The 288,358-nt window shown below is 37.0% G+C and overlaps 4 protein-coding genes across 15 annotated transcripts in view; 3 read left to right on the top strand and 1 right to left on the bottom strand.

Annotated features, from left to right (window-relative positions):
- The first annotated feature begins 636 nt into the window (after positions 1-636).
- Positions 637-7,855, top strand: spi2 (Spi-2 proto-oncogene). The gene is made up of 6 exons (XM_039760543.1): positions 637-726; positions 906-986; positions 1,077-1,167; positions 2,307-2,407; positions 2,728-2,854; positions 5,383-7,855. The coding sequence occupies exons 2-6, from the start codon at positions 984-986 to the stop codon at positions 5,730-5,732; spliced, it is 672 nt and encodes a 223-aa protein (XP_039616477.1). The 5' UTR covers positions 637-726; positions 906-983; the 3' UTR covers positions 5,733-7,855.
- A 26,374-nt stretch (positions 7,856-34,229) lies between these two features.
- On the top strand, positions 34,230-171,437 carry mybpc1 (myosin binding protein C1). 12 transcript variants are annotated; one of them, XM_039761702.1, is made up of 36 exons: positions 34,231-34,365; positions 47,311-47,346; positions 62,574-62,612; positions 68,366-68,410; positions 80,685-80,735; positions 85,147-85,185; positions 85,967-86,008; positions 86,668-86,772; positions 98,477-98,625; positions 102,377-102,494; positions 102,595-102,646; positions 104,115-104,171; positions 104,716-104,724; positions 105,831-105,994; positions 107,230-107,362; positions 114,774-114,782; positions 117,235-117,359; positions 119,143-119,248; positions 124,900-125,066; positions 126,426-126,591; positions 130,702-130,808; positions 131,590-131,726; positions 135,696-135,767; positions 142,605-142,764; positions 143,441-143,545; positions 143,801-143,989; positions 148,082-148,216; positions 149,187-149,354; positions 150,269-150,357; positions 151,418-151,613; positions 153,080-153,219; positions 156,226-156,385; positions 156,803-156,939; positions 159,318-159,504; positions 165,631-165,667; positions 169,064-169,153. In XM_039761702.1, the coding sequence occupies exons 1-35, from the start codon at positions 34,341-34,343 to the stop codon at positions 165,636-165,638; spliced, it is 3,627 nt and encodes a 1,208-aa protein (XP_039617636.1). In that variant the 5' UTR covers positions 34,231-34,340; the 3' UTR covers positions 165,639-165,667; positions 169,064-169,153. The 12 variants fall into 12 exon arrangements, with proteins under 12 accessions (XP_039617625.1, XP_039617627.1, XP_039617626.1 ...); XM_039761691.1 differs by lacking the exon at positions 165,631-165,667 and having other exon boundaries at positions 34,230-34,365; positions 169,064-171,437; XM_039761693.1 differs by lacking the exons at positions 114,774-114,782; positions 165,631-165,667 and having other exon boundaries at positions 34,230-34,365; positions 169,064-171,437.
- Positions 171,438-173,985: 2,548 nt separating this feature from the next.
- Positions 173,986-223,493, top strand: chpt1 (choline phosphotransferase 1). The gene is made up of 9 exons (XM_039761704.1): positions 173,986-174,487; positions 196,671-196,818; positions 200,560-200,701; positions 205,563-205,647; positions 217,377-217,508; positions 219,489-219,647; positions 220,207-220,332; positions 221,278-221,385; positions 223,018-223,493. The coding sequence occupies exons 1-9, from the start codon at positions 174,248-174,250 to the stop codon at positions 223,054-223,056; spliced, it is 1,179 nt and encodes a 392-aa protein (XP_039617638.1). The 5' UTR covers positions 173,986-174,247; the 3' UTR covers positions 223,057-223,493.
- A 30,438-nt stretch (positions 223,494-253,931) lies between these two features.
- gnptab (N-acetylglucosamine-1-phosphate transferase subunits alpha and beta) overlaps positions 253,932-288,358 on the bottom strand; it is a 148,337-nt gene continuing 113,910 nt past the window's right edge. The window contains exons 15-21 of the mRNA XM_039762176.1: positions 287,904-288,123; positions 287,530-287,643; positions 276,606-276,691; positions 265,326-265,424; positions 262,349-262,516; positions 262,114-262,204; positions 253,932-256,695 (exon numbers count right to left, since the gene is read on the bottom strand). Coding sequence (XP_039618110.1) covers positions 256,624-256,695; positions 262,114-262,204; positions 262,349-262,516; positions 265,326-265,424; positions 276,606-276,691; positions 287,530-287,643; positions 287,904-288,123 — 850 coding nt within the window. The 3' untranslated portion in view covers positions 253,932-256,623. The remainder of the gene's footprint in view (positions 256,696-262,113; positions 262,205-262,348; positions 262,517-265,325; positions 265,425-276,605; positions 276,692-287,529; positions 287,644-287,903; positions 288,124-288,358) is intronic.

Raw genomic sequence — 288,358 nt, forward strand, 5'->3', positions numbered from 1 at the left:
AAATTTTTGTAACAATAATAATAATAAACTATAGGGTGGTCCAGATCTAATTATGCAATTTTAATTACGCTATAACTTATTAAGTTTATTACATAGAAAATCACCCGAAAAATCCCGGACTATCGAGAAGTGTGCAAACTGACGACATGAAGAATCGTCTTCGCGCCAAACTGGAATCATCTCCATATAAATCAAAGTCATCCAGACGATCGGGATCTGCATAATTAGATCTGGACCAGCCTGTATTACAGTATAGTATATCCTGTAAATGACTAACCAATACCTACACATTTATTCAAGTTATAAAATATATCTAAAGACCAAATACATGTTTTTTGAGAATATTTTAAAAGTCACTATTCAAACATGCATTTAAATGTAACCAGTGGTCCAATGTATTGTCTGGAATTGCCCAGCTGCTTCCGTGAACCTGCTGTCAGCTACAATATTATGATACTGCCTGAATTTAGGGGCACTAAAATGTTTCAGTTTATGGTGAGAAACTTATCCCTAGGTCTGCAATGAGGGTTTTTGCTGATAAGGTTATGTGGTCTGGGATTATTGATGTTGTGGTTGGAACTACAGCAGCTGGAAGATAAAGGCTTACTGCACCATTGAATAACAGTCATTCTCAGTCAATAATGAAGCAGATATAAGACTACAGTAGTGAGTGCCTGCCTCACAAGCCATCATCCTCGCAGCAGTATCAGGATTCCTGTTTATAAGGTAAATATGTGACACTGTTAATGTCTAATAAATATGGAGCCATACAAATATAATTTACAATGTATTTTACATTGTACTACACGCTGGGCAAAACCCACATGTATACTGAAAAAAGGAGAAGCGACTTATTTAATTTTAGAGCTATTTTTCACAACAGTTTTTGCTTGTTTATCTGATAGGTTGCAACAATTGACTGCTTTCTGAATTGAGGGTTTTGTTTCAAGAAGTGAGTCTGCCATGAAAGTTTGAGGTGAATTATGGTAAAGTTTACTGCTAATTTGTAAATTCTTAATAGTAAAATTTTTAAAGTGTCACTGAGAAATTAAAATATTTATTTTGGGCTTTTTAAGAACACAGTACAAGGGGACCTTGAAGTTATTCTGGAATTTCTGGAAGAACACAGGAGATGTAAGAAAGAAAATGATCAAGATTTCATTAGAGGTGAGAAAAAAAGAACATTCTAGGCATCTTTTATGAGTCTGTACCCAAAGCTAACAAAACTATGCAATGAAATAAATATGGTTATGCAAACTATCTATAATATAGTATTTTTTAAAAATATCTATAGTATAGAGATTATCCATCTTCCTATTCTGTATCACCTCTCTTGTCGTTATATCTTCTTTCTTATATATCTTAATTAAATTCAGAAAGGGCAGCACGGTGGTGCAGTGGGTAGCACTGCTGCTCCGCAGTTTGGAGACCCGGGTTCTCTTCCTGGGTCCTACATGCATGGAGTTTGCATGTTCTCCCTGTGTCTATGTAGGTTTCTTCCCACAGTCCAAAAACATGCAGGTTAGGTGCTTTGGCAATCCTAAATTGTCCCTGGTGTGTGTGTGTGTGTGCCCTACGGTGGGCTGGCACCCTGCCCTGGGTTTGTTTCCTGCCCTGTGCTGGCTGGGGTTGGCTCCAGCAGGCCACTGTGACCCTGTAGTTAGGATATAGCGGGTTGAATAATGAATGGATGGATGGGTAAATTCAGAAATAACTGACCTTTTTAAGACTCTATTAGCAAATGTTCTCAACATGGATATCTGAGAAAATAACTACGTACTATCTGAAAAATAAATGTGTCGGTCCTTTTCAAACATTAATGGAAATGGAAATGAGAAAAAACACTTTTTAAATCTCTTATCTATTCTTATTTTCATTTGGCTCAGATATGGATAAAAAATGATTAAGTGGCAATACACGTTTTGAATATGTGTGCACCACTCTAAATATACTGTCTCATAAAACTTAAATGCCATAAACATTTACTCACATATTCTGCACATTTTTATACAAACTGTTTTGTTTATATTCGTATGCACTACTTAGAATCTTAACATGTTTGTCTCAGAGTTTATCAGGAAAAAACATTGTTTTCCTCAACAATGAAAATTTGTCTTTATGAAGAAACTTTCACCCATTTTTATAAACCTTTTCATGAAAAGATTTAGATACAATCAAGTTCACAAAGTTAAGAATTACTGGTTAATAGAAAAAGATTGTTTATCATAACCACATATTAGTTTTCTTAATTATCATTTTACCATAAATAACATTGTTCATCAGTCTTCTTGAACTTATTTCTCCAGAAAACAACATTTTTGGATTCCATTGCTATGAATACTATAACAGTGATGTAAATACAAAGTGTGATTTATTACATTTTCCAGAACACATCTTCAAGAGTGAGGTATGTTTCTTGTCTAACAGAGCAAATCCTAATGAAAACTAAAGAAGGTCATAAAATGGTAGCCTTGACCCCAAAAATCATATCTTGGTAAAGTAACTTAATTGTTTTAACTGACAGAGCAAATAATTTATACTGCATTTCTTATCATGCCACCTTTAAAGTATTTATGTTGTGAGAGAGTATTTCTTCTCAATGCTGTCAACACAGCAGTTCCATTGCTGTTGCAAGTTTTTGTTTTTCTGGTGTATAATCATTGCAGACATAATATATTATGCCACTAATACTAAGTTTTCTATTATTATTTTCTACATCTTGTCCAGCATTTAGAGAAAGAGCCTTCCAGTTTAAACATCGGGGATGTTTCCACAGTGTCTCCAGATAATCAGCTGAACCACTGTATCTCGTCAGACCCTGGGCTCAATTACAGTGATAGCAAAGTGGCAAAAAGTAAGATGGTTAAGTTACAATATGGTGCTTCTATTGGGAGTTTCAAATCAGACGTCCTGAAAAATTTACAGACACAAAACAGCGACATAATATTAACATTACATTTCCAACTCTGACTCACTATGTAACCAAAAGCAAGTCACTATGTGCCAACTTAAAAAAAAAATAAATTGATAGGTTTAATATAAACACTGTGTCTACTTGCAATGAGACTTCAGATAATGTAAAAACAAAAAAAAAAATTTTTTTATTTATTTAAATGAACATTCATAAAAATATATTTCCATCCATTTTCTAAACCTGCTTAGCTCCTATGCAGGGTCACAGTGAGCATGTCTACTCTTGCATTGCAAGGGCCCAACCATGAACATAAATAACAGTTGGATAATTTAAAGCTGCCATTTAACCTCAACTGCACAGTGCTGGAGCATAGTAGGAAGTCACAATGTCTGGCAGAATTACATGCTGACATTGAGAGAACATGAAAACTTAATATAGACAGTGTTGGCTATGAATCAAATCACTAGTACTAAAACACTGTGTTGGAGTCTGTCTTGAGCAGACCCAAACATATTCTCCTAATTTTCCAATAAATAAGTGTGAACTCTTCTGAATTGTTTAAAAAATGTCTGGATTTGGATAAATCAGCCAAGTAGATTGAAGATAGATGACTATTAGTGCAAATAACATATGGGAGGAAAGTGGCCAGGGGCTATGTAGTCTAAAATGGAACATCCTTAAATGAGGAATAACAGAAAACTAACACTAAAATTCAAATTTCATTTGGCAAATTTTGAACAATTTCATAATTGTAATTCAGATTATGGTGTAAAGTTGTAATATGCAATAAATTGAAACACTCCTGTTTAAAATTGGAAGCAGAAACTATTAACGATAATAGTGTCATAAAATATAAGAAAAATACACACAGCCAAATATGCTGTAACTTGAACCCACCAACCCAGTGCCAGGTGGTCTACCCTCCAAAAATTGAATGGGATTTCTTTCTGTGGTGTAAAGGAATTACTGTATAATGGTTTGCCTGCTTAATGTTATTTGCACCTGTGATTAAGTTGATTTATGCAGGGAAACATTAACTATAAATACCAAATCAATGAGTTATATAGGAAACAAACAGCAAAATCACATGCAATGATTCTTAATTATCCAATGAATAAATCCATCCACCCAATTTCTCACCCTGTGTATCCAGGGTTGGTTTCTTGTTAGCATGTTTGATATGCATCTGTCTTGCATTATTTTTAACTTAATATTCATTAAATAATTGGAGGAGTTACAGTTTGCTTCTTAATTATTATAAACTGGTTTTTTTTTCCAAACAATATAATTTGAGGACAAAGTGTGATTCCTTTTATTTTGCCCTGCATGTTAAGTAAATGAATTAAAAGTCATTTTAAGAGAATTATCATTTTGCAAGATGAAGAGAATTAATAGCAGAGCAGGCTCTGAAAATCATACTGATCAATTTGTGTGTACTCTTAAAGTGAGAAAATGCATTTTGTAACATTTAGTTTATACATTTTTTATGATTCTTTTTGGCTTTGTACTTGATAGCATTAATTCGACTGAAAACGAGTTAGGCACTGATTTGTCATGTTACCTCATTTAATTTATTGTACGCTATACAAATGGTTAGCGCTGTTGCATCACTTCTCTACGAGACCAGGAGCTTAGACACTTTTGCATGAAGTTTACATCATGTTTTCCCAGTGTTTATGAAGGCTTATCTCTATTAAATCTGAATTTCCTCCCACATCACAAAGAAATGTGTGTTAGGTTAATTTGGTAGCTTCAAATGAGTGTAGGAAATATGAAATGAACTGGCCAGTTACCTGGGACTGGTCATCTTCTAGTGCCTGATATTTCAGGTGCAAATAATGGGTGGATAGATTAGAAAGAAAACATAATAAATAAAAGATTGATGGTATTTAAATGAGTAGATTCTCGCAGGTCCAAAGATCCAAGTCTGATTCCTGGTCCAGCCCATCTATTTTTGAACCCAGCCATTGATCCACACTGAATCAACATTTTCCTCTGCAGGTTTACTGGAAACTGCAGTCTATCCCAGCAGCATCAGGCACAAGACATACCCCCATACATGGATAAGACACTAGTCAGTTGCAGGACACGTTTGCCCCACTTTACTGTCTGCAATTAAACAAACACACTTATTTTTGAGAGTCTGGAACAGAACAGTGGAGAAAACCCACACTACTACTTGACAACATCCTGAATAGTCAATTATGTATGGTCTTTGTTCTTCTCATGCCTCATCACGTGGGTCTCCTTCCTTATCCCAAGGATGTACATTAGGCTAAATGGTAATTTCTAAGTTTGCCTTGTGCACAGTATTGGACTGGCATCCCATCCAGATATGAATATGATCTTCTCCCCACTTTGCCTTGTACTGGAAACAGCCTTATATTATATTGGCACTGTATTGCTTTGAATTACTCCATAGGTGGTTAAATATATAATTTTCTTATATCTTACTATTTGTCTTTAAGAAAAGAAGATACGCCTTTTCCAGTTCCTATTTGAAATGCTGGAGGACCCGAACATGGCTCATTACATCTCCTGGGTACATCAATCTAGTGGCATGTTCCAGTTTTCTTCTGAAAACAAGGACAAACTGGCAGAGATCTGGGGTCGAAGGAAAGGCAACAGGAAAATAATGACCTATCAGAAAATGTCCAGAGCTTTGCGCAATTATGCAAGAACAGGGGAGATCACAAAAGTTAAAATGAAACTGACATACCAGTTTAGTGGATTTATTTTGAACTCCTTAAGAAAAGAATGTCAGTTTATTGACAAACAGGCTGCTTATGTGGAGATGGTGCCAGGTTTACAAGACTAGTCAAGGGTATAATCAAATGCTCAAACTGCTTTTAGGAAGAAATGGCATCGCATTTAGAGGTGCCTCTGAAATGTGTTATCTACATTCTGTTACAGAATCAGAGCCAAGATCAAACATCAGTACCAAAATATTATTGTCACGTAACGAGTGAACACGAGACACTAAGATTGATGTCTTTAACCAACACTAACAAAGAATACTTGCAACTTCCCAGACTACATGAACATGTCCATTAGCTCAACAGTCTGAATCACATTTTATGCTCTGAGGCTAGAGCGGTTACTATAAGGTTAAAGTTTCAAGCCTGGGAAGGCAATGACCTGGGAAAAATAGATGTAAACCATCCTCCCATACATTACTGAACCACTCTATCCATATACCCAGATTCGGAGAGGCAACAGTCTACCCTGGCAGCATTGGGCACAAGGTAGGAGGTCAATTTGGAGGCACCAATCAACAAAATATGCTCCCTGGTGGAAGATGAGACACAGAAGGGGAGAACTTGTAAATCCTTCAAAGACAGTGAAGCATGGCAGATTTGTAAGTAAGACTCTAGTGCTGTGACGTGTCAGCAATAACCACTGTGACCCCATGCTTTCCTGTTAAAATAATTTGAAAAACTGCACATTTACAAAATAGAGAATAGTAAAACTTTCACAACTACCCTAATTAGTGTTGGAATGGTACTAAAATTTTGATTTTGGTATCAGTACCAGCTTTCGGACCTTAGTCACTATGCCAAAATGGTTTGGAAGTGAATAATGAATAACTCCCCTCTGTCTCACAACTGCTTCCTTCATTCCCCCAGCCCAAAAATATGCAGGCACCTCTTTATTCTGCTGTACAATTGTGTGTTTCCCTGTTGCACTGCACTTTGCAAATCATTAAAAGAAGTGAGTTTGGAGTTGTTCATTGCAGTCTCTGGAACATTTCTATAAATTCTGTATACTGTATACATTTTAAGGCCAAGGGGGCTGATGGGCCCTTTGGTGATTCTACCTAGAATACATATATTAATTTGAACAGTTAAACAAATTGAACTTGTCATGCTAATAAAAAACTAATAAATGAGTAGCTTGAAAAATCTCATTTACTGCTGGTACTATACTGTTTGGTAAACTGAGTTTTTTTTTGCTACTTTTTTAGTACAGGTATACAGTGCAACCCTAACCCTGATACAGAAAATGGAGACAGGAATAGCTAGATGCTTTAATGAATGCAAAAACTAAATAAGGGGCTGACAGTTGTCAAATGTCTTATTTTTACCCACTTAGCTTATTTTAGCATTGATACGGTGTGATGAATCTTTGCAACCTAGCATTTAGGAGACATAATGGATGGGCATCAATCTATACTTGAACTTCTAATTATTAACACAGTAAATGCTGCAAACATCACAGGCCTGGCTATTTAAAGATTTAAACTATATTTTTCAGTTTAGTGGATTCTTCATAACTACAGTAAAAAACAGGATATATTCATGTTGGAAAATATCTGAACAATTACCTATAATCACTTAATAAATACTTAATGGTAATGCAGCCCAAAATACAGTAAATTTGAATTTTATCTTTTCCTAGTTAAATAGCTGTGAATAAAAATGCGCTCCAAAGAATAAATCAATCAGGACCATTTTTATGAGGTGATTCCTCTTGGGATAAAACAACTATACACCCAAAACACTCTGTAAAATGGCCTCGTTCCAATAGGCTGAGGAACATTGCCCTGTCCTGGACACTAATAGAGTTTCCCTCATAGACTAAACAGATACTACTGATATATGCTGCTATATTTTCGTTACGTGAAATGAGTATTAATGAAAGCATTTCCCAAAACCACATTTCATCTACATGAGCCCTGAGTCTTTTCATCATTTAAAAAAATATATATACGAGCAGTTCGCCTTGCTGCTAAGTTATCTTTACTCTTTTCTGGTATCTGCACCGCCTTCTGTATATTTTGTTAGAAACACTCTTCCCTGAAACAGGGACACCTTGAAGACCTCACGGAAACCACAACACGAACACAATATGACATTTGCGGCTTGCCTCCTCCAGACTCTATGTAATTTATGGGACAGCTTGTTTATTAGGTTTCCACGACATGCCTACTCACTTTTGATCTGATTCAGTGCTGTGTAAAAGGAGATTTTATATTATTTTTTTCTTTTTATTAAACAGTTATTGACCAGTGTCTCTGTTGTATGTTTTATATTGTGCTTGTGGGCTGACATAACGTTCTACCTTAAGTCCATAATATTGTACTGTATTTTGAGCTCATTCCATTTTATGATGTGAACTTTTACATTTGCATCTATTTATTTAGAAGAAAATGAATTTTCAAATTACAAGTATAGAAAGACAGTACTGTATAAAGTGATTCTTTCATTAATCCAGTAAATTATTCTCTAAAGTAGAAATATTAAACTCTAGTCCTGGAGGCCTGCAGTGGCAGCATGTTTTTGCTTTAACTAATTTTTTTATTAGAACCCATTTACATACTACTAAAACAATATATTTTTAGGCTTAGGCCTGTCTATTTCAGTAATCCTCAATTAATAATAAGGTGCAAATGACAAAGGAGCCATCAGCTCTCCAGCTACTGTGCTTCTTTTTAAATCTATGTACATGCATAATGAAGTATCTGTGTTAATGCAATTTTGTGAAATAAATGAGACAGAAGGTAAGGACCAAGAGGTAGAAATCTCTTCTGGACTAACAACATATGGATTCTCAGAAAACCAAAAATCTACAGCGTAATACAGATGTATCTTGGAAGAATGAAAGCACTAACAAGCCATATAATTAAATGCAATTTTTCATCATCTTCAATAGGGTGGTCCAGATCTAATTATGCAATTTTCATAACCCTATTATTAAGTTTATTACATAGAAAATCACACGAAAAATCCCAGACCATTGAGAAGTGTGCGACATGAAGAATCGTCTTCGTGCCGAACTGGAATCGTCCCTGCATAAATCAAAGTCATCCAGACGATCTGGATCTGCATAATTAGATCTGGACCACCCTGTAGACCTGGCTTCTTTTCACAAAACTAGTTGGAATAAAAAACTGTAGCCGCTGTGAACCTCCAGGACCAGAGTTGTGTACCTCTGCTCTACAGTAAACAGACCAGACAAGGTTGAAAAAGGCTGTAATCAGTCTCTCCTGACTGGGGTGCAGGTGTGGATATGACATTAGCCCATTATAAGGCACACCTGCACACACACATGGTCATAAGCATTAAGCACAAAACCACACAAATATTATTTATATTACCACAATACTTCAAAGCTCCAAAATAAGGAGAAACATACATTAAACAAGTGCGCAAAGTCTGAAAGTTGTGTCTTTACAAAATTGAAAAAATGTTCTACTATTCTTGTGGTGATGAGAAATAAGTAGCAAGCAGATGTGCTGCAGCGAAAGCACATGATTTTATTCATAAGCAGGTGGCCAAGATGAAAGAAACTGAAATCTTATTTTTTGTGACTTTTGTGAATTAGTATTAAGAAATTAGTATACATCTGAAAAAACAATCATTTTCCAAAACCTATTTTAGGTAAATAAAGGTATTAATAAAACATGAATAACATCATGATAAAACAACAGCTTTTGAAGATTATTATGAAAATGGCCTTCCATTTATTTTATGAATTTACTTTCATATTACATGGTGTAGAGGAGCCAAGTCTATTTCAGCTGCCACACAAACCAACCATGGATTGTACACTGGTCCATTGTATGGCAATTCTCTTTAATAAAACCCCTGTGTGTGTCCAGGTGTCCGTGTTTGTGTCTTCTGGTGAAGTGCGCATGCGTGGGGCCACACGGCATGTGTTCAGTCTCTTCCTGTGCATTTCCTGTGCAGAGAGAGAGACAGACACACACACATGCGCGCGAGAGACAGACACACACACAGGGGCGTGCACAGGCGCACGTGCGACACACACACACACACACACACACAGGCACGCCTTTATTTTTTTCCCTGTGCTTAAAACTCATTTAAAAAAAAGTGTTTTTAGCGAGCGGGTCGTAAGGCTATAGCGTAAACTCTTGCAGTATTAGTTTTCTCTGTTGTTCAAGGTTTTCTCAGTGTTATTCAATGTTTTTACATTTAGTTTACTATTACGCTGTGCATTCAATGGTATAATTAACTATATTTGTGCTTAAAAACTTATATATATATCACGCTTCAACTTTCGCGGCTTCACTCTATCGCGATTTTTTTCTCATACACGCTTACGTTACTACGCATGCGCTTTCTGAGAACTTTTATCTAAGCCCCATGATGGCGCCTAAACGTGCTGCTTTTTCTAACTAAGAGCCGGAGGAAGATGCTTACTATCCAGGAGAAGGTGATATGATTAAAGATGGCAATACCCTACAAAAGCCTCCTCACGCATATGAAAAGACAGCGCCAGCAACTGCCTATCAAGATGTTGTTCAGCCGCGCACCCAGACACCCACTGCCTACTCTTAGTATTCCTTCACTGAAGACAACAACGCACCTGCTCAAGATACTTCACCACCTCTGAAGACTCTCCTACTGAGGTCGTGCCTTCTTAGGTTAGTGGTTGTGTGCAATTAAATGTACAGTACAATAATCTACTATATAAAAGCGTTCAGGATTTTCCTTCCGTCCCGTGAGAGCAAAGCGTAGCGGTATTCAGCTTATTACAGACTTAACTACTTGCGGTTTGAGGTACGAAGCGACGTGATGTGAGCAGAGTTCTGGTGCTCTCATCGTTCCCTTTCTTTTGTGCCCGATGCGCTGGAAAAATGGACAAAATGATGTCTCTGGAAATAATTAATGTTGATGGAGTACAAATGCCTCACCGCATAGTAAATATCAGGGGAGATGGTGCTTGCTTATTCTCATCTATAGCTTATTTAGAGCATGAAACTCCGTCTTTAGCGGTACAGATTCGGACTGACATTGTACGACTTTGGACCGGCACTTGAGGGGATAAAAAAAAACATAGGTTTTCGGGAGATTGTATGAATGGGCACTTTGATGTTCTCATTCTCTACACTTACATGCCTGATGTACACATGGAGTGCACAAAAATTGAGGATAAAAGTCGGTCGCCTTAAAAGGCGAGTGCGCCTAGTAATATGATATTTGTAACGTCTAATATGTATTATTTTGTCTAATATATTGGGTAATACGAGTGTAATGGTGACTAAAGGGTGTTATTTCATGTCTAGACGGCTCTAATAATGTTAAAAAAGGTATTTAGAAGGTCGTAAACAGGTTTTCTATACTCTGCGAAAATATTCGATTTATAAATAAAGAATCCTACTTCGCGAAAATTCATTTATCATGGTAGAGTCTGGAACGGATTAACCGTGATAAACGAGGGTTCACTGTATACTGTATTTACATACAGTTCATATGGTCTGGAATGGATTAATTGTATTTACATACAATCCTATGGGGGAAATTACTTCGGTTCACGACCAAATCGGGTTTTAACCAGAGTTTTGGAACAAATTATGGTCGTGAACCGAGGTTCCACTGTATTACTGTCAGACAAAATTACAGGCATTTTACGGAAATACAAACCAGTATTACTGAGAGAGAAAATTAAAGGCACACAGTACAGTGACGCATATTACAGCCACATAAAAGGTCCCTTGCCATTTAATATAGACTGTTCCTACTAATGTTTATGCACTACTGTTCTAGCGCCCATTATTGTAATGAGCTTAATGTCTAGTATTCTATATAGTATAACTTGATTTTTTGTGTTTGATAGAATTAGGAAACTTGCTGCCAGACAAAATGTTTTGCTAAAATTATAGGAAGCTTAGCTGATACTTCTGCAATTTGATCTAAACATTAGATCAACAGTCCTAGTAGCTGAGATGAGGTAGCACCAGTCACCTACATACCATACCTAACAGGCCAATAAAATTTGTTTTACTGATCAATGGACATTAAAATTAATTTCCCATTTCAATTTATAAACCTACTACATTACAGTATTTCTCAATTGCTTAGACACTACTGCCAAACATACCAACTAAAAATTCCAAACCATACCACCATCTAACAAACTACAAATCCATAAACGCTATCCCCTATTTTGAACAAGATTCAGATTTGTTTCACTTTTTTTGCAAAACTCTATACACAAATGCCTTCATGTATCATTGGCTTCGCTATACGGTCATTTAGAAAGCACTGGCTTCAATACAGTCAGCAAGGCAGGGACACATTTAGCACACAATTCCCCTGCTTTTCATATTCATTTTTGGAGTATGCCAAAGCATGGGAGTACGCAATTTTGCGGCAGATATGGGAGGCAACTGTAAGATGGAGGTGGGGTTAGGTATGGGTTGTATGATACCAGTATTGGGGTCCAAATTCTGGTATCGATATCTAGGTCAAAATTTTAGTTCCAATTCAAAACACTCAAACATTACACACAAATAGCACTGCGCTTAAATGTTAATTCTGCATAATCTTTGTTAATAATTGGCCATTAGAGCAAATGTAAGCATCACATTAATAGCAACAGAACAAAAATCTCCAGTCCAACATTAAAAACAGGAATATGGTAGAAATTTTTGTTTGTTCCTGAATTCTTGTCTCTTCAGTTTTATCCAAGTTATTTGGTTCAGAGAAAATGTTCTAAAATCAGTTGGAAATATAGATAGTAGTTCAATGTGACATCATTGTTGTAACCTGAGGTAAAGGGCAAAGGATAGCTTGCCACTGTGCAATATGATGCCCTTCCATATGCTGCACCTGTCAGAGGCTCAGTCTGCTTGGCTGAGGATGAAAACCTCTTATTCCACAGTTACATACATTTTTGCTCCTGACACAGAAACCTGCTGTCTAACGAAGGATGACTAGCCAGGAAGGAATGTTCCCGTGAGTGATTCCTTGTCAGTGAAAGTCGTGATAGTAAGTAATGAGTGAAATCGGTGTTTCACAAAAAAAACACCTCACAAAATAAATTGTATTTTGCTTCCAGCAAAATTTGTGCTATTGGTAGAAGAAGAAAGATATTTAGTTCCTGTCTGGGAACATATACATGAATGAATTCTGTATGTATCTGCCTATCATTGTATATTTAAATAAAGATCTCTAGTAAAAAAAAAAAAACAATAATCAGAGTCTCATTCTGTCTCATGTGGACATTTTGTTGACTTCCCAGTTGTATTCCAATATCATGGCCACCACTTTGTTAATTATGATGACAATCTTGATCATAATCCTAAAGATGCATCAGCGACAGAATAGAAACTTAAAGCTCAACAACACTTGGAGAATGCATATTCTCAACCTCTTCTGTAGAAAACAAGAAACAGCAAAGGGAGATTGATGGCTCTTGGTATGGTGGCCCCGATACTGGCAGGCATTGGAGCAGCAATCTAATATAATGAGATTTTCTTGTGGATAAAACACAGTAACATACATAATGGGGCATGTGACTTAGTTTGGCATGTGTGTTCATGTAGAAAATATGTAACGTATCGTGGTAATAAAAGAAATGCACTGTGCATGCATTATGATGTCAGCAATAGTTATAAATAAAATTGAATTTACTGGTGTTTCACATGCAGATTAAATGCACTGCACAGCTGCAGAGAAGAACAAAGTTAAACATGAAAGTATGAATGAGGCTTTAGGGAGCAGCATCCCCACATTCTTTAATAAAAAAAACCCTTAAAATCCATGTATCTGCCTCTGCCGAAATAAAATTTATACAGTCCATGCCTTCTCCATCAGAAAAACACTATGGCTTTTATGTGAGGGTAGGCAGCTGAAAACTCCTTTGCTTCAAATTCAACATGGTAGCAAATGGCTTAAATTTACAAAGTTTTACCTGGAGAAATCACAAAACATCTTGAACAATGTCATTTGGCCTGACAAACCATACTCCATACTGGGTCTTTGTTACTGTATTTTGTATCAGATGAAATCTGTCCAGTATTAAAATAGTGATAGAATTATTAGGATTAAGCTAGCTCTCAGTAATACACAAAATGCCAAAATGCCTGAACACACCATGATTTGCTATGAGAGGTGAGAGTTCATCAATTTCATTTGAACCTGCTCGAACAGTCAGTGCTTTTATTCTCACTCCGGATCTTTGCCTTTTCAGTCATCGGATTTTTGTCTAATGACAGCTCTTGTGTTAGGATGAAACCTAGGTGCTTAGGCCCTCTGGATCACAGTGTAAGAGGCTGAATATGAACATATTTAACAAAACTCACATTTAGTTTCTCAATGTCTCTTAATGTTTCCAGGTTTTGCAGACATAAGGTAGCCTTCAGATTATCTTTACAAGCTTCAAAGAAATCACAGTAGTTTATCTAAAAGGCAGTTGAATGGAGCCAGCATTCAGGTTTACAGTGACAGGAGAAGCTCTTTTGTAAATGTAAAATCAATGTATATTATTTCTATTGAATACTTTTATTAAACAGATCACCTCTAATCCTAACACAAATGAAAATGTAAATAAAAAGAGATTATAGAGCTTCTATAAAAGGCTACTGTCAGTACAGCAGCCAAAAACATGGTTTTAGATTATTAGGGGCTGGTGGGCACCTTCTTTATGGGAGGAATAAAGTAGGATAGGTAGAAAAACTGATTAATTGAATTTGTAATGGCTTTAAAACTATACCACTGACACTTAGGATGAGGCATAGGCTTTTTAGAGTAGCATTTTGCAGAAGACAAACCCCAGTAGCAGCATAGACATTAATAATTGAACTTTTTGGATTCTTCCCCTGGTTGTGGGACTTTGTTTGGATTAACCCACAACCTGATCTCTCACCTAATCAATAAAATTTTCCAGTTACACTTTATCAGTTATTTTGGGTGAAGTGGGTGGTAGTGAATACAAAGGAATGCAAAATGGAGGAAGAGGGTTCTTGTTGTGGAATGATTTAAACAGGAAAGACAGGTCGGTGGAGCTGGCTTGTTTTTGATGTTTGTGTAATAAAAGCAGCAAATTTAGTTGAATCCTCTTTCTTAGTTATGGTTAAAGTTTTCTTACTAGAGTGTTTTTTATGTAAATATTACGGGGCTCCACCCCCTGCTCACTTTGTTCGGCCACCTCTAGGTTTGGTTAACCGGATATACAAATTAAACAGATTGTTATTTTCAATTCATTAATTTTCATTCATTTTTTATTTTTTGATATTTGCCAGTAATAAAGCTGTAGTGAATGAGTTATTCCCCCTCCCCCCGGGGTGCTCTACGCGCCAGCCACTTCACATCTCTGCCTCTCACATTGTGAAGCGGGGGCCTGAACGCATTCTAAGGAGATGCAGTCGCTCCCCCAAAACCCCCTCTTAAACAGTGATACAATGGGAAACAAATCATTTTTTTTTACCTCCTCTATGCTCGATCGGCTAGCTTGCTGCTGCTGCTGCTTGTGCTGTGCTACTTGATCTGAATGTCTCGCAATGCATCGAACATTTAAAAGCCTGTACAGCAGTTGTCCTTTTGTTTCACTTCCTTGTCTCATGGGACGTTAAAGTGTCTCTAAGAAAATCACATCTCAAACCAAGATTTTTTTTACTATAGTAGAGAGGTGACAGAATTCAATGCTTTTCGGTTTTGCATTTTGGTAGTTGCTGTACCCTTTAAATTTTATTTGTTTCATGTGCAATTATTTTTGTATTTTTGGATATCCTGGATTATTTCTAAGCATTCTACTTTTTTTGCTGGAATTATTATATACTTTAATTTTTGATGCTAACTTTTGTTGTTTGATGAAATATTTACTGCCCTTTTTATAAGATCTTGGTGACTGCCTTTTCACTAGTAACTGCTGCAGTCTCATAAAACAAATGAGGTTGTGTATAAGAAGTGGAGCACCTGACATTCTTTTCATAGAATGGCTTCAGTGAATTTGACTAATAATATGCATTATCATATTAGGCTGCTACATAAAATACACTTTTTAATCCAAGTTGCTTTTATAGCTTTAACAATCATTACAAATGGTTACTAAGTACTCAGTGTAAAGATTACAAAAATGCTAGCAGGGAAATGCTTCTGGAGATAATCCTCCATGTGCAATATTCCTTCTACAGGGTGCAATGTATCCTAAGTCCTACCAAAGAAATTCTGAGTTTATGTACAAAGCTGTGTATCTCCAAGTATATTTGGGACTTAAATTAAGGACACTTGGGATTAGCTACTGCTGCAGATTACTGTCTCGGGTCCAAAGTCCAAAGTAGGATGGCAAGAGAGCAAAGTGTCAAATATGTTATCAAAATCCACAGAAAAATAGAAATCTAAATTGGGTTTTGAAAACTGAGGTATTGTTACAGCCAACATTTCATTGTGTGACACTGTGAGCACCCAGGGGCAGAGAAACATTGTCTTTGCATGATTTACTTGGTCAGGTGCTTTGCTTTGTGCCTGACCAAGTTCAGAAAGCCTCAAAAACTATTTGACTGTTGACACTGTGTTTTTGATTAGAGGTGGAAGAAATTATCGGTATTTGTTATGTATGCCAGCAAAGCCCTGACAATGGAATGTTTGCCCAGCAAGATAGAATTGTTTGAATATACATGTCATTACATGCTTTTAGATTGATATCATAGCTCAAATTCATATTCATACTGGTATCATCAAATACTGAATAATGAGTCATTCTACAATAACTGAGGATTATGGTATTGCAAATATCTATGTATGGAAACAACAGAGCATCGCCTGTCAGGATGTTAATACCTGGCTAACCTACAATGTGACATGTGAAACAGCATCAGCAGCATTTCTCAGTAATATACTATTACCAATTGATACATTCTTTCAAGGCAAAAGCCTTACAAAGGTATTAGTGTACACATCTGAAAAATTACAAATATAGATATAAAATTACAGATCATTTCATTTTTCACACAGTGCATTGAAGTAGCTCTCATCTGGACAAGCAGATGAAAGCATGTAGATGTGTGAGGATACCAAATCCTCTTTTACAGAAATAAAACATTTCAAGAAATCAAGAAATTTTTATATTACAAAAAATACTATACATATATGGTCGACATATATTTTATGTATACATTTAAATACCATACACAAGTTGGTGTACATCATATAAACAGAAGAACGTTAGCTCTTGTGGTCTTTAAAGGCTCAAACTGATAATAAAATAAATTAGGATGAGATAAACTACGGCAAGGTAACATGCAATAGAGCTGAAGATGACAATACTTTAGATTATATAGATCACTAATAAAACAAATACCCCAATTCTGTTGCAATATTTATCTTTCAAAGTACTCACACAGCTAACTGAAAACACATTTGCACACAGGTTGCTATTAGTAAGGGCTTCCATGTCGCTGCCACAAGGTGGCATACCATCTCTGTTCATTTTTCTCCTTGGCACACCTCCTCAATCTGCAAAAGTGCACAATCCCCAGAGCTTACCTCACTGCTAAAACTAACTTGTGAAGCTATCTTCCATGTACTCATGGCACTTTCAAATGGTTTTGCGCTTGTATTGTTGTAGTCACAGGCCATAATACCTTAAGCCTGGCATTTCTAGCATGAGCCAAGGTTGGCTATATTTGGCATAAGACTAGACTGGCCCGAGACATGTCTGCTACCAATAAAGGCTATAACCTTCCACACCGCCCATGAATTGCATGTCATAGTACTGAATCAGTTTGTTACGTGCCATGAATGTGCATTGAATTATTTAGGCATATCTGTTTTCTAATTGTCATGAACAGAGCCCTCCAGATATATCATGAATTTAGCAAGTTATAATTAGTCATAATTTTCACATTTAATTAGAGGTTTGTTTGTGGATGTGCATCTTTAGAGACACTATAAAAGAATAACAAAATGTTAATTGCATGGTAATACAGCACTCCCTGGTTCATTTTGATTGCTTTAACTAGTTTGTACTGACTGTTTACAGTGTAAGTACAGTGGCTAACCTGTTGGCACCATAAAACTTGTTAGACATCTTAAGTAACCCATTGTTTTGTAAAATTCATTTAATTCTGAGATTATACCTGCATTAATCTAATAACTGTCCATACTGTAGCAATCTCTACATGCATTACAGTATGGGAATTCCTGCTTGTAGCTTCTTTATAGAAATGCCTCTGTGGACCTTACAGTAAGTTTCTCTCCCGTGAATGCAAATGCACTGAAGTTTTTATAGAACGACTGCCCAGCAAAGCCCCTGTAGTCAATCTCAACGGGAAAACACCTTGCCTTTCACCCTTGTCTATGGCAGTCCAGCACAAGATCTTTTTACTTGGCAATCTTTCTCTATTGGGCTTCCACTAATTAGTCCTCCCATAGGACTGTCAGCCCCTTCGGCAAATTCAAAGAGAGACGCCAATCCTAAATAGCTGCCAGGACTTCCTCTGACCTCTTGATTCTTGCTTACAGGTGCTCTCCAGCCTTCATAAAATTGCACATATATTTCTACAGAGTCACACATATTGATTGTATACTCTTAATTTCCAAGGCGATAGCTTCTGCAATGAGTTCCAGCACCTGGCTATAGTGCCAAGAGTACCAGCATTGCCCTAGAGCCTTTGGGCAGCAACTCAAGATGTGCTCCAAAGTTCTTCTGGCTGGGCATTGTGGACAAACTGGAGAATGAACTTTGCTCCATGTAAAAAACTTGGATGGACTAAGCAAAACAACACTTCCTACATCCTGAACTTCATGAGTTTGTGCTCCAGCTTCCAGCCCTCAACCTGATTCCACCTCATCCAGACCTCTTGCTTCCTCATACTGTTGGCTCTGCAGGACCTCTCTACCTCCATAGTGGGTTTTACTTCCTCCTGCAGCATTCTGCACCCTTCTTTCCCCTTTGCGGAGTCGTACTGGGGGAACTATTATAGCAATATTTAAGGTTTCAGGACACGTCACTTCTGTCACGCTAAACTCATTCAGTTCACTGAAGAAATTAGAAGATAACAGTAAACAGGTGGAAAATAAGCAAAATTGTTCAATTTGTACTTCAGAAGGCCTTCTACATAGTTCCTCAGGACAAAATTAGGGGTAAAATGTTAGGTTGTTAGTGGTTAGATAAATATTAAACTCATTGAAAGTTACACAACAGTAGATGATTGCTGGGGAAAAAAGCCTTGTGCTGAGGATTTGTCTACAATGAGGTCAATAATAGTTCTTTTATTTCCCTTACTATTTAATATGTAATTGTCTCATGCCAATGTGAATCATCTCCCCTTGCTAGGGCTTCACACTGTTGAACTTTCCCCTTTATTTGGTTCTCCAGGCTTGCAACATGAGAACATGCAGACAAAAATTTGCTTCTATTGTTTTATCAAACCACATAAAGGTAAAACATTAAACACAACAGGCAGTACAATAAATTTCATCAAAAAAAGTAAAACTAACTTGGTGTAAAAAACATTTATAAATCACAACAAAGGGCTGAGAATACTAGAAAGCTGATCCAACAAAAGAATGATCAATTAGTGCAGTAAACATGCTAAAATACAAATAAAATTAGGCTCAAGTGAAGTCCTAATATCACATGGGCAAGCACCCCTTTTGCTCATGTACAGCACAGGCACCAAAAAACAGCTTACATGTAGAAATGAATCAAGAAAAACATGGGTAAAGCAGGGCACTATCCTGAAAAACACAACTGTAGTCATGGCCATGCAGGCTAAAATGATAAACAAAAGTCTGCAAAGTCTGTAAAACTAACATACTTTCAAAAAATAAGCTGCTACATGTCAAAAATTGTATCATAAAAATAATTAAACAGTAAAAAAGAGTGATCATGCTTAGTCTTTAAAGCTGCATCCATTTTCTTAGTTGCCCTGTCATAGAGTTTCATAAGAAAATCAGCAAGTACGTTGTTCCAAGCACTTTGGACAACTTTCCCCAGCACTTCTGCTAACTTTGGCTGTTTTCCTTGCTTCTGCATCTCCAGGTAATCCCAGACTGGCTTGATTATTTTAATATCAGTGATCCGTGTAGACCACAACAACATTTACTGCAGAACTTCTTGCCCTTGTTTCTGGCCTTAAATATGTATTTGGGATTACTGTCGTGTTACAGAATGGAATTGCAAATGATCAGATACCTCCCTGATGGTAATGCATGATGGATGAGAATCTGCTTGTACTTCTTAGCAATTAGGATTCCACTAATTCTGAAAAGATCACCAACACCATTCACAGAACTGCAGCCCAAACCATCAGAGAAACCTTTTCTGAGCTTCATGGGTGGCTGCAGACACTCTTTCAGGTAGTCATCCACAGCTCTTATATGGGCAAACAACCCCCTAATTCTACTAAAAAGTTTCAAGTTTATAGTCATCAGTTCAGCCCACCTGCTACTATTGTCTAGCACCCCAGTCCCCGTATTTTTGTGCATATGCAAGTCTCTTAGTGCTGTTTCCAATTTGGAGGAATGGATTTTTGGCAGCAACAATTTCATGAAAACCACTTTAAACAAGTACGTTCTGGACTGTAGAAGGGTGTACTTGGATTCCAGTTGTTTCTGTGAGCTCATAGTTGGTAGTAGTTGCTGGACTTCTTTCAAATATGAAAGGATATAAGTTTGAGGTATCTTTTGTCCGACGAGTTCACATCTCTGATAAGACAGAACGTTTTCTGTGGCATAATGCAAGTACCAAAAAGGCCAAAAAAACCCATATCTTAGTGATTGTCCTTTGGGTGCCTATGATACATTATCCTGAAGTATATTTCAATGCTATAATATACCTCTGCAATTCAACATATTTCTTTTTAATTAGCAGTTCCAAAGTCTTTAAAATGTAATAAATTATAATGAAATTATAAGCTCCCTCACCAAGTCCATTACATAGCATGAGTGCCTTAAAAAGTAAATATTCTGTTTTATTGTAACAGTACATCATTAATAAAATGTAAAGGCATAAAGTGATAGTGATTCCCCACTTATTTAATCTATTTATAGTTTCATAATTAACTTTAATTGCTTTAATGAATGCTGTTGACAAGCTGATATAGTCACAGATTTTCAGCTCAACAAAGTTGGCAAAGTTTTCAGAATTTAGTCAAAGCAGCTGTTTAGTCTTTGTTGGCCTAATGGTAGGTGTAACTCTGCCTTAAAACAGAAAACCCATCACTGAGCTGGGACAATGTGGTGAACTGTATTAGTCAAGTATTGTTACAATATCCTTACAAAATCCCTTGTTTTATTAAACCCCATCTCAATAAATAGCATCCCTGCCTACTAAGCATTCAGTTCAGAGCTGACTGTCCTCTAGCTTTGCTCCTTTTCTAGTAATGGCATGTGTCATTGCAGCCAGTACATGACTTTCTCTCCTTCCTTATCTGTCTGTTTTTTTTTGCCTTGCCAGTTTCAGTCCCACATTCATTTTTCTCTAGGCAATTCATTGTCTGTGAAACAATCCAACACAGACATCTGAATACAGTGTCTGAGTTTAACATCTTTAAAGGGCAAACTGGGTAAACTAATCAACCTTTTTTAGCCATGTATAGGCGAAAGATGGTTAAGTTTCTGAATAACTATAACTGGCATCCCCCTAGTTGGTTGCTGCTCAGTTAGGTTTTGGCTCCACTCAACTCTGTATTGGATAAAACTCATTCAGGTTGAAAATGGATTCTGTTTTTCATTTCCTGATAATAGGGTAGTATTGATAATTGAGGTGGATATAGTTGCACTTCCGAAGTTATAATCTTAATATTACCTAATAATGCATGCATAATTAGTTATGCGCCCAGCTACAATCTCAAAACAAGCTTAAATGGAAACCTCCCTTTATCAAAAACAAGGAAAGCCTGTAAAATAACAACAAAATATATATTACTTTTTACAAGGTGTTTCTTTCTTCTTGATCAAAAAGTAAATTATGAAGCAGCTGCACAGATAGATAGGAACCTAAAAATGATATTTCAGCTCCAGATGGAGCCGTGAGTTGAAACAATGTAAAAAGATGGTTCCTCGCTGCTGCTTCATGGCACGGCTTATGTGTGGTCCAAGGTTGGAGCCCTGCAAGCGTAATGATCTATATTTTATTTACCTATCGCTAGTTTGTAGCTATTTGTTGTATTTTGTTTGTGGTATTTGTTCCGTCTCTGCCTTTTGTTGTTTTACACACGGAGGTACAGTGGCTAGCACTGCTACATTTTTGGGCACAACATTCAGTCCAGCATAGTTATCAGGTGCTTCTCTAGCCCTCAGGGACATTTAAGACCATAACACCAATATAATCATTTAAAACTAGTTCAGCTCCTCCTTCCCCATTGACTTCAATACATTTTGCAAAGTTTGGTGAAGTTCCCAAACATAGTTGTGATTTTGCCGAATTCAGAGCAAAGTGACCTCTATGGGGTCTGGCAAAAGATTTTTGTGCTACAAACGTACTACGATTTCTGGCTTCTCATTTTGAGTTAGATGAAATATAGGACTGACTTTTGGGTTTACACTAGGCAAGGCATTTGGTTTACATCTTTACATCTCATATGCGGGAGTACAATCACAAGGAAAAACAAGCTTTCTTTATAATACCATATACTCAAACACATCAGCATGGCAAAATTAAAGACAGCCAAAAGAAACAAAAACCACAGAACATACAGAAACCAGGAGGTCTCGAAAGTAAACTGACAAATTTAAATGAAAGCAAAACAATTTAAGCTTTACAGGTAAAATACAGTCACAATATAAACTACAAAGAATAGTACAAGTGAAAACTGAACTATAGTAACACCTCTTTTGTAGCGTGTCAGACAGTGAGCTTAGAGGGTACTTTCAGGGTTCCTCTGAAGCTGCCATGGGTAGTCCAATCCGAGAGGTGACATATTTGCTAACCCCTTCTCATTTTTGTCTATAGATCTGAAGAAGACAGAAGGATCCAGCAACAAGAGCCTCTTGCTGGAAGTGAAATCACTGCTTGTTTATACTACATATTAACCACAATAAAGCTTAACCATAAGTTAGTCTAAATTAAAACTGCTGGCCCAGATCTGTGGTTACATATAATGCTGCGGCTGAGCAGTTAGTTATTATTGAAAGACGAGTCAGCTGAAGATGTCTGATTTAATTTCCTTTGTGAACCTGGAAGTCCTGCCTTATCTGCCACCATCATCACTTAAGGAAATACAAACCCTGGCATTCATTAAAGAACCTGTGTCTGACAAAGACAGAGCTCCTATGCTTAATGAGCATTGTCTATAGACCTGACTTTCCATCTTTCCTACTTTTGAATATTTTACAATTATTGTTTTCTTTGTTATTACATGGAGTTTTGCAGTGGAGGCACACCAAATCTTTAATTTGTTATGTCAATTCACTTACAAAAGCAACTTACAGTTTAGTTTGATTTTGTTTTTTTCCAACAATTTTAAAAACCTTTGATGTATTCATTGGCTCCAGCAGACCCCCGTGACCCTGTAGTTAGGATATACTGTAGCGGGTTGGATAATGGATGGATTTGATGTGTTCAAATAAATTTTCTTTTTTACTGTGAGTTTTTACCTTTTTTCAGGGAGTGTTTTGGAAGCTGTAATTGCCAGTAACAAAGTTAGCAAATGTTTGGTTATTTATTTATTTTTGCCAAATACAAATTTAGAAATGACAGACACAATGAAAGGACCATGCAAATATGGGCACACACTGAGTCACACACCCTGCCATTTTAGAATCACCAATCAATTATCAGGAGGAGACAGGACTTCCTCAAGGAAACCCATAGGGACATGGGTAGACACCAACATATTGTCACCAGTTAATTAAAAAATATATGATTAAAAATAGATTTCATTATAAAACAACATGACAGTTATTTATGCACAAGACACACAGTACATCTATGAAGTCATTGTGCCAGGTGGATGCCAGATAGTCTGCTGAGTGATAAGAATGACAAGGTGAGATACAATTTTAGATCTGACATTTTATCCATGGTAGAATTGCCTCTAAAGGAGAATCTAGTTGCACAATGAACAATTACCATATGAAATTCAATCACAAATGAAAAACAGCTTTTGTTATTTCTAGTGGCAGCTTTTCAATATTTGAGTGTCCAGATTTTATTAAAAAGGTAATTCAGACACATCACAAAGGCATGAAAAAGAGGACTAAATTTACTTGTCCTATATTTGAAGCTTACTCTCCGAATATCAGACTCTTGTCCACACTCCTGACACCGCCTTTCTTCCTCATGTCATCTTGCTGAAAGTTGCTTCGCTTTTTATTACAACATTCCTTTGAATTGAATTCAGTAGGCATTACCCTGTGCTTAACTGGCTGTAAACTTCCATCTGCCCGGTGTCATCTCAAGCACATGTCACATGTCTCTAAATAGAAGCAGCTGCTTCTTAACTGGATGCATCTCCAGCATGTTTTGTGCCATAAGCAGATTTTACTATCTAGGATGCAAAATCCTTTATTCAATCATATTTATAAATAGGAGAACAGTAGAGACATAAAACTGACCCTTGGAGATCAGTGTAACAGACCGCTGAACAGCCCAAGGCTGTAACAATCACTTATAGCTTTCTGCACTTAAGACAGTTAGAGTCATCTTATTACATCACCCAAGGTTTTTAGCCAATTCTCAAAAAGCTGCACCATGTTAAAGGTCTTCTGAAAATCCAAGTAAATGATATTGAATCCTTTTTTTCTTTATCCACAGTATCCATTACCTTCTCTAAGAAATCAATCAGGTTTGTGTGACAGCAGTGACCTTTCCTAAAACCATGTTGGTTATCTTCAAGAATGTTGTTGTCCATTAGATATCAGTCTAATACAATCCTGATCCGTCTCACTATTACTTCTCCCAGTATGCTTTTACTAGCCTATAATTAGCTGGATCTATTTTTCTGCCCCTTTAAAAATTAAAGCAACATTTCTCAAATTAAAACTGTCTTAGTGTAGTAGTGAGGCAACAGCATTAGCCACAACACCACCAATGTTGTCTTGTGACAAATATGCTCATCCATCAACACATATAGGCCCTGTTGTATATTTACAATGCAGTGAACAGGACAGCTAAAATTTAGTTAAGAATCTCTTATTAAGCTTTTGCATATATTTAAAGTTGTGAAAACTGTGACTGCTACCATAGATAAACAATCATTTTCATCCTTGAACACCAAAATAAAAGACAATGAGGAAATGCACTCTTCATTAGTGTATGCATACTCAGAAATACATAGAAGGAAGTTACATGGAGAATATAGTGCAGGACTGACCCTGCCAGCTCAACACCTGAATGAGTGGCCATTAGAGATTCACCAAATTGTTTTCAGAAATATTTGGCCAAAAATAGAAAAAAAAAAATCCACATTTGGTGCTCCAAAAACCAAATAGAACACTGTTTCTATTGTATGTATGCTCTGATTATTGCAGATGCTTTCAAACAGTGCCTTCTGTTCTATAGGGAATAAGCACATCATTGCAGGGTTTGAACAACATTGTTAGATTGTACTGGTTTGTCAACAACAAGGAGCACTGGTAGTTGTGGCATACTGCGAAAAACGCCACAAAGGAAGGGGGAACAAAGAGGGCTCATACAGGGATAAACTGAAATAGATGCAAAGAAGTGCTATTTACAAATATGATATCTACACTTTGCCATCCGAGGAACAGACAAGCAACCCCAACAAGCTAACTATGCTCCACTACATTGATATTTTGAAGAGACATATTTTGACTTCACTGTAAGTTCATACATTTTCTAAACCACATAGTGTAATAGTGTGATGATGTTTGAAAAAAGCCTAATCTGTTCTACACTAAGGTACCTTATTGAAGATCAAAATCATATTGATCAAGACCTGTGTAATTCCATGCATTTAAAATTATATTTGTTGCCAGACGCCTATATAAGTAGCCACATAACCTGTCAAAGACAGGTAACAGAATAAATTTAAAAATACAGTAGCTATCATTTGCTCTATGTGTACCTTCAGCACCTTTCCTCTATATCCACATTTGTCTGTCATTTCAAGGCACCCTGATCACCTCCTGTCCACTTTTATACTTGTCCTGTTTGATGTCAACTCTCAGCATGCCTTTTACACATTTACTCCTCCTCATAGTTCTTGTCTCACACTCACACTTCTGATTGTGCTCCCAAAGCCAAAATAACCAATCAGATTGCTCTACGGGAACAGAAGAACAGATGTTAGCGCTTTATCATATAGTACAAGATAGATATTTTATTATTGGTTTGATTTATTTATTCATTCATTGACCCATTTATCTATTTTCAGTCCAGTTTTATAAATAGAGAGTCTTTGAGAAAACAGACTTCAAAAAAGAAAGGGTATTTCATCAAGTTGAAGTTTTATCATTAAATTTTGTTGAAAAGCATTGAAAATCAATATAGAAATTGATGCACTTTGGGCTTTATGCAATGGCTGAAATCAAATAGTGAAAAAATAATTTAAAAAGATATTCAACATTCAGTATTGAGCCCAGTTTTTTTCTTTTATTTGCTTAAAAATGTACATTAGTAAATTTACATTGCTAGAGTTTATCCCTTCTGTCCATTATAACCTTAAAGAATAAGATTGGTATTTTTCAAGTTGAAGTTATTTCTTCATAATCATGGTATATATTAGTGTGTCACATGAAATAGCATTCTAAAATGAAGCACTTTCTATAAATTTAAAAAATAAGTAGTCAGCTCTTTGAGTATATGTATACTGAGGAACCAATGTGATGAAAATCCCAAAACATTACTGAATACATCTATTTTTCAAGTTGAAAACGTTAAAGAGTATTGATCTGCATCCTGAAATTTCATGCATACTGTAAAACAAGATGCTTTAAGAAGGAAACATGCAAAAAGCAAACCACTTTTAAAAAACAGACAAGCTGTCTGCCTCAGTTTGCCAAGTTCATCTTCCTCCACGGTAGTGTTGGATCCAGGCCAGGGATGTGGATTCACTTGGGAAATTCATCGCCAAACACCATTATTGACAATGAAAATTGATAGACAGCAATTCACTTGTGGATCAGTCTCTCTATATATAAATCCAACGTCTGTCTGTCTGTCTGTACATCTCTCCGCTTTTCATGATAGAAGTACTTAACAGATTTAGATTGGTTTTTTTCTATAATTTGCTTGAACATGCCGGTTGATTTTGCGATTTCTCTCATTGCACTATTTATTGTAGTTCGCTTGCATCGAAAAAACACCATTATTAACAATGAAAATTGATAAACAGCAATTCACTTGTGGATCAATCTCTCTATATATAAAATCCAACGTCTGTCTGTACATCTGTCCACATTTCACGATAGAGCTACTTAACAGATTTAGATCGGGATTTTTTCTATAATTTGCTTGAACATTCCAGTTGATTTTCCGACTTCTCTCATTGAGCTGTTTATTGTAATTAGCTTGCAGGAGCGATTTATTCTCGCTAATTCGAGACAGAGACTATGGGTCGAGAGGAGGGTGAAGTGTGATGTCAGGAGTGGTGAGCCAGGAGGGGCCATCCTCACTCACATGCCAGCCTCCGTTCAAATCGTTCTACTTCTGGCCACGTTATGGAGCAGACCTTGCCTCCACTTAGCTAGCGATACCTGTTTGTTTATTTATTTTTAAAGTCTGTCCTGTTTCACTACTACGCGGGTGGAGCCATGGAGGACGACTAGTTCTGAATATAACTAGGCCTAAATAACTGAAAAAAGACAAATAATTTTGTGTGTCCTTCAGTGAAAGATAATATTAAGCAGGCACATAGTCAAGTTTTGAAGTGAGGCTTTTCTTTTCTTCTTCCATGGTAGAGTACCAGCTGTAAATGGCTGTAGCCCCTCTCACTCTGAATAGGAACTCTGGACTTTTGGAAGGACACTTAAGAGCCAAACCCAGTCCCAAATAATAACCAGAAAACCTAAAAGTAACAACTAAAAAGTAGGGAACTTTATTAAGGAAACAAAGAAACATCTACAGGCAGGCCAGATGCTGCTTAACATTGAAGGTAAAAACAATGGAAAGATTAAACAATCAGGGCCTAACAGAACAAAGAAGATTCCCAACTGCCACACAAGGAGGCTGATCTTTTCATACATCACTATAACCTTTCCTTTTCACTTTGGAGCCTCCTTCCATTAGCTGAGCCCTTGTCCAACTGCTGCCTCTCAACTCCAAGCTCTCTGAACCAAGTAAAGGGAAGCATTTTATGTTGGGTCCAAACTACATCCGGATGTCATACAACAAGCACTTTCAGGCTCCTGGGTGATATCAGGGCTCTAATCAGTGAGAGTCCTGGCATCCCTAATTTGGTCATTTCCTTCAGATGAACCTGCCACAGGTAACCTTAACAGGAGGTCTGATATAAAGATAACAGATCCTAGGATCACTGTGGCACACAAGTTTTCCTACAATTACATCTCATGTGTTTATGAAAAGAATATTTAGATAAAAATGTTGGCATGATAAAAATGTAAAGATTTTTTCAGGACTATTATCAGTGAATCCAAAAGTAGACTGGAAGTGTATTAAAGCAAAAAAAGCAAATGGACAGTGACTCACTTTGAAATATTGGTCTTAAGTAATCGATTCATCCCAAGACTATAAGGATTCACACTCTGAATATGTTAAAAATTGTACGAGGGACTGAGTGAATGAACAGTCATCAGCATTTCTGTCTAGTTGAGATTATGTAGCTCAAGTTACTAAGAAACGTGATTTTCACCACTCTGAGGGAAAGGTGAAACTGATACTAGGTCTAAGTTCATGTCCTGGAGAAAGGAAATGATCAAAGTCGCTCAACAATCAGGGCTTGACACAAGTATATTGGAAACAAAATGTTCAAGAAAAGGATGGAAAGACAAAAAGAGAAAATGTGCCACCAGCTGGAACTGTAATAAAGTTCATATAGATTAAGGGTATGACCTCCCTCCAGAAAAAAACTGAAACACTCTGCTATTGGTAATAACAGCCATTAGTTGCTGCCAAAAAGACAAAGATCCTACATGTGTCCAATCAGGGAGAAAAGGATAATCCAAAATGAAAATTACGATTTCATATTCAAAAGGAGGTAGTTCAATATATGACACAATGTGCCTAAGCAGTCTCAGGAAGGCTAATCCAGAGCAGACATGTCATTAACCAGCCAGCAGATCCAGACTAAGCTTTGAGTATTTAAAACACTTGCAGTCAAAGAGCCTCAGGCATCTATAAAGCAAAATCACATGTTGCACATGATTGAAATCTTTAAATAGATGAAAGAAAAGTTGTTAATGCCATGAATACCATGAAGGCAGTGAACACTTTCAAAGATGAAACCTTTCTTTTCTATATTTCAATTCTTGTTTTTGCCTTTATTTATTGTTTTATTTCTTGGAAGTAAATTTTAACATGTGTAATGCATTTAAAATCCATTTATATTAGACACTAAGCTTATTTTCTTTAGGGCAGTACATAATATAGAGTATCTACTAAACAGGGTTTTCTTTCATTCGTTTTGTTTTGTATGTGCCTTTCAATGTATACTCACTGTGGATGCCACATATCAAAGCTGGCACTCAATCGGTATGTATATGGTGTCTTGCATTACATCTCTTTACTGTCATTGTTTATCTTATAGCTAGTGACAGGTGCTCAACAACCTCATTACATGCAGCTACTGATGTAATTTGAGTTTTACTGCCCTACTAAATCTGTTCTCAGGAAGACCTCTCTGAATTTGTGGCAGCAAGCAAAGCTATACAGTAGTGTGTACCTCATTTTTTCCAGCTGCATTACATGGTACAAACCAGCTGCAGCTTCTTTGTCTTGGCATTTGGTGAGAGGACATAGATGGAAGTGGATTTATGTCAACTGTTACACAGGAATTTGTTTCCCAGTCCAAACCAGGTCTTTTTTTTTTAAACAGTCTGTTCATTTTAATTAATTTGCATTACACTATTTTACCACACTAAGTATTACTCTAGACATGGTATTAAATATTCTTGTTTCTAGTATTACCTTTAAATCTGCTAGAATATCCCTTTTAAATGAACAGGTTAAAACTATGTAACAGTATGCTGTAAAATCTATCACATTTTCATCTTCTCCTGGGAAAATCTCCAATATTAGAGCCTCTTCTCATCTCCAGAGACTTTAAAAGAATCTGAGGGACTTCAATCCCCATGATGTTGCCAGATGACCAAGATCCAATATTATTATGTGCCACTCCTTTACTCCACCCTGAATGTCACCCAGTGGTATGGAGTCAGCTCAGTGTCTCAGCTATCATTAAGTATTCATTCCAAACCTTTTGCGTGTAAATCACCAACTCAGCTGTGCAATGTAAATCTTGTATGACTTTTGCATGATGATGCAAACCAAATTCATGTGCATACACAAGTTGTACATCAACATGTATTCTGTGTGTGTGTTACTGTTCTGTAGTACAAACATCCCAAATCCATTAAATCTATTCATAGATATTACTGTTCTAAGTAGTACATCTTCAGTGTTTAGTACCATAGTGTAATTTTTTTCTTATCTTCCAAGATCATTGGCTTTTTAGCAACACATGCATACGTTAGTTTTATTTTGAACATCCAGTCAACAATTAATAATCACACCTATATCCATCAAATCATTTTCATTATTGACTTATTTCATTACAAGGAGGCAGGGAGTCAAATCTAGTGGCAGAGCCTTCTCTGCTGCTCATCAGCACAAGGCAAATATTTACAAGAGATCAGAATCTAGAAATAAGAATAAACAGACACACACACTCTGACACTGGGTAGTGTTTGTCTGTCAAATTGACATCCTGCATCTGTGCTTTGTTTCATAGATGACAAATGTCCCTTTAGTAGTAAACAAGAATTCTTAATGTCAAAACAATGACTGATTAATCTAATCGAGTATAACCAGTTTATTAATATCAAGATGATTAACTCATTCATGTAACACATGAAAATCCCCTTCCCGTTCCTACTTCCATTGTGCTATTTTCTGTCTTGTGGTCTGATAAAGAAGCAAGAAACAGAAAAGGAGCAATTCATGTATCACCTTGATAAGTTAAGTTGTCAGGGTTTCCAATTCAAGTAGGTCACTGTGTAGCTTGTTGTGCATTTCCACAACACTTTATTTAAAGATGTCCTTTCTAGATTCTGTTTTGAATGCACTTCTTAATTTTGATTACTGTCCATAATTATGTCTAACTTTTTTAATGAAAGAATTTGATTAGATCAGCTCTATCAGTTGATCCAATCCAAACTAAATACCTTAATTCTATCAGAGTAGGACATTACTCCAGAGATGCTAAATATCGCACTATTCTTGCACGGTTTCAAGAATCAGTGTGTGTTTTTGTGGCATGGTGGCAAGAACTGGGCACAGTTCTCTAACTGTAGCACTTTAAGCTAATGGATTATAGTGGTAGTGCAATACTACTGTATTATACAATTTTGACTCCTATTAATTTATTTTAAAAAAATCAGAATATATTTAGATATTTAAATTTGCATTTTAAATGGTGAAGAGAATGTTATATCAATATACGCCATAATATTTTTACTATACAATGCTTTCTGTAGGTCAGTATATTCTATTTGGGGTTTATAATTAACATTCCCTTTGCCTACATGTAGTTCACATACTGTATGCACACATCTACATTTTCCAGGATTTGCCTATTATTACAGATTGTCTATGTCTTTGTGAATGTCTTTGCTGCCTTCTTGGTATTTGCTCTACTTCTGTTGGTATGACCTGAAAGTTTCTCAAGTTTGCTAACTATATAAAAAAAAAGTTGAAATATAGAAATTGGAAAAGGAAACATGGCAAATATACTGATGATGACCTCAGTCCTTGTGGAACATTCTGTTTTCTGAACCTTGTTTCTGACCTATTGATTAAACTTGATTTCTAGCTTAAAATCAAATATTTTTATAGGCATAAATGCTGTATTTTTGAGGACTTTTAACAGATAATTTTCTTAATATACACCTGAAAAATAAGCTTGTATTTTACAGGTAAACATTTTACTTGGACTCTATATAAAATATAGAAAATAATTATAAGAAGCACAATAGACAATGGTCAAAAACAAAAATCTTAATTCCTACAGGAATGTTTTATGTACAAAAATGATATTAAGACAATAGGTGGGAAAGTCAATAAAATGTACCACACACTGGTTCAGTACTTGCTGCGTGCTGCTTAAGTCATGCCATCTACGCTATCCTGTCAGCCAGTCATTTCAACATTCACAGAAACATGCCGCCTGGAGTCAGCTAAAACAGCCAATAGATTTCAGAGTGTTCCTGAGAGGACAAGCACATTTTGCAATGTTCACTAAAGTGAATCTGAAAATCTGTTCTGGCAATGATGCACTGCATTATCATTCTTTCAACGGTTCATTGTTTTAAGAACTTTAACTAGAACTAGATAGATAGATAGATAGATAGATAGATAGATAGATAGATAGATAGATAGATAGATAGATAGATAGATAGATACTTTATTAATCCCAAGGGGAAATTTAAAATTCAAACAATGTACAATTTTCAATCCTTCTGTAACTAGTTTAGATGAAAGAAAAAATGTGTGGTCGTTGTCATTCAGAGCAAACTAGGGTGTGGTTGTGCCAGTTACCTTTAAAACTTAAAAAATTAGTTGAGAAGAGTCTATTTGTGTGCTTTTAACCTCCTTAGCGTTACATTTCTATTGTCAAAAAAAACATGTAAAAAGTTGCATTTTTTTGGCTTGAAAAATGACATTTATTAAATCTCACTTTTCCACTGTAAAACATGCAAAATACTATATACAGTACTACAAATAAAAGGGAATAATAATAAAAATAATGCTAATACTGCGTATCCTGTCAAAATGTGTTGTTTGTGTGGTATATCTTGAAGCTCAGTGAGATACACAATCCAACAATACAGCTGGGACAATAGTAGCCTGATTCCTTGCAGATTTTTTTCTGGAGTGATCAGCTCCTGAACAGCACACTGCACATGTGAGATTGACACAAGCGTCACTTTCGGATTCATCAGAATCACTTTTGATGTCGCTGTCCGTTTCAATTTCATTGCCTCAAGACAGACTCACTTTGTCATCACTGTTCGTATCATTGTCAAATTAGTACAACACCTTGCCTGCTGAAAAATGTTTCTTATGAGACACCATTATGAGGCTGCGAGATGACATGTCTGCACTGTTGCCAAGGTAACTCTCAGGCCAGTTGCTTACGCAAGACATGGCTATATTATTTCCCAAGCAACACTTGGAACTAACACTGCTGCCACTTTTATAGCCCGAGTAATCCTCGGGTTGAAAGCTTACACGACGTGTCTATGCAGTGGCTCAAGTGATACTCAGGACTAACACTTTCAGCACTGTTTTTATAGCCAGAGTGATGCTCAGATCTGATGCTACGGAGTTTAATGTGTTTTCTATAACTTTGGTTTGGGAAGGCACTATACAAAGAAAGAGGAACATTCAAAACAAACCTAGCACAACTCTGCTAAAAACCATGAAACAGGTGAAAGAAAAATCCAGAAGGAATGCAATAAATTCTTCAAACAATAGTGAACACTATTATAATGAATTATAAACACATGACAAGGACTTTAATCTCTGAAAACAATGTTCTTTACAGGTAAGTATTTGGAGGAGATAAGCACTGGTCAGGGAGCCTCCCAAAAATGTAACTGTAACTCTAACAGAATACACAATACAAAAATTGTCTGGGTGTTTCTAAACTGAAGTGGAATGAATACGTGTCTTTGCATGCATAAAGGCAACCTACTGTACATTGTGTCAGCCTTGCATCCAGGCCTGATTTTGCCCCGCTTTCACAAATTTGTAATGAACTAAACAGACAAATAAAAATTGACGGATTATTGGATATATGTATAAGATATATATGTCTAAGAATACACTATTATTTCACAGCAAATTGATTAAGGATATTACCTAAACTGTGCAATTAAACAAATAATTTCACATGTAAATACAGAGCTCTACATTCCTTTAGCTATGCAGATTTAAATAAATGACTACATAAATTAACCCACTACAGTGAATTTTAATGTGTATTTATTTTTAATTTATAAAATACAACCCGCAGAAATAAATATTTGTTGGAGGTTGAAAGATCTCTATTTTATTCATAGTAAACATAACTTTATACAGTAATATAAACTTGGCACAGTATTATAAATTAAACTTATGATTGGTAGGTGCCTTAATTAAATCTGTTCTATTTATGCAGACAAAATAAAATTGTTCTATTTAAACAAAAACTTCAATAAGTGTTATATATTTATTCTAATAAAATAGGATCTTATTTAATTATGCTCTCTTAACTTAGGTTTGAGTTTCACCATTCAGTTAGAAACAGGAACTCAGCATGTAACAGCTTTGTGTTGCCCAGCTTTAAATTCCCTTCTGCATGAACAATAGCAGCAAGACCAAAAAAAGATTCCCTGGAAAACCCAACAGGGATGCTGGGCAGGAGAGGGATGTCTATCTGATCTAGATATAACCAAGACGAAGGAGGTGCCATCTGTGTGCCATATATAAAGGGCTGGAATTCTTCTGCTCTGATCTGATATCGAACTTCTTCGAACCTGCTGGACTGAGGGTTTTTCTTTAATACGGTGCATCTGAGAGCTCTTCCTCTTTGGGAGGGGTACATTGAACAATGCCAGAACCCACTAAGAAATCAGGTAGGTTTTAATAAAAGAATTCTAAAGATTAAACAGAAAAAATACCTTTTAAGTAGTGCTTATGCAGATCTGTATTATAAAAAAATATGCCAGTTGCATAATGGAAATAGAGGTTCAAAGATGTCAGACACTAAACTAAATTAAGCCAACTTGCATGTCATTATTATTTCTGCTTAGCCACAAGAAATTGAAAAGTAAGTGGATCCAATGCATTTTACTTGTATGTAATTCAATACAATTGTGCAATTAGGTGTACTAGGATTTAATGAATTAAGATTCATTTTTATACTGCATTTCATAGTAAGCAGGGTAACAAGACATTTACAAAGGAAACATGAATAATCTCATAATATAAAATCAAGAAACTATAAGATTGTCACTTAGCATAATTCCCAGTTACTGTTACAAATAAGTTTCCTGAAGATCAAATTTCTGGTTCTTAAATACAGCTGAACCAGCTTAGCTTCATAATGATTTGTGTAAAAAATGAATTGTGGTGATAAATGGTAAAATAAAATTAAAGAACTTGTAAATTATACCATCTAAAAGAATGGAACAAGTATTGACACCAAAACCATGTAATAAATGCAGCATAGCTTTCTTCACAAGAACAAACTTAAGAATTTAAAGGCACTATTGTCTTGCTGTAGCACATGTCTCTTTATAATTATTTTGCATAATCTTATTATCTTTAGAGGCAGAGAACTGTATTTTCAAATTCTAATGAAAGACACTATATTTAAAGACTGATTTGTCAGAAATATCTTTTGGTCCTATTTCATTATTTATTCACTGGCTTATTTATAGGTTTCTATTCCAGAGTCCCATGATGCTATTTAATTTTATTTCTACAAGGGCATCCTTTCTGTTTACATAACTACAAAGAGAAAGTGTCCAGGTGAATGCAATCTGAGAAACGGTGATGACATGACAGCAACTGTACTTGTTTAAAAGCAAAAATATCCGCTATATGCGTGTGATGATCAAACCTACATAAGGAAGAGGGTGCAAGCAGGCTGGTGGGTGCTCATTCACTGAAAAATGTCTCAAAGGGCAAAATTCTTTGGTTCATCTGACGGCAGCTAACAAGCAGACATCATGCAGCTTTCCAGCACTATTTGTCTCACCCATGTAGCAGCAAGGTTTCAAGTGTCATCCAAGACCTCATTATGGAATTTGTGTTGACAGCCCTTGATCTCTACTCTCCCTCATCCTAGCTGTTGGTGGCTGTCAGGGACCAATGAATGATGGTGGCCTGACTTGGATTAAACTATAGCACCATAAATAGCCACAACATATGTGTTTATTAATACAAACAGTTTATTCAACAGCTGGCCCTGAGCCCAGTCTCTGGTCTGTGGCCAATATTCATGAAAGCAGGCCTTGTATTCTTTTTTTCTGCAGTATTGTGATACTGTATATACTGCCAGTGAACAAATGTATTCTGCAAATGGATTTTTGTCATGATGCAGCAACCCTAGTCATTAATCTGAAAATGTAAAGGTGTGAAAGTATTTTAGATTATACCTTTAAAATCCATAGTGCCCCACTAGTGCTACTAGTCATTATATTTTGTACATCACTTAAAAGTGTGAAGCAGCATTCAAACTTTGAGCATATTTAATAGAACCCAGAGCCTGGACCTTGGAGTACTTTCTACCTGAAGTTTGCTTCCAAACTTAACGGGTTAGTGCCATCAACGATTCCATTCTCTTTCCACAGTATATATCTCAGATTTGCTGACAACCTGATATAAATGTGTCTCTGTATGAGGGTCCACTGCCCTGGCAGTATGTGAAAATTGCAAGAGGAAAATAAGTGGACAAATGGATATAATGTACTTTAAAAAGACAAACAAATGTTGCAATTAAAACAGCTACATCATATTTTAAAAAGGCAACTTCCATTGAGCTTGAATTAAAAAAAAAAATCAGATCAGGTTTTTTTTAGGTTGCTTTTTTATTTCAAAGTTATCAAATATAAATTCTTCACATTATTTCTCTTCTATATGAAGTCATTATATATTTCACCTTCACTGCTTGTGTTGAAGACGTAAGGCTATCTTAATCTCCTCAATACTTCTTCATGTTCCTCCCTGCATTTACAGATTACTGTGCTAGGACAGGCATACAGCGATAAAGCTGAAATTCTGAGCGATACAGCAGGCTTTAATTCCTAGGCTGGTCACCGTCGTCTCTGTTGAGTTTGCATGTTCTTCAGATATTCCCCTGGGAACTCTGATTTCCCCCAAACTTATAATATTCATGTGTTTATCAAAATGGTAACTGTAAATATATCTGATTTGACAGAGTGCGAGTTTCCCCCCAGTGGACTGCTTTCTTGTTCAATGTTAGTCCTTCTCTCGTGCTTCATGCAACTGGGATCACCAATACCTTGTAAAGAAAAAAATGAGGTCATAAAAAGGATAGATTTACTATTTATTTATGGAACTCTCTTGGGCTTTCAGTTACAAAGAAACAGAAGTAGAAGGGCCTAGAAGAATGTGTTGGCAGCTCTGCACAAATTTATAGCAGAGAGTGCCAAGGCCAAGGTGAAATGACAAAAAGATCGAAGGACATCCAAGTAGGAGACTAATATTACTAGATGTAAAACAATAAAGCCCATAGCGTGCAAAAAAATTCAAAACATAAATCAAAATGTCAAGACTGAGGAAAATTCAGTGGTATCCGGAGCAGAAATAAAACTATGTCACTCTATACTGAAGACTAGATGTGTTTAGATCTTAAGCAGATGAAACAGTCTGAAACTTAGAATTCACACAAAACAGCACTAGACAGCAGGCTAAAATAAGCAGTGACTAAATGACTAATTAGACATGGATTAGCTCAAGATGTTGTCTAGCCATTAGAAGGCCATGAAATGTTAGCTCAAGAGCTGGGTCGGCAGTCAAAGGTTGCCCAAGTGTGGGGTGACACCATGATACAAACACCAGGTAGAGCTACATCACTTTTTTGGTGGAGTTTAAGCCTTCTCTTTTTTCTCAAAGCATCCATGTGTTTGAGTGGATCCCTAGCATACAGGCACTCATTTAGGGTTGATTCCTGCCTTCTTGCTTGTCAGTCAGTCAGTCAGTCATTGTCCAACCCGCTATATCCTAACACAGGGTCACGGGGGTCTGCTGGAGTCAATCCCAGATAGCACAGGGCGCAAGGCAGGAACAAATCCCGGGCAGGGCACCAGCTCACCGCAGGACCCACACACACACCAAGAACACACAGGGGACAATTTAGGATCGCCAATGCACCTAACCTGCATGTCTTTGGACTGTAGGAGGAAACCCATGCAGACACGGCGAGAACATGCAAACTCCACGCAGGGAGGACCCGGGAAGCGAACCCAGGTCTCCTTACTGCGAGGCAGCAGCGCTACCACTGTGTCACCATTCTTATTTGTTTAATGTTTACATAGCTTCCTTCTGCCCAACTGTATTTCCTTCATGGAAATGTATATTTTTGTCATGTTTTGTATACTATTTGGCCAATGTTTGTATTTAATTTGCTGCAAACTGTGTGCCCTGAAGCATACAGGAGTGAGACTACCTATCCTGCTCTTGCTGCAACTGGTTTCTGGGACACCATAATTATGAGATGAACAATAGTTGGGCTAATACAAGGGGAACCTCGTGGCAGACCTGTCCATACAAAAAAGAAAAAAACACAACACACAAGCATGGCACAAATAAACTAAAATGGTCCATTCGTAACTAAAATAAATATAGTAAGGAATGAACACAAAGAAAATACAAAGTACAAATGAATATGGGTAAAACAACAATGCTTTGGTCTTTCTGAGTCTCCCAAACAGCTGTTGAATTCCCATCTTTCTTTCTTCCTTCCTTCCTTCTCTCTCTCTAATCCTACCGTTCCTCCCCATATATTGAGCATTTGGCTCACTCTTCTCCCAACTCTAAATTCAACAAGCCCCTGTGAAGCATCTAGAAAACTCATGCCATTGGGTCAAAGTGGCCTTCTACTACTATTTGTTTTAAAGACACCAGGCTAGGAATCCTTTTAGTAGTGCCTAGTTTGCCTGCAGCTTCCCATTGGATTTAAAAGAACAGGTCTTCAAAGTAGTTTCTACTTGTCAGCTATTAGGGGGACAGAACAATCCTCTATTTTCCATGCACCCTCTAGTGGACACGAAGTATTGAAAACTTGACGTTTCTCCTCAGTTACTCTCACTATAATTAAGTGATGGGGGAGGTTTAGGGTTATTCCCTACTTGCACCCAGGTCATATCTCTCTCTCTCTCTCTCTCTCTGTCATGACAAGGTCTCATTCTAATGCCCCTGTAAACAACACAACATATATAAAAGATAATGTCTCCTAGCAGACTTTGATTTCCCTCATTGACATGAGACCAAGGTACGGCAGAGAAAGGACTGCCACTAGTTTCTGTTTAATGGTCCTTAAAGTAACCCATTTTTTGTTGGCCTCAGGAGACACAGCTCCTCCTCTTCAAGGAGGATCACTATCATTACCCTCACAAGCCTTTGAGCCACGCCAACATTCTTCTTTCTTTTACCAGGTCTGACCTACCACGCCACTCCTTTTAAGCTCCTTCAGTGTGCGTGGCTCCACCTTCCCCCTTGCAGCATCTCATCTGCCTATTCTCTCACAGGTTGATTTGGTACATTGTTCCCCTTCTTTTAAGGGCAAAGGGATAAAGTAGCTGGGAGCACATTCCACCACTGAATATCTGAGTGGCATGGTGGAAGTTTCTCTGACCTATTTATCTAGCCTTCACAACTTACAGTATCCCTTGTCAAAATCACTCAGATCCTTACGCTTACACATTTTCCTGTTTCCATCATGTTAACATCACTGATTGTTCACTAATATACCCCCTTGACAGGTGCCAATGTAACAAGATCATCAATGCTATTCACTTGCCCTGTCAGTGCTTTTAATGTTGTGGCAGATACAGTACAGGCCAAACATTTGGACACACCTCCTCATTCAATATGTTTTCTTTATTTTCATGACCATTTACAGCACTCCATCACTCTCCTTCTTGGTCAAATAGCCCTTACACAGCCTGGAAGTGTGTTTGGGGTCATTGTCCTGTTGAAAAATAAATGATCGTCCAACTAACCTGACTTCTGCACAACACAACTGCTGGTCCCAACCCCATCGATAAAGCAAGAAATTCCACTAAATAACCCTGTGAAGAGAAAACCATTTCAGGTGACTACCTGTTGAAGCTCATCGAGAGAATGCCAAGAGTGTGCAAAGCAGGAATCAGAGCAAAGGGTGGCTATTTTGAAGAAACTAGAATATAAAACATGTTTTCAGTTATTTCACCTTTTTTTGTTAAGTACATAACTCCACATGTGTTCATTCATAGTTTTGATGCCTTCTGTGAGAATCTACCAATGTAAATGGTCATGAAAATAAAGAAAACACATTGAATGAGGAGGTGTGTCCAAACGTTTGGCCTGTACTGTATATCATACATATATACACACACATATGACAGATAGATTGATACAGAGATAAATACACATGTGCACACACACAAACACACATTTGTATGCTGTGTACAGACTTTAAATTAGCTTTTATTTGGCTTGTCTTTAGGTAAATATCCTTGAGATTGTTCTGTGGGCTATATGTACCAACAGAACAGCATAGTTACTGAAATGTTTTTTGCAGGAAATATGGTCTTATATCTAAAATGGAAGGTTGGTGTTTCAAAATCCAGTGTATCTATATCATCTCCATTTTTACTTGTAAGATTATGTTCAGATTTCTTTTAAACCAACAAATGCATCATTTAAATGAAAATCAATTTTGAACATTTAAAACAATTCTATATTTTTCAGCAAATATAGCATCAGCAGATGATATGCTCTTTGAAATTCTTACTTCAATATATCATTCTAGCCATGATGATAAAAAAAGTCAGACAAGAGTATCCCCATTTCAATTGCATCATCATGCATTTGCCATTCAATGAAGAGGTCAGCTAGCAGCAGCCCTCTCAGAATTTACCTTTTTATTGATGTGTTTTATTCCAGTATTATGTCAAATATGGCTTTGCTCTGCACAACTCTTATGAAGCAGAAAAAGAAAACTGGGTTAATATATACAGAAAGCTATGGGTTTTATTTTTGTTTGATTTTAATAAAATGTTTCAGCAAGCAGTAGCATATGATGGAGGTCTTTGCTTCCACTGTTTTCATTTTCCACGGTTCTAGCCTGTATTGTACAAACAAACAATGAAGGCTTTGCTTCACAAAATCAATGCACTTCATGTATCTTGTTTTTTTGTATTGAATTCTGGTGATGATATAACCTATATAAAATAAGTTTAACACAAAAGCTTTGTATTTTCACAGACTTTCCATATTACAACATTATTGTCTATACATTGTAAGCTTAAGAGTGAGTTCTTAATCACTTGTTAATGCAGTGTATTAAGGAACAGAGATGTATCTATGCTGAATAAATGGTTAATTAAGAATTGTGGAAGCCCAGGATAAGCTTTAGTTTTGTTAACTAAAATCTTTTTTTAAAACATCTCATTAGTGGAGAGTTACAATAATATTTATTCTTTTTCTTGTCAAAGAAAGATTAAAGGGTTCTCCTTAATGTGAAGTCTGCTGGTAATGGAATCCTAATGTTTCATGTAATATATAACTGCACAGACAGATCAGAATTAAATGGACATTTCATTCAAAGATACGTCTTTTCTTTTCAAACATTTAGTGTTGAACAGCCACTCTTCCTGACTTTTAGGCACATACTAAAAAGTACTAAATGTAAGACATAAATAATAAACAGTAAGCTTTTGAGTAATAAGAATTATTATTTTCTAAATGTTATATTAAAGTTAACCATCCATCCATCCATTTTCCAACCCGCTGAATCCAAACACAGGGTCACGGGGGTCTGCTGGAGCCAATCCCAGCCAACACAGGGCAGGAACCAATCCTGGGCAGGATGCCAACCCACCACAGGACACACACACCCACACACCAGGGCCAATTTAGAATCACCAATCCACCTAACCTGCATGTCTTTGGGAGGAAACCCACGCAGACACGGGGAGAACATGCAAACTCCACGCAGGGAGGACCCGGAAAGCGAACCCAGGTCTCTGAACTTCGAGGCAGCAGCGCTACCACTGCGCCACCGTGCCACCCAAGTTAACCATCCATTGGATATTTAATTTTTATAATTTGGAGGAAGCCAGGAATCAGCCCAGAACAAATCACCAGTCCATCTCAGAGCAAAGTCTTGGACACCCCCATACTCCCTCTTATAGTGTTAATAGACATCCACTAAGTGATTGTGGCCCAAATAAATAGAAAAATGGCTAGTCCTATAGGACAAGAGCAAGAGCACCAGGAGATGGAATCATCAAAGAATAGCCATAAGCGCAAAGGGGCAAGTGGCAAAAACCAAAACATGAAATATATAAAAACACAGTTACGATGGTAAAAATCTATAAATTTAAAGATTAAATCAAGATGAAACATAATGTCTTTTGAACAATGTAATCTTGATATTCATCTCCTTTCTTTTCCCGTCCAAATTATTTTGGCTACCTCTATGGGGAGGAAGACACTAAACTTCATACCTTTGTTCTCAAGTTTGCTGCATAGCCTTCACTGGTCTAGTTCAAACTGGAAATACAAGCACTTGATTTATAAAAATATATAAATAAATAAAAAGGTGGTCCTCATTTTAATATAGAAGATAACCTTCAAGCTCCATCGTTAAACTACAGTAGAAAGCTCAGGTTCTTCATGTGGACACACACACACACAATAAAAGTATAGAGAACACTCACTGCAGGACGAATTGATCCAGCCCCTCACCTGAAACAAAGAGTTAATTTTTTTCTAAATAAGAAATTGCATTGATATTATAATAGAAATTTATAAAATAAATTCTTAAGATAACAAAAATTTGACAGAAGCCTAAAATTTATTTTGCACAATATCTGGTGCGACTGTACCCCAGTAATTATTATGGAGGACTATTTCGGACAAAAATAAATAAATACATAAATAAATGCGCAAATAAATAAAAGTATTGTGAAATGTGAGCATAAATAAATAAATGTATCATGAAATGAGAGCATAAATAAATGTGTCACGAAACATGTTTTTTGTTGCTTATTTATTTATTTAATTTTGTCCGTAACATTCCTGCAAACCGTCATGAAATACGACTGGAAATAAAACTGTCACTTTCACTCGTCAAAGTTGAGAGGGTGGGCTCTAACACGCCCTCTAGTTACTGATTGGTGAATCGATAGCACAAGAATTAATTAGAAAAATGCTTACTACTGCCGAAGATATTACGTATTTCAGAGAGAGAATTGAAGATTTAATTACAATGTTGGCGGCCCTTTTAGACTCCGATATAGATGAAACTATTTTTGATATTATCGAAGAACAGGTGGAACGGACTCGACTACACTCCAGTTCAGGAGTTTAATTCCCTGCTCTGGACGTCCATCCTTTGACATTCCAGCTGAGTCAATAGAACACCTTCTGTTATGCAGCTTAAAGTACGACAGATTGCAGATCTGTATGGTGTATCGGAGAAGACGATCACAAGGCGAATGAGCAGTTTGATATACGGTACGCTGCAACGGCTTCATTAGTTTAGGAACTTTGACATGGAATGCCCAAAGCAGCTCCTAAAAAATAAAATTGCTTATCTTATAGCCTATATTCATCAAAATATTATACGTTCAAGGTAGTGTTAAAGCGAAAGCTTTTTTTTAAGGTTTTTTGACAGAATAATTTTTGTTTTCATTTTTTCCAACCTGCTATGTCCTAAAACAGGGTCATGGGGTCTGCTGGAGCCAATCCCAGCCAACAAAGGGCGCAAGGCAGAAACAAATCCCCGGGCTGCGGGGCACACACTAGGGACAATTTAGAATCACCAATGCACCTAACCTGCATGTCTTTGGACTGTGGGAGGAAACCGGAGTACGTGGAGGAAACACAAGCAGACACGGGGAGAACATGCAAACTGCACACAGGGGTACCTGGTTATCGAACCCGGGTCTCCTAACTGCGAGGCAGCAACGCTTAATTTTTGTTTTGTGGTATAGTAGTAAGTTTTTACATGCAGAATTTTTGACAACTAAAAAAAAACATCAATTAAATTAATATTATTAGGTTGATTTAATTATACTGTATTACTACTACAACATTGTTATAATAATAATAATGCAAGATGAAAATATAGTTAACAAAAACAAACATTAAACAACAAACAAATAATACTACAGATTTTTTATAATAAAACTGTTGGTTGCTTTTACGGAGCACACCAGAAACATTCTGAGCGTCGATTGGATGATAACATACATACAAAACCGCAAGATTGTTGCTATTCATGAACTAATTACAGCTATAATGTATGAGTCACATTGCCTAAATACAGTATATAGATCTTGGAAACCTTAATTGATGACTGTATCGACTGTGCCCAGTGGAGCGTGGGCGCCTAGCCAGCCTAGGTCATTCTGACTTTCATGATGCTGAAAATGATTACCATCAGGCCTACTATTTGATTTGTTCGTTTCTGTTTTCCAACCATTGCCCACCAGCGGTTTCTTTTTCTTCTATTGCCATCATTGGAGTTTTTTGTTTTCCCTTCCTTCGCATCAGCTGAACAAATACTCAGATCCATGAACCATGTAGTGATGTCCCAATGCACACTGATGTTTGGGTACCAACTAGCGATACTCTAATTGACCAGCCACCGATTACTGGATTTCCACTACAAAAAAGATTATCAGTGATCAATAAATTGGCTGATAAAAAAAAGATTTTGTCATGCCCCTGCTTTTCCAGGCTTTACAGTAATTTAGTTCCAGCGATCCTTTGCACAAGGTACTGTATTAAGGTAGCTGAGGCTTGTTTTACTAGAGTCAGCTGAAATATTAGCCTTTACGTTAAAGAAAGTGGAGTAATAATCTGAGAAAAAGGAATCAGCAAAATCATCTTGTGTAATCACAACAAACAGTAAGTAAAGCTAATTTAATGAATTCAGACCTTTTGATTTTGTCCTTTAAATTAAAATGGATACCGTTTGAGTTTGGACAGCAAGTTTGTTATAAATGCAACAGCCTACGTTTTTTATTAAAAAAAAGATAAAGGCAAACTTACTAAACAATACACTTGTTAGCCTAAAAGAAAAATGTATCTTTTACTTATAAACTTGAGCAGCATATCAATTTTCTGTCTTCTCAATAAAGAACTTGTGAATATCTGATACATTTGTGACTTTTTGTAGCTTTTTACTGTGTTAATTATTTGTTGCTGTGTGTCATACAGTATACAGTAAATTTTGGTAAGAAACCAATATTGTATCATTAAAATGGTAATCCATATTTATAATTACATGTCAAGGATTATGACTGTCTAGCTGATCATAAATGTATACTTTAACAGTAAAAAAATGGTGAAAACTACATTTTAAATAAGACTTATTTCAGATAGGTACATTACAGAAAAACATCAAAAATATTACAGCTTGTAATTATGAGAAGCATTTTATTTTCTGTAATGTATGTATTATGGAAAAATATTTTAGTACATATTTTATTAGTGTACATTTTAAGGAAATTGTACTTGACTATTTTATAGTCACAGAACAATAGCGTACAGGATTTAGTTTTGGTAATAAAAATTAACAATTAACACCTGTGGTCTACGGGACATTGGGATTCTGTGTCTGGTTATGCAGGAGCTTAGTGTAAAAAGTTTTTTAAAGTGATAAAGAAAAACAAAACCTGATTGGAACATCCCTATTGCCAACAATCCAAGGAAAGCTAGTACTCCAGCAAACTTAGTCTCACCCCCTTGCCAAATTTGCACTTGGGTCCTAAGCGGAACTTTTTTCTTGGGTCGCGTCCACCCACACTACATTAGTATTTTTTATAAGGGCTTTAATTTGAATTAAAATACATAAATAATCGATAAACAAAAAAGCATGCTTCAAAATTGTAAGTCATTTGTTAATGCCAAGTACTGTTTTAAAATAATAGCAACAAGACATTAGCTAAATCAGTAATGTTAACATTACTGATAAAAGTAATGTCAAAGTTGCTTTTATGGTTCTTTTCCACAATTCAACCAGTAACTAACAAGTAGGCAAAAGAGACTGTGTGTTGGTGAAAGTAACAGATGCCTTCAAAGCAACAACACACCGAGTGCTTCATATGTTGACTAAAGTTAGTAGCGTTTAATAATGCGTAGAGGTCTACAAGGCGATAATAACTAATCCACAACAATGTGTCAACTAAGTACTGCAACATCAGATATATATTAAACACTAGATATCAAAACAATTACACATCTCTTATATATATTTCTATTCTGGTTCGTCCTGCTTCCTCTTCAAACCCGGTCCCCCCCACACGGCATTTTTTGATTCCTATTCCTCCTCTCCAAACCCTTCCCCACGCTGCCTGTGGCCTCCCATACACCCCCATGCCGCTTTTCTCAAATACCATTCCTATTCCTATACCGCGTTCCCCACTTCTCTCTCATGACTCCATTGGTGTCACGTCACCGTGATCTTTCACTTCGGCCACGTCTGCGCCTGGGAGTTTTTTTCCGTAGCCTGCTACAGGAAGGTACTCTCTCGACCATTGCCATTGGTTTCGCTCCTTGCCATTTTTGTTATACTGTTGTTTCCTAAGCCTTTGTTATAAAATGAATGACAGTATCTTCTCTGTCGATGGGTTTTGTACAATGTCATCTGTATTCCGGGATCCGGCAACTGCTTGTTCCTATCAGTGGGTTATTTCTTGACACAAACGGTTGACGAAGGCAATGCACTCTCACTACGACATAGGACAGTAGATTTTGTTGCATCACATTGGGACAGATTTGGAGACGTTCTTCCTGTTATTCTTTACAATGCAAGTCGAGTTATCACAACAAGTCACGAGTACTATCAATACATGGCAACATCTACAGTTTATGGCGGTGAAGCTGAAATTCAAGCTCTTTCTGAGATTAGATCTTTCGACTCATTATCTGCCATCTCCAGCACAATACCTATTCACAACTACGTCTTTCAAGAAGTATTTCTTTCTTCTTGATCTCTGAATTCCTTTCTCACTGTTTTCCATTCCTATTCTTACACCGCCGTATGCTACAGCGGACGTCCACTAGTAATGCTATAATTACTCGAGTACACCGCTGCCTTTAGTGCAGTGGCAATTGATGGCTGAAACTGGAATTGTGACAAATTTAGATTTCTACACACACCTGCAAGAGACCAACTGTCACTCTCTCTTCTCTCGTTCAAACTTTACTTGCCGTTCTTTGTATGAAAATGTGCTATATAAATAAATGTTGTTGTTGTTGTTCTTCTTTCCTTGAACCAAAAATTTGGCTTTGACATTTCAACCTAAGCAAAACAAAAACACACTTATTGTCGTTAAGCAAGTTTGCTGCGCAACATACAATTCAAGTGCGTGAGGACCAGGCTGAACCATTGCGGCTTGAAGGGGGGCGGGTACAACTGAGACTGCAAAGATTGCTACTTTTGGCAAAAATGTTTTAAATGTAATTTCAATAATTATCTGATACAAACAGTCAAAATTATGTTCCAAAATATTTGAGGGCCCCAATCAGTCAAAGACACTCATCTAAACCTCCAAAAATTGGTCCTTCAGTCACGAGCCCCACGCTCATGGCGTAATGTTAGTATACAAAGAAGGCTAAGGTTCGAAACACACGCTCCAACATTCACACTGTTTTTCTCTTTGGCCATCCTAAATTCTTATTGTACTGGCTTTTATCCTCTTGTCTTCTTTTATCAAAATAAATAAAACTAAATTATATGACAGTCATTCTTTTATGTTTCCATTTATTTATCATAGTAATAGTTTCACTTTTAATTTTACTAAAAAATGCTCTTTTTTGTTTTTGCCTTGTAGAAGGGAAAGATGAGAGACCAAACCCAATACCTGAAGGTGAGTAATAGTTGGCCTTTGTACTGTTAGTAGGTGTTTGTTTAATACTGTACTGTTAATATATAGTGAAAATAGTTTTTTCTTTCACTTTTTTCACTTCTGTTTTCACTTCTTTTTTCAAATTTAAATGAAATAAGACAATGTGGCTTAAGAAGAGAATTGATTTTTTTAATCATACGGTAATAACAGCATAGTTTTGTGCAGACTCTTAATAAGTTGTGAATAAAGTGGACTGTGTGGTTCTTAGTACACTTCAGAATTAACTTCATTTTTAGATGCACTAATGATTTTAATTTAATTTTCAAACCAAATAAAAAGGAAAAAATACAATTCCTATTGTCTCCAACAGTTGGTCTGGTCAACAGTCTAATTACAGAGTAAAAGATACAATATTTTGTCTTTATGTCTTATGGTTAGAGCCTGGCCTCCAATGGGGGAGTAAAAGCATTCATCGTGCTCTTAGGTGCAATAATATCCACTTGCAGAACCACAGCACCATTTGGGTGAAGAACGGGCCAAGTGGTGTGTCTTTTAAAAAGATTTTTTTTTTCTTGTGAGAAGCTGTGAAGTCCAGAACTGGAAGAGTATGTTGTTCTTTGTCATTTTGATTAGCTTTTGTCTTTTGTGAGGGTGCCTTCAAGTACCTTGGAAACACACTTTTGAAGAAAGTGGTAAAGCAGGGACATTCATCATTACCTGCTAGATAATGTAGTTTCTACAGTACATATGAAGGAAAGCCAGCTAGCTTCTGGCAAAGTCCCTAAATTGCATGTATTTAAAGAATTGTTTTGATGTGAGGCTATATTCGATCATTAATTGTTTAAAGGATTCAAAATATACTGTCTATATGAAAAACATCTAAAAGTCTCAATACAGTGCACCTTTCATTTGTATTTAAAAATGGTGAGAATATATAATTTTCTGGTATGAGTGTAATTTATAGTAGCAACTCACACATAAAATATCTTCTGCATTGATGCCATACTCAAAAACCAAAGGAATTCAGCTTAGTTGACAGTAATTAGTGATCATGACTAGTGCACAGAGCAGAGTGAGAGTAGAATTGTTTTCTTATGGCCTGCTAAACTAGTAAGCTTTAGGTTCTTCCTAATTGGTAGAGAAAGCTATGAAGTGCGGCCTCCCCAAAGCTTTGGGCTTGCAAGAATTATTTTTCTACTTGTGGTCTGTTTTACTTTTAAATTCACAAATTTATTATTGTGTCCAGAATTTAGAATATTCATTTTAAGTGTTTATTTTCCTGACTAATATGGGATTGCACTATGGCCATCTGATAGTGTCTTGTTTTAAACTTTCTGTCAGGTTGCTAATATTAAATGTGAATACATTTTAAAGTCATAATATGATTGTGACTCTGAAGTATGTGAGCCGTTTCAAGGCAGTTAAACAAAGCTGGTCAAATATGTTCAAGACTGTCACAAATATCACAAGTCAATAAATGATGTGTTGCTCTTTCGTTTTCCGTTTTTGTTTTGGTCTTTTTTTTCCATTATTTCTTTACTTATTTGTTTGTGAGGTTGTCTTGCACAACCAATTTGGAATGGGTTGATATGACAAAACACATTATTGGGGGCATGGCTTGTGGTATCATTGGGTTATGGTCACATAGTGATGGCAGCCATCTTTAAGAGTATGCTGTGTACTTAGTAGGTGTCTGGATTTTGTTCTAAGTAAGGTCATATCAGCAAGAAGAAGCCACTTTCTCAAGTAATTTTATTTCTGCTTTAGGTTTTGATTTTGATTTTTTATTTTTTTGCTTTAGTCCTGATTACATGTTTGAATTGTCCTTTTATCTTGAGTTCCAGCTGTCCCTTTAGTGCCTCACATTCTACTCTTTTCATTCACTCCTTTAGAATGTCATTGTTCTTAATTTTTTCTTCATAACGCTAAACATCACAATGTCCTAGTACTCAATCAAACAAATTCTGATAATGTATCAGATATAATGATTTACTTCAAAATCAGTCTAGAGAAAACAAGAGAAAAATAGAAATGCAAAGGAAAAAACACAAAACTAAATTTATAATAAAGATTCAGATAACAGGAAATATCATGAAATTTACATGTTCATTTGGAACCAGGAAGATTTATGGAACTTCTTTAATATATTTAGGACAAATAAAGGTCTATCTATCTATCTATCTATCTATCTATCTATCTATCTATCTATCTATCTATCTATCTATCTATCTATCTATCTATCTGCTGAAGCGAGTGATGAGTCTGGATTTGTAATGTAATGTATCATATCATCAGTTTAAAGAGATATTTTTACTCAATTCTTGTTTTCAATTGCATAAATCTGATAATAATTGAGACAACAGCTAATAAAATTGTCTGCAAAAGGCATCTTGGTTCAGTATTATAAATTGAAATAATCCAATTTATGTTGTTCATACAAAGATACACTTCTGGTAACAGTTTAATCCAGGTACAAATGCAGACAAGGTGAATAAATGTCTCCATTTTGACACTACTAAAGGCATTTTCTTTATAAAGTAATAAGCCTTTAGGAAGGTCTTCTGGTGTATGTGTATATATTAAAAAAATATTTAGAAGATTTCATATGTTTTCTGAGCTTAACAAATACAGCCTAATCTTACAAAAATATAGATGGTAATATCTTTCTCAATTGGGATGCCTACCGTAACACACTCTTGACATGATTAATGACATCCCATTCTTAATATGGAGTAATATTCTTTAATATGGAGTTGGCCCACCCTTTGCAGCTATAACAACTTTAACTCTTCTGAGAAGGCTTTCCACAAGGTTTAAGAGTGTGTTTATGGGAACTTTTGATCATTCTTCCAGGAGAGCATTTATGAGTAGTAATGGGCGGAGTGAAGCCTCACGAAGCATCAAAACATTTGAAGCAATTGTGTCGGAAATTGTATCGAAGCTTCGAAGCATTTGACACTAACCTCTCTAGTGACACCTCCTGGCCATTTTCATTAACGTTACACAAACTCATGATCACTTTCAGTGACGTCTGTTATAACTCTTATTGCTTTTACTTTTTTGCTGCTACAGACTGGCAATGAAGAGAAGGGTTCGTCAGCGGCTTCTAGTGTCTGATGTCTAAAGATATCTGAAGAAAAAAAAATATATATATATATATATATATCTCAAAAGAATTAAAGGAACACTTTTTAATCAGAGTATAGCATAAAGTCAATGAAACTTATGGGATATTAATCTGGTCAGTTAACTAGCAGAGGGGGTTGTTAATCAGTTTCAGCTGCTGTGGTGTTAATGAAATTAACAACAGATGCACTAGAGGGACAACAATGAGATGACCCCCAAAACAGGAATGGTTTAACAGGTGGAGGCCACTGACATTTTTCCCTCCTCATCTTTTCTGACTGTTTCTTCACTAGTTTTGCATTTGGCTACAGTCAGTGTCACTACTGGTAGCATGAGGCGATACCTGGACCCTACAGAGGTGCACAGGTAGTCCAACTTCTCCAGGATGGCACATCAATACGTGTCATTGCCAGAAGGTTTGCTGTGTCTCCCTGCACAGTCTCAAGGGCATGGAGGAGATTCTAGGAGACAAGCAGTTACTCTAGGAGAGCTGGAGAGGGCCATAGAAGGTCCATAACCCATCAGCAGGACCAGTATCTGCTCCTTTGGGCAAGGAGGAACAGGATGAGCACTGCCAGAGCCCTACAAAATGACCTCCAGCAGGCCACTGGTGTGAATGTCTCTGACCAAACAACCAGAAAGACTTCATGAGGGTGACCCAAGGGCCCCATGTCCTCTAATGGGCCCTGAGCTCACTGCCCAGCAGCATGCAGCTGGATTGGCATTCACCATAGAATACCAGAATTGGCAGATGCACCACTGGTGCCCTGTGCTTTTTACAGATGAGAGCAGGTTCACCCTGAGCACGTGACAGAAGTGAAAGGGTCTGGAGAAGCCATGGAGAACATTATGCTACCTGTAACATCATTCAGCATGAGCAGTTTGGTGGTGGGTTAATGATTGTCTGGGGAGGCATATCCATGGAGGGTCACACAGACCGCTACAGGCTTGACAAAGGCACCTTGGCTCCCATTAGGTATCAGGATAAAATCTTTGGACCCATTGTCAGACCCTATGATGGTACAGTGGCTCTTGGTGCACGACAATTCCTGGCCTCATGTGGTGAGAGTATGCAGGCAGTTCCTGGAGGATGAAGGAATCGATACCATTGACTGGCCACCACACTTTCCTGACCTAAATCCAATAGAACACCTCTGGGACATTATGTTTTGGTCCATCCAATGCCACCAGGTTGCACCTCAGACTGTCCAGGAGCTCAGTGATGCCCTGGTCCAGATCTGGGAGGAGATCCCCACAACACCATCTGTCATCTCATTAGAAGCATGCACCAATGTTGTCAGGCATGTATACAAGAACACAGGGGCCATACAAAGTGCTGCATAATTTTGAGTTGCTGCAGTTAAATTTTGGCAAAATGGACTAGCCTGCCACATAATTTTTTCACTCTGATTTTTGGGGCGTCTTTGAATTCAGGGCTCTGTAGGTTGATCATTTTCATTTCCATCAAACGATGTGGCATCCTTTCGTTCCTAACACATTACCCAGTCTATATCAGTATAGATATCCAGGAGGATTTCTTTTTCCCATTGAGATCTGATGTGTTTTCAAAGTGTTCCTTTAATTTTTTGAGCAGTTATATATATATATATATATATATATATATATAAAACTAATGCCGACAGGCAGAATGTACTATACGATAGCAAGAGTTAAAAAAAATAAGACGCCTCACTCTTGGATCCCCGGCTCTTTCAATGAATATTGACTTTTGCACTGTATCATTATAATCGCTCCTGTTATTAGTATTATAATTAACCCTCATCTTTTCTTGAGATCACATTTAATAGCCTTAAATGTTTTCTTTGTTGTGACTTAATTAAAACGGAGTAGACAGAAAATAAAGGTTTATCCCTGTACTTTTCCATGATATAGGTAAGCACATTTGAGAAAGAAAAGGTGAAATCCTTAAATCACAGATGTTATTATTCAAGCAAGTATTGAGATATTTTATTTATTAATAGTTTACAATATTTTTTGGAGCACAAAAGTAATGAGTTCGCTACAAAGAAAAGACACCATCAATGGCTCAACTGACTAAGTTGGTTGCTTTTCAAATTCTAAATGTAGTGCAAGTCCAAGTTTGATCCAAATTAAAGACTCATCATAACTAATAACAATAAAAAATGATCAGGAGTGAAATCTTTATAACCAATTTTAACTAAATAATTTTGAGAGATACTGTGGAAGGATCACATAAGAGATCTGTTCGGGAATTAACCCCACTTAGAATCACCATCAAAATGTGATGACTGATTGCGTAAGGCAGCTCACGTACTTACATGAATCCATGTTCTATTCATTACCATTTGACGTCCATGAACATTTCCGTTGAGTAAGGTAATAACAAACCCACTGTGGTAGATCAGGTTGAATTTTCTCTGCTGCACCAAACATTCAAAGGCATCAGAGAGGCTGAGAGACACGGCGCAGATCAGTCACCGGCACACTGACACACAGACACACTCGGGACACTCCAAGGTGAGCAGTGCATGTATCAAGGTGGGCATCAAAGATCCTCTTGAATGCTGAGTCAACAAAAAGCAGCAGGATAAACACATCTGGACCTGCTGTCAAAAAGTATTTGTCTTTACCAGCAGTATCGCTCCCTTGTGAACACATTGTTCAAGGTCTGGATAGGCAATCAGTAAAAAGTTGTCTTAGTCACAGCACAGTGCAATAATAAAACATTTCCTAAAACACATATGATAGTTGTCCAGTCTGTATCATTCCTAAGCAATCTTCCAGTTACAGAGGCGCAATCCCAGTCACTAACACATTTACCGTGTAGTCCTCCCCCCCAACACTCAAAGTAAGAACACATTACACCTGATTAATTTAATATTTAAAAATTTAAACCGCTAAACCCGCCATCAACAACTACAATAACAGTTGAAATCTTCACTGAAATAATTTGTTTTGTTATAAACATAAAACAAGATGCCCATTGATATATTGTATATACACGTTTGATATATCTTTATTAGGGGTATGTGTAACTTGGCGCCTATGGCAATCCAAATCCACTTCAATAACTCGCCTTGCTCCCTATCGGTCCACGGTGGAATTTGCTGTTAAATGAAAAAAAAGAAAAACAGACTCTTTTGGGTAACAATTCACACTGGTTGGACGTGGGACCTGAACCCACGCAAGCCTTATTATGGAGCGGCAATGCTACCACTGCACCACTACTGTTTTTAACAGAGTGGATGTATATAACATATGTTTTTTATGTATGTATGTATGTAATGAAGATAAAAACAATTATACATAGCTATATACTATAAGGTCAGTGTTGCACGAGGCAAAGAATGGATATTTAGGAGAGTATTATAGTGAGAGAGGTGTCGTCACCCGTATTACTAAAGATCTTCTTTGCATCATTATGCATTCTACAAGTCGACATTTCTATGATGTATAATTTATAGTTTAATTTTTTTCCACTAAGTATTATCGGACACAATCATTTAAAATGTATTGATCATCCACAAATATTCGTTTCACCTGCCAATTCTGTTGAGTTTTTGAACCCTGTTGATGCCATTTGTACTTCAAACGGGAACTTGATGAATAATGATTCGAAGCATTAAGCAGTCATGTGCACTGGAATCATCAAGCTTGGTTCGAGGCACCGAGCAGACATGTGTACTGGGTTGACACGCAGTTCGAAGCATCAAGCCGACATGCGCACTGGGATTGCATCATGACACGTGCTTCGAAGCACTGAGCAGACATGCGTACTGGGTTGACACGTGGTTCGAAGCATCGAGCAGACATGTGCACTGGGATCAAAGAGTCTATCTGACACTTAACTCTCAAGTTATATTTTGTAATTCGTATCGACACTACATACTTCAGTTGATATAGTTAAGTGACCGCTTGAAACAACAATTGAGGTAGTTGCTGAGAATTCATTATGTTAATTGTGGATTGCTGTGACTTCCTTTGTCTGATACATAGTGTCAAAGATATATTGTCATATACAGTAATCCCTCCTTGCATTCCAGAACCCCTGGCTATAGATGAAAATCCGCGAAGTAGAAACCATATGTTTGTTATTTTTATATATTTTAAGCCCTCATAAACTCTCCCACACTGTTAACATTATTAGAGCCCCCTAGACATGAAATAACACCCTTTGGTCAAAAGTTTAAACTGTGCTCCATGACAAGACAGAGATGACAGTTCTTTCTCACAATTAAAAGAATGCAAACATATCTTCCTTTTCGAAGAATGCGTGTCAGGAGCAGAGAATGTCAGAGAGAGAGAGAGAGCACGAGAGAAAAGCAAACAATCAAAAAATCAATACCTGCTTTTGGGCTTTTAAGTATGCCGAAGCACCGCGATAAAGCAGCATTTTTTAGAGGAGCGTCCATATCCTTTAGGCAAACAGCCTCTGTGAAAACAGCTCCTCTGCTCACACCCCCTCCGTCAGGCGCAGAGAATGTCAGAGAGGGTGAGAGAGGCAGAGAAAAGCAAACAATCAAGCACTTCCTTCATTTAACAAAAATTTCCAACTTGGACGGAGAGCAAGCGAATCGAGCTATCAAGGGAAGTTTAGGCCGCCGTAGTGGGCAAGGGGGTACACGTCCCTAATTATATTGTGTATGTAAAGAATTTCACTGTAAAATGTAATAAGCTTCATATTTGTGTGTTTGGAGACCCTGGTATCGTACTCAGTTTGTATTGTAGAAAAACAAACTGCTGTCCAGCATGCCTAAATGTGTCTTTTCATTTCTAATCTCTATACGAACCTTTCAACTTGGGACAATTCGCTATAAACAGTTTCAGCCAATCAGCGCCTTCAAAACATGCAGAATGACAGTGTGAACCTTTATTGTTGCAGTGCAGCATCTTCGTCTCAGTCAGTCATTGTCCTGTTAGACTATTTACTGTTAAGTGCTGCTTGAGCTACCATTTATAGTACAACAGGTGGCCTACCTAGTTCTTAAATCGATATTGAAATGCACACACAAGCTTCCTATATTATTTATTGAAATGCCTACGTTTACAGTGTCTGTTTTAGAAGGTTGTAGTTTTTACTTGTTCCCGTTATTAGGAATTATAATTTCTCAGTGTCACATCTTATTTGTTACTACTCGCGAGTCCCGTATCATTGAGATTCTGTTATTTATCCTGTATATGCAACCTTTTTAAAAGGAGCGTTAATTGAACTGACTATAGCAGACTTTTCATCTTCTTAAAATGATTTTATTTATTTGATATTAACAATTAATCATAAATCATAAGGTCAAAAATCAAGGAGGGTATTAATTTGCGTGGACCACTCTTTTTTTTTTTGTGACATCATGTCAGTAGAGAGTATGTGACGTTAACAATACATTCTGTCCTAAATGATTTTTTTATATTTCCTAAAGGCCAATGTGTTTCAATTTGCTCATTAATATATTTTGACAGTGTGAGAATGTGAGAATGCTTTTAAACATATTACCCATGTTCATTTCCCATGTAGATATGTAACGTTTGGTGAGAATAAATAAAAAAGTAACTATACATATAATAGTTATGTCGCATTGTTTATGATTAACAAAACTCATCATTTATCTGAAATGTTCTACTTATACAGTTGATTTATTCCACTTCTGAAGGTGTACATTGTCGGGATTCTCCATTGCATTTGCCCCCAGTGTAACGTGTGCCAGTGCAACTGAGGGGTGGCTGACAAGCTCACGTAATTGGAGACAAGGCACCTGCCAGTTTACCATTATGATTGGACACCTACAGTATGTAAAGGAAATGTGTGTCTCATTTTATGTGTATGAAAGGAAGGACGGTAAAGCCTTAAATGAAACTGAGTGTTGATGCTTTGTGTAACAAGACAGGTTAATGAGCAGGGAACGTTATATGTAACAGTGACTGCGGAAGATTGTGTAGCTGGAAGATGGTTTAAGAATGCAGAAACTACAAAAGCTTAGTCTTTCTATAATTCTGTTTACATCAATGATTTACACTGTTGTGCTGCAGTTTGGAAGTTTACTTATTTACCCCACACCGCAGCTTTGATAAGATGCATTCACAAGGAAAGGATGTTGCTGACAAAGTTGGCTCTAGATGTGTTTATCCAGCTGTTCATTGTTGTCTGCTGAAGACACTGTTGATGGCACTAATTCTGTTTTAAAAACTGTTTTACTCACATTGCTTTTTGGAAATCAATAATACATATCAGCTACAGATCTGGGAATCACTGAATAGTAAAAACGTTTAATGAGGAGTGTCTTGCGCATATACTGTACTGGTGTAATGACCACGTCGGCTTTAGTGAAGCATTTATTAGCCTCTCAGATATGATCAACATGGGGTAGAATAGATTCTGGATTGTTATAATACGTGCTACCTTATGCAAAATATGCTCATATTCCACACCAAGGAAAAAGGTGCCCCATGTAAATCATTCATAATGTCTCCAAAATATTGTTAACTTACAGGCAAGTACTACATAACTGTTTTTTACAAAGTACTTATTTTAACTTTAGGCAAGAACAATACGCGAGCCCCAATTCGGATTGGCACTCGCGTCAGTACACCTTACCACTGCAGCAGGGACAACTGCCAAAGCAGTTCAGCAGACGAATGCATGACCAAATTGGCTGCTGACTTCACAGATATCAATGACATCATTATGCTTCAAGCTCCAGTGCTTCGATAGCTCAACACAGTGTCGAAACCTCAGTATCGAGTCAGCCCATCACTATTTGTGAGGCCACGCACTGATGTTGGACGAGAAGGCCTGGCTCACAGTCTCTGCTGTAATTCATCCCAAAGGTGTTCTATCGGTTTGAGGTCAGGGCTCTGTACAGGCCAGTCAAGTTCCTCCACACCAAACCTTGCTTTGTGCACTGGTGTGCAGTCATGTTGGAACAGGAATGGGCCATCCCCAAATTGAGCAAAGTTGGGAGCATGAAATTATCCTAAATGGCTTTGTATGCTGAAGCATTAAGAATTCCTTCCAGTGGAACTAAGGGGCCAAGCCCAACCCCTGAAAAACAAACCCCACACCATAATCCCCCCTCCACCAAACTTTACACTTGGCACAATACAGTCAAGCAAGTACCATTCTCCTGGCAACCGCCAAGCCCAGACTTGTCCATTGGATTGCCAGAAAAAGAAGCATGATTTGTCACTCCAGAGAACACGTCTCTGCTGCTCTAGAGTCCAGTGCTGGTGTGCTTTACACCACTGCATCCGAAGCTTTGCGTTGCACTTGGTGATGTAAGGCTTGGATGCAGTAGCCTGGCCATGGAAACCCATTCCATGAAGCTCTCTACACACTGTTCTTGACCTAATCTGGAGGCCACACAAAGTTTAGAAGTCTGTAGCTACTGACTCTGCAGAAAGATGGCAATTTCTGCACACTATGCACATCAGCATGTTCTGTCCCCGCTCTGTTATGTGGACTACCACTTCGTGGCTGAGTTGCGTTGTTCCCAATTGCTTCCACCTTGTTATAATACCACTAACAACTGACCATGGAATATTTAGCAGCAAGGAAATTTCACAAATGGACTTATTGCACAGGTGGCATCTTATCATGGTACCACACTTGATTTCATTGAGCTCCTGAGAGCGACCCATTCTTTCACATATGTTTGTAGAAGCAGTCTGCATGCATGGAGGTTTGATTTTATACACCTGTGGCCATGGAAGTGATTGGAACACCTGAATTCAATGATTTGGAGGGGTTTCCCAATACCTTTGGCAATATAGTGCATATGATAGTTTTGATCAAAATCCTTATATCTTTGCACACTACACAAATTAGCCTATTTAATGTGTATTCTAAAAGGTTTGTAATTATCTCTCTACTGTTTATTACATGGCTAAAATTATTGAGCCTAGTTTAGCAGAGTGCAAGCAGCTTTCCTGCTTGATAAGAATTTAAGAGTTTTGTTCAATCTTAAAGTTCTGTCCAGCTCAGTTATACCTCTTGTGACTTTTTTTTTCTTTATCAAAAATATCTGTTTAGATCTTCATTTTCATTACATTCTATTGTATAGAGTATCCTACATTGTTCTTTATATTTACTTATTTCTATATGTTCAGTAACTTTGGTTCAGTCTACATCGTTTAATTTCTGTGATAGCATTTTTTATGTAATTGATGGGTTTTCTTCATGATCATAATAAGATTTACATGACTTAAGTAACAACTGCTTCCTATTTTGTTTACGATATATGAACATTAATTGATAACAGGAAAGGTTTATAACAGTTAGTCATGATGATTTCCACAATTAAAGTAAAAAATGTGGATAAATTGTTACCTTTATTCGGAGTATAGCAAGCTAAATTATGTACTTTTGTCCTAACAAAATACATTGCAGTGTAGATTATCACTCACTTTAGGGGTCTGCAGCTAAAATGTGTGTCACCCATAATGATGTATGTACAGTATGTGTGTGTGTGAGTGTGCTGTGCTGTTTCGATCCCCCGGTTGGCTGCAGACCCGTCCCAACCCCCCATACCCTAAACAGGATTAAGCATGTTTAGAAAATTGATTTATCTTAACAAGACTGGAATGCTGTGATTGTAGTGTGTCCCCTGGAGTATTCACAGAAATACAGTGAATGATGTGAAGTATAGAAAAGGTGATGCCATTTTTTTGGCAAAATAAAACATAAACTTACTACACGTGTGTTTGAAGAGGTTATGTGTACATTCACTACTAAGGTGTGATAACACTGAAAATTTGGAATTTACATAAAATTCCTTCTTTTTAATAGTAGAGTGTATAGCAGTGACATGCTATAAATATAATGTAGCATTGATATTAATTATAAGTTTATCTATATAAAAAAAATTTAGACATGAAAGAGGAAATATTTAAAATGATAAAAAAGCATTCTACAATTTTAGGACATCTCCTCTCCTGATCGCAATGATTTCTCACATTTTGAACTGTAAAGATACTTGCATTCTTTCTTTATCAGAAGGTCTGAAGTGATTTAAGCTGTTGATCCTTGCCTGTTTGCACAGCTGACAGAACATATACTTACCCCATGAGATGACATTTATTTCACTAAGCACTGATGTAAAGTCTCACCCACCATTTAATACTGACCTTGGGAGCCTTGATATTAAGAGCTATGTTTGAATAAAGAGGAGAATCTCTTATAATCCTGCAAGCATGCTGTAATTTTTTATGGACTTCATTTTTATGCTACCACCGCATAACATCATGGTTCAAATCCCAGCCTGTTTCTTTGTGTGCACGTGTGGTTGTGTAAGAAGTTTTCATGTTATCTCCAATTCTTCTGAGATTTACTTTGAGTTCTGTGGTTTCTTCAAAAAATTGCAAAAGTTAAAAAATTGGAAACCTTGTTGAATGTAATTAACAATATACTACCACCCTGTCACTTATATGCACCAACTTTCCACTGCCCTGAACTGGAATAGATGGTTAGAAAGTGGATGCATATATTTATGAAAGGGGTGGCATTTCTGAGGGTGTTTTGTTCCATAGTTTTATCAAGTAATACAGATGTCACTGAGATAATGCTCAAACTAAACTTGGAGCTATTCATAAAAACAATTATTTAATAAAACATGTTAATAAACATATACCCAAAAGTATGTCAATGATTCATTAAGTCACCTCATAGACTGGGCATATTAAAGACCACTACCAGAATATTTTTTTCTCTTTAAATGGTGACATTAGCCATCAATCTCATTTATTACTGTTGTTAAAAAGATGTAAATGTAAATCTTAATTAGATAGATAGATAGATAGATAGATAGATAGATAGATAGATAGATAGATAGATAGATAGATAGATACTTTATTAATCCCAAGGGGAAATTCACAAGAAATAAGATATTCAAGTAACCTGATGTTTATTCTGTTTTTCTTAAAGTAAACATGCAATTGATTTTATTAACGTTTAGTGGAGAACTGCTGAAAACTATTGAGAACCCTTAATTAACAAATAGTTTTCACAAGATTGTAACACTTTTCCCATCTGTTTATATGCTTCTATTGATGCACCCTGAAGTAAAATACAGTGGATGAGGAAATAAAGGTAAAAAGTGTAATTGCCAGTAAAATTTCAGGGCTTATGTCTCTCTCTTTTGTGCAGAATTAAACCTACCCTAAACCCAATTCATAGACTAAACTTACTCTTCCTTTGGCTGAAGATTCTCATGTCCTTCCCAGACTTGGCAACCAGAATACATTCTTGTGTTTACCATATTAGCTCTTAGATGCACAGAGCTGGACAACATTTTGGCCAGAAGATCCCCTGTGCTTTCCATGCGTGTGACATGTACACTGTTGTCTTGACCAGGGTCATCAAAAAATTAAAGCAACTCCTTCCTCCTAAATCCACCATTTGATCTCAATACGATAGAGTAACGTTGTGCTAATGTGCAATAGGAGATGTATTATTGTTTGTGATGTTCTATTTTTTAACTTTGTTTTGCTCAGTTGCATTTCGGGTTAGGGTTTTTAGGCAAATGGAAGAGTGCTGCTGATTTGCTACTTGATTTAGAAAGACTTGATCATTTTTCTTCTAAAAAAGTAAAGAAAGGTGTTAGGTTGTTATTTATCATGATGGAATTTACTAGCATTGTTTCCCTTGCTATTGTTGCAGTTCTTACCACCTACAAATATACAGTGAAAAGCTTCATGGGGTATGGTGAACAAAAGAAAAATCATCAGTTGGGACACACTTAAGTATCATTGATCATTGTTGGGTGTAGTGCACTTCATAGTGGGCATCAGACTCTATCATTGTTGAGTATAAGGGTGTATTTGAATATCTCATTGATTAGTTAAGGAATGTAAAATGATAATACAATGTGTGCACTTGCTGCTTAGTGCTCACTGAGCCAGATGTATTGAGTAGTATGTGGTAAAGTCAAATCTTTCCACTTGAAAAGCCTGATGCAGTTTACATATATGAGCACTTTAGGCTGGGCCAACCCCAAAAACGGATGCTTTCCTACAAAGATGCCTGCTGTAAGTAGTAGTTTTTAAGTGGACAACACCCAATGGGTTAACTGGTAGCATGACCTGGATAGATATGAGTGTTTTCTTATAACATCACATGTTGTGTTGCAGACCCACCACTGGTTGTACTGTAGATCCCAAAATACTTATACTGGAATTAAGAGCCAATTCTAGGCTAAAATCTCTACACTTCACATAATAATTAGTGCATTTTTTCTATTTTTAATTTATCCAGTTCATATAAATAGCAGCATATTAACTTGATACAAGCAAAGATGGTAAAGTAAATGAACACAAGAATCATATATAAAGTAGATTTTCAGAGCTAATCAAAAATATTTGGTCATTAATCAAATAACCTGCTTTTGCTGGGATCATTTTACTACTGCATACCCCAATGAGACAGAGCTGAAGTCTTCATTGTTTATTGCAGTTTTTGTTTTCTCAGTAGTGAGTAAAACTCATGCCTCACAATACACATTTTCATGGATAATAAAGTGGTAATAAAGGAGGGAGAAATAAAAAAGGTTTGTGGATCAAAGGAAGCCCTCTCTTGGGGTTAAAGTAGGAGGTTGAGGCGGGAGAGGTGGGGTTAACATGAGCAGAAGTGCAAATGATATCAGTTGTGTTTCATAGAGTTCTCCTCCAATCTAAAGGAAACAGAAGCTGGGTTAGTGGCCGTGTCACAGAAAATATCTTTACCCTATTTTCCCTCATACCATCACCCATGCTTGTGTGTGTGACAGAAGTTATAGTCCTGTTTTAAAGACATGCTTTATGTCAACAGGTAAACAATTACGTGTACTATATATGTTTAGGATTTGAGGTTATTTTGAATTATTGCTAATGTCAGCTAGTTATAATGATAATAATGAGCTAATGAAATTAAATGTATATTTCTCATTGCTGCATGTATTAGTGTTTTGGGTATTTAGATGAACTGATACGTTACCTGTTCAGTTATTATACTGTGGTTCTCCTGCATGGATACTTTTATTCACAACTTATTTCTTAAGTTTCAGAGAGAATCATTTTAAATGTTGTAGAATACCATGCTTAATATGAGTTAGTAATTAAGTTTAATGTTCTACAATGTCAGAAAAAAATCAATGTATTTGTTACATACATAACTACAGCTCAAACTGAAAATGTTCCAGAGAGCTCTTCTTCGCCAGGTTTGTGAGTCATTTTTTCTTACCATTTGGCTTGTAGTTCCAGCCCATTTTTTCACATTTTACTCCCCCATTTTTTGACTTCACACTTTTTCTAACTGCTGCACGATGTGGGCAATACTTTCATGATGTTTGTTCTTAGTTAGTTTTTTTTTCCGTAGTAAATCATATCAAGGCTTTTGCTTCATGGCTTTCATCGTTCAGTTCAACCTTCTGTATTCCATAGAAGGCAGGTTTTCAAAATAAACTGGAGTGCATGGGGTGAAAAATGCAATTGGGAGATGATGAGGATGAGAATGGAGAAGTCCTGTTCCTCATCTGTTTCCATCTTTTGATAAAGTAATACATTTGATATCTAAAAAGATAGTGGTTTCATTTGCCTTGCTTGATTGGTTCCCATCTCGTTCTTGTAACAGTAACATTTACATTTCACTTTCATTTTCTTTTCATTACATACAGTATATCCATTGTTTAACAGCATAGTTTTACATTTTACTTTATTCTTAAGCAAAATGCATTGAATTTGTATTATTTATATATGTGTTGTATTGTATGAGACACCTAGTTTAATAAAGATTATTGAAGTCTGATGGAAAATAAGACTGCTGTATTGACAAATCAACACAATATACACAGCATGCTTAGGGTTTCTATTATTTGGGTTTTCTAGATTTATTTTTCTTAATTAGTAAGACAACACTGGCAAATCTCCAAACCCCCTATGCCCCCAGCAGGTTCTATGGCTTGATCTTATGCCATTTTAATGAATATTAGTCTGAGAAGAGTGTAAAAATATGAATTTAGATATTGCTCAATATATGGTCTTTGAGACAGTGCATGCTTTGAACCAAACACATCTACATCTTATCCACATGTTATCATTAGAGGTAACCAGTAAGCCTAAGAAATCTGTCTATCCATCCATCCATTATCCAACCCACTATATATCTAACTACAGGGTCACAGGGGTCTGCAGGGGCCAATCCCAGCCAACACAGGATGCAAGGCAGAAAACAAACCCCGGGTAGGGTGCCAGCCCACCATAGGGCACAGAAATCTGTCTAATTTTGTTTAATATTTTTAAGCCAACAACACATAGCTACAGTATCAGTACAAACGAAATGTCAGAGCCTATGAAAAATACTGGGGGAATGTGCAGATGGCATTAAGGAATGGCGTGTGAAAAATGCAAGAGTAGCTGTCATCATGAACTATGAGAGGCCAAACAGTCCATAAAAATAATACATACTGTCAGTCTATGAGAATTTACTATCAGTTTCCATATTTTTAATATTGGTTTATTTCATGTGAACTATGTCAGCATGTACTGTATGTGTACATTATCGATTTGAGTATGACCTTGTGTTGGTTTGCACATATCTAATATTGGTTCTTGTGCAAAAGTAATATGTAATGTTTTTGTATTTACTGTATTGGTTCATATATTGGTTTTAAAAAAACTATATTTTTGTGTGCACATATTGTTGGATTGCTTGTATTTGGCATATGATATATGTAGTGTATGTGCTATACTCACTTTATACTCATGTGTGTAGTATATTGGTGTTATGTGAATACCATATTGGTTTTATGCATATACTTTCAGTTTTGCATGCATACAACACTGTTCAACTTAATTATTACACAGTTAAACACTTACTGACAATAAAAGAGAGCTTTCTTTCTTTTCACAAGAATTGCACCAGACTTTGGAAGGGGGAATTTGGTGGTGGTTGGAAAGGGAGAAAACACCTCGTCTATGTGGAGTTTGCTTGGGATACTTTTGTCAGTTTACTCCCATAACTCCAGTTTGCTCTCTTGATTCTTAGTAACTGCAAAGGGTCCTGGTATTAGGTACCATGGTTATGTGTGTACAATGAGGTTCTAATATGAGGAAGTTTCTGGATTTGCTACAGCTCACCCCACCCTTGGAAACAGGTGAATGAATACCATGAATTTTGAAATGTTAATTTAACTTGATTGTTCAGGGGTGGAGTTGGAATAGCTTTACTATACATGATCACAGGGAGGCAGATTCTAACCTAATGTACAAGGATTTTTCACACATTTTTAACTACAATCATGGTATTGGGTCAGGAACCAAATTTGACAGGGGTGTTCTTCTGTGTTGACAACATACTACGTTTGAAATCATAGGGATTTGCCACAAAAATGTTATGATTTGGAATCAGGACTAGGGTTGTGCAGTAAACCAGTGCTGAAAAAGTAATAAAAGGCCTAATTTTAAAAACTGCATGGTACCAGTACTTTGGTATACTGTCAGTACCAGAATTAAACATTAGTTGACACAGTGCTCTTTGATGCAAGATATACTGTACGTGAGAAAGTTGTGATGCTATGAAGGCCACATGGAAGCAATATGTTTCAACCTAATGTAGATTCCATTGCCAAAAACCCAGAAATTGCTTTGACATGCTGTAGACTTCATGGGGGACTGCGCATCACCTTCCGTTGACTTATGGCCTGCTCCAAGAGGGTATGGCACCTTGTATTGCTTGTATTTGCTAGACCAGTAGTGACACCCAAATGATTGTCTCAATACCAAAATCAAAATTTTAATACTGATCCAACACTAGTCGGGGCCATAGTGAAAAGGTAAAAGGCCTCCAAATAGACTATCTGAGTAGCTCAGGACCTTCAATGGCAAGCCCAGAAGTGTCTCACTTTAATCCAGGTAGTCACACGTATATAACCTGCTGGCATCTGACTTAGCAGGCCCCAAAATGGGGAAAACTAAAGATACTTTAAAAACTAAATTTCAAAAATATCTCAAAGTGCATCTAAAGGAAAAGAAAGAATGTGAAATATCCTAAAAAGCATTTTGTACAAATAAACTTTTTATTTTATAAAGATTCTTCAAGGCCCTTTTGTGTCTAGCTGTGGATTTTGATGACGTTTCCACTCTAGTAGACATCATTGGAAGTGCTTTTGCAACCTTTTTCGGTTTATGTGCTTTAGAACTCCTAGTTCATAACCGATATCTACATATTTAAAAATAAAATTAACTTGAGATTGGTGTATCATTACACCCTCACAGGCTACGGTAGTTATTCTTATGCATTTTAGATGTTTAATTATTTGAAAAGGAGAAAACATTAAAAAGATATTAAAATGACAATTAAATGAATGATGCTCCTATTTGTTTTCAGAAGCAACTATAGTTCATGCGCCCTGTTCATGCTTTAGATTTTGTATTGGTGCATCTATTCATCTCTCAATACAGGATGTACTTTAAACATAGCGAACTTGGCTTTGCTATCAGAAAAAGACAAAGAGATATGCTATTGTCTGAGGTCTTTTAATTCTAAATGAATTTTCAAGGAGCTTCACTTACCTCCCTGCGTGGAGCTTGCCTGTTCTCCCCGTGTCTGCGTGGGTTTCCTCCGAGTACTCCAGTTTCCTCCCACAGTCCAAAGACATGCAGGTTAGGTGCATTGGTGATTCTAAATTGTCCCTAGTTTGTGCTTGGTGTGTGGGTGTGTGTGTCTTGCAGGTTGGTTGGCGCCCTGCCCAGGATTGTTTCCTGCCTTGCGCCCTGTGTTGGCTGGGAATGGCTCCAGCAGATCCCCGTGACCCTGTGTTCGGATTCAACTGGTTGGAAAATGGATGGAAGGAGCGTCACTTAATTTTATGCTGCAGTTTTATGTTGTCCTACGCACATGTTGGCTATGTCTGTATTATTATTTGTAAGGTTTATTCATAATGTCACAGAATTCAACCTATTCCTATTTGAAAGCTATAATAGAAAATAAGAGATAGGGACCTAGAGCTGCTTTTTCTCGAGGAAGGTACAGTCATTTTTTTCTCAAAAAGTTTGAGAACTACTGATCTGGGGTTACAATGAACACATGCTGTCTAAGTACAGTACCAAAAGAAGTACTATTGTGCAATTGACTGGGGTAAATTCACATTTTTCCATAATGAACATTAATGGCCAAATCACAGATTTATTCAGTTTTTTCATGAAGGACATCCATTATAAAACAGTGCATGCAAATATACAATATGTTGAAGTCTATCTTCTTCTTGTAGCAATGATTAACAATTCAAGTAAGTGGCTGCACACAGGAGACATTCAAGCGTTTTTCTATAAACTCTGCACTAGCAGGGTAGGTAAATAAGTGGTCTTCACAGAAAAATAAATCTAAAAAATACAGTATTAAACTGTCTTTCTGAAATTGAGTAAACAAGACTTGCCGGGGTTCTGTCCAGTGGCTTTTATACTTTATTGCTTTCAAAACTGTACATTATTCTCCCATTTCCTTTTAGCTTAGTGAACCATTGCCAATATTTTCCTGTAAGCTAAAGATATGTTAATAAATTATGCACAGTTACAATTTTTTTTTTTATTTGGAATCGCATAGACAGTCAAATACTCAAAGTATATTCTAATTTGCAGAACATGTTAAAAGGTACAGTATGAGGTCAGAAATGTGACTCCAGCTACACATAATTAGGCTTTGGCACAAAGTTTTCTACCATAATATAGAGTAATATACAGGATAAGTCAAAAATAACTGAACACTTTAAAAATTGATTACCTAGTAACTAACTATCTTTGGAACATGCTGTCCAAACCAGAAGTATCTCTGCCTTTACCATTTATTTATTGGGGGCTTAGCTCCCCTCTATTATTACCGTTATATACTACAGATAGATTGATATGTATTTGCCTTCAGGTGAAAATTTGTGTTAGACTGAAAAGCATTGATCCCTCTTGGAGTTTTCATGCAATTGTCCATCCATATCAGAAAGTGGCAATGAATGAAAGGGGGTGATCTGGATGCCAGTTTGGTGTAGAGTTACATGCTACATAATCCTTAGATACAGAGTAATGCTTTTATGAAGGTGTTCATTTCATTTTGAATTGTGTTTTAAAAAGATCCTATAGTGTGTTTATTGCTTGTGTAGAGCATGTCACAGTGACATACAGTAGCAGTAGTGCTGCTTCTGATTCCAGGGGCCAAGATTCGGTACTCAGTTCAATCAATCAATCAATCAATCAATCAATCAACATTTATTTATATAGCACATATTCATACAAAAAAATGTAGCTCAAAGTGCTTTACAAAATGAATAGAAAAATAGAAGACACAATAAAAAATAAGCATAAGTCAACATTAATTAACATAGAATAAGTAAGGTCCGATGGCCAGGGTGGACAGAAAAAACAAAAAACAAAAAAACTCCAAAGGCTGGAGAAAAAAAATAAAATCTGTAGGGATTCCAGACCACGAGACCGCCCAGTCCCCTCTGGGCACAAGCACTCTGTGAGGATTTTTACACTTTCCATTGTCTGTAAGGATTTAAGACCATATGATGATAATACCTATACTCTTTTTTTATCTCACATCTCGACCTCATGCAGGTTTGAATGAATGGTAATACTAAGTTGGTCAAGTGTGGGTGTGCGTATTAGGCTCATGTAACACAAAAGTTTTACAAAGAGAATGTTTTTGTTATTTATTTTACCTTTTTAAAGTTAGTCAAAGCTGAGACTAAATTAGGATCTTAATGTCGAAGTATTATTTTGCCAAATCCTTCTACTTCTTAAGGACTGCTTAAATCATTTTTAAAGGTAACATTTATGGAAAACAGCAAAAGTCAAAAATATTAAAGTACTGTTTGACAATTCTCCTGATCAGACTTTACTATTTTAAATTGGGTGCCTCATGCATTTCAGTTATTCATAGGTTTATCACAAGTTTTGTCATAACATTGTATTTGCTGAACAGAGCCAGCAGGAGAGCTAAAGGATGATGCACCTTTTAGCACCTCTGGTAAGTAAATCATTCCTTCATCTGTTACCTAAGAACTAACTCTCCATTTACGAATCACCTATATTTTAATTTGTTTTCCCTTATTTTCACTACTGTATTATGTAACCATCTGCTAAATTGACTAAAATGAATAATAATAGCATATTTTTGAAACCCCCAAAACATAAAACATTATTGTGGCATAGGCTTATGAAATATATTAAAATAAATAGTTTTAACCATAAATATTTGAGCATGTATGTGACTGCTCCTTTTTACAGTGGCTCTATTTAACAGTTAACATTTTAAAATAGTATTGTGAAGTAAGCTGTAAAGTTTGTAAAATAAGATTGTGAGTGAAATGTTAATATGAAAGCAGCCTTGTACAATACCATGCAAATGTACTAAACTGGTAGATCAAATTAAGGCAACTTTTTAGCTTAAAAAGAAAGTGTTCACATCTCCATTTTGCTGAATAAAAACAGGCCGAATATACAAACATTGACTGTTTAGGCAACAAAATGAAATAGATTTTTATAAGGGAAGTAACTGAAATGTTATTTCAGAGTATACAGGTACATGATTATTAATTGTCAAATTCACTGTACCTGACTGTTACATGCAAGAGAAGATGCACAAAAGTGAATAAAATATATGACAGAAACAACATACACTCAATGATCAGATTCATGTCAGAAAAGCTTAAGTATAAGACAAGTTTGTAATGTCAATTAGAAAGAATTTAAATATTTAATAATAATTACTGTAATTAATAAGATGTTGTACTCCTGTTATAACTTACCATTTTTAGATGAGAGGGGTTTCCTGCACCCTAAAACAAGACCACAACTATACCAGTTTCAAAAGATAATTTATTTTATTCAATTACCTTCAACACGGCACAGCACAGTTCGTTTCTTTTAGTCCCTTTCTCCTCCACACCACACCATTCCACTCCACTCTACTCTACATCATCTTCAGGCAAACTTTGCCCCTACTTCATTGCCAGATCTTTTCACCTGGCAGAGACAGAGGATCTCCTCAGCACGCTGACACATGAGTTCTTCCAATATAAGAGTAATGTATCCAGAAAGCACTTCTGGGTGAAGCTGGGCTTCATTGTGACAGGGAAGGCTCATCTTTAGTACATTGGAACTACAACTCCCATGCAACCCAGTCAATGTCTAGACAAGTGCCCTGTCAGAGAGATGCTACCACCAAATATACCAAGGAAACACATGGCCCTTGGAGGCACTCTCCTATTATCCACTCATTATATTGGCCTCCTGGCCAGGTAAGGAAATGTCATCTGTCAGAGCCAGGATGCTAGGCAATACTTGCATCCTTTTACATAGTATAAAAAAGCAGGTCTATGTTGAATATTTGAAGTAACACAAATTACTCCTAGCCTTAAATGTACAAAAATGCTCTATGAACTGCATTTATCTTGAATCTAGTGCATTCTCAAAGTTATGCTATTAACTGTAAACCTATCTTTCAGAAAATTATAATAAATGTTTTACCAGCATGAACAGAGAGTTTGAATTTAGTTATGTTTAATAAATATTATCATTATACCCATTCTTAAATTAAATTTCATGAATGTTTCATGAAATCATGTAAACTTAAAAACAGTGTGTGCAGCTTGAGATTCAAATTCATGCTACTTAACTCTACTCATACAGTGTGACATGTGATGTTACCTGTTGTGTTCAGTAAGTGATGTCTGCATTTAGTTAGTTTAAGCAAGTTTCCAATTAGCATTTCCTTTACACTAAAGGATCTGATCAACCTAATACTTAGCTACTCTTGAAGTAGTTTGTTTGAGGTCCAAGAGTTTTGTTTTTTTTTAAGTAAAGTAGTCAATTCCTATAACCAATGCCTTTTTAAACATCCTTGTAGTTGTTTAAAGGGAATGGACCTCCATCACTAATAGTTTCTGCTTTTTTTGATGGATTCCTTTTAAAATTTGAATGGCTTTCTAAGTTTTCTTGATCTTAGACTTGGGCTGAACTGTGCTAATTGAAATTGTTTCTGCTTTTTCTCATACTGTTACGGAAGCACATACTATAGTTTCATTTCATAGTTCTGTTAATCCTTTCTGGCTCCCTATCCTTGTGGGCATAATAGGATATCTAGTTTGTAATATTTACCCCATAATCCTTTCCTGTGAATACTAACTTGTTGTAATTTACAAAGTGCTATGTTACATCAAAACTTGACAGAATATTTAATTAGTGCAACAGGTAAATGCATATTAAGACATTTAATTTCTCTAGTCGTGGCACTGAACAGATAATTTGATTGATCTGTTGCCATTCTGACGATTCATAAAAACATTTAGCTTTGATCTTTGTTGTGCATTTAGTGGCTGAACCTGTTAGCCTTCAGAGTTATTATAGATTGCATTCAGTGTGTTTATAAGTGTGTTTTTAAACACCTTAATGACAGTTGTCTGCATTTTTTGCATTTTGTCACTTTTTATTGCCATCCATCCACCCATCCTCCTCCGCTTATTCAAGGTCGGGTCGCGGGAGCAGCAGCTTAAGCAGAGAGGCCCAGACTTCCCTCTCCCTGGCCCCTTCTTCTAGCTCTTCTGGGAGAATCCCAAGGCGTTCCCAGGCCAGCTGGGAGACATAGTCCCTCCAGCGTGTCTTGGGTCTTCCCCGGGGTCTTCTCCCGGTTGGACATGCCTGGAACACCTCACCAGGGAGGCGTCCAGGAGGCATCCTGATCAGATGCCCGAGCCACCTCATCTGACTCCTCTCGATGAGGAGGAGCAGCGGCTCTACTCTGAGCCCCTCCTGGATGACTGAGCTTCTCACCCTATCTTTAAGGGAAAGCCCAGACACCCTGCGGAGGAAACTCATTTCAGCCGCTTGTATTCGCGATCTCATTCTTTCGGTCACTACCCATAGGTGAGGGTAGGAACGTAGATCGACTGGTAAATTGAGAGCTTTGCCTTATGGCTCAGCTCCTTTTTCACCACAACAGACCGATGCAGAGTCTGCATCACTGCAGACACTGCACCGATCCACCTGTCGATCTCACGCTCCATTCTTCCCTCACTCGTGAACAAGACTCCGAGATACTTGAACTCCTCCACTTGGGGCAGGATCTCTCTCCCAACTCTGAAAGGGCACTCCACCCTTTTCCGGCTGAGGACCATGGTCTCGGATTTGGAGGTGCTGATTCTCATCCCAGCCGCTTCACACTCAGCTGCGAACCGATTCAGAGAGAACTGAAGATCAGGATTTTTATTGCCAACTAGCATATTTAATTGAGTTATTATCTTAGCTACAGTATGTTAAAATTCTGCATATTAACCAATGCCAAACTGCGCAATTTATTTCACAACTTGTGTAAAAGAAATAATGCAGACAATGTACTTCCATGGTCTGTCTGATGAATATTCCTTCTTTTAAATTCACTACATTTTGACAATATTTAATATATATCCTTTATCTAAGAAAAGTATAATGTAACTTAACATGACATATAGTTATTATAGGGATCATTAATCAAGTGTCTTTCATTGTATTGCATTTACAATTTTTTCCACTGTGGTAAAAATAAGGCAGTAGGCAAAAAAAGGTTTGGGGATGGCCACCCCATATACTGAAAAATGAGCAAAATAAAAGAAGCATGTCTTTACAGATCAGAGTTCACAACTGAACTGAACTAACAGGATGAGTCTGTTCTATAAATATGGTGGATAGGAGGAAGAAGTGGAGTAAGGGCGGCCGGAACAGGAACTGACTTGGCAGGAAGATGAATTCTGGGTACTGGAAGTGATGTCATCAGGATTCGCCAGAAATGATATTAGTGGGTGGTTTGGTAATGATGTCACTGAGAGGCAGGGCCTATGGCTGAACTGCAGGGAAACAAGAGGAGAGAGGATCAGTTGTGAGCACCAATCCCCGGTCTGACTGATAAATAACACTATTTGAGCCTGTAAACTGTCCCCCATGTGCATGTGTGTGACATAATTTTAAATCCATTGTTTACAACAGACTTTTTTTCTAGAGCAAGATATCTGACATAAAACTCCTGTACAATAGATCCTGTAGGTACAGTTTCATTCAGTATGGTGTGTTAGTATTGCATCACTTCCAACAGAATATCTGATACAGGTTTAAACATGTAGTCATTCTGTTGTAGATCACAACAGCTGAAGAAGTACAGATTAGAAAAAAGGTTCAGATTTCATATTATTATTATTAGCTATTACATGTCATTGAGTAGGAGTGCCACTACAGCAGAAAAGAATGCATCACCAGTTAGTAAAACAAAAAGTATATTTATATTTCATTTTATCCATAAATGTAGAACAGTACACTGGTTAAATAGGTTGAATTAAAAACAGGGCAAATTTACAATGTAATGCAAGTTGACAATAATTGAAAATCCAATAACTGAGAGACTTTGATGTTGTTACATTTTTAAAAAGCTTGATGTAAAAAAATTACCTATTCAGTTGTTTTACAAATTAATTTCACAAGTATATGGCATATAGTAGAATGTACCCTGTCCTCTAAAGAACTTATACATAATACTGTATAAAGTAATACACCTTCATTCATCCATTTCCTGAGTCAGTCTCTATCCTTGTTGTATTGGGTACAAGGCAGGACCAGTCCTTAATGAAGCATCACTCCAAAGATGATCACAGTCAAGCATGTACTCATGCTAACTTATTTAGAGTTACGTCAAGCAATCTAACACATGTTTAGAATGTAGTAGGAAAATGAAGAAAGAGGAAGAACATGCAGATTCCAAACACAGCCATGTGTCAAACGTAGTTTCCTAGAGTGGTGAGGCAGAAACTGAAGTTACTGTTCGACAATATCACCAAAAAATATAGCAACCTAAAAATATTAAATCATTAGATTAACTTTATCTTGAAACTGATACTGTATATCAAACTACTAAAACAATTTTGTACAGGGGAGTAATTAAAAAAAATTCTTTAAAAATATATCGGTAACACTTTAGTTGAGGTACTGCAAAAATTGATCTATTACTCATTTATTGTTATGTAACAAGACCTTCTTTTAGTAACAAGGATTCTTTTAGTCTTCATAACACTTATATAAAAAAATTCATCTCTGTGCAGTGTGGCATATTGACATAATGTTAAAAAAGCTTATCTGTGAATCCTTCATATTAATCTTGTACTAAATACTATATGTAATCTCAACAGAAATGTGTCTCAGATAAGCCACCTCAGACCACTCCAAAGAGAAATTTTGTTAGTAGGTCACATCACAGACACAAATAAGCACTTTACTGATGTTTTTTTGGGGTTATGAAGACCCAAACAAGTGCATGGCAAGACCTAAAAAAGAAGCACACTGATAAACTTAGTCCAGTGCAAGGAGCTAATATTTACAGGCAAGTTAGCCTCATTTGTGTAACAGATCACTGTAACACCAGTGATTTAAACTATCTGATGGAAAGGTAGCTTCATCAGTTTAGAGAAGGTCATAAGGAGGAGGTCATCTTCTCATACTCATATATTAGAGTTTTATAAGAAAGTCTCAAAAACATTTGACCTCATTAGATTGCAGAACATTTTTGAAATTAAATAAAAAAAAAAATCTTTTTAATATGGTGCTCCAATAGGTCATTCATCAAGGCACCAAATGGATTCATGAATAAATGTGCAGAATTAGCTTAATATACACAATTAGTGGGCTATGTTGCAAGTAACTACTGAAAAGATGGCCCTGAAAAAAACATACTGGGTTTCTAATATCTAAAATATTACTCATAATAACCAAACTAGTTAGATAATAATAAAATAGGTGACTGGCAAAATCCCTATTGTTACTATATTTTGTAATAGCAAAATACCCGCGCTTCGCAGCGGAGAAGTAGTGTGTTAAAGAAGTTATGAAAAAGAAAAGGAAACATTTTAAAAATGACGTAACATGATTGTCAATGTAATTGTTTTGTCACTGTTATGAGTGTTGCTGTCATCAAAGATTTGATTATCATTATTTCTTTCAATCAGGTTCGTATTTGGAGGATGTGTTGTGTTCAAGTTACATTCCGTGTTTGTCTAGTCTATCCCTGACCATCTCATCTTCGTTGTCAACCGTTGTAAAGATAACAGGTTTCATTCATCGATGTGATCACTACCCAAATTGGTACTCGTGAATCTAAGATGTTTAACAGGCATTCCCGGTATTAAGTTGTGGATTTGCCTGCAAATATTTAGCGGCAGTGTGTCTATGAACTTAATTTAAACTTAAGCTTTACACCGTGCTTTCAATATTGATATGTCTACAAAGGCTTGTTCAGCTTCAGAGGGTTGTTCCTGTCTTACTGCATCAATAAACATCTCGTCTTCCTCTTTATCTGAAACATCACACACTGCATGCACGGGTTTACCTTTCCCAGTCCTGCAAACTTTAGCATAGTGGTTCAATTTACCACATTTTTTACACTGTCTTCCTTTAGCTGGACATTGACTTTTTCCACCCTGTGCTTTGTTTCCGCAGTAGCTGCACTTATGAATATGCTTGTATGCGCCACTCGCTTTATATTCTTTTGCTGCCGTCTCAATTGTGTAAAGTGTTTTTTGTTCAGCGCTCTTTGGAGCTCTTGCTTGTTGTTTGTGTACTGTGTTCACAGTCAATTCACATGAGCCACTCGGAGTACATGCATCAAAGGTTCTCAGCTGTGCTTGTGCTATCTTGTGTGATCTTGCGATGTCTACAGCTTTACTTAATGTTAGCTAAGACCCGGCACTTAAAAGTTTCTCTTGCACTTTTGCTGAGTTTGTGCCAAACACTATTCTATCACTGACCATCTCATCTTTGTTTGCATAAGCACAGTCCTTCACCAGTAATTTTAACTCTGTTACAAAGTGATCAAAAGTCTTGTTTATACCCTGCGTCCTCTCATTAAACTTGTATCTTGTGAATATCATATTCGTCTTTGGCATGACAAACGGGAGTGGCAGCGTGTCTATGAACTTAATTTAAACTTAAGCTTTACACCTTGCTTTCCTATTCGTTTGCATAAGCACAGTCCTTCACCAGCAATTTTAACTCCGTTACAAAGTGATCAAAAGTCTCGTTTATACCCTGTGTCTTCTCATTAAACTTGTATCTCACGAATATCGTATTCGTCATAGGCATGACAAACGCCAGTGGAAGCGTGTCTATGAACTTAATTTAAACTTAAGCTTTACACCGTACTTTCCTATTGATATGTCCTCATAGGCTTGTTCAGCTTCAGAAGGTTGTTCCTCTCTTACTGCATCAATAAACAGCTCGTCTTCCTCTTTATCTGAGACATCACACACTGCATGCGCGGGTTTACCTATCCCAGTCCTGTAAACTATATCGAAGTGGTTCAATTTACAACATTTTTTACACTGTCTTCCTTTATTTATTTATTTTTTTATTAATTTTATTGCAATCCATACAAAGCAATCAAGTTTTTACAAAAAGAAAAATTAAGTGAAGAACAGATCGATCCCCATCCCTGAGAGAGAGAGCAAGCCAAACGGCATAAAATTTAAGGCTTGTAAACATACCTAAATTAATAAATTCTCTGTGCTTCATGAACTTTTTTTAAAATATTACTGATCAGATCCTGCCATGTTTTGAAAAAAGTCTGAACGGATCCTGTAACTGAGTATTTGATTTTTTCCAATTTCAAATAATATAACACATCGGTTACCCACTGACTTAAAAGAGGAGAGTTTGGGTTTTTCCAGTTTATTAGAATAAGTCTACGTGCCAAAAGTGTAGTGAATGCAATCAGAATTTGTTTGTCTTTCTCCACTTTAAGACCCTCTGGAAGAACACCAAACACAGCTGTTAATGGGTTAGGAGGGATTGTGAGCCCAAGGCTGCCTGAGAGGTAATTAAAAATTTTTGTCCAGAATAATGTTAATTTGGTGCAGGCCCAGAACATGTGACCCAGTGAGGCTGGAACTTGGTTGCAACGTTCGCAGGTTGGATCATGCCCTGGAAACATTTTGGAGAGTTTTAGTCAAGACAGATGTGCTCGATATATAATTTTGAGTTGTATAATTGTATGCTTTGCGCATATGGAGCTCGAGTGAATTCTCTGCATTGCTACTTTCCATTCCTTTTCTGATATATTAATTGAGAGATCTTTTTCCCAGTGTCCTCTTGGATCTTTGAAAGGGAGGGATTGTAAAATGATTTTATATATTGTAGAGATGGAGTCTGCCATTGAGATTGAGCAATATTTTTCCAGCATGGATGAGGGTGCAAGATGAGGAAAATCTGGAAGGTTCTGTTTAACAAAGTTCCTGATTTGAAGATAGTGAAAGAAATGTGTAGTTGGAATGTTAAATTTGGAATGTAATTGTTCATAGGATGCAAAGACGTTGTCTATATAAAGATCTCTAAGCAAGTTAATTCCAAATTATTTCCAGATATTAAAAACTGCATATGTTTGTGAAGGTTGAAAGAGGTGGTTCTCTTGCAGAGGTGCCACAGATAGAAGCTTCTCCGTCTTAAAATGCTTTCTACATGGGTTCCAGATTCTAAGTGAGTGAAGCACAATTGGGTTAGTTGTATATTGCCGATAGCGTGTGTTTATTGGAGCACAGAGCAAGGAATACAAAGAAGTACTGCAGGATTTTACTTCTATTGTGGTCCAAGCCTGTGGATGTTCTTCTATTTGTGTCCAGGTTCTTATCGCCTGTATATTTGCTGCCCAGTAATAAAACTGGAAGTTAGGTAGAGCCATGCCGCCTTCTGCCTTTTGTCTTTGTAGGGTCGCTCTTTTGATGCGTGGATGTTTTGAATTCCAAATAAATGAGGTTATTGTTGAATCTAATTTCCTAAAGAATATTGGAATGTTTTGAAATAAAAAAGAAGCTTAGGAAGAATATTCATCTTAACAGTGTTAATTCTTCCAGCTAGTGTGAGATGAAGGGTTGACCATCTATGCAAGTCTTGTTTAATTTTTTCCATGCAGACGGTGAAATTTTGTTGATATAGAGCTTTATTTTTACTTGTAATGTTTACCCCGAGGTATTTAAACTCTTCTGCAATGATAAAAGGTAGGGTATCCAATCTAATATTATATGCTTGAGAATTCACTGGAAAGAGTACACTTTTATTCAGATTAATTCTGAGACCAGAGATCTTTTGAAATTCTGTGAGTGCTGCTAAGACTGCAGGCACAGAATTTTCTGGGTCTGATATATACAGTACTATGTCATCTGCATATAATGAGATTTTCTGTTCCAGTCCTTCTCTGCTAATCCCCTTTATCTGATCAGTATTTCGACAATGTATTGCCAGTGGTTCAATGGCAATTGCAAACAGCAGCAGTGACAAGGGGCATCCTTGTCTTGTGCCACGTTCTAGTTTAAAGTAGTCTGAGCAAATGTTGTTGATGCAAACTGAAACTTCTGGGTTAGTATACAGTAATTTAATCCATGCACAAATGTTCGGGCCAAACCCAAACTTCTCCAATGTAGTAAAAAGGGCACTGTCTTCCTTTAGCTGGACATTGACTTTTTCCACCCTGTGCTTTGTTTCCGCAGTAGCTGCACTTATGATTATGCTTGTATGCGTCACTCGTTTCATATTCTTTTGCTGCCTTCACAATTGTGTAATGCGTTTTTTGTTCAGTGCTCTTTGGAGCTCTTGCTTGTTGTCTGCGTACTGCGTTCACAGTCAGTTCACGTGAGCCGCTCGGAGTACATGCATCGAAGGTTCTCAGCTGTGCTTGTGCTATCTTGTGCGATCTTGCGATGTCCACAGCTTTATTTAATGTTAGCTAAGACCCGGCACTTAAAAGTTTCTCTCGCACTTTCGCTGAGTTTGTGCCAAACACTAGTCTATCCAGGACCATCTCATCTTCGCTTGCATAAGCACAGTCCTTCACCGGCGAATATTTAGCGGCAGCGTGTCTATTGGATTGCTGCTGACGGACGGCCTTATATTGGCAGGCACTCAATTACGTGGGAGGCGTGGTGATGGGGGACGCAACTCCGCCTCACATGGCGACCGAGCTGCAGGCTATGGCTGGTATATATGTATGTAAGTAGGATTCAGTTATGACCGTTACACGTAGAATTTCGAAATGAAACCTGCTTAGCTTTTGTACGTAAGCTGTGAGGAATGAGCCTGCCAAATTTCAGCCTTCTACCTAAACGGGAAGTTGGAGAATTAGTGGTGAGTCAGTCAGTCAGTCAGTCAGGGCTTTGCCTTTTATTAGTATAGATTACAGATGTTCAGAAGTGTAGCAGAAAATTTTTAAATAAATAATGATAATGATAAGTGAGGGTTTGCCGTGAAAAACATACACTGTATGTCCAAAAAAGACTTGAGGGAAATGGAGTGGGGTTTCTAGTAGGTTCATCGACTGCACATATCCTGATCAAAATTATACAGTAAATTGTAAAGTTCTTCAACACGGTTTAAAGGATACAGCGAAAGGAGGCTAAAAATAAATTTAGCACAAATGTAAAAAATAAATTTTCAATCAGAGAATATTATATACATCCATCCATCCATTTTCTAACCCGCTGAATCCGAACACAGGGTCACGGGGGTCTGCTGGAGCCAATCCCAGCCAACACAGGGCACAAGGCAGGAACCAATCCTGGGCAGGGTGCCAACCCACCGCAGGACACACACAAATACACCCACACACCAAGCACACACTAGGGCCAATTGAGAATCGCCAATCCACCTAACCTGCATGTCTTTGGATTGTGGGAGGAAACCGGAGCGCCCGGAGGAAACCCACGCAGACACGGGGAGAACATGCAAACTCCATATTATATACATGGAAGAAGATATTTAATAATGTTATTGAAAGTAGCACCTTGGGACCTGTTAAATTTTTGACTGTTTTTTAGATAAACTGGCTAATTCTGCTGTCTCATAGTTCTAAGGGCTTCACGGATTGCATAGATTTTCTTAAGTTTTATCCTCTTGTAGCTGGTCTCAAATGGAGCATGAAGAGCAGGCATTCCCACAGTGTGAAGCCTAATTAGTCATTTGTGCAGATATAATTCATCTATGTCTTGACTGGCTATGACACTTGCTTTCATCACTGTGTGGAATATGTGTCACAAGAGCCCATTAGGGATGATCTGTAAAGGGAGCACTGCCCATGTAAAAGAGAATCCAGTTACACTGCCACATCCCGAAGTGTGCGTGTTTAACAGTTATACTTTTATTGTATGAGTCTGACTTTTGATGGACTGGTCCTCTATCAGGGGTTGAGTTCCTTCCTTACATGTAGTGTTTCAGGACAGGGTGTATCTTGGATTTAATGGCCTTTTCTCTTCAAAATGTTTCTTATGTTTGAAAATGTATTAAAGCACAACAACAGGCATAGAGTATTTTTCTTATCTTCTTATACTTTTGACCATAGTAAGGTGTATCTTTCCACACCAAGACATTATGTATTCTTCAAGAATTTTCTTCCTTGGAGCTTAGCAATATGGTATAGTCTGTTCAAGTTATTTGAAATCAGATTCAATCAAGTCAAAAATCAAATCAGACCAATAAATACTTGTGATGGCAGCATTTTTCACAGCAGAAGAATCAGGTAACGTATGCAGTATATAGCCAACCATCAAACAGACAACAGTGACAGGTGTACTTGATGAATTTGGCTGTAATGTAAATTGATATGGTGTATTAATATAATCCATAATAAAAGAGGGTAATTTGAACTGTAAAGGATTATGGACACAATAAAAAGTGTTCTATTGTGATATTCTCTTATATTTCCAAACTTTTATGTTTTTTCCTAACAACTAAGGTGTTGGAAACAAAGTGATCACCTGTGTCTAAGGTGTTACCTGCTGCTGAATGCCTACAGAAATGTAAACAAAAGTGCACAATACAAATAAAGCCCCATTGTTTGCTCAAATTTCATTATTTTTCATGTAACAATTAAAAGAAAATTCTACTTGTCTAACTCTAAACCATCATTTACAGTACGCGCATCCAACTGGAAATTCATTGTATAGGCTATGTCAATAGAAGTATAAATGTGGAATTATATGTGAAGCATTTAATGTCTGCCTGCATTTTTTATTTTTATGTTCTCAAAAAAGATTATTTCTGTTGAACACCGGAGAATAAAAATAAAGATTTTTCTTATGATGATGCATTGCATACTTGCTTTTCCATGCTACCATTAACATCTTTCGTGTTTCTGTTTTTTCCCATTTGATTGTGTTGTGTTCAGCTGTATATTGCTGTCCTTTTGTTCCTTGTGTATTGTATGTTCACCAAGTTAGTTTCTGTTTGAATCATCAACTTTATTACAGATAAAGAGGATGATCTTGCGGCAAGTACCCCATCTCCACAGCCTCCATCAGGTTGGTAAATGAAGTCCATCTAGTATGCTATTTTGATTTATAACAGTTTTCTCTTGACAAAAACAAAAGGAGACAATATAGTACTCACTCACATAAGCAAGTGATATTGTAAATATACACATAATACAAATACATGCATACTGATCAGTATAATTACGATGTAAGTTTACTTTCAGATATTTCTACTACAGCTATTGTATAGATATTTAACATATCAAGTGAATGGTTATAAATCTTAATTCACTTACCATAAAAACAGCCTTTAATGTGTCACAATAACGAGACATACTCGGATAAAGATTTGGGGCAGCCACCCATATAATCTGGTATCCTGGCTGCAAAGTCGCTCTTTTTATGAAAATACACAGCACTGAAGTGCATACAAACGAGTCCAAAACAAGACTGAGGGAAAAGGGAAAAGGGCAGGCTTTTAAAGGGGAAGACAGGAAGTGAGGTCTTAAGGATCGGGCACGTGTTCTTCACTCATTTGATCGAGCCCGGACGTGACATCACAGGGGCTGGAGCTGGTAAGGTCTACTTCCATTGGCTCGGTCCCGGAACTGCTGTCACTCAAGCCCCTTAGCTGCCTCCCATGCGCAAATGTGTGACAAGTGTTACTGTAAATTTTTTGAGAATCATAACCTTATGTCATTTGATAAATTAATAAATCAATCCAGGTGTTATAAAGTAGTAGGTACATACTGTGTCAATTCATCTGATAATTTATACATACAAGTGTGGATAATGTATATTCAGATTTTATGTGTTTGTGCAAATTGTATGTATATTTCATTGTTGTATTCATTTCATACATGTATAATTTACTGTATACATGTAAACCCCAAATGTGTATGTGTCCCTGTTTTAATGCTACAGAGATCCATCTACATGTATAGTACAGTATCTAAACATTTCTGTAACATTACAGTATGTATAAACTTGGATATACATTAATTTTAGTGATATACAGAAAAATTCAACTTAAAGTTCAAGCTTCTAGCACCCTTTTATATACTGTACATCTACATGTGGAGATTAAAATATGTATATTGTATGTGGTGCAATATTAATTTTTACAGCTGATATAATACATATGACCTGTCATTCCAGCATAATTATTATAGCTATATCCATACACAATAATAACCAGAAGTTTTGAAATAGTATTTGATTGTCATATTAAAACTGAAGCTTCCTGTTTCTAAATTTACAAATATTTTTAAGGCGAGCGACTTAAAGTTAAGTTGACCACTTCTTAAGGCAATTCAATATGTAGATCAATTTGACATTTTATACAAATTCATTAATTTGATTATATTGCATTTGAGCGGTATTTCTTTAATACTCGTAGTTTCTGTTATTTTTGTGATGAAATTTTAACTTTTTTTCTATATTGAGGTCGCCCTTTTGAACCCCCCTGATATTTACTACGCAGTGAGGCATTTGTACTCCATCAACATTAATTATTTCCAGAGACATAATTTTGTCTATTTTTCCAGCGCATCACGCACAAAAGCAAGGGAACAATGGGAGCACCAGAACTCTGCTCACATCATGTCGCTTCGTACTGCAAGCTGCAAGTAGTAAGTCTGTGATAAGCGGAATACCGCTACGCTTTCCACTCATGGGACGGAAGGACAATCCCGACCGCTTTTATATAGTAAGAAAGAAGAAGAAGATATCGCACAGTCTGGAGTAGAAAATCATCTTTTACCTGGAAAAACGAAACTACAAATCCCATCGTGCATTGCAAAATGGACGGGGCGTGTGTGAAACTCCGCGCCTGCGTAGCACTCACGGGACGGAAGGACAATCCCGACCGCTTTTATATAGAAGGATCATCATAGTCTGACCTTTAATTTTAATAATATACAGTATAAAAAGTTCATGTTGTATAAAATATGTAAAATATATAAAATTCACATTAGAACCCTTGAACAGACTTAAGGAGAATCAATTATCTAAGTATGGTGACAGAAGGATAAAATGATGAGGATGGAAATGTAACATGTAACATAATAATCAGAGAAGTTATTTGAGCTATTGGTGTGTTACTTGCTATGAAAAAGTAGCAAAAACAATAATTCTCTAAAAAAAACTCTAAAATTCTCTTTAAAGTACAAGTAAATAATATAAAAATAATCTGTTATTGATGAAAAGACAGTTGTATAAACTTTATAAGAAAAGTAACAGGAAAGCTTATTACTTGGCTATTACCTTTTGACTTACAAGGTCTGAGGTACACTTTGTTGCATTTCTTTTTTGTCCAATTGGAGCACAGTGAAGTCACAAGTGAAGCGACTGCTCATAGTTTCACCGTGTCCGTAGCAAGATTCAAACACATAACCTCAGCATTTGACACTGAAAGCCTTAGCCTTAATCTTCGGAAAGACACTATATAAATAAAATGTATTATTATTATCATTGTTTCACACTGCCTGCCATATTAGTTGATTAAAGGTGAATCTAGGAATGCTAAAAAGAAAGGATAGAAAGCAAATAATGAATGAAAACACAAAACACTTTACAGTAGCAAGTAGTCAAGGAAATAATAGTGTTATAGATGTAGGGAAATGGATTACAATAAAAACTAAATTGCCAGTAATGCACCTTTTTCCATAACTTTGCCTAATGACTTAGCAAAAATTGTTTTAGGATTTGCAAAGCATTTCTTGTAAAATATTTTAAAGCCGTTAAAAAATAAATAAATAAATAAATAAATAAACAAGGAAAAATTCAACGTTTAGTTGTACAATAAAGGTAGGCCTGTTTAAAAACCCTTAAAGCCTTCTTTGTGAAGGCCACTACAAACTAAGGAAACAGAGGCTAGACAGAAAAATAATGTGGGAAAGAAGCAGAAGACAATAGGTCAGTTACCTTAAATCCCGTCAGGTGCAAAATAGTGGAAGAAATAAAATATAAAAGAAGAAATAGAACACCAGCTGTTAAGCAAAATGTTTATCAGGCTAATATTGCCCGATTTGCTTATTTTAAGATTTTTAAGGCGGTACAATATAAGCAACTAAAGTGGAACCCCTGTTATCATTTAATAAAAAGCTGATTATTTTCATAGAGAGTTTGTGCTTAAGAAGGTGTATTTAACCCAGGTGTGAAGCCTCATTTGGAATAGTAAATACAGCTTTGGTCTTCATATCACAAGAAAGAAATAATCAAGCTAGAGAAACTGTAAAGAAGAAATGTTCAATTCTTTACTGAACATTCTGAACCAAGTCTCAAGAAACTGAATCTTTAAAATGGGACTTTTGCCCAAAACTAGCTAGAGAATTCAATACAATATAGATAGAAACATGAGAATGACCATTTGTTAGATAAATAAAGAAGAGCAGATTAATGCAGTATCACACAATTAAGGAGCTAGCGGTGGCTCCCTTTGTTCTAACAGTTATTTGCAGTGTTTTTTCTTTTTTTATTGATTTTATTAAAATCAAGTAACATTCCATACAATCAAGTAAAACTTAACAAGACTAAATTCAATTCAATCCCCACCCAAGAGAAAGAGAGGGAGGCCAACAGCCAGAGTAGGGTTTTTTTTTTTAATATGAGAAAAGAGTCCTTAAAAATAATATAATTTTGGTCAGTATTTTATAAAAAGGGTCACACAGACATTGTTATCTGAATGGTAAAATGATGCTTTAATTTTTGGTGATATGTAACTGTCAAAGTTCAAACCATTGTCTAGAATAACTCAAAAATGTCTCTAGGTCTGTCTCCCTGTAGTCCCAAATGGGATGAACATATTATTACAGATGGTTGGATGAATGGATCAAGGGTATTATTTAGGAATTAAGTTCTTCTGGATGCAAAATTAGTAGACATTACAACCATTCTGCACTAGGATTCCCTCTCCCGATCTGCACAGACAATGCAAGGCATGTTGAAATGCATTATGGCATGCACATGCCATTGTCTCTTTTAACTTTGTAGTGCTCTTGTCCAGATTGTCAAAATTCCAGACTTGATTTGTGATGCAAGATAAGAAGAAAGAAAATGCTGTGTAAAGTTGTATGAACATTTCATTAATGGCAAGTGAGGTGGCATTATAAAGTCCCTTTAAATAACCACCTAATTGCAGATCAGACACATAATGCTACTTTAAAAGAATAAATATACTTTAGTATCCCTAGGCATAGCAGAAATCTTATATTACACAAAATCAAAACACAAGCAGCTATCTAGGAAAAAAGAAGACACCATGTCAAATTGTCATGCACTGTTATTATCCAGGATGCTTCAGTACATTTGGTTATTATTTGTGTTGGAATCCAGAATTTTCTCTCACTTCTGAAACGCAAAATTCTTGAAACATAATCCTTTTCAGCTTTTTACCTTATTTATTCTATTGCACATTTTAGCAGAAAGGGTTCAGTTTTCTTTATGCTTTTCTTCACAGATGACGTCAGTGCTGGTCAAAAGCAAACTGAACTTCCTAGTAAGCGTTCCATTTATGTTTTTCTTTTTAAAGAAATAATTCTGTAGTTCCGAGAGAAGGAAGTTTTAATATTGTAGAATAACATTAATAGCAGAAGCAAAATCAAAGTAAATGGAAAAGTGAGTCAGGTTAGCCATCTATTATACAATGGTAGCATGCTCTTTATTATTTTAAATGCAACATTATTTTTAGCACAAATTAACCTTTCTGCTAAGAAAATAATTTTAAATAACATGGTAGGTTGAAATTTATAGCTTAACGGGGAAGATTGAAAATTATTAAGAGTAAACAAACATTTTTACTTTTCATGTTAGGCAGTATTACCTGAAAAAGAGACATTTCTTTCAAACTAAAATCTTACATGACTATTACATTTGTTTAGACCAATAGGTTAATTGTTAATTGCAAAATAACATTATTGGCCTTTGGTCTGCTGGAATACATGGTTTATTATTTGGATCTTTTTTATTTATTGTATGTGTGTGTTTAATTTATAAATCTACCATCATTGTTTATAACATAAATAACATATTCCTATTTTAAAGAAACTGATTTAGGCAGGTAACAACACCTTCATTTGTTAATTCATTACCATCATTTTTAGTAGGAGGTGGCATATTAACATAATTTATTTTGTAGCTGACACTAACAAATTTTGGTGTAGTGCGTATATCCCTCATAGACGTGTTGTCACAGTCATCTGTATGTTCATGTCCTATTATTTGCAGACTTCACTCTACTTTCACTCATAATATACTGTACATTTTTTGTTCTAATTTAGATGATAATCTCCCCGAGTCGGGCACAGGAAGAAAAGACTCAGGTAATATATTCTGAAATGGTTTAAATGAATCCTTCGGGTCTATTGACTATTATTAAGAAACATAGTGCAACTAATAAAAAAGAACTAATTTAATATCAGTTGCTAGAAAACATGGGAGAGAAAGAGGCAAATAAAAAGAATTTCATAAATCCTCAGATGCAAATGCTATTAAATATTCCATTTGAGCTGCTTGAGTATAGTTGACATTTTACTTATATGGCATAATGATGTACTGGTAAGCCCTGTTGCCTAACAGCTCCAGGGACCTGGACTCATTTTGTAGTCCAGCCAGTCACTCACAGTCTCCTTATTGGTTTATTCTAGATAAAACAGTTACTTCCCACATCGCAAAGACATGTGTGTTTTGTTGTTGTTTTTTTTTTTTTGCTTTTAATCATTTCTGCATTGGTTTGTTGATTGTGAAACACTCTATGATTAAGATAATGAGTTTGGTGATTGAGTGTTTTACTGGTGGTGTTCTAAATATGAGATACTTCTTTTGATAAAAATGTAAAAATATATTGTATTCTTTATTTTAAACACAGTAGCAAAAGAACATCAACCAAATGATTGCTATGCCAATTTAGTTTACATTGCAGAAATACAAGATGTGTAGAGGGCAATGATAACCATTGCATTTTTTCTTCATTGCTGAGCAGTATGGTCTCTTGGGGAAGCCCCTCCTGATGATATCGACAAGCATGAGAACACCCAGCGTTCAACTCTGCTGATTGAGAAGCCCCAGAGTAGGTCAGTCACTGTAGGTAAGTCATACCTTCAGTCTTAATCCCTTTCTTCCTCATTATCCTTCTCCTTCTTTTTCAGATTTAAAGATTGCCACAGTAATGCTACATGCAGTGTGTTTGTATAGTATAAACAGCATACTGAAACAGTTTGATATACAGTGGAACCTCGGTTTGCGAGCATAATTCGTTCCGGAAACATGCTCGCAGTCCAAAGCACTCGTATATCAAAGTGAATTTCCTCATAAGAAATAATGGAAACTCAGATGATTCGTTCCACAACCCAAAATTATTCATATAAAAATGATTAATCTATCTATACTAATAAAAGGCAAAGCCCTCACTGACTCACTGACTGACTGACTGACTCACTCACTGACTCATCACTAATTCTCCAACTTCCCGTGTGGGTGGAAGGCTGAAATTTGGCAGACTCATTCCTTACAGCTTACTTACAAAAGTTAAGCAGGTTAAGCGGAAGCAGAGAGCGGATCAGCGAGCGGAAGCAGAGAGCGGATCAGCGAGCGGAAGCAGAGAGCGGATCAGCGAGCGGAAGCAGAGAGCGGATCAGCGGAAGCAGAGAGCGGATCAGCGAGCGGAAGCAGAGAGCGGCGGCGTCTCCCACAGGCACGTAGCCCTTTGAAAGCACACGAGCAAGTTCACCTGAGATAAAGCCGGCAGCTGACCAGTAGAAATAACCGGCAGTGAGAAATTAAAGTCGATCGCTTAGCGGGTGGTGGAAACTTAAAGCGACGGTGATTCAGCTCAACACGGAAAGCGCAGAAGCACCTATAAAAACGGCAAAGATGACTTCAACATTTAATGTAAGTTCTATCTGCTCTCTGCCCATCGAGGGCACGTTTATATGTTGTGTGTCCTGCGGTATGTACAGCTCAGGTTTTCCGGCCGACAGTGCAGATAGCTTCACCTGCCAAAAATGTTTAGTTAATTTAGAGTTGGTCGGGAAAATACGCGAATTGGAGGACCGCGTTAGGAATCTGATAGCGATTAGGCAAACCGAAAATTGGATCGACTCGGTTTGTTTAGACAATTCGGCTACATCTGATTCGCTTCAGTCTCTCCAGGTCCCACTGTAGTCAGTGCGAGGCCGAAATCAGCAGCACCAATTCAGCCACAGGGCGAGTGGGTAACAGTAAGACGGGGTCTAAGAATCCAAAATTTAGTCCCCAGCACCCAGGTCACCAATTCGGACCCAGAACAGGTTCTCAGCTCTCCAGCGCCTGTGGAAACTGAGAATAATAAAGTGCTCATAATTGGCGATTCCATAGTGCGGAATGTTAGAATTCCAAACTATGTTAAACCAGCAGTTAATGTTAAGTGCCTTGCAGGGGCCAAGATTTCTGGCATAAAGGCGCATTGGACCGTGTTGCCGGCGATGAAGTATCTACCTTATTGCTGCATGTCGGCACTAATGATATTTATTTACAGCAATCTGAGGTATTAAAGCGAACTTCATCTCTATGCACCAAAGCTAAAACAAAATGTCGGAATTTAATTGTATCTGGTCCCTTACCAAGATTGTATAGAGGGGATGTGATTTATAGCAGATTGCATTCCTTTCACTGCTGGCTAGAAACCTGGTGTGCAAATAAAAGCATAGCATTTGTGAACAATTGGGATGATTTTTGGGAAAGGCCTGGATTTTTCAGAAGAGATGGTCTTCATCCTAACTGGAGGGATCTTATGTATTATCCCAAAATATGGCAGCAAAACTGCCTGGTTGACTGATTAGAGCACCATCCAGGCCGCAGTCATGTGATCTTAAATCACAGGCTGTTGTTTATCCCACCTGTTATTTTCCTGAAGCTGTTACCCATAATCCCTGTTGTGGGGCATCCAGTAAATTTAGTCTTGAAACAAACCATAAATTAATTGATAACCAAAAATAAGGTGTATAATTAGACCAAGGGATAAAACCAGACACTCCACCAGGGGCATCTGTAATAGAAATTTAATTCAAATTAAAACAAAAATATATCAGCAGTTCAGAAAGAACCATGCAGTTTTAAATGCTGTTTATTGAACATTCGCTCTCTTGGCACTAAAGCTGTTTTGGTAAATGATATATATTAAGTACAAAATCTGATCTGTGTCTTCTTACTGAAACCTGGCTTAGTAAATGTGACACTGTTCCCTAGCTGAGGCGTCACCAGATGGATACTGTTCCTTCATAAGTCTAGAGATTCTGGTCGAGGAGGAGGCCTTGGAATAATTCATTGTAACAAAATGCAAATCACTCCTAAAAATTTAGGCAACTTTACATCCTTTGAGGCATTCATTTTAAATATTAAAACAGATTCCAACACAATTATAGTGCTAGTCTACAGACCACCAGGGCCATATTCATTGTTCATGACTGAATTTAGCAACCTTCTGTCTGATTTGGCTATAAATTATGATCACGTAGTTCTGATGGGGATTTTAATGTACACATTGATGTGGAAACTGACACTTTTAGCAAATGTTTTACTTATTTGTTAAATTCAGTAGGATTTTGTCAGATTGTCAAAGGTCCAACTCATAATCATAACCATACATTAGATTTAATTATAACTTACAAAGTTGAAATTCAAAATTTAAATATTACTCCATTAAATGTAGTTATTTCCGATCACTTCTTAATTACGTTTGATTTAGTTCTGCCCATGCCAGCGCTCGCAGATTAAAACAAAGACAGTGCGACATCTAGATTGTAATTCTGCTTCAAAATTTATAGATACCTTGAGTAAGTCGAGTGTAATTGTGGAAAACCATTTAGATCAGTTAACATCAAATGTAAACGTGGAAAACAATTTAGATCAGCTAACATCACATTATAATGTGACCTTGAGAGATGCTCTGGACACAGTGGCTCCCCTAAAAACAAAAGTGATCAAAGCACATAGAAACTCTCCCTGGTTTAATGAAAACACTCGAGCTCTTAAATTAGAGTGTCGAAAACTGGAGCGCAGATGGAGAACAACAAAGCTACATGTCTTTCAAATTGCATGGACAGAGAGTGTTAATAAATATAAAAAGCCCTCTTTAAAGCTCGCTCAGAATACTATTCTACATTAATAGATAGCAATAATAAAAATCCTAGGGTACTTTTTAGAGCAGTGGCTAAATTAACAAATGGGAATTCAGATCAACAGTGCAAAATACCAACAGATATTAGCAGTACAGACTTTATGAACTTCTTCAATGAGAAAATTAAAAATATAAGATCCCAGATCTCAGCATCACAGTACAAACCAAATACTAGCTTAGCAGACCCTGTCTCACATTGCATTCAGCACTTTAATAATTTTAATCCTGTAACTGAGCAGGAAGTCTTAACTTTAATTACTAAAATGAAGCCCACTACTTGTTCCCTAGATCCAGTGCCAACAAAACTAGTAAAAGTGCAATGGATGTTCTTGCAGCACCATTCTAAACATTATCAATAGTTCATTATTGCATGGCACAGTACCTGATGCACTAAAAGTGTCAGTCATTAAACCTTTACTTAAAAAGTCAGACCTAGACCCACACATACTAAATAACTATAGGCCTATTTCAAATTTACCATTTCTCTCTAAAATACTAGAGAAAGTAGTCGCCAGTCAGCTTCAGTCACACCTTACGCATTACAATTTATTTGAGAAATTCCAGTCTGGCTTTCGCACTGGTCATAGTACAGAAACGGCACTAACACGGGTTGTAAATGACATTCTGATATCCTCTGATGAAGGAAATTCCACTGTAATTATGTTGTTGGACTTAAGTGCAGCATTTGACACCATTGACCATTCTATTTTACTGCACAGGCTAGAAAACGATGTTGGGCTTACAGGCCCGTGCTCGCTTGGTTCAGTTCTTATTTATCAAATCGATTCCAGTATGTACAGAAATGTGCTGACAGTACTCCATCATTATACACAGAAGTTCAATATGGTGTCCGCAGGGCTCAGTACTGGGACCTTTACTGTTTTCACTTTACATGCTTCCACTGGGATCTCTCATTAGGAAACATAATGTTAATTTTCACTCGTATGCAGATGACACCCAGTTATACCTTTCATTTAAATCAAATGAAGTTTCTCCGATGTTGTCTTTAATTAGTTGTGTTAGTGAATTAAAGGAATGGATGAATGAGAACTACTTGTCTTTAAATACAGATAAAACAGAGATGTTAATTGTTGGAGGGAATGACGCTGATCACAGCAATATTTTGTCGTCATTTAACTCAGTTGGAATCCCAATTAATTTTACTGAATCAGCCCGCAATCTAGGAGTTATCTTTGACTCTAGCATGTCATTTAAAGCATATTACAAAGTCGTCCAAAACATGTTTTTCCATCTTAAAAATATTAGGAAATTAAGGCGCTTTCTAAATAAACAGGATTGTGAGAAATTAATTCATGCATTTATCTCTAGTAGGATTGACTACTGCAATGCGGTGTTCACTGGCTGTTCAAACTGTTCTCTATACAGCCTCCAGTTAATCCAAAATGCGCTGCAAGAATTATTACAAGAACAAGAAAATATGAACACATAACCCCAGTTCTTAAATCTTTACACTGGCTCCCAGTTAAATTTAGGGCAGATTTAAAAATCCTCCTTTTAACATATAAAGCATTAAATGGCCAAGGTCCGCTTACTTGTCTGAACTTATCATGACTTACAAACCTGAGCACATTAAGATCTCAAGATGCCGGTCTGCTTAGGATTCCAAGGATTAATAAAATAACAGTGGGAGGTCGAGCTTTTAGTTACAGGGCCCCTAAACTGTGGAATGGTCTTCCTGCTTCCATAAGAGATGCCCCTCGGTCTCAGCCTTTAAATCCCGGCTGAAGACTCACTACTTCAGTTTAGCATATCCTGACTAGAGCTGCTGATTAACTGTACATACTGCATCTCTGTTGTTAGTCATTAGCACTATAACATAAGTAACATGATAATTATATTTGAATACTAACCCTCACCTATTCTGTTTCTTTCTCGGTACCCAAATGTGGCCATTGGTGCCACGGCCCACCTGCCAAGTTGTTTGCCTGCCTATGGTAAAGTCATCCCTGATGGAGGATCACAGGAATCATGGGAAAGAGGGGTCCTTTCATCGGAGCAATGTTTCAGCCGTGGCATGGCCAAATGGAGATGCAGCTAGATGGATGAGGTCTCCAGGACTCTAAAAATATCCAAACCTAATTATGTCATATCATCTACTGTTAAACCGTAATTCTAAAATTTTTATTATGCTGTCTTAAGGAATTGTTCTGTTGTGTATATTGTATTGTATTGACCCCCTACTTTTGACACCTACTGCACGCCCAACCTACCTGGAAAGGGGTCTCTCTTTGAACTGCCTTTCCCGAGGTTTCTTCCATTTTCCCTACAAGGTTTTATTGGGAGTTTTTCCTTGTCTTCACAGAGAGTCAAGGCTGGGGGGCTGTCAAAAGGCAGGGCCTGTTAAAGCCCATTGCGGCACTTCCTGTGTGATTTTGGGCTATACAAAAATAAACTGTATTGTATTGTATTGTATTTGAATTCTACACGTAACGGTCATAACGGTCGACAACGTCCGCCATGTTGAAATTTCTTATTTATGGCCCCATCTTCACGAAATTTGGTAGGCGGCTTTCCTGCGCTAACTGAAACTGATGTACGTACTTATTTCGATGGTATGACGCCACTGTCGGCCGCCATATTGAATTTTCCAACGTCACTAATTCTCCAACTTCCTGTGTAGGTAGAAGGCTGACCCCATCTTCATGAAATCTGGTAGGTGGCTTCCCTGCGCTAACCAAAACTGATGTACGTACTTATTTTGATGGTATGACGCCACTGTCGGCCGCCATATTGAACTTTCCAACGTCACTAATTCTCCAACTTCCCGTGTAGGTAGAAGGCTGAAATTTGGCAAGCTCATTCCTTACAGCTTACTTACAAAAGTTAAGCAGGTTTCATTTCGAAATTCTACGTGTAATGGTCATAATGGTCAACAACGTCCGCCATGTTGAACTTTCTTATTTATGGCCCCATCTTCACGAAATTTGGTAGGTGGCTTCCATGCGCTAACCGAAACCAATGTACATACTTATTTTGGTGGTATGACGCCACTGTCGGCCGACATATTGAACTTTCCAACGGTCTTTGTTACTTATGGGCCCATCTTCAAGAAATTTGGTACACGGGTTCCCAACGCTAACTGAATCCTACTTATGTACATATATACGTCCACAGCCTGCAGCTCGGTCACCGTGTGAGGCGGCGTTGGGTCCCCCATCCCACCGTCTCCCACTTTGTTGGCTGCCTGCCTATATAAAACCGTCCATCGCTCCAGTCTCTACATTCCCTTCCTTGCTTCGCCACGGGATTCACGTCTCCCTGCTGATAACTACAACCTTTTTATTTAATCCATGGCTTCTCCGCTGTTTTATTGTTCATTTATTACAATTATAGTTATTGTGTAGGTATTTTAGACTTACATTACATTGTTCAGGTTCCCATTTCCTTTATCGTTCCAACCGTACCCCCATTCCCATGTCTATCGAGGTGATCACCATCGATCAAAGAACTGTCATTTACCGAGTGGTTTCCATGCCCGGAGATGGCACCTACCTTTTCCATTCTCATTTTTACATATTGCACGGCCATATCAGGCTCACTCTTGATATCCGGAGGAACATTGTGTCTTATGTATTGAATGACTGGGACAGGTTCAAGGTGTAGACTAATGACGGTACAGGAGATAATTATACTACACAGGTGAATGCTTAAGCCCTTCACCTATGGTTCTGAATGTGAGTTGATGGCTGCCGCTGAATTGTTCGGTTGTTGCTTTCAAGTGTACCGAAATGGCCAAATATTTTACACCTTTGAACAACTGCCAATGCCTCTTAAACATCTTAGATTCACAGGTGACGATTTGAGTAGTGGACTCTTTAATTTTTATGAATGTTTAAACTCTCAAAAGCTGGATGTGAAGTTATCAATGAAACCGGTTGTGTGCTTACAACGCTTGACAGATGCCGAATGTCACTTCAGCGCAAGTCCTGCAAATACTGTCATAACTGAAATAAACCATTAAACTCAAACCGATTATGACAGCAGCAATCCAAGCTGTGAGATTTGAGACAAGATTACTGTTCACATGGCCAACTGTACGTTGCATGCTCAAGAGTAAGCTCAGCGCACAGCTTGGTCATATTACAACCAGAGGGCCGAACTGACAATGTGGTATACAAAGAGATCCTTAACAAATAATTATTGGTATATTTTCCCTCAGTTTAAAAAGGTTTAATTTTCTTCTTAATAAAAATTTTAAGGCAGTACTTTGCCACTGCGAAGCGCGGGTATTTTGCTAGTACAAAATATAAAGTAAAAATACATAAAACAAATTAACCTGCACTTTACCTTTGAAAAGAATCATGGCTGGTGTGAGTGAGTTTCGAAACTCTTGTGGGATTCCACCCAATGGGACGACACACAGAAGAGCGTCCCAAAGCAATTGCAGTCTCCCAGTGCTGTAGCAGAGACACACACACACACACACACACACACACGCACACGCGTGTGCAGAGAGAGAGACAAACACACACACCCGCGTACGCGAGAAGAACCATCAGCTCAGTTGTGATCACATGATGCTCAACAGACAAAGCGTATCCATACTACTCGTATTGCAAGACCTCGCTCGTTTATCAAGTCAAAATTTATTAAAAATTTTAGCTCGTCTTGCAAAACACTCGTAAACCAAGTTACTCGCAAACCAAGGTTCCACTGTATTACTTTAACTGCCATTATCTGTGTATAGCCATGCTAGCAGGTTGTCCCAAAATCTTTTTTTCTACTCTGTATTTTTGAGGTGAGACCCATTAATCTTCTGTCACCTGAAATCCAGTCCCAACCATGTCTTCTTAGCATCCCCCTTGGTCTCATTCCCTCCATCTCTATCTTGTTGCATCTCTTCACCCAATCCTTCCCTTCCTTTTGCTCTGCATTCCTAAACCACCTTAGTCTGCTTCTCCTCAGCGCAATACCTAATCACCTCAACACCAAGTTCTTCTCTAAATTTGGCATCTGTCTTCTTCAGACTGTGTTACACTCCACATCTCTGTCTGAATTCATGTCACTTAAGAAGTAGAACTCCCATACTTTCACCTCAAAAGTTGATTACCAATATATACATTTAAATTTACTACATTGGTATCTTGCATGTCACTCACACATTTTCTATAAACAAAAGGTCACAGTCACCACCAGCAAAATCCCCTTCATTTCGCTTCATGTTTTATTCAAGTAATTCCAAATACCCATGCCTTGGATTGAGTTTCTCCCAGTATTGTATCAGTAGTGGAATTTGAACTCGGAACCTCAGGGTTTGAAGTCCAAAGCCTAAACCATAACATCAATAAGAGATGATCACAGTGAAGGAGCTCAGATAGAATCCATCATATACCTTTCTAGTCACCGCATCCATCACTAAAAGTAACAGAGTCAGAGCAGATAGTGCAGCCCTGGCATCACTGCAAAATGTTTACTATTTCCATCTACTGCACTGTCCACTGTTTTAACATACTTATACATGGACATCCCTTTCACTTATACATTGACACCCAACTTTCACTTGATCCTTTATTTACTTCTCTAACATTTCTCCAACAGCCTTCATTATCTGTTCCAAAGCTATAACTCTCACTATTACCCTCATACAATGGGTCAGCCTTTCCTTTGTATACCAGAATGAGCACATGTCTTTTGCAATGTTCTGGAAAACCTACATTCACACAAAATAATGTTGGTCAGGTCTGTTAACCATTACACTCCAATACCTTCCATTGCATTCAGAATTTCCAAAACCACTCTAGTTGAATCTTCCTCTGTTTTACCCATCTTAATCTTACTCACCCTTTTGTGTCCTCCATCTTCAAAAACATAGAGCTCAGTCTTTCTATTTCCTTACAACAACCATCATTATCCCATTCATTCTTCTTGTATAGCAACTTCTCCCATTACCATTATTTAAGATGGACCCTTCAACATTTTTCAAGTACTTCACCCCAGCTACATCTTGCTGTATTTGTGATCCTGATCACATTAATGTTTTATTCCTTATTCTTCCACTCACATTCAAACTCCTGCCTCTAAGCTTCTGTCAGACTGCTTTTCTAACATTTGTCATTGTTTACTTATATACTGACTTGTCACTATCTGCTTTACTTTTTGCCATTCTTTATAGCCTCTTCTCTGCTATATCTACCTTATCATTCCAATACTAAATCTCCTTGTGTCTTAGTGGTCCATTTGCCCAATAACAGACTGATTCCATTGTTTTCAACCAAATATTCTTTGTCACTTCCAATTTGCAAGTTACTCCCAAGGTTTCTAAAACACTGCTGTGTCTTGTTACTTCTCTCCTCCTTCAACCTTCAATGGTGCTATATACAATACTTTCTCTTAATTTCCTTCATGACTCTAACTAAATGATCTGCTACAACTAAGAAGACGATATACAACTTTCTCCATAGATCACCTTCACATCTTTCACCATGTCTCATTCTCCTCTCCTTTCCAACAAATAGTCTGTTCTGCTCTATACCAAAATATTAATATGCCACAAACTTTTCTTCCTTCTTAAACATGGTTGCAAATGACTATTTCCATTGCATAACCAAACTTAAAAATCCCCTTGATATTAATATTCCTAATACTGAAGTTAAAGCCCCCATAGACTCCTTCCCTGCTTTAATTTGCTAATTCCAATTTTCACCCAGTTCAACCATGTTTGCCTGCAGGAACAAAGATATCACCTCCATAAAATATTTTTCTAAAACTCTTCTTTGTTTACAGAGCTTCTGCAAACCTGCCAAGATTATATTTCCAAATCATTCTAACTAATATAGGGTGGTCCAGATCTAATTATGCAATTTTCATTACGCTATAACTTATTAAGTTTATTACATAGAAAATCACCCGAAAAATCCCAGACCATCGAGAAGTGTGCGAATTGACGACATGAAGAATTGCCTTCGCACCGAACTGGAATCATCCCCGCATAAAACAAAGTCATCTAGACAATCTGGATCTGCATAATTAGATCTGGACCACCCTGTACATGTTCATTCATACTCTTCACCATCTCTGTTTTGTCTACCCATTACTCAGCATTGTCACCACATTTTTACCTTTCCATCTTGTCTCCTTATGCAGAACACCTCTGTTCTTCTTCTGTTCAGAAATTCCATCTCTTCCAACACTGTGCCAAATTTTCCTGTTATAATTCCAATATACAAAGTCATAATGCTTAATTTCTTTCTCTCTTTCACCTCTTACATCTCCCTTGCCACTAATGGTTTTGTGGCATCATTCTACCCCATGTTGATCTAGGACCACCATGGGGCTTTTTCTGCCTGTGGCTGAGATGTTTTCCTCAATTTTCTATTCAACATATGTAGCTGGGGCACTCCAGAAGGTTCTATGGATTATACCCCAACCATGCTTTATAACTCTCACACTTGTATCATCAAAAAGATATTGGAGAAAACTATTTAAGGTCAAATACCCTTCCTGATGCCAATATCCTTTAGTTGTCTTTTATGACATACAAGAGGTGACAGAAACCTTTTCTCGTCCCACATACTATTGTGCAAAATATAATAATGTGTGTCTTGTAGTAATTTCAAAATATGTATAATTGAATGTATTATATTTTATTTTTAATCTTATGTCCTTTCTTATTAAACCAGTTAAATTCATAAAGATTCCATTAGCAGTGCAATGTACTGAGAAAAATTTGGTATACTGTATTTTGGGTACATTATGTATTTTGATGTAGCATTTTAAACTTTAAAGCATCTATCATGTAGGGGAAGCTACTTTACTGTAGATAAAAATGTATTTACTTAATTTCCACTACTTTGAGTCTGGTGGCTAATGATTTAAACAAATGAGAAATTGAAAACTAATAAATGAATGTGTGGTTCTTGAACAGTAAATTGAAACCATTATTAAAAGTGAAAAGTATGTTTGCACATGGGAAAGAAGGTAAAAAAGAAAGTCATTTTTGTTTAATGTTTTATATGAACTTGACATTACAGTTATCTGTTTGGATTGGTTTGAAAATTACTGGTTAATAAATTTTAATCAGTCAGGTTTCCTTAATGATGGGAAGGCCTTAAAAATGTACATATTATTGTGGGCTAAAATGATGCTAAAGAATGTCAAGGGATGTCATCTGTACTATCCCTACCCCATTTTATCAATTCATTTTAATAATGTTTCTCCTTTATTTTGAGAATATTATGTTGCCCTGTATTTAAATGAGGTATGTCTTATATAGCTCTTTGAATTGTTTTGTTGATGCTTAAATGGTGTGGTGTAAAGAAGGCATAATTACAAATAAAGATTTATATTGTTATCAACAATAATACACTTACCTTCATTTGTGAAAAGCAAAATGCTTCTGTTTGACACTGGTGTGTACTACCTTAGTGTTAAGTAGATGCAGGTCATCTATTTATTTATTCCTTTTATACAAGCAGGCATGAAATGTCAAGTATTTCACAAATTTAAGTATTGGCACCAATGGTGCAAATGCTTCAAAGACACTTCAATTCCTTGAAACTCCATATTGGGTTAAATTGGTTAGAAGGAATAAATGAAGTGGGGTTAAATATTGTTTTTTGTTTGTTTTAATTAATCATAGTTTTTTTTAGCTAATTAAACATTTTGTTCTTTCAAGGTGGTGATACTACTTTTATAGCAAAGGTTGAAGCAAAAGACCTTCTAAGAAAACCCACAATTAAGTGGTTTAAAGGAAAATGGATGGATCTTGCAAGCAAAACTGGAAAACATCTCCAACTGAAAGAATCATATGATCGTGTACAAAAGGTAGAAACAAAAGAGGGCAGATATCCAAAGTACTGTTGTATACTAAGTCTTTGTTAGTTACTAATAGGTAATATCTTTTATATGAGTCAGTTTTTATGTAAAATGTACATAGTTTCTCTATTCTTCTGGTTTTCCTTCTTCAATTCAAAGACATACAGTTAACTGAGCAGTACAATACAGTATATATGGCTGGTTCCTGACTTGTGCTCACTACTATAAATGCTTCAATAACCTCTTGTTTCCTACAACCCAGACTGGAAAAAATGAGTTGAGCAAAATGGATAAGCAGATAAGAAATCAGCACAACCCATCTGACTGTTCACCTAAGAATAGTAAAAGCCATATTAGTGTACATAATAAAAGAAATCACTTGCACATCTACATTACATTCTTAAGCTTTTCCAGGCATTTACAAAAAATATAAAATATACAATGGTGTGAAAAACTATTTACCCCCTTCCTGATTTCTTATTCTTTTGCATGTTTGTCACACAAAATGTTTCTGATCATCAAACACATTTAACCATTAGTCAAATATAACACAAGTAAACACAAAATGCAGTTTTTAAATGATGGTTTTATTATTTAGGAGAAAAAATCCAAACCTACATGGCCCTGTGTGAAAAAGTAATTGCCCCCTTGTTAAAAAATAACCTAACTGTGGTGTATCACACCTGAGTTCAATTTCCGTAGCCACCCCCAGGCCTGATTACTGCCACACCTGTTTCAATCAAGAAATCACTTAAATAGGAGCTGCCTGACACAGAGAAGTAGACCAAAAGCACCTCAAAAGCTAGACATCATGCCAAGACCCAAAGAAATTCAGGAACAAATGAGAACAGAAGTAATTGAGATCTATCAGTCTGGTAAAGGTTATAAAGCCATTTCTAAAGCTTTGGGACTCCAGCGAACCACAGTGAGAGCCATTATCCACAAATGGCAAAAACATGGAACAGTGGTGAACCTTCCCAGGAGTGGCCGGCTGACCAAAATTACCCCAAGAACGCAGAGAGGACTCATCCGAGAGGTTACAAAAGACCCCAGGACAACGTCTAAAGAACTGCAGGCCTCACTTGCCTCAATTAAGGTCAGTGTTCACGACTCCACCATAAGAAAGAGACTGGGCAAAACGGCCTGCATGGCAGATTTCCAAGACGCAAAACCACTGTTAAGCAAAAAGAACATTAGGGCTTGTCTCAATTTTGCTAAGAAACATCTCAATGATTGCCAAGACTTTTGGGAAAATACCTTGTGGACTGATGAGACAAAAGTTGAACTTTTTGGAAGGCAAATGTCCCGTTACATCTGGCGTAAAGGAACACAGCATTTCAGAAAAAGAACATCATACCAACAGTAAAATGTGGTGGTGATAGTGTGATGGTCTGGGGTTGTTTTGCTGCTTCAGGACCTGGAAGGCTTGCTGTGATAGATGGAACCATGAATTCTACTGCCTACCAAAAATCCTGAAGGAGAATGTCCGGCCATCTGTTCGTCAACTCAAGCTGAAGCGATCTTGGGTGCTGCAACAGGACAATGACCCAAAACACACCAGCAAATCCACCTCTGAATGGCTGAAGAAAAACAAAATTAAGACTGTAGAGTGGCCTAGTCAAAGTCCTGACCTGAATCCAATTCAGATGCTATGGCATGACCTTAAAAAGGTGGTTCATGCTAGAAAACCCTCAAATAATGCTGAATTACAATTCTGCAAAGATGAGTGGGCCAAAATTCCTCCAGAGCGCTGTAAAAGACTCATTGCAAGTTATCGCAAACGCTTGATTGCAGTTATTGCTGCTAAGGGTGGCCCAACCAGTTATTAGGTTCAGGGGGCAATTACTTTTTCACACAGGGCCATGTAGGTTTGGATTTTTTTCTCCCTAAATAATAAAACCATCATTTAAAAACTGCATTTTGTGTTTACTTGTGTTATATTTGACTAATGGTTAAATGTGTTTGATGATCAGAAACATTTTGTGTGACAAACATGCAAAAGAATAAGAAATCAGGAAGGGGGCAAATAGTTTTTCACACCACTGTATGTTATGCCCCAACCTCCATGGCTAACTTCGTTCTTACAATTTTACAGTCACATTCATGGGTCTAAAAAATGTTCTAAGTTGTTACCGGGCACGTTGCCTTGGAGGTCACATTAATTGGGAGCTGTTCTTCTTCCAATGGAAGTATTCCAGAGAGAGAGTGAGAGAGGGACCAACCGTGGCTGTCAGAGCACACCTCTGAATGGCACTTGGGAGATGTTATGAAAATGTTCTGAAAGTGAAACCTGCGAAATTACATTGAAAAATAACAAGAAGACTCTAACAATTCTGCCAAGTCAATGAGTTTAGTTAGCTCTAGAATGGTAGCCGTTAAACTCTGAAGAGTCTCTGCTAACCCCTACAGCAGTTTTGGAATTTTAGGATTTGGTTGGAAGTAATTTGAGGATGTCTTTTAATGGGAGGCAGAAGGTTTAATGGCAGAAGGAGGGGGGACTATGTGCTAAAGAGATACAGCTAGGTTTTTTTAAAAGCGGGTGTGTGTTTGTAATTTCAACAAGTAAGAAAAAGAATGTTTCATTGTAGTACTATTTTTAGAAGTAGTAATATTGTTATGGGTACAGAGTACATTGAAATACTTACCTGTAGCCAACATGCAACAAGTCTCCACTTTTTGATGCAATGATAAACAAAAATGTATTAAAATATAGTACTCCATTTTATTTAACTAACGTGATATAATATGGTACTAAAAAGTGAGTAAACAACCTGACCAGATAGTCAGACTAAAAAGGTCCAGTTGAGAAATAAATTGTCTTTATTTGTCATTTTCTTGATTATTTTATCTCACTGCAGTTGCTGACGTTTTCATTATCTTAACATTACCATGTGTAGAAAAATGTCGGAAAATAATCTCTTGTTACATTATTAATAAATGAATGCTTGTCTGCTTTGGCATTCATTGGTATTAAAGCATATATTGGAGCTAAATGACATTTACTAAAAGAACAGATAGTTGGTTGTCTGAATAACCAATCTTGTACTACAGTCCAGTTTTTTTTTGCATGCAAAGTAGCCTAGTAGGTGGTCAAAGGGAAACTACTTTTAAGCAATCTATTAATCTGTTCATCCATTTTTGAACCCATTAATCCAGTTCAGGATTAGAAGGGAGCTGGAGTGAATCTCTGAAGTTTACAGTAAAGTGCAAAGTAAGAACCGACCTGAGCCAGGTTACCAGACAATTGCAAGACAAGCAGCAGATCTGTACAAAGATTTCATAAAACAAAATAGTCAGCAATATCAAGAAGCCTAGTGAATAGGAAATTCAAACCAGGAGAAACTCTGGATGCTTCCTTGTACAATGTTTTTTCATCTGATTTTTCTTCTCAAAAGTAATTCTTCATCTTAGGCTGTTTTACCTCTTAACACTCAACCTTCCAAACATTGACATCCTTATGGAAGCTGTCACTATTCACTTTTACTTTACAAACTGTATGAATTATGCGTTATGCCAAAATGGAGACATAAATACGTGGGAGTGCATTAGGGGCATAACTATGTCTAAATGCAAAGAATTTCATGATGAATATATTAGACATACTGTACATCTTGTAAATTGTGAAGTGTTTGGAATGTAAACAAGCTTTACTTAGAGGAAATTATAGCTCTCTTTTAAAATATTGTTCATGTAAAGTATGTCTTTGGTGAATTACTGTACATTTTATATTCTTCTTGTACTAATGACAATTTTTTTACAGATTCATACATTTGAAATGCACATCATCAAAGCAAAGGAAAATTATGCTGGGAATTACCGTTGTGAAGTAACATACAAGGATAAATTTGATAGCTGTTCTTTTGATTTGGAGGTTATAGGTAACAATTTTACTTTATGCCTTTAAAATTCATGCCTTGCAGTTCAGTCGAAAAACAGAAAATTACAGCTGCAAGCAATCACTTTTTTAATATTTTACAGAGGTTCCAGAAGTTTCACAAAATATTGACATCCGTTCAGCTTTTAAACGAAGGTAACATTTAAATAACTATGTACACTAGACAGGCTGTTAAGCCAGTGAAATGTAAGCTTTAATGTCTTACACACAATGCAGTTTTATTTTATCTATTTCATAAACTTTCTAATGTAATGCTGTTGTGGATATTATTATGTAAAAATGGCAAATTCATTGATATCTGGTATTTGTAATATTTATCCATTAGCAATTGACCAGTTAAACATTTTTCATAAGTGATTGTGAATAAATTCCAACACACTAAGGGATAATTTTAAGTGTTCACATCAACATTACCACAAAGAAGCACAATGCCATAATGACTTATACACAGACAAAATAGCATGCCTTTTTTCTCCTCACTTGAGCACACAGCTGAGTGCTTCCATATTTTTGAAACACTACTCGCTGCACATGCAGTGTGGAAGAACTTTTGTAATGACACACTACTTAAGCTCAATTTATTGTCAGATTGCCATCTTCACTACAGCCCCAGAACACTAACTAATATTCACAACTATTGAATGCACCATTTTTATTTATATGGGCTGCTTTTAATTATCTTCTCTAAGGCACTGGCTATATACTTATAAGCCACCATACCTCTGTTTTTGAAATATTAAAGATGGTCTACCCTGTGTCAACCTCATTTTTCTCATCAAATATCTCCTGCATGTTGTGTTCTTGGCAAAATTGCTCCACACACCTCTACATAGTAAATGTTTCAAATGCACTTGCCCATACATTAACCTCTAACCACTATGCATTTTTTCATGCAACTACAAAACTTTAAAGGAGGCCCTCACCCCAGGGCTAACCACCTCTTATGACATTGTTACTGCATTGCCATCACACTCCTTGGCAGTTAGTCTGCCTGTTAAAAGGTGTTGACAATGAGCTCTCAGGGCGCCTCTCTTCTTTTAGCTACATAATATTAAAGTGGTGCGACCCTGACAGTAGGTGAAGCAGAAATTTTCCAGGTGGAGCAAACATATGATTTATTTATTCCCTGTTAGAACACAGCATTAAAAAAATAATTTCTAATAATATTTTAAATACCCCCTAATTTTGATGCTTTTTAAAATTTGCATTGCTTAGGTCGGTGATGGCAGTTTGCTTCAGTCACCATCAATGAAGAGCTCTTTCTTTTCTACGGGTCAAAATTATGAATTATCTATTTCCTGTTGGTGTCTCAGTTGCAGATTTGTTTTAGCTTTGTAAATAATCTGACATTGAATCTACTTCTTTAAATAATGTTTATGAATTTTTAAGCAGACGTCTGTGTCAATTATGTAAATGTTCCATGAATATTTATGTGACATGCCAATGTACAGATTGTCTATATTGAAAATGTACTTTTATCTTTTTATTGACGGTATATATTTATCTTGCTTCTGTGCTTTAATTAGTTGTGACAAATGAATACTTGTAAATATGCCTGGTTGTCATTATTATTATTGTTATTATTATATTTCTTTTACAACAGTGGTGAAGGTCAAGAAGATGCTGGAGAGCTCGACTTTAGTGGTCTTCTTAAACACAGGTGAGTAACGGCACTAGTAACTCCATCTATGGATTATGCAATTAAGTCTTTAAAGTCAATGAAATATGTAAGAAAGTGTATTTAGATCCATATATTGTTAATTTATTTTAAATGGTATTGATTTTGCTTAGTTTTATTGTTAAAAATATTTTAATATATGTATGTTTGCTTATAATAAAAAGTTCTATTTGGTTTCTTTCACGATTTTTTAATACTTCATATGAAGAACTAAAACACTGTCTTTGAATCTTTTGCATCAAAAAAGTGAAAAGCAATATTTTGCTGCCACACAAAGATCACAGAATATGATATCAATGTATGTTTTTTTCATAAACTATAGAACATGATTTTACATATTCATGTTCTTACCATGCACCATAAATAAGAATGGAGAAATCCGTGTATTTGATGTTATGCAATATTTGCAGTTTATGTAAAGTTTTGATCCAATCCATTGATCGGTTTTAGAGAAATGTAGGATTCAAAAAGTGAATAAAATTATACATTTATTTGGGCTTGTCTTTTCTTTTTCCTATGCATTCAGAATGAACAGGTTAGTAAGATGAATAAATTATTTATAAATAGATCTTACTTTCGGTAAGTATTGTAACTGTATAGTTACAAGCATGTTAAGTAGCTTTAAATATTTAGCAAGCGTGTTGGCCAGTTGTAGATGGGTAACACTTCATTTAACGGTGACATTTATAAATGTTTTATTAATAACATAAAAACAACAAATCAAGTTATTTGCATTATACATTTCCTGCTCAACAGGTTTACATTAAATGTGATGCAAACAAAACCAATACATGCAAATAATTATACTGCAAATAACATCTAAGAGTTATTGGAATATTTTTAATAAGACATTTATAAATGATACCATAAAATAGTGTTATCTCTACAGCACTTTAGTCACATGAGAAAAAAATGAAATCTTATAGTACAGCTTGGTAATGAAGGTTCTTGGCTGAGTAAAAAAGCTAGTAGATAAGTTCAACCTAAGTTCTGGAAAGTTCAGACATTAGGTAATGTCTGTAAAAGAACTGCCTATCCGGTGTCTATTATATTAATGATACCTGCTGACTAATAATTAATCTAGACTTAGTGCATCCCTGCTCACTAACTGCTTCCTAAAGCCTTGCTTTTCATGCATTTTACCAATAAGGCATGAAAACCTTTTGGTAATATTCTTAACATTGTTTGTATACATATATGGAACAGAATTTAAGAGAGAGATGAGCAACCACAGAGTACTTTACGATACATATACTGAGAACATCACAAATTACCCTTTGTAAATAAATGCTGCATACTGTATGCTTTGCAGATGGATTAGTATATCCTCTTCTTAACCCCCCAAATCACAAACCTTCAAAACTCTACTAACAATCATACCAACATGATATGCATTGTTAATTTTAGAAACTGACCCTAATTAGCTCAGCAAAGTTCAATATCCTTTCTCCACTCCCTTCTCCCGATGTTGTTGTAACATCTGTTCTGATAATTCAACCAAAAGACAACACTCACTGCAGCCTTCCCCAATCCTACCACCCAACTACATTTATACACACTTTTTCCATAAGCTTTTAGTAGGTTGCCCATCTCTATCAGAGCTGTGTAACAGCAACAGTAACATTTTTTTTTCTGTCTTAGGGAACAAAAAGAAGAACCTGTGGAGGAAATTGATGTTTGGGAGTTGCTCAAGAACTCCCCTCCTCAAGAATATGAAAAGATTGCATTCACTTATGGGATCACTGATCTGAGGGGCATGTTGAAAAGATTAAAGCGCATTAAGCGGGAAGAGAAGAAAAGTGAAGGTATGCATATATTATTTTTTTAACTTAAGGCTTTTTTGTGTGCTACTGGCAAATAAAAGATAACCTTCAGTCTATCAGTCAATCATTCCCATTTTACAAAGCAAATTTCATACACGTACACAATCAGAAAGCTCTTATTGTGACAGAAATGGATATGGTACTGAGCAGTATATACGATTACAAATGAGATGAATAACAGGAAAGGAAATCAAACAAGACTAGTAAAGGATCTAGGATAAACCAAAGGAGAAAGTTGCCAGGAAGCCAATCAGCTAATTGAGGATATAAAGAATAAAAATATCTTAATACCTTTGCTAGGCTTGTTAAATGGCTCTTACATTTTATTGTGCAATATCAAAAAATATATGATATATGCATGAGCAGTTTTAATTTTAACTGCCCTCTTTTTTCATTTGCATAAAACAATTTGTAATATATTTTGTGCACATGATTCAGATGATCACTACACACTAGTTCATATTAAGGTTGTTTCATCTTCTTCATTTTTTTTGTGAGGTCCACCTGTTCCATTGTTAAACCAAAAAGTCAGAGATTTGTGACCAGAAAGACAAAATATAGCAAATGCACAACAGCCAATTTTATTTTATAAATTTATATTATTATTTCAGTGTGTACAGAGTTCAACAAAATCCTTAGTTCCGTGTGGTAATTAATTTTATACAGTGTCTTCCAAATACAAAAGCTGACAAACAATAGAATACCATTCAGTCCATCACCCTTATTAGCTTAGTTAATTGCTAAATTGTCCCAGAATCTCTTCCAAATAATTTAAAACGTTTTCATGATTTGTTCCACCACTTAATGACTTAATAGTTTGTTCTAGATTCATATGACTCTTTATATAAAGAAGTATGTATTTCCTCATTTCCATCTTTAATGCTCTTCATTTACATTTCCAGCAGTTCCATCAAGTACATGGTTTGCTTCAAGACTGAAGTGATTTAGGTTCACCTAGCCTATTAGAGTAAGAAACGGCCTTCAGTTCAGGCATAGACATTTTACTCTTCTCTGCCCAACTTCTAGTGATGCTATGTTAAAATCAATGTAAATGTTACCATTAACTAAAACATCAAATGAAATTAAGCCACTGTGACGACTCTTTATAGATAGCGTTATATACAAAAATACCCCAGCTTTTGTTTTATGAATGTATAGGAATGTGCATCAATATAGAAGAAGCCCTATATTCACCTTTTTGTATGTGTTTTTTGAAGCATTTGCCAAGAAATTAGATCCTGCATACCAAGTAGACAAAGGTGGGAGAATCAGATTTGTTGTAGAGCTCGCTGATCCAACTCTGGACCTAAAATGGTACAAAAATGGCCAGGAGATACGCCCCACCCCAAAGTAAGTGACTTTTGTCTTATTTTTGCTCTTGGACTGGTTTTCTTTTCTTTATTTGTTTCCTTGCTGTTTTTTTCCAACATTCCCAACTTTGACAAATGAACACTATTTTTATATTGTTAAAAATGTGCTTCATTTGTGTTTCTTCATCAAAGTCTCCCATTTCCTTGTAATACTTTAGAGATTTACTTGCGATGACCTAGTTAAATCTACCTATTAGCACTGAGTAAATATGTATAGTAATTACTAAGACAAAATGTAACTTCATACATAACTGTAAAAATAAACTTGGGTCTAATCCACACTCACATTCCCTCACAGCTATCATTTTCTACAGAGGGCTACTGTATAAACAGTGCCTTTCACTGACTATTAAATGTAGCTCTATAGATTCTGTTGCTTCTTTTTTAACACTTTTTAGTTGTACTTTATTGATTCATGAGTTTTGTAGGTGGAAACCACAAAATATTACCTCACTCCTCTTACAGAAATCTGGCTTTTCATGAATCAGCTTGATTCCTAATAATACTGTTGGGGGTTCCAATGGCTCTTTGTTTTAGTGCCATTTATTTCAGTGTATAATTCTTTGCAAACATGTTTAATTTCAATACTCAGAATTTGCACCACTTTCATGCAGACAAATATTGTACAAAAAATGTTACTTTTTTTGACAAATGACAAATTTGACTAGCTTGTATGGAATGTTGTTTGATTTAAATATACATATATATATATATATACAGGACAAATAGATGTGCTTCAATTCTGTCTCTCTGTCTGTCAAAAATAATTAAATACGCATTCTAATAATTACAAGTAATCATTTTCAAGCACTATCATAAACAATAAACACCAAATATATGCCATATTGTGTATTATTGTTACCTCTAAATTACAAGTTTATATTACAATTAGGTTTAACATCAACAGCTTTAGTACACAACACATTTACAGGGAGCAGTAGGTATCGCTGCTTTCCTGATTTAAATTTCACACCCATTCAATGTCTATATACAATAGCTTGTGCACATTCTCTCTGTGTCTGTGTACATGTTCCTCTGGTTAATCTGAGTTTTCCTACTACATCATATAGATGAGCAGGATAATGTAATTGGTGACTACTCTATAAATTGATCCTAATGAATGTATGTGTCCTGAGATGGACTATGGACTGTGGTGAGCTGGAGATGGACTGTGTCTGGCCTTTTTCCAGACCTTGTGATCCTATCTATACTAACTGGGTTTGAGAATGTATTTATACATGTATGTACCACACATTTAACAGTTTTGGGGATATATATATATATATATATATATATATATATAAATACATCTTTATATGATGTCAGTCTTCCTTACGTTTTTATAATGTTAATAAAGAAAAGTCAAGTGGTAAACTTCCTGTAGCTTTTCAGAGCTCAAACCTAACCATAACAAATGTAACCACAGCATCCATTTTTGTCATTTTTCACTTCCGCTGTCATCGAACAGTGGTTTTACCCCCATGTCATAAGTAATTCATCAGTCATTATTTTTAGGCATTGCTTAAATGAAACCGCAGTGAGGTGCAGCTGTGAGAGCGAGTGGATTGTAAATAAATCATTAAATATACCTTCCATCTATGGGAATCCTTCTGCAATTCATATATTACTACTGCTATAGCTCAGTTTGGGTCCCGACATTTTTCCATTCCTTCCTATTTCCATCCCTCCATCATAACTTTGTTTGTCCTTTGCTTCTTCTCTCGGTCAACTGTCCCATCAAGTTCGTTTAAGGGGGAAAGTCATTATTTGATTTCATAATGTGTCCTGCCCATGTTAGCCTGTCTATTTTTATTAGGAGCACTATATCTTTTCCTTAAGCAATGTTTGCAAATTTTGCATCGAATTCATAATAGTATCTATGGCGCCAAACCCCTAATTCACATACAGCACCAAAAAGTGTTCTCAGTACTTTATGCTTGAAGAAGAGTAATCATTTTTCATCATTTTTTTTTGTTAGCATTCAGGTCCCTGAGCCATATGTCACCACAGTAAGAATTTGCTTTTAAATATCCATTTCTTAGATTTTAGCAAGAGACCTTTATTTTTAAAGTGTTTTTGCAGTTCAATGTAGCATTGGTTTGCCAGCACATTTTTTTTTTTAATTTCTTGACACATCCTCTGCAACAGTCACAATAAATCCTGCTCAGAGGACCTTTGAATATTATGGAAATAATTAGTGTGTAATTAGTGGAAAGTTACTTTTCAAAAAGACAAAACATAGATGTTTATGTGTGCATTATGCAATATCATTTCCTGATGTATAGTTTTCTTTTATAGTATTTATTTAGTTGTCGTCTCTATAATATTTACGCTAATAAACAGAGGTTACTTATACTTTATATAGCAGTTATTTTGGAAGTTAACATTTACAGTGCATAAATCTTTTAATAGTTGCACTAGTAGGAATAAGTGGAAAACAAGTTATCTTAATTTGCTAGTGCGCACAGCACTCGTTATGATTTGTACATAACAAACAAGAAGAGCTATGAAGCTGAACTACTGCTGACTCACTGCTGCAGGTGGGTGCTTGAACTCTGCCCCAGTATGTAGGATTAACAATATGTATGTGGGTTTTCTGGAGGCACTTCTTTCCTCTCACACATCAGGAATTTGCTGGTTACTCTAATTTGTGATTCGTTATTGGCCTGGATTAAGCAAATGTGAGTATAAGAGTATCCTATGATGGACTAGTGTTGCCTCCAGAATACATTCCTATAAAATTTCCTACATTAATTGTGACCATTGTGCAAATATCAATTTACACTGTAGCCTTATTGTGTTGATATTTTAATAACCACATGGTTTTACCATATACTTCCATTCTTATTGATATCTAACCTGCTACTCAACTGTGATTTGGTTTTATTGGACATAAAAAGTATAAGTTACACTTGACATAGGGTAATACTGATACAGGTGAAATGAAAGAAGAACAGAAAAAAAAATCAGTGACACTGATCCAAAAAAATGCATTCACACCTCTAATATACCCTATCTATTTAGGATCATGGTGGTAACAAGCTATGCAGAGATGACCCTATTGCTCTGTAGCCCTATGTATTACATGAGAACCTATTTTCAATTACTAGTCACAATTTATGGCCATATGTGAGGAATGAGATATTCAGCGATCAATAACTCAACAAAACTGAGTAACTCATCAAATATCTTAATATCTTTAAGGAGAAAAAGTTAGTTCATTAGACGGGATAGAATCTGTATTGCTGCATATGAGTTTAGGGATTGATTACTAGATGGAGTATCTCCTCTAACGTCCTAAATTTGGCTAGGAGGCTGCAAACTGCAATTTCTCTATATTTGGAGCAGTCTCTTTTCCTTTTGAAAAATAGGGACTATCTCTCCAGTTTTTCATTCAAATAAAAAGTTTTAATATTAGAATTCTGAGGAAGGTTAACATTGGATTTTACTTTGTCTAGTGTCTTACCTAAAGATCTATTTGTCAGAGATGAAGAATGGACCACTTTCATTGATGTATACCACAATTTCTAGGACTATAAAAGCCACTCCACCATGCAAAGGTGCCAACTATGTGTCCAGCGATTCCTTCATTTTTCAAGATTTGTCTATCCCAGAAGCTTTCTGCACAAGGCAGAGACCAGCCCTGCATGGCATGACGGTACATTGCAGAACAGACTTGCATGTAGATACTGAAAAATTCCCTCAAAGTATAAACCAAATACACTGTGCCTCCATGTAATCTATAATTAATCAATCAAAAAACATCAGTTAATAAACAAAACAAAAGAAAGAAATATTATACTGATGCTCAGAAATCATATTATTGTCTGTAGAAACTGGTGCAAAATTTGATTTTGGATAGATGTGATGACAAATCACAAGTGTGGAAATAAAATTAAATTGACATTTATAGCAATCATAGCTGATGATTGAAATGCTTTTAATATCTATTCATTTACTTCCCTAATGTAATTTTCATCAAATATTTTATTGTACAAAGCTATGAAAATGTATTACTTTGTATGCTCTTTTTAAGATTTCTCTGAGTATGTAAGATAACCAGCTGGTTCCCAAAGAACAATGGTAATTATATGGTCTTAAACAACATCTAATATTAGGTTAAGTAAAGAATATTTTTTGAGACTTGGCAATTAGAAAATATCTAGAATAAAGGAAATAAAAAAAAATATTATATTAATAATATAATAAATGTATATTTTTCCACATTGGTCATTAACTTATTTTGATTGCACATAGTTTTGATGGGATGACATACTGAAGAAACATCTTTTAAGCTCCAGGGTTGGCAAGCAGATTGCTGAAATGAACTGGCATATTGTGAAATGCAGTCACCCTGCTTGACTGCCAACCACTGTCGGCTAAAATATTTTTGTACTTGACTACATTTTTCAGAAAATGTAACACAGTATGTAATTAAAAATCCTTTTTGCCATTAACAGCAGGCTGTTTTCTGTACAGTGAAAAGGCAATACCTCCTTTAAAAGCTATTTAATTGTACTTTTGCATTGACTGTCTCTATGAAAACAGAAGGGCACTCTTGTACTGCTATGAATAAACTTGTAGATCTCATACTGCCACTGACAGTAATCAAATATATGTTATGATGAATTGCATTAAAAATACAGATTTATATACTGCATGGATACTAGTTGATACATTTAGAAATATGAGTAAATAACAGTTCCTTGTGGCAAACTGGAAGTGCTTTTTATACTATCTGCACCAATAACCACTCCATACTGGCATATTCCCTTTCTATGTTTCCTGTCTGTTCCAGAAGTAGTGCAATTATTCAAGTAGGAAAGTGGACATTTCTGCAATTGCACTCAGGGTGCACTCACCTGCCAAATTTCATTCGTTAATACGGTATTTAAAGTGTACATTCGCATTAAGTCTAAAGGTATCCTCAGGTTAGTCCATAGGAAATAATAATGGACAAGAATGTAATTTTTCCCCATACACCTATGTTGCTGAAAGAGATGGTATATGTGCCTGAACTCAAAGCCAATGTTGTACCTTAATTTCTTGAGTGATTCTTGTGAAAATGTACACCAAAGTTAAGAGTTAAGAATTAACATATCAACTTATAGCACAGGCTGTGAAGTTTCAGCATTGCTTTGTTTTGTAATATTTGATTTTTTGTTTACATTTTCACCAAGCTTGTTGTGTGCTGATTATATCTTTCTGTCTTTAACAAATGTGTATATGTGTGCAGCTGTAAACAGGGTCTCAAATTAATGTACACTAAGTTTAATTACCAGTTTTTCAATTGAAAGTAGCATTGTGGTTATTATTCCTACTTACAGTTATAGGAAATGAGGTTTGAGTCGCAGCCAGCTAGTTGTTTGTCTGGAGTTTGTAAAGTCTAAACACATCTCTGTGTATGTGTGCTTGTAGTTTTTTTTCTCTAGTTACTTTGGTTTTCTTATACAATGAAGTATACATTAACTTTATGATCCTGGTTATGCTCAGAACTGCCAGGTTAGGCACATCACTCTTAAGGAATTAGCAAGCTTGGATAATAGATAGATGGATAATTTTACAGCCATTGCTTTGATTTTCCTCTTGGTCTCGTCTGTGAAGCATATGGTAATAACTTGTCTTACAGAGTATTTAGGATTGAGAAGTATAGTTCTAACCTTTGCCACCTGGTTAAAAATACTGATATTAGGACAGATAAATAAACTGTTTAGGACACTTGAATGTACTTCACTGGAAATATGAATTAGGGCTTACTTAGGTGATCCAATGTAGAACAAATGATTCCTTCTTGCTCATGTTCTTGTTCAAAGTTCAATTCAGTTTAGTTCATTTCAATTCTTTATTGTCCTGTGTACAAGTACTATGTACAATGAAATGCTTACTTACATGTGCCTCTGCAGACAAGGAACAGACAGCAGAGACAAAATAAATACAGAATAAGTACAAAATACAAAGAGTGGGCGAAAATGCACGTGCAAGGTAACAGTAGTAGTAGCAATGGAGGTGACAAGATTACTGATTGTTCATGAGTCTAATGGCAGTTGGGTAAAAACTGTTCCTGAATTTGGAGGTGCGTGTTTGGATGGACTTCAGACGCTTCCCAGATGGGAGGAGGTGAAACGTGGCAGCGCAGAATGGCTGGCGTCCTGCCTGATACTGTTTACCGTCTTGAGACAGTGTGTGGTGTGGATGTCGTGGATTACAGGAAGCTGAGTGCCTGTGATCTGCTGAGCTGTTCATCAGGTCATCAGTGAGGGTCACCCCAAGGAACCTGAAGCTGCTAACCTGTTCCACAGCCTCCCCTCCAATGTAAATGGACAATGCCCCCTCAACTGCTTGTGAAAATCCATGATCAACTCCTTAGTTTTGTTAACATTGAGGGTGAGGTTGTCCTGGTACCATTCTGCCAGGAATCTGACCTCCTCTCTGTAGGCCGTCTCATCGCCCTTGCTGATCAGAACAATTACAGTGGTGTTGTCAGCAAAAGTGAGAATGGTGTTAGAGCTGTACTCAGCCACACAGTCATAGGTGAAGAAAGAGTAAAGCAGGAGACTCCACACGCTGCCCTGCAGGTTTCCAGTGTGAACAACTATGTAGCTTCAGTGTACATCCATTTCTTAGAAGTAAAGCAAAAGACACATTGATTTTAAACATATTTTATTTGCATCAATGTCAGTTTAGAAAAACTAGAAAAACAATTTTTCTCCGCATACATTCCAACATACCGTGCACATTTTAGAGCACCACAGTCCAGGATCTGTGTTTTCACATTGCATGTAAAATATGTATGTAAGTACACATATTAAGCACAGGATATTAATAGTGGTGCAAAGGAACTGTTATTTCTAATAATTTTTTATTAAATATTTATGGCCGTAATCTATAGACTTTGTGTATTTGATGCTACCTTTCTCACAGTGGAATCCTTTACTGCTAAGTCTTCTATAGTGTCCCAAATCCAAATAGCATAATTTCTCTAGTAGAAGCTAACTTCTGTGTCCAATAGATGTGGACTATTTCATACTGTTTCTCTCACCTGACATGATGATTCTTTGCCTATAACTCAACAAAGTCCTATCATAGTTGTGTATGCAAGTCTGCCTAAACTGTACACAATCTTTCAAGGCAAAATGCGATTAAAGCTGATAAGGAGGTCATTGTGTTTTCCATTGCCTGGTCTTCAATGCTATATACTTGGAGAATATAAATAAGGAATTCTGTTCTGCTCTGCTCTTTTTCTATGTGACTAATGATATTTGAAGTCCCTTCCAGGCATGATGTTTTCTGTCATTTCTGTCTGTTAATACCTTGTTGTCCTCCTCCTGTCTGCTATAATGTCTACTTCTTCCATTCCTGTGGTGCAACTCTGGCTCTTCTGCACACCCAAGTCAAAAAAAGTAAGTTTACTTCACTTCCTTTCATGAACTTTACTGATGCAAAGTCAATACAGTCATTACCAAAAGTTTCAGATAAATCAATAAAATAAGTTATCGTGTTACTAAAAGGCTGTGTCTACAACTGGATGCAAAATATAACAGATATACAGTAAAGTAACTAACAGTTAAAATATTTTAAATGAATAATATATATCTTTAGCTCATAATGTTCATTAGTATTGACTTGATTGGTCAGTACTAGTTGCCTTGCAGTTGAATCAAAGGGAGAATGTAATAGGACCTGAACTTTGGATGGGTTACTGATAATATGACAACAGAAATTATGGTCATCCAGTTCCTGACTTTTGGTAGTGATTGTACTATTAGCTCATTTTATGCATGAGGTAATAAAGGTACACAACAAACGCAAGAAGTTAAGATTAAAGTTGTTTATTTTTTTTTTTTACCTTGACTCAAACTGAAACATATCCTTGCCAGTAATATACTGTACTGTAAATATTTAGAAAATTTAAAAAGCCTTCATCTGAATGATGAAGCCTTTTGGGATTTTATGAAATATCTATAGTTATATCTATGATGTTTGTTCATTTACATTATGACATAAGTGTTTCATAAAGATATGACCAATTAGAAATGATCATGTTTTATGTTAATTTTAGATACAGTAATAAAAGAAATGACTACACAGTGAGGGTCCAATTTCTACCCTAAGTTCTTTCTTTCCTTCAGTGAAAAAAATTCAGTATTAGAGGCAGGTATCTAACAAAATGTTAAAAGACGGACCACCTGAGAATTTGCCACCACTAGGAGCAGAAAGTAAACTAAACTCAGTAAACACAAGATGTATTACAAAGCACATGCCAATGGAAATCCTGTAGCTTTTAGTATTTGTTATTTATACCTTAGAACTGGTTTTGGGTGTTTTCCTAATCCTTGATTACTTTTCATAATTATCATTTGTGATTGGTCAGGTCTTTAAGAAATACTTACGTGTGTTTTTTATTTTGTTATTATTCTGCATTTTGCACCTTCTGCTTCAATATATTTGCCTTTGTGCTCACATATTTAGCTGTTTAGGTAATTATGATTTCTATTACATTTCTATGCATAGTTTAAGTGACAAGAGAGTGAAAAGAAAAATGGTTTATTTATAATTGCTCAGTGATAAGGCAAGAATATTTTTTATCTTGAAAAAGAAAACTTCTACTTATATGTCAAATATGCATGATGTAATTTTCTCAACGTTTAATGTGTAAAACTTGATGCTACATGCATATCAGTTCTTACTTATGGCAATCTAACAGTTATATGTTTATATCACTGATCCAGAAATATCATTTATATCGCTTCAATTTTTTTAATTATATAGATATAACTTATAATGATTACCTACAAATTACCATAAATAACTAAACTGTAAAAAACACATACATGGAAGATGCTCAGATCTTTATTTCTGAAATACAAGTCGAATACACTGTCTTTCAAGTTAAGATAGAAGACTTTTAACTCTGTAGCTTAGCCATGGTGTTCTTATCTATGGCAGTTATTGTAGTGCCCTATTACTTGAACCATGAACTCTACAAAGTGAGCTGATTTTGAGTAGAGAGGACTGTGACCTGTAGAGGTACTAAAGAGCTGACAGCATCGTCTCTGTAATCAACAGTATACTAAATCTCCACAAAAATATAGCTGAAAAGTTTTTGAACACAATTGACAGTTATATTTGAGGACAGAGTGCATGCAGTTCTGATGGTGTGCTTACAGGTCCATGGCAAATTGCAGTGAGCATAAATATGCCATTTTTTTTCTCATTTAGAGTACTTTTGCTGTTTGGAGATATTAGATTTCGGTTAGCAATTTACAGCTGCATTTGTGAAATTTACCTCAGCAGTATATTTGGTGCAGTTATTAATGCTAAGCAGGCATTCCATTTTTTTTTTACCCAAAAACGTTCAAGATTTGAGGTTGAGTTGTATTTATAAATTTTCCCTGTGCTAATGAGTGTACCCTGTGGTTCACTGCTGTTGCTAGAGCCAGCTTAAGAGTACATTGCATTCCCTAGTCAGACTCAGTTGCAAGTGACCAAAATGAGACATGCAAAATACAGTTTCTCTTTTAAATTTGTGCTGTCTGATCAGTAACAGAAGGTGAAGGAGAACAACGCCCTTATGATCGCATATACTGTAGAGTGGGTTTTGTGTTGTATCATATCCTGTTAAGATATGTTAAGGCCTATTTTAGAATGAGCGGATTCACATAATCGAATAAAGTTAATAAAGTTAAAATCATAGTATTATCAGGTACAGTGCACATATACATTTTCACAAGGTTAACTTAACATTAGTTCCTGATATTTTCACATAATTCTGTGACATGTTCAATGGTCTGAAACACAATAAATCATGTTCCAGGCAGATTTTAAGTGGTACCCTCATGGTTTCTTTTTTAGGTACATCTTTGAACATAAGGGTACCGAGCGCATCCTGATTATTAATAACTGTACGCTGGCAGATGATGCAGCTTATCAGGTCACAGCAGGGGATGACAAGTGTACCACTGAATTGTTTGTAAAAGGTAATGTGTCCTTTGAACCTTTTATTGTTAGTTATAAAGAAACACATCATAATGGCTAGGATTTTAATGTGCAGCTGTCATAAGTCTGTAATCGGTATATGAAATAACCAAATGGCACAGTGATTAATGCTAATGAACCAGAACCTCAGCAATCTAACTTTGTAGCCTAGCCAGTTTACTTCCTACTGATCGTTTACTCCATTACCTTATGCAAATATGGGATTTCCCTCTTTTCTTTGATTCCTCCAGCAGGACAAATTACTTAATGCAAGGTTGTTTGGTATCTCTAAACTGGCCATGTGTAAGTCGGTGTTCTCTTTAATGGATTGGTGTCTCAGCCAGAGTTTACTTTGGCAGCTTTCAAAAATATAAAAGCAGTCATAATGCCATATTAAGTTGAATTGCTTTATCCTTTTCTATTGGAACACTGACAAAAGCTTGTAAGGGAAAGCGTGATGACAAGAGTGGGCAACAACAAATGTTTTCAATGATGCTTAAAGTAAACTACCCTTGGAAATAACGTATCCATTATGCATACAGCATACATAAAAATATTATTTCAATTACAATATTTTTAATGAAGACAAAAGAAACAAAAGCAGAGTTGGGTTACCAACTCCGTAATATCTAATATGAACTGATGGGGGAAAGAAGTAAACATGAACGAGGACATTTTTTGTGCTCTTCAGGGATTTTCATTCTTCATGAAAGACTAGGTCCAGAGTGACAAGGACTTACTGAATCAGGTGGTTCATGTGATGGGGGAGAAGAGGAAGGGGCTGAGTGAGTTATGTCTTGGGACCTCAGATCATTTTCCTCTATTCTAAAGTAAATGGAAATAGTGGCAGTGTCACATCCAAATCCTTCCATGCAATATTAGTCAACCCCAGTCCTGTGAGACCCTCTAAGCTTGTGTCCTGACAATATTTATGCCTCACATAAATTGTGATTTTAAAATTGAAAAGATTTTTTTTTACAGGAAAGAAACTATTTTTTACAAAAGTAATAAAAGTGAAAAATGAAAGGTGGTAAAACAAACATACTGTATAGCACAAGGAGAAGCCTTATACACAAGTGGAGAGAAAACACAAAACCATGTACGTACTCTGTAGTCATTATACACATTCCCTCTCAAAAAAAACTAAAAGTGGTACCTGTCCATGTGTCGGTAACTGTTTCAGGCAGCAATTAAGCTAAACTATCTTCATTTGGATGCCTCTACCTTTGGAGGGAAAATATTCACAAGCTCTTCAAGTTATTGTCATAACTTGGGCTGATCAGTGAATTCCACCAAAGCATTTTTCACAACGAATATTCTGTGTTGACTGGTGTCCTTGTTTGATGAATATTTTCCTGGAAATTCACAGAGTGGACAGCTTAGACAAAAATGTTTCAAAGAGCTGAATAATGCTTTGTGTGGTCAGCATAACATCACATATCTATAGCAACCATGTTTGTTTATTCAATGAGGGCAAATTCATCTTTATTTTGAGTTTGATTTTTTAAAATTTTTATTTGATATACAGTACTTCTTTATCTCTGAGGGGAAATTTTGAGGATCAGAGCACAGGGTCAGCAATTAATTGTCTGTTCCTTTTCTAATTAATTTTCATTGACATGGCTGCAGACACTAATTTCATCATCAAAAGCAGTGATAGGGTCACTTTACATAAGCTGCACTTTTACCATTCTGTAATCAGCTGCAACTGCTGTATGTGTTTATAATGTACACAAATATGTTTCCTGCAATTTATGATTTTTTTCATTTCTGTTATGAATTCAGAATTACCAGTAACAATAACTAAGGAACTTGAAGATGTAAAAACAACAGTTAATGAAAGAATAGAGCTTGAATGTGAAGTGTCTGAGGAGGACGCTAACGTTAAGTGGTAAGTATTGATTTTATGAGTAATAACGATTTTTAATTATAGAATTTGACATTTTTCAGAGTATTTTTTACTTCATTTTTTCATTAATTAATTCATTTTTTTTTCCTTTTGTGCAGCCATATCATCAAGGACAAAAAGACTCAGTCCATGCTGTATTAATATATGTTCAGTATGTTACCATGTAAATCCATTCCTGCTGTTGGCCACACTTCTATCTTTGCTTTTGCCTAAAGATTATTTTGAGCCCTCTAGCTTTAATATTTAATTTTACTTCTTAACTTTGTGTAACAGATGGATTCTGTATCGTATCACTTGTTTCTCATGTCTTTTCCTAATTACTGTTTTGAAAAATTAGATTTTTTAAAATTATGGTCTTTTCCTTGTCATTTTTAGAACTAGTTTTAAATCTTTCTACCCGCATCTTACTTACTGTTTTTTTTAATACTGCCCTGTTTGGTTATTGACCTTTGCCTGTCCAATATTTGCATCCTTCCAGTGTTTTTGTCATGCTGTCAACATACAGCTCTGAATAACACCAGTAGTAACTTACAATGGGTACATTTAAGGGGATTATTCACCATCTCATGACATTGACATCTATTCTAGTGAATTGTAGAATCTGAACTTGTAACCTAGTGTAACGGTGCAGGTTGGCGTCTTGCACACTGTTCATTAATGGAAGCCTCTTGAACCCAACACTGTCTTGGGCTGATTAGTGAATGTAGCTGAGATGAGCTTGGCAGATGAGGACAAACCACATTTTGAGCAAGGGGATGGTGTAAATGTGATCAGAGCTTTTATTAAAATCCAAGTCCAAAAGAAGTGTTCAAAAAGCTCAGAAAATAGTTCAATCCCATAAAAACAAAAGACGAAGTGGAGGTTAAAATAATCTCAATCAATATTCATTAAAAATGAAGTTAAAATCAACTGGCAGAAAACTGTTCTTACTAAAATCCTAGTGCCGCCTTCTTCACTGGCAAATCTTCTGCTTGTCCCCTTGCAGCAAAGGAGTCGCCCTACTGACACACGCAGCTGACCTTCTGCAGGTCCAGGTCCCTGCTGTCCCATGGCTACGGCATGGCTCTGTGACGATGTGGGTTCTGGCTCCACACTCCCTTTGATGTTTGGGAACCCTTGAACCCAACACCGTCGATAATGTTACCGAGTGAGCTAGTCAATGGAGGCAAATAATTCCAGCAAGGGGAAGGTAAAAAGTGCAAAACAGTTCTTTTATTAAAAACAGTCAAAAACAGTGTTCCATAAATAGTGCAGTTCTTCACAGTTCATTAAATAAATAATCCATAAAAAGAACACGTGGAGGTTAAAAATCAACAAATAGAAAAACAAACACATCCTTAAAAACGAGAGGTTAAAATCTTCTTTTAGGAAGCAGTCTTAAAAACCAACAAGTCCGGTGCTCTTCTGTTAGCGTCTCACCTGCTAATCCCGTTTGGGCCAAGCAGCAGGCAAGACGCTCTCTGCAGCTGCCCTCCTACAACACACGCATGAGACTGGAGACCTCCCGATCCCTGGCTCCGGTATGGCACTCATCCCAGTCCCGGAGAACTTGGTTTCCCACAACGGCCAGGTCGCTCACGTTGGGGATTCCCACCACCAAGTCTCCCGACTTCCGCTGCCTTTCCATGGCCTTCATGCGGCCAGTCGCTTTCCTCTAGGCACTCCCGCTACCTGCTCACTCAGCGGGAGCAACCTCAACTCAAACGTCTAGGTGTTGGCCTAACACCCAGCTTCCATACAGCTGCCCACGAGCGCTCGATCGCGCGCTCACCACACTCACGCACCGCCTGCTTCCTCGCTCCCTGTAACCTCCGTCCTCTTTCCGCATCTCCTTTTTCTCTCCGATCGTTTCTTTTTCACCTCTTAAAACCGACTCGCGCTTCTTTTTAAAATGACGAGGGCCACAGCAGCTGCAACATTAGCCACGGGACAATCATGAATGTGGGCAGTTCCTCACCTGTGCACTAGGTGAGAAACGCCCACACCCTACGGATCGTCCCGTGGCCCACTATGGCTAACGTCCCTCGCTAAGCCGCGAGCACATCGATTATTTATTAAAAATGAATGGCCTTTTCTCAACGAGCTGTGGACCCATAACACCACAGGCTCCCACTAGACTTGACCCCAATGGCCATGGTGCTCATGTTGGAGCTCTCCTCCCAAGTCTCCTCGACCCCCAACTGCTTTCCTGGTCTTACACAGCAAGTTGCTCCTTTTAGTGCACATTGCTGTGGCTCCCCATGTTGCTCAGCCAAAGTGATCACTTCTTCGCCCTCCCCCGGGTGTCAATCAATCAATCAATCAATCAATCAACATTTATTTATATAGCACATATTCATACAAAAAAATGTAGCTCAAAGTGCTTTACAAAATGAATAGAAAAATAGAAGACACAATAAAAGATAAACATAAGTCAACATTAATTAACATAGAATAAGAGTAAGGTCCGATGGCCAGGGTGGACAGAAACAAAAAAAACTCCAAAGGCTGGAGAAAAAAATAAAATCTGTAGGGGTTCCAGACCAAGAGACCGCCCAGTCCCCACTGGGCAATCTACCTAACATAAGTCAAACAGTCCTCTTTGTATTTAGGGTTTTCATGGAAGAACCTGATGATGATGGTCACGTAGACTTCTGGCTTTCAGTCCATCAATGTTGGTGCATCATGATGCTTTGAGTAGGTGGAGGTGGCGCAGGCCGCCACCACAAAGAAACCGGAAAAAGAAACAGAAGAGAGAGTAGGGGTCAGTATGGATTTTGGAGCCACTGTGAATAGTTATTATGAAGAACTGAACATACAGAGTATCAGGATTAAGTTAAATTAAGTTAAAGTGAAGTTATGAGAAGGCCATGTTAAAGTAATGTGTTTTCAGCAGTGTTTTAAAGTGCTCTACTGTATCAGCCTGGCGAAATCCTATTGGCAGGCTATTCCAGATTTTAGGTGCATAACAGCAGAAGGCCGTCTCACCACTTCTTTTAAGTTTAGCTTTTGGAATTATAAGGAGACACTCATTTGAAGATCTAAGGTTACGATTTGGAATATAAGGTGTCAGGCATTCCGATATATAAGATGGAGCGAGATTATTTAAGGCTTTATAAACCATAAGCAGTATTTTAAAGTCAATCCTGAATGACACAGGCAACCAGTGTAGTGACATCAAAACTGGAGAGATGTGCTCGGATTTTCTTTTCCCAGTTAGGATTCTAGCAGCTGCATTCTGCACTCGTTGCAAATAATTTATGTCTTTTTTGGGTAGTCCCGAGAGGAGTGCGTTACAGTAATCTAGTCGACTGAAAACAAAAAGCATGAATTAATTTCTCCGCATCTTTCAATGATATAAGAGGTCTAACTTTAGCTATGTTTCTTAAGTGAAAAAATGCTGTCCTAGTGGTCTGATGAATATGCGATTTAAAATTCAGATTACAGTCAACGGTTACCCCTAAATTTTTTACTTCCGTCTTAACTTTTAATCCTAGTGCATCAAGTTTATTTCTGATAACCTCACTGAATCCATTATTGCCAATTACTAAAATTTCAGTTTTCTCTTTATTTAGTTTGAGAAAATTACTATTTATCCATTCAGAAATACCAGTAAGACATTGTGTTAGTGTATCGAAATGTCGGAGTCATCAGGTGCTATAGATAAGTACAGCTGTGTGTCATCAGCATAGCTGTGGTAGCTCACATTGTAACCTGAGATAATCTGACCTAACGGAAGCATGTAGATTGAGAATAACAGCGGACCCAGGATAGAGCCTTGTGGAACACCATATAGAATATCATGTGTCTTTGAAATTTGATTACCACAACTCACAAAGAATTTTCTACCTGCCAGGTAGGATTCAAACCAATTTAAGACACTGCCAGAGAGGCCCACCCATTGACTAAGGCGATTTCTAAGAATATTATGATCAATGGTGTCAAATGCAGCACTCAGATCTAAGAGGATGAGAACAGATAAATAGCCTCTGTCTGCATTTACCCGCAAGTCATTTACTACTTTAACAAGTGCAGTTTTTGTACTGTGATTTGTTCTGAAGCCTGGCTGAAATGTATCAAGAATAGCATGTTTATTGAGGTGGTCATTTAACTGCATAATGACTGCCTTCTCTAGAATTTTACTTAAGAAGGGCAGGTTAGAGATGGGTCTAAAGTTTTCAAAGGCAGAGGGGTCAAGATTAATTTTTCTTGAGCAGGGGTTTAACTACAGCAGTCTTAAGACAGTCTGGAAAGACCCCCGTATCTAATGACGAATTAACTATGTCCAAAATATTGTCAATTAGCACGCCTGATATTTCTTTGAGAAACCTGGTTGGTATTGGATCAAGGACGCAGGTGGAGGGTCTCATGCCGCTCAAGGGGCTCTCCTTCTCGGCTGCCTGCCTTATCTCCCTCGTGCCTGCTCCCTTCTGCTTGCTAGCACCGGCTCCTTCCACCTCCTGCCCTCTCTCTTTCTCCCTTTAACCTCCGTATTTCTTTTTCTCGATCCACCCCCTCTCACTCACGCTTCCCTTTTAAAATGAGGACATGGCACAACTGGGCAATCAGCAGGTCCTAGCGTCAATTTGGGTTGCGGACCATCCTACACCTGTGCACTAAGTGCAGGGCCATTGCGTCCTGTATCACATACAGGAACTGCTGGCCACACTACAACGCCCCATCACCCCAATTAAACACACATAAAGATGCGAATGCAGCATTTATTTATTAAAAACTCTCACTTTACCACACCTCTTTTACCTACAAGATAACAATGTGCATGCCAATTCAAACTTTACACAAAGCCTTAATTTAAATCTGTCTGTAAATTTACCTTTGTAGCAAATTAATGTGCAAAGTATCTGCATGAGCAAAGGTTAATTTTAGAGCTGATTAAAGAGTCTCATGTACATGTAGATATATACTGTATACACACTTTGTCAATTACAGCCTCCTATTTTAGCACTATAGTGACCATTCCATGGCAAAGGATGAAAATAACCTTAGCTTTTAGCTCAGACTTGCACATTCAAGTACTGTATATCCTGTATTGATTATATCATTTTATCTATCCTCCACAATTTTGTAAATGTTTTTCTGTTTAGGTTTAAACTTCAGTTCCAGAATTTTCTACCTGCTTGATTTGGAAACATGACAACTGTTGCGTGGATTTTTTTTTACAGATAATCATTCAACAAATGAAGCTAGGTTTTGATCTCATTCGATATTTTTGCTCCTTTCACAAAAGACATTCAGTATAGAGTAAAAGTAAGACATAACAGTAACATCAAGTATAAATTACAGCATTAACAGTGCTATGTCAGAGCTTTGGTAAACTGTTTCTTTTCATGTGAATAAATGTGAATTCACATACATGTTTTATGATAAAGCATATTCTTGTTCATCTTTTGTTATTGCAGATATGTTTATTTCCTTGAACCTGTGTTCAATAAGGAGTACCATATATAAAAAATGAAGTAAAAATAAAATTGTTTCAATTAATGTTTTTAAAATACATTCAGAAACTTCATTTTACAAGACGCCAAACTATGAGGTTTCCTATTTTATCTCTAAATTATAGTCAGATTGGCCATTTCTCACTTAAATGTGTCATGGTGTTTTGTTTTTTGTTTTTTTTTTGGATTGTTTAACAGGTTTAAAAATGGAGTGGAAATTCCCAGGGAAATTCGCTCTAAGTTCAGATTTAAGACTGAAGGTTTAAAACACATGCTAATTATTGATGATGCAATGAGGGAAGACTCTGGTGTGTACACAGTGATGACTACAGGAGGAGAGACAAAAGCTCATGTAAAAGTGGACCGTATGTGTTATTTATTTATTTACACCTTGATTTAATGTTTGTTAACAATAAAAAATGTTATTATCTGTAACAGGAACATGTAAACACCAAAACTTCAATAAAATACAGTAGGAAATGCACGTTGACTGTCCACTGCTGTATTGATGCAGATTTAGTACATGTCTTTCGTGACATTTTTTGAAATTGTCACCAATGCATTTCCCTTGAGACATGTACAGTGCTGCATGCATCAGTTTCACTATCCTTGTCAATGTCTGATGATCAATTCACACTTTCTCCTGCAAATGAGGCATTGCTCCAGCTCTTCTGATTCTATACTCAGTTTTACCAGCTAGGTTGCCTGGTACCATGAGCAGTCCTCAATGGAGCAAGCTTCCTAAGGCAACTTTTGAAACACCTGGTTTTGTTCTTTAGTAGCAACAAATAGTAAAAGTATCATGATTCTCTTTTCTTCCACATACTAGCCTTGATTAGAGGTAACAGTTAGCCAGTTCTTCTTAGCTTCACCTTTTATCAGACATTTGGATAAACTTTACTTCCTGAGGACCTGTTCACAGTAACAGGGTATATTGCCAGTTAGTGATCTACCGTCTTTCTAAACTAGTAATCCATCTTTTAGAAATATTTGAATTGTCACTGTGGATTTCACTCTTTTTCTCTCTGGTCTATACTGGTGCTGTTTGTAGGGTGATAGGCTCTCAATAACTCACAATTTGTTATGGCTCCTTTTAGTTTTAGTATTATATATAATCATTATAAATTATTATAAAATATGAATAGTGACCATTATACCATTCTGTCAGGTCAGGTTGATGAGCATGCACTGGTACAGTGCATTGCTGCACCCACCACACGATGAAACAGCTCGCGATCCTGGTGGGCCTAACCCCATTGGCTTTCCAGTGGTTTCGACTCTTCCAGGTATGAGACTTGCAAAGGCTTTCCCCATCCCCTTTCTAATGCAAGTAGCCTTCCTATGGGCAGCTGCAGCAGAGCTACACATGTGGAGAGCAGAAAGGAGTCCTGTTTGCCATTTCGGTGGCTAGAGTGCCAATCCTGCCACCATCCCCCAGGTTTTCCCTGCAGGTTGAGGGACGACTTGCAGGGCCGGATACAGTTTAATGTCATACCCAGGATGTATGTATTTGTATAACTAATACTGTAAATTGCATAAACTATTATTTAACATTAGTATACAATAAGTAAATTTATTCCTGTATTCAAAAATGCTTTATGGTTCAGTTTTGAGTCAGTAAAATTATTGCTTTTGCAAAAAAACTAATCAATGTATTTAAAATATATATTTTCTTTCTTAAAAAATTACCTCTTGCTGTTTATTTATTTTTTTGTACTTTGCAGTAAAACCCTTAAAAATACTACAAGACTTAACTGACCAAACAGTAAGACTAGGGAAATCAGTAAATCTTCATTGTGAAATAAATCCTGGTAATGTACCTGGAAGGTGGTACAAGAATGGACAGCTGATCCAAGGAGGAGACCGTATCAAGATCATTCACAGAGGAAGGTATGTAGTAGCACCATGGACACAAACACAAATGTATTAACTTGGTGTATTTACATAGATTTTTCAATCATGAAGAAGTCTCTAAAAATAAAGATATAAGTTTATTTTGCTGTTACAAGAACTGTAAAATAATTGATATTGGGCAAACAAAGTGTGCTTTAGTGGTAGACAGATGTGGCTCAAATAAGCTGCTGTATATTCTGATGCGGCACAGAAGATAGTATGTGAGACCTTCAAAATGTATCACATCATTACAATGGAGAATACACAACGATTGAATATAAAAGAACCACAAAGGTATTTGTATGTTAGAGTTTGCTTCACCACATCAAACCATTCATCAAACATCGAAGCATGCACATTGATCCTGTAGGATCTGCAAAGTGGCTTTCTGTCACATGGTGAAAGTAAACATAGATTCTGACGTCACGTTTCAACTTGAACACACTGTCTTCAAAAAACTGTAGAAAACCAGGGGTGCTCTTAGGAGGACAGTTAAAAAACTGAATCAATGTATGAAGACAAGGGAAAAGAATAATTGAAAGGCAAAATACTATTGAAAGTAGATTGACAAAAGTACCAGTTCAGGGCATAAGGAGAGACAAAAGTTAAAAAGCACTGAAAACGTTTATTAGCCAAAACTGTCAACAAAAATAAAAATAAACACAAGTAAAGGTTTTTTTTTCCCCAATACCAAAGCATATCATTGCATGATCTTGCATATTCTTATAATCTGGCTATGGTTTAGAATGGGGTCTCTAAGGGGAGTCTTTTAAAATGCTTTAAATACTTTTATTTGCAGTGGGTAGTGATCACAGGATTGTGGCTGTGTTTTGGCATATCCTTCTCATTTCCTGTTTCTCTTCATCTTCACCTCCTGGATTCTCTTCTTTACTGTGCCAAGGCTAACAGCTCTCTTTCCTCTTCCATGGTCTTAGATTAGATGTTAGATGCACAAGTATCCTTGATTGCTTGTAGCAAAACAACCAAAGTTTTGTTGGTTGAAGATGCCCCTCATTTCACAATACACACTACTTTGTAGCAGATTCTGCATTGGCTAATACAAGGACATGTTGAATATTAATTCTTCTACATTACAGCTTAGGAAAATAGTGCACCATATTAATCATCCTTTGTTCATTATATATCTAGTTAAAATCTTAAATCTGAAAGTCTATTATTTTGATTATGGATGCAATTGCTTTTATGAATTATTTCATAGATAAACTGTTTGCCAGTACATTTTATTCATTCCACCATCATTGTTCCTCCAGATTTGTTTGCATTTTTATATGTCAATCCCTTGCATCCCTTCTTACTAATACATTTCTTCAGTCATGTCTCTGATCATAAGTGTGTTGACACAGTTTTATTTTGCTGTCTTTACATGCCACTCATTGAAATGTTAACTTGTTCTTCTCCCATTATAAAGAATTATTTGATACTCTTTCTTCTAAACCTGAGAAATTCATTACAATCAGTTTTAGTTCTTTTGATGATCCTATACTAGGTACATGTTGCTGTTTTTATTTGTGACTTCACAATTATCTGTTCTACCAACCTGGCCCATTTTTATGAATTAAAAAATAAGTCAAATAACAACCCACCTTTTGGAGGTTAATATTCTTTTTTTTCAATTCCTCATTTTCTTCTGAAAACACTGTTGTGTTTTATATTAATTCTTTTTGAAACATCCTGCTCCTCACCAGGTTCTCTGCAAACAATGCTGCCATGTTAGATTCCCCAGTTACTCTGTCTGGGTTAAGTAGATTCTGGATTATATGATCTCTGGAAAATCATCAAGGTCCAAATTTTCTTGGAAGCAGTTAATGCAGCTGTTGAACTCAGATGTCTCCCCCACCAGACTGAATCCTTAAGTTAATATGGCCATGATCACGCAACTGTTCAAACAAAAAAAGTTAACTATCAGACTTCTCAAGCTATCGGTTTATCAGCTTGCAATTCACAAATTAATTCATTTTGATCAGATAAGTTTCATTCATTCTGATCATGCTCATTCTGAGCCGTTAACATCCATGTCTCCTACATATTATGGATGTAACCCCGCACTCACTTGGTCCCATCTTGCAGCCCTTTTGTCTCTTGATTTGGAGACAACTACTGATTACATGACTTCATTTTTTTCAGGCTTTTTGTTCAATTTGTTTGGGAGTTATATTAAAGTGATCAATATGCTGTACTCCGTCCACCCTTGTTGCAATGTTTCTGATCAATGTGACTATCCTATCTCACTTTCACATTCAAAAGGGTGCCAAGAAGTCATCTACCCCACTTTTAATCCCCTACTTGAGCATGTTGCCATTGCCCTTCATAATCTTGATCTCTCCTACTGCTGCTTATGGCTCTTCTCATAAGATTTCTCAATGTTTGCATTATAGCTTGTGTTATGCTGACAATGCCTCTTCCAATTTCCCCCACATTTTTATTTTTTCACTTATTTTGAAAACATAACTATTACTTATTGACTATTAAATCAACTTTTGTAAATATGTTCTTTTTCCTTTAGATTCCCTTAGTCTGCTTTTCTTGTATTTATTTTACTGGCCACTATATTGGAGCTTTGACATCTCCACCCTTGTTTTGCATGACATTGTCAATCTACCACTGTATTTTTAATAATGTTAAGTAATCTCCTTCCTCATTGTCCTGTTTCCAATTGTACTTTTCCAGATTGGTTTTCACTTTAAACTTTTAGATTTAGTATACAATGGCCCCAACCTCCACCCAAAAAAACATTTTGTGTCTTTTCTCAGCTTCTCATTAGAATGGCAAAAGACACTTCATTAATCAGTCTATTCTGATTTGTCATAGGTTAGATGGATGCACTTCATTGCCCAGCTTAGAAGTATATCATTGGGCATTTACTCTTTTCTTAATTTGGAGTGATTTGGACCTCTGTAAATCTTCCATGCTGGTTTACTGTTGAATTCAATACTGGATGTTCTCTCCTAGATCACTTTCTTTTCTTCCATTTACTACTTTGAAATTAAGTCACATTCTCCAATTTTCACAACCTCTTGGAACAAGAAGTAAATTAAAAAAAAAAAAAAAACATCTTCATAAATGTTCAGGTTGGCATTTCTTTTCTACACTGAGAATGTTAAGGTATTTTGACATTTAGTAATGTTTATGACAACTCCAGGTTCCAGGCTTTTGGGCTCCCTTTCTTCCTTCTTTTTCTCTTTTGCTATATTGTTCATTTTGCCTCAGGATGTTAATAAATTTTTGTTTTTACTGTCCCCATATTTTTAGCCAGTGGTAGTATTGTGTGTCTCTTCCTTTTCTAAAAACCCAAAATATCAGGATATTCAGTTTATCTAGAAATTTCTGTCGTCCATTCCATCTTGTAATACTCTTTTCTTGCCTCACATATTCCTTCTCTTAGACATCTGTCCTCACTTTTGCTCAACACAAGCTTAGCTCTCTGGGTACAAATGTTGCTAAATTAAGGGTAGGTTTATGCTGAAGATCTCCTGATTTTCTATCCTTTGATTTCTGGAAAAACTCTTTGTTTCATTTAGTTTTACTTAAAGTTTCTTCTGCATAGATGAACTGATCATCTAGCTTCAGTAGCTGTCTGCTGTGCAACTGCTTCAAAGCTGGTTGACTGAGGGCCAGTTTTGCAATCCCAGTCTTAATTTCTGATCTGTCCTTTTTGTGAGTTTCTTCTTCTTTTTCATAATTTCTTAGACCTGTACCATCAGTCTTCTCAAGTTTCAATAATTATTCCAGCACACTGGACCACATTTTACAGAACTAGAGTAGGGTGGGATTGAGAGCACCACAGAGGTGTTTGACATATTATTTTCTACCCGTTTTAATTGTAATTCTAACATACTGTTTTTACTGCTCCTGTTCTTCTTTAACTTGAATAAAATATTATTTTTTACATTGAAATGTAATTGCAAATTATATAATCATGAAATTTATCTCAAGTACTTTTTATATTCCATTTCCATATAATATCTGTGTTTTTAAACATATTATGTAAATATGCCACATGTTCAATATGAACAATTTCCATTAATAGCTGCACAAGACTATGCATATTACTAACATTCCCTCAATATTGTAAATGTCCTTTTTCAGGAACCACAGGCTAGAAATAGAAAATGCAGGAGTCGATGATGAGGGTGACTATACTTTTGTTCCAGAAGGCTATACTGTAAGCCTGTGCAGTAAAATCCATGTTATCGGTAAGTCATAAAATAGTTATACTATACTATACTATACTAGGATTTACAGACAGTATGAAATAATAGAAAGAAAGCGAAGACAAATTGAATAGGTTTTTTAAGGATCTTTACAAAATATCGATCCACTCAGTTTTTTTAGTAATTCAGTTCAGGGCATTTAAAACATTTACATGAGATGTTGGTACAATAAACTGTAACTTAGGAAACAGAACATCTACTGATGCATATTGATGACGGGTGTCTTGGTTCAGAATTTAACACTAACATTCATACAAATCATGTACTCATTTTTTATTTTTTCTCTCTAAAAATAGGTGACTAGCATATGGACATTTTTTATTTGTGTAGTATAATGACTATAACTCAATGAGGATGCCACTAACATTTGGTATAAGTGACAGGGGCAGTATGCTTTCCATGGTGCTTGCAGGAATTTTCTGACTATTTTAAATATACATTTGTGTGGGAGGGATTTTCTGGTAGGATACATGCTCTTTTGAGTAATTAATGCATTTACATAATACAGTTTAATTTTTTAAACATTGCACTATGATGGTTAAATGCAAAATATAAATATTTCTGGACCATCTTGATCATTTATTTCATTAAATAAGTAAAATTGTATCATTACCGGTTCTTTTTAAATATTTTGAATATGAAACATTCTGCAAAGTAAAATCTCAAGACACCAAATCATTAGTAAAAGAAAGAATTATTATATTTTATTTCATGGAGTAAAATAAAGTAGACGTTCATGATTTTAATCTACTTTTTCCCACAGATCCCCCAAAAATTCATCTTGACAGTCTTAATTTCACTGACAATACAGTAACAGTGGTAGCAGGAAACAAGCTGCGCCTGGAGATACCAATTTCTGGAGAGCCTGCTCCTAAGGTTTTGTGGAAGAAAGGAGATAGGGTATGACAGTCAAATGTTTATAATGTACCGTATGATGTAATTTTTACCATTTGTAAAGATTAAGAAGGCTCTTGTGTTATTGAAGCATCTTAATTTATACTGTATTTCATAATGTATTTCAATGATTTATACAACTGGCTCGTTAGCTGCCACTTCATTACAGTTAGCAGATATGTTGTAAATATTTTTTTAAATCACAATTAGTAAAAGTACCTAAAATATTTTTGTTTTAAGTTTTATTAAGTTGATAAATGACATTAAACAAAATAAATCAGTTAAGTATATAATACAATCAGCACAACCTTTCAATCATTGATGTTTATAATTAAGTTATATTTAGTCATGATCAACATTCAGTGCCATGCCACTATCTACTTTAGTTTGTTGCAGAATCATTGTCTTAATATATGGTCTTTTCACATTCCATATGAATAAAATTATAACACCCATCCCCTATCCAGTTCAGAGAGCTACAGTATGTGAGCAAAGAGCCCATCATAGGGCAATTCTTAAAAAGTGCTGGATCATTCATCATAAGGATTTTTTTTTTCTGGTATAAGATCCGAAATTATTACTTTCCCATTGAGTTATACACAGTGGTTTAAGATTCTTCCAAATAATTAAAATAGACATTCAAGCAACATAATATTGGACATTACAATAGACTTTTCATTCCATAATCTAATCCCATGTAGTTACAATTTAAAATAATGTAGTGAAGTGTCTGGAAGTAAAGGCAATACACTCACACAGATGAGCAAATGTTTTTTCCCTAAAAAAGCAGTGTGTGGAGTGTTCCCTGATGAGATTTGCCGTTATGATCCTGTCCCTGATAAATGCTAGGTAATTGTGATGAAATACAATAGATTTGTGTATTGTGGAATTGTGAGTTGTATAATTCCATGCTTTTCACAGACTGAAGGAGAATGTGGGTTGTAAATGGCAATAGTAAATTAAATGGTGCCTTTTGTATTATTGCCTAAGATCATATAGGGGTTCACACTTTGAAATTAGTTAACAAAGTCTCTAAATACTAGCAATATCTTCATCATTATTAGTTTGTATAGACTTAAGCATACATATTAAGGCAAATAAGGGAAAGCTGGGCAAATTGTACACTGTATATAGAAAATTTATTTAGTAACTGGTAGGCTGTATCTGAAGCATAGTTGTTTAAGGTGTATGTGCACTTTTCAATATAGAAATCTGTAAAGATCTGAATACTTGATGACATACATAAATTAAACACTTTGTCTGTTAAAGATGGCTGAGATAATCTATTTGATTAATGAGTAGCCTTAAAGTATTTCTTACATTGGCTATATATTTTGAGAATTGATGCACCATTGTATTACTAGTAGATTGACGATACTTATTCATTTTTTAAAACATAAAAGGAAGTTTGAACAAGATTTCATTTCCAAGTCTAACCAAATACATGGAAGTTTGTTGTTTTCTGATTCCTTCCATTGTTTCAAATGCCATGCCTTGTCCTACCAATATGGCCACTTTAATTTCTAGCTGTTTCCAGAGAAGGACAGACATGAGTTCAACAGCAATTGCAGCCCCATCTGGTTCAATGTAAATTAACCAGAAATGTTTTATTTTATATGAACAGGCAATTCTGGGCCACAATATAGTAATCTGATCCATAAGCATATGATATGCTTAAACACAAATCTGAGTAGCCCAATAAAAAAAAATCCTATTTAACTGAACAACGCTTGTCAGATTTTGCTTGCAGGATCTTAACATTGTTATTCAGCAGTAAGATTGGTCTGTAGAACCCACAACTCTTTATCTTTTGAAAACATAGTAATAGATGCCTGACATAGTGAGTTTCATACAATATTATCTTATCTAGCATATTTAAACATACATAGGATTTAAGGATAGCTATTTGGACATGTAGATTCCCATTTTGGTTTGAATTCATTGAAACCCACGCAGGCACGGGGAGAACATGCAAACTCCACGCAGGGAGGACCCAGTAAGCGAACCCAGGTCTCCTTACTGCGAGGCAGCAGCGCTACCCACTGCACCACTCAGGCTATTTTTTATCAAGGAATTTGATGGTGCTCCAATGTTTGTGTAGAGATTAATTTAATATCTTATTTACTTCTTTTTGTTCTCAAACTTTACTTCCAGCTGCATTGTTTATCTACGCAATTGCATTCTTAAACTTCCTACTTGTTTATTTTTATATAGTTTTTTTAGTCTTTTTATCATACTTATAATAAGAGTGGTGTTATTTAAGCCAATATCAAATTAAAAAACTAGTCAGAGGGGATTCCAGAGTTGACAACTGCAGCTACTGACCTTGCTGCATGATTATGTCAATTTATATACCTAGAAATTGCTGATGCTTTCAAATTACATGAGTGCTTGATGATTTTCCAGCACACGTTTACATTGGCAAAGTATCACAATCTCACCCCTCTTTCTGACGACGAATAAGGTGCAGCTTGACAGATCCAAAGCCTATGCAAAGAGTTTAAAAGTGTTGCAAGTTCATCTGCAATCCCTGCCCTTTTGTTGCTTTCTGTCATGGCACATAAGACGTCAGACAGACAAGCCTCTGTTCTGTTTGCAAGATCCAAAACACCAGCATTCTTTATTCCTCGTTACTGCATTATGTACATTGTACTTCAGGGTGACCTCTCATTGTTTTTCATGTACACACAGCCTGCCCCAACGACTTAAGACCAAATCAAACCATGCATGACTAATTGTCACAGGAGCATACCATGGCTGCCCCGACACTCTAAAATTATGTAAATAAAGTCTATGTCTAAAAATTACTGGAAACGTCATGTATTGTAACATGACCTTAATAAATGAGTTGTTCTATTTATCTTGTGTCCAAAAGATTATATTCTGTTTCTAATAACAGCCATATTTTAGAAAACATATCATTGCATGATCTTGCATATTCTTGATCGGTCCTTGAAATATTACTATTAAGTTTTAAAACCCTTCTTTCTAGTTGGCAGTTTAGTTTTATGCAAAACATATACTACAAAATGCATTGTCCCCACATATATACAGTACATATACAAATGTGAATAACTGATGTACTGGTGAGAAAAAAGAAGAGTCCAGAAACCACCATGTTTCTGTGAAGTTTTGTACCTTGATAAAATAAAAAAAATATTAAAGGAGTTTTACATATTGTAGCTGTAGCTGTTGGTGGCCTGTCTAAATTGAGGTTTAATACACAATTTATATACCCTGTTATTATAAGCATACAAGAACACATATTGAAAACAAACTTTTAACCACAAATTCTTCATCAAAATTCAGTGCATATACTGTATATTAACCAGAATTAAATGAATTTCATATACTTTCCCCACCACCATTAATAAAATATAACCAATCCCCAGCAATCTAAGATATAGGAGCACTTTTTTTTAGTCTTAAAAGGATAATCCAACCATTTAATTTTTATCTGTTACTTACCCACAGCACCAAATAATACAAAAATAGAAATGGGTGAAAACTCCATTTACTCATGTCACATCATCCATATACTGTATCAGATATCCAGTCATATGTTCACAACTTCCCAAATGCATATATTGACTTTTATTTAACTTTTACTCCTCTCTCGGACTACACTTTTCAATGTTGACATGACACGAGCGCAAAGGTAGCCAATGAATGAGCTGTAACATAGCAGTGAATAACCATTGAATTCCATTGTATCAGGAAATTTATTTCTGTTCTCCATAAAAACAAGAGATTACATGTTTTTTCTTGGGCATTACTATAAACAATACAGGATTATGTAAGAAATGAAAATAATTTAATTTTTGGGGAGAATATTCCTGTAAATCCATGATTGAGACCGTGAACATTCCAGCTTACAAAATGAAATGAGTGATCAATATTACGCGGTTTTTATATTTTCATCTTTTGAGTTAGAAGAGGAAAAATAACATCTTTTTACATTTTTTTTACTTTCAGCCAAAATTCCACTATACCCACTACCTATCTATGACACCAGTCATACGACAAGCAAACCTTCAGAATGACAGCGTAAGCATAAAATAAGGAAAATATGACTCTATTTCTCTGTCTCTTTCTGTCTCTCACTCTTGCCCAAACCCTCCCCAATCCCATCTTACCTACCCAAACAAGGCTAAGATCAAACACTTTAAAGTCCCTGTCCTCTAACATGCCGCAAAGCATGGAACGTCCGAAACACATAGATTTTCTGTAACAACAGTGACTGTTATGTTGTTGAAATAACAATAAATACTAATTATCGCAGGTACTACTATTAGACAGTTAAAAGATAAAACAAAAATAATTTGAAGAAAAACTGAGCTAAATGATGGTCTATTACTTTTAATTTAAAAAGCACTTAAATCAAAATATTCAAATTCTATCTTCTTGCGTTTTTAAGTGATATAATTGAACACACATTGAAAAAAATTGAAGAAATTACATGAAATATTATTTATATTTGGCAAGGAGCAAAAAAATGAGTTTCGACTGAGCCATTAGCATAATAAAGAAAGGGCATGAATAGTGAGTAGTAAGTAGCCAAAAATGGATATAGTAATCACAGACAAGAGGATAATTAAATTAAATCAGAGATAGATGGATATTTTAAATATATTAAATTTGGGCACATATTGCCATATGCCGTGCATGTTAGGTATATTAATCATGACGGCGTATAAATTTTGTGAAATTTAAAAAAAGGTATTTCTTACACTTTTCTTATGATAGACCAGTGACCAATTCTTAACAGTATTTGTTTAATGTTTAATCATGTTCCCTTCACCAGATAATAATTCAGCCTTATTTAGGTTTTAAAAACTACTAGGAATAAATCTTTAAACTGTTTCTCCACCTCGGTTGACAAGTTGTATGTGTGGGTGTTACATTTCACCATGACCCCCAGCTTAGCTGAAAAGATATGGCAACACTGGAAGACTGCCGCATAGAGCCGCTACTAATAACATTATATACAGCCCTCATTTTAGCAGTTGCCACAGAAATGATTGTACAGGTTTAGAGTAAGTCTGAAAGTTTTCAAAAATAATCTTTTCCATGAAATAACTCAATTTCTTTTTCCTGAAACTTGTCAGATTTTATTTCAACCTTTATTACCTGCTAACCTAGTCTTTTGTATCTGTTTTTTTTTACTTTCTCTAAATTGTTTTAATTAAAAAAAATACTGTGAGTTTTCAAAGGAAACCCCCATTTTGGCATCCCTAAAACATGTTTTGAGCATTCCTGGAAATGTCCATGTTTGTATGTTTATGTGTCTGTAAGCTGATTAAGTTTTGGGTGAAATTCCAACTGTTCAGTGTCAAGTTTTTATTTTTAAAAATGATTAAAGCTAATATTAACAACAGCCAAACCACTACTGAATGTTTTGCAAAATGTGGCATATGCATTCAGATTCTTAAAAGAAAGACTTTTAAAATTCAGAATTTTCAACATAGTAGTCTGAGCATCTAAACTCTAATAATAAAGAAACACTGATTACATTGTATGCATTTATTAACTTACAACAATGTCATTAATGTTTAGAGCAAATAAATGTGTGTTTAATATTTTTAGTTACATAAACATTTAGGAATTACTTTTTTAATAGATTTGTTGTCCATGTGGATTAAAATGTGAAAAATAAACTTCAGTGGGATTGCATCCTGCATAAATTTATAGTGTATATAAAAAATACATTAAGCTAATTTCTTTCCTGTCTAAAACATATATGCTGTGCAGCCTCTATAACATGGTTAAAATATAAGTAATAAAAAAGGATTTACCTATTACAGATTATATCTTTCTTTCCTGTCATGAAAGAAGGAATGTCTTTTGATTGAACAACCCTCTAACATAAATTTCTCCTCAGTGAATTTATTTATTTTTTTGTTATTGTTTTTAACCAACATTATTCTTAGACGGATACTAGCTGAACTACCTGGCTAGTACCCATTTCCCGGGTATAGTTGTATATTTGGTTAAGGTAAGAAAGCAAATATTTGTAATTTATTTATTTACTTAAATGTTTGGCCCCATTGTAATTACTTACTGAAATGCCAATGTCCCATGTCATTTACACTACTGCTCTTATCAATTTGTCTGCTCTCATGAGTTGAGAACTTGTTCTGTTTGTGTATGGTTGGATTCCATAATTGTGGTCATTTCTTGTTCAATTGGAACAATGAATGCGATTTCTTTGTATTTCTTGATTTACTATGGCTTCACAGATGTATATTTTATCCCACATTAATAAATTGGATGACTTATTGAATAACTTAATCATTCATACAGCATGTAATCTGGGAAAAACTGTTCCTTTTTGTAATCCCCTATTCATGATGAAAATTATAAACTCCTTAAACTCAGCACGTTAAATTGGGTTACCTTTAATAAACATGAAAAATTTCATGAACATCAACACAGCTGTTTTGGAGTAATACTGTACATGTTTTTTGTGCTGTTGACCTTCCCGTTACAACTTCCCAATGAAATTCCAGAAACTCCATGGCACCTGTATTCTAAATTGCATGAACATTGCCATTTTTGAGTGATGTGTGATCACAACCCCCATAACCCCTTTGCAATCTCATTTTTAAATGGAACTTTTGAAAGGCCTTCAAGTCTAGATGTTAAGTTGTATCTCTGCATGCAAAATTTTGTGAACTTTTTGTGAACAATTTTTTTTTTCTGTCCCCTCCCCCATTACGGCCTCCAGTATCGATGCCAAATGAAAGTTTTTTTTTGTGTTTGGGACGTCCTGGGTAAAGTTTGTTTTCTGTCATTAGATTTTCAGAATAAATTTGATGCTATATCTTCCATCCATCCATCACGTTGAATTTAAGCAGGGAATTGTGGGCTGAGTGGAGTATTGTAGTTTTTATGTTTGTCTCTTAGTTACCCTATATTAATCCATTAGGAGAACTATTGGGGACATTTTTGTTCAAACTTTCAATCACAAGTAATAAGGAAGAAGCTAGAGAACAGACTTCAGTGCCAAAGGTCTGGTTCAACAGCATCAGTGAAGGACAGTGGAGTGCAGTTCACCACACTTACCTGTGCTTCGGAAACATGCATGGGATTTACTGGTAGGACTGTTGATTTTTTTTTTTGAGAAGCTGTTCTATCAAGGGATCACTGATCACCATTCATTCACAAGTTTTTTTCATTTACATCTGGACTATTTATTACTTCCTCTATAATGGACTTGGTTGGTACTCAGTAAATACAGTTTGATGTTCATGTTTTTCTGTTCCTTGTTCATTCAGGGAGTGTTGTAAATATTGTAAATATTTAGTTTTACCTGTGATAATATGGTTGATTTATTAGAACAGTTGGTTAATTGGAAAGAATTTTACAGTACTGGATCAATCACCTTGTCTTTTCCAGTTATGCAAATTTGTGGCAGCTTTAGAATTCTGAAGGTCCATGACATAACTTTCCTAATGAAATTTTTGAAACACCATGTAGCCTGGATTCAGCTTTATTATACATGCAAAATATCAAGGAGTTACTCAGCCATTTTGGAATAATGTTCGGTTGTTCCTGTGTGCAAAACTTTGTGAAAATTAGTTTAGCCGTTTTTGTGCAATTGACAAACAAACTACCAGACACAATATAATCTGTGGGATTAAATGAGGTCTTTAGTGTGCAAAATGAATGAATAACATCAAACAAAGCTAAAAAATGTAAACAATAGACAGAGAATATCACAGTTTTATTTACATAGATTATTCTTAAAAGTATTTTGTGCAATAGTATACAGTTGTAAGAAAAAGCAGGTGAGCCCTTTGGATTGTCTGGATTTCTGCATTGATTACTAAAAAAATGTGGCCTGATCTTCATCTTAATCACAGCTATAGTCAAATACAATCTGACTAAACTAATAATGCACAAACAGTTGTACTTTCCAAGTATTTATGGAGCACATTCAGTAATCATTCACAGTGCAGGCTGGAAAACGTAAGTAAACCTCTGTGTTAATGACGTCTCCAAAAGCTATTCAATTAAGGAGATGAGCTTGGAAATATTGGTAGCATAAATAAAGGCAGACAAAGCTTGGATACTGACTAATCTGTTCTCCTCGAGAGAGACTGGTTAGTGTGAACTACCCATCAATCCAAACAACTGTCACAGGACCTTTAGAAGATGCATAATGCTGGAAAAGGCTACAAAAGCATTGCTAAAGATCCAGGTGTTCATCAGTTCTAGACTGTAGCAATTCTCTCTATAAACTGGCACCTTGTAAAGATCACTCCAAGACCACAAGGGGCAATCCTGAAATAAGTGCAAAAGAACCCAAGTGTAACAACAAAAGACCTCCAGAAAGGTATACAAATTGTGAAAATCTTTGTGCATGTCTAATATCAGAAAAGCACTATAAAAAGTTGGTGTTCATGGAAGGACACTACGAAGGAAACCACTACTCTCAACAAAAAAAACAAACATTGCAGCATGTCTAAAGTATACCAAAGGCCACCTGGATGTTTCACAACGCTTCAAGGAAAATGTGTTTTGTGGACAGATGAGACAAAAGTTGAATGTTTTGGCACAAAAGCTGTTTTTGGAGGAAGTATGGAATAGCACATCAACACCATAACTTCAACACAACTATAAAATTTTTGAAAAGACCATCATAGTTTGGGCCTGATGTGCTACCTCAGGGCCTGGACGCCGTGCAATCATTGAGAGAAATATGAATTCAAATGTGTATCGAGACATTTTACAGGTGAATATAAGGGCAGCTGTCTATTACCTCAAGTTTAAGAAAGCTCGGGTGATTCAACAAGACAATGACACAAAGCAGACAAGTAAGTGAACTAAAGAATAGCTGAAAGGTAAAAGATTTGTGTTTTGGATTTGCAAAGTCAGAGTCTTTACCTTAACCCGATGAAGATATTGTGGTATGACCTGAAGAAGGCTGTGTAATCGAGACAACCCAGAAATAGTGATGACCTGAAACAGATTTGTCTAAAATTAATCCTCAATATTGTGCAAGTCTTAAAATTAGCTACAGTAAACATTTAGTAGAGGTTGTTGCTGCTAAAAGAGTTATTAAAGTCAAGTGTTCACTTAATTTTTCCAGGCTGCACTCTGAAGGATTACTCATTGTGTTCAATAAAATAATGAAAAGCATAACTGTTTTAGTTTTTAGTTTAGTCTGATTGTATGAATTACATGAAGAACTGACTGTGTTTGAATAGTAAACAATGCAGAGGTCAAGGCAATTCCAAAGGGTTCACATACTTTATCTTGCAATTATGTATATGTGTGTGGGTGTGTGTAGTAGGTTTACTTATAATTAGCCAAAAGGTGTCAAGGTAATTATGTAATTATTTAAAAGAGGATATCTGTTTATTACAATAAATTAATCAAACATTTTATGACATTACAGAGTCGGGTCTGGATATATGTGAAGTAAACGGTTTACTTAAAATGTAATACACATAGGATGAACTTGTTCTTGTGGTTTTATGTACTTTGTCCTGGTCAGCTCTCAGATATTTCTCAGTGGTGTTTCTTTGATTTCTAAACTTTTTAAATTGACTCCTAAAAGTTCATTAATGACCACTTTATTTTTCTAGATCTTGAATATTATTATTTAATTCCTGACTCAAACTGATTGCTAGGCTAAGCCTTTGCTAGTGGGTCAAGGTGACTTCTTAATTCCTGGCTGCTTTAAGCTTCTCATTTACCTTTTATCACAGTTCAATAAAATATAGTCACCTTGTGCTTCAGTTTATTGCAGAGCTGAAAATTTTATTTTTCTAGGTATTTCTCTAGCTACTCAGTTTAAATGCATGTGTGTCTACACATACAATTTTAGTACATGACATTTTACATATTTACTGATAAATTGTATACTGTATAAATGTTTGCATACAGGTCTGGACTGGATGGATGTATTGTACCACAAGACACTGTAGTCATTTATTACATGTAAAGAAATAGCAAGTGATTTGTGGAAAAGTTTGGAGTGGAATGTCCTATTTTAATAGCTGTTGCATGGCTAAAATGGAATGTCAAAGACATTATTTTAAGTTTAAACCACAAAGAATTATCTTTATCAAGTGCTGGTCACAAATTGACAACGACCATAAGGGGCAAAGTCAATATTATTCTGCTAGGTTACAGTCTTACTGTCTGAGGATAGAGGCACCCTCAACCTGATTTACACCATACATGTTTGCCATTTCCATGCAGGTATATGCTGTCTTTAATTTTATTGTGTTGCCCCACCTGTACTGTGCATGTGTAAACATTTTATGTATATGTGTTTTGATTTATTTTTATAATGAGAAGTTTATAACCAGTGTTAATGTAATTCTTTACATCTTCATCTAATTCATTAAGAATGACTTTGATTATAAAGATCCTGGACAGACACAGGCTTACTTCACTCCTTACTGGTTAAACTGGGTTTAAGTTTTCATTATTAAGTGTCTTGTTTCAAGACATGGTAACTTCTGTGTGGTACAAATTTGGTAGGAGGCATCAATCAGAAATCTGCAGAACAGCAGCACTTGGATTTTTATGCTAGAAGAGTGTTGTCCTTGGTATGCACATTTGAAACTTGTAACATAGACTGAAAAGAACCTGTAACAGCAGTACATATAATGTGACACATAATGGGTTTGTACACAGTAGCATTTTATTCACTTCTGATTTATATGATATTTAATTTTTTTTTTTATGTTCACCTGTAATATTGGGATTTACTTGTGTTCTTAACTAAACAACTTCGATATTATTGGCCAAACACCAACCTCTTTTTGCTACAATATTTCCTACATTGTAAACATTCCCTTAAAGTGTACGGCTTTGTCGATACAGTTTCATTTTTGTCTGACTGCTATGATTTTAATTTCACTTTAGGTAATTATGGATACAGGTGGCCGAGTTCGTGCTGAGAATTTCCCTGACCATAGCACCTTTACTATAGATGCAGCAGAAAGAGAGGATACTGGAACGTATACAATTTTACTGCAGAATGAAGCTGGTGAGGATTCTGCACAGATCAAAATAAAAGTAGTAGGTAAGTCAAACCCCCTCTCTCATTCTCTGTCTCTGTCTCTCTCTCTATAATGTATTTTTTTATTTTTCTCATTTCAGCATAGTACTATATAGTGTTACTTTTGCATTCTTTGACAATTACGTTTTGAAAAGAGATATGAAATGGGCAGGTGTCATGAGCTGGTAGTCTGCTGTTAAATATAGTTTAGATCTGAGGTCTGTTTCAGCTTTCCATTCTGTGTATTCTTTATTAGTTTCTGATGTACTAAACCTGCTACTTAACCTTTTCTGCACCAGCTATAGCTCATTCCTTCACATATCACATCACTATATCGCATAGTACACTGAAAATTACACATGATTAAATACATTCTTCAGATTTAATCTGGGAAATATAATCTGCTGAGTGAAAAAACAGTAGCTTGTTTGGAAATATTTTTGCTAATTATTGATGATCTAACATTGCCTTATATAATTTAGAGCTTTCAGCTTGGATGTTAATATAAAATTAAGAACCCTCTGCAGACTGCCTTTAGAGAAGTTTCAAACTTGCACTTAAATGTTTTTTTATTTAAAAATGTTCCACATACTATTTTGAAGTAAAAAGATATTTTGAAATTTTAATGTAAGTTTGCTATAGACTGAGATTGAGTCTAATATATGGAACTTTTTTCAGTGCCCTGTGCTTTTGTTTCCAGATGTTCCTGACCCTCCTCCTCCACCTACAGTAACTGAAGTTGGAGGTGACTGGTGTTCAATGATTTGGGAGCCACCAGTATATGATGGAGGCTCAGCAATTTCAGGTATGAAAAAACAACCTTCTTTAAATAAAGGACACATCACATTGTCAGCAGCAAACAAAGCCTACATAATTTACAACTTGAAAAGAAGCTAGATGAAGACAGACTTGTGAGCCTTACTATTTGCAAGGACTAATGAAATGCTTCCTTTATGCTGCATGGTAATCAGGCACTGACCATTGGTCATTAATGCAGAGAAGAGCATAACTATGGTAGCTTCTGTCCTGACATCTAAAATGTGTTGTTTTTACATTCTAGGCTACTTCATTGAAAGAAAGAAAAAGCAAAGTTCGAGGTGGATGAGACTGAATTTTGATCTTTGTAAAGAAATGGCCTTTGAACCTAAGAAAATGATTGAAGGTGTTCCCTATGAAGTTCGAGTATTTGCTGTGAATACAATAGGTACTTCCAGGGCCAGTGAACCTTCAAAAGCATTTATCCCTCTTGGTAAGAATTCTTTTATCATTGCTTAAGTATTCTAATATTGTTGTACCCAGTTTCCATATTACACAGTGACTATGTATGTGTATCTTAGTAGAAGAGGTTTATGACCTACATGGTTAAATAATAATCTTGACAATTTGCCTGAAAATAAAATATTCATTTTCTGTCCTGCCCAATAGAATTTCCCAGGCTTTAATTTAAGCCATCTGCATAATTTTATATTTATAAAAATAGTCAAACGTTCAGATTAAAAGTACATACCTACAGTATGTTCCACACGTGATTTGTTTTGGTAGTCACATTTGGTCAGCAATGCTCTGCTTGCTGTGTGACTAGCTTTGCGTGTTTATGTTTTGGGTACGTACAAGGTAGCAGTCTAGTCATGTGGTGCTAAACTTTTAGTTTAGTCCACAGTATACAACTGTGCATATATTTCTATGGCTTTTTTTTTCCTATATCAGGTAAAAAAGAGGCTAAAGAGCCCAGAATACCAAAAAATGCTTTAACAAATGCAGTGGAGCATATTGAAGGAGTCAATATTCTGTTCCCATCTTTCATTTATTCACTGGATAAGATGTAGAAATTAAGTAACACATGTTATAGTAAGGGGTGGCACAGTGTTTCAGCCCCAGAGTTCTGGGTTCAAATCTCACAAGCCAGAGTGCTATCTGTGTGGAGATTATATGTTATTCTAATGCATTTTTAGTTAATTGGTGGTGCTAAATTGACCCTCTTTGAGTGAGTATGGCTGTGTGTGAGTTTGCCCTATTATGGGCATTTTGTCTGGGGGTGAATCATTGGTTGAGCTCCATGCTGCCAAGATAGGTGGTCCCTCCTTGCAAATCTGACCTAAACATCTGCATTAGTAAATTGGTGTATGGATGGCTTGTGTACTAAGGCATGTGGAGTAGTTGCTTTTTAGATGAACATGTTGTGTAGCCAGAGAAAAAGAATCTCCTAGTTGCAGTTACTGTTATGTTATACAAAAGGTGTTGTCCCCTGGCCACATTTTTACCTTTTTATTTAGTTAGTTTTTGATGTATTTTGGTGTTGAATATGTTTTTGGTTTCTTTCCTGTATACATTATTTTGCTTCAATTAATATTATCTTGTTAATTTATGTTGATAATCTACTAAATAATAAAACACTAAGGTGTGTCCAGTCTCACTGAGAAATCTGAATGGTCAGTTGCCTTTGGTATGATTAGTCAGTTTGGCTTTGGTGACATCAAGAAAGAGTAAGTGTGTGTGAGATGAATGAGGAGGAGTAAAGGCATTTGAGGCATGCTGAGAGAGTTGCCTTCAAAGACAGCAACTAAAAAACTGGACAGGAGGTAAGAAAAGTGCCTTAAAAATAATCAAGTTGGAGAAGTTGGCTTTACGGGTACATGCTCGAGAGAGAGAGAGAGACAAATAAGAGATGTTCACACACTCAAATAAAGAGGACGGGCGCTGAAGGTACACATAGGGCAAGGGAGAGAAAATATGTTTTAATTATTCTGTTACCTGTGTTCAACAGGCACTTTACCTACTGTATTTATGTCTTCTTGTATGCTTCTTGTCTAACAGAGGTGCCTGATGCTGCAGCTCAGTCCTTTATAAGCCCAGTACTTTTCCTTTTACACTTTTGGCAGTTTGCAAAGCAAAGAAATGAAGTTGGTGCAGGATTATTAAGATCTGTGGGGGTCCCTCAGCTGCAGGAACTGTAGCTCTGCTCATTAGGGTCAACATATAACACACAAGGAGCTTACCAGAAACCAGTAATGCATACATAATTAATTATTCATTAATAAATACATACATGAAAAGATAAACATATTTAACAAAAAAACTACATTAACAGTTTATAAGACAATAAACAAAATAAATATAAAAATAAAGAGATTTGGGCCAAGTATGGAACACTAGCTACAACATAACAGTTAAAACAGCCACAACATATCAGTTAGAGCATGCACATATTTAAACTTCACAAAAATGTTATTGACAAATTATTATTTCTGAAATATTATCATAACATTTATTTAAGGAAAACCTGGATTCCATGAAGCACAAAGCATTTTTATGATTTATAAAAATATGGAGATCTTTTAGTTTAAACACAAACTAACAAATATATATAACACATTTAGTTTCAAGCACAATCACAAAATAAAACAGTACACAAAAGTGCTGTGCAAATTAACACAACACACCTAGGTAAATGGCAATTTTAAATAAAGAAATACTGAAGAACTGAGTAGAGCTTTACTTTAAATCAGAATGTAAAAATGTTGAACTGAATGTAAATGGAGGTGATTGATACCAAAATTTCTCAACAGTGTAATGTCATCAACAATATCATAAGTACAAAAAAGGTACGGTATTTACCAAAGAAATAACAGCTGCAGATTAATTGTGCAATTAAGAAATGGTTATTTCCTTATATGTGATTTAAATTTTTTTAGCTTTTTTTGTTTTTTGCAGTGATGCGGGCTCTGCATTGGTCTGTCGTGGTTAAAAAGGAGCTGGGCTGTAAGGCAAAGCTCTTAATTTACCAGTCGATCTATGTTCCTACCCTCACGTATGGTCATGAGCTATGGGTAGTGAACGAAAGAACAAGATTGCGAATACAAGCGGCTGAAATTAGTTTCCTCCGCAGGGTGTCTGGGCTTCCCCTTAAAGATAAGGTGAGAAGCTCAGTCATCAGGGAGGGGCTCATAGTAGAGCCGCTGCTCCTCCGCATCGAGAGGAGTCAGATGAGGTGGCTCAGGCATCTGATCAGAATGCCTCCTGGACGCCTCCCTGGTGAGGTGTTCTGGGGCACATCCAACCGGGAGGAGGCCCCGGGGAAGACCCAGGACACGCTGGAGGGACTATGTCTCCCAGCTGGCCTGGGAACGCCTCGGGATTCCCCCGGAAGAGCTAGAAGAAGTGGCCGGGGAGAGGGAAGTCTGGGTATCTCTGCTCAAGCTGCTGCCCCCGTGACCCGACCTCGGATAAGCGGAAGATGATAGATGGATGGATGGATAGCTTTACAGTCCGTCTAAGGAAAAAAAGTTTTATAAAGTAATAGCAACAAATGAGTACTGTATACAGTTGGAATTTGCGGCAGAACTTTACAATAGTGAGAAAGCCTCCATATATGACATTTCATGACTTTATATAGTGGAACCATTTTAATAGGTAATTTAGTCAAATTAGTTGAAGTGTGAATTCTGAAAAAAATACATTTGGAACATGTTATATTCCATTAATATTTCCTGTGGAGAGAAATTTTATAAAAAAGAAGTAACGGTTATCCAAATGTTTTTTGATAGGTAATGTCTCACAAACATCCAGGATTTTTATGAGGAAACAGCAAAACCATCTGCTTGCAGTCTAGCTAGATGTCCAAATAATTACTGATAAGATACCTTATGAAAAGTTCATTAATCATTTATGTTGCTATTCAAGGTTCATTGTGTAGATATTTCTACACCTGAACTAAGCACAGAAGTACAGTTGGTTATGGTGCAGAAATAGTATTCTACAAACGTCAGTTCTCGATATTCTGATATTTCTGGTTTATGCAAATGACAAAGTTGAACATGTAGCAAAATCAGCAATTTTGGAAATGTCTGCTATTGTATAATGAGAGCAACAACAAGCCATAGAATTAAAGAACGAGTTTAATTAATAACAAGACTCAGAGCCTAATGAAGCAACTGATTGGAGTGAAATTGGTTGGAGTTTGAGGCCCTGACTTAGTTGGTCTTCTGTTGGCTCACTCACTTCACATGTCATTTCTGTTTGGGTGCCATTTAAGGAAAGAAGTGAAGCAATTCAGAGGAACTATGAAGAAATTCAGGGGAACAATCTTTAAAAACAAGTCATTTAAAATAAATTCAAAAGAAGTTCATTAGCAGCAAAAAGAGGTCACTACTTAAGAAAAGGGTTAGAATGAAAACCTGTAGCCACTGCGGCCCTCCTGGACCCAAGTTGGGGACCCCTGCATTAGGGCTTCCAAACAGTAATAATGCAAACTTTTCCAACTTTTAGGAGTCACATTTATGACCATTTTTACAGTTACATGTCTCTCTAATAAAATTAATTATTCTTAAATTGTTTTTTTCAGCTGTAACCAGTGAACCCACAATGCTGGTAGTAGATGGAGTAACTGATACAACAGTTACAATGAAATGGAGACCACCAGACACAATAGGAGCTGCAGGACTTGATGGTTATGTAGTAGAGTACTGCTTTGAAGGAAGTAAGTCTAAAATTTACAAAGAAAGTATTTTTTCATGAAAGATGTGTTCTGTATTCCAAAAGAAATTTTACTTTAGACTGCACTTTTCCATTGTTACCACCATGAGCAATATTGAGCCCCAAACCACAGACATAGTAATTCCTGACACAATTTTAAGATAAAATAAAATATATTTATTTTCCCAAGACGTCTTTTAATTGTCATCTGTGTAAAGAACCATGAAAAAACAACAATACAAAAGAAATACTTCCTCCTTCTGTCCTTGAATGTTTCATTTTGCACTTTTAAAGTCAACCCCTAAATTGCTTCTGGCTTCCTGTCTCAGTCCTCTGGAGCGTTTCTGGGTTGTACACGAGCCAGGTCAGTCCTCCCCCTACTACAACCTCTGGAGGTTCCTAAAGACCCCAACAGGGCTACTTCTCTGGACTCCAGTTTCCATGTCACCCTGCAGGTGTCCTAAAGTGATCCAACCCTGAGGAACACTGCCACCTGTTGTACAGGGGAATGAGCTGCTCTAGGTGGTCTTCCAATATGGTCTTCGTCTTCTGGCTGGGTATTAATCCTCCTTTTATCCCAGCCAGGACCTACACCAGTTATCCTTGGATAAAAGCATAAAATAATTGTTGAAACTTAAACTAACCAGAATCGTTAGTAAGGGATTTCTTTGGCATGCCACCCCACCTATGACTGATCAAATTTAAACAGAATATGTTTTATTTATCCACATAGGTTTTAGAGAAGCCACTAATAGTTCCACAGACTCAAATGAATGATTCTGTCCTATATTGGATGAATGGAATGCTAGTTCATTGTATAATGCACATACTGTACACAGGGCCTATCTGTGTTTAACTGAGGTGACACAATGAACCTGGGCATTCTAAGTAATAGGTGTCCTTTTCTTCTTGATCATAGTGATAATAAAGTTATGTAATTCCAATATGTTAACTGTATACAATATTTCTCAAAGCTGAAGAATGGATAGTCGCCAATGAAGACCTGACAGAAAAGACAAGGTATACAATTACTGGCTTGCCCACAGGTGAAAAGATCTTTGTCAGGGTAAAAGCAATCAATGCAGCAGGTGCCAGTGAACCAAGAATGCACCCACATCCAATTCTTGTGAAAGAAGTCATTGGTAAGTTTCAGATATTTATTTTCTTGAACAAAAAAGCATTTGATGCTTTAAAAATATATCATCTTACAACAACAACAACAACATTTATTTATATAGCACATTTTCATACAAACAGTAGCTGAAAGTGCTTTACATAATAAAGAATAGAAAAATAAAAGACACAATAAGAAAACAAAATAAATCAACATTAATTAACATCGAATTAGAGTAAGGTCCAATGGCCAGGGGGGGCAGAAAAAACAAACAAAAAAAAAACTCCAGATGGCTGTAGAAAAAAATAAAATCTGTAGGGATTCCAGACCATGAGACCGCCCAGTCCCCTCTGGGCATTCTACCTAACATAAATGAAACAGTCCTCTTTGGATTTAGGGTTCTCAGGGAAGGGCTTGATGATGATGGTCATGTAGACTTCTGCCTTTTAATCCATCCATCATTGTTGGAGTATCATGAAGCTTTGAGTAGCTGGAGGTGGTGCAGGCCACCACCACAAAGACACCGGAAAAAGACACAGAAAAGAGAGTAGGGGTCAGTACGGATTTTAGAGCCACCATGAATAGTTATTATGAGGAAATTGAACATACAGAGTATCAGGATTAACTTATCTTAACTATCTTACGCGCCTTGTTCATGAAATATTTTGTTCCACCTTCAATGGTATTTTGACAGTTATTTAAAACACGTTTTCATTCATTCATTTTCATAACATACTTATTTAAAAGCAGATTTTCAAGGAGTGAGAAGCTGTAACATTTTTAACAAATGTATTTTTTAATCAGTGTTATATTTAATCTGTTTTGATTATATTGCCCTTTTAAAAAATTAGAAATCAAATAATCTAAAAAGAAGGATACACTGGATAGGTACCAATTAAATACTGTATACTGATTTTGTTCTTTAATTTTGTCCTTTTCCAGAAAAACCCAAGATTCGTCTTCCCAGGCATCTTAAGCAAACTTACATTCGAAGAGTTGGAGAAGTGGTAAACCTACTTATACCTTTTCAGGTACATTTTTGACATATCTTTGCTGCCATACTTGCGTGACTTATGAATTCTTTAAAGTGTAACACAGTGCAACAAAAAACATAGGTACAGAATATGCTTACACTTAGTCATTTCTTTCAACTAGCCAGTGGTGGGATTGAAACATATGACAGTATTTATTTCATAATTTTATTCACAGTTGATTTATTAACACTTTAAAACATTTGTTATAAATACAGTACTGCTACAGCAAATAAAACATGATTGAATGTATTAACAGTTTCACAACTGCTATCAAAACTTATTACTTATTAACTGAAATATTGGCAGTTTAAAGTAAAGATGGAATGAGAAGATGGATTGTAATTGTAATAACAAATCAAGGTCATAACCAGAATCAAACAAACAAAGGGCAAGTCATGAAGTAAAATCATAATGAGGAACGTATCAAGAGAGTCAAAAAACAGAATACTACATGCAGCCTGTGCTGAAGTCAAACAATAGAAAAGGATTGGGACATTATTCTTTATTTTCTTTTTTAAAAATATGAGAGGAGAAAGGATGAACTTTTAAAAAGAGTGAGTAATATCTCCTTCTTAAAATGTCTGAGTCATATACACTGTACAGTAATTTGTGACCACTATGAAGTGTATTTCTCTGACTCAGTAGCACTAAATATAAGAGGACTTGCACTTTTCTGTATGGTTAGCACTTATTTATTCAAAATTCACAAAAAAATGTGTTTCCCATTCATCTGGTTCAGTTGTGTGATAGGCTTTCTCATTTAATGGAAAAATGAAAGTCCCATCAGGACAGCAGTCCTACATTTTATGAAATCGGTGATTATTCTACGCAATTTTGAAGGAATATCAGTTCATCAGGAGGCACCCACCAGTTCAGTGTAACAGATATCATCCATATAGCAGCAGGCATTTATTTCAGTGCACAACTTCCAACCCCGAACAGAAAACAATGTCAAGGCTGCATGATTGGCACATTTCTATGCCACAATGTTAAAATTTTGCTAAGTTTTAGAATCCTTAGTTTATTGTAGGTATGACTAATGCATTTTGTTTTTTAGGGTAGACCAAGGCCTAAAGTGAGCTGGTCAAAGAATAATTTACCAGTAGACCCAAGCCAGGTTAGCATTCGTAACAGTGAAAGTGACAGCATTATCTTCATCCGGAAAGCTGAGAGAAAACATTCTGGAAAATACCAGATGATTGTTCAAGTAGAGAATTATCAAGACAAAGCTACAATAGACATTCAAATTGTGGGTAAGTCAAAGTTCATCTGAAGCAAATGCTTGCCTTTTCTTAGTAAACACTGCAATTTACTAAGAATTCATTCCTTCCATCACATGGATACAACAGGTTTTGTTTAGTAAGATTAAACGTGTACATCATAATTTGGCCTTATTATTATTATTATTATGATTAGGAAGATGCAGTGATTACCACTGCTGCATTACAGATCCAGATACCTGGATTTGAATCCTAATCTAATCATTTTCAAGTTTGTACGTTCTCCCCATGTCTTCTGCATTTTTCTCCACTTAGCCAGTTTTCTTTCCACATTCCAAAGACATACATAAATGTTAGGCTGATTGGTGACCCTAATATGACAGGGTATGGATGAGTGTGCTATGCGGATCAAGTATATTCAGTAAATGATTCAATGGATTAGGGTTACATAGCTTGGTATAATAAATAACTGGGATATAACTTTGTTGTTAAGTAGTAGGGTACTGTCTGTATACAGTACATAATGCCTGCTGATTTATACTCAAAGTTAGATAAGGGTGTGACATCTATACTGATTTTTAAATGAATATGTTTCCAATTACGTCTTCGTTTGAACCATCTAGAATTATACAAGAAATATTGTTTTATCTACCTCAAAAAAACAGTTTCTTCATTTCTCTCTGGTCTCCTGTTCTATCCAGGTATAATGGGAAAAAACATAACATTTGTTATTTTAAGAGCACAAATTAAGACATGTAGTAAGAAAATACCTCTAACAAATGTACTGAATAAGAGGAAGCATAGTGATATAGTGTATGTTATAATTTTTAAGAACCAGTTAATACTTTTAAAACATTCAGAACAGATAGAAAATGATTGTCTACCATTGTTTCTTTAAATTATTTTATCATTTTAATTTTTAAGGAACCATTAGCCCACTATTAAATATATAAAAAAAAATCTCCATTGAAAAACAAGGTAACAAATACAAAATTGTTTTTGTCAACATTCTGTAGGTGACTGCTTTCTAGCAGTTATTGTAAGCACTTTTAGCATGGGAAGGAAGCTATATAAATAAAATGTATTATTACGACTGTATATGTAAATGGTCTTAATATATCTTGAAATTAAAGTAAACATTGACCATTTACAGTACATTACAGCTGAATTTACTTTTGTGAGGTCCTGAATAGCTATTCTCCTAAAATTTAGTGATGAAGTTAATAAGGTATTTAAAGTGTGGGTATTTTTTCCAGACTTTTATGGCATTAGTAGTTCCCAACATGTATATGGGTAGTTTGTAATGTTTAGCAAAAGTTTCACATATACAAGTAAGTGTTCCACTGTTTGTGGTTTATATCAATATGCAATTACACTGTTATTCATTTTGATGGACTGAGAGAATGATGCTGTACTTCACAATAGCTGATCCTCAGTGATCACAAAAAGGATAAATAATAGTGCTTTTGGAAATTTAATCTAAAACTTTTTCCACACAGACCGACCTGGGCCTCCCCAGATTGTGAAAATCGCAGAAGTCTGGGGTGAAAATGTTGCCCTGGAGTGGACTCAGCCTAAAGATAGTGGCAATGCACCTATTACAGGCTACACCATTCAGAAGGCAGATAAAAAGACAATGGTATGCTGTTATTGTTTTTCCTTCTTTTTCACTTCCTGTTAAATGTCTTATATAATTGTAACAAGAATACCTCCTATCAGTCACTTCTGCCTATAATGAAAGTGATCAAGGTAAACATAAGAAATAATGGGTTTGGTAAATACAAATCAGAAGAGAGGGATGAACCAAGCAGGAGCACAAAATAGTAAACTCAGAATAATAAGTCTGTTATTATTTTGCTCTAGTTCTACAGGAACTTCCATCCATCCATCCATTTTCCAACCCGCTGAATCCGAACACAGGGTCACGGGGGTCTGCTGGAGCCAATCCCAGCCAACACAGGGCACAAGGCACAAACCAACCCACTGCAGTCTACAGGAACTTGGCTATAAAAATTGTTGTTGCCATAGCTTTCACTTTGGATTGCTTCTCTTCTTCCCTGCCCTCAGGAAATGAGTTCAAGTCTCTCTCACACACACACACACATTACTTCCCTTTCCTCTCACCTGCTTTACCCTCCACTTCTTACTGACCTCCTAACTTAAGACCAACTGGTGCACAGGCAGATGTCAGCCTTTCCAGGCTCCCTGGGGTTTGCTCTGTGGATATGATTACTATGGAAAAACCATCATCTTAAACCACTGCTCTTCAGAGTCCAGACTTGCATTGAAAACACAAGGAACCTGTGTCAAGTGATACTTGTCTCTATGTGGCATTTGCCTGATGTCCTGTATTGCTCTCTGAAAGGCCTCCTGGGTATTTCTAAGGTGACCATGAATTTTCTCCTGTTTGGGTGCTTTCTAGGATATAACCCCAAGGTTACTCCTCTTAGCCCTGGGTATTTCTGCGCTTGTTTGTCACTAATGGACCACTGTCTAGCAGCTGCCTTCACAACTTCAGCTGGCTTCCTACCAGTCAACCATCTACCCTTGGAGGTTTCTTGCTTCAGACATATCTTTTACATAACCCTGCTCTTGCAGTGTGGGGTTTTACCTTCTTTATTTGGACTTCCTGTTTTCTGGTACTCTCCTGGCCTTGTTACCCATGGAAACCAGCATTATTCATTATTCATAATATTCTGTATATTAGCAAAAATATATCCATTTGTTTATTCCTTTAAACATCTGGGCATTCCAGCCATTAAGTATGCAAGAAATTCTTTTTAATTCAATGTAGTTGAAGCAGAAACCTTGACAACCTTTATTAAGTGTCTGGATAAGATACTAGAACAACTTGGCTATTGGCAAAACAAACTAGCTTGATGGTCTTAATATTAATAATATTGTACATGTTTCAGAGGTTCAATTATCATACCCCATGACGATATGGCCCCAGCATCATGTACATACACAAAAAAGGCTTGAAATGTGTGTACACAACTTCTCCTATAATATTCTGGATTTATAATAGAAAATGTAATGGGAAAACTTGATCTGTATGTAAAACTTTGGAGAAAGTGGGAAATGATGACACCCCTGATCAAGTAGGGAAAAGCAGCCAAACCAGTGAAATGACGACTTGTGTGCATAGTAACTAATATCTCTGAGCCATTATTATAATGTGCATTGACATGGCAAACACATTAAACCTCTAATGTGACAAAAATGATGTACAGGCTCTATTTTAGTTCCCTTTTAAGAGGGCCAATGCTTTGTATTTGCACTGAAGAACTATTTTTGTTTTTTGGTCAGTTTGTGTAGCCTACCTGTTGTAATTTCTCAACAAACTGGCCAACAGGTAATGAATATATCAGCCAACCTTCAAATCCATCATGTCTGCTGTCCTGGAAGCAAAAAATTGACTATGGAGGCACAACATTCAATTTATGTATGGTGTGGGTATGCATCTGTAAAACATATGTTTTTGCCAACATAAAAAATAGACAAATAAAAAGGCAAAAAGGCAGCAGTGTCTGATTTTGCTAACGTAATCAGAGCAATTGGCTGTACTCACATTGCAATAAGGAAACCTAGTCAGAATGAAACTGCTTTTGTTAAACGTAAGCAGTGCCATTCTATTAATAGACAAGTCATCGGTGATACCAAGATGAGACTGGCCAGTGTCATGGTGAAGTGAGCTGTGTCAACCCATGATTCATTTATTGGGAGACAAAGTAGCACTGGCAGATGACTAATTGATTGTGCTATATGTGATGGCTGGCTTGCTGATAAGGTAACTGGCACAACCCTCAGTGTTTCATGTATTCTGTGCTATTCATTGTAACAGCAGTTATGTCATTACATGTGCCAGGTGGTAATGGTTGCCCTCTTAGACGTTACCACTTTATGCCCTTCTGCAACCATAGAGTGCAGAGTTAGAGGCATTACAATGCCATGCATGCTCTTGTGCGGTCAGTTAAAAAAGCAGTGAGTCTAAGCTGGAAGTTTTAATTCTCAATAATGGATGAAGCTAAATATGCTTCCACTTTAATTCTGAATCTTAATTCTGAATAAATACAGTATCCTACCTGTATATCTACACTTTCTGCATTCCTCTTAACCTGATCTGTCCTGTACATTTCTACAGCATATTAAACTATCACCCCTCCATATACTGTAGTTTAGCATGCTGCGGCTTAAGATAATCCTATTACTCCTGGCTATAAACTGCATACTTTGGAACACAAATCACGTTGTCTAAGATGTAATTCAGTAGTACAGGAAGATTTAGATAGATTTATTTATTTAGTTATTTATTTTATTTATGTATGTATGTATGTATGTATGCATGTATGTATTTATTTTTTGCTCTTCACTCCTCTTCTCAACATTTTTATCCTATTATTTTTAAACTGGACCCACAGTAAATTATCACCAATAATAATTATTGTTTTGTAAGTGATATTTCCAAATGAATCTATGATGTTTCTATATCAGCAAAGGAAAGAGGTAAAAAAGAAGGTTTTATTTCCTTAACTTTTGATTTTTAAAGAATATTTTTCTAGAAATGTAACCAAAATCTTCTGTGATCATTTGTTTCCATTCATGAGTAATACAGCTGTTATTAATGTTTTATTGCTTTTTAAAGGAGTGGTTTACCATAATTGAACATTATCACCGAACCAACATTACAATAACAGAGCTTGTCATTGGGAATGAGTACTATTTCAGAGTGTATTCAGAAAACATGTGTGGCCTCAGTGAGGATGCTACAGTAACCAAAGATTGTGCCATCATTGTGAAAGAAGGTCAGTTTTTTAACAAAGTGGCCATTTTTTGCAGTTTTTTCCTACAAAACTTGTTACTACTTGGAATTCCTAAGGAAACATAACTTAAGTGAAACTAAAAATATCTTGTCTAATTTTTGGAGGTATTATTCAGTTCTTGGAAATAGTAACATAGAATTGGTCAAAAATACTGGCACCATTTGTTTTTAAAGTGTATTTTACAACATGTAAGAAAAAGTACTAAATTCTTATTCCTAGTCACCCTTGCAGGATTTGCAGGTGTATATAATATTATATACTGTATGCCTGTAGCAGTTTGTTTTTGGCTTCAGAAATTAGTCAAACTACTTCTCCCTTTTTTATAACTGTGCATATGTTTTGTTTGATACTTCTGAGTAGATACACCACTATACTGAATCAATTCTTTTGCTTTTACAGGATCTAATTATAAGAATCCAGACTATGAAGACTTTGATTTCACAGAAGCTCCAAAATTTACTCATCCCCTTGTGAATACTTTTGCAGTTGCAGGATATAATGCAACTTTGAATTGCAGCGTACGCGCAAATCCACGGGTATGAATTTCTATTTTCTGAACAGTGATGGAGTTAATAGCTTTGGAGTTTATCAGCTGAGCATCTATATTTCTTAAATTAAATTCTGCAGATGTTATGTAACATTTTCTTTTGGAGGTAATAATACTTTTCCATATGAAATTGAATTTTTATAGAAAATTGTTAAGCCCTATTATAAAAAAGGGTTTTGGGGTAATCGTCAGCTTGAACAAAAAAGGGGGAGAAAAATGATCCTTCAGCCCCTCAAGCTTCCTTTCTTAACGTATACCTGCGTTATCCCAAAATCTAATCTAGGTGTCCACTATTTCTTCTTAATCTGTAGAACCCTGTAGTTTGTTCCATATCTCTAGGAGCCTTTATATGTATAAGTGTTTCTGCTGTTTCCTGAATGCACATCTCCTTAAGTTTCACAGGTGTGAGGTTCAGTTCAGTTTGTTTGCTAAATGTTCTTAAGTTTCTATAAATAAATAATGCCATGCCAAGAGTTATTCATTTTATATTATCATCCTTGTCTTTCACACTGATCTAGACTGTTGCTTGGTCATTTACCAGTGCAACATGCCATGTATAACTACTATGGAAGGTAACACATTCGCCATTATATGTATACTTTCTGCCTAAAACAACTCCACTGGCTCTTCTTGATCTAGGAAAGCAGCAGTTCTATTCCAAGATCCTCCCATATTCCCATGCTTCTCTCCCTGTCAAGGAGAGTGAGCCCAGAAATAATGCACAGAAACCTCATTTTATCCATTTCTGGTCATTACCCAGAGCTTGTGATCAAAGGGGAGAATGGGGATGTATACTGACCAGTTAATTATTTGCTTTATCCACAGATGTGGCTTCAGCCTCACCACCACAATCTGGTGCAAAGTTTATAAACCGTTGCAGCTACACTTAATTATTTGATCTCCCAATCACTTCTAGAATCACTCGAAAATGAGGTACTTGAAATATTCCACTTGGGACAGTTGTTCACCAATTACATACAGAGAATGACCCACTCTTTTGTGGAAGAGGGCCTTGACCTCAGATTTGTTAATTCTGTTCCTAATGTCATCATACTTTGTTGCGACCCATTTCAGTGTGTGCCAGAGGTGATAATCTAATGAGACCAAGAGGACATTATTTGCAAACAGAGATACAATGCTTAGGTTTGAAATTTTTGCTAAACTTTCATGATGGCTACAATGAGGAGGGGTATTTCTCAGGCCATTTTGTTCACAGGTTTTAAATAAGCCACCTGGAAATTTTTTAGTTAATCTATGATGGATTACAGAATTCTTTGTTTAAAAGTTTTAATTGTTTTAAATGTGCACTGTTCTTTTTTGGGTTTGTTGGTGTGTTTTATTGGTGTTTTGACCACTATCTTCTGCTTAAGAAGTCTTAAGCCTTACCAGTTTAGGTATGATCACACACAACTAACTTGATAACCAACTTTACATCTGTTTTTGATCTTTTTTGCTAAATAACCATGGGCATTAACTTATCACTCCAAGTTTTCTTTTATATAATCTCTTATTTTACATATAGTTGCACACCAACTCATTCTCATCATGACTGTTCCTGTACATTTTTGACTTTTTGCTGCTCAATCATTTATAATCTATGCCACTTTTATCCATCAGTTCTTGAAAATCTCCTTCAGTTGTTTTCATATATAGTCCAGCTGATGTATTAGTCTGAAAGAAATAGAGAAGATCGGGTGTAAGATGATTTCTAGCTGATGTTAGCTTGACAGTATTTGTCTGATTCATGCAGTCAACAATGGTGATAGTCGTAGGGTTTACTTGTTACTTATTTTCAGAGAGGAGGAGAACAACAACAACATTTATTTATATAGCACATTTTCATAGAAAAAAATGTAGCTCAAAGTGCTTTACAAAATGAAGAATAGAAAAATAGAAGACAAAATAAAAAATAAACATAAGTCAACATAGAATAAGTAAGGTCCGATGGCCAGGGTGGACAGAAAAAAAAAAAAAAACTCCAAAAGCTGGAGAAAAAAAAAAATCTGTAGGGGTTCCAGACCACAAGACCACCCAGTCCACTCTGGGCAATCTACCTAACATAAGTCAAACAGTCCTCTTTGTATTTAGGGTTCTCATGGAAGGACTTGATGATGATGGTCACGTAGACGTCTGGCTTTCAGTCCATCAATGTTGGAGCATCAGGGAAGATTTACATAACATTAAAACTGAATAAAATACATAGATGCCTTTTTTCCATTTCTGCCAAAAAACAACACTAGGTACAATATATTTTGTACTGTTAAAAAACTAGAATAATTTAATTAAGAAAGTTTGAGCTATTGCTAAGTTTAAATGTTTGTATACTAACTATGAAATAATTTTAAAAAATCAACTTTTATTACACAGCCAAAGGTAATGTGGATGAAAAATAAAATCATCATCACAGATGATCCACGCTACAGAATGTTCAGTAACCAGGGCGTATGCACCCTTGAGATTCGGAAGCCCAACCCTTATGATGGTGGCACCTATTCATGCAAAGCTATTAATGATTTGGGTGAGGCAGAAGTAGAGTGTAAGCTGGAAGTGAAAGGTAAGTGCTATTCAAGTATAAATATTGACAGGCTGCTAAAATGTTCCTCAGTACATAGAGGCAGAATGTATCCTCTGCCTCCTACAGCATTCACATTTAATGTTTCTAGTTGTCATTTGTAACATATTATCACTTCAAAATTACTACTATTCATTTATTATGCATTATGATGATATCCTGTTTGCACACTAGAAAAGACCAGATAAATCTGAGATAACTGCATTAACTTTGTACTAATGGAAGGGCACAGACAGTAACATTGTATGGTTTCAATAAAATCAAGGGATTGTGAAATACACAGCTAGGACTGCCACTAATCCATCATCTTGTGAGTAATAAATGCCATCATTTCATTATAACAGTATTAAACATTCCACTAAGTATTCAAGCCTTACTCACCAATCTGTAACATGCTTAAGAACAAATTCACCGTATTTATTACAGCTGCTGTCCGATACAAATACCAGACAGCTTGTCTAATGACACCTAGGGAAGTATTTCTCTCATGTCACAAAATAATGTGCCTTAATTTTATATAGCATAACTAATAGCATTCACCAACATACACTCCTTTACAAAGTAAATAATAAAATGAAACCTGAGTTATGAGTGCAGTAAAGTGTACGAAATATACAGTAATACACTAACATTATAGATTTAGCTGCCATAAAATTAGATATTTAGTTACCTTTCAAAATTGTGCTATTTTTGTGTTTATTTTAATTGTTGATATATTCCCTTATTTGTGAAATATGATTTAAGATTATACAACACAATATTTACATTTTATGATTCTGTAATGCGATTATCACACAGAAGAGTTATTTAATAGCTAAGAGTTAATAAAAGCTGTTATTTTAAGAAACGTTGCCCTCTGTCTCCAAAGAGGAGCAGCTGTTCATCCTGTCACAGATCACACAGGACTGTCAGCTTTGATTAGTCACACTACTATTAGAAAGAGTTCCAAAGAATTTTTTTTTCTAGTATCGGTCACCTACAAGTGTGTTAACTTAGTCCATAAGCAATGACAGATTTAGAGCCTTGGGAGTAAATCAGCCATACTAAAATTGCGTGCTCTCTACTAAATACATAGTGTTTCAGCACCTGTGCCACACAAAAACCAGGAAGCAAAATGTTATTGGTTTTCTTTATAATTTAGAAATTTAATTGTTACTCATTTGTCTAAAATCTCTATTACAGCTATATTCCATTAGTGTATCTCTCTAAACTGCTAAGAAGTCTTGGTTTACCAGTGGTAACCACATGTTGTCTGGTATGTTCTTATTGCCATTGTTTAGCAGCTTGTGACCTGGATATCAAGTATAGTGCAAGACAATATGTGACAACAGTGTTTGACCACCTGTCTTTGATTAACTCGAAATGGTGCATTCTCTTTCTTAATTTTATCTTTCATATTTATTTCCTTTTGGAGATCTCTTTTGACTGCTCAATTGCTTTTGCAATAATTATTATAGCCTGTCCAAATTTACATTTTTAGGTTGGTTTAAGTTTTTAAGGTTAATTTTTTCTATTGACATAATTATATCATAGTTATATTTTCCTTTTACCCCAAATTTGACTTCATTTAGTGTTATAAAATTTTATTAAGCATGTACAATCATCTTCATTTGGTAGTACACATTTAAGCTCTAACTCTTGGAATATACTGCCTTATCAGTATTTTCTTTTTAGTATTGCTCAGCCTTTTGCAAGTTGTATCTTAATGAATAGTAACAGGGATCAAGTAAAATAAATCACTTGAATTCAAGTGAATTTACTTTAACTCATTTTTTTTAATAGTTTCATGTTTCCTTTATGCAATAGATAACACCTGGGCTTCTGTCCCAGGAAGAGATGATAAACAGGATATATACTGTTAAATAGGAAGTAAAAAACTGGAACTTTTTTGATAGTTCATAGAAAGCAAGAAATAAAATTAAAAAACTTAAAAATCAGATGTTTTTCTGTTTTCTATTTAAACTTTAATATAGGTAGCGTGAATTGATTATCAGTTCACAGATAATTCAAATTCATGTCTTTTTGAAATAATTCTTAAGTCAAAATACTTTCTTTTTTGTTCACCTGCCAAGTTCAAAAAAGTCCTTATAAAAGTAAAGACATTGCCTGGCATTACCTATTAATTATAAGGTTACACTTAACAGATTGGACCTTTGGTATAAAGACAAACACCTGGTCAAAAAGAAATGCTTAGCAGCCAGTCGTCCCTATAACTATGCACACAGTAAACTGGGGGTTGTTGTAAGACAAAGTATACTGCTCAAAAAAATTAAAGGAACACTTTTTAATTAGAGTATAGCATCAAGTCAATGAAACTTCTGGAATATTAATCAGGTCAGTTAAGTAGCAGAGGGGTTTGTTAATCAGTTTCATCTGCTTTCATGTTAATTAAATGTTCCTTTATTTTTTGTGAGCAGTTTATATATGTAGAAACATAAAAGGTGACATTCTTTGTTTCTACTTTTCATTCATAGCTCACAATTCCACATTAGTTGAGTATACAACAAAACTGCAGTTTTGTCTTCATAACCCTATTACTGTGGGAACTATAATTAAAAGGTTTTTTGTGACTGTTGTACAGAATTTTAGAAGATGTGTTGTACATTTACTTTAAAAACATGAAATGTTTATATCAAGACTTGATGCATAATGTGCAAAATCTATACGAAACACATGACAACAGTGTTCGGCAACTCATTCATTTCTCCAATGTGTTTCTAAGGCAGGTCTTAGAATAGTGGTGACTGTTGTCTTTTCATTGTGCATCACCAGTTTATACACATAACATATCTCAGTTTAAAACAAACACAACTAAGAAGTTGCTCTGTTGTATTCCTCTTCTTTTGTTTGACATATTGTCCTATTCCATTGCCGTGATTACTAATTGGATGAATAGGCAATATTGATATGAATGCCAGTTAATCCGTGTGTAAACGTTTACCTCAATAGCTAAAAAAGCTCATGGACAGTGCAGTTACCACTGGAATTGTGACTAATTGAAGGGACAAAAACATATCCTTTGTTACAGATTTGAATTGTTTACAATATTATTATTATTACAAAAATGTAATAAATGTACAACAAATATTGAAAGCAAATACTGTCAAAACTCCTTCATGCCAGCTAAAAGAGAAAGTTAATGCACATTAAAGTGTTGGGGGCCTATCATTCATTACAGTGAAATATTCCCAGTTTCCTGGAGGTGTAAAGTGGTGACAGTAATAGATGAACCACCATGCTGCCTCTCTAAGATCAACAAGAGATTTAACTATATGTTGTTTGATCCACCCATTTTGTATTCTTTACATTTAATTCATATTTGTGAGTGAAACTGTTTTCATAGTGAATTTAGAAAATACTTACTGATAAATCTTTTATTTATAACATTAGATCACAAAGTTACTTTAAGAGTTTTTCATTTAGTTTCCCCATAATTAAACATGCTTAGTCTATGCTAAGTGAATCTGTATTCTGGCACAAGAAAATAAAAAACATATACAGTACTGTTTCTTGGTTTACAAGAGATGGTTTAGAAATCACAAATCCATCCTGTAAATACTACATGAAAGTAAGACAAAAGTTTGTTGAAAGTCATTTCTATTGCAAATTGAAGGCACAGTTTTAGCACAGTGGAAGAACTGATGATCATGTTAATTATATTTAGACATTTATTAACCAGTAGACTGTTATCACATCATGGGTTGGCTCTTGCCTTTTGTACTATGTTGACAGTGCTCCATTTTCCATGACCATGAACTGAACTAAGTAATTTTGAAAATAGTTAGATTAATGGGTAATCATGTTGATTAAGCAACAAGCAATCTACAGTATATTGTTATCTGATTTTTTTCCAGATTTCCATGATGTATGAATATAATCAAGCACACATAGCCTAGAATTTTCTGACTTCATTCATACCTAAACAGACCAAAGAAATGGCTAAATTTAAAGCTATTTGTTTGCCTTTATAGCAGACCATGAAAGTGTTTTAACATGATAAGTGAAACGATAAGTGACAAAGTGAATGCCTTTCCTCATATATGAGGTTCATTAAACAGTTAAGATAAATTACTGGTGCATTTGTACAGTACAATGTACAGTACAATGTGAATATACACTCACCTAAAGGATTATTAGGAACACCATACTAATACAGTGTTTGACCCCCTTTCGCCTTCAGAACTGCCTTAATTCTACGTGGCATTGATTCAACAAGGTGCTGAAAGCATTCTTTAGAAATGTTGGCCCATATTGATAGGATAGCATCTTGCAGTTGATGGAGATTTGTGGGATGCACATCCAGGGCACGAAGCTCCCGTTCCACCACATCCCAAAGATGCTCTATTGGGTTGAGATCTGGTGACTGTGGAGGCCATTTTAGTACAGTGAACTCATTGTCATGTTCAAGAAACCAATTTGAAATGATTCAAGCTTTGTGACATGGTGCATTATCCTGCTGGAAGTAGCCATCAGAGGATGGGTACGTGGTGGTCATGAAGGGATGGACATGGTCAGAAACAATGCTCAGGTAGCCCGTGGTATTTAAACGATGCCCAATTGGCACTAAGGGGCCTAAAGTGTGCCAAGAAAACATCCCCCACACCATTACACCACCACCACCAGCCTGCACAGTGGTAACAAGGCATGATGGATCCATGTTCTCATTCTGTTTACGCCAAATTCTGACTCTACCATTTGAATGTCTCAACAGAAATCGAGACTCATCAGACCAGGCAACATTTTTCCAGTCTTCAACTGTCCAATTTTGGTGAGCTCGTGCAAATTGTAGCCTCTTTTTCCTATTTGTAGTGGAGATGAGTGGTACCCGGTGGGGTCTTCTGCTGTTGTAGCCCATCCGCCTCAAGGTTGTGCGTGTTGTGGCTTCACAAATGCTTTGCTGCATACCTCGGTTGTACCGAGTGGTTATTTCAGTCAAAGTTGCTCTTCTATCAGCTTGAATCAGTCGGCCCATTCTCCTCTGACCTCTAGCATCAACAAGGCATTTTTGCCCACAGGACTGACGCATACTGGACGTTTTTCCCTTTTCACACCATTCTTTGTAAACCCTAGAAATGGTTGTGCATGAAAATCCCAGTAACTGAGCAGATTGTGAAATACTCAGACCGGCCCGTCTGGCACCAACAACCATGCCACGCTCAAAATTGCTTAAATCACCTTTCTTTCCCATTCTGACATTCAGTTTGGAGTTCAGGAGATTGTCTTGACCAGGACCACACCCCTAAATGCATTGAAGCAACTGCCATGTGATTGGTTGATTAGATAATTGCATTAATGAGAAATTGAACAGGTGTTCCTAATAATCCTTTAGGTGAGTGTATTAGCAAAAGGAAAATGCCAAACATTTTTGTGACACTTGATTAATTCATTTGAAATTGCTACATTTTGTAGATTGAATTCATTACAATATTTGAAAATATTAAAACTGGACTGACATAAGTTAGCAATGAAAAGAGGTGCAAAATTGTGACATTTAGAATTTTTAGTAGAGTTTGTTCTCTGTACTTCTCTTCATGGCTCCTTATCACCTGATGTATGTGCTGAATGTTGTACCAGGTTGTGTCAGTGATGGGTGTGCTATATCCATCCATTGCAATTTCTGAAACTGAGAACATGTGCTATATTTTAGTCCAAATGAGTATTAAATGAAAGGCCAGATGAAGGATGTCAAACCGAATGTAAGAATTAAAAGAATTTAAAACTAGATACAAAAATATTGTTTTAAAGCTTATGAAACTTTGATGACCAAATTAGAGAAAGAATTGATCTCTACTTTGCTTCAGTAACTGTAATGGATGGTGTTGTAGCCTTAATTTCAATACAGTGGTAGTGATAATTAGGACAAAAAAAGAAAGGTATTGATAAAACCGTTGTGACAAAGTTCAGATAGCCTTTGACTGACTCATGCTTTTTCATAACACTTCATTATATTGCTTAAATTACTTATATGATTCTTTCCTTTTTTGTGCTGATAATTTTGGTTTATTTACATCTGTGTTTTTCATCCCTTGCAACACTAAGTTTTCACCCTAGTATTGCATTGTAACTCTAAGTAAACTGTTTTAAACCCTTTTTTCTTCTCTCCCTTAGTTGCATAAGGATTTGTGAGTGTATGTGTTCATCCAAGGTAAGCTTTCATATGGTCAAGGCATATGAAGCTTATTTTTGTCATTATGCCCATTTCAGATCAAGCATCTAAATTCTTTATTAGCATATGTTTTAAAAGTTGTACTACTATGTTAAACCCTTATCTAGTATTACTTACTGCTTGTGTAACCCCATCCCTTTTCAGTAACTCACAATATTGTGGTAGATAGTTACTAAGGTGAGTATTATGTCTGTGACTTCATTCTGAGAAAAACGTTATTGATATTTTGAAATGTTTCTGTTTGTTAGGTAGTGAACATATAGATACTGTTGATTCAAGTGAACTGTAAACAGGTTGTGGCTGCATGTAAAGTAATGTTATATAGGAATCTTGATTTCTAGACTCGGAATGACATGACATAAGTGAGAATGTGTGTAACATACAGTAGGTTGTTGAAGTAAAAATTGATTAGGAATGCTGTGGTTACAGCAGTCACTTCAATAGTTTTATAATTAAATTGCATGCAGAATTTGCTAAGTAAACGGCATAACACAAAAACACGCAAAACAAACTAAAGTCTATGTTTGTCTAAGTACCTGTGATACAGTAAAGGGATATTAATAGCAAACGCTTTAAAATTCTGACCTTAGGTCTATTACTAATCATAAGTGAGAAACAATGTTGACTAGATAAGTAAATAATATAAGGAAAATATTGCATTTTTAAATACTTGTAAATTTAGATTTATTGCTTCTACTTTCAGTTTTTTCATTTTTTTATTGGTACACATATATGCTTTGGAATAAATAGGAATACAGTAGTAAGGAAATGCAATGGTGTAATACAAAATAGAACAGATATCCATATTACCCCAAAATTTAAATCCCTGTTACAGACTGTACCACAGAGGATTTTATTTATGTACTGAGCCCATCATAAAATATCCTGTGTGTTTAAGGATATTGTATCTCTTTAAATATTAAATAAAACTTAGTTATTTTTATTTCACAATTTACAGCAGTTCTTTTTAAATGCCATGCTTTAATAGGTCTTTCTGTTAGCACTTGCTTGCAACTGTACAAACAGTTGCATGACTAGTCCTCTAGCCAGACTGGTTTTATCTTAAAGGATGATTTGTGGGAAAAGATACCATGAGCAAAGAGGAAGTGAACCTCAGATTGTGTGTCTCCTGGTTCTGTAGGAGAAAATGTGTGTGGTTTAGCTACCTGTAATTTTGCATGTGAAATTTCCTACAAAAAAAATGGTGGAAGACTAACAATATACTGTTCTTTTTTGCTTTCTACTCTCAGACCATGAATTGGGTGGTAAGTGTAGCACACTGACAGGTTGTCTTTCACCCCTCAGTTGTTTTGTTGAGAAAGTATAAGGTGAATACTCAAAGAAGGAGTTATCAAAAAGGTTTGAGCCTGACCTATTAGGAGATATGCAAGAAAATCAAATGGGTTTTATTTTTCACCCTAAAGCACATGAATGGGAACACAGTACATCTGTTATAGTATTCATGATGTTTTTCAATGCCACTCAAATAATGTGTTTTACTTTACTCTTGCAATTTCTTCATCATTGGCACCGTATTGAAAGTTCAACATGGGTAGCAGTAGCTTTTAAGATTTGGTGCCAAGTGATAGTCTTGCAGTGCCAGGTCTAGTGAGCAGAGTGGGCATGGCATATCTTTGGCTTTGTGAATCCAGAATTTCACAAAGCCACCTTTGTAACCCAAGAAGTGTAAGCAAGAACATATTGTGAAGCAGATGAAGGAATTTTAACATCTTTCCTTGCTTCTCTTCTTTATGCGATTGCCTCAATACCAATGCAAATCACCATAATACGAACTGTTTATGTGGACATTTTGATTATCTAAGCAATGTGGACTACATCTTTAATATCATACAAAATTGTACATATGATCTTCTGTTGTTTCAATTGTTCTTTAAACTCTGGGCCATAGTGATATATGCAAGATTTGTCTCCAGTTATGAAATGTTTTTTACTCTTCATCCAGTACTTCCTTTGGTGGAGATTCTCCTTTGAACACCAGATGCTTCATTGAGTCCATATTGTGACCATCCACTGCACACAGACTTTGCTAATGTTTAATTGTTTATGAAGACTGAATTCAACTGACACACAACTAATCCCTGTAGTGTCTGCTGTCTTATATACTCTACATCTTTGATTGCCTGTTGCAATTTGATCTACAGTAGCAACATTTTCTTCTGTCTTCAATATTGAAGGCTGGCCAGACCCTGGATCACCTTTAAGAAACACCCTGCCACAGTGGAATTCTACAGCCAGTCTACTGACTTTTGCATATAAAGGCTTTTCCTTGTATACGTTAACTAGGCAAGAGAGAATCTCTTACTGCGTATTGCTTTTTAGCGTTAGACATTTTACTAATAGCATGATACTGGATTTTTTAGTTTTTGGCATCTTTGATGACTTGGTTTTTATAACCATACACTATAAAGAAACATACACTATAAAGCACAAATGTACAAAGGAGCTAATCTTTGGCCACTGAAAATAATCCACATCATAGAACTGTCAGGCTCAAAACATTTTGATCACCACCACAGTATGAATATTTTTAGTTCTCATATGAAATAATTCAATAGATAGTACATAATTGCAGATTTTTCAAAGTATTGTAGTGTTTTCTTGACAATGAGTTACAGACTACATAGCTACAAGATACACTACATTGTGATTACTGTATAATAACTAATATGTAATCATGATGGGATGTTCATGTATAAATCTTACTGTAATTATCACATTATTATATATTCATCAGCTTTTCTAATGAAATCCCACAAAGGCTTTTTACAGAAATAGATCCAGAGTTCTTTTCCACCATTAATGTAGAAAAAAGTGCATTTCAAACACTTTTTAGTTTTTTTTTTTTTTCTGATGCCTGACACTTATTTTGAGTACTTCTGTCTAACACAATAAAATTCTAGGCTGATTCACGTAAATGGTTATTCATTGAGTTGAGCATGGTTCAGTTATACATATTTAGAACTTGTACTGATTATCAAATATCAATTGAGACCAAGTTATATTTGTGTTAACAGTCATCTCAATAACCTTTGATAAATTCAATTGAACTGAACTGAAATGAAATGAACAAATTTCCTTTTTTTTACTTTTATTGTTCATATAATATTTAGTATAAGCTTAATCAATAATATGAAATCAAAGAATATGCATCATTCTCTTTACTGTACAATAAAAATATGATGATTTTTATTGTGGCATTTTGTACTAAGCTCTACCGCATTTCTAATAGTTTTTTTTCCTGTGTTGTATTATATTTACTTATTAGATGATTAAATCAGAATCAGACAAACTGAATGATCTCTTTTTGGCAAACACTTTGCATTTCCTAATTAGAAACTTTTTCTTTTCTGCCAGGTGGGTTTACATTCTATGAGCTTATGCAACAGGGGGTGCCTTTACACCTCATTAATAACTACATGAATGAGATGAAGAACTCTGAACAGGACAAGAAATGAGCACCTGATGTTTATTCAGGATCAGATTCATCACCATCAATCAGCTATTTGCTGTTAACATGCTTCTTCATCCATATTGAAGGTGTAGCCCCTGTATGCTCAAACAATGTGCAGTAAAACTAAACATGGGTGACTGAATTTTTCTCTGACTGTTGTACATTTCTCTTTTTAAGTTTGTTGTTTAACATTTAAAGCATGGAATCTGGTGTTTAACATATACCATGTAACTATTGCATCAGACCTCTAATAGCAGGGAAACGTAGAGGGAGAAAGAGCAAGTAAGAGTGAGAGAAATGCTATAAATGGGAGGCTGATCAACAGTATTGCTTTCCAAAACTTGTGAATGTTCTACAGTCAAATTAATTTTACAAACCCATCTTAGAACTTCAGATGAGTTCCTTGAAACCCAAATGTGGTCACCAGGGACATCAAGACGTTTATCCTCCATCTGCTTAAGCATGCAGAAAGAAAATCATAATAAATGCAATCAGTGCTAGATGACTGCTGACAGCCCTTCATGTTTATCATCTAACCTAGTGAGACATAAAAGATGTTAATACACACAAGAGATTATTGCCACTGTTTAGTTTTGTAAACAGCCTTTATTTCAGTATCCATCCATCGCTTTTCTGACCCATGCAATCTAAGTTTAATTCAATTCAGCTCAATTTATTATTGCATAATGTTCTTCACTGAGTGCTGGCTCAGAGTACATACATTATTGTATTTTGAACTATAATACACTAAAAGAGGTTATTAAGCCATATAAATTGTGTGCATAAAGACATAAGTTACATTACAGTAAAACAGAATGAATTTCAATGGTTAACATTAGCATACCATTACAGTATAAAGGCCTGTTAACATTATAATTGACATATAACCAGCCAAAATAATTGGAGAAGTAAACAAAAATCCAGATAAAAGCAAATAAAACAGTTAACACTTACATTCAGAGTCAAGGGAAGTCAACTTATAACACATTTATGCAAATCTAGTTTTGGTATGATGACAAGTTAATAATGATATAGCTAATAAATGTTTTAGCATCCTGTTGTATCTAAATATTTTTTTCTCTATGTTGCTATTGAAGTGTGCACTGTGACAAATGTATCAAGATGTTCTGCGTAGTACTTTAGTTTATGTGGTGAAACATACCTTCACTATGCAGGGCTAAAATGTCAATGTGGGAAAAAAAATGTTTCGCTTTGCATAATACACGGATGACTTGGCAACAACAGTGATACATGATGTAGAATACTTGTAATTTGGAAGAAAGGTTTGTATTGATGACACTAACTTTTGCTGAAATAATAATGCACATGTCAAACAATTTGAAAAAAATTCCTTTAATTAAAAAGTTTGTATTATATCTGTGCAAAGTCAAATGTGAGTGAATTTTTGAATGACACTAACGTAAATCTGTCAGCTTGAGTTGCCCATTCTAGTTAATTTTAGCTGACTGTATTATAGGGTAGAAGATGCATCAGGTGGAGTAAGCTAGGCAGGTGTCTGTATCTGGCTGTAAACCTTAGTAATAATCCGATTTCAGTTCTTCCCAAATTTAAACATATATACACCCCATTATTGCATTCACCTTTGATTCTGTAGGACAAATATTTTAATCTACCTTGAACATCTACAAATTGGGATTTTTGTAATGATCATAACAATTGGATTGTTTATTTTTAAAGTTTAACTTAGGTTTTGCATTGTACAGCCATTAATGTGGCAAAGACAACCACTGTTGACTGACCACATTTGCTGCTCAGTTTTTTTATTTTAGTTTAATAATGAACAAAAGTATCTAATAAACCCCCAGGAAAGGACACAGATAAATATTAATTTGTATTTCATGTGAATTGCATGAAGTCTTTCATTGGAGTATCCTTCTCTTAACTTTCAAAGAAATAAATGTTCCACATAATTGGAAATCAGTGTGTCCATTTTTTACTATGAATATTCTTTTGTATAACCCCTGTTCCCTGGTTTTAAGATTATGCAAAATAATGTTCTCATTTAAGATTCTTTGTGTTTTTCAAATTTATACTGTTACAGTAACATTAATGTACAATATGTCAATTTTTCCTGAAAAGTATTAATCTTATTTATATACTGTATGTATTACAGTAATTTCTACAGTAACTGGTATCTGATTTCAAGGCTGAAAAAGGATGTGCTCCCACCTTGGAATAATGTGTGAAGCATGTTTTTCATGTAGCTTTCAAAGTGGTTTTATCTGTTAATAAATAAAATGTCTCTTACACCTTTGATTCATTATGTTCACAGTTTATTTTAGCCACTGCCTCACCGTCTCATTAGTCTTTGTCTTATTGTTGCAAATGCAACAACCTATTGGATCTTCAGTCATATTTTTTTATTGCTTGATATGCCAAGAAAGATTGAAGAAACCAGGCATGAGTGTTCAGAAACTCACACGCTTCTTTTCCTGTACATTTATATTTCATTTTAATGTTCTTTATGACAATTTCACTTTGGTTATCTACTTGATGTTCAAGATAAACCACTAAACATCATTTTAAAATAATATGCTATAAAAGACTTAAGTCATTGCCTTAATTCTCACTCTCATTCTGAACAGGTAGCAGAAAAGTAGTGCCGTTTATGGTCAGCAAAGACCTTCCAGAATACATTTTACACCACCATATAGGCAAACATCTTAAACTGAAGCAAGTAGCACAAAATGTGTCAAAAGGAAAGATAATGCTCAGGCTTTTGGTGAACTACATACATAAACTTATTGAAAATGTATGACATGATGCAATTTCATCATCTGAATACCTTTGAAGAGAAAATCAGTACACAATGTATGGAAAGCTAAAGCAGAAACTGAAATATTTGGGAGGTTGTGGATAAAATGATTCTTCAAAAATATACAGTATTGATCTTATGTTCTAATATATGACACAAATAAAAAGATGATTAATCAGATAATTTGAATATATTGCACAAGTTATTCTGGGATTTATTATTTTGAAAAGACACATTATATGGCAAAGAATACTTAGTGAGCAATATATTGTAAAAAAAAAAAAAACTACAACACTAAATAATTCTACAAAGTAGGGTTAATAGATGGAATATAGATAAGTGTCTAAAACATATTGCTGCTTTATAACCAAATGCAAAAGTGGTAAAGCAGCCCTGAAAGTCAACAGAAGACAAATTTATAAATTGCAGATGTATTGCATTTGCCAAAAGATAAAGTCTTGCCAATAAAAGAGAAGAGGGAAGCAAACTGCAGCATTATTCAGGTCAATTATTTTTAGTAGTGCTTTTTTTCCCTGAAGACCAACTGAGATCACTTGCATATATTTTTAAAAACAATAAATTAATATTTCATAATCAATTAATGTTTACATACATAATCACAAATCAATTTCAATGTACTATAATGGATAAAATATGACTAAATGTAATAGAAACAGCCTTATTTATGCAACGTTAGTCGTATTATTTATGTGGGAGACAAAGATTACATCGCAATTTTTTTTATCTAAGATGACTTATGCAGACCATTAGAAATCAGATTTCCTTTAATTTCTCCTCTTGCTGGTGCGGATCTGAAAAGAAATCTTTCAGTTCTATCAACCAGCACAGCCTCGCCACGAGGCAATGTTCAAATTCCAGATGGGCAGTTTGGTAGTGAGGTAACAATGTTGACCTATGCACCAAAATTTCATCTACCATATGCAAGTTCTGGCCATTAAAGATAACCAGGTGGTTGATCACTAAAGTCAAAACTGTTTGTCTGTACAGACAGGGGTGTCCCACTCAGATTGGGGAGGGACGCAGTGGCTGCAGATTTTTGTTCCAACCGCTTTCTTAAATAGTGGCGAGTTTTTCCTGCTAATTAACAGGAAATTAGCAGCAAAACAATAATAAGTTATAAAACAAGCCAACACATGACCAGCAACATGTATCAGTCACAAAATAAAGAAAGGTGAAGGTCTCAGTAGTGATGATATGCTCAGGTCACCAAAACATTTTGATAGTGCTCTTAGGAAAAAAAGAAAAACAACAGTTTTGGAAATCTCTGCTGCGGCAGAATGACAGCAGCAATGGGCCATGGCATTAAATAACAGGTTTAATTAACAACTTCAATCGAATCCTAATTAGGAAACTGAATGGAGTGAAATTGGCTGAAGTTTGAGCCCCAAGAAGCTAGGGCCTAAGCTCTGGAGAGGACAACAATCCATTACGGCCAGTTTAGAGTTAACCAGTTAACCTCCCTTTGAATGTCTGAGTTTTAAACTGGAATATTCAAAGCAAAATCCATGCAGACATGCATACTTCACACAGACCATGACTGGGCATAGGAATCAAACCTAGAACACAGAAGCAATTAAGCAACAGTGTTGAGCACTGCATTATTATGGCACCCCACCAGTAACAAGTCTGGTTTAAATTTTTTACCGCCGGGGATATTTTAAGCTACTGATCTATAACTGATCCTACTTTTTAAAATCAGTGTAATTTGGAGAAACACAATATTAAACAACGAGTTATATTTTGTCAAATATTAACATAAAAAGCAAAAATATAGTTAGGTCAAATTGTAATCACTTATCAATCATCTCCACATTGTCAATGCTAATTCAATGCTGTGTGAATGTTAATGTGAAGTCTGCAGGTTTCCCCCTTGTACGTGCAGGTCGTCTGCCGTCAATAAACTACCTGCGGATCTATCCGGTTATCGAGTTAATCCATGCTGCCGGGAGTGGCTCCGGCGCCCCCATTTTCGGGTGTTTGTTGTTAAAAAAGGTTAGCCGTCGCTTGCTTACGTCATAAGGCAGCGCGCGGGTTCTCGGTCCATAAGAGGTCTGTCGGTGTGCACAGTTCGCGCGCCCTTTGCCCATTTCCAGTTTAAATTTCCCGGTGTCAACTTGCACCGCTCTTTCTTCCGGGCTCCGTTTCCTGCTTCGGCTACAACCACTGCGAGAGCAGGCGGCTTGTGAGTTGTGGGCTTGGAAGATGAACTTGGGACAACAACTAGCAAGTACGTGACGCAGGGAAACTCGCTTGTTTTTCGCCGGGTCCGATACGAAAGAAAGGGTGAACAATGTCTCAGTGTCCGTGTCCGGAGCCTCTGAGTGCCCAGCAGCTGAAGCGACTCGAAGAGCACAAATACAGCGCGTCGGGCCGATCTCTCTTCGAGCCTCCGCTGCAACTCTACTGGAACTGGCTGGTGCAACAGATTCCTGTTTGGATCGCACCCAACACACTCACCATATCTGGGCTGCTCATTAACATCATCACTACACTCGTGCTGGTATACTACAGCCCCGCCGCGAAGGAGGAGGTGAGTGTCACTGACTCGGGGGAGGACTGACTACTGGAAACTTTGATTTCTTGTTTAACTTCTCAGAGGCCGGGCCCGGTCACTCTGGCATACCGGTTGTAAACATGAGCAGAAAGTCTTCGTCTTTAAAAGCAAAACTTTTTTTTGTGTACGTGGTCAATAGTTTATTTTGGCAACATACTTGTATATTACGTTTTTCACTCAATTTGCACTTCCCACATTTGAGCGGTCATGACGGTTTCAAAGGGGAGACCATCGGGACAAATCGTGCACTTTGCACGGTTTCCTATCTCTTAAAAACATCACTTCAAGTCGAAACTGTTCGATCATTCCCCTTTTGCCTTGTCAGCGAACTTGTCGCAGTGAAGACCTTTGCTTCTCCAGGAATGCGGGGCAGCCGGTTGGTTCAGCCGACTTTTTTTGTGACAGAACGGAAAAAAGCAACACGTTGCCTTTAGAGCTGAGTAAGAGGATTTATTCATTCTGTTCTAAAACAACAATCAATGGAGTATTGTGATTAGTTGCGACGGCTAAATCATGGCACGTTTCCCTATTTTGGGAAATGAAACCAGCCAGCCATTTGAGAACCACGTAATTCCTATGTTTTATACCAGTTTAAAAGTGCATCATATCTTGTAAATTACTATACATGGTCTAAAATATGACTAAACACGCATTTATTTAAATAACGATTTAATACAGAGTGACTTAACAAATTATTGCCCAGTACAGCATATATACTTACACACCATGAGACAACTCATAAGTACATATAAAATGTAATTTATATACATTTTAAGCGTCTAAGTTTTCTTTTAATTTGAGATCATATTTTTCGTTCCTGTTATTGTATTATATTTACATTAATACTACATATTGATACACCATCCATTAATTTTCTGAACCAGTGGTGTCTAAAAGAGGAGCTTCAGAGGCTCCTGATAAATTGTGGTAAGCCCCCAATCTTTTCATCCTTTTTGTACACGTCCCAGCCTCTCTTCAAGAATGCCAAAAAGACTGCCATGCTTTTCCCAGTGGGCTAATACCCATCAAATCTAAGATACACCCCTATTTATACCATTTTAATTTTTGCCGGCAGGATTAAGCGCAAAGCTTGAAGCAACATTAATGCATACTGTAGCTTGAAAAAGAAAATGGGTAAAGTTAATGAGACCTGAGTGAATCCATTCATTTGTCTTGTCCTGGGTTAACCCATTTAAGGGTCATAGGACTTTGACCCTGTCTTGGTAGAATTGGGTGCAAGGCAGGAACCAGTGTTAGATAATGTGGGACGTGCTGTCTGGGCTAGTTTAAAATTTGCCAGTTACCCTAACTGACATCTCTTTGGCATCTGCAAAGAAAAAAACCAAAACACAGAGAAAAATCATACGGAGACAAAACCAGAACATGAAAACTCCATACAGACAATGGCTTGAATCCTATCGGGGAAACTGTGAAGCAGCAGCACCAACAGCTGTGACCATCTTCATTGTTAGTCCACCTGAAGTCAATTTAGTGTTTTAAAATATTTGGTGATGTGTAGCAAATTTCAATTATGTTTTTATTTTTGCCTTATTTAAAGATGCAAAGCTGTTTGTATTCTTCTGGGGTATTCCTGGTTTATCTCATAGATAGATATTATTTTGTTTCTTGGTGAGGGTGAATGTTTTTACAAAGGCTTGAAAAAATAAATAGAACAGCTACCCCCTCCCAATATACACCAAGATTGCTCAAAAAGAAGAAAAACTTCTGGCTTAGTTTAAGATGAAAAGAACAGTCACAGGGAGGCATAATGATGAAACCCCAGTAACACTTCTGCTCAGTGATGTGTTGGATTTGTAACATTTCTTATTTGAACCCATGCTCTTTTCCATGTAATGGTATGTGATTATCTTGAAGTAACTCAAGAGTGACAAAATATAAAAAAAAATGTGTGGAAGACTCTGTATGGTGGCTAAAAGTCACAGACATTGTTCCAGTGTAAAGTAAACTAATCAGTTGAATATTATCGCAACCTTGCTTTTTTTGTTTCTTAATTTATAGGAAATGACCAAAGAATTTTTTTTTTCTTAACTTTAATAGTGCTTTTTCTTTGTCTCAAGATAACATATTACATCATTTGAAAAAGTATATGTTTACAACACACTGCAAACTTCAAAACAGGTCTCAGCTTTTGGTGCATGCAGTGTTTTAACGAAACATGAATTGTAGCTGTGGACTGTCTAAAATCAAAGGGCATCAGAAACAAGATATGTTGGAGACTTTGAGCTCAGTTCAACATGGTTTATTCTTATTAAGCACATTTCTCCTTATGAGGGCAGCCCTTTAATTATAACAAGAGAAAATGCATACAACAAGCAAAAAAGCAATGTTGAAGCAAACAAAGTTCATAGTAGATGAGTAGATACCATATTAATGTATGGTGTGTGGTGTTTTTTTTTTTAAAGCTCAAGGCAGGCTTCATTTTGATAAAAAGGTCAAGCAATAATTAAATTATGAAAATGTGTGTTTTTTGGTTTTTTTTTTTTGGAAGATCAAAAGACATGGAAAAACTGCACACTCCCTGGATTTGTTACTCTATAGTGCGATGGGTAAATAATTGCCGTTCTGTTACCTTGTATTGTGTGTGTGTGTGTGTGTGTATATGTGCATCCACAATAGATGTCCAGGGTAAATAGCCGCTGGAATATTTAAACATTGGTAGATAAGTGCAGTTGGGATGGTTGAGATATTAAGGGTAAAGATATGTTTTAACAGATAAATTGGGCAAGCTAGGGAGGAAAACTTCACACAGTATGTGCTATTTATTGTGTGAAAATCGCCGCTCATATGAACTTGTAGCAAGCTATTCTTATGGATTACCCAGGTAATCATTAAGAAATTTAGTACAGTTTCAGGTGTTCCAAGCAGATTGTGTGCTACAATATACTGTAGAAGATTACATAAATGTTAAGCTTCACTGCCAAGGCACATCTTTCTAAGCTGGGTTACATGAAAAGCAGGTGTTTTAGACCCTTGCACACCAAGCTTCACTTAGGCAATGTTGACAGAGTATTTTTCTTTTCAGATGTGGAAATATATGGCTATATGTCATTTATTAATATATTACATTTCAGTGTTTCCTCTAATATTAGAATATGTTCATGGGCTGCCCAGCTGTGATGTTGCCAAGGAAAAGGGGCATGGGGGTTAAAGAAATTGTGGCTTCCAGTCTTGAATCAAGCTTAATTAATTTATTAAATAGCAGTGAATTTTTCCTATTCTTATTGCAGTGGTCTTTACAAAGATTGGTTCTCTGAAAGACCCTCTTCTTGCACTACATGCCCGGTGCAATATACAGCTCAGAAGAGTAAAAACTGAAATTGGTGGGCAGCTCCCGTGACTGGAGAGTGGCGAAAGTTTAGTTTGTGTCTTTAAATGTGACATGCCTTCTGTCTAAAACCTCTTGCATGATTTTTTTTTTTTTTTTTTTTAATCTAAATCTGATGCTGCAGTAACATGAGCCATCCCAAACAAATCCATTAGTGAAGTTCTCATCCCCTTTTAATAAGTTAGCTTGAAATGGAAAGTAAAACAGTGTCCTGACTTTCTCCTTATAAAATGTCATTCAGGTAAGTTTATGTACCTTTTTGTGAATGTGGCTCAATTAACTTTTGTGGTTTTTTTATGAAAAGATGTTTTTTCACATTTAATTATTTATTCCTGCTTTTATCTGCTCATTGGTGCCACCTCTCTGAGGGACCTCCCACTGTCTTTCCAGTCAAAAAAAAAATACCTTGCGAAATCACTACATTTTACTCAACCCAAATGGTGTTTTTTTTTTTTTTTTAATTTCTCCCATGAAATTTGAGGACATTTGTATGATCTAATAAAACTGGCAAATGTAAAAATATTTGTAATTGGTGTTAACAATTCCAAATTGTACATCTCTAGTTATACCTCTGTTAATCTGTTATTTGAGTGTTAATCTTTTCCACTGGCAGGTAGTAACAGTAAGAAATAAAGGTGGATCAATACTGATTTTTGACAAAATAGTTATCTGGTTCCATATATTTCCTATTAATTTAAATTTAACAATTCAAATCAAGATAATAACTTTTTTTTTTTTTTGGTTGGGAAATTAATGAAACATTAGTGTGCCAGAGCGGATGTGCTTTTTCTTCTTTAAGGCTAATTTGTTCCTTTCACTTCCAAGATGCTTATACTGCACCTGTGTGCTTTGTAAAATATAATGAAAGTGAGCTTCCCTCTAGGAAATTTTTCCTGAGTGTTGTGCATCCAGTGGCACAAGCTAAGTTGTAGCTTGCAGCTCTGACTCTACCCTATCTATTTTCAGTTAAATTAGATTTGTTAGGAATGATGTGTTGGTCTTGAAGTTGTGTGTGTGTGTGTGTGTGTGTGTGTGTATGTATGGGTTTTTTGTTTTTATTTTTTGGCCATTCAGCTCATGGATTCATTTCACCCAACCAATATGACCAAGCCCCTATTCTATCCCAGTCTCTCTGTGCTGATGATTTAGTTAATTCAACATTATCTGCCCCTCCACCTAGCTTCATACCATCTGCACAGATAATCTGTTGATTATTTATAATCTTATCACAATCCGTTATGTCTATTAAAAGAGTAGTGACCCCAGCACTGAACTTTTGAGGAATGCCAGTTTTAAAACCCCTAACTGATATTTCTGAAAATTTCTATAGTTCATGAGCACACGGTATACCTCAATCTGAACATCAGAGGGAATATTACAAATTAAAACAGAGTGATACATTATATTTAACACACTGTCCACCAACAGCAGGCTAACGTTTCTTTCTTTTAAAAGTTTTAATCTTTGAAATATGACAAAACTTTTTTTTTCCTACAAATGCCTTCATGTCAGACTCTTATATTAATAATTACGTCAAAAAGGGGGACATTGCAGATGTATATTAATACAGAAATGCTTGTAAATTGGTACATCTATGAGACTTCCTCAAACCTGAAGGGTACCATTAGGGTTGTCTTAACAAATAAAAAAATAGTTGTACCTTATCTTAAGACCTTAACTGGTGTAGCTGGAAATTAAAATGTCACGCCATCAATGCTATGGTACATAAAGTTATACTTTACAAAAAATGCATTTGGTATGTTGCAAATTGTTGATGGGGCTTTACCTAGAAAGCACGTTTATTTACTTACACTGAACTATTGATAGACATATATTTGAAAAGGTGAGTGCAGAAGCAAGGTAAGTTACTTGTTCAAACATGCATGCAGCTGATATACTGTGTTATTCATGTCTGGTATGAAACTGAAAATGAAACAACAATCCTCATCACCATGTCACAACATATCACCAACACCAGACAGTTGACATCTTTGCGTGTTTCAAGGTTACATTTATTTTGTCATGCAATGAGCAAAATATCCAGTGTTGAAAGAGCATAATACGATCCGACTGATCTCTGGCCAGCCACTTTGTATATCACTAGTAAGACAACATTCCGTACTACTGACTGAAGCATTCAGGTTGGTAGCAAGACATGAAGAAAATGTGGTCATGTTTAGTTCTGCCTTGACATGTGAAAGCATCCCAGCTAATGTATTTGTTTAACATCTGTCTGGCTTTAAAAGTTTTGGAGTGTACAATATTTACATAATGTGACCAGGGGTGGTCATTTGTAGTGGTAATAATAATATTGCTGTAAAAAGAAAATGCTAGAGTTATTGGTTCAGTTATACTGTCTCATAGATTATTTTTCTCTAAAGAAATGGATGAATAATAATGTTCAATTCTTATGCTACCAATATTTCACTTATTGTATATTTGGCATAACCAAAGGGGACTTACAGGACCAGGATAAAGTACAGGTTAAGTGACTTGCTCGAGGTGAAATAGTGAGACTGAAATAATGATTATTACAGTATGGTAATCTTGTGTTGTAAAGGTGTTAGATTAGTGAAAACCCTGCATATGGTGTTAAAAATAATGAACACTTTTTTTTTTTTCTGTCTGCGATCTTGTATTACTGTCATTAACACTGGAATTACCAGAGCCTACAAAACTCGTAGATCCGGCCCACCTTAAATCCCATCACACCTCTTCACCAGTGTCCTTTGTCCCGTAAATATGCTGATAAAGACCAGCTGCAAGCAGCCGGCTATTCCATCCTCCCACCGACTTGGAACATGCTCGAACCTCTCCCAGCTCATGCCTTGATTGATTACCTGGGAGTGAAGTGGAGTTAAGAGTGGAAATAATAGATCGTTATTTGGAACACGCGCATTTCATGTGTGTTCCGTTTCTACAGTAATCTGTGTAAACACATTGTTAAAACAGAAACTTTTTCATATTTTAGTAATGTTACAAAATGTAGGCATAAACTATAGAATGTGCAAGTTTTTATTTAATCCAATACTTGAGAATTTTTTTCTTGATTCACATTTACTTACTCTTTCTAATAAGTAGGAGATTAAAATACTATTTGTTGTGCATTATTGATTAAATTTTTTGAAAGAAGGTTTGAGTGGTGAGAATGCATTTGCTTTAGAGAGGGGTGGATGATTATCTTCTTGCCCAATGTTTGTCTCAAAAACCACTCGCAACAAATTTTTATATGAAAATTGCAGTTTTAAGGACTGTCATTGGTACTACAGTATATAATTTTGACACTCCATTTTGTTAAACTTTTTCCTTAACAAAGTCACTGTGTGTGACTGATTATAGGTCACATTGATTCCAAAATATGCATTGTATCATCTGTGTAGCACAAGGATGAGGCTGATTTTGTTAACCATTCCATTAGGAATGCTCCAATCTAAATTAGCCCACTGATTTAAATCAGTCAATTGTCACTAAACAAAAAAAAATATCTATGATCAGTAAGTTGGCTGATTACAAAAGCCAATTGTTTCAGTCCTTGCTTTTCCAAGCTTTACAGTAATTTTAGTTGTTGTGCTCCTTTATGCAAGATATTACGGTAGTTGAGCCATTTGCATGGGTGGAGAGTCCCACGCCAAGCTTCTTCAGACACTTCTGTGTCGTCTTCTTGGTCATTCTCTCCAGCCCCTCCGTTGTCTGCCTCAATAGGCCGATCACCTGTAATAAAGACTATATACAGGTTGGAGAACCCAGAGAACAGCCAACACCAGGTCATTTTAATTCGGCTGGCAGTGGACTCTAGCGCTGCTAGTCTTTATCCACCGGCTAATAGCCATTTCTTCTGTGCAACTCCTGCAGAGGCTCTGTCTGGTGTCCTTTGGGCTCGGGGTGGACGTTTGTTGACCCTGCCTGTAGCCAATTATCGGTAGGGTTCCGACACACCCCATCCAATCTCTTATCTGCTACGGGGAGGGTGGTCCACCTCCCCCTCCTCCCTTTGATTGGCCCCAATAGGTAAATGAGACTCAAGGTGATCTTCCTCCTGCCTGTGATTTCTGGCGAGAAGTGGGCCCGGTCTTCATTAGCCAATTCCTCCGAGCTCACCCTGCCATTGTCCCATGAGTCTGTGTGCTTTAGCCACAAACGTGGATCTGAGCTGTCTCCTGTAAAGAAGGTATAGGGTACAGACCGATAACCTTCCCTGGGCGAGCTGCCCTGGCCCCAACACCTACCTCTCGGATCCAGTCATCTGGAGTTTGTTTCTTCCAGGTGGCCTCTGTTGCTAGCACGCTGATCTGGGCATCACCGATGACAGCTTGCATCTGGCCTTTTGGCCTTACCTGGCCGCCTTCCCCATTGCCTTCTGACGTCCCAGGGAAGGCCATGCCATTTGGGTGCTCTCTTTTCTTCTCTCAGACCTTCTTTCCAGCTGGTGTCCCAGCCGTGTAATGGCCGAGGCCGCCCATCACAAATGATTAAAACCTTGAAATGAATGTATATTTACATTTAAGCAGCGTTTAATTGCCAATAGCAATTAATTGATTGTGTGAGAAATACCTTTTTTTTTTTTTTGTTAAGAGAAATGGAGAAAACTACTTTTTTCTTTTTTTTTTTTTTTTTGCGCTTGTAAGGTACATTACAGAAAAAAAATGAACAATATGATCGCTTGTAATTATCTTTTGTGCTATATGTGTTTTAGATACTTTTGTACGTATTTCATTAAAGTATGTTATTTTAGTATCTTATGGTTTCTGAACAAAAAGCCTATAGAATTTCATTTTGTTATTAAAAATGAACAGTTAACACTTGTGATCATGCAGGATCTTTAGTGTAAAGGTGTGTTTTTTAATTCACATTTGGCTGCACAGCCCTATTTTCAGCAGCATTTCCCTTAGTTTCCTAATGGACTCCATTAGTTTATTCTTAATTAGTCCTGTGTTAATTGTAATTGGTTATTAGAGAAACCTTTTCTAATTGCAATAGCACCACTGAAACCTATTATCCTGTTTACTTGTCTTGTATGGTACTGCAAGTTCTGAAAGTTCAGTTCTGGGTTCAAAAATGGCCAAAATGAAACCTCTTCTCAACCCCCCATAATGAAGGCATGCCATGTGACAGATGGTCAAGGAACTGAAGATTTCTGTTACTGTCTTTAAAGAAGAAGGAGATCTAAATATGACCAGACTAGGAAATTGCTTTAGGGGAGAAGGACATCGGAGTGTGTAGTGTGAGAAACAAACACGTCACTGGTCCTCCGTTGTCTTCCTCACTAAGTACACACCAAATACCAGTGTCTTCCGCAACAAAGAAAATATGACCCTGGAATCCTGAGTATAATATGCTTTGCCAATCAGTAACATGAAATTGGTAATCAGTATTGGCCTAAAAAAAAAAAAAAAACCCCTGACCGGAGCATCCCTGCATTTCATGTTAAGAGAGCTGAAATATTAACTGAAACATTGTGTGAAATAAACTTCATCAACATCATAGGAACTCTGCTGTGTATCCCCTTCAACAATTCACAGTGAAGTCTTTAAGACTGAATGCTGCAGTGCTTTTAAGGGGCTATGTCGATCAAGATTACCAGGCAGCCCGTCCGTAATTTCAGTCATATTGTAATCCTGTATACTGTGTTTGGCTAACGTTTTCTCTGGGGAAGGAAATTCCCTAGAACATACATATGTTCATTACATGCAATTCATGGTTATGTCATTGATTAATACATCTGTTGTGAAGTAAGGGTAAGGGTGAAGTAGGAATTCACTAGTAAATGTGCATCTGCATTTTCCTGTATTCTAGTGTCATTTAACAGTTCATCCTGATAATGGTGCTTTATGAAATAAGACCTAATGTGGCGATTCTTTTAAATATCATTAGGTCTGTTCATACTGGGTTATGAATAAATTTTAATATCTGCCTTGTTGAAGGTTTTATGGTGGGATTCTGTGTAATGCCTATATGAAATGTCTGTTCTAATCTTGTCTTTTGATTAACCAGATGATGAGATCTGGAAGGTTGTTGCTGTTACTTTGCCTTTTTATTTAAAGTACATGGAACAATTCTGTTCCTTTTTTCCTTTTCTTATTTTTCTTAGAGGTTTCTAACTTTCTCTGTGTGGTGCAGAATTTATTGCTGAGAAGAGTTTTCCTAGACCAATTTCATGGGAACCATCCTTTTTAGAAAGATGAGGAGAGAGATATTTACAACTAGAGCAACTCGCATGATAGTTTGAAAACCCAGTTGCTGGTATATCCTGTAAGGATGTCTTGAGAGTGCAGCAAGCAGGACTAGGGCAGTGTTGCCATTTTTAAGGCAGGCAGAAAAGAAGCTGTTCGGAGTCTGAACATTTCTGGGACAACAGTAGACACTAGAGGAAGCTCTACTCTATGTTCCTGTTGTGCAACAAAGAGCTGCCCTGTCTTGGCCTTGGTTAGAATTAAAGACTAAAACTGTGGTTTTAAAACTGCATCAGTCCGTGAATGAATTGCGTCAAGAGTTGGGAGAAGAGTTGTAACAAGTTTTCACTGGTGGGAGGAGAAGCAAGGGTTCAATACTTAACCAAATGAACGAGCTAACCCTTCTGACATTCTGGTTGTTCTAGTCTTTTTATAGTTAAATTATATTGGGAGGGGGCTTTGTCATTTTTAACATTTGATTTGTAATTTGTGTTTTCTCCATTCCCCCACTCGTGTGACATTTTTATAACCATATTTGTATAAATTTGTCTTTGCTATCTGCATGCTTGATGTAGAAAGCAAGTTCAAAGTAAATGGATAGATTGATGGATTAATTAATTTTGTAGGGTCACTCTTTTCAATGGTTTGTACCTGTGGCTTTGAAATAGTGTTTAAACCAGCATTGCAGCATGATTTTGGTATATTCTTTATTATGGAGTGCATGAGGCAATAGTAATTTAAGTAAACAATAGTAAAGTTCATTTATATGTAAATATGCTGAACTTTAGGGAAGAATACTTTAGGGTCATTGCCCTCTGAGATGCATTTAACTTTTCAATATTCCATTTCCATTTTAATGCAGAAGGGGAATAAGCATCCAGGCAGAAAAATAATTGCTGGGGACTTCACTGAAAACATCTATACATAAGATGATGGAAAAAGATTGTTTTAACAGTGTGCAGTAAGGCCCAACTGAGAATATTGGTGCTCCAATATGTTGACTCATAGTGATGTATCCCAGAGGTTTATTCTTATTATTGAGCTTTTCTCAAAAGACAGGACCAGGGCAATTTTAAGGATTTATAAAAACGAAACAGAAAATGGAAAAATAACTTATGTATGTATATATGTATATGTATGTACACACACACACAGTATATCTGTGTGTATATGTGTATAGATAGAGATATAGAGAGATAGATATGTATGTATGTATATAAACTGCTCAAAAAAATTAAAGGAACACTTTGAAAACACATCAGATCTCAATGGGAAAAAGAAATCCTCCTGGATATCTATACTGATATAGACTGGGTAATGTGTTAGGAACGAAAGGATGCCACATCGTTTGATGGAAATGAAAATGATCAACCTACAGAGCCCTGAATTCAAAGACGCCCCAAAAATCAGAGTAAAAAAATTATGTGGCAGGCTAGTCCATTTTGCCAAAATTTAATTGCAGCAACTCAAAATTGTACGCAGCACTTTGTATGGCCCCTGTGTTCTTGTACACATGCCTGACAACATCGGTGCATGCTTCTAATGAGATGACAGATGGTGTTGTGGGGGATCTCCTCCCAGATCTGGACCAGGGCATCACTGAGCTCCTGGACAGTCTGAGGTGCAACCTGGTGGCATTGGATGGACCAAAACATAATGTCCCAGAGGTGTTCTATTGGATTTAGGTCAGGAAAGTGTGGTGGCCAGTCAATGGTATCAATTCCTTCATCCTCCAGGAACTGCCTGCATACTCTCACCACATGAGGCCAGGAATTGTCATGTACCAGGAGCCACTGTACCAGCGTAGGGTCTGACAATGGGTCCAAGGATTTCATCCTGATACCTAATGGCAGCCAAGGTGCCTTTGTCAAGCCTGTAGCGGTCTGTGTGACCCTCCATGGATATGCCTCCCCAGACAATCATTAACCCACCACCAAACTGCTCATGCTGAATGATGTTACAGGCAGCATAATGTTCTCCATGGCTTCTCCAGACCCTTTCACTTCTGTCACGTGCTCAGGGTGAACCTGCTCTCATCTGTAAAAAGCACAGGGCACCAGTGGTGCATCTGGCAATTCTAGTATTCTATGGCGAATGCCAATCGAGCTGCATGCTGCTGGGCAGTGAGCTCAGGGCCCATTAGAGGACATGGGGCCCTTGGGTCACCCTCATGAAGTCTTTCTGGTTGTTTGGTCAGAGATATTCACACCAGTGGCGTGCTGGAGGTCATTTTGTAGGGCTCTGGCAATGCTCATCCTGTTCCTCCTTGCCCAAAGGAGCAGATACTGGACCTTCTATGGCGCACTCCAGCTCTCCTAGAGTAACTGCTTGTCTCGTAGAATTTCCTCCATGCCCTTGAGACTGTGCAGGGAGACACCGCAAACCTTCTGGCAATGACACGTATTGATGTGCCATCCTGGAGAAGTTGGACTACCTGTGCAACCTCTGTAGGGTCCAGGTATCGCCTCATGCTACCAGTAGTGACACTGACTGTAGCCAAATGCAAAACTAGTGAAGAAACAGTCAGAAAAGATGAGGAGGGAACCTGTTAAACCATTCCTGTTTTGGGGGTCATCTCGTTGTTGCCCCTCTAGTGCATCTGTTGTTAATTTCATTAACACCACAGCAGCTGAAACTGATTAACAACCCCCTCTGCTACTTAACTGACCAGATTAATATCCCATAAGTTTCATTGACTTTATGCTATACTCTGATTAAAAAGTATTCCTTTAATTCTTTTGAGCAGTATATATATGTATAGATATATAGATGGTGGACTGACAGTACAATTCTTAAGACATTATCTACACTACATTGATTAACCTAAAACATTACTAGAACAGTCATTTCACTAATGAATTGCTCAGAATCCCACAATTAAACCTTCTCCAGCATAGCCAGTGTGAAGAGACCTAATTAAATTTGAATAATTGACACACATTTAGTCTTTAGAATGCATTATTAAACACCATAGAGAGGAAAACAATTTATAAAAGAATATAAAGTGTTTCACATTTGCTAGTGAATTTCTTTGAAGAACTGTACTTCATGTAACCTGACCACATAACCAAGAATTCACTTTAATTACCATAGCCCTCTAGAGGCAGCATCCAATCCTGAAGAAACTGAATTGATTTTAAATCACTGAATTTTCAGACAAGACACACTGTTGCTGAGTTGTCTATAGTATGTGTTTGTTTACTTCACACAGTTCTCTTGTTTGCATTTCAGCATATGAACCCCCACCAGCCCCTTAAAAACATCAACGTTTTTAAAGAATTTAGATTTTATCTTAAATGTGTCTAGGAAATGAGAGTGACTACTTTTTCATAAAATGTGCACATTTTTGGTCATTTGCTTAAGACAGGTTTTTGAGGATGGAGTTGACCATCTCTTCTGGAACATTTCCATCTTTGACAATCTCTTGGATCAGACCAGCCAAGAAACAGTTTGTGCTGCATAGATCCTAACTAAATAACACGAAGGAAGGCTTTGCTTATGTGTTTGAGCCATCTTGCTATTTTTAGGAGTAATGTCTTGTCTGAGACTTTAATTCTATTACTCCCTGACATTGCACCTTGTGACTGCACTGCTTAGGGCTTAAGGACAGCTCTGTAAACCTAATTAGTGCATCATGGAGTTGTGTGCCAGATGGTAACTTAAGTAATGCCTTTGATTACTTTAATTTTTTACCTTCTTTGAAATAACTAGTTTCAGGTATAGAAACAGTAAAATAAGAGAGACCAACTTAAGATAATTCCTTAATCCTTTTGTCTCCAGAATGAAGCTTGTTCTTGTATACTGAATGCTAATTAGTGCTGGATATTTGACAATGCATTACTACTTTTTTTTTTTTGCATGAGCTAAGTTTTCCTCCTCATAAGTGGTGGTGTTTCTGTATGTTTTAGGACAACACAGCTTGCTTTTTACTTATGAAATGCATTAAATTGATCTCTGATTACTTAACTGGGCCTGTGGTTTCCCTGTCTCTCTGTGCCTTTGGGTTAGAAGAGTCGGACAATTTTGCATTTGTATCTCCTTTTCCTGGTGAGGTTTGCACTGGCAACATTCTAAGCTGGACAGGCCAAGAATGTTCAGATCCTCCTAGGAATTCCCAAGGTGTTCCCAAGCCAGACAAGTTAGCAAAATGCTCCAGTGTGGTCAGAGGTTTCTCATTGTGCGCTGTTCCTGGTATACCAGATTGGTAGGTAATGAGGATATCCCTCGGAAGTGCCCTAACAATCTTGACTGGCTCTTCTCAGTTAAGAGAAGCAGCATTGAAACTCTCATTCCACCAGCTATGATTGGTGCTGTGTTTGATAGAGGAAAAAAAAACTTTAATTTTCTCTTGCACAGCTTGTGGTGATGTTTTCTTTGTGATATGGCATGTTATCCTGCTGGAAATTTTAATGTGGAAATGGGTAGGCCATGGTCATCAAAGGATACAAATGGTCAGAACACTTAAATGTATCTTGGCATTCATTCGATGCACAATTAATATATTTCATAATATTTAGAAGTGACATATTTGACTGAAGACCTCCCTGTGAGTTACCTAGCAGCAGATGGTATTTGTTCCATCTCTCACAATTCTAAAAATACATTTTTCAACAATATAAGAAGCGTTGTTGAAGGTCCTCTTGCAAAGAAAGTATTATAACTGGACAAAGACTACACATTTTTCATGAAGGAATTCCTTTATGATTACGAAGTATGTTTTATCTATCTTCTGCCTGCATGTTAACAACTTCAGCTAACCTATCTGTTTATGTTTGTTATATTTTGACAGATGTAAAGTATTATAGAATAAACTAGGTAAATTAAATTATATATAGCGGAATACCCGTGCTTCGCAGAGAAGTAGTGTGTTAAAGAAGTTATGAAAAAGAAAAGGAAACATTTTAATAATAACGTAACATGATTGACAATGTAATTGTTATATATATAATGTAAAGTGTTATATATATATATATATATATATATATACACATACATACATACATACATACATACATACATTGATTTTCTGAATATGTAAAGTCAGCGTCGGAATATATAAAGCACTGACTTTATATATTTAAGTTTTTACTTTATATATTGTAGCGCTTACTTTATATATTCAGAAATATTCCAACACTGTCTTTATATACTCAGGTTTTGACTTTATATATTTGGGAATGACTTTATATATTCAAGTTTTGACTTTATTTATTCCAACAGTGACTTTATATAATCAAGGTTTGACTTTATATATTCGGGAATGACTTTATGTATAAAACTTTTGACTTTATGTAGTTAAATTTAGTCATAATTGCATAACTTTTTCTTTGGGAGGGGAGATGATGACGTGAATCCCCCACCCGCCTTAACGGTCAATCCCCAACAAAGAGAGTCTCTTGGAATTTGCATAAGCACAGCCCTTCACCAGCAATTTTAACTTACTTACAAAGTGATCAAAACTCTCGTTTATATCCTGCGTCCTCTCATTAAACTTGTATCCCGCATTAGCCGTGGGCATGACAAACGCCAGCAGCAGTCTGTCTATGAACTTAATTTAAACTTTAGGTTTACACCGTGCTTTGTTTTCGAAGTAGCTGCACTCATGAATATGCTTGTATGTGTCAGTCGCTCGCTTCTTATTGTTTCGCTGCCTTCTTAATTGTATAATGCATGTTTTCTTCAGTGCTTTTTGAAGCTCTTCCTTGTTTTCTACGTACTGCGTTGACAGTCCATTCACGTGATTACGTGGGAGGCGTGATGATGTCACACGGCAATCGAGCTCAACTCCATTACAGTATATGGAGAAAAATAGCTTCCAGTTATGACCATTACGCGTAGAATTTCGAAATGAAACCTGCCCAACTTTTGTAAAGAAGCTGTAAAGAATGAGCCTGCCAAATTTCAGCCTTCCACCTACACGGGAAGTTTGAGAATTAGTAGTGAGTGAGTGAGTGACTGAGTCACTGACTCAGTTAGTCAGTGAGTGAGGGCTTTGCCTTTTATTAGTATAGATAACCATACAAACATATGGTTTCTACTTCGCGGATTTTCACCTATCGCGGGGGGTCTGGAATGCAACCCCTGCGATCGAGGAGGGATTACTGTATAGCAGTTTTTTTCCTATAAAGATAAGAGAGCCCAAACTGTGGTTGAAAATGAGAGCTATCAACAAATGATCCAGGTTTTTGAACTATGGCATGCTATACCAACCAGAAAGCAATTGAGTGAAGTTATTATATTTATACTTAATGAAGATCTTAAGCAAAGCATCGTCCTGTCTCTCAGACCATTGGAGAGAGCAGGTCTAACTTGCAACAGTGGAACATCCAAAGCATTAAATTCGTACATGACAATCACACATTAAAAATGACTGGACACCTGTGACGGATGTGTTGCAGACCAGCGTGCGGCATGCCAGTCGCACTGAGATCATCCTTGCTTTCTATATACAGTGGTGCTGAAATGAATCACTGTTGTTCCAAAAAACTTTCTAGCATTTCCAAAGCACTGTTCCATTGCATGACCACAACAATCACAAGTTTGCGTTTTGCTGAGTCCCACAAACATTGCTTCTTTTTAAGAATGTGGCTAGCTGTACTGCTACAGTGGAAAAAGTGCCTTACCTGCAAAAGCAAGCAGGCAATTGTTGTAATGCAGGCTGCTCTGAAAATTCCAAAAGTGAGCTGACTTGAAGTAGCTCCATAATAGTTAAGTCTTTTTTTTTCTGTTCCAGACAGAAAGGAAGCAAATGAAGATATGTGTAACATGTAGTATTATAGAAAGACACACGTCTTCCCACTATATTTTTTAATTCCAACTAATTCAAGATTCTAAATGTATGATAGGGGAATAATTTTGGTTAACAGTTTAGTTGAAGGTTGCCTACATGGAGGTTCATAACACACTAATAGATTATTAAATAACATTTTATTTAAAAAGCAATATTTGATTATTTTATATTATTTGCAAGATATGTTTTATAAAGTAAATGCTATTGCATTGTATTAAAACAAGGATTGTTATATATATATATATATATATATATATATATATATATATATATATATATATATATATATATATATATATATATATATATATATATATATATATAGCAATTCTATCTTGTTCCACATCTTCCAAATACCGATGTTAACTGTTCATTACTAATCAAGCATTCTTTATCTTAAATTTAATTCCATGCTTATGTTATGCAGTCACTATGTAGGTGCCCTTCAAATAAAGTGTTACTGAAATTTGTCACATTATATTAATGTTCTGTATGCATGATTAAGTCATTTCCAAAAAAAAAAAAAACACCACTTCAAATTTATCAGATTGCACTAATTCAGTCAAAATAAAATCAATATCAAATTGGGATTGTGAATCTGAATACCCATCCCTATCATCCACTATCCTGTAGCACTGATATATCCTCACCATGGGTTTGCACTGTTTAAGCCAAATGTTGATTGTACTATATGCATTTTGTTGTAGAAGTCGAGATTTGTCTGACCAAACCACATGTACAATATGGGTCCATTCTGAAGTTGTCAGGCTTTGGTGATCACCTGCCATTTATAGCCATGTTCCTGTTTTTTAGCTGGTAGAAGGGGAAAACCAGAATGGGCTTCCGCTGCTATAGCGTGTCTGCTTCAGGGTCAAAAAGGCTGTGTAAGTCCTTCTGTATATCACTGTCGGGAAGAGTTCTCATTTATTAATAAGGTGCTTTTTCCCACAGACGACATGCACAAATAATGGTGCTTTTTGCACAATTCTCTGTAAACTCTTAACTGTAGTGTGTGAAAATCCTCAAAGACCTCTTGGCACCACACCATACTGAATGCTTAGAGCCTATGTCTTGCCCATTATGTGTGGTCAAAAAACTAAACTTCTTGGCCATTTCTGCATTTATAAATTCTATGGATTTTCATGTGTATATTAACAGTACATATACTGTGTATGTCTGTATATGTGTGTATGTGCATGCATATGTGTTTTATATTCGTGATGATCTGATCAATTAACTGCCAATCAAGATAAAATGATTTTCACACCAAATGACTAAATCAGTGATCAGTAAATTAGCCAATTTTTCTTAAACAGTGTTTTCAGAACCTGCTTTTCTAAGCTTTATAATAATTTAGTTGTGCTTTTTTATGGAAATTATTATGGTAGTTAAGCAATTGCACGTGTCATTTTGCTGCTGAACTTCCTGTTAACTGAGAGCTGACTGTTGGACTTTAGGAGAGAGTAAAAAAAGAGTGAAGGGTGGAAGAATAGTGTTTTGCATTAAAGAAAATTGAGTAATGAACTAAAACACAACACTGAAGAGTCATCCTATGCTTGGAGAATGACAGAGTGTAAGAAGAAAGAGGTATGTCTTCAGCAGAAATTAAATAATAATGAGTTCAGATTTTTTCACTTTGCCTGTAATTAAAACGGAAGCTCCTTGTCTGAGTGGGGAAGATGAGCTTTAATTACACACAGAACAGCTAAGAATTTGGCCTTGCTGCTTAGTAAACAGGCTTGCTAACTTAAGAGCCAAATGTATGTCTTATTTGTAAATTCATTAAGCTTGTTAGCCTCGTATCAACTTGATAAACATAAACATGAATTAGTATTAGTATCCATCCATCCATTGTCCAACCCTTTGAATCCGAACTAGTTTGCAATTATGACAGATTAATTTTTTTTTTGGTGGCATGTGTTTTATAGGTAAATTATTTTTGTACATGCTTTATTACTTTAAAAAAAGTTCTAAAATGGTTTTATTCATTTCAATATTTTATGGCCATTAAACTCACAGAATTTAATTTTGTTAATAAAAGAAAATAGGTAACACCTGTGATCCGTAGTTATAGGTTTGTCATGTATCCATTTCAAGGTAAACCAAGTTCACCACAGATACTAAGAACATGAGAAAATGGAAAAGAGGCACTGTTAAATACATTAACAAAGTAATGGTTTACTGTTTTCTGGCAGCCCTAAGCTACTTGTGGTACAAATGTGTACTTTACAGTTCTTACAAAACGTTAATCATGCTTAATGCTCAGTAATGTCCATTTTTGTGGTGTTTGTCAGAAGTAAATCTTAATCTAAAGGAAATGAAGAAATTAAGAGGATACGGTAGTTTTTAGGAATTCTGAGGGTTTTTATGAAAGGTCATGTATTAGACGAAGTATCAAAAGGAATGAGTGTCATAAATTAATAATGAGCAAATAAAGTAGTATCTGTAACATACAATTAGTTGTCTGAAAAACTGGTGGCTATTAAAATGTTACACCTGTTTTGGCTGCATAATTCACAATACATCTGAGCAAAGAAACATACTAGCATATACATCTAGGGTAGTGATGGTAATGGGCCTGATTTACTCATTGGCCTACCTGATAGCTTAGGTTTTTATTTATTTATTTTTTCCTTAAATGTAAATTGGCCTATACTACATGCATGCATTTTAATGAACATTTCCCTTGATTAAAATATCAGTTGATTAAAAAGTTACACAGCAAAATTACTAGTGTTCTCTTTATCACTCAGTTTAATTCTTGAAGTATTTTGAAAGCTCATAGATGACTATTATAGAATGTACATCCACATAACAAGGTTTAGAAAATGAGGTTGACCTAAAATGTTGACTATTACAGCTACTCAAAACGCATGACATTAACAGGAGGCTATCAACTAGTAACTTAAGTTATTTAACAGTCCCATCGAGGTTAGTTGAAATAATTTGTGTGATACACTAAAAATTCATTCAATTGTTTGTAAATTGACCATCACTTGTTACTGTTTTGTTAGGCCTTATTAAAGGGAAATGTGAACAGTGTCTCGACACTTAATTTTTATTATCAATAGGAAATGAACAATAGTGCAAAACCTATAATAATCTCTCAGCAGTACAGTGTGGTGTAGTGGTTAAGGCTTTAGACTTCAAACCCTGAGGTTGTATGTTCAAACCATGCTACTGACACTGCGTGACCATGACAGTCACTTTACCTGTCTATGCTCCAATTGGAAATCCAAAAGAAATATAACCAATTGTATCATATATGTTGTAGGTAATAATAATAAATAAATGTAAATGTTGGCACTGCAAATTTTGGTGAAGCCCCAGCAGTGAGTGTAAAACACCATTCCTAGCTGTGTTCACTTGGGTGTGCTACCAATGCAGCTACTGAGTGTGTTGGAAAGCCTACAACCACCCAGCCACTAGATGCCAAAAGATGGGCCAGGTAACGGATTTTTCTGAAATCCACAGATGTGAAGGGATTTAAGGTTGGCCGAGATTACAAGATTTTTCGTAGGCTTCAGGAATCCTAATGTTAATGGTTGCCCTATTGTTCTCATACACCCTATGATTCACATTGGATTTATTAGTCTTATACAGCTGTTTTTTCCTTTTCAGCTTCTTTTTCAACTCTTTACTGACCCACAATGAGGGGTTGGTAGTGGTTGTTGTGTGTGGTTTTTTTTTTTGTTTTTTTTTGTTTTTTTTTAAAACATATACATTTCTTACTATGTGCAAATTTAGATATGTACCTGTCCTGCATTTATGTAAAGTATTTTTAAAACTGTACCACTGCTCCTTGACTGTTTCCACACTTAAAAGCTTTTTCCAGTCTATCCTCCTTTTACTTTGCCGCATCGGCTCAAAACTTGCCCTACCAAACAGTTTTAATCTTATATCCACACTCTTCCAAAACATTGACAATATTATGGTCACTTGACCCTAGTGTTTCAATCACCTCTGCACCCTCAGTTCTATCCTGATTATTACAAAATATTAAATCCAGACAGGTTTTACCCCATTTTGGAGCTTTGAAGTACAGTGTTTAAAAACAGTCACCGATTACTTCTAAAAACTCTTGCTCTTGTGCTCTTCTATATCCAAAGTTCTCCCAGTTAATATTCAGGTAGATGAGGTCCACCATTACTATAATATCCACCTGTAAACCTGCCTTTTTAATTCTTTAAATGTGGATTGCAGAACTGACAGACTACCCTTATGTATGTCATTTGTTTGAACATGGACAGTGACCACTGGATCCACTCCTGCTCTGGCCAAGAGCTTGTCAACCCTTCCAGTGAGGTCTCCCACTTGTGTACCTGTATTGCAAGGCACCGTGCAAGACTGTCTCTGGAGCAAACCTGCACTTCAGTCTACTCTCTTTCTGGGAACTGGTTTTGAGGTAGCTCGTTGGGGCTTCTCATGCCTATCTCACACTTCAGAATCTTCAAAGACACCATCCAGCTCCACAAGGACATGAAAACGGTTTGACGCTTACAGTTCTTTGGTTGATTCCCCCGGACGGTGTACGCCCTTTTACTTGTGAAAGTGACCCACCCATTTCTACCTGTCTGATCTGTAATTTCCTTCTGCACCACCTTGGGTTGCATGCTGTATTACTAAAGGACACCTGGACCAGGTCTGCCAATTCTCTACTATAACACAGGCTAGCCAACTCCACCTCCAGTTCAGCGACCCTGGATCAACTGCCATTTGCTGCAGATGTAGCCCTCATAGAAGACTGGCTCCTCCAAAGCATCCTCTTAAAAGCCCAGCATCCAATAGGACTTGCATTGCACTGGCCTCATTATTAAAATTTGATTTTACAATACTAAAACTACTTGCTTTTTAAGTTGTATTTTTATTACAGTCAAATTATTTAACTTCAATGGTAAAACTAAAAAAAAATTTATTTTATACTTTCTGATCCCTTAATCTCAGTAATATTTTCCAACCCTTAATTGCCAGCTGTTGGCCCTTCATTGAGGTTAACTTTTCTTTGCCTGCTCTCCTAACTTTGCACTCCTCTTTTTCCTTATTTAAAAGTCCTCCATTCACACTGTTCATATTCCTTTGTATTAATGAACCCTTACACTGTAGCCCTCTTAACTGCTCTATTTTCCTGACCAGTAAGTACTGTTCAGTCTAGAAAGAAATGCTTATTCAATATTCACTGCTAGTTAATTTCTTACTGTCTCGTCTTTTCCTACAGCCGCTTGTGCCTGATTGGTGCCTTAATGCTAGCCACCTGCCTACATAACGCTTAGCCCTTCTCTTGCATGCGTTAAAGTCTGCCACTGCCCCTACCCCCCTTTTTAATCTCTCCTACTAGGAAATCCTTGCTTTTACTTCGATGCTAGTTGTTTACTTGCAGAGATGCTGTTGCCAGCTACTGCTGCTTACTGTTCTGCCTCACTAACATCAGTTTGATTACCAATAATGTATACAAGTAACTTTTTCTCCCCAAACACTCGGCTCCTTTTTCTCCTGTGCAGGTGAAAAAAAGCAAATTTAAAAAAAAAAAAAACCCTTCTAAAGAGGAAAAAAAAAATCCTTAGTGGCAACTAAACCAATAGGTTTTTAGGAGCAAAATATTTTTAATTAACTCTCACACAACATAACGGAACTCTTTGCCACATCTACTTCGTTTGCAAGGATGACGCCAATATGTCTCGAATCAGCACCAGTACATCTAACATATTTGCTTTACGCATGCTTTCAGCAGCCCTGGGTAGAAAAAGCAAACCTGGATAAATAGATGTGATATATTTTTATATTAATTTAATAAACCTAAAATTATGGAAATGCCAGCTTTTGCCTTGTTTTAATGATTGTTCCTTTCTGTTTCAGGTACCAGGATGGGCATTTTTACTAAGTGGTTTGGGTTTGTTCTTCTACCAATCTTTAGATGCAATTGATGGAAAACAGGCACGAAGAACTAACAGCAGTTCTCCTCTTGGGGAACTTTTTGACCATGGCTGTGATGCAGTTTCAACAGGTATGCCATTAAAACAAATTTCTGTTAAGGTGTAAATCTTGTTTGTAATCCACATTAAAATTGTTCTTTCTTAGTATTTACAAAATGTACTTGCAGGTAATTGCATTGAGAGTTGTCTGAATCCATGGTCACTACACTGGGGGGGGGAGAAAAAGGGAATTGTTTAACAAAGTGTATACCTGATGGGCCTCTGACCATTATAAAGACACTAACACTTAGATTTACGGTCTTCTTCCACTTTCTCTCCCATGACAGCCAGCCAGGTATAGTATCCGACAGATTCAGGCATTTGAGAGTTGAGGCTGTGAGTCTCCCAAGATTACCCCTCTGTAGCTTGAAACATTTGTTTTATGTGATTTCAAGGGTTTGTCAGATCAGTTTTCTATGAATTGTGTTTTTTTAAGGAACACAAGAAATGGTGAAGTCTTGTGTTGAAAGATTAATTGGCTTCCTTCCTTCCATGTGGAAATTTTGTGTCAAAAGAGGAACTGAACTACTGTATTGAATTCTCACTGTGAATGTCCCATCACTTGGGCAACTGAAGTCTTTTACTTGAAGCATGGTAGTCTTGTACAACTTTGTAGATTCTGTACATCTTATAAATATATATAATGTGTCATACTTTAGTTTTAATTTTTTTTTCAAATATTTTAGCTCAAAAACTGCTTTATCATAGTGTTTTTGGGGGTTGGGTCTTGAACAGTTCCTTTTTTTTCAAAAAACGGTGTGCTTGAACTGAAAATAGGTAAAAATGTGTTAAGGATAGAAATCTTAACACTTCTCATAGTTAAGGTTTTGAATTGTGTATTGTTTAATATTTTTCATACTCTTAATGTCATTGCAGCTAAAAAGGCATAGTATTGAAAGTAATTTTTATTTGATTGATCAAGTGAAATTATTTGAAATTATATATTCTAATAAATGTGTTAATTATTGCACAACTTTCATGAAATTGTTCTATGGGATATGTAGTGCCCATGTGTATTAAATGGCGCAGATCATAAAAGGGCAAGAAATATATAAGTTAGAACTAAAGTTCTACAAACAAATTGCAAGTAGCATAACTGGTACTGTATATCCTTTTATAACCCTGATTTAAATGACTAGAAAATAAATAAACTGGTGAGCTTTACTTATGACTTAAGATTGGTCTCACCTGGATACATGAATGCTTAGACCAGGGGTCAGCAACTCGTATAAGAGACACTTTTGAAATTTTATTAAAAAAAAAACAAAAAACTGATAACCATTGGAGCTGCAGAATTTACTAGAAACAAATTTATTCTAAACCGTTTAGCATGATATTTCTATTTTTGAAAAACTTTGTGCAGCAGTAATCTATTGTAAGCATTTTTCTTTAAGTACCCCGAAACCACCCCTTACACCCTGTAAGAAAAACAAATTACCAAAATGAAAGTTATTTCAGGTCTACTCTTATCTGTATAAGAAACATTTCTGTCTTTATTCAACATAGGCCTCAAGTATTTCATTTTCTCATTGAAACAATTATGCATTTTCCTGAAGGAAAAATAATATTGTGTTGAAATATTGTGAAATTTTAATATACCTGCTTGACAGCTGCAAGTGTAAAATGTGTTTTAGGGTGATTTTTTTTTTTTCTGCCTATATATCATTGGATAGCTTCACAATGTCTGGACTGTATGAAACTTTGATTTTTCAAGCAAGATTGTAAACATCGTTCTCAGTTTCATAGTTTACTTTTGATACAGTTAATGCTAGGAAAAAAGCTATTTACAGCAATACGTTGACCCAAAAATGGAAAGAATTCCAAAGGCATACCTCTTCAATGAAAGTTATCTTTTTACTCATGAAAGACAACTTGGTCCTGCTTTGAAAATTCCTGCATTTCCTTCCAGTTGTGGTTCTGTGCTATCGTAGGTCACCGTCTCTCCAGTTTTCCAAGGTTATTCTCCAAATCTTTAAATCTGTATGCATAGATGCCTTTCCCCTGTAGATCTGGCAGTTCAATTTCAATATCTGCATTGAAGTTTAGATGGGACATGCCTGTGCCAAGTTGAAGGAAAATGTGTATTTTATTTATGTTTTCCTCCTGAATTTAGAAATTACTGATTGGGCCAATCTATCCTATTAAGTTACCAATATAAAAGCACAATTCACATTGCATCTATCCCTTAGCTGGATGTATGTGTCCTACCAGGCTCATCCCTTGTTTACGTTATCGGTGGTAGCGGGTTCAAGAGTAGCATGGAGCTGACCTGCACCATCACAATTCATATCAACTTGGTGCCTACTGAATTACGTTGTCTGTTCACTTTCCTTCTAGTTGATAAATGGTTCAGGACTATCAAAGCTAAGACTGAGTTTCTTTTTAGTACTTGCCCACAAGCTGAGAGATCCGTGGATCATCTTGATTATTGGGGTCATCTACACAAATTTGAGGAATATGTCTAAATGTATCTTTTTTTTAAATTGGTTGTTTGTGGGCTTTTGGACAATGAGTGTTGTATTTCTGTTAAATGTTTATATTTAAATTTTTTGTTTTGAGCTTTGCCAGTCCAAATTGTTTGCAACTAATGTTACAGAAATTCACACACATTCATTTTAAAGTAGTTGGCAGCTGGGGGCATGCACTTGTTCCTCTAAACTGTATTGCTTTCTCTAGCTTTGGGGATGAAGTTGCTCAGCTAGGACTGCTTTAATATGTAAAGCACTTTGAGCTACTGTTTGTATGAAAATGTGCTATATAAATAAATGTTGTTGTTGTTCATCTGTTACTTGGGCATTTTATTAAGCAGTTGCAGTCTCCACCACTGTGGTTCTTCTGTTCTTCAAAAAGATCCTGTTGCTTGTAAATTCTTTCAGTGTTTTTAAATCAGATAGGAGTGTTCGACTGTTTTTCTTGTTGTTAGGACTTGATAATAGTGTTTCATATTTTCTCTCCTCATTAAGAGAAAATCACAAATAGAACCTTACTTAAGTCTGTCCTATTTACAGTTTATTTCAAACTACTGACTTCACAAAGCTAACAAGTTGTTGGTTTTTGGTAAAACTTATTATAAAAAGGATAGGTCACACACTCCTTAATGTTGACATTTCTTGTTCAGGGCAAAAAAACGTTTTGCATGCATATTCCATCGGTCAGTCGTCTTCTTTCCTGCCCATGCTCCAGCAGTTTACAAGTAAATTCCTGGTACTGTATATCCTGCATGTCTGTAATGGGCTACTGAATAAATGTCTATGCCTTGTTATGCTAAATGTGATAAGCCTCTGTCTGAGATTTACTGAGAAAGCAAAACACCCTACTGGTAATTTCTTCTAAGATTGCAGGTCGAGAGTGGAATGAAGCTAACAAATTGGATTACTTGATCCATATACAGCATGGATTAGTTTTTTAGTTATTTTATTGCTAGCCACTGTGATGGCTAAGATTAGGATCTACTGAGTTGAATGATGAGGAATACAAACTGATGAAAATTAAATGAATAACCACGACTCATGTCTGCAAGCTAGGATTCATAATATAGAAAGACCACATTTTGGTTATTAGGTTAATTGCAGATTAAAAATAATTAAAAACAGCTGTTTTATGAGTGTGTGGATTTGTGCATTAAAAGGATCCTGCAATACCAGGTCCCAGGGCACCTGTCTTGTGCTCAGTAATCCCAGTACAGCCTCTAGCATCCCTCAGCTTGGTTAAAGTGGAAGTGAAAATGTTATGTATGTTTAAACTGCATCTGATTATTGTTCCTTCCCTTCCAGTTTTTGTTGCTGTGGGAACATGCATTGCAGTTGGAATGGGAAACTATCCAAACTGGATGTTCTTCTGTGGCTTTGTTGGCATGTTCATGTTTTACTGTGCCCACTGGCAAACATATGTTTCAGGAACATTGAGATTTGGCTTGTAAGTACTGATAAGCTATTTTAAATGTCCCAATACCTTTTTTTTCCCTCTTCATGAAAAATGCCCAAATTCAAAATCTTTTTTTAAACTGCTAGTTGTTTCTGAATTTCTCTTTTTAGTTGTTGGTAGAAGGAGCTTATTCTCATACATGCTACTAATTAAGCTTTTTTTTTTTTTTTTTTTGGTGCAACACTGCATTCTATTTTAGATTTGTACTTAATTTGTCCTGCTCCTTCCACAGTAATATTTCCTACTTTAGGGTGGCATTTGCAATTTTTATCCAAATTTTTAGTTTATTTTTTTTTAACTTAATTTTAAATTAGGAAAATAATAGTTCATGCCTTAATCCCAGCAGAATTCCTTTTTGATTTATAATTTAGAAAAAAAAAATATTTAGAAAAAATTGCAGATCAACCAATAACATACACAAGTCCATTTGAAAATGTGCTTGAATTCAAAATAAGAGGGTAAAGTGCAAAGAAAAAGGCAATCTGAAAAATCCATGGTAACCACAACAGATAAAAGCTGATGCAATACATGTTCGGGATGGCCAATAAGTAGTTTCAACATGCACAGTGCATCACTCTGCCATTAGTCCAGTTGACGTCAAGGGCTACTGAACATGGACACTCTGCTGTGGGATTGCACAACTGCTGAAAAATGTGATGAGGTTAGGTTTCTTTAGGCACAGGGAGTGAAACGTGCTGAAACCTCTGACCATGGACGTTAGAGCTACATTTTCTTTATAGAAACCCTAGTCTGTTTAGAACTAAAAATAAAACAACAGAATATGTTAAGGAAGTCGGGTAAAAAGCTTCCATCATTCTGAAATACCTGCAGTATTCAGCGGCTAGAATTGGATTAAAGGTACATTAGTGGAGAATATTGGGCTTTTCATAATTTATGTATTTCTGTGCCTAAGCAAAATTTTCATCCATTATTACGTCTGCATCCAGCCAACCCTTTGGCAAACTCTACTGACATTGCTGTGGAGTCAGTACACAAAACCCAAGATTTGTGGTTTATGGTATCTCCGACTCTCGTAACTTAAGCCAATATACAATACCAGTCAAAAGTGTGGGGTCACCCAGATTACATAGAAATTAACACTTTTTGTTAAGAAATAATTACGTTGTTTATAGCGGTATGTATATAATGGCTATTACAGCCTGAAATGACTTTTTTTTTTTTTTAATAATTATTCACATACGGCTGCACAGCCCTATTTTCAGTAGTACTTCCCTTAGTTTCCCACTGGTAAACTCCCTTAGTTTATTCTTAATTAGTCCTGTGTTAATTCTAATTGGTTATTAGGGAAACCTTTCTAACTGCAATAGCACCACTGAAACCTATTATCCTGTTTACTTGTCTTATAAAGTACTGGCATTCTGAAAGTTCAGTTCTGGGTTCAAAAATGGCCAAAATGAAACCCCTTCTCAACCCCCCAGAATGATGGCATGCCATGTGACAGATGGTCAAGGAACTGAAAATTTCTGTTACTGTCTTTTAAAGAAGAGGGAGATCTAAATATGACCAGGCTAGGAAATTGCTTTAGAGGAGGACATCGGAGTGTGTAGTGTGAGAAACATACACGTCACTGGTCCTCCATTGTCTTCCTCACTAACACACCAAATACCAGTGTCTTCTACAATAAAGAAAAGATGACACTGAAATCCTGAGTATAATATGCTTTTCCAGTCATTTTCTGTCCAATATCTGTGGCTGTTTTTTTTTTTTTTGCCCCATTATTAACCTTTTTCAAATTATTTGCCAGTTTCTAGCATCCCTGAATCACCGTTTCCCTGTTGCAGATGATACTGGTATTTGACATGTACTCTATTTCAAGAAGACCAGTAAGGCTTTTGTTTCTCCATCTGCAGATTCTGATGTCCTTACCCTCTTATGTTGGCAATCTTGACCTTCCCTCTCTTTTTGCATACTGGTTAGATCCAGGTCACCCTCAAAGCAGTAATGGACACCTTTGTAGAAAATCTTTAATTCATTGCCGATCTGTTGTATGGAATAACCTTTGTTCTGCAAAAAAAAGCTTTCTTGAGAAAGCGGTTTCATTTTGAACCCAGAACTGAACTTTAGTGATTGCCAGTACCTAGCAACACAAGTGAACAGAATAACGGGTTTCATTGGTGCTAATGCAATTAGAAATCTTTCTGTAATTAATTTGCATCTAAACATGACTAATGAAGGATAGACTAGGGGAGTTTACCATTAGAACCCTAAAGGAATTGCTGCTGGATTGCGGCTTTGCAGTTATATGTGAATAATGAATTAAACGCTAGTCATTTGAAACAGTAATGAACATAATAACACAGTTAATGCCGTGAGTATATTTTTAAATCAGTTTTATAGTACCTAGCTAAAAAAAAAAAAAGTTATGAATTTCTATTAAGCATAAATTTCTGGGTGGTCCTAAACTATGATTGATTTGTCCTTATGTTGATTATGTAATTAAAATAGATTCAAGTCAGACTTCTTTTGTGACAGTCTCTCGTCTTGTTTTCTGACCTGCTCTTATTTCTTGAACATTTATTTTTGGAATCTGGTAAAGTGAGACATTGGTTTGGGTCTCGTAAAAAGTGGGAGATATACTAGCAGTCATACCACATGCACTTCAGAACAGGCAATTGACCAGATGCTAAGCATGTATGGGCCTGGCCAGAGCATGGGTGAGAGACCACCTAAGAAAAACTTGATTTGCTGCAGGAAGTGCTTTTAAGACCAGCAGCAGCATGTAACATGTGGTCTGAGTGTGAAATCCAATGCTCCAGTGCAGTGATGAGGACACTGATGCAAAAATTGCACCATCCTTCAGATGAAATGTAAAACCAAGGTCCTACTTTCTATGGTCATAAAAGATACCTGGGCATCTTTTGTGAAGAGTAGGAGGTTTTCCAGTGTCCTGGCTGAGTTTGTTCAGGTTATCTATCTCTCACCTCTCCACCACCTAATAACTAATGTGTGGTAAGCATACTAGCTCAAATATAGCTGCCATCACATCATCCTAGTGAATATGCTGCACATTGGTTTCTCCTCCCCTCTATATCAAAAATACTTTGAGTTTGTGAGTGCTATATAAATGCAATGTTGTCATCTTCAAATTTAATACCTCCAGCTGGCTATTAAGTCCAGTAGACTGGTACTGTTTCTTTCAGCAGTTGTGATATGTGCAAATTCAACTGGCAAGCTTTTAAAAATGTAAATTAAATAAGTAAAGTAGGATAAGTCGGTGGCCAGCATACTCCTCATTGTATAACAATAGCAATGTTTATAAAAGAATACAAAGTTTATGCAGATGTATATTTTAATTATGTATGCGTCTTTTAAGTTGTATATATGTACATGGATTATATGTTCCTTAATCCCTTAAAACATTTTTTGCATCATGTAATTGTAAGATAAAAGCACATAAAATAACTAAAATAACCATGAGATGTCTCTAGTGTGTGTTTAAATATAGAAATATTGAAAGAGAGATTAATTATATAAAATATTCATTCATACACTTAATCTTTTTTTCTTTTCAGTCAGATTTTTTTTTTCCTAGGAAAGTCTAATTTAAACTTTCCTAAAAACATTTACAACTTCTATCAGTCCAGTATGTATCAGTAATCAGCCATCTTTGCTGCCCACATATTAATTTAGTTACCTATCTGAAAAATCCGCCTCGGTTTATAAATGTGATGCTAACCTATATTTATATTTTTAATTTCTGAGAAAAGCATGGAAATGTATTGTGAGGTAATAGAGCAGGTAAAATCGTAAGAGACACTTAATATTCTATTCTTCAAAAAAATGGTACATTTAGAAAGATGTTAACCATCTAGACTTTTTACTTAACTGTTTAGAACATAAATCGGGGTAATGATGATATTAAGGTAAATGTCCTGTAAACATTTTGATATTTTAAAGGCATGTTAAAAACATTGAGATCACATTATTACTGTTAGTGTAATGCTCATGTGATCCTCAATCAGGTGAAAGTGTTGGTAGGAATTGTCTGTAAAGATGCCTGTATCTAATCAGAAATATTTCCTTCAAAATAAAAAATTCCTGAGTGGGGAGAGAATTTGCAAACAAATTAATATCAAAATTAATTACTGGTTAAAACAGTTGTACTTCATGCAATATTGAACATATGACTGATACTCTGAAATTTGGACTTTTGTGTGTGGATTTTACACATTTTAATATTAGAAATATTTAAAAAATCAATTTAAACATTTAATATTTGAGCGCACAGTTACCATAGCTGTGTTTGCGTACTTCCTGGTCTACACTTCTTGCTCTGTGGTCACCTAACAATGTGCTTTTATGACTCACAATAGTGGATTTAGGTATATCTGACCAATTTATCCTTCACATTTAACAAGGAGCTTGTTTGAGGATGTTCTTTTGAAAATCAAAAGCACAAATATGCTGCAGTTTTGTTTTGCTTGCCACAATACTCACGGGTGCACAGTAGATGGCCATGGTTTCTTCTAAGAATAATCATTTGGCAGCTTGTCTTTTTATTATTACTTTGTTACTCTGTCCTTCATTGTAAATTTTAGTTGGTGGAATAAATTAAACTGATTCTGGCAGTGATATTTGTCTTTTTTTTTTTTTTTTTTTTCCTCTCCCTTTCAGAGCTTTATACATGAGACTCCCCATTTTATTTAATTTAGTGCAAACCGTATTCAGTAAGTCAGACTTTTTGCTGCATTTGGATTTTTGTTGGATAGACACAGCTTTTTTTTTAGTCAGTTCTACACTGATAAAAATAATTAATTTGTACTTGCTGCATATATTGGTCGATTTGTTTTTATTTACAAAATCATGTGTTTTTTTTTTTTTTCCTTTGTAGAGTTGATGTCACCGAAGTCCAAGTTGCCATCACGATAATGTATGTGATGACTGCCTTTGGAGGAACTGGTTTGTGGGAATACAGGGTAATATGTTAATTAAAAATATAATATTTGTACTTAAGGTCTGGAATCTTCCATTGATTTTATGCTGAATAATTTGAGTTTGAAGTGAACTTTTTGTGTCCTTGCAAACTTAGTAAGTTTTAAGCATATGAATGCTATACTCTGCATATTTCAGGCATTTCAAGATTTTGCTGCAGGCTTACGTGAGTTAGAATGAAAATTATTTTTTCCATTTACTTAATGATATTGTCTTTTTATTAATTCTTTTTTCATTGCCATTTTTTTTCCTGGTAGGTTAGAATTACGAAGATTAATTACAGTTCATATTTATGACAGTTGTAGATGCCCTACTACAACTGCCACTATTACACTGTGTATTTGGTCAGCTAAATATGAAAGGTCTACATTTATTTGCTACTGTATTGGTATCTTGTTTACCTTATAAAGCATCTTGTATGGGGATGTGAATTTATTTTTTCTTTTTTATATGGTTCTGATAAAGAACAATGCAAACAAGCACCAGTTAAGCTCTTTATATAAAATTAAATATTGATTGAATTCAAGCTATCATTTAATGTGACACAACCAAATTTCTTTTAAGAAAGTACAAAGTACACACAAAAAAAAAAACTCATCTACTTTCTGCATCCATCTTTTCCCGTGTTCGAGTGAGATGGGTCATACATTTTTCCCACTTTACCAGTAGTATGAAAAACCACTGTCCCCTTTGCCTTCTGTTCCTGTCTTTAACAAACATGGCCTTCTGGTGTCATCAGTGAGCCCTCGTCCAATCTCTACTTCTAGCTCAAGGCTTCTTTGTTTGACTGACCCAAGGTTATTTTAAAACCTCTTTCCAAGTTTAATTCTAGCCAAATCCCTGAGTAATTCCAAAGGTTAGTTTTGTCTGCATTTTTGAGCCTTGTGTAGATGCTAAAGATTTGGACTTCTGTGTCCACTGCATTTTCCTTTAAAGAGAGCAACAAGATCCATTTTATCTAAGTTAGCAATGGTATCCTATCCTATTGCTATAGTCTGATTCTTTACTTGTGATGGTCCCTGGGACTTCTCTTTTCTTCTGGCCAGTGCCTTTTATCCTTTGCACTTTCTTGTCAGGCTCCTTCCTAATTGTGAAAAGCTGAACTATGAATATCATTCTTCAATGTATTCATTTTCTGTACATGCCTCTTCCCGGTCTGGGTTTTAGGAGCTATGAATAGTGGTTCTAAATATTCTCTTTTTATAATTAGCATAATTTTGTGCTATACATTTAGAGGTTTTTGCATATCTTTAGTAGATCTTGCCAGAAAAGAATCACCCTAACACTCCGTCCTGCTGGGAAAGCAGACTGTTTTGGCAATGCATTTGCACAGATAGTTGAGTGATTATACCTGCCTATCTGTCAAAAGAAATAAAAAGAAAAAATTAAATGTTCTTTGTGGACTACAAAAACCTTTATCACCACAGTCGTACTTTATGTAAAGTGCTGCACTTATCCCACACTTTTTTTTTTTTTTTTTTTTTCCTCCCCGGGTTCCCTTTTTAAGAAATGCAAATTGCGTTCACACAGTCTGCATTACTTTGTCATTTTTAAGCAAGCATTTGACTCTTAAGAATACATCTTGTCTCCTCTCCTGCTTGTAAGTGCCATGCACGGAAAAGTAACATGCAGAGACCTGGGGCCTCATGTATAAACGGTGCAGATGCACAGAAATGTTGCATAAGAACGTTTCCATGTTCAAATTGCGATGTATAAAACCTACACTTGGCATAAAGCCACGCACATTTTCACAGTACCTCATACCCTGTTGTACGCAAGTCCTCCGCTCGGTTTTGCAGACTGCTGGCACCCAGCGTTAAAGCAGTGCTACTGTTCCTGTGTGGTTATCCTTTTCTTTCCTGACGCGGCTTTATAAATTCACTGAAATTAATTGCGTATTGTTTTAGTGTAATGCATCTGATTGTAATTAACCTGTAACGATATAATGGTCCAGGGAATAGCCATAGTATTCCAAATACCATAACTGCTTTAGCGTTGTTACTCTCACTGCACCTTTTTTTTTTTTTTTCTTCTTTCAGCTGCTCCCGTTAGGAGTTGCCACAGCGGATCGTCTTTTTCCATATTACTCTCACTGCACCACTCTGAGTATTTATATCACTGTATCTGAGTTGGGAATCACAGCAGCTGCTGATTGGAAAGAGAATTATCGGTATACAGCATCAAGCACACGCTGCCTCAGCCACAGCAAATGTTTCAAAGCCTTTTCTGTACGGACCTCGCGGTTCAGAAGTAGTTTCATCCCAAGAACTATAAACGCACTCAATCAATTGCTTCTTTTAGAACTATCTGTACTTATAAGTAGAATTACCTCACTGTAAACTTGCACTACAGTTATAATATTGCATAACCTGAGCCACTTTATAAAGCGCGTATTTACATATGATGACGATAAACATTTTGCTGCATTTCATCTTAAAAATATATTACAGTAATCCCTCCTCGATCGCGGGGGTTGCAAAATGAAAATCCTCGAAGTAGAAACCATATGTTTGTATGGTTATTTTTATATATTTTAAGCCCTTATAAACTCTCCCACACTGTTAACATTATTAGAGCCCTCTAGACATGAAATAACACCCTTTAGTCAAAAGTTTAAACTGTGCTCCATGACAAGACAGAGATGGCAGTTCTTTCTCACAATTAAAAGAATGCAAACATATCTTCTCTTCAAAGGAGCGCCGTCAGAAGCAGAGAATGTCAAAGAGAGAGAGCGCTCGCTAAGAAAAGCAAACAATCAAAAATCAATACGTGCTTTTAAGTATGCCGAAGCACCGCGATAAAGCGGCATTTTGTAGAGGAGCGTCCGTATCCTCTAGGCAAACAGCCTCTGTGCAAACAGCCCCTCTGCTCACACCCCCTCCATCAGGCGCAGAAAATGTCGGAGAGGGTGAGAGAGAGAGAAATGCAAACAATCAAGCACCGTGCGGGAAGCATATCATTGAGGAGTTTTAGTTAATATGTAATACATGCTCTGATTGGGTAGCTTCTAAGCCATCCGCCAATAGCGTCCCTTGTATGAAATCAACTGGGCAAACAAACTGAGGAAGCATGTACCATAAATTTAAAAGGCCCATTGTCCGCAGAAATCCATGAACCAGCGAAAAATCCGTGATATATATTTAGATATGCTTACATTTAAAATCTGCGATAGAGTGAAGCCGTGACAGTCGAAGCGCGATATAGCGAGTGATTACTGTATACAGAAAACTTTATCTTCATTTAAATAATCTATATATTGTTAATAATTTCGACAAAAGTTAAACGCTTGTGTCATGAGCACGAGTCGGCTATGCAGTGTCCGCATCGGATGTGGCCATCCACCGTGCATAAGATACCATATTGACATTGGTGGGCGAAGGGGCCACCGATTCTTTCTCTGCCCAGGGCCGCCACAAGCCTAGAGCCGCCCATGAGTACTGCTGCAATAAAGAATTTCATCGAAGGTCGCGCACAATCACTGCACTGTGAAACCCATGTTTAATAATGTGCTTTAACTCCTGTCATTTTATGAAAATGATATTACGTATACATCTCCATATTTTAGTTATTCAGAGTGCTGTAATATCACGAATGTAATGGATTGTGTCCAGTCTGAGGAAGAGAGCCGGTTTAAGAAGCAAGTAGTGATTCACACACACAGAGCACATAGAAGATCATATACAAAACAAAGCATTTAACGTGCTACTTTAACCAGTTTCTCAAATCACATCATAATTAAACGATTTTAAGATGAAGTTTATGATGTTCTACTTTAATGACAAAATAAACTATTTGATTAAAGTGGAAATTTCGAGATTGAAGTTGACATTTTGTGCTTTTTCCAATTGTGTGCCTTTTTTTTTTTTCTCTGTACCCTAATAAGCTTTCATATGACACACAGACAGTGGGCTACGACTCGCCTTTTCACGGCGACTTTGATATCTGACAACTTCTTTTTATTTTCGGCACTGTGCGACTTTGTGAACGTGAGCTTTAAAGTTTCTCCAACACGCTCTGTCACTCGATCTATATCACGGTTTAAATAAACAAATAGTATGTTTTTCCTTTGCTTCAACTTGGTATTCTCTGAAATTCTTATTTTTCCCCGTGCTTTTCCCATTGTCTTTTCACAGAAGGCTAAGCTTAAGGGAGATTTTATATTGATTTGCATATTCAAAGAGGTGTAATTCTGGGAGGAGTTGGGGCAGGACAGAAGGCGCGTGCACGAGCGTTACTTTTCACACTAACCGGGGTTTATGTAGCGGAAGAACACGGAAGTACGAGCGAAAGAAAGAAAGATTCCTGCATCTGGATTTTTCTGTGCGTAAGCACATTTCGGCTTTTGTGCTTACGTCATGTTATAGTGCGAATTCTACGCACGGCATTATACATGAGGCTCCAGGTATTGCCTCATGCTACCAGTAGCCAAATGCAAAACTAGTGGGGAAAAAAAACAGAAAAGATGAGGAGGGAAAATTGTCAGTAGCTTTCACCTGTTAAACCATTCCTGTTTTGGGGGTTGTCTCATTGTTGCCCCTTTAGTGTACCTGTTGTTAATTAACACCGAAGCAGCTGAAACTGATTAACAACCCCCTCTGCTACTTAACTGACCAGATCAGTATCCCCGAAGTTTCATTGACTTGATGCTATACTCTGATTAAAAGGGGTTCCTTTCATTTTTTTGCAGTATTTTGTTTCTGAAAGAAAAGAAAAAGAAAAATCACATTTAATTTCTGGGAAGATGAGAAAAATATTGATGAGAATAGACCATTCAGTCCAACAAAGCCTGGCAGTTTTTTACCAAGTTTCTCCAAAATAACATCAAGCAGAGTTTTTTGAAACTGGCCAAAGTCTGACTGTCTGAAATGCTATTTGAAATGTATTCCATCCATCTATATATGTCTGTGTGAAGGTAATCTTATTCTTTTGTGTAGAATCTACATTTAACATTTTCCATCTGTGACCACACGTTCTTGTTGAAGAATTAATTTTAAAGTAACAGCTTGGATCCATCAAACTCTTCATAGTTTTAAATGCTTCAGTCATTTCACCTCTTAATTTCAGTTTACTTAAACTGAAAGTGCTGACGGAATGGTGGCTCTGAGGCTAAGGATCGGCACTGGTATCTGGAATGTTGCCTGTTTTAATCCCTGCTACTGCTAAAAGGGATTCTTCTCTGCTGGGCCCTTAAGCAAAGCCCTTAACCTGCAATTGTTCCAGGGGTGCTGTACAATGGCTGATCCTGCATTTTGTTAGTTTTCATATACCCCTTGGGGTCAAATTCCTAATATAAGAAATTGTATAAGGAGAAATAAAGAACAAAAAAAGGTTCACTTTCCTCATAGCTCATATCTCTGTCTAGAATCGGCTTAGTCACTTTCCTTTGGACTTTCTCTAGCACTAAATAGATAGATACTTTAATAATCGCAAGGGGAAATTCACGTACTCCAGCAGCATCATACTGATAAAGAACAATATTAAATTAAAGAGTGATAACTATGAAAGTATAATGGACAATAATTTTGTATAATATTAACGTTTATCCGCCCGGGTGGAATTGAAGAGTCGCATAGTGTGGGGGAGGAACGATCTCCTCAGTCTGTCAGTGGAGGAGGATAGTGACAGCAGTCTGTTGCTGAAGCTGCTCCTCTGTCTGGAGATGATACTGTTCAGTGGATTTTTCATTATTGACAGGAGCCTGCTCAGTGCCCGTCGCTCTGCCACAGATGTCAAACTGTCCAGCTCTGTGCCTACAATAGAGCCTGCCTTCCTCACCAGTTTGTACAGGCGTGAGGCATCCCTCATCTTTATGCTGCCTCCCCAGCACACCACCACATAGGTAGAGGGCGCTTGCCACAACCGCCTGATAGAACATCTGAAGCATCTTATTGCAGATGTTGAAAGACACCAGCCTTCTAAGGAAGTATAGTCGGCTCTGTCCTTTCTTACACAGAGCATCAGTATTGGCAGTCCAGTCCAATTTATCATCCAGCTGCACTCCCAGGTATTTATAGGTCTGCACCCTCTGCACACAGTCACCTCTAATGATCACAGGGTCCACGAGGGGCCTGGGCCTCCTAAAATCCACCACCAGCTCCTTGGTTTTACTGGTGTTTAGTTGTAGGTGGTTTAAGTCGCAAGATTTAACAAAGTCTTTAATTAGTTTCCTGTACTCCTCCTCTTGCCCACTCCTGATGCAGCCCACGAGAGCAGTGTCGTCTGCAAACTGTTGCATGTGGCAGGACTCCAAGTTGTATTGGAAATCCGATGTATATAGGATGAACAGGACCGGATAAAGTACAGTCCCTTGCGCGCTCCTGTGTTGCTGACCACCATGCCAGACCTGCAGTTCCCGAGACGCACATACTGAGGTCTGTCTGTAAGATAGTCCACGATCCATGCCACCAGGTATGAATCTACTCCCATCTTTGTCAGCTTGTCCCTAAGGTGCAGAGGTTGGATGGTGCTGAAGGCACTAGAGAAGTCCAGAAACCTAATTCTTACAGCACCACTGCCTCTGTCCAAGTGGGAGAGGGATCGGTGTAGCATATAGATGATGGCATCCTCCGCTCCAACCTTCTCCTGGTATGTGAACTGCAGAGGGTCGAGGGCATAGCAAACCTGTGGCCTCAGGTGGTGAAGCAACAACCTCTCCATGGTCTTGATCACATGTGACGTCAGAGCGACAGGCCGGAAGTCGTTCAGCTCACTTGGACGTGGTACCTTTGGGACTGGGGTGATGCAAGATGTTTTCCAAACCCTCGGGACTCTCCCCTGTTCCAGGCTCCGGTTGAAGATGCGCTGTAGAGGACTACCCAGCTCCAGTACACAGGCCTTCAGCAGTCATGGTGACTACCACATCCTTTTTATAATATGAGGACCAACACTGTATACAGTACTCTGTGAGGCCTCACAAGTGTGTTACAGATCTTAAGCATAGCTTCCCTTGACTTATCAGGATATACAAAATGAACAGGTAGTTTTCAGTAAGGTGTACTTTGAAGTTTGAAACCTGCCTTGTGTATTCAAATCTAACATTTCCTTTATATAATAAATTTTATTTGCCTTAAATTTCAATTTCAAAAAATTTGTCCAAACCTCAATCAGTTTTGTCCACATCCTTCTGTAATGATGGCAGCATACAGATTATCTGCTATCCCAACTAGTTTGTCCTCTGCAAAGTTAACCTTTTTTATATTTTTATTTTTGATATATTCTTATCAAAATCATTTCTGCTTATTAAAAAAAGCAGTAATCCCAGTACCTACCCTTGGTGTTTAAATGAGTTTTTCTCCCATCTACTCACTGTGCCAATTCAGCAGTAGCCTGTTATGTGGGACACTGTCAACCGCTTTCTGAAGACCCAGATTAGTTAATATTTGTATGGATCTCTCAGGGCTCAGGACTAAAAAACTAACTTTTCATCAACTGACTCCTAAAAATGAAATAACCATTAACATTTAATTGTCATGAGACTAGTTTTAATTGTAGCCACAGACTAAGAACAAATTGGGGAATTCTTCTAAAGTGTAGAGAAAGCAGCAACACTCCACCAACATCAGACTCTATTTACTGTACAATAGATCGTTATCTACATTTTAATATCGGTAAAGAGGCGGCAGCAAGGTAACCATATGATGGTGTACAGCTGCGTAGTGTCCTTGTTCCATATTTCAGTCTGAAGAGAAAAAAAGCAGAAACTGCGTGGTAAACTTGACACAGCAAATGCTGGGTCTTCACTGCTGACGGACTGCAAGTTGTACATTCTAACTCCACAGCAATTGCTTTCTTATATTTCACTTCTTTAGCAGTGTATCTATTTCATCTGATACACCAATATTAAGCCTGTCTGCTTCAAATTCATATATTTTATCTTGCGTCCAATTACTCTGGTCAGCATTATTAAATATACATTTTATTGTGTTTAGTATTCCCTGAGCATGACACTTTTTAAGTTCCGCTATTCCAACAAGAAAATGAATAGGTACACCAGAGGAAGCATGGCTACAATATATTTTTGCATTCTCTACCACTTACATCAGTTTCACAGTCTGCAATGATTGAGATGTGTAATATGACTTTGCAGCATAGGTTTGTGCATTAAGTTAGTCTGCAGTGCACCCAATAAATTCAGCATGTTGTTATCATACTTTGATACATCCATTCCGTTCTTTTCATTAGCAAGATTTGGGAGGTGTATTTTGTGTATGGTATTTCTCATATAATCATCTTGGTTGCGTTAAATTTCATTTTCAGTTAGTCTTTCTCAGCAATTGTGTAGTGTGTGTTGTTTTTTTTTTTTTTATTATTATAAACCATTTCTTGTTTTGAAATTTGTCCACTTGTAAAACATTTTTCCAACAACTTCCTGACTGGCTGTACAAAAACAGTTGCAGTATTTTTCAATTGTTTAATCACATCATACCTGTGCTAAGGAAATTCCTGAAGCCACAAATTATTAAAGTACCTTTCAGGCTTGTTGACGAATAAATAAATGTAGATGGTCATTCAGTGTTGCATTAACCTCGCCACGTGGATTTTGTGAATAAATTACAGTGGTTAGTGAGCCACCAGGAAATGTATCAACCCTTTAAAAATGTATATAATTGTACATTGTGTTATTAAAATATCAGCTAGCACGTCAAAGGTTTTCAGAAGCCTTTTATTATTTTCTGTTGCCTTTTAAACTGGCTTGTTTTCTACTCGTCAGTGCTGTTTGATGCAATGAAGGAATGTAAATGCATGGATTTAACCCATTTACAATAGGGTGAAAGTTTTTCTGGTGCTGTGTGTGATTTTGTTTTGTGGTGTTTGGTGTTTTTTTTTTTTGTTTTTTTTTAAATATCAAAATCCTACCTTTTTTGATTTTATAAAAAGAAAAAAATATCTCTGACATGACCTGAAATAAACATGCTAGAATAAAGTGTTTCATGCAGAGGATTTCTTAATTGCATTTCTTTGCAATGCTTTCAAAACTAGGAGTTCATTAAGCGTGACATCAGTGCACACATTCACCATGCAGTTGGGTTTCAGTTCTGTGTAAGTCACTGTACATGTCTTTTGGTCTCAGTCAAAGACTATGATCACTTCATATGTGTTGTATTCTTCTATAACATTAATCTTTAGTAATTGTATCTATCTCATTGCCTCTAATTGTGAAGAACTGTTACTCCTCACAGGATAATTCACTTTGTACTGGGCATTTCCACCCCTTGTGGGTGCAAAATCTGTTCAAATTGCCATCTATCAACCAACTAAGCAGCTGCTATTCATGTTGTGTTAAGTAAGCTCTGGTATAATGTGTATGGTGCCTGCATACTGATGCTTTAACTTTTTGGGTGTGACTGGCTGTGGATTGGGATGGAGCATTAAGTGTTAAATGTACACTTTCTTTTTTTTTTTTTGTGTGTGCTTGAGGGAAAATGTTATATGGTCCTGGAGGTTTGTTACATTACAACTTTTGTAGTCCAAGCATTACTTCCTGTACTGTTTGGTTATTGACATCTTCATATGTTCAGAAGAATCTAAATTTTAGATCATTCACCATTTCACTCTCCTATATATTCTAGGTTCACCTTTGTGGGTTATCATTTGCGTTTTCTACAATATTTTTCTCTGTCTTTCAGATTTCTTATCATATGCACTACGATTTGCTTTGGAATTATCAGTCTTATACGCCTTTATAAAGCTTCTTTTTTTATTATTGTAGAGTCCTGTCTAACTTCTTACTGCTTCTAAATTTCAGGATGAACTTGTCCTGCACTGTATTGTATGTAAAACAGTTTTAACCCCATTCCACTGCTTCTCAACTCATTCTATAATTAAAAGCTTATCCTAGTTGGTGTGTTTTTTTTTTTCTTCCCCTAGAATTTGCCAAATCTGAGCAAAAATTCTTACTAAAGTTATGCAAAAGCTAAAACTATTAAGTTTATGCACCCTGCCAAAACACTGTGAAATGCATTATATTGTGGTCACTGGATCATAATGGTTTTACATAAACCAATATTTCTCATGTTCAATATAGTTTGCTTCATAGTAATTCTGTTGTTCAAAGAGTATTAAAAAAAAAAAAAAAAAAACCCTTTTGTTTAAATGATAACTAATGTTATTGTGTGCTGCTGTTTCCATCTGTTTTAGTTTTAAAAAATATACACTACTGGTCAAAAGTTTTAAAATACATCGGTTTTTCTTCAAATTTAGTCAATTTAATTGCAATGAATGACCTAAAATGGTGGAAAGGTAAGCAGTAAACTGCCAGAGGTTTATATTTAAAGTTTAGGTTAGCAAAAATTGTTGGGGGGGAAAAAAAGGAATTTCAGAATACTACAAATGGGCCTCCTTCAGGGAATAGTTAATAGGTTACAACGTACAGATGTTCTCCAGCAATTAAAGTTAATTAAGCCTTGCAAATTGAAGCAAATAATTTGCACAGGTATCCAACATCTGATTACTTAATATCCTTCTATCTGTTGCAACAGACTTTGTTACTACACCCTCTTGAAGTAGTACTTAGACAATATTCCAGTGATAATGGCAAGAAAACGGCAATTATACAAATGAAATGAAGACAGAGCATTATTACCCTTAGAAATGTGTTTCATTTAGAGAAATTGCAAAAATAAAACAAAAATCGGTGTCAAAAGAAGAAACTGATGGGAAGAGATCTGGCAGGCCTAAAATCACAACCAATCAGAAGACAAGTTTGAGGATCACCAGCTTGTGTGATAGGCACCTCACAGCACAGCAGCTTCAAGCACAGCTTAACAGTGGTTGAAAAAAGCAAGTCTCTGCTTCAACTGTGAAGAGGAGACTTTGTGCTGCAGGATTGACCGAGCAAATGACAGTAGGAAAGGCATTCTTTGAAAAGACAAAGTAGGACCTCAAATTTTGAAATCTTTGGTTCATCATGTCAGGGTGTTTGTACACAGAGTTCGTGAAAGGATTGTTTCTTCTCCATGTTTGACAATCAGTGTCACACATTGAGAAAGTATAATTGTCTGGGGTTATTTACTAGAGGCAGAGTTGGTGACTTGCATGGAGTGATTGGCATTCTGAATCAAAAGGGTTACCACAGTTTGGCTGGTATATCAGCAATAGGAAGATACTTTGATGAATCAAAAATTTTATACAATTTTGTACAATTAATGATTTGTTGAATTATTTTTTTATTTGCCATTGTTTGTTTGTTTGTTCTATCCTTTGATTCCATGAAATATGAAGACATTAAACTGCATGCATTTCTATAAAAACTGAGGTGTTCTAAAACTCTTCACCGGTAGATGTGCATGTATGTATAAAGGTACACAGAAATTTTAAAACCAACTTGCAATAAATGATTATTAAAGTTGAGAAACCTCTACATGTTGCGGAGATTATATTTTTGCATCAAGACCTCATTTTCTGTCTCGGGGACACAACTGAATAGCCATTTATTAAATTTAATTGTGTTATATAAGTAGGTAAAGGTAAATTAAACCAAACTTTTGTTTCACTCTTTGCTGCCCATGGAAGTGTGAATAAAACTACCCTTGGGATATCAGAAAGGTAATTAATTGCATCATGTGATAAACCTCAACTGGAAGAGAGAATACTTTCTTTTATTAACAAGTCTGCTTAAGCTGGAAGTTTATACAGTATATGGAAAGCTCAGAGGCATGGGGATTTGTGATCTCACAGTAATTATGACAATTGTGCCCTTGTCTCCCCTGTGTAGCTTCCAGTCATAGGATGCACACTGCAAGTCTTTCCCATCATTGGTATAATTGGAGGTTTCCTGTATTCCTGTACCAACTATTTCCATGTGATTCTCAGTGGAGGCGTTGGCAAGAATGGCTCTACTGTCGCTGTATGTTTTTTCTCATTTTGTTATTTTTTTAAATTTTGCATTACATTTCACAGTTCTTTTGTACAGTTTTATGATCAACACTTAGCACAATATCAAGTGCTCTTTACATGTATAGAAAAATGTAGACATTCATACTGTTGAAAAAATGTTTTCATAACTATCAAAGTCATAATGGATAAAGACTTTTATTAATTAAAGTTGATGTTGTATAATATCTTGTCATTACTGAAGAAAATGGTAAATTTATAGTTTAAGAAAGGAAAAGTATGTGAACCATTACATTTAGGAACTGGTGGAACCTATTGAAGCTGTTGGTAGGTACACCTTGGGTAGATTGGCAATGCCAAATTGTTCCAGGTGTGCGTGTCCACCCTGTGATGGGCTATGCTTTGTCCAGGGATTGTTACTGCCTTGTCTCCTGTACTTGCTGGCAGGGCTGCTTCTATCAGGGTTTTTAAGGCAGATACCAATAACAGATTTCATTTTACTTAATCAACCGATTCCAATATTGAATTTTGTTTATCCCTTTATACTACTTTTTACACTAATCTGCATAACTAGATGCATAGCAGTCTTATGTCCTATATTAAAATGCATCTCTATAATTAAACTATAGACCACAGTTGCCTTTTTACCAATCACCGATCAAGCATTTTTTTCCTCCAGTGAAAATCGGCTGATTTTGATTGGTGATTGATCAATTGGAGCATCCCTATTTGCTGGGATAAACTCCAGGTCCCAGAAATCTGGTGTAGCATAAAGCAGATTTAGAAGATTTTATATATATATATATATATATAATCTAATATGAGTTGATGTTTGCAGAATCATTTGCTCAAGTAGCTTACAGAATTTTTGTCTATTGTGAATATCTTGCCTACATGTTAAATTTTCACCTGATTGTGAAACATTTTGAATTTTCTTCGTTTTTAAAAAGCTTCTTTGTATTATAACTATTGTATGTACATACTCTTGTTCTGGATTCTTTAATGGCTAAGTGATTAGTAAACGGGGGAAAAAAACCCAGAATATTCTAGTAGTAAGTCGAAGTGTCAGTTTTATTTCTATCTTATTTCTATTTTATTCCTAGTTTATTCATAGTCTCTACACACATTTTTAGAAGCACCTGGTAATGACAGGTCAAAGTGTCAAAAGGTGCAAGTGTCAAAACCTTCACAATTAAGTTGTTACATGTAATCCAAAATCATCACAGATTTTTTTGGTATATATGTATGTGTGTATATATGTATATAAATGTCAGACAGTAGAGTGAAACATCATTTACAATCTGATCTCCTCACGATGACATTGAAATTTTATCAGTTCTGAAGATCTACCCAAGCCAGGCTGTTGCTGGTAATGCATATGCTGCATTTTCAATTTCTAGTTTTTGTCTGAACATTTTGACAGGCTTCGCCCCTTTTTAAAGACCAACTCTCAGCAGAAACAAAGGAAAAGATGTTGCAAAGACTGCAATGGCCACCATTACCTGACAGTCTGTGACATCTTAAGCTGAACACCTGAAGTTGTAGGACCCCCTAGCAGAAAAAAGTGGCATCCTTTTTTGATGTCCTTATGGAAAAAGGCAAAGAAAGGTTTTAGTCATTTCTCAAGGACCCAGAGACAACACATAGACTAGTCACAAGGGTTTTTATTTGTAGAAAGAAAGGTTCCATTGAGGAATAAGGCACATGTTGCTATATAACGATAAAACCATGAATATTTGCCACTTCAGAGTCTGTTTCTACAATGCATGCTATTCTTTCCCTGGCCTAATTACTTCAATAAGTTCTCTGGTGCAGGCATGAATGATCAGAAATTTTCTTTCTAGTGAGGAATTCTCTGCCGGCTTTTGTCCGTCAATGCACCTTTAGGCAGTTTTATTGTTTTGTATAAGTGATTGATTTATTGTTGCTAACCAGTATTTACACCTTCATTATTTGATATATTTTTTTTTTCTTTTGTGGAACATTTTCCAAGGATACCAGTGTACTATCTCCAGGCTTGCACATAGGCTTAGCCTTGACTTTGGCCTTCATCATTTTCAAGAAATCATCAAGTCAGCTTTTTGAAAACCATCCATGCCTATATATTCTCACCTTTGGATTTGTATGCGCCAAGGTTTCAAACAAACTTGTGGTAAGGGATTATATTATAAAGAATGTGTATATAGAAGTGGTTCCTTTTTAGAGGTGCATATCAATAAAGTTTTAATTTTAGATGCAAATCCATTTAGGAAAAAAGTGCTTTTTATTTTAGGAGAGGTCAAAGCTGCAGAGAACTGGGTTTAATTCTTGGCATGGCCATTGTCTGCAAGGATTTTCTGAGGCTATTGGAGTTTCCTCTCAAAGAAGTGCATGTGAGGGAGTGATGGTGTTTTTGCACACTGTGATATACTTCCACTGGTAGTTTTTTGTCTGACACCCAGTGCATCCATAGGGCTTGTAACTGATAATTCAGGTGCAAGTACAGTATGTATGAAGGTTGGATGTTTTTTTTATTTCCTTTTTTAATCCCAAGATTGAGTATACTATTTTTGTGATTATTTAATCTTAATTTGTAGTTACTGCCATAATATTTAGCCATTCTACCCAATGAATGGGTCTTCTAAATGAAAATGCAATTTTGCAGCCGTTTTTGTAATCTAACTTTTAAGGTGATGTTTCTCAACTACACCCTCCCATGTTTGTCATCCTAGGTGGCGCATATGACAAAGAGTGAGCTTTACTTGCAAGATGCATCATTTATTGGTCCAGCGCTCTTATTCTTGAACCAGTACTTCAACAGTTTTGTTGATGAATACGTTGTGCTTTTGATAGCAATGGTGAGTTTGCTTTAGATCAAATTTTCTTCAGTAGAGTAAATGTGCAATGCACAAAATCTGTTTTTACTGAACTCTTTTTAACATGTGCCAAGTTCTCCTTCTCCTGAAAACTGAAGGACTAGGTAAAGCAAAGATGGAATGGTTGAGTGTGTGCCTCAGCAATTTAACAGTTCTGCTGATGTATGCTTGCAAAGGATGATTAGTAAAGATAACTGACATTGTTGCACATAAATTCCACACTAAATTTTTTCTTTCCAGTTGGTCAATCATCATGAGCTGTGGTCAATATTACAGTGTATGTTTCTACTTTTATATTTTATATTACAATTGTCCTTTATACCACATTAAAGTTCTTTGCATTACAGTAGTAGGAAAGAAATGACATACTGTATTGCTGATGCATTTTGTAATTGTTTCTGTCCATCAAGGGCCAAACAGCCAGCTAAAATAAAAGTTTTACAACTTAAAGATGGGATTAGAAAGCTATTGAGAAAAAGGAACTTTTTTATTAGGAAATAAACATTTTCATTACCAAACTTTGGAAAAGAATTCTAGAGAGTAGAATCAGTGTTAATTACAAGTTGTACAAAATTGTTTAATTATTCCCCAAAAGTAAATACAAAATAAAACTGCCTCTGGAAAAAAAAAAATAAATGGAAATTTTTTAATGTCCAGGAGTCCGTATACCCCTGAACTTCAGGCTGGTCAATGCATCTTGTTCTACTGATTGACAGTTGACTGTATATGCCCATCTTTATGTGAGATGTAAAATAGATTTTCTTTTTGAGTTACAGTTTTAGGGTATTAAACTCTTAATTTACTTTGGGTCTCTTTGACCCAGTATGTCTGCTATGGGCTGTTTGAATGGATCACTTGCATAATTCGGTTTTCACATCCTGCCATCTTAACAGCTATCTCTCCTCCGACCCCCCTCTCTTTTTCCAGGTGATTTCACTAGTCGACTTAGTGAAGTACTGCACTGGTGTATGCCTTCAGATTGCTTCTCATCTTCGCATTCAAGTCTTCAGAATCAAGCCTCAAGTTTCTGATCAGGTCTCAAGTCACCAAGACTGACTGGTAGCCCAAAAGGAGGAGGTTATTTCAGAGGACGTTACTGTTAAAAGGGAATCTGTTATAAATCTAGAAAATAAAGATGATGCAAAAAATAGTCCAATTAATGAAACTCTAATATGCCACGAAATCAGAACTAATAACTAAATAACCATTAATGTTAAAATATTTTGGTGGACCAAACACTTCAAAAGAAGTGTGCAGTTTCACATGTCTTTCATTATTGATGCCACCTCACTCAATTTGTAGATCAAATCACGTAGAGTTGGGTCCATCCGATTTTACACTAAATACAAAACCTCTTCCTGATGGGCTATCAATAGAAAATTTTGACTGATTTCTTATGTCAGTTTTTGACAGCCTTAAGTTATTTATTTTTAATTTTCACTAATTGTACAAAGCAGCTAAACAAATGGCTGTGTACCGTCAAGTGGTTTTATTTGAACATTCCAAGCATTCTTGGAGAGTATTGTCTGTACTATTGAGAATTTTTATAAATGAAAGTTTACAAATTTTATATAATTATGTAATATCTAGTGTATGTGTCCTGTTAAATAGTATTGTAATCGTGTATTTTATGATATTTATATTTTTGATTTTTCTAATTACAAGTTTATTTTTAAGGCCACTTTTTTTTTTTTTTTTTTTTTGTTTACAAGTGGCGTCTTATAATTTATGGCAGTATGTCGACTAAGCAAGAAGTTAAAATTAATTTTGCCTTTTCTAAGGAAAAGTATTTTCAAAAATGCACAATTTAAAAATGAAAGACTGTCATTTAGAGGTTATGTCACAAATTATGTTTTGAAGGAGAGAAATTATGAAAATAAATTAATATCTTGTTTTAAAATGTATTCATATACTAATGAGTCTGGTTTTGTTTAAACACCAGTGAATACACAATAGTGTAGCAAAAATATACCCAGGTGTTCCCTAGGGTTTTTAGCACACAACATGTCTTGCAGTACAGAATGTTGGTTTGTTGCCCAATACCAAAACTGGGTTTTCATGATGGTTTACTTGTCAGAAGTCTTTATTTAAGGAGGCTTACAAGCTCTGGAGACATTGCAGTGGTTTTCTCATTATTTTTATGGCTGAAGCACAGACAGGTGAGGTAACCTGATGAGGGAGACACCGAAGCAGAAAGTGAACCAGCGGACTTCTGGTTTAATGTTAAGCACCATAGCTGACAAGCCACACTGTCTGCCCTTCCTGAAAGCTACAGGTTTTTTGCTTTGATTTGATTTAGTTTTTTTACTCCAAGTTTCATTAGTCTTTCTGGGTGGTACCAAAGGATATTGACATTCAGCTTTCAATATTGTCTGATCTTTCATTTACCTTTATTATGCAAAACTTTCCAGTAAGCATTTGCATATTATGCACTTTACGGCTCAGTGGCATTTATTGCTGATAGCAGACATTTTTGGAACAATTTTATCCGTTTATAGTTTTGCCTTGATAGTCTGTTTAAATAAGTGCATATGTAAACTATTTATTCATAATTATATTAAATGTTGTTAGTCCACTATGGCTTAACTCTAAAAACTCAGTAGTTCAAATAATGCTTAAAGAAAAAGGATATTTTCATTTATTAACATTTTCAATTGTGTTGCATAGGTTGATGATATATCGATTGCTGTGGCATCATCAGAGTGACATGGACTGAAGAGATATGAGAACTGTTGCCATTTTCCTGCTGTTGCTGGGATGAAGGAATGAAAACGTGTATGGTTAAACATGTATAATACATTTGGTATATGGAAATGAGGAGAAAATGATCAAATACAGCTGAGCTGTGTTTATGTTCAAAGGTCAAACTGCAGAGGCACACCTAATGTCTAGATACAGTGTCCAGTGATGGGTCAATAACTCATATAGCAGAAGTACCACATCTGGCTCTTCACTAGACTATCACAATTTAAAATTCTATTTGCTGTCATTTTACTAGGTGGGAATAGTCACTGCTGAGGTTGCAAAGATTTTAGCTGTATTCTTATTGTTACTTGATGAACAGAGCATGGCCCTGGCGGCTGGACCCAGAAGGACTCTTGGAAATAGTGCTCTTCCAGAAATGGGCTAGAGGCTTACCTTCTGATGATAGGAAAAAGTGTGACCTTTGTAAATAATGTTGAAATAATCTTACAAGAAAGGGAATGTAAAGGTATTTTTTTATTTTTTTCTTTCACTTGCATTTATTAAAAACATTTGTTGATACTTAGCTGTTTAAAGTTTTAAGGATCACTGTATAAATCATGAAGAAACAGATCTCTGTTCTGTTTTGCCATGTGATCAATTCAGTATATAATACTTAAAGTTTATTTTGTTTAAAACATGTTATTTTTTTACATTTATACAATCTAAATTATATAAATGTGTTACAAAATATCTTGCTGAGTCTATCATGATTTTATTTATTTATTTTCCCCTTAAATCTGCAATACACCAAGTAACATCAGCAAGGTGGATATCAAAGCCATAACATGTGGGCTGGGAGAGGCAAGGAGGAGGAAAATGTTTGATTAGAAAAATTTTGTGTACATTTTTTTCATTTGCTAGGGAAAATAAGATTTATAGATCGATCTAAATATCTCTCAGAAAGTTAAGAACTAGTGAAATAATGAACAAGTAAGAATTGTAATACAATTTTAAAACTTACTTAACTAGTGGACTTCTTGTGTTAGTGCCATACATGGCCATAGTCCACACAATCGCTCAATTTAACTTTTCTTATTGGCATGATGCGCGATATAAAAAAATAACCCTGATTAAAAGTTATTTGTAATGTCCCCAATACTGCAGTATGTTACGCCTCTTTAGTAGCAGGTTGGGCTTCCTTTGACCTTCAGAAGTATGAATTTGTCCTGAGCACAGATTCTACAAGTATATTGTTTAGGAATGTTGTACCATGTGGAAAGAATTGTGTTGTGCAGTTGCTACAAAATTAATGGCTGCAGTCTTGTTCGGTACTGCCCTTTCCACCTTATTCAGAACCTGCTTACCACTATTGAATTTGTATGTGATTTATCTGGTAATGGCCATTCTGTCTTACTGCATGATTGTGGTTGTACAAAAACCCATAACAGCAATTTGCAAGATGTTAGTATTAACACACGTAGCACTAAGCTATTATGCTGCATTTGATGGTTAAATGATGCAAGAAATGCTAGTCTGCCTAATTTATACCACACACTGCTATCACATGGCACGACCAGATGTTTGTGGACACCTGACCATTATACCTAACTGGATACCCTCCCCTTCCCAACTGCACCTTGATATGACAAAGCACAGTCCTGGCAGAGTCCCACACTCCGAGATCTGCGCTCTTCTCTCAAGTATGCGGACACAGCTCTTACTGTGATTATACAGAGATAGAATAGCTCTTAAGGGCCCCAGACCCTGTACTCTCCCAGCACCCTCCACAGAATCTCTGTCATGTGCCATCATTAAAACAAAACCTGTGTAGACCAATTGGATCCTCATGAGTGTAAATCGCTGGTCAGCACCCTGTCGTAAGCTTTCCCAGTTAGGCTGAGGAGTGTGATTTCCCTCGATAGCACACACTCCAGTCTCCCTTTTTAAAAATGGGGACCACCACCCCAGTCTGCCACTCCAGGGACACTGCTCATGATGAGCATGCAACATTAAGAAGTTTTGTTAGCCATGACAGCCCAACAGTGTGCAGAGCTTTCAGCATTATTAGGCAGATCTTCATCCACTGCTGGGACTTGCCACTTGCAGAGTTGCTTAACTACCTCGGTGACCTCCCACAGGGAAATGGGCATTGATCCCCTATCAGCTTCTGGCTCTAACTCCTCAACAGAGGGTATGTCTGTTGAGTTTGCTCCTCAAAGTGTTCCTTCCTTTGCCAGACTACATATTCTGTTCAGGTTAGAACTTCTCCACCCTTGCTGAGAACAGCCTGGTAAAGCTTTACCTTCACTTTCTAAATTGCCTGATAGTTTGCCAGAACCCCTTTAAGCCTGATCGATAGTCTCTTTCCTTGGTCTCTCTGAACTCCTTCCACACCTGGGTTTTTGCTTCTCTAACCACCAGGGCCGCAACCCTTTTGACATGTCAGTAACCTTCTGCAGCTTCAGGAGTCTCCATTGCTAACAGTACATGGAAGGCCACCTTCTACCAGAAGACATCCCTCTCCATTGAATCCTTGAATTGCCATCTCAAGAGGAACCAGTAGCTTTCAGAGCATAGCTCTTGGCTGTTGCTTCCACAGTGGAAGCTTTGAATAAAGTCCAGACTCTACTCCCAGTCGCAGGAAACACTGCTTTAGAGGATAGTGTTAAGACTTTTGGACAGTAGCCTCTCCAGATGGTCCCAGTCCACTTTCAATACTCACTAGGGCTTTCCAGATGCGTCCAGGCACTTCCCTGACCAGCTGATTGAACTCCCCACCAAGTGGTGATCAGTTAACACTGCAAATCTGATGATACAATTATGAATCCAAGCATAGATCTTTGGCCTAAAGTGCTCTGGTACCAAGTACATTTGGAAGCCAAGTTATGTTCGAACATGGGATTTGTTATGGACCAACCATGCCTAGCACAGAAGTCCAGTAACAAAACACCATCAGAGTTTGGATCCCAATAACACTTCTCCAGGCATCTCCATCAGTACCTGTGTAATACCACTGAAGTCACGCAGCAGAACTATTAAGTCCCCAGCTGGGACCTTTTCCAGAATCGCCTCCAAGCACTCAAGGAAGGCCTGGTATTTTTCCAGAAGGGTGCAACTGGTATCTATGCCAGTAGGAAAAGCCGAGTGAAGTGCTGGCAATAAAAAGCCTGTGTGGAACTTCTATCTTCACCAGTGTGTATATAGGTTTCCCCCAAAGTTTTATAAATTCAGTTAAATTGTAATGTTTAATTTGTTTCATGGTTGTGGGGAAAGTCCATCCCAAATGGGTACCAGGTCAGTTCCTATCTGTGTCACACTGCGTAAAATAGAGATTAAAAACCTCACTGGTATACTGTTTAAGTATAAAGAAATTAAGTAATTCAAGAAATGTCAAGAGTCCATCTTGGAGAAAACGCCTGGAGCAAGACACTTAAGTGAATGTTAAGTGAAGTTTTAGATTTCGTCTCTGGACTTTTAATATGGCCAGATATTTACATTTGCATGTTAAATGGATATGGTTCTTTACCTCTCCCATTACCCCAAGCACTAAATGCTTAATGTTCTCTGTAAATATTTTTCCACACCCCTAGGAAAAATGTGCCAGTGTGTTTTTTAGCATCCATAGTCATTCAGTGAAATCGTATTTTCAATGCCAACTTCTGCAGTATGTACTTGACAAAGCTTTTAATTCTGCCTTATGATGCTCACAGTGGACAATTTGCCAGAATGTGCACAATAGTAAAAAGCCCTGTTCAATTTATGGGTACGAGTACTGATGACCTTAGCTATTCCATTTTTTTTTCTCTAGACAAAAATGATGATTTTTGTCTATTAATCCCTTTCCATTTACTTTCTATTTATTTATGTGCAAGTTCAGTGAAGAATCTAGTAGTAGCATCAGAGGACTGGTGGAATCCTGTCTAGGCCAGGTGGCACATTGTGATAGCCATTGTAACACCTGTCATGCCTTGACACAAGTAATGATTTTATGCTTTGCAAGACTGACTCAGTGTATAGGCCACATCAGGCTCTGCTGGGAGACCCATTGATTATATCAGCTATGTGCATACTGCTGTAGCGGTGAAACTTGCCCAAAGGTGCTATTGGTGGGCCACCAGTTTTCTGATCTTCTTACACAGAGTAAGCTCATGCTTGGAGGGTTACAATTCAAAGGGTTTAAGATGGTTACTGGTTGTGACTCTCCAATGTGTCTGGGATCCATTGGTTGTAAGGTTTTCGAGTTCTAGGATGCAGTAACAAATGTTTTATAATTTTTAGATATAATGTTAAAGTAAGAGCTCCCTCCTTTTTTTTTCAAAGTTATCTCTGGAAATAAACCATTTTCTTAGCATTTCTCAGTTTCCTACAGATCAATGTAGTTGTAAATCAAAACAAAGTAAGAATGTATAATATAAACCATAAGTCTAGAAATGTCGTCTTCTTCTAACAGGAGCAGCTGCAAGGAGTTGCCACTGCAGATCATCTTTTTCTACATCTTCCTGTTGTCTGCATCTTCCTCTGTTACAGTTCACTCCCCACCTGCATGTCCCCTCTCACCACATCCATAAACCTTCGCTTAGGCCTTCCTTTTTCCCTTTTACCTGGCAGCTCTATCCATAGCATCCTTTTCCCAATATACCCAGCATCCCTCCTCTGCAGATGTCCAAACCAATGCAATCTCTACTCTCAGACTTTGTGTCCCAACTGTCCAATCTCAGCTGACCCTCTAATGTAATCATTTCTAAGCATATCCATCCTTGTTACACCCAATGCAAATCTTAGCATCTTTAACTCTGCCATCTCCAGCTCTGTCTCCTGTTTTCTTGTCAGTGCCACCATCTTCAACTCATACAGTGCATCCAGAAAGTATTCACAGCGTATCACTATTTTCACATTTTATGTTACAGCCTTATTCCAAAATGGATTAAATTCATTTTTTTCCTCAGAATTCTATGCACAACACACCATAATGACAACGTGAAAAAAGTTTACTTGAGGTTTTTGCAAATTTATTAAAAATAAAAAAAACTGAGAGATCACATGTACATAAGTATTCGCAGCCTTTGCTCAATACTTTGTCGATGCACCTTTGGCAGCAATTACAGTCCAACGTCTTTTTGAATCTGATGCCACAAGCTTGGCACACCTATCCTTGGCCAGTTTCGCCCATTCCTCTTTGCAGCACCTCTCAAGCTCCATCAGGTTGGATGGGAAGCGTCGGTGCACACTAATTTTAAGATCTCTCCAGAGATGTTCAATCAGATTTAAGTCTGGGCTCTGGCTGGGCCACTCAAGGACATTCACAGAGTTGTCCTGAAGCCACTCCTTTGATATCTTGGCTGTGTGCTTAGGGTCGTTGTCCTGCTGAAAGATTAACTGTCGCCCCAGTCTGAGGTCAAGAGCGCCCTGGAGCAGGCTTTCATCCAGGATGTTTCTGTACATTGCTGCAGTCTTCTTTCCCTTTATCCTGACTAGTCTCCCAGTTCCTGCCACTGAAAAACATCCCCACAGCATGATGCTGCCACCACCATGCTTCACTGTAGTGATTGTATTGGCCTGGTGGAGCGGTGCCTGGTTTCCTCCAAACATGACACCTGGCATTCACACCAAAGAGTTCAATCTTTGTCTCATCGGACCAGAGAATTTTGTTTCTCATTGTCTGAGAGTCCTTCAGGTGCCTTTTGGCAAACTCCAGGTGGGCTGCCATGTGCCTTTTACTAAGGAGTGGCTTCCGTCTGGCCACTCTACCATACAGGCCTGATTGGTGGATTGCTGCAGAGATGGTTGTCCTTCTGGAAGGTTCTCCTCTCTCCACAGAGGACCTCTTGGTCACCTCCCTGACTAAGGCCCTTCTCCCCCAATCGCTCAGTTTAGATGGCTGGCCAGCTCTAGGAAGAGTCCTGGTGGTTTTGAACTTCATCCACTTACGGATGGTGGAGGCCACTGTGCTCATTGGGACCTTCAAAGCAGCAGAAATTTTTCTGTGAACTTCCCCAGATTTGTGCCTCGAGACAATCCTGTCTCGGAGGTCTACAGACAATTCCTTTCACTTCATGCTTGGTTTGTGCTCTGACATGAACTGTCAACTGTTGGACCTTATATAGACAGGTGTGTGCCTTTCCAAGTCCTGTCCAATTAACTGAATTTACCACAGATGGACTCCAATGAAACTGCAGAAACATCTCAAGGATGATCAGGGGAAACGGGATGCACCTGAGCTCAATTTTGATCTTCATGGCAAAGGCTGTGAATACTTATGTACATGTGCTTTCTCATTTTTTTATTTTTAATAAATTTGCAAAAATCTCAAACTTTTTTCACGTTGTCATTATGGGGTGTTGTGTGTAGAATTCTGAGGAAAAAATGAATTTAATCCATTTTGGAATAAGGCTGTAACATAACAAAATGTGGAAAAAGTGATGCGCTGTGAATACTTTACGAATGCACTGTATATCTTTTTTTTTTTTTATTTTAAGGAACGATGCAGGGTACCGAACATTAGCAATTGTAAAAGTTTTCAGCTGTTGATTAAAACTGTATTAAAATACTTAAGTGAAATGCTACATACATGCATTTTATTTGTCTTTCTTCCTCATTGTACACTTTCTGTACTGCCAACTTCTAAATCTGTTCTGAAAATGATGATACAGTAAACAATTTACCAAAATAAAAAAAACTTTGGCACAATGAACCTGAGACAGAATGAAAGTGATAGAGAAAGGCGCTTACAGACTACTTGTGTCGGGGTGATTAAGACAGCTCTAACAGGTTATAACATATTATTTTCCAAAAATCTGTTGGTCTTAGTGCATCATTTTTGAGTAGTACTTTCCGGATGCACTGTATAACATATCTGGTCTCACTACAATCCTGTAGACCTTCCCTTTTACTCTTGCTGATACTCATCTGTTACAAATCACTCCTAACACTTTTCACCTCTTTTCCACACTCCCTGTTACTCTGTACTGTTGATTCCAAGTATTTAAACTCATCCACCTTCACCAACTCTACCCCCTGCATCCTCGCTTCTCAAATGAGACGGAGGTCAGTGGAATGGTATCTTCTCACTTTCCAAGATTGCATTAAACAATCTTGTTAAATATTCCACTTCTATCTCCATATCATCCAACCCATGTCTTCATTCATCAGCCCCTCCAAGCTCTCTTCCCATTTGCTCAACACACTCCTCACTTATGAGTACATTTCCATTTGTACTGCTGCACATCTTTCTCAGCTTGGTCCCTCTGCCTAGACAATCAGTACAGGTCCTTACCCTACCCCCATATCTTCGTATTTGTGGAATGCAGAGCTCAGCATATCTCTGACATTTTGCTGTCAATGACCCATCCAGCCTGGCTTCTGATTAGGGTAGTATGCTTGCTACTAGTGTAGACTTTGCACCCTTGACCACCTGTGAAGTGATACTATGATATCACTTGCAGTTAGTGCTGCTACAATGGATAAACGTAATCAACATTGTCGATTATTTAAATACGTTGGTTGGTACGATATACATCGATGCATAGTGCTTTTACCATCTTTCAAGAGATCGACATGGCAGCGCCTAGTTCATCTGCAGGTCCTATGTGTAAAAGACCATAATTCTAAAGTGTAAGAGTCCTTTAAGCAAAAGCCATATAATGTTGTGTTCTGTACACTCTATAAATGTGAAATGGCGTATTATAGAAAGACAAAAACTATGCCTAGCATCTAAGATGGAAGTATTCCTGAGTCTGCTATGAAGGCACCACCGTGAGTTCTAATTGTGCTTGTTAGTTCCGATTGGTAAATCGCTGCATTCCACAGTCATTTATTTTCCTAAGCGCTGGGAATAATGTAGTAAAGAAGAGAGCAAGTCTGACTTCAGAGCATGCAGACAGGCTTGTGTTGCTCCACTGTAATGCCTAACTTAACCCCTTCTGTCTACAGCTTAGGATAGCTTTGTGTTGCATTCAGAGACAGACTGATTGAGAATGGGGGAAAAAAAAAACAACTTGGTTTGTGAGTGGATTGGTTTCAGATTGCCCAAGTTTTTATTATGCAATCTGAAGTGTTAGTTAAACTGATCTTTGCACTAATGTTGGACTGCTAAACAAATTACTTGTTTGTGTGTTATTGAAATCTGATTCAAACAAACTCCATTGCTTGATCTTGCATTTTTGCACTTTATGTTGTACTGCTAAGCAGATCTGACCTGTAATATCAGATTCAAACTGTACTGCTTTTGTTATCAAGCTTTTATTCATGAACTGAAATGATTTTATCCATCCATCCATCCATCCATTTTCCAACCCGCCGAATCCGAATACAGGGTCACGGGGGTCTGCTGGAGCCAATCCCAGCCAACACAGGGCACAAGGCAGGAACCAATCCTGGGCAGGGTGCCAACCCACCGCAGGACACACACAAACACACCAAGCACACACTAGGGCCAATTTAGAATCGCCAATCCACCTAACCTGCATGTCTTTGGATTGTGGGAGGAAACTGAAATGATTTTATTTGGAAATATTTTGAGTTTGCATTCTTTTTTGCACTTTATTACACAATTAATGTTGATATTATAATAAAAAAAGTTTTTCATGTTTCCTTTTTGGCATGTTAGATTTTTAACAGAGTAATTCAAAATTATCTTGACCAACAAGTTATTTATTAATTAGTCGACTAATCAAAAAATAATCACTAGACTAATTGATAAAAAATTTTACTTGCTATTCACATTATGCATGCTCATCAGCACTGCATAAATTCAGCTTGTTTTAACATTACTTCACGTGGATTGGTGGTAAAATGAATGGATCTGCGTAATGCCTCATCTGTAGCTAGAGTTTTCAAAGTTTGGTGCAGAATTTGAGAAATAGTTGGTTATGACATACCCGATAGGCACGCTTATTTAACAAGGGTCCATTTTCCTAATAATATTACAAACAGTTTTGGTTTTAGCCAAATGTGCATGTCTCCACATAGATGAAGCAGTCATATAATAAACAAATATAATACAGTGATCCTTCCTCGATCGCGGGGGTTGCTTTCCAGAACCCCCAGCGAAAGGTGAAAATCCATAAAGTAAAAATTATGTTCACATGGTTATTTTTATATATTTTAAGCCCTTGTAAACTCTCCCGAACTCTTATAAATATTCCCTGCACACTTATACAGCATAAACCCTTTGTATTCTCTTAGATATTAGGTAAGATTAATTGAAATTACGTATGTAAACACACTGTTTATATACAGTAAAACCTAAATATTATTTTAAAGATACAGTGGGATGCAAAAGTTTGGGCAACCTTGTTAATAGTCATTGTTTTCCTGTATAAATCGTTGGTTGTTACGATAAAAAATGTCAGTTAAATATGTCATATAGGAGACACACACAGTGATATTTGAGAAGTGAAATGAAGTTTATTGGATTTACAGAAAGTGTGCAATAATTGTTCAAACAAAATCAGGCAGGTGCATAAATTTGGGCACCATTGTCATTTTATTGATTCCAAAACTTTTAGAACTAATTATTGGAACTCAAATTGGCTTGGTAAGCTCAGTGACCCCTGACCTACATACACAGGTGAATCCTATAATGGGAAAGAGTATTTAAGGGGGTCAATTGTAAGTTTCCCTCCTCCTTTAATTTTCTCTGAAGAGTAGCAACATGGGGGTCACAAAACAACTCTCAAATGACCTGAAGACAAAGATTGTTCACCATCATGGTTTAGGGGAAGGATACAGAAAGCTGTCCCAGAGATTTAAGCTGTCTGAGGAAATGGAAGACCACAGGCTCAGTTCAAGTTAAGGCTCGAAGTGGCAGACCAAGAAAGATTTCGGATAGACAGAAGTGACGAATGGTGAGAACAGTCAGAGTCAACCCACAGACCAGCACCAAAGACCTACAACATCATCTTGCAGCAGATGGAGTCACTGTGCATCGTTCAACCATTCGGCGCACTTTACACAAGGAGATGCTGTATGCGAGAGTGATGCAGAGGAAGCCTTTTCTCCGCCCACAGCACAAACAGAGCCGATTGAGGTATGCTCAAGCACATTTGGACAAGCCAGCTTCATTTTGGAATAAGGTGCTGTGGACTGATGAAACTAAAATTGAGTTATTTGGGCATAACAAGGGCGTTATGCATGAGGAAAAAGAACACAGCATTCCAAGAAAACACCTGCTACCTACAGTAAAATATGGTGGTGGTTCCATCATGCTGTGGGCTGTGTGGCCAGTGCAGGGACTGGGAATCTTGTCAAAGTTGAGGGACGCATGGATTCCACTCCGTATCAGCAGATTCTGGAGACCAATGTCCAGGAATCTGTGACAAAGCTGAAGCTGCGCCGGGGCTGGATCTTTCAACAAGACAACGACCCGAAACACTGCTCAAAATCCACTAAGGAATTCATGCAGAGGAACAAGTACAGCGTTCTGGAATGGCCATCTCAGTCCCCAGACCTGAATATAATTGAAAATCTGTGGTGTGAGTTAAAGAGAGCTGTCCATGCTCGGAAGCCATCAAACCTGAATGAACTAGAGATGTTTTGTAAAGAGGAATGGTCCAAAATACCTTCAACCACAATCCAGACTCTCATTGGAACCTACAGGAAGCGTTTAGAGGCTGTAATTTCTGCAAAAAGCAGATCTACTAAATATTGATTTCATTTCTTTTTTGTGGTGCCCAAATTTATGCACCTGCCTGATTTTGTTTGAACAATTATTGCACACTTTCTGTAAATCCAATAACTTCATTTCACTCCTCAAATATCACTGTGTGTGTCTTCTATATGATATATTTAACTAACATTTTTTTATCGTAACAACCAACGATTTATACAGGAAAATAATGACTATTAACAAGGTTGCCCAAACTTTTGCATCCCACTGTATCAAGTGTCTCCGATATCACATATGTTACAGCCATTACGATAGACAGGCCACCAACAATAAATACGTACGATGCAAGAAAAATTGTATAAAGTAAAATGTGTGTACAATGACACTAAATGTACATACATGTACTAAGTACTGTACATAGAAACTTAATTATGGTTCCTCACCAACAATGACATAATGACTTGTCCAATAACGATGAGTTTAATTTTACTGCACAACAAAGGAGAGCGTTACAGCCCTTCTAAAGGAGCCTCTTCAGGTGACTGTGTAGCACTGCCGTTGTTCTTCTTCAATCCAAATCCCTAAAGCAGATTCCATCCAGACTACCGCCTTATTAAATCCACTTACAACTCGTTTTGAGCCCTGGTTAAAAGGACACTGCAGCCATAGATCTTATTCTTTTTCTCCTTTTTAAATAAAAAGAATCGTGGACTCATTGATGCTGTAATGGCGTCCTACAGTGGTGTAGCTGTTCCCTTCCTTCAACATATCCAAAACTTTTACCTTTTTGGCAATCGTTAGCATCTTCCGTTGGCGCTTGGGCACGGCCCTTGAAGCAGTAGCAGGAGCAGATTGTTTTGGAGCCTTAATGAAGGGCTTGACTATGCACAAAGATAAACACAAAAGAGCACAAAAGTTAACTCTTTACACAGCAAAACATTTTGATGCTGAATGAGCGAGACAAGACTTCCTGGTTAATGCAGCGGAATCGAATTCGGCGCTCCAATGCTGCGCCAGTCAGCACAAAGGAACTTAACTTCGTGTTCTAATTGGGTAGCTTCTCAGCCAACCGCCAACAGTGTCCCTTGTATGAAATCAACTGGGCAAACCAACTCAGAAAGCATGTACCGGAAGTAAAAAGAAACCTGCGAAGCAGCGAAAAATCTGTGTTATATATTTAGATATGCTTATATATAAAACCTGCGATAGAGTGAAGCCACGAAAGTTGAAGCGCGATCTAGTGAGGGATTACTGTACCATATATCCCTGTCAGATCAAAATCTTTATAATAATTTATTATTGTTCATTGTTTCCAAAACATTCCGCCTTTCCTGGAATGTGTGCACTGTTTTCTGCCTGAATGATTTGGAGCCCCAAATATGGCAGATGAGGCAGCCCAGAACCTTCACAGGCAAACCCAGAAGAGCTGCCCTTCAGAACGGCTTGACCTAAAAATCTACCTGCAGGGTAGAGCCTGAGCAGCCCCCAAAATAGAACACTTTAACAACTCAAAAATACTATCCCTAACTGTAATCTTTTTAAATTGAGGATTTATTTGTAAAAATAGTAGAAGTAACAAAAATGATCAAAATGGCACAAAGGATGGTGCCTAAAAAGTCCAATCCAAGGCAAACCAAATCCTAGTGTGAAATCTGAAAGCAAAACAATTGAAATAAAATTAAAAACAGAAACACAGCAGAAAAATCTACACAAAAAACATGTCCATTAAACCTCCTTCATATTTCAGTGTTCTCCTGATTTGAGCTTACTCGGCTCTGGCCTTAAGTAGCCAGCATGAGGCCTTAGAAGGAGTGAAGTCAGGATAGCCCCGCCTCTTGGGGCTCCACCCACAACTCAAAGAGAACAACATTTATTTCTATAGAATATTTTCATATAAACAATGTAGCTCAAAGTGATTTACATGATGAAGAGAGAGAAAAAAGACAAAATAAGAATTAAAATGAGGGAACACTAATTAACATAGAATAAAAGTAAGGTCCGATGGCCAGGGAGGAAAAAAAAAACCAAAAAACTGCAGGGGTTCCAAGGCTACGAGACCACCCAGACCACTCTACGCATTCTACCCAACATCAGTGACCTCAATTAGTCCTCATGGTATTCTGGGTTTTCATGGAAGAATTTGGTGATGACGGTCATGTGGACTTCTGACCATTAACACATCAATGTGGGGAAATCACTGTGCTTTTTTTTAGGTGGTGGTGGTGCAGATCGACACCACAGAAAACCGGGAAAAGAACAGAAGAGAAAGTAGGGGTTAGTACAGATTTTGGAGCCACCATGATTAATAATGATAATTAATTGAATATACAGAGCATCAGGATTTAACTAAGATGAAGCTATGAGAAAGCCATGTTAAAATAATAGGTTTTTAACAGTTTCTTAAAATGCTCCACTGACTTAGCTTTTAAGCAGACACTCATTTAAAGATCTAAGGTTATGATTTGGAGTGTAAGACTTTTCGAAATATAGGATGGAGTGAGATTATTTAAGGCTTTGCAAACCATAACAGTATTTTAAAGTCAATTCTAAATGGCACAGGTAACCAATGTAGTGACAGTAAAACTGGGGTGAAGTGCTCAGATTTTCTTTTCCCAGTTAAGATTCTAGTCTCAGGTAGTCCTGAGAGGAGTGCATTACAGTAATCTAGTCGACTGAAAGCAAAAGTGTGAACTAATTTCTCAGAACTGACAAAAACAAGAAATTGTTCAGAAAGGCGAATAACACAAAATACATATAAATACAGACCTCTACATAACACTAGTGAGTTAGGGCAGCTTGTGAGTTGTACTAAGTCCTAGTGCAGTTAGGACTAATTTAAGAAAACCAACCAAATGATTTTTGTCCTACTCTTAAGAAAAGGACCAAATTTGCATCATTCTGAAGTTTATGAACCAGTTAGGGTTAGGGATAGTCGCTGTTTAGGGCGTTTCATAAAGAACACAAAACAGTCCAAAAACCCATGATGCACATACCTGCCAACAGCTTATTTTTACCGCAATAGTTGACCCAAACTAGCACAATGTTTTATGAAGCTGCCTGGGTGTTGTGTGTTTACACAAGAAACAGAATGAGAGAAAACAAACGCACAAATCTTTCTGCAATGTGCCAAGAAATGCTACTGGGGCTCCTTTCTACTACCAGCAATATGTCAACGTAATGCTTCACTGGGACGAGGATTGCCAAGGAAGTGGTTTTCATTCTTTTTAAATTTTCTTCCTTTTTAGTCATTCTGGTGTGTGTTCTGACCATTGTGTGTGTATGTGTGTATCTATCTATTTAAAGAGCTTCTGTAAAAAGCCAAATTTCCCCCACTTATAAAAGTTCTCTCTGTCTCTCCATTGCTACAAGAGCAACTACTTGGTGTTCGCTGACAAAGGACATTTTGTTTACTCTCTGTGTGCAAAATTCTTTACATCGCCGTGCATTGTGAGATCAACCACTGCGACTGAGTCCCAACAACTTAATTTGTAGACACTAGTGTGCAAGTGGTGCCCAGTGTAAAATCTTACAACTATCCTTGTCCATTTTTTGCTGTGTTTGTGGGGGAGTAACAGGTGAACAAAGCTGGGCAGTGGCCTGCTGGTTCTTAGAAAGCAGAATAGTGCTGTGCTTTGCCAGGGGGCCTGATAACAAATGTCCTCTGTTACCACCAGCCGCTAAAAGAGCAGATGCAGTAATGATGTACTATGGGAGAAGTGTCTTCTTGAAAGATTTGCTGAAAGGAGGTGCAATCTGACCTTTGTGAGAAGTATTGCATGTCAGGCCTTGCATTACACATGCGGCCATAAACAGCTCTACTGTGAAGCCCCTTGTTCCTGCAGCACAATGTATGCTGTTAATTCTGCAGTGCAAAGGTTAAAGACCCCATTTGGTTTATTTTTAGATTTTAGTAGCCAAACAAATCAATGTCCCAACAAAATGGAAAGAAAAAACACAGCAGTAAGATCTTTGGTTATTGTTGAGCTTCAGTTTTGACTTTAGAATTCTTCACAAATGAATATTTGTTTGACAGAAAGTCATTAGATATGGCAATTGCCAAGATCCAGATGACTGATTAGAATTACATTTTTTATATTTACAGTATGACAACCGCACCAGGATCATGCAGACACCAAGGAACACTACAATTGCAGGTCTGAATAAAAGTCTTAACCCACTGTAAGTTTTCATGTTTTATTGTTGTACTAGCAAAATACCCGCGCTTTGCAGCGGCGAAGTACTGCCTTAAAATTTTTATTAAGAAGAAAATGAAACCTTTTTAAACTGAGGGAAAATATACCAATAATTATTTGTTAATGATCTCTTTGTATACCACATTTTGAGTTCAGTCCTCCGGTTGTAATATGACCAAGCTGTGCGCTGAGCTTACTCTTAAGCATGCAACGTACAGTTGGCCATGTGAAAAGCAATCTTGTCTCAAATCTCACAGCTTGGATTGCCGCTGTCCATAATTGGTTTGAGTTTCATGGTTTGTTCCAATTACGACAGTATTTGCAGGACTTGTGTTGAAGTGACATTCGGCATCTGTCAAACGTTGTAATTATACAACCGGTTTCATCGATAACTTCACATCCAGCTTTTGAGAATTTAAACATTCATAAACATCAAAGTGTCCACTACTGAAATTGTCACCTGTCAATCTAAGATGTTTAAGAGGCATTGGCGGTTGTCCAAAGGTGTAAAATATTTGGCCATTTCGGTACACTTGAAAGCGACAACCGAACAATTCAGTGGCAGCCATCAACTCACATGCTGATGCATAGGTGAAGGGCTTAAGCATTTCACTCTTCTAGTGCTCCTGTGTAGAATAATTATCTCCTGTACCGTCATCAGTCCACACCTTGAACCTGTCCCAGTCATTCAATGCATAAGACACAAAGTTCCTCCGGATATCAAGAGTGAGCCTGATATGGCCGTGCAATATGTAACAGAGAGAATAGAAAAGGCTGGTGCCATCTCCGGGCATGGAAACCACTCAGTAAGTGACATTTCTTTGATCGATGGTGATCACCTCGATAGACATGTTAATGCGGGTACGGTTGGAATGATAAAGGAAATGGGTACCTGAACAATGTAAAGTAAGTCTAAAATACCTACACAATAACTATAATCGTAATAAATGAACAATAAAACAGCGGAGAAGCCGTGGATTAAATTAAAAGGCTGTAGTTATCAGCAGGGAGACGTGAATCCCGTGGCGAAGCAAGGAAGGAAATTTAGAGACCGGAGTGACGGACGGCCTTATATAGGCAGGCAGCCAACAACGTGGGAGGCGTTGGGATGAGGGACCCAACGCCACCTCACACAGTGATCGAGCTGCAGGCTATGGACGTATATATGTACGTAAGTAGGATTCAGTTAGCGTTGGGAACCCGCATACCAAATTTCTTGAAGATGGGCCCATAAGTAACAAAGACCGTTGAAAAGTTTAATATGGCGGCCGACAGTGGCATCATACCACAGAAATAAGTACCAAATTTCAGCCTTCTACCTACACGGGAAGTTGGACAATTAGTGACGTTGGAAAGTTCAATATGGCGGCTGACAGTGGCGCCATACCACTGAAATAAGTATGTACATTGGTTTCGGTTAGCGCAGGGAAGCCGCCTACCAAATTTCGTGAAGATGGGGCCATGAATAACAAAGTTCAACATGGTGGACGTTGTTGACTGTTACGTGTAGAATTTCGAAATGAAACCTGCTTAACTTTTGTAAGTAAGCTGTAAGGAATGAGCCTGCCAAAGTTCAGCCTTCCACCTACACGGGAAGTTGGAGAATTAGTGATGTTTGGAAAATGCAATATGGTGTCTGACGGTGGCGTAATACCACCGAAATAAGTACGTACATCGGTTTTGGTTAGCGCAGGGAAGCCACCTACCAAATTTCGTGAAGATGGGGTCAGCCTTCTACCTACACGGGAAGTTGGAAAATTAGTGATGAGTGAGTGAGTCAGTGAGGGCTTTGCCTTTTATTAGTATAGATAATACTGAATGATGATGGATTTAATTTGACCTTTTTTAAAACTGATCAGCCGTAAATGATTCTCTTATTGTTGAAGAGAAAACAGGTTTCTGCAAAGTGGTCTAAAGTTATTACAAATACTATATGAAACTAAAAATAACTGATTGCTTATTATTAGACATTACCAAAGTCATCGGCTAAATATCAAAATCAAACAGCCATCTACCAAACCTATTTTGACACGATTCAAATTGGTTTCCTTTTTTTGTGCAAAACTTTACACCCATTTCTTCACGTATCATTGACTTCACAATGTGCTCATTTTGAAAGCACTGTTTCTATATCTTTAACTCAAGTCAACAAAGTAGGGACACATTTAGCACACAATTCCCAAGGTACAAACACTGCAAGTCAAAATTGTTCACACACCAGTCATAGCTTTAGGATAGACTGATAAAAGGGCTGTGGATTAGTTCACTTGTTTTGGAATAATGGATCAACCAACACAGGAAGAAAGATACGGGAGGGTAGGTGGTGAGGGTGAGGGAGAATAAGAGCAAGGAGACAAATGGTGTTAACCCCTGCTGACCATGTCCTCGTTCACGGGATGTTGATGGCAGAAGGTCAAAGAGTGCATCCAAACCCGAGCCTTTTCACAGTAGCTTCTATAATACAAACCTTAAGGGCTCGTTTATACTTCACGCTCAGAACAAGGACTCGCACGCATCATGGCTGCCATGCGTTCCCAGCATTCATTTGACATGTCCTCAGAAATTAACGTGACACATGCATGAGTTGCAGTACCAGCAAAAAGTCAGTGTGATTAAAGTTGGAATTTGACGTCAGAGTCTCTGGTTGCTATCTACGTGTGACAGAAAGTCGCTATGCAGATCCTACGAGATCGATGTCCGTGCTTCAATGTTTGATGAATGGTTCGATGTGGTGAAGCAAAATGGCGACAGACCGATGCATTTGTGGTGCTTTTATATTCAAGCGTCACATATTCCTGATCGTAATGACACGATTCATTTTAAAAGTCTCATATACCATCTTTTTTTTTTTCTGGGGCGTCCTCCTGACCTGACAGTAGCAGCAAACAGCAATAGATCACCACACCGAACACATTAAATGTATAATATTCTAAAGCTCTGCACATTTTAGAATCCTTAGATTTGTACTTGATATCACTTTCATGATGAAATGCATTAAAGTATGTATGTTACATTTTACGCGTAGGTTGTTAATTTCATTTAAATAATGAATACTGTTAATAATTACACACATGGGGGTGACAACGGTGGCAGAGCGGCAGCACTGCTGTCTCGCAGGGAGTCACGTCTCTGGTATTCCCTGCCTGGAGTTTACATGTTTTCCTGCTGGGTTTCCACAGTGTGCTCCGGTTTCCATCCAAAGATATGCAGATTTGAAATGACGCTAGTGTATGCGAGTGCTTGTATTCATCTTGCGATGGTCTGATGCCCTGTCTAGGAATTGTTTCTGCCTCGTGCCCAATGGTTACTGGAATGGACACATCCCTGGATTGATGGATTTAATCATTAAACATCCTTTTCAGAGATATTGCAGTAAGGTGACATCAGAATTTAATGGGTGTTCCAGGCAATTCACAACACAGCGAAGTCGAACCTGTTCTCACCGTGATAATATCTCGCACTGCCACCTGGTGGATTCTTCCAGATTTACGTAAAGTATGTGTGCAAGTACAGTATAAACAGTAAAACGCTTGCGTAGCAGAAGAGTCCTCTGGACCATACGTCGCATCGCATGAAGTATAAACCTGGCCTAAGAGAGGAAAATAGGTTGGTCATTTATATATTGCTTTCTACTGTAACTGTGCAGTGCTGTGCACTGTTACCATATACAGAAAGTAGTGGAGCCGTTTTCTCTGTTTGACTGTATGCTGCCTGAAGTGCCTTGGTTTTATAGTTCGTAGTTGCACCTGGTGGAGGCTGAAGAACCCTATTTTCTGAAGCGCAAAAGAGGACAATGATAAATATGATTAAAGTCAACACCACAGTTTACTTGTGGGAGATAGAATAGAAGGGTTACTGAGGACCAAGAAATCTTCTGAGGGACTGATGAAGTCAGCATTTTCACAATTGACCTCATTCTTCAAAAGAACAGGATGACGATCAAACAAGCCTATCATGTTCCTTTTGAAAACCAATGCCTGGAATATCTGCAGGCATTATTTTCTCATACTGTGTGAAGTATCTGAGCGTGGGTACAGTATGTATTACAGTAAAGTACAGCAAAATATAGGGTAGAACAAACTTTTTATGGCCTTCTTTTTTGTATATTCTAGCAATGTGTTTCAGAGTAGTCATTTACTGTAGTGTGTGTTATCTTTTGTAGAGAACCTTAGAAATACAAGCAAGACACACTCCTCATGAGCTCATCTTTGTGGAAGACCAACGGGCCATTGTGAATGGCTTGAACTAGCATTTTTATTACTATTTAATTTAATATTGTTTCTTTGTATCAGTATACTGCTGCTGGATTATGTGAATTTCCCCTTGGGAGTATCTATCTATCTATCTATCTATCGAGGGGGGGATATGACAGTATGTGCTGCTATCAGCCACAGAGGGGTCCTCTACCGACATGCCTTTCTTGGTCAATATGACGCCATGCACAGCCTGGCTTCCTCAATGGTCTCCAAGATCATTTATACCAGCTTGACCAGAGGGGAGCCAACACAACTAGAGAGGCCATCCTACTTTTGTAATTTGTGACAATGTCAGTTTCCACCAGGCAGCTCTGGTTCAGCGACAACCCTCGATTCAGCCACATCTTTCTGCCTCGTTATTCTCCTTTTCTAAACCCTATAAAGTGTTCCCCTCCTCCAGGCCATGTTTGGATATCACACAGGCCTGTCAGGGATGGCTAAGGCATGCAAAGGTTTTTCCCCCAATGCCTGGCCAGGAGCTCATATTGCATGCAATATCATTGAGATTCTCTGGCCTGAACCTGTAGTCCAAGAGTTCCCAAAGTGGTCGATATCGACCCTCTGGGGTCGATTTGAACTTTCTAGGGGTCGATAGCTTAAATAAAAAAATTTGGGGGTCGACGACAGCAAAAATAGACCCCATTACTACTGCTATTTGTTTGTTGCTTAAAAATATCAATGATTCCAATAGGTACCTAATTAAGAAGTAAAATAATTCAAAAGAACACGTTTTTGATAAAAACACATTACATACCAAACTTGCAAATGAAAAGGTAAAACATGTCATTAAAAGATTCACACGTAAGAATGCATGAAAATACATGTAGCACAAACATGTCTGTGCATCGTCTTATCGAACGTATCAAAGCAAATGAGCATATGAAAAACCAGGACGAGACGACGGATATTCGATATTAGCAGAATCTATCAGTCTTGTACGGTCATGCTTTCATAAAACACTACAAGTTGGTTCGTTTGATGTGACATGTACTTATTTGTGATTAGAACTTTGAATAGAATTATTTATTGAGGAGCAGTACTACGAAAAAGAAAATCAGAGGACACAGTTTATTTATTTGAGTTTGAACAAAAATCTTCTGTTTCAAGTAAGTACATACTTTATTGTTTTTTTTTTTTATCACAGGTCCTGTTGAAATTGTTTGTTAATAAAAGTTTTTATTTCTTCAGATAATAATATGACTGAACCAAAAAAGAAATGCAGACAGTACAGTTTGGACTATTTGTACTTATTTTGAATTTGCACATTTATTTCATAAATGTCAAAAATGTAAAAAAAACTCTGCTCGTATTTTTTTGCTTTAATTTTCATTAGTGCAGGTTTCGATATTAAATGTTGCACAAGATAATGCCATATTCCGTAGTCCTTTTATCTTTTTCAATCATTAATTACAAGTGATTAAAATGAAAAGTGTGATATCTAGTGAAATGTTTAATATTGAGTACTGTATAAATGTATTAATTTGAGTAAGTAAAGTAAATGAGTAGGGGGTCGACGGTTTTAAAAGTTTTTGGTAAAGGGGTCTGCGGCCAAAAACAGTTTGGGAACTCTTGCTGTAGTGTTGTGCTGTGTTTTTGATGGCTTCTGTGTGATATCTGAAGTCAAAGTTTGGTTTTGAGTAGAGTGTTTAGTTTTGACATGGAAGTTTGGGGTGTACAGTTATGGAAATGTTTTTGGAGTTTTGGGAAATGGAGCTTAATTTCAAGAAATTGTCTTAAGCAATCAAGAAAAACTGTAATATGCATCTAAATCATCACTGGTGCAACCAATTGTTTTTAAGAGGTCATATGCTTAGGTCAGCAGAGATTATCTGGCTGTAGTCTGGGTGTTTTAGTCGATTTTAGTCTAAATGCACCTTAAGTGGAAGGTCTACCTTGCAGCAAGTTATTATGGTGGCCTAACCTTCACAATGAAGACAAAAGAACACTCTGAGAAACTCTGTGAAAAGGTCATGGAAAAGCAGAAGTTGTGGAATGGAGACAGATACCAGATACAAGTCACTGAATATCCAGTTAAATCAGTCATTAAATGGAATGAGTATGGCACAGCACAGCTGGAAATGTGCCTAGCGCAGGCTGTCCACAAAAACTAGCACAGGAGATCATCAAGAGACCTACGTGAACCCTATAGGAGGTACAAGGTACAGTGGCTGAGTGTGGAGAGACTATATATGCACACAACACCTGTTGCCCAGATGCTTATCCAGTGACAATTTTATTGGAGAGGGGCAAAGAGAAAGCCACTGTTAACCAAAACCCACACAACACCTTGGCAAAAGTCAAATGAGAGACTGTGACGTCAGCTGGCAGAAGGTGCTGTAGGCTGATGAGACCCAAATTGACCTCTTTGGCCATCAGCCTAAACAGCATGTTTGTTATTAGCCTGACCCTACCCATTATCATAAACACCATCCACATCATGAAGCAGGATCCTTCTCTGCCGCAGGCCCCGGAAGGCTTGTGAGAGTAAAAGATACAATGACTGCTGCAAAATACAGGAAAGTCCTGGAGGAAAACTGTGTGTTGAAACCTTCACCTTGGGAGACTTGGCAACAACCCCAAACACAGAGCCAAAGCAGCTTGGGAATATCTGAAACGATGACGTTGATGTCCTGCAGTGGGAAAATCAGAGTTCAGAACTTAATCCATCCAGGAATTTTTGGCTGGACTGACGGAGCTTCAGCAATTTAACAAAGAAGGATGGGGAAAATGGCCGTGTCCAGATGTGCAAAAGTGATAGAGAGCAGTACACACAGACCGCACATTGGCGCATGACGTAAATCCTGATTTGAAGAGGGTGAATACTTACATGATCAATTACTTTGGGTTTTATAAAATTATAATAAATGTAGACGACTTTGCAGAGGACTTTTTTGATTCAGTTGTGCTTTGAAATGCACAGACATGGGACACCTTAAAGACTGTCGTCGGTACGTGTTGCATCCTCTCATATTTGAGTTGCTAAAACTTTCACAGGAAAACAACTGTAGTTCTACAAAATGGAATTCCTGTTATTGATTTTAAAAGCTGCCAAGTGCCTCCTGTGACAGTTTCCAGCAGGGGCACCAGCTGCCCATCTCTTCCATGCCTGTCCTTTTTTAGCCCCCCTTCAGAGCGCACAATAATGCAGGAGGGCAGAGGGCCGAGCGTCCTTCAGCTTTGGATGAGGACGCCCTGTAAGAAGAACGGTGCAGCTGTCACTGCTAGTTTCCCAGACTCTGCTAGCTCCTGGCATTACCACTCAAATATGACACACAATTTTAGCAGCATTGCTTTATTTTTTCAATTTCGCCATATTCTTATTGTAAGCTTGGCACACTTTACAAGAATTACAAATAAAAAATGGAATGCAACATAAATAAAGATGCTGGTGTTGCAACACCAACAGTGAGTCCAGAAACAGGACCTGGAATAAGCAGGGGCAGAACATGGATGGACATGTGAATCCTGCACAGCAGCACAGGGTGGGCCACCCAACAACACTGCAGTACACGGAAAATCTGGATGAATGCAGGTGGCTACTTGGAAGGCCAAAGCACAGTGCAGAGAGGCAATCAGATTTTAGTACTTTACATTATATGAAGCACCGCTGAAGGCAATGGACAGACAAGGAAAATAAAGTCGCTCTACTGTCTCTCACAAAAAAGAGGCATTTTGTAAGAATCCCACTCACATGTGCTAACCATTGTGTTAGGAGACCTAAGCGCACCCTCATACAATTTGGATTCCTCTTCGCTGACCCAGGACTGCCCACTGGTGCCACCTTCTGGTCTGAAGTGAACATTCATCTACTGTATGTATTCCAGTGAACCGGCCTGCTAAAGTAAAGCTGAGCAAGTTAACATCAGACCTGCTTCATCCACTTGAGGCTTGCAGAGAACAGTAGGCTACCCTGGCAGTACTGGGCACAGTGCCAGTCCCCTGCAAAGCCAATCTGATTACTTACCAAGGCTACATGGCCTTCACGATGTGGGTGGTATAGTCAAGTACCAGGAGGAAATCTACAAAGACGGAGAGAATTTGCAAACTCCACAAAGGCAACAACTGGCCATTGGATTCAAACTCCTGAAGTCACAGCACCAAGCACTGTGCCACTCTAAATTTAAAGGGCATCTTTATTTTAAATCTATGACCTTGGTGTCTAGAATATGAACACAGCATTACATTTTTAGCTTAAAATAAAAGTTACTTAATTTAACACTTAACTTAGTTTTCTGTTCAGCTAAAAAACTTGAACAATGTGAGAAACTCCTAAGAGATTTGGGTGAGCTGGTATTTCTTTGACATCTTGTAAAGTACTTTGAGCGCCACCTTGTGTATGAAATCGGCGTTACTGCTGTTCTAGCTGGTGTCATCACAACTTGGCTAGCACTGCTGTCTCACAGTTCTAGGGGCTCCAGTTTGATTCCCACCCTGGTCACTGTGTGGACATTGCATTTTCTCCCCACATACTTGTCCACTCTGAGCTAACCTTGTATGACAAAGACGTGTGTTGTGGGTGGCCTGGCAGCGCTACAATGCGCTGGTCTTAGTGTGTGTGTGTGCCCTTACTTCATATATGATGAAGACCCTTGAGAGGCTGGCTTCACAACATCTGGATCCTCAGTAGTTTGCCTATCAGGCTCAGGCACACACAGACACACGAGCAGGATGCCCTTATCTCGATGCTCCACTTCCATCCACACAAAGCTGGCATCACATTCAGGTTCATGTTCTCTGATTTTTCCAGTGTCTGTCACACCAGTTTGCCTCATTGACTGGATCATCTTGATGTCCCTGCAATCTCCAAAAAAAAAAAACCTCCACAATGAGGACACTCAGCAAGCTGTTAGTGAAGAGAGGATGGTGGCAAAATTGGATGCCATTATAAAAAAAAAAAATCCCCTCTAGGAGGTCTCATTCCACCACGGTGTGCACCCCAGAAGCACCTCTGGGGGTCTTTCCTGCCCACTGCGATCAGTTATATGCTGACATCCCTAACTAAATGCTGTTAGCCTTAAACTTCACTTGTATTCAGTTTGCTATTCTGCACAATATGTACTTCTTATTGATTTTTCTGTTTATTGATTCATTGTATTATCTGTCCCATGGGTCTACATCTTTTGTTTTTTTTATGTTTCTACCACTGTATACATCTAAATTTCCTCATGCGATTAATAAAGTCTACCTAATATCATCTAATCATGGAAAGACTGATCTCAACAAGTGGATGGAGGGTCCGTGCGGTCATCAGTGAGCTTATGGAGATGCATACAACCAAATGTACCTTGGACATGACTTCCATCATCCATTTCTTGCTGCACATGGTACCGTGTAAAGTCCATTTTGAAAGCCGGCTAATCTGCTCATACGTGAAATACATCACAGCAGCTTTTTGTGGTGTAATGAATCCTACTTTATGTGTTGCCAGAAAAGTTCACTTGTAAAAGGCAAATGCAGCTCTTTCCATAGCGTAAGCCCACCTCGTGTCACTTGAAAGGCCACATGACTACACAGCCGGGCTATGTGGGGCAAACGTCTGGAGGATTTTTTCCTTTTTTTTTTTCCTAAGCATGTCTAAAGCGAGATCTGAATTTACTTTTCATCATTGTATCCAAATATCAGGGAAGGGACAGGTCAGCTGTGAGTAACCCAAGCACAGAGTGGTGACAGCTGCTGCCAGCGATGACAGAAAGCCCTTCCTGTTGCCCTTTGATGTCACGATTTGTTCTGAAATTAAGAGCGGTGGTTACCTCTGAACAGATCACTCCTGAGTGTTGTGCCAAGTCCTCAGAAATGAACCTCCATCCCTCGGGGTTAGAAGTGTCCTCATGAGGAAGACCACACCTGTCACCAAACACATAAAAAGAAGAGTTAGGCAAAGGATGTCCTTGGTCGGACCTGCCACATTCCTAGCAGAAAGAGAAGCTCAAGTGAAAATAAGCTGTGGGCGAGTACTTTGAACATTAGTACGTAGAAGTTCAAGTCTGTGACCTGGTGAGGTCTTGATCAGGACCCCTGTGGCTACAGTTTTTGATCCCACTGAACTTCTTCTTTATTATTCATTAATGAAGCAAGCTGCTACTTCCAGTTTGTGATTCTCTGCATCCGTCCAGAAAGCAGGAATGGCAGGAGATTTTTTTTTTTAAGCATTTTTTGTTTGTTTTCGTTTTCTGGCTATTTATGCTATTATTTACTAAGTCAGTAACACTAAAAGCAGTATTCAAATACACTTACGAGAGTAAATTCCACACAAAAAATTACAAGCATTTGTTATAACTGTGCTGTAAACCGAATGCTAATGCAGTTTTTTCAATACAAATTAACTGAGGAAATACAAATCACATGAACTGAATGCGGAGTTAAAATGACGTCCTGATTGTTAAACTAGCACACATGACCATGTCTGGATGGATAAAGCCCTAAACCTATAAAGGACCAGCTTATTCACCACGGAGTGCAGCTTCTGAACTTCTGCCCAGTAAAGCGCCTGTTCAGAGTTTGCGGCGTTTCTTTCAGCGGGTCTCAAACACAGAGGACGTAGCTGCTTGAAGTAGGGATGCACCGATACCACTTTTTTGGAAAACGAGTACGAGTACGAGGACTTGCATTTCAGTACTCGCCGATACCGAGCACTTAATAAAAACATGATTTAAATTAACAGGTAACAGCTTTAGTCATATAATTTAACAAAAAAAACAAGGGACTAGTTTGGAATTAAGAACATTTATTTAAAATGAAAAGCATGTTGTATGCAACATATTACAGAATAAATAATTATAAAAAAAAATGTAAACAGTGACATTGCAACTCAAGTATTTTTTTTCAGTTTGCTGTAAACTCTGCCGCGTTGGACAACACAAGGGGCGTTAATAAACATCTTTGCTATTTAGTGCACAATATTTGAATAAACTAACAACATCCACCAACATAGAACTGTGGCAGTCAGTGCAACTGAGGTAGGTATTAACATCAAGTCTAAGACGACTCACTTAATGGAGCCTATTTAGAAAAAGTGAGGGGCAGGTTTTTTATTAAAGAAAAGTAGCTTTTCTGCATTATCAGCAGTCAGGCTGTTTCTGTTTTCATCTATAATGTGTGACACTGAGCTAAAAAGCCTTTCACTTTCCACACTGCTACATGGGGCTGAGAGGTATTTCTGGGGAACCTGATTTTGTTGACACCCCAGTACTTCAGAGGACTGTCTTCACGAGGGCTTGGGGCCTCTCAGAGGTGGGTGTCGAGCTCAATGGCAGCACCACCTGCCAGCGGCTGTGCTGCTCCCTTAGCGATTTCTTCAAATACAGTGTCCAGACTGCTGCTAGTGCTGGCCTGGGCCTTGAGGAACAGTTTAGCAGGAGGTTCTGCAGCTTCTGCCCGACTCCCCTCTGCCTCAGCTCTGGACATCATCTGCAGCTTGGCGTCCGGAGCAGTGTTGTTGGAGAAGAAGCGATCTTTATACCTGAACAAAATTCATGAATGTATTAATATGTGGAAAAATAGGACTGATTTTAGTTTCCCCTAAACCACTGTCACAAATGCCAGCCATTTGGCTTTCTGGTAGTAATAAGGGAAATATATTTCATATTATATATATTGCATACATTTGTATTTGTGTATTTTAGTTACAAAAATATAATATTTCAGATGGAAATTAATCTTCCATTTAGTACTGTAGTTTATCATTGAATACCTATAGCACACAGACTTTACCTTGGGTCATGTATGGTGGAGATGAAGTACAGTGGGTTGGTCTTGACGTCACTGAAGCGCTTCTTGACAGCTGCCAGTCTGGTTGCTTTCATTGTCTTGACGCCGTGGTCCTCGTCTGTTTCTCTGTTTAGAAGTCTCACTAGCACAGTCACAGCTGGGATGACATCAGAGGCTAGTGCGTCGTAGCTGCTCACTTTTTTAGTTAGTTCCTTCAAAGGGGGCGAGGATGGCAACAGTCTTCTCCATAAGAGCCCATTGGTGAGCGGTGAGATAGTCAGGGAGTTCATGCTCGGACACATACACCCCCAGCACTCGCTTTTGCTCAATGAGAGACTGGAGCATGTAATATGTGCTGTTCCAGCGCGTCTGTACGTCCTGCTGCAGTCTCTTTATTGGCCGGATGAACTGCCCCTGAATGTCCTCGAGGCGGGAGTAGGCTAATGCGGAATGTTTAAAATGCCCAACTATTTTCCGCCCCACTGCTATAGCATCAGCTATGCTCCTCTGTGCTAATAAGCCCTCGTGAACAGCCAGTTGGAGCGCGTGCGCGACACACGGCAGACTTGGGAGCCCTGCGTCATTCATGACTTTAATCATGTTTTTTGCATTGTCACGAAGCACAACATGTACTGATGTTTTAGGTATACCCCATGTCTGGAGCATTTCCTCAAACACATGCGCTATAGCCTGGCTGGTGTGCGAGCCGCGGAATTGTAATATGGCTCGTTGCGGCGTGAAACTCTCGTCTATCCACTGGGAGGTTAGGCTAATTAGCGACACGGGGCTAACGCTGCTTGTCCAGATATCCGTGGTGAAACTAAACGCACAGGAGGCTTGCAGTAGGCTGGATATGTTTTTTCACGGAGTCGTGTAGTTTAGGCAGCTCCGTGTCAGTCATGTAGCGGCGGCTTGGGACATCATATCTGGGCTCCAGAACATGGAGGAGGCGCAGGAATCCCACATTTTCTACCTCCGAGAGTGGCTGGTCACTCAATGCAATGTACTTGATAATTGCCTGTGTTATTTTCACAGCACGTGGATTGTCTCTGGACATTTCCTCTCGTCTTGCAAGAGTTTGCTGCAGCGTGGGTTGTGTTGGTTTAGAAGCGTGGGTAAACTCTTTGTACTCGTTGTCGTGTTGGGATTTTAGGTGCTTGATTAAATTACTTGTGTTAAATGCGCTACCTTTTGAGCCTCCTCTGGACAATTTCGCTGAGCACAATTTGCAGTCCGCCTTTGTTTTGTCGTCTTCATTCACTTTGAAATAGTTCCACACGGCTGACATGTCTCGCCTCGCCTTCTCCCCGCTCTGAGCTGCAGCCGGGGCCTGGGGGCGGGCACTCGGCGTCTGTGATTAACCCCTTACACGCCGCTCAAACATAGACATTTCTCAGACCGTGGTATCGGTCCCCGGTATCAGGGGACTTTTTAACGAGTACAAGTACTTTAGAAAATGTGGTATCGAGGCCGATACCTATATCGGTGCATCCCTAGCTTGAAGTGAGGACAGCCTGTTTGCCACTTGTTTGTATTTCTATAGGCCTGTCATGTTAAGACTGTGTGAAAGGACTGTATAAGAACATCCAGCATTAACTCTTTCAGGGCTAAATATTTTTTCCAAAAAACTCAGTTTTCTGAAAAGCACACAAAAATGTGCTGGTTTCACACAAAAAATCAACATAAAACATCTGTTGCTATGTGCTGTGGCTGCTGATGGCGCATGTTCGGCCTGTCTGGTGGCAGTGGCTGCATGGAGGCACCTAGGTGATCAGCAGGAATGGACAGTGGGCTGGCTGCCTAGCTGTCTTCGCACAGCAAGTGGAGTGTGGTGGCGGTCGCAGTCTGACGCAATATGGTCACGATCAGCTGGGAACCAATCAGATAATGCTGGTTCCTCACTTTCGTTTTCGATATCTATCTCCAGATCATTTGCATCAAACTTGAAGTCTGACAAGTCAGAGTCCTGTTCAACAAAATTACATAAAATGTCCATGGAGTATTTTGCTTTGCACATTCGCTTTGGTCTCTACCCAGATGTCGATGCCATTTTAAAGGTTGTTTGCTCTTTGCTACTTTCCTTCTAGCAAAGACAGTCAAAGTAAAATGTAACGGCGAGTTTTGTTGCAGTTTACAGCTGATTACCGTCCTCTTCACCTGAATTTTGACAAAAGTCAACATCAGCCCTGAAAGAGTTAAAACTATGTCAAGAACAGGGCACTTAAAGGCTAGTTATGGCTTTTCTTCTTATTGGTTTATGGTATATGCATCAAAAATAAAGTACAAAAATAAGGAAATGTAAACCAGGCATACAGAAAGAATTCTTATTGGAATACAAACACACAGTGAAATTTCTTTTGCCTCTGCTAACCATGACTTACTTCACAATGTTACTTTAGTGCAGTTCTAATGTATAAAAACACCTGCAGATAAACCACAGGGTCCTCCTGTATCTACTGTACATAATATGGAAAGTGAACGCTTCAGCTGGAGCTCACTGATGACACCACTACATCCAGACAACTGTTACTTTCTAGAAAAAATCCTCAACAGTGCAAGAAACCAGATTTTTTTGATCCGTAGGACAATAAATCATATTATTTTCAATTATATGGCATATTTATGAATGACACAGAGTTTCTGGTAAGATTTCACTGAAGGTATCTTCGTAATACAGCAGTCTGATCATCACAGCTCTCAAAACAAGAAACCTACAGGTTCTTACTGCTAAAAGGTATACTCTGGCAGGTCAGAGGGGCCTATAAAACAATTGTAAAATTATACTTACCATGGAAAATATGTCAAGACCACCTTCAAGAAGTGGAGAAGTTTTGCCCAAAACTGACAACCTAACTAAGATAACTCCTCACTGAGGCTAACAAGAGAGCAACTACAGTCTTAATTGGGGACCTTATCCAGGTATTTAAAATCCTCAAAGATGCTGATAAAGTAGATCGCGGACATCAGTGGAAATTAAGGGGAAGAGCATTTCAAACTGAAGTCACGAAGCATTTCTCTACGTAAAGAGTTGTGGGACTTTGGAACAAACTACTGAGATATGCAGTTTAAGAAGAAACCTTACTTGGGTCCTTAACAGATAAAACTGTCAGACTGCAAGTCTTTGATAGAGGGACCGAGGTCAGTGGAACTGTAAGAGATGCCAACACAGAAACGTAATTTGAAAAAAAAAAGTCACAAAAGTTGATTGAGTGAACTGCAAAAAGGCAAAGAAAAAGAAAAATATCCTGTAAAAATTGCACCCATCCAATTGTTCCGTCAGGGTCCTTCTCTCAAATAGATTCGTATTGTTAACCGACTCCTGTCAACAAGCAACACCATAAGTCCTCCTGCTCACCCAGCTTATCCCCCCTTTCCACTTCCCCGATAAGCTTTTATAAGTTCCCCCAGCAATCAGCTGACAAGGGACCTGGACACCCATCCCTGTCACGTGTTTCGTGCACCTTTAAATCTGGGAGCTATCCGCACGCTCACCTGATCACCCAAGCACACCTCCCAACACCCGCACTGGTCCTCAGCAAACAACAAAAGCAACAAAAAAAACCAACCAACAACAAATCCAGCCTTCAAAGACCCATTGCTGTGCCCTATCTTGCTGCCTCGAAGCCCACGGCTACAAGCAAGCACCTCCAGAAGACATGGCCAAGTGGCCGCCAACTCAACTGCCTGAGAGCTCGTCAAGGAGAGACCCCACCAATACCATTCAAATTCCCCCCAAGACGCACCACCCAGCGACCACCGAAATTGTCCCACACCCCATCATGAGCACCCTAGATTGTGTTGTAGGGAGTTGCATCTTCACAAACCTTTAAGAAAAAACTGGATGAGATATTTGGAGAGCTTAGCTATTCACTAAACAAATGAGCCTGGTGGGCTGAATGGCCTCCTCTCAGTCACCGAACAAGATGTGTGTGTGCTGATGGTGCTGCAGTTATCTGCCTCCAGCACATTCTACACACGTCTGCCAGCAAGAAGACATTTCTCATATTTAACGTGGACAAATGCTGTATATTTTCCCCATCACTGGTCTATGTTGTTTATTTATATAATCTATGATTTGAAAAGACTACTGAAAACAAGAGCTAGGAAACAAAATAAAATCTGCTTACACATAAATTGTTGCATAAAAAACAATTTATTAAGATTAGCCCTCAATGTTACTTTATCTAAAATAAACAGAAAATAATCACCATTAAAAGATTACCTCCAACTCCGCTCATCTGAAAACTGCGTACCTCTGCTACTGCACCTGATATTTAGAATGTTTTTTACAATTTCTACAAAGTAAAAAATAAATACCAGGAAAATACAGCAATGATTTGTACTTTGTTTTCTTCTAAAACTAATTGCACATTTCTATGAATATTATATGAAGTGAATACAAGTACAATGTTTCTATGATAATTTAATAAAAATGGCATGGACATTTGAAGTAACATGGCGGTTTTGGATTACCTCTTCTTACAATTCAAAATGCAGGAGCTGTGAAAAATTGTTTAAAAATTATTATTACAATGCAACTGGAAAATAAAGTCAAATATCACTGGCAGGCAACACAACTCTCCAACTGAAAGACGTACGGCCACCAATCAATAACATGCATGCATTCTTTATCTGACTTGATAATTCCTGGATGAGGAAATTAGTAACAGGTTTTGTATATTAGACTTTTACCCTGTTTGTGTCCACATACTGTATTTCGAAACTGGCCTAAAAGTGTATTTGCTACAAATCTTGAATATATGGTGCCAAGTGCCCACCTGTCCTCTGCACAGAACCTTAAACTGCGTTTGATTTTTAGCGATTCTTCACCTCAAGCAGATCTATCCTTACTTAGTCAGCATGGGCAGAGGAACGTTATCATCATTGAACGTTGCAAAAGTGGAACTTACTGAACAAAAACCAATCATAAATCGGATAATCTGCATCTGTAGAAACAGATGAGCGTTTCATTTAAAAAAAATGTTCTCCCCTTGAATATTTCTGTATAGCTCCCTGTTCAAACACTGATCCTCTTGGATTTACAGCTTTACACCATATCTGTCACCATAAAATACGATACTTACTAGCAATGGCAATTTACCCCAAATTATAAAGCATGGTTTTTATGCTGTTGTTTACTTTAAAAATAAGATTCTTTGCACGACTGGGATTAAAAGAAAACTATTCTGACTACCATACTTACAAGCATATTTGCTTTATTCATTAAAGTAAGTTTCCTTTGAGGACTAATTTACACAATAACGCTATGTTCTTCATGTATGTGGACTGGTATAAAAAAATGTAGTAAGAGTAACATGAATACACTTAATCAAAGACAAACTACTTTAACTCTCAAAGCATAAGGAAATAGCTAGAAACACACAGGGCATATCCTCCATTAGCACATACTAAAAATGAAAGAATGATAAGGCAAACAATGTCAGCATAATTTTCAGTGATGCGTTACAAAATGACCACAAACATTCCATCAGATGCTCATTTCTATGAATAAACTTCAGTTCTTAAAACTATACTCTTGAAATTTGAGATTTTGTAGGCTTGTTTACCATTTGATGTAAAAGTATCCCCCAGTTTAAGATAAATGTATCCAAACTATGGATATTTTTCTAAAACTATACGCTTATTAACATTAAAATGACAAAATGTCTAAATTAATACAACAGGCAATGCACTTATTGTAGAAGTCAATATTAATAATTAACTTAAAACTGTAGTCATCATCAGAACTCTTGACTCATTCTAAAAGTTTTATGACTTTTGCATGAATATTGACTATTCTGAGCTGCTCTTTTCAAGATAGTTTTATCCACCATTTTGCACATCTGACAAAAAAAAATACAACTGCTTCTAATAACACATTAGCATTTTAAATGACACCACAAAAACTTTGTTTCAGGCAAGTACTACTTGACATTCATATCATCTTGGCGTTCAACTGATAAGATACTGCAGCTCAGCACTGCTTCATTTTACATTCAAAAGGAGAAATTCACATATCTGGCTTTGCCGTCAATACAATAAGTAACACAGTCTGGAATAGTCAATTCTCCAAACACAATGCATTTGTAGGGGAAAATGTAATTATATTCTTTAAAAAAATGATTTATTATTGTTTTAACATTACCCAATAAATCTTTACTTTGGAAAAATATAATAAAATATTTTTTTGTTGGAGGAGAAGCTGGATTACATACCAGTGCTCTTTAAATAAATCAACAACAAAATAGGCACTTCTTTAAAATAATAATAAAGGGAAAGGCAGCAACAATTAAATGCTTTTTTGTACTAAAATATAAAGAATGGAGTGCACTAACACATTATTTATTTTTAGCTATACTACTATAGGTGTTCAGCACTTTATATCGTAAACCACCTCTGCCGGTCCATTTTAAATGAACACAACATGTTCGAGTGCACTGATTTATCATCTCGAGAACTCCATTTCAGCATAGAAACTAAAGAGCTCAGTTGGTTCCAAAAATATAAAAATGGAACTTCAACCATCTAAATTTCTGCCAGCTCCAGTGTCCAATATTACTCCCTCCTGGAAGTGCACCACCCTGACTTGCACCCTACTGTGGAGACTGGCTGTAGGATTCAATGGCTGACGCATCAATTCACTGGCAGTCCAGGGATCCCAAAAGAGCTTCTGTCTCCTGTGTTTTCCTTCACAAGTTGGTGCTCAACAGGTCTCTCGAGATTTATTACTTGGCACTTGTTTCAGTCAGCTTTGTATTTTTGTTTTACTGTCTTATTTGGTAAGCCAGGCTCAAAATGTACAAAAAGTAAATTGTTCCACCTCCATCTACACTCGTTCTGGATTGACATCCCTTTTGATTCTTCTCCTTGGAAAGAGCTGACGTTTTAACATAATTAGCTAAAAAGAAAAACAGAGAAAAGCTAATTAATTCCCGAGGTATCAGGTTTATGTAACGTTAAACAATTCAAGCTCATAAGGAAAACAACTTTAAAATTGGGGGAAAAAAAACATTTTTGATGATCCACATGAATTTAGGCCCACGTCATTTTTCACACATTATCCACTAAGTAATGGTGAAACATTTACACTGGACTAAGTACAGTTTGCAGCTGCTGTATTTAACACTCCCATATACAGTTAATTTTACATTCAGGTTGCATAACTACAACAGAAAACTACTTTCATTATAGGCACAGAAAATATAAACCTACAGGAAAAGCTACAAGGATTAAGGTAGATGTGGGCAAAATTAAAACAAGGACAGTCATTAAAAAGAAAGAACAAATGCATAGCACTAAAAAATGATTTGTTTTAGCCACCAGTCTGAAAACAAGTTAACAGCTCTCGCACGTTACACCAACAGTTAGCTTTCCCTTCAAGATATTGAAATGTCAAAAGGATATTATAACTAGACAATAATTTTATGTTCAATTGCCATAGCTAAGATAGCAGACACCTGCATGATGGTCAACATACTATACAGTAGACCCCCGCAAAGACGCGGTTCAGGGTTCACGGCTGCAGTCATTCACGGATTTTTCCTTAGAAACTAATAATTGTTAGCGGAAACCGCAAATATCCTCCACAATTTTTAATGGCTTTTTTCGTGACAATACTGCACTGTAGAGAGAACAGGAAGCAACCATTGAGGAAAACGTGGCTTGGGATGGTGAAATTAGCTAATCCGAGAGTGTTGTACTCTACTAGAATTTGAAACTGCAGCTCCAAGCAGTCCCTGCTGTGGCTCTGATTGGTCTTCTGCCTGAGGATGCTGGGCTGTTGGGGTCAAAGGATGTCAACGCAGCTTTTAAAAAGGGGGCCGGTGACCAAACGAAAAAAAAAAAGTGTTAGTAATTTGTGTTTCCAAGTTCCTGTCTCTCTGCCTGCCTTCTGTTGGGTTACCTGTACTTATTCGTTTTGTCCTGGATCGTTTCGTGGTTGGGGTCTGGATTGTCTGCCTGTGTACAAGAGGATTGTAAGTGGATTCATTGGCATCCTGCAAAGAAAGGAGCACTCCTGAACCCGTCCACCCGTCTTCACCATTTCAGGAACTACCGGTAGGGCTCCATCTTTACATTCCCATTCAACGTGGGGATCTCTGGACTATCTTTTTTCCTCATTACATTTCATCTGTTGCCGTTTTTCATTGACTTTACTGGGTGTGTTTTGTTGGTGCTTTGTTGTATTTAATGTATAATCGCCGTAAGGGGCACAGGGGTGTTATTGTTGTTTTCATTACATTCTTTATTTGCTGTTTGATTACCGGTTTGCTTTGTTTTTGTCTCTGTTTGTGAGTGCGTGTGGGTCTGGTCAAGGCTGGGTGCGTCCCTGGAATCTCCACCATAAAAATAAATAAATCACTGTCTTCTTGACGGGGTGAATCTTAGCGGCACTGGACCGCTACAGCGTTATTCATTTCTCCTTGCTGCTGATTGACTGCTGCCATGTGACGCATCTCCAGCTGAGTTTTCTTGCGTTTCCCGTTTTGTTCTTCTTAATCCTTAAACTGCTACAACCGGCTATAGTCGTTTCCCAGTGCCATTTGCCAGAACGTAGGAGCCAAGTATATTCAGCAACATACATATGATGAACGCCGATCAGTCAATGCCGTACTTTCGTTGAGCATCCTGCTCATGATCACTGCCGGCCCCTGCAGCACTGCAGCCTCACTGTCTCTGGGGTTGAGCCGCTGCACTAGACTAGCCTGTCAGCATCAGAGTTTACTTCTGTGCATTTGCGTGCAGCCAGTTCAGCACAGCTGGCTCAGTGATTTACTGAATTTCATCAATGGCGTAAGTTGCACCTTGTACATATTGTTCCAGTAGTTTTTTTAAATAGTTTTTACAGTTCATTAGCGTGTGTAAAATGATCAGTGTTGCAGTAATTGTGACGCTCTTTGCAAGAAAAAAAATGTGTGCCATTAAAATTTCACTTTTTCTTTGTGAATTGTGACGTTTACTTAAAAAGTGCAGCAAAAAAGTATTTGGCGTCCAGGGATGCATTAACCCCGAAGTATGTGGCAATTTAAGGGTTAAGGCCCCAAGATGCCATCGAAACGCCCTGCACCTTCTAAGGCTTCTGGCAATGAAAACATGCTTACATGAATTACAGTACATATAGCGGTAACATCGGTATTTTACATTCTAGCACTGCGGAGCAGTACAGTACTGAACAGTATACGGGTTTACCTTTACATTCTTTTTTTATGTAATGTATTGCGCTGAGGTTGAAATTAAATTAAAGTGTTTTGGGGGCATATTTAGGGTTTAAACTATAAAAATAGGCATTTGTTTAACCACATCCATACATAACGGTTTTTCACAATTCGTGGGTGCTCTAGGAACGTAACCCCCACGAATTTTGGGGGTGTACTGTATACTGTAGAACAGAGTTGCCCATACCATTTTTGCTATACATTTGTTTTATTAACAGTTGTTTATTACAGGAATTGTTTGAACACACTAACAGATAGCCAGATGCATTTGCTACATGCCTCATCTATCTACATCATTTTCAACATGATTTGTCCCTGTATGAATCCTGCACTTGTAGCCGGTTCACTTCTTTAATAACCTTGTTAACACTCTCAAAAGTTTTCTAATGAATGGTATCTTTCAGGGGTCCAAAGCAGGAAAAAGTCAGGGAACACGATCTGGACTGCAAGGTGGATGGAGAAGAACATTCCAGCTGACTTTTTATAATGACTGTAGTGTTTTCAAACTTTAGTGCTGGAGGATATTAGCACCATGCGAATCAAAACTCTTCTTAAATGCTTCTACGGTTTTTAAAGATTTTATAATCTGCAGATCTATATCTATGTTAACATGTCTGAACATGAGGCACAATAATGTCTGCCACAATCACTAATTGCGCATCCCAACACATCCTAACAGTGGACATGTCTTTCCCCATTGAAGGGGTAACCTTAAATGTCTTCTTCCAAGCTGAATGACGCTATTCTACAGACTCTCATTTGGTCATCAATTCAAAATGACTGATTTATGTTTCATTCTGCAGTGATGAGCCATGACAAAGTGCTTTTACTGTCAGTGTAATAATGACAGAGCTGACACTGTATATAGCCACACATCTTTCAACAGTTTTTAAATCAATGGTTAGATTTCATGGAACCCAATATGCACACACTTTTAAATGTCCTTAAGTTCCTAACCCTTAAATACTGAAAGTTCAAAGTACAACTTTCTGGTAAAAAAGCACCGGTCCTCTTGGATGGGGAACTTTTTGCTGGCTGGATGGCAGTATTTCAGAACCAATGCGGTTTTATTTTGGCCTACTCAGAAGCCAACTTTAATTAATTTGATGACTTCAAGGCTTAATTACAGATTAGAATCCATGAATGCATGCTAAATAAGAAAAAACGTTGCTCCAAAAGAGTGTAAATAGGGGATTTTTCCTAAAACATGACCCGGTAAAGCAGGTACCGCACAACATCTCTCAAACGTTTAGTGCCCTGTATTAATAAGGGCACCTTTAGAAAGTAAAAACAAAATGGGCTATGCAAAAAAGATAAATGCATTTGCATCATAAAACAATTATTTTTCTCAAGTATACTTTTACCTGAATTATTTTCATTCCTAGAAAGTCAGATGAGTAAGACCTAACTGAAGCAGATTCACATTCATATTTTACAACTAAGTTCATCCAAGTGAGTAGGAACAGTAAAGCAATGAGACTTCCCGTTTTACAGAGGTATAAATATAAGTTGACAAAGAGGTCAAACTGCCTTAGTCTTTCATCAAAATGGGAAAGACTTGATAACGCAGGAATGATGTGCAACAAAAGGTTGTTGAGCTGCACCAATTAAGAAACTGCTACAAGAACAGATTTAAATGGCTCTACCAGGACAATAATTAGTTTGTTTAAAGCAACTAAAGATGTTAAGAGTCAGCCTGGAAGATGATGTGTCAGTCTCTGACTCCACACAAAATTTGAGGGATGATTTGAGTGTCCAAAGAATTTCTAAGGGCCACAGTTTGACAACTGCAGATGTCAATTGGATCTTAGGGTCAAAAAGACTTCAAAACTATGTCACCTACATTAACCCAAACTGTTCGGGGTGTTGCAGAAAAATGTGTCTGTTGTCATCAAACAACAAACTCAAGGACCTATAATTTGCCAAAAGTTACTGGAATTTTTCCAATGAGACGAAGTTCAACAGTCAAGATGCAACAAAATGAGTGTTTTTGAGCAACAAAGTTGGGTTTGGTTTACAGGAAATGATAGCATGAAGAAAAATACCTCAACCTCACTCTGAAGTACGGTAGAGGATCTATAATGCTGTGGGGGTGCTTTTTTTTGACAAAGACCCTGGACAACCTGGTAGAATACTTGATATCATGGACTCCATCAAGTATCAGAAGATATGGACTATGATCGAAAGTTCACATCAAAACAAAAATGGTTAAGTGCTTGCAAAGTCAAGGTTTTCACAAGACCATCCTAGACTCCTGACCTAATCTCACTGAAAACCTGTGGGCTGAGCTGAAGAGGACAGTCCACAAGCATGGACCTCAAAATCTTAATAAAAAAGATTCACTAATTCCTGAATCCTCTCCTACTTTGCCATTTGTTCTTCAGCCTCATTAAATATTATGGGAGAATACTTAGAGCTATTATCTTGGCAAAGGGGGCTACATAAAGTATTAAATGAAGAGGTGCCAATAATTATGGCACACATATATTTGAGCAAATCATTTGTTTGCAATTTCTTTTTCCCTTCAATTTTTTTATCAATTAAAGGTTAGGTTTTTGTTGAGATGCTGAATGAACAATCAAGAAATTAAGCAATACATTAAATTTGGTCAGGTTTATTTTACTAAAGTCTGTAAGTCTGCATGCAGTAAAAGAGATGTTTTGATGAGAGATTACATCTGTGATGCAACTATTCACAGGATGCAAGTAAGTGAATTCCATAAATTAAATAGTGTGTTTCACAGATCGTAAATATATATGAATGTCTTACAAGGGTGCAATTGACAGTAACTTTGAACTTTCAAGAATTTCCTGCACAGGTAACATAACATATTCTAAGTGAGTGATCCTTCTCAAGAAAGTTTTAGTTTTACTTGTTCTAGTGTCTACTGATCCCACATACTCCATTACATAGTACCAGAAAGCTATATCCAATTCTAGCAGCTAGGCGGGAAATTAAACACACCAAAGTGCTAGTAGCGGTAAAACTTTATACAGTATATGGTAATAAACAGTATGTTATCTTGTATTCATCCACTATCTAATCCATTTAATCCAGCTGCTATCAAATGCAATTGATTTCAGTAATATCTTGTGTCTTACCTGTTCTGCAAAAAATGAAAATACAGTGAAGGCAACTAAAGTGACAAGAACACAGTGTGTCCAGAATTTCAACTTGTCCCGGTATGCTCTCCTGCATATAAAACAACAACAGAGTAAAGCTTCAACAGTATTAAAACATAATACAACTAGACTCCTTTTTTTAACATCGTAATACCAATACTTTAAAATTAAGAGTTTATACAGATTACAAAAATAGATTCTAAAGACACTTTACCATTCCTGTAGCTCCTGCATATGAAGAAAGCGATTACGATATTCTCTTGGCAGTTCAAATTGTGAAGGGATAGGAAACATTGATTCATAGAAGTCTCGCAATACAGCTTTCACAGTAGCTGCATCCTTGTGACTATGGTCAATGTTGTCATTTAAACAAACAAATTTCCTGAAACAAAGTTTAAAAAGAAAAATCAAGCTTTAAAATAAATGAGTATTGTAAAGGAGAGTTCTTTGTCAATTAAACTCACTAAATTTGATTCAGTGTCAAGGGTAGCTTGAGGCTACCCAGTAACATCATGAGCAGGGCAGGAAACCAGTCCTCGATGGGAAGGTCATTCCATTAAGAGGCCTACTCACATATACATATCCCACATCACAGTTGCACTGGGACAGTTTAAAATTTCATTAACATATATGTGATGTTTCATTAAATGATAAAATGTTAAAAGATATTTGAATTGATTTTTTACATGCACTCTAACAGGAGTAGAAAAGGAAATGAATTCAGGTTACATTTACATTAATTACAAAGAAAATATTTCAGTCCATGATTTTACAGTAAGCAATCATTTTTTATTTATGTACACAGTGAGCTATATCATATACTTTGGCGTCTTATTACACTCGGTTAAAAAAAAAGAAAAGAAAAAACAGCCTGAAGCAGTCTACCAATTTTCATTGAACAGCAGGAAACAAGAATAAGAAGGACTTCTAAAGCCAGAACAAAGTAATCATTAGTCCATTAGTATTTATCAAACAGTTTACTTGAGCTTTATCTTCTTTGCTCTTCGGTATATATAAATTAGATTATTCCTTACATGTGTTATTTCTTTGTGCTCCCTGATTTTAGTTCGAGCTGCACTGTTACCTATACAAATGAATTTTATTAGTATGAGCTGGTTTATTTGACAGTTTCTATCCATGAATTCTGTCTAATTATTGGCCCTTTACAACCACTGATTTTAATTCTATAGTTGTCAGTGCGGTTGCTCTGCATATTTAAGTAACATTACTAAGGTTCAGCACTAATTGTCCTCATTTCTTCCTGGAAGTGACATGCAAAGACAACATGTCGAAAATCTGAAATATTGAATAGCATGTTTTTACATTTTATTTTTAACATTTAAAGTTTAAAAACATTTCTATATATAGTAAATTAATTTTGAATATTAACAAGAATCTAAAATTATTGTCACCCTCTAAATCCATTTGTTACTTTGTTTCAGACTCTAGTTAGTTTGGTTGTATTTAACACTGCAAACTTTTAAATAAACCGGATACAATAACCAATATTGTAATCAATAAACAGTCCATGTGTGTATCATGTACATCTTTCATTGGGCAGAAACATTTTTCCAAGGAAAAATATCATGAAGAGTCCACAACAGTTGTGTTTGCACAACACTGCATTTACAATAATTATTTAGCATATTTAGAAAATACAACTCTATGCACAGGGCACCTAATATCACACAACCAAGAGACAATTTGAAAATCATGCGCTACTATGCATGCTATGAAAAGGACATGTTTTGAATAGGAGAGTGCGTAAGAAAAGGCAAGCTCTGTCAAAGGCATAAACTGATTTACTTCCGTTTTACGACAGTAAATGAATCAGGCTAATTTAACTGTATGATGTTACCCATTGACTCTCCTGTAGTCATCACATGAACGTAACCTAGGTCATCTCAAATGACATGTCTATTGTCATAACTCCTGTAACTATTTGTTAATGATGTTAATTTTGCAATTTTTAACATTTGCTACATATGTCAAAGTCAGTATGTTTCTAAATCCACATCACTCCCAAAAGGCAATTACATTACGAGAAAGCCCAACCTATAAGTTTAGGGGGATTTGATCATTGGTCTCACACCTATATGTATGTACAAGGGGCATTTAGTATATCAGGTGTTAGCCTGGCTCTGCTTGACTGGTAATTGTGCGAGTTGTTCACTTGAATTGTGTCACATTTGTACCTATGTGTATATATATTTTTTACCTTCTGATTGTTTTTAATCCTTTATGTTAACCCTTGACTCACTATGCTGTGAATGAAATTCTCCAATAACAAATAGCAGTCACTTTGTCTACCACTGTTCAGTACTCACAATTTCACCCATAATGCACAGTATTTGTTGTAGTCAAATCAATCTCATTTTAAATCATGTTCATACCTCATGCAAATCACTCCAGGGTTTGCTTGGTTACCGCACAGAGACCTCCCTTTCGTAAGGGTCACTTCAATCTAAATAAAACTGACTTTCGAGGGAATCCCATTAGTGTTTGATAAAACCGCACCAAATGAAGTAGGTGTGAAAACACCATAAACGTCCCGCTTTTCAGCGTGCCAAAGTACCTGTCATTTAATAATGACTACCACTTGGTGAATACCGGAATTAACAAAGAGTTCTGTATAAAAGTGGATGCAGCAGTTTTTATTAGTTGATAGAGAGCCATGTTTTTGATGTCACTTGTTAACACACTGCTCTTCTGAAACAAAAGGTTATTTTCGTATTCACAAAAAGGAGCAATGTCTCCAGTGCATCATCAAAGAAAAAGCTGAACATTTCATTATACAAGTACCAAATGTGAAAATACATTTTAAAAATTCAGTTTATTGCTCTACCAAGAATTAGAAACCTCTGCTATACTGAATTTTGTATCCACCTCTAATACAGGATTTGGATAAAAACATAAAATGTCCCCAAATATGCACTAGAGGTGACAAATTCACATGGAATGTCAACCAATGAATTTATCTAAAACATGCCCATTTCATTCATATGGTTATTGACACTCACAGAAACCTTTGTTAAAGAAAAGAATGCACAAGCAAAATACTATAGAAAAATTGACACAGTATTTTTTGTTGTGAAGGCTATTAAAAGTTTGTTAGGTCAGGAAAAATATTCTAATGTTTCTAAATTCCATAAGAAAGTGAAAACACTTTTTAAATGTAATTCTTCCAATACCTTGGATTTTTCCTTATATCATCCAGTTGTCCCACAACATGGGAAACATTGGTTCGAATCATTTTAAATGCAATTTCTTCTTCACCCATAATTTCAAATCTGTAAAAAAAGCAAAACAAATATTTTCATTATGACAATCTATACTAATAAAAGGCAAAGCCCTCACTGACTGACTGACTGACTGACTCATCACTAATTCTCCAACTTCTCGTGTAGGTAGAAGACTGAAATTTGGCAGACTCATTCCTTACAGCTTGCTTACAAAAGTTGGGCAGGTTTCATTTTGAAATTCTACGCGTAATGGTCATAACTGGAACCTATTTTTTCGTCCATATACTATAATAGACTTCTGCCTCGATGGCGTGGGAGGCGGAGTTACGCCTCCCACGTAATTTAGTGCCTGCCCATATAAGGCCGTCCGTCAGCGGAAAACCAATAGAAACACTGCAGATAAATATTCACGGGTGAAGGACTGTGCTTATGCAGACGAAGATGCGATGGTCAGGGTGGTGTTTGGCACAAACACAGCGAAACTGCGAGAGAAACTTCTAAGTGCCGGGTCTTAGCTAACATTAAATAAAACCATGGACATCGCACGAGATGGCACAAGCAGAGCTGGGAACCTTCAATGCATGTACACCGAGCGGCTCCACGTGAACTGACGCAGTACACAGACAAAAAGCAACAGTTCCAAAGAGTCCTGAACAAAAATCGAATTACACAATTGAGAAGGCAGCAAAAAAATATGAAGCGTGTGACACATACAAGCATATTCATAAGTGCAGCTACTGCGGAAACAAAGCACACGGTGGAAAAAGTCAATGTCCCGCTAAAAGAAGACAGTGTAAAAAAAACCCGTGCATGCAGTGTGTCACGTCTCAGATAAAGAGGAAGACGAGCTGTTTATTGATGCAGTAAGAAACCAATCGATGAATGGAACCTGTTATCTTTACAACGATTGACAAACACGGAATGTAACTTGAACACAACACATCCTACAAATACGAACCTGATTGAAAGAAATAATGATAATCAAATCCTTGATGACAGCAACACTCATAACACTCACAAAACAATTACTGTATATTGACAATCATGTTACGTTATTTTTAAAATGTTCCCTTTTCTTTTTCATAACTTCTTTAACACACTACTTCTCGCTGCGGCTGGATATATATATATATATATATATATATATATATATATATATATATATATATATATATATATATATATATATATATATCCCGATCTACATACTCTCAAATAAACAAACCACACACAGTGGCACAATGGAAGAGGCTTCGCCTCTAGCGCCGGCGTCCGAGGTTCGATTCCTGTGAGGGGGTGCACTGAGTGTGTACGCCTGATGACCCCAAAATTAGGGCAAAACACGTGTCGCGTACTCTTTGCATTAGTTCACAGTAAAACTATATATATATATATATATATATATATATATATATATATATATATATATATATATATAAACTGCTCAAAAAATTAAAGGAACACTTTGAAAACACATCAGATCTCAATGGGAAAAAGAAATCCTCCTGGATATCTATACTGATATAGACTGGGTAATGTGTTAGGAACAAAAGGATGCCACATCGTTTGATGGAAATGAAAATGATCAATCTACAGAGCCCTGAATTCAAAGACGCCCCAAAAATCAGAGTGAAAAAATTACATGGCAGGCTAGTCCATTTTGCCAAAATTTAATTGCAGCAACTCAAAATTGTACGCAGCACTTTGTATGGCCCCTGTGTTCTTGTATACATGCCTGACAACATCGGTGCATGCTTCTAATGAGATGACAGATGGTGTTGTGGGGGATCTCCTCCCAGATCTGGACCAGGGCATCACTGAGTTCCTGGACAGTCTGAGGTGCAACCTGGTGGCATTGGATGGACCAAAACATAATGTCCCAGAGGTGCTCTATTGGATTTAGGTCAGGAAAGTGTAGTGGCCAGTCAATGGTATCAATTCCTTCATCCTCCAGGAACTGCCTGCTTACTCTCACCACATGAGGTCAGGAATTGTCGTGCACCAGGAGGCACTGTATCAGCATAGGGTCTGACAATGGGTCCAAGGATTTCATCCTGATACCTAATGGCAGCCAAGGTGCCTTTGTCAAGCCTGTAGCGGTCTGTGTGACCCTCCAAGGATATGCCTCCCCAGACAATCATTAACCCACCACCAAACTGCTCATGCTGAATGATGTTACAGGCAGCATAATGTTCTCCATGGCTTCTCCAGACCCTTTCACGTCTGTCACGTGCTCAGGGTGAACCTGCTCTCATCTGTAAAAAGCACAGGGCACCAGTGGTTCATCTGCCAATTCTGGTATTTTATGGCGAATGCCAATCGAGCTGCATGCTGCTGGGCAGTGAGCTCAGGGCCCATTAGAGGACATGGGGCCCTTGGGTCACCCTCATGAAGTCTTTCTGGTTGTTTGGTCAGAGACATTCACACCAGTGGCCTGCTGGAGGTCATTTTGTAGGGCTCTGGCAGTGCTCATCCTGTTCCTCCTTGCCCAAAGGAGCAGATACTGGACCTTCTATGGTCCTCTCCAGCTCTCCTAGAGTAACTGCTTGTCTCCTAGAATTTCCTCCATGCCCTTGAGACTGTGCAGGGAGACACAGCAAACCTTCTGGCAATGACACGTATTGATGTGCCATCCTGGAGAAGTTGGACTACCTGTGCAACCTCTGTAGGGTCCAGGTATGCCTCATGCTACCAGTAGTGACACTGACTGTAGCCAAATGCAAAACTAGTGAAGAAACAGTCAGAAAAGATGAGGAGGGAAAAATGTTAGTGGCCTCCACCTGTTAAACCATTCCTGTTTTGGGGGTCATCTCATTGTTGCCCCTCTAGTGCATCTGTTGTTAATTTCATTAACACCACAGCAGCTGAAATTGATTAACAACCCCCTCTGCTACTTAACTGACCAGATTAATATCCCATAAGTTTCATTGACTTTATGCTATACTCTGATTAAAAAGTGTTCCTTTAATTCTTTTGAGCAGTATATATACACACACACACATATACATATATATATATATATATATATACATATATACATACACACACACACACACATCTACATATTTATCAGTGCTTCCCGATTCATTTTACACTTGCAACCCCTTGGTTTGAGACGTATGAAAAAATATGCGGTTAACGCAGAAAGACAGATCACCAATTGAAGCTTTATGAATAATGGATACTTTACTCGCCATCAATGATTGTTTTGGTAAAGCCATACTCAGTGTAATCATTAGATGAACGGTAAAAAAGTAAGAGCGAGGGGAGGGTGACTTATTGAGGCACGCAGGCGAAAGCACAATAGCACATGGGCTCGATGTAGTGCGCGTCAACTCGATCTAAATTGGGCGATCACATTCGAAAAAATATATCTTTTCAAGTTCTATTTAGTCGACACAAATATCTTTGGTTGAAATTTAAGGCGAATTTACTATACATTTCTATGGTGAAGAAAAATTTATGCAATGATACCTACAGTACATTTAACTTACATTCCTAACAAAGATATTTCTGTCGACTAAATAAAAATTCCTTCTATTTAAAATTTAAATAGAACTTGAACAGATACGATAGTTCATAATATCCACGCAGACTTGCACGTAAGAGCGGTAGTCATCCGTTTTAACAAGCAGAGTATTGCACTGATACGAAATAGCCTGCCCATTTAATTATTTAGGAATTGATAAATAAATTAAGATTTTGTACAAATAATGTTTTTCATTTTTCTTCCTTGATGGATTCTGGCACCCCCAGCAACAGTTGCTCGCACCCCAAAGAGTATATATATGTGTGTGTATGTATATATGTAGATATGAATGTATATGTATATATATGTTTATATATGTGTGTATTTATATATATATATATATATATACACAGTATATGTATTTGTGTGTATATATGTGTATGTATGTATGTGTATGTATATGTATATATGTATATGTATACTATATATATATATATATATATATATATATTTAATATATGTTTATATATATATGTTTATATGTGTGTGTATATATATATGTATATATATATCTATACTAATAAAAGGCAAAGCCCTCACTCACTCACTCACTGATTCACTCACTGACTCATCACTAATTCTCCAACTTCCCGTGTGGGTGGAAGGCTGAAATTTGGCAGGTTCATTCCTTACAGCTTCCTTACAAAAGTTGGGCAGGTTTTATATCGAAATTCTACGTAATGGTCATAACTGGAAGCAGTTTTCTCCATTTACTGTAATGGAGATGAGCTTCAACGCCGTGGGGCGGAGTTTCGTGTGACATCATCACGCCTCCCCGTAATCATGCAGTACATAGAAAACCAGGAAGACCTCAAAAAGCGCTGAAGAAAACATGCATTATATAATTGAGAAGGCAGCGAAACAATAAGAAGCGGCGAGTGACATATACAACCATATTCATGAGTTCTGCTACTGAAACAAAGCACGATGTAAACCTACACTTTAAATTAAGTTCATAGACAGGCTGCGCTGGCGTTTGTAATTTAGTGCCTGCCCATATAAGGCCGTCCGTCAGCGGCAATCCAATAGCAAACTGCCACGGGTAAATATTCACGGGTGAAGGACTGTGCTTATGGAGAGGAAGATGAGATGGTCAGGGTGGTGTTTGACACAAACTCAGCGAAACTGCGAGAGAAAGTTTTAAGTACCAGGACTAAGGTAACATTAAATAAAGCTATGGACATAGCACGAGATGGCACCAGCACAGCTGGGAACCTTCGATGCAAGTACACCAGTGGCTCACGTGAACTGGCGCAGTGCACAGATAAAAAGCAACAGTTCCAAAAAGCGCTGAACAAAAACCGAATTACACAATTGAAAAGGCAGCAAAAATATGAAGCGTCTGATAAGCATATTCATAAATGCAGCTACTGTGGAAACAAAGCACACGGTGGAAAAAGTCAATGTCCCGCTAAAGGAAGACAGTGTAAAAAAAACCCGTGCATGCAGTGTGTCAGGTCTCAGATAAAGAAGAGCTGTTTATTGATGCAGTAAGAAACGAATCGATGAATGAAACCTGTCATCTTTTCAACGATTGACAAACACGGAATGTAACTTGAACACAACACATCCTACAAATACGAACCTGATTGAAAGAAATAATGATAATCAAATCCTTGATGACAGCAACACTCAGTAACACTCACAAAACAAATACTGTATATTGACAGTCATGTTACGTTATTTTTAAAATGTTCCCTTTTCTTTTCTACCTTTTTAACACACTACTTCTCCGCTCATGCGACGCGAGTATATATATATGTATATATATATATCCCGCTCTACATACTCGAATAATGGATACTTTATTCGCCATCAATGATTGTTTTGGTAAAGCCATACTCAGTGTATTCATTAGATGAACGGTAAAAAGTAAGAGCGAGGAGGATGACTCATTGAGGCATGCAGCCTGTAGCGCGTCAACTCTATCTGAATTGCGATCACATTTGAAAAAATATATCTTTTCAAGTTCTATTTAGTCCATATGTGTCAAACTCAAGGGCGCGGGCCACATCCGCCCGGCGTGTAATTATATCCGCCCTTGAGATCATTTTATATACTGTATTATTGTTATTAAAGCCCGGGTATATGAAGCGCTGGTAACACAATAAACTACAGATCCCATAATGCAGCGCTTCAGCTGCCTTGCTTACTAGAGTTATTGCGCACTGAGTTTGCACGGCGCTTTGGTGACTTTGAAGAACAAAAAAAGTCCGTCTACATGCGGCTCGAACCTTGTGCATGTTTGGTAGCACATATCTGTGTGAGAAGCTCTTCTCAGTGATAAAGACTAACAAAACAGCACACAGGAGTCGCCTCACTGATGAGCACCTGCAATCCATCCTGAGAATCTCCACAACACAGAACCTCACACCAAACAGAAGCGAACTTGTGGCCAAAAAAGATGCCAGGCGTCCAGCTCTAAAATGACATATGAGCAAAGACAACTGAATGATTTGATTTGTTATTGCACGTAAGAAGCGGAGTCAACCCGTTTTAACAAACAGCGTATTGCACTGATCTGAAATAGCTGTGTGTGTATATATGTAGATATGTATGTATATGTATATATATGTTTATATATGTGTGTGTGTATGTATGTATATATATATATATATATATGTATTTGTGTGTATATATGTGTGTGTATGTATGTATATGTGTGTATATATGTGTGTGTATATATGTAGATATATATGTATGTATATATGTGTATATGTATAGATATGTATGTATATATATATATATATATATATATATGACAACAACACTCATCACTCACAACAGTGACAAAACAATTACATTGACAATCAGGTTACGTTATTTTCAAAATGTTTCCTTTTCTTTTCATTGCTTCTTTAACACACTACTTCTCTGCGAAGCTGGTATTTACTAGTATATATATATATATATATATATATATATATATATATATATATATATATATATATATATATATGACAGCAGCACTCATCACTCACAACAGTGACAAAACAATTACATTGACAATCATGTTACGTTATTTTCAAAATGTTTCCTTTTCTTTTTCATTACTTCTTTAACACACTACTTTTTCGCTGCGAAGCGCGGGTATTTTGCTAGTAATATGATAAAATGCCGAAAGCAAGGCAAAAAAACAGTAAATTAACAAATAACTAGACTGTTTTGGATTTTTTAGTTTAACTGCAGTATATTATTTAATCACTGTGCAAGAGGCATGATAGATACACTGTAGGATTAAATATAATCTAAAAAAGTATTGTCCGTTTACTACCGACTTAAAACTTGCTTATGGATTTTAGGAAACTTACAAGTTATTGACTGTATAGCTGATTTACATTTATCATCTCATAATAAACAGACATGATTACAATGATTCTAAAACAAAAAGACATAAGAGAATGAAAACAGTATCAGATCATCAATATAGGCCTGATACAAAATGGTGGGAGTTAACAGTCGCACAACTTTAATCATTGCCATAGGAATGGTAGATGTCTTTTATGTCTAACTAACAATACAGAGGAAAAAATGACCTGGAGAAGAATTACACACACTGGAAGGGGCAAAGAGATCGAAGTGACTAATAGAAGCATAAACATACAATTAGCCATTATACAAAAAATGCACCAGGAGCCTGAAATTGCAAATAGCCTCTGAAGCTTCAGATCATTACAAATTATGTTTACTGTGCCTGGTACAAAACAAACAGCTTCAATTCCATTCACAATCTCTGTTTATTTACAGGAGTCACTGCCTTCCTACCTTGATATTTTACTGGGCTAAAGCAGATAAGTCCACTTGGTCTAACAACAATTTTGGAATTTTCCAAGCCTCCTTGGAAACTGTCCAATGGTCAACACAATGACAAATATCATTATCGATGGCATCAGATGCAAAGAAAACACATTAGGAGTGTATAGTCTGTCACAGGAGGGCAGGAATTCTGATGGAGCTCAGGCTGGAAACAATCAACATGGGATGTCCTGATAGACACCACCACTGGAACTGCTGATACAAGGTGAGTAAAATCTATACTAATAAAAGGCAAAGCCCTCACTTACTGACTCACTGACTCATCACTAATTCTCCAACTTCCCGTGTAGGTAGAAGGCTGAAATTTGGCAGGCTTATTCCTTACAGCTTACTTACAAAAGTTGGTTTCATTTCGAAATTCTACGCATAAGGGTCATAACTGGAAGCTATTTTTTCCCATATAATGTAATGTAATGGAGTCTTGAGTTGGAGATGCATGGGGGAGTTTAGGTGTGACATCATCACGCCTCCTACGTAAGTGCGTAGAGAACAAGGAAGAACTCCAGCGATGAGCACAAAACGCCATTTCACAATTGAGAAGGCAGAAAAACATTATGAAGCAAATGATGCATACAAGCATATTCATAAGTACAGCTACTGCGGAAACAAAGCACGGCGTGAACCGTAAGTTTATATTAAATTAAGTTCATAGACAGGCTGCCACTAGCGTTTGTAATTTAGTGCCTGCCCATATAAGGCCGTCCATCAGCGGCAATCCAATACAAACACTGCCGGTAAATATTCACGTGTGAAGGACTGTGCTTATGCAGAGGAAGATGAGATGGTCAGGGTGGTGTTTGGCACAAACTCATTGAAACTGCGAGAGAAACTTTTAAGTGCCGAGTCTTAGCTGACATTACACGAGATGGCACCAGTACAGCTGGGAACCTTCGATGCAAGAACACCAAGCGGCTCCGTGAACTGGCGCGGTGCACAGACAAAAAGCAACAGTTCCAAAGAGTGCTGAACAAAACCGAATTACACAATTGAGAAGGCAGCAAAAAAATATGAAGCGTCTTATACATACAATCATATTCATAAGTGCAGCTACTGCGGAAACAAAGCACACGGTGGAAAAAGTGAATGTCCCGCTAAAGGAAGACAGCGTAAAAAAAACCCGTGCATGCAGTTTGTCACATCACAGATAAAAGGAAGACGAGCTGTTTATTGATGCAGTAAGGAACTAATCGAAGAATGAAACCTCTTATCTTTACAACGATTGACAAACACGGAATGTAACTTGAACACATGCTACAAATACGAGCCTGATTGAAAGAAATAATAATAATCAAATCCTTGATGACAGCAACATTCAATAACACTCACAAAACAATTACTGTATATTGACAATCATGTTACGTTATTTTTAAAATGTTCCCTTTTCTTTTCATAACTTCTACTTCTCCACTCACGATACGGGTATATATATAAATGTATATATATACCCCGATCTACAATACATACTTTAGCATAGACTAGCCACATGCTGTGGCGCAATTGTAGAGTCTTCGCCTCTAATGCCGACATTCGAGGTTCGATTCCCGAGAGGGGATGTACTGACTATGTATGGCGCTACCGATTCATTTTACCTTCACATCTCCTTGGTTTGGGGCGTATGAAAAATATTAGGTTAACAGAATCATGTTACGTTATTTTTAAAATTTTCCCTTTCTTAGCACAAGCACAGTTGAGAAGCTTCGATGCATGTACTCCATAAGCGCGTTAAAAATAACGCATTTAATCACACTTTCAATTCCAAGCAAACGGGAACTTTTGTCAATGCATGATTTCCTGGTACATCCATTACACTGATGCACACATCACAGCTACAAAAATGTTAGAGTCGGAATAAAACGCGTTCCTACGACTGATCATTTCGACTACCCGAGTAAGCCTTGATAAAAGCATGGTTTTGTGCACACTGAAAAGCAAGCAAAATTAGATGCATTACAGAAAGCGGACTTTGTGGCTCTTACTGGGGATCATTGGACTTCCGTGACCGTTAGTAATTCTAAATACATCTAATTACAAAATGTTCAATGATCACACTGTTTTAGCCTAATGTACAAAATAATTTTGGCTAATGTTACTCAGAGTTTAAAGAGTAAGCTGGTCAAATTACCTTTTATGTTTCTGACTTATTTTTTAAGAAGAAAAACTGCACTTTATGGTGAAATTTTGGTTATTATTATTTAAAGACAATACTATTCTGAAAATGTACTTAAAGTACTTAAACTACCACTTTATTTTTAAGTCTGCCCAATTTTAACCAGGGATGATATTTTTGTTTCTGTTTTGAATTCAAATGCAGTTTAAAGCTTTTTTTCAGAAATTAAAACAGCTTCAGTTTACAATATTCATGTCCATGTCTATTATTTGATTCTGTCACCCACTAAAACCGTTTTAAATAAAAAAAAAAAACATTTGCGATTTGGGGCAAATTTACGTAATGCGATTACATACGAATAATCAAGATTAATTCTTACACAGCCTCTAATTAATTGGATTAATTTTTTAATCGAGTCCCACCCTAATATATATATGTAGATATATATATGTAGATTTGTATATATATGTGTATATACAGTATATATGTAGATATGTATATGTTGTATATACAGTATGTATATATGTGTGTGTGTATATATACAGTATGTGTATATATATGTATATGTATATATATGTTTATATGTATATATATGTTTATATATGTGTCTGTGTGTATATATATATATATATATATATATGCCAGCAACACTCATGACAATTACAAAACAATTACATTGTCAATCATGTTACGTTATTATTAAAATGTTTCCTTTTCTTTTTACTTCTCAGCTGCCAATCGAGGTATTTTTGCTATATATATATATATATATATATATATATATATATATATATATAAAATAGATAGATATGACAACACCACTCATGTCAATGACAAAACAATTACATTAACAATCATCTTACGTTATTTTTAAAATGTTTGCTTTTCTTTTTCATAACTTCTTTAACACACTACTTCTCCGCGCTGCGAAGCGCTGGGTATTCTGCTAGTAAAGAATAAATGGTGGTCTTTGGGAGAAAACATATGTAGGGCAAGAAAGTAAAAAGGTGAATGTCCCTAGAGAGCTACCCTAGGATATTATCATCTGCCACCAGGATCATGTGTACTCACTTAATAAAGTAATTTTTAGGAAGATAACTTATATATCATAGAAATATACAGTATGTACGAACATGACGGAGACCCTGTCATTTTTTTTTATTTGTTTTTATCTGGTAATATCTCCAACACAGGGCGGCACGGTGGCGCAGTGGTAGAGCTGCTGCCTCACAGTAAGGAGACCTGGGTTCACTTCCTGGGTCATCCCAGCGTGAAGTTTGCACGTTCTCCCCGTGTCTGTGTGAGTTTCCTCCGGGTGCTCCGGTTTCCTCCCACAGTCCAAAGACATGCAGGTTAGGTGCACTGGTGATCCTAAATTGTGCCAAGTGTGTGCTTGTTGTGTGTGTGTGCCCTGCGGTGGGCTGGCGCCCTGCCCGGGGTTTGTTTCCTGCCTTGCACCCTGTGCTGGCTAGGATTGGCTCCACCAGACCCCCGTGATCCTGTAGTTAGAATATAGTGGGTTGGATAATGGATGGATGGATATCTCCAACAACTCAAGTGAACTGAGAACAATGTTTCTTCTTGAATAAAGTGTTAGCTACACAACAGGCATATTCATATTAACACAGCATGAAGAAAAAGAATAGGATATTTGCACAAAATTTTAATTTTAAAAAGATATGTTAGCAGAGGATAAAAGTTTCACCTAAACATTGATTTATATCTGCATCTCAATATTTAACCATATTCCAATAAAAATAAACACTCATAAACATACTTATATTTAGTTTTCTCCTTGTAGGCTTTATGGATTCGGTCAGTAATAGGTTTACAGTTAGTCACAAGTCCTTTTGTTACTGGAGGCTGAAATGATGAAAAAAAGATAATATTCTCATTTTTAGTGGACATATTTGTTGTAAGTTTTTAATTTACTGAAGCTTAAAATACATTAATACTACACAGTTTTTTTAATAGAAAATACTGGACTACAGAACAGTTACATTACTATTCTACAGAAGACAGACAGTAGTAGGTAGAAGAGATGGCTAAAATCTGACAAAAAAAAATTATAACGAGTGATAAACATTCTAGATATTTTTGACACAAAGTATGGCAGACCATTCAAAATGAAAAGTAGAAAAGCAATAAGATCAGAGTTAAGTTTGCTAAGGCAGAGAGTGTGTACTATATACAGACATCATCCCTGCTACTGGTGTTGTGTTTTGACTGTGTGTGAAACTACAGAAATACAGAAGTTGCTTCTAAAACTTCATTCTGGAGACTGGGTATATCTTTTTCTCTTTTTGCTGGAGTGCTGTGGGCAATAACTACAGTACTAACTTTCTACATACCACTAAAGTTTAACTGAATTTGTATCTGTTAATAGTAAATAAGCAAGTTGGTTTCTCAGTAAAGAGGGAAGTAAAATATTACTAGTTAACTTGGGTATATTAATCACAAGCTGGTTAGCATTGGTGCTAGAAGGTAATGTAAGCAGAATATTTAAAGAGGAAAAAAGACATAGCAGCATTCGAGAAAGTCCACAGAAGTATAATTAGACTGATTCTGGGACTAAGGGGTATGAGCTTTGAGGCGAGATTAAAAGAGCAGAATCTTTTTAGTTTAAGCAAACAGAGGTTAAAATTATTAAAAGAATTAGTACAGTGAATTGAGACTGTTACTCTCAAAGAAATTCTGCAACATTAACACAGGGAGACAGATGGCAACTTGTTAAGGACAGATGTCACACAAATGTTACAAAGTTTTTCTTCTTGCAAAGAACCATGCACACATAGAGTACATAATCAAAAAGTGTGGCACAGAGTAATACTTTAGGGAACTTCAAATATCGACTTTATGTTATTTTGGACAATCTAGGTAAATAGGATGAGTGAACTAGATGGACTGCTCTCGTCCCAATTTTTATAATGTTCTAATGGTAATGCTAATGATGTAGTTTCTCCATTTATCTGAACAGAGTATTTATATTTGTCTTAGACTTAAACAAAAAGTCAATATTTCAATGTTTCTCCTGTTTAAAACTACTACATTAGTGAATGCATACTGTATGTACAGTACATAATCTATGACAAGGAAGGATGACCAAAAAAATCCATATCACTGTAGAATTAAAGATTCTGATAGCTTCAGTAGATACTGGTTTATTAATGTGTTAATATATTTTAGACTGAAATATGCAGTTCTGTATATATATATATATATATATATATATATATATATATATATATATATATATATATATATATATATATATTTTAACAAATAACAAATGTACTATTAATTGATTATGCACATAGGTATGCCTCTTAATTCAGTGAAATGCAGCAGGTTTTCATCTTTCTTGAACAAGCCAAAAAGCACAGCTTCTTTCTTGGTACCTCACACTGCCACCACCAAGCAAACACCCCAAGACATGACATTTTTCAATTTCCCTTATCTTGTTGGCATTAACTCACCAATCAGTTTGAACCGCATATCACTATGGGTAATGTTCTAAAATATTTATATTAACCACGCCCCCTGACTTGTTCTTTACTCAAAGCCAAAGTAAACTTTACTATCATCTTAACTATTGTCACACACGCGCGCATGGGAGGCAGCTAAAGGGCTCGAGTGAAGGCAGTTCTGAGCCATGCCGGGATGTGGCAGAGCGCACTAACTCTCTTTCTCACTTCCCTGTAGACCTAACCCGGGAGGTTCCACCTGTCTCTCTGGACGTCACTTCTGGGACCGAGCCAATGGAGACAGACCTTGCCAGCTCCGGCCCCCCTGATGTCACATCCGGGACTAAACCAATGAACAATGAACACGTGCCCGACCTTATGACCTCACTTCCTGTCTCCCCCTTTAAAAGCCTTCCCTTTTCCCTTCTGTGTCAGTCTTGTTTTGGACTCTGTTGTAAGCACTTCAGTGCTCGTATTTGAAAGAAAACGAAGTTGCAGCCAGGATACCAAATTACATGGGTGGCTGCCCCAAACCTTTTTCTGTCTTTGACTCGTTTTGTGACAGTGGCGTAGTCGGCAGGATGGAGAAGTCCCAGAAGAGAAGGGGACAGGACCTGCAAAACACCCAGGTGGGAGCGTACCGGGCCGAGTATTCAGGCGGGGAGGGTGCCCCGTGGTTCGGCGAGACCCGGTGCGGGCTCCGCTCCCAGCACGCAGAACTAGGCCATCTAGAGAGGCCAGGGAGTGTGCGGGTGGGGCTCACCGAATTGGGCTGCCCTGGAGGGGGGAGACAAGAGGGACTCAGTATGCTCTCTTGGGGGAGAGTGCCTGCCCCCCAGTGAAACCACAGCCCCTTTACCACCTTGGGGTGCCCCAGACTGGCAGGAGAGTAAAATAACAAGGTGGAGGTTGGACCCTGAGAGGCCCACCAGTAAACAAGCCTGGTCCTTATGGGCAAAAGTATGGCAGTGGCTACGCCCTTGGAAAACAAGCCCCACCAGGTCATTGAGCAGGTAGCGTGCTATCTGCTCCTGAAAGCACTTCCCCAGGGCTTCACCCAGCCGGTCTGGGGCGTGCAGTTTAAGAACATGTCTGAGCTCATAGAGCTTCTGGAAACACAGAGGGCGGCCTCACACTCTGGGAGAGCAGAACCGCCCTTCTGCCAAACTCAGCCGGGTATGTCCCAAGACCTAGCCCCTCCCTGTATAACCCGGAGCTTGCATCGGCCCGCGCGCCGCTGGCACGCAAAACCGCTTGGAGGCGAGGAGGAATGCAGGTGGAGGGGAGGAGGGCTTGGTGTGCTCTGACAAACCCGTTGACGGTCCCGCATACAGACGTGGTGATCGTTAACGGGTTTAAAACTTCCGCTCTGCTCGATTCCGGCAGCAACATTTCCATTGTTGCCCGCCGCTTTGTGCTACCGCGACAATGGCTAAAATTCAAGACCAGTATAACCTGTGTCCACGGGGAAACCCGCTGGTACAGCACCGCCGCTTGTGTCATTAGCTACGGAGGATCAGTCCAGAAAGTAACCGTGGCAATCCTTCCTGATCCTCCGCACCCGGTGATACTAGGGCGGGACTGGTCTGACATTAAAAGCGGTGAGACACATACCACTCCCGGGTTAAGTTGGGCCTCGTTATGGACGGAGATGAACCGTCTCAAGCTGCCTCCACGCCGTGTAATCAGCCGGCAGAGAGAGGTGAAGCAGCCGCCCTGGCTGACGTGGCAACTCCCGGCCGCCGCAGGCTGACACGCCATCCACCAACGCCGCGGCGGAGGGAGGAAACCACGCCCATTGAGGTCGGCGCTGACCCTCTCTCCGTGTTGCGGTTTCAATTTAAAAGACGCCGGCTTCTTTCAAAAGGGAGCAATGGAATGACGACTCCCTGAAGTTTGTAAAAAATGCAGTGGTCCTTGTCAATGGCCAGCGCACTAGTCAGTCGATGCCACAGGGCCCCTACTTTGTGTTAGATAATGACCTCCTTTACCGTGTAGCAATGCATGACGGGCAGGAGACGAGGCTGCTGCTAGTGCCGCCCTACCTTCCGGCGGCAGGGCCGCGAAGCTAGCACACGCCCACCTCCTAGGTGGCCACCTGGGCACCGAAAAAACTCTGGAGCGGATCAAGCTCCGGTTTTACTGGCCAGGAATTAATGAGGAGGTTAGCCGCTTTGGCGCTTCCTGCCCGGAGTGTCAACTGCGACAGATTCCTAGGAGGGACCGTGCTCCTCTTGTTCCTATTCCCTTGATTGGCGTTCCCTTCCACAGAATCGGGGTCGACCTGGTGGGACCTCTAGAGCCCTCAGCCCGAGGACACAAGTACATTTTAGTCCTCGTGGATTATGCTACACGATACCCGAAGCTGTTCCGTTGCGCCAGCTACCTCTAAAGCCATCGCACGGGAATTACTAGGGTATTTCGCGTGGGGATCCCCAAAGAAGTCTTGACAGACCAGGGGACCCCTTCACCTCGGAGACGCTCAAGGAGACTGCCAGATTACTGAAAATAAAGCATTTAAAACCTCGTGTATCATCCTCAAACCGACGGATTAGTAGAGAGGTTTAATCAAACTCTCAAGCAAATGCTACGTAAGGTGGTCAGCGAGGATGGAAGGAACTGGGATCAGCTCCTCCCCCTCGTCCTTTTTGCCTATCGGAAGTCCCACAAGCCTCCACGGGTTCTCCCCTTTGAACTACTGTATGGGCACAACCTCGGGCATATTGGATATTTTGAAAGAAGGCTGGGAAGAAGAGGCTCTTCCCACCACTAACATACTGGAGTATATCGCAGTTACGCGATAGATTTGGAAAGATTCGCCTGTCCTTAAAAGTCACATGGAGGAGGCTCAAGCAGCACAGGTTCGCTACTACAACCGCACGCCTCTTCGGGAGTTCCACCCGGAGATCGGGTCATGGTCCTAGTGCCTACCTCCCACTCTAAGTTGCTTGCCCACTGGCAGGGCCCCTACGGTTAAGGAGAGGAAGGGACTGGTCGACTATTTGGTGAGTCAACCCAATCGTCGGCCAAAGGAGCGGGTATATCATGTGAACCTGCTGAAACCGTGGAAGGACAGGGACCCTGATCCCTCCTCCGGCCAGCCCCGCCACTCTTCGCTCACACACGACCTTAACTTTGGCGCAGACTTGAGACCCAGGCAACGGCAGGAGCTGGAAACAGTTATCCGGACCGCTCGAGAGGTAGTCAGTGAACACCCGGAAGGACCTCTCTGATTGAGCACAACATTGTGACAGAGCCCGGGTTGTTGTCCGAGAACGCCCGTGCGCCTTCCCGAGGCAAAAAGGCTGAAGTGGAGCTGAGATCAAGCGCATGCTGGAACTAGGTGTAATTGAGGAGAGTTATAGTCCCTGGTCCAGCCCCATTGTGCTGCCGGTAAGCCTGACGGAGTTGGAGGTTCCTGCAATGACTTCCGCCGCCTTAACCAAGTCTCCCAATTTGATGCCTATCCAATGCCACGCGTGGACGACCTCCTCGAGAGGCTTGGACAGGCTCAATACCTGACCACACTTGACATGACAAAAGGGTACTGGCAGGTTCCTTTAACGGACTCGCAAGGAAAAACGCGCTTAGTACCCCTAGCGGACACTGGCAGTATCGCGGTCCTTCCATTTGGGTTACACGGGCTCCAGCAACCTTTCAGCGCCTGGTGGACAAAGTGCTTCGGCCTCATAACTCATACAGTGCTGCCTACCTAGATGACGTGGTCATCTATTCCAGCACATGGAAGGAACACCTACAGCATGTCCAAGCGGTATTACGGACACTTGGTGAGGCGGGCTCGGATTAATCCCAAGAAATGTTTCTTTGGATTAAGCGAGGCCAAATATTTAGGCTACCTGGTGGGTCGGGTACCGTAAGGCCACAGTGCTCCAAAATTGATGCCATTCTGAAATGGCCCGTCCATGAACCAAGCGGCAGGTCCAAGCCTTTCGGTTAGCGGGTACTACCGCCGGTTTGTACCCGGTTTTGGAGAAAGCGCCTTTGACTGATTTAACAAAGAAGAGGGCCCCAACATTGTGGTATGGACTGCAAAACAGACGCTGCATTTGGTGACTTGAAGAAGGCCCTTACGTCCGCACCTATTTTGATGGCACCTAACTTTTCTTTGCCTTTCATCCTCCAGACGGACGCTTCGGACACAGGCCTGGGAGCCGTGCTGAGCCAAAGTGTCGATGGTGTCGAACACCCCGTCATGTTCCTGAGCCGGAAACTGTTGGACCGGGAGACCAGGTATGCGGCGGTGGAGAGGGAGGCTCTGGCGATTAAATGGGCGATCACTCAGCTGAGGTACTACCTGTTGGGCCGTGAGTTCACCCTTGTCACGGACCATGCACCTCTACAGTGGATGGCCCTGCACAAGGAGTCGAATCCGCGGGTCACCCGGTGGTTTCTTGACCTGCAGCCGTACAAGTTTTCGCCGCTCATCGCCGGGTGCTCTCCATGCCAACGCCGATGCTCTCTCGGTTTACGACCTCTCGTTAAGGTCGCCCGACCCGACGGGTCTGGGCTGAGGGGGGGGCCTTGTCACACACGCGCGCATGGGAGGCAGCTAAAGGGCTCGAGTGAAGGCAGTTCTGAGCCATGCCGGGATGTGGCAGAGCGCACTAACTCTCTTTCTCACTTCCCTGTAGACCTAACCCGGGAGGTTCCACCTGTCTCTCTGGACGTCACTTCTGGGACCGAGCCAATGGAGACAGACCTTGCCAGCTCCGGCCCCCCTGATGTCACATCCGGGACTAAACCAATGAACAATGAACACGTGCCCGACCCTTATGACCTCACTTCCTGTCTCCCCCTTTAAAAGCCTTCCCTTTTCCCTTCTGTGTCAGTCTTGTTTTGGACTCTGTTGTAAGCACTTCAGTGCTCGTATTTGAAAGAAAACGAAGTTGCAGCCAGGATACCAAATTACATGGGTGGCTGCCCCAAAACTTTTTCTGTCTTTGACTCGTTTTGTGACACTATATACAAGTATACAGAGAGACAAAATGATGAAGCTCAGCGCTCATTGAGTACACATAATGCAAATATAGGACAGTGTGAACAATCTGCTGAGGATGCTTACAGCCTGGGGAAAAAAATATCAGACTACTTCACAAATCAGGCTCTGATGCTGTAGTATTTTTATCCAGGATGCAAAGGAATGAAGAATCTATGAGAAAGGTCCTACACAATGCAGTAAGCTATGTGGCCACAGCCCTTGGAGAATGCGTCTTCTACAGAAGGGAGAGGCACTGCGATAATATTGTCTGCTGTCAGACATTCTGCAGTTGCTTGACCATAATGAAGCTGGTCAGAACACACTCAGTGGTGCCTCGATAAATGCGATGAGAATGGGAGACAAGAGGCTTGCTTGCTTCAGTTGCCTCAAAAATGTTGTCTTTGCTGGTTCTTTTTTTATTGTTGGAGGGGAAAAATATACTACCATGCCACAGCGGCAAGAAAGGTTTATCCAGCATGAGAACAATGCTGTACAATCATGCAACAATTGTACAACCCCAATTCCCAAAAATGCTGTGTAAAATTTAAACAAAAGCAAAATGCAATGATTAACAAATCTCATAAACACATATAACTTGTTCACAATAGAACATAGGAAACATAGTAAATGTTGAAAGTGAGACATTTTACTATTTCATGAAAAATTTTAGCTCATCTTGAACTTGATGGCAGCAACATGTCTCAAAAAAGTTGGAACGGCAGCAACAAAAAGCTAGAAAAGCAAGTGGAGGAACATTTTGCAACTGATTAACTGAATGGGTATTAAAAGAGCATCTCAAAGAGGAAGAGTCTCTCAGAAGTAAAGATGGGCAGAGGTTCACCAATCTTCAAAAAACTGTCTACAAATTGTGGAACAATTTCAAAATAATGTTCCTCGGTGTAAAATTGGAAGGAACTTGAATATCTCATCATCTACAGTTCATAATATCATCAAAAGATTTGGAGAATCTGAAGAAATCTCTGTGTGCAAAGGACAAGGCCAAAAATCAATAATGAATGCCTTTAATGTTCAGGCCTTGAAGCGGCTATGCATTAAAAACAGGCATGATTCTGTCATGGAAATCACCGCATGGGCTCAGGAACACTTCCAGAACAAAGTTCACTTCACCATCCATAAATGCAGGTTAAAGCTTCTATCATGCAAAGAAGCAGCCATATGTGAACATGATTCAGAAACACTACTGTCTTCTCTGAGCCAAAGCTCATTTCAAATGGCCTAAGGCAAAGTGTAAAAGTGTTCTGTGGTCAGACAAATCAAAAGTTGAGAGGGACCACCCAGCTTGTTATCAACACTCAGTTCAAAAGCCTGCATCTCTGATGGCATCGGTGCCAATAGAATTGGCAGCTTGCACATCTGGAAAGGTACTATTAGTGCTGAAAGGTATATACAGGTTTACAGCATCATATGTTCCCACCCAGATGATGTCTTTTTCAGGCAGGACCTTGCATATTTCAACAAGACAATGCTAAACTGCATACTGCATCTATTACAACAGCATGGTTTCACAGTAGAAGAGTTTGGGTGCTGAACTGGAATGCTTGTAGTTCAGACCTTTCACCATTTGAAAACATTTGGTGCATAATGAAATTAAAAATATGACAAAGACAACCCAGGACTGTTGAGCAGCTAGAATACTATGTCAGAAAAGAATGGGACAACACTCCTCTCCCAAAAGTCCAGCAACTGGTCTCCTCAACATGGCCATGTCCCAAAATTTTACGGACATGTTGCTGCCATCAAATTAAAAATGACCAATATTCTTCATGAAATAGTAAAATGTCTCACTTTCAACATCTGTTATGTTTTCTATGTACTATAGTGAATAAAATATGGGTTTATGAGATTTGAAAATTATTGCTGTTTTTATTTATATTTTACACAGCATCCCAAACTTTTTTTGGAATTGGGGGTTTTACCTATGTTTTATACTTAAGCAGAACAATATTTTAAAAATTAAGCTAACAAATGAGAACCCCAAACTATATAGCTCCATAATCTTAATTATAATTACACCATGCATAAAATGCAGACTTCTACTCTATTATGTACTTTATGTTCCTTAGCTATCTTCAAAAGGTAACATTTATGAAGGCAAATTGTCACCTTTAATATTTAATTAATGAGAGTTTCTGACTCTAAAATTTACTACCACAAAATACAGAAATACAAACAATAAGTGATTAAACAGGGGTCATGGGTCGTACAGGGCATCTACAGACAGACAGACAGGCAGACAGATAGATAGACAGATAGATAGACTGTGTGCAGAGGGTGCAGACCTATAAATACCTGGGAGTGCAGCTGGATGATAAATTGGACTGGTCTGCCAATACTGATGCTCTGTGTAAGAAAGGTCAGAGCCGACTATACTTCCTTAGAAGGTTGGCATCCTTCAACATCTGCAATAAGATGCTGCAGATATTCTACCAGACAGTTGTGGCGAGTGCTCCCAAATTCCTCCTACTGTATAATGACGACACTATTGTACCCCCTAACTGCTTCGATATGAAATAAGAAGTTATTTAAAGTCAGGTGTTGCTTGTCAAGTGTACCTGATTAATGAATGATTAATTACAAGGACAAAAGATATCTGCAATAACTGACAGCCGAAATTTCTGTTAGTCATGAGTGTTACACCATATCTGTAGGTATTTCTATAAGCTATTAAATCATCAGAAGTTAGATTTAGCCATTTTTAGGAATTTGTGAGAAGACTTAAACAATAAGTCAAGATGTATTTACTCAGAGACATTTTAAAATGAAAAGATAATTTATTTTACAACTATGCTTCCTTTTTTTGCAAAGATTATAATATTTTATACAAAATCTGCCCCCTTACTTTAACCACAATCCTAATGTTCAGACTGACATTCCAACCCAGGAATATGAAGAATGAATGCACTTTGTAAAAGTAAGTGAATTATATAAGAGGTTACAGATTTCTCTTCACTCCCTGTTTGTTTTAAAAGACAATGGAATAAATTTAGTCCAAAAACAAGACAAATGTGCATTTTTTATTTATTTCTTTTTTTTTTTACAATTGTGCTTTTGACACATCAATTTATTTTGTGTGTATACCGATAACAAGCTAGCTAACCTTAAAAATAAATATATTTTGCTATAGCAATTTTTAAATAAAAGGAACACATGAAACAAAGTTTATGATTGATTTGTAACCCTATGGGATAAAATAAAATCTAAATATATCTGCTCCCTTTAAGGGTATAATTCTCTCATGTCATTCTTATTTGCACTTTAAAATAAAACAGAGCTAAAGTGGAGGTAACAGAGAGCTAAGAATGGTCATTGTTAAATAACTTCATTATTTTGAATGCAAAGAAAATGTAAAACTTTGTCGTAAGATGTACACTTCTTGCATTTATATGAATTACATTTACATTTGGATGGCATTGGTGTACAATGGCTGCAGTTTCACATCTGTAAAAGATCCATTTTAATGCCCAGCATAGTCACTATATGTTAGGAGTTTGTACATTCTTCCCATCATCATGTGCATGGTTGGCACCAGCTGTCTTTGCCATTATCCCCAAAAGGACTAACACTAATTATTAAAAAAACATTTTTATGTATGTATTTGCATTTTTAATATATGTGATTTACATAATAAAAATGAAAAAAAAATATAAAATGTGTCAGTTTTCTTGAGCAGCAATGCATGTGAAATTTGGGTGAAACAACTAAAGGGTTGGTCGTGCCATTTCTGTCCAGTATTCATAATTTATGTTTGCTAGAAGGCAACAAGCACAGTCAGTGCTCTTTGGAGAGAAGAGCAGGAATTTAATATACTGAAAATAAAATGTTGGAAAGGTTGCGATTATTTTAAATTATTATTAGATGCAAGTTTTGCGCTTTGTAATTATGTGCACACTCTGTCCAAATCAAAATACACCCAGCCTAATCGTTGCTTGCAACAGACTCTCTTTGAGGTATTGAATGTAATGTGTATCTAAAACTTTCATGTCAGGTAACCAGAATGAACATAATATTCACTTATTTAAATGTTTATTTTACCACTTACTTATTGCTTCACCATGAACAGATCTAACCAGGCTGCTAATAATGCACTCAAAACATGGAGAATTTCATTTCTAATCATTCAAATTAAAATTAGACACCTTATGTTAATTAGGTAAAGAAGTCAGTGCTTCTTGTATCAATAAGAGAGAAAATAAAAACACTTAAAATAAGCCCCTTACCATGCTAGGATCATAATAAGCTTCTTGCGTTGGATTGACTGTATTCACATTTGTAATATTACTGGGGAGTGTTTTTGAACAATTTATCAACATTTGTTCCAAACCAGTCAAGTCCTACAGCATAACAAAAAAAAATATATGCAAATTCAAAACAAACTAGACAATCATGATATGTCTTGAGAAAACAGTTAATTATTCATTGTTCCTTTAAATTTATTTTTATTAAATTTGGATATAGACAGATGCCAAAACATACTTCAATTAAATTTCTTTGAATGATAACTTAAGATCAGATTTTAATCTTACAATAAATGGAATATTTACAATACACAGCAACTAAGTTTGAAGAAAGCAGTACAAAGTGAATGAATTACCTGAAGGTTAAGAGGCAGCTCGTGAATCCTAGTAGCTAAAGTACGGATCTCTCTATCTGACAAGACTCCAGACAAATCAGTATCCACTTCATCAAACACTTGTGAAACATTGAACTGCTGCACAGCACTCATTAGGTAATAAAAATAGGAGAATGCAAACTGCATGTCTTCAGAATGCCGTACTTTGTGAGATGATGTTATATCAAATTCTTCAGGAAACCTAAAAATACAAATAGAAATACAATGTTTCCAAATAGCACTGAGTTTAGGGTATCTCAAATTAAAATTAGCCCTTGTTGACTGGCGGCTGAAACACAAGACTAAATTAGGTTAAAAGTTTTCATCTTTCATAGGATTTTGCAACCAAAAATGAATACAATAAATTACAGTAAAAATACTTTGTTCAAAACCTCATGAACATAGATAAAATTTTTATGCAATAAAACCAAAATAAG

The sequence above is a fragment of the Polypterus senegalus genome, chromosome 8 (assembly GCF_016835505.1).
Source record: "Polypterus senegalus isolate Bchr_013 chromosome 8, ASM1683550v1, whole genome shotgun sequence".
In the NCBI taxonomy this organism is placed as follows: domain Eukaryota; kingdom Metazoa; phylum Chordata; class Cladistia; order Polypteriformes; family Polypteridae; genus Polypterus; species Polypterus senegalus.

Excerpts from the sequence above, each read along its gene's own strand:
- spi2 (XM_039760543.1), top strand. Across the intron at positions 2,408-2,727 it reads AACACATCTTCAAGAGTGAG|CATTTAGAGAAAGAGCCTTC; the intron begins GTATGTTTCTTG and ends CATCTTGTCCAG. Across the intron at positions 2,855-5,382 it reads TGATAGCAAAGTGGCAAAAA|AAAAGAAGATACGCCTTTTC; the intron begins GTAAGATGGTTA and ends TTTGTCTTTAAG.
- mybpc1 (XM_039761691.1), top strand. The coding sequence starts at position 34,341 with ATGCCAGAACCCACTAAGAAATCAG. Across the intron at positions 62,613-68,365 it reads AGAGAGCTCTTCTTCGCCAG|AGCCAGCAGGAGAGCTAAAG; the intron begins GTTTGTGAGTCA and ends TTTGCTGAACAG. Across the intron at positions 86,773-98,476 it reads GAGTAGGTCAGTCACTGTAG|GTGGTGATACTACTTTTATA; the intron begins GTAAGTCATACC and ends TGTTCTTTCAAG.
- chpt1 (XM_039761704.1), top strand. The coding sequence starts at position 174,248 with ATGTCTCAGTGTCCGTGTCCGGAGCCTCTGAGTGCCCAGCAGCTGAAG. Across the intron at positions 200,702-205,562 it reads GGAACATTGAGATTTGGCTT|AGTTGATGTCACCGAAGTCC; the intron begins GTAAGTACTGAT and ends TTTCCTTTGTAG. Across the intron at positions 217,509-219,488 it reads AGAATGGCTCTACTGTCGCT|GATACCAGTGTACTATCTCC; the intron begins GTATGTTTTTTC and ends ACATTTTCCAAG.